Genomic DNA, 279,817 nt, shown 5'->3' on the forward strand with positions numbered 1-279,817 from the left:
AAATAAAATATTTAAAGATTAACAATATTGAAATAAATATCACTTCATAAACTATAAAAACTTTAACAAAACAAGAGGAAGAGAAATAAGATATAAGATAGAACAGTGTGTCTGAGTGTAGCCTCAAGCAAGAGAACTCTAACCCAAGACGGTGGAAGACCATGGTACAGAGGCTATGGCACTACCCAAGATTAGAGAACAATGGTTTGATTTTGGAGTGTCCTCCTAGAAGAGCTGCTTACCATAGCTAAAGAGTCTCTTCTACCCTTACAAAGAGGAGAGTAGCCACTGAAGAATTACAGTGCAGTGGTTAACCCCTTGCTAGAAGAATTGTTTGGTAATCTCAGTGTTGTCAGGTGTATGAGGACAGAGGAGAATATGTAAAGAATAGGCCAGACTATTCGTTGTGTGAGTGTATAGGCAAAAGGAAAATGAACCGTGACCAGAGAGAAGGATCCAATGTAGTACTATCTGGCCAGTCAAAAGACCCCATAACTCTAGTGGTAGTATCTCAACGGGTGGCTGGTGCCCTAGCTAACCTTGGCCAACCTACTACCTATAAAAATGAGGAGACAAAACTCTAGGAGAGAGAGAGAGAGAGAGAGAGAGAGAGAGAGAGAGAGAGAGACTGGATTAAGGATATAAAACTCTGGAACAGAGAGAAAAAGAGAGACTGGAATGAGGAGATAAAACTCTGGAAGAGAGAGAGAGAGAGAGAGAGAGAGAGAGAGAGAGTTTAAGTGATTTCATAAATCGAAATTAAATTGATATGCTTATTTTCAACATTTACACAAAAGCTATCAGCTAAGCTCGAATATGAATTAATAGCTATTATATTTATTTTGATTAATTTCTCTGTTTTAATGATAGAAATTTAACTTATATATACCTACAGTAGATGTGAAATTATTCATTTCACTATTTACACAAATATGACAAAAATGAAGAACCATTTTGAGTTTTGTTTCCCATGTAAAATTTCGAATGCAAGTCCAAAATCCGAAAAAAAACTTGAAATATTGTAGGTTTAGAAGATGCAAATATATATAGTTATGATTTTTTCATTTAAGCAAAGATGTTGCATGATTAATATTTCTTCAGTGGTATCCCTTATGCTTGTTGCATAAGATTTTTCATAACTCTGACCATCCTTTACATTCAGATCTCCCAGGACAATTCTATCCTGTTCGTAATACTAGGCAGGCTGTTAATTCTAATAGCCAGTCCTTCTCCATCATGAGGCTCAATACTACACAGTATTCTAGAAGTTTTATTCCAGCTGTGACCAAGTTATGGAATGATCTTCCTAATCGGGTAGTTGAATCTGCAGAACTTCAAAAGTGTAAAGTTGGAGCAAATGTTTTTAGGTTGACCAGGCTGACATGAGTCTTTTTATAGTTTACATATAACATTTCTGTTTTTTATGTTAATAGTTTATATATGACATATCTATTTTGACGTTGTTAATGTTTTAGAATGATTTATTGTTAATTTGTTCTCTTCATTTATTTATTTCCTTCTTTCCTTTCCTCACTGGGCTATTTTTCCCTATTGGAGCCCTTGGGCTAAGCATCTTACTTTTCCAACTAGAGTTGTAGCTTGGCTAGTAATAATAATAATAATAATAGTTTTCATTAAAATTATTTTTTTATAAACGAGAAATATCATTTGTATACAATAGATAATATTATGAGAAGTTGCCAGGAATTTTCATATATTTGAATTTTTCCTTACAGTTATTGGGAAAAAACCGCAAAAATTTGGACCATACTTTAAAGAAAATATATATAATTATATATATTTTATATTTCTATGTTTACATTGAACATGCATTGCGTAAAATAACCTTTGCGAAAATGGTAATTGTTACTTATTATGATTATTTTAACCATAATAGTAACACACACACAAACATACATTGCAACTCTTCTAAAAAGTATATTAACCTCTCTCTCTCTCTCTCTCTCTCTCTCTCTCTCTCTCTCTCTCTCTCTCTCTCTCTCTCTCTCTCTCTCTCTCTCTCCAATTTTGTGAATTTTATGTAAATAATTTATATTGTTATGTAACAGAATAACCATTTTATAATGGAATAAAGGTTTTTGACTTTGACTTTGACTCTCTCTCTCTCTCTCTCTCTCTCTCTCTCTCTCTCTCTCTCTCTCTCTCTCTCTCTCTCTCTCTATAGAAGCTATAAACTCGGTATTTACTGTGGTAAATATTAAAGATGAGAAGATTAAATTTAGATTCCCGCCATGGAGAAGTATTGGAACTTCTTCCTCGCTTGAGGAGAACAACAATGGCTGTTTGATTGACCGTCACCTCCCACCTCCTCCTTTCAAGCTCTTTTAAAACAGTTTCCTCATCTTTATTTCTATCAGTGTAATAGAGATAGAGTCGGCGAATTACAGGTAATTATATTTGCCACGTAATTTTGTGGTATTTCGAAAATTAACATGAGTTAACTCGAGAAGTACTTCAGGGAGTCAATATGGCTGACAGGTGTCAAAAAGCCGGCTGTTGTTAAATTGGTCGAACCGGTTATACCAATTATTTACACCGGTACTGTTGACTGTGCTATTTGACCGGTATTTTTTGCATTTGGATATTATACGTAAGGTATGAATAAGCCCGGTGCTTTACTGTGCAATTGTGTAATTTTTTTGTAATGCAGAAATGTTTGGTACGGTTCTATTGGCAGTATGGGGTCAGGTGGCCTGTAAGTGGCTTGTATAGCCTTATAATACTTGGGTATATAAGTAAATAACATAATTAAGCGTATAAAATATGAGGATTCTACATATCTTGTTTAAATCATTGAAAATTTTGTTGAAAATGAAAATTGGTATATAGGTTAGCAGACTTAGGCTAATCGGTAGAAAATGTGTTCATCCCGTTTTCTATGCTAAGGTAAAATTTGTATTCTTTAATTTTAATGAATTGTCATTTAATTTTATATGCAAAGAAATTCACTTGTCAAAAAGATGATAGTTTAAGGCATTAGACCTAACCTGACTTGATTACCTTGTCTTCAATAGCTGTTCCTGGGGGGTTTGTTTGACGCTCATGTTTCTCTTCTCAGTTTTTAAGATACAATATACAGGTATGTCCATTTTCTGTAAGTGGAATTAATTATCGGAGCTTCATGAAACGAAGAGATGGAATTATGGGTAAAGTTTTACAAGTCCACAGGGTATCATTTCAAACGGAAAATGTTTTCCTGTAGCAAAAAACGTTTTGATCGCAAACAAACTGAACAACCAGTTTGACGAACTCCAAGTAGCCGAACTGGGCATTGTTGTTACGGTTGAAATGAAGGTGAAAGTCGGTTAAATCACATTATTAGAGGAAAACATAATTTCTGTTAAAATGTTTAAATAAAATGGCTCTTGTTCCGCCGCCAGAAGACATAAACATCAAGCTCGTAGGTACTGTCAAGCGGTAATGTTGATCTGCGTACGCTAACATTAGCAATGTTACGCTAAATATAATGGGTCTTGTTCCGCCACCGGCTCGCTTCGCTCGCAAGAAAACAAAACATTCAGCTCGTATGTACTGGCAAGCGGTAATATTGAGCTGCGCACGCTGAAAAAAATAGTAAATGTAACACATTAAAATGAAATTAATGACTTTTATGACTGGGACGACAAAGCTTGTGGGTCATCAGGGCCGTTGTGACTGTGATGACTTAACTTCTATGAATGGGACTTGAAAAGTTGTGGGTCACCGGGGTCTTGTGACTGTGACGTCGGAGGTTGTAGGTCGTTTCGGGGGTGGTCCCCCTGGCTGTTGCTGTATCGGAGACTGGCAATAAGAAAGATATGCAATAAAGTATGCTCTGGGTAGTAGTGGGTGAAGAAGAACCTGGAAGAATATTGCCTGAAATAATCAGTCTTCATTCCAGGTCTATGGACCCACTCCTTCACTTCTCCGCAGAGCCGTTCTGTATTTTCGGTATGGATGGTTGGGTCTTTGGGGTCGACGAAATGTTCCGAGCGATTTACAGTTTGCGAGTAACCTATTTCAGAAAGAGTTGTAGGCAGACCACTTATCGCTAATAATTAACGCTACGTGGCTTTATACATTGTTGAATTAGAGGAATTAGGGTTGCAGCGTCATGTTTAGTAGAGGGGGAGGGGAACTATAAGGGATTATAAAAACCATGTTTTACAGTCGTAAGAACATCCCCTAACCGAATGTTTCCTACCTAACCTAACCTAACCAAGCGAACCTAAGGTTCTCCACCTAACCTAACCTAGGAGCCGTATCCTTAGACTGCCGTATTCTTATCTTACCTGTCCCAACGTACTGCATTCACCCTTAAGAAATTTCTTACACACGTTCAATACCCCCAAAGACTTATTTGGCACTTAACCCTTTTACCCCCAGACTATTTGGAACTTTCCAGCCCTTAACCCCCGGGGGTTATTGTTTTTCAAGCACATTTTGCAGTATATTTTTTAAAAATTGCTCTAACAGCCTTAATTTTCATCATAGAAAGGTCAGGTTGGTCTCATTCTCTTGGAACATGCCTGAAGTTTCTCAAAAAATTATCAAAATTATGAAAAAAAAATGTAAATAGCAGTTTTTTGTAAGGACGTACCAGTACGTCCAAGGGGGTAAAGGGATGAGCTTTGTGAAACGTACCAGTACGTCCTTTTGGGGGTAAAAGGGTTAACGATCTCCCATGGTTGTATTTTGCGTTTCCAGAATGGGATTCGTCTATTTCAACAACTATACCGTCACCACCAATCGCCTCTTGATTATCGAAAAAGTATTCCGTAACCTCCGAACAGAAACTTCGCTAATTGACACTGGTTTTAGAGGGTATATGAATACCCTCCATGAGTTTATCATGATCCCAATGTTTACGTAAGGAATGGTTAACAAATGAAATTATCTTCCATGGGGCAAGGTGACTTTTTTTCTAAAAGTGTACCCTTATAGGCAGTAACTGTATATACAAATCGCCATTTCCTCTTTGTCTTACCTATCTCAGTTTCAGTATTGCAGTAGTAGACGTGAATATCTTTCCCGTATGATAGCTAGAACGGCGCTTGGGACACTAAACGCTGGAGTATTACATTGAGATTTAAGGAGGTTATCAACATTGGATGACGTATCAAAGAATGATCCGTGAAATTTAGGAAATGCTTTTAAGTACGGAATACTGCAGCCGCAACAAGTTTCTATAATTTCCATCGTAGAATGCGCAAAAAGACCTGACTTGGTCAAAGGTTTCCACGGAAAAGGATTTGTTGAGAACGGTATGGAGAGATCACTTGAACAGATAAGGGAAGGGGGTTGGGAAATATTAACCCCCTGTGCAAACTGTGTATACGTATGGGTTCGTGATTGGTTAAAGAAAAAAAACGGAGTCTAGAGAGTAAACAGGAATGAACTAGAATGAGAAACTTGTCCAGAGTAAGTATTTATGTGAAGTTTGGGCATGACAAGGTAATAACAAAATGTATAAAGGAATAATAGCAAGATGATATGGAGTGTATGATAAATAGTATTTAATGGGAATATAAAATGAGGTGATTTTATAAGAGAAAGAATGGGATGACAAAGCTTGTAGGTCATGGGAGTGTTGTGACTGTGATGATTTAACTTCTATGACTAGGACGTGGAAAGTTGTGGGTCACCGGGGTCTTGTGACTGTAACGTCGGAGGAGGTGGGTCCTGGGGGGGGTCCCCCGGCTGTTGCTGTATCGGAGACTGGCAATAAGAAAGATATGCAATAAAGTATGCTCTGGGTAGTAGTGGGTGAAGAAGAACCTGGAAGAATATTGCCTGAAATAATCAGTCTTCATTCCAGGTCTATGGACCCACTCCTTCACTTCTCCGCAGAGCCGTTCTATATTTTGGGTATGGGTGGTTGGGTCTTTGGGGTCGACGAAATGTTGCGAGTGGTTTAGAGTTTGTGCTGGCAACCTATTTCAGAAAGTGTGTTGTAGGCAGACCACTTATCGCTACTAATTAACGCTACGTGGCTTTATATATTGTTGAATTAGAGAGGAATTAGGGCCGCAGCATCATGTTTAGTAAAGGGGGAGGGGATTATAAGGGATTATAAAAACCACATTTTAGTCACGAACACCACCTAACCGAATGTTTCCTACCTAACCTAACCAACCGAACCTAAGGTTCTCCACCTAACCTAACCTAGGAGCCGTATCCTTAGACTGCCGTATTCTTATCTTACCTGTCCCAACGTTCTGCATTGACCCTTAAGAAATTTCTTACGTTCAATACCCCCAAAGACTTATTTGGCGCTTAACGGTCTCCCATGGTTGTATTTTGCTTTTCCAGAGTGGGATTCGTCTATTTCAACAACTATACCGTCACCACCTATCGCCTCTTGATTATCGAAAAAGTATTCCGTAACCTCTGAACAGAAACTTCGCTAATCGACACTGGTTTTAGGGGATATATGAATACCCTCCATGAGTTTATCATGATCCCAATGTTTACGTAAGAAATGGTTTAACAAATAGAATTATCTTCCATGGGGCAAGGTGACTTTTTTCTAAAAATGTACCCTTATAGGCAGTATAGGCAGTAACTGTATATCCACATCGCCGTTTCTTCTTTCTTAGCTATCATAGTTTCAGTATTGCAACAGTTGACGTGAATATCTTTCCTATATGATAGCCACGAACGGCGCTTGGGACACTAAACGCTGGGGTATTACATTATGAGATTTAAGAAAGTTATCAACATTGGATGACGTATCAAAGAATTCGCCATGAAATTTAGGAAATGCTTTTAAGTACGGAATACTGCAGCCGCAACAAGTATCTATAAATTCCATCGTAGAATACGCAAAAAGACCTCACTTGAACTCACAAAGACCTGACTTGGTCAAAGGTTTCCACGGAAGAGGATTTGTTGGGAAGGGTATGGAGAGATAACTTGAAGAGGCAAGGGAAGGGGGTTGGGAAATATTAACTCCCCTGTGCAAACTTTCCATACGTATGGGTTCGTGATTGGTTAAGGGAAAAACAACGTAGTCTAGAGAGTAAACATAAAAACTAGAATGGAAAACTTGTCCATAGTAAGTATTTTGTGAAATTTGGGCATGACAAGATAATAACAAAATGTATAAAGGAATAATAGCAAGATAAAATGGAGTGTATAATGAATATTTAATAGGAATATAAAATGAGGTGATTTTATAAGAGAAAGAATAATAAAACGTGTAATTCTTAGGTCAAATGTAAAATGTATATGTGGGTATTACATAAAAGGAATGGTGTAGTTGTACTGGATCAAGTGAAATACTTGAATAAACGGGGTGAGGTAGAATACTTGAATGTGGCAGGTAAAATGACGTAGTGGGAAAATTGGTAGGGGTTATCATCATCATCATCATCATTTCAGCCTTCAAAAGTCCTTTGTTGGATGTAGGCCTTCCCCAGGTTCCTCCACAGACTTCTATCCCAAGCTATTCTGTGCCACTGTAGCTTATGTTGGTCTAAGTCATCTCGCCAGCGGGATTTTTGTCTTCCTCGGTTTCTTGTGTATCCTCGGGGTGTCCAGAAGGTTGTTCGTGATGTCCATCGGTTGTCTGTCATCCTGGCAATGTGGCCTGCCCAGTTCCATTTGAGCTTCCTAATGGTTTCAAGGATATCCATTACTTTAGTTTTTTGACGTATCCATTTAGCTGTTTTTCTATCCTTCCATGTTAGATTTAGCATAATTCTCTCATGTGCCCTCTGCATTGTTCGTAATTTAAGGGAAAGCTCATTTGTTAGATTCCAAGTTTCGGCCCCATAGGTGACAGTGGGGAGGATACACTGATCATAGACTTTCCTTTTTAAGATGATAGGAATCTTCTTATTTTTTAACACTGTACTGGCTCTTCCAAACGCTTGCCAACCGAGGGTTATTCTTCTTTTTATTTCGCTCTCTACAGGCGTCATGTAAAGAGATTCGTTGTCCATGGTAGATGTAGTTGTCCACTTCCTCAATTTGTTGGTTTTCAATTTCAAGTATGTCATCTGCATTTTCAGTATATTTATTGCTCATGACTTTGGTCTTTTGGAAGTTCATGTGGAGGCCAATTGATTTGCTTGCTTCATTTAGCTCGGTGAGCATATGTTGAAGCTCTTCTTTGGTGTGAGCAATGATAATGATCTCATCAGCAAATCTTAGGTGACTTAGATATTCTCCATCTATTTTTATTCCTTTTTCTTGCCAGTTAAGTTGTTGGAAAGCTCTCTCCAGGCAGGCAGTAAACAGTTTGGGTGAGCTAGTGTCACCTTGTCTGACACCTCTCTTGAGTTGGAATGGTTCAGAGTCCTTGTGGAGACGAATAAATGATGTTGCATGGTCATAGATGTGACAGAGTACATTAATGTAAACTGAGTCGACTCCCTGTTCTTCCAGCGCTGACATGACCACCTCAGTTTCATCCGAGTCAAATGCTTTGGTGTAATCTACAAGTGCTACTACTAGTGGTATCTTATATTCATTTGCTTTCTCAATGATTTGGTTTACTGTTTGTGGATGGTCAATTGTGGAGTAGCCTCTTCTAAAGCCCGCTTGTTCCCTTGGCTGATTTTCATCAAGCTTTCCTACAATTCGGTTGGTGATCACTTTGGTGAAAATTTTATAAATAACATTAAGGAGGCTGATTAGCCGTTGGTTGTTCATGTCCCTGGGGTCGCCTTTTTTGTAGAGTAGAATGAGGATAGCTTTATTCCACTCTTCTGGCGTTTTGCTCTTCTTCAGACAATCATTGAATAGTCGTGCCAGTCTGACCTGGATTGGCTCATCAGCATCTGCTATTAGGACTAACGTGATGTTATCTGGTCCCGGTGCTTTCCCTTTCTTCATTTGCTTGACAGCTAGTCTCACCTCGCCTGCTGTGATCTCTGGAAAGTGATGAGATGGGTGTTGATTTGCTCTTTCACGAAGATGGTAACGAGGTCTTTCTGAGGAGTAAAGCTTTTGGTAGTACTCTCTTGCTCGCTTAGCTATTCCATCACGGTTGGTTGTAAGGGATTCGTCTTCTTCTAGCACCCCAGTGAATTGCCGCTTCCCTTGGCCGAGTTTTCTTTTTGCTGTTTTAAACCCTCTGCCTTGTTTGATGACATCTTCAATTATTTTTGTCATCCTATTGCGAAGGTCTTCTCGTTGCTTTTTCTGTATAGTTTTGTTTAGTTCTGCTGCTTCAATTTTCTCCCTCACTGTTGATGGGGCCTTGAGATTTCTCCGTTTTTTCATGAGGTTCTTTGTGTCTTCCGAGAATTTGCTGTTGTCAGAGGGTTTTGTGTCCTGGAACTTCTTTGCTACTTCTTTCAGGGGGATAATAATGTTATTATTCAAGTTTTCAAGATCAGTTTCATTACTGTATTGGTCTTCTAAATTTCCAAGAATCTCGTAGCGCTTTTTTAACTCTATCTGAAATGTAGATTTGAGAGCTTCAGGTACTTTGATATGTTCTGGTCTTAAGAAGAATAGTTTTTGCCTTTCTTGTTTGGTGTTGATTTGGACTTTGCATCTTACCATCCTGTGATCACTGCCTACATTGACTTGGTTCAGGACATCAACATTTTTAACTATGTTTGTCTACCAGTATGTAGTCTATTTCATTACGTGTTTCATGGTTTGGGCTTCGCCATGTCCATCTCTTGTTTTCACTCTTTTGAAAGAATGTGTTCATGATCTTGAAGTTATGTGCTATAGCAAAATTTATCAAGTCGTCTCCCATTTCATTTCTCTCCCCATATCCAAATTTGCCAACGCAATCTTCATTCCTTTTTCCAATTTTAGCATTGAAATCCCCCATTATGATGTTGTAATGGGCTTTGTTGTTATTTAGAGTGGTATATAGGTCATCATAAAAGTTATCCAGTTCCTCTTGGGATGACAATGATGTGGGATCATATACCTGTATGATAGTTAGTCTGTACCGCTTTGAAATTCTAAGAGTGGCACTAGCAACTCTGTCTGATGTGGCTGTGAACTTCTCAATGTTGCTGTGTAAGGTTTGCTTATGAGAAATCCAACACCATTTTGCTTGCTTTCCTTGCCACAGTTGTAAAGCAAGTGTCCGCTTTTAAGCATTTGGATTTTCTCACCTGGTCTTCTCATCTCGGAGATTCCGATAATATCCCAATTGATGTTCATAATCTCTGTTTCCAGGCTACTCATGTGTATCTCTTCAGAGAGGGTTCTTACATTGTACGTAGCAATGTTAAGCACTGTTTTAGGGTTGGATAGTCACTTTTACAGCACACAGTCCCTATCCAAATCAGACTGTGTGGTTGGGCCTTGATTTAAATCCGCTGACCCAACAGGAACGGCCGAATTTTGTCTGTGGTTGTAACTCATTTGGGGAGATTGTGGGCCATACCCTGCCGCGCTGGCCCATGGAAAGTTGGCAGGGGAAGAAATAGCGAGAAGTAAAGTTTGATAAGGGATTGGACAGTAAATATAGAGGGATGAAAGAATTGAGGGGACAGCATGAGAGAAAAGAATTGACTCCGGGGTTATAAGAGAAGAAATAACCGTATTGGTGGAGGCGGAGTCTATGCGTAGAAGATCGAAAACTGCTATGTACAAATGAACGAACGCGACCGACTACACCCGACCCGTAGAATGTCGACAAATAAATGAAAAATATACAGTTAGTATAGGATATACTGTAGATAATTAGCGTATTTTTTCATCGGTTTATTATACATTCAAGAAGGTAATGCATAGAGAAGAAAAGGCTTGTTTTACGTTTATATACCGTTTCCCCAGTATGTTTTCTCCACCCAAAACCCCCGAGTTCCCGCTAGGGGTCCCCCGTTATCGGTGGATATAGATATATATATATATTTCTGAAACTATTCATTTCCAAGAGGAACGAGTGTCATTTTTTAAAGAGAACATACCTTTTTCTATAGAAAAAAGTTTTCCCCCTAGGTTACGGTAATCTGAAATAAACTATAATAAAACCAATTTATGAACTGAAATCGGTTAGTGTAGGTGGTTTAGTAACAGACGATTTGTCTGGTACAATACGTGGCCGCTTGGCTAATAGGTGGAGTGTGGCGCTTATCATTTGCCAGTACAGAGGAGCAAGGTTTAAAGGTCGCTCATGAATGGCCGAGGCCAGGGATGGTGGCATTGGCCCCGAGACAGACTGGACAGGTTTTGAAGGTGGGCTCATGAACGGCCGAGGCCAGGGATGGTGGCATTGGCCCCGAGACAGACTGGACAGGTTTTGAAGGTGGGCTCATGAACGGCCGAGGCCAGGGATGGTGGCATTGGCCCCGAGACAGACTGGACAGGTTTTGAAGGTGGGCTCATGAACGGCCGAGGCCAGGGATGGTGGCATTGGCCCCGAGACTGACTGGACAGGTTTTGAAGGTGGGCTCATGAACGGCCGAGGCCAGGGATGGTGGCATTGGCCCCGAGACAGACTGGACAGGTTTTGAAGGTGGGCTCATGAACGGCCGAGGCCAGGGATGGTGGCATTGGCCCCGAGACAGACTGGACAGGTTTTGAAGGTGGGCTCATGAACGGCCGAGGCCAGGGATGGTGGCATTGGCCCCGAGACAGACTGGACAGGTTTTGAAGGTGGGCTCATGAACGGCCGAGGCCAGGGATGGTGGCATTGGCCCCGAGACTGACTGGACAGGTTTTGAAGGTGGGCTCATGAACGGCCGAGGCCAGGGATGGTGGCATTGGCCCCGAGACAGACTGGACAGGTTTTGAAGGTGGGCTCATGAACGGCCGAGGCCAGGGATGGTGGCATTGGCCCCGAGACTGACTGGACAGGTTTTGAAGGTGGGCTCATGAACGGCCGAGGCCAGGGATGGTGGCATTGGCCCCGAGACAGACTGGACAGGTTTTGAAGGTGGGCTCATGAACGGCCGAGGCCAGGGATGGTGGCATTGGCCCCGAGACAGACTGGACAGGTTTTGAAGGTGGGCTCATGAACGGCCGAGGCCAGGGATGGTGGCATTGGCCCCGAGACAGACTGGACAGGTTTTGAAGGTGGGCTCATGAACGGCCGAGGCCAGGGATGGTGGCATTGGCCCCGAGACAGACTGGACAGGTTTTGAAGGTGGGCTCATGAACGGCCGAGGCCAGGGATGGTGGCATTGGCCCCGAGACTGACTGGACAGGTTTTGAAGGTGGGCTCATGAACGGCCGAGGCCAGGGATGGTGGCATTGGCCCCGAGACAGACTGGACAGGTTTTGAAGGTGGGCTCATGAACGGCCGAGGCCAGGGATGGTGGCATTGGCCCCGAGACAGACTGGACAGGTTTTGAAGGTGGGCTCATGAACGGCCGAGGCCAGGGATGGCCCCGAGACTGACTGGACAGGTTTTGAAGGTGGGCTCATGAACGGCCGAGGCCAGGGATGGCCCCGAGACTGACTGGACAGGTTTTGAAGGTGGGCTCATGAACGGCCGAGGCCAGGCATGGCCCCGAGACAGACTGGACAGGTTTTGAAGGTGGGCTCATGAACGGCCGAGGCCAGGCATGGCCCCGAGACAGACTGGACAGGTTTTGAAGGTGGGCTCATGAACGGCCGAGGCCAGGCATTGGCCCCGAGACTGACTGGACAGGTTTTGAAGGTGGGCTCATGAACGGCCGAGGCCAGGCATGGCCCCGAGACTGACTGGACAGGTTTTGAAGGTGGGCTCATGAACGGCCGAGGCCAGGCATGGCCCCGAGACAGACTGGACAGGTTTTGAAGGTGGGCTCATGAACGGCCGAGGCCAGGCATGGCCCCGAGACTGACTGGACAGGTTTTGAAGGTGGGCTCATGAACGGCCGAGGCCAGGCATGGCCCCGAGACAGACTGGACAGGTTTTGAAGGTGGGCTCATGAACGGCCGAGGCCAGGCATGGCCCCGAGACAGACTGGACAGGTTTTGAAGGTGGGCTCATGAACGGCCGAGGCCAGGCATGGCCCCGAGACTGACTGGACAGGTTTTGAAGGTGGGCTCATGAACGGCCGAGGCCAGGCATGGCCCCGAGACTGACTGGACAGGTTTTGAAGGTGGGCTCATGAACGGCCGAGGCCAGGCATGGCCCCGAGACTGACTGGACTGGTTTTGAAGGTGGGCTCATGAACGGCCGAGGCCAGGCATGGCCCCAAGACTGACTGGACAGGTTTTGAAGGTGGGCTCATGAACGGCCGAGGCCAGGCATGGCCCCGAGACTGACTGGACAGGTTTTGAAGGTGGGCTCATGAACGGCCGAGGCCAGGCATGGCCCCAAGACTGACTGGACAGGTTTTGAAGGTGGGCTCATGAACGGCCGAGGCCAGGGATGGCCCCGAGACTGACTGGACAGGTTTTGAAGGTGGGCTCATGAACGGCCGAGGCCAGGCATGGCCCCAAGACTGACTGGACAGGTTTTGAAGGTGGGCTCATGAACGGCCGAGGCCAGGCATGGCCCCGAGACAGACTGGACAGGTTTTGAAGGTGGGCTCATGAACGGCCGAGGCCAGGCATGGCCCCGAGACAGACTGGACAGGTTTTGAAGGTGGGCTCATGAACGGCCGAGGCCAGGCATGGCCCCGAGACAGACTGGACAGGTTTTGAAGGTGGGCTCATGAACGGCCGAGGCCAGGCATGGCCCCGAGACTGACTAGACAGGTTTTGAAGGTGGGCTCATGAACGGCCGAGGCCAGGGATGGTGGCATTGGCCCCGAGACAGACTGGACAGGTTTTGAAGGTGGGCTCATGAACGGCCGAGGCCAGGGATGGTGGCATTGGCCCCGAGACAGACTGGACAGGTTTTGAAGGTGGGCTCATGAACGGCCGAGGCCAGGCATGGCCCCAAGACTGACTGGACAGGTTTTGAAGGTGGGCTCATGAACGGCCGAGGCCAGGGATGGCCCCGAGACTGACTGGACAGGTTTTGAAGGTGGGCTCATGAACGGCCGAGGCCAGGGATGGCCCCGAGACTGACTGGACAGGTTTTGAAGGTGGGCTCATGAACGGCCGAGGCCAGGCATGGCCCCGAGACAGACTGGACAGGTTTTGAAGGTGGGCTCATGAACGGCCGAGGCCAGGCATGGCCCCGAGACAGACTGGACAGGTTTTGAAGGTGGGCTCATGAACGGCCGAGGCCAGGCATTGGCCCCGAGACTGACTGGACAGGTTTTGAAGGTGGGCTCATGAACGGCCGAGGCCAGGCATGGCCCCGAGACTGACTGGACAGGTTTTGAAGGTGGGCTCATGAACGGCCGAGGCCAGGCATGGCCCCGAGACAGACTGGACAGGTTTTGAAGGTGGGCTCATGAACGGCCGAGGCCAGGCATGGCCCCGAGACTGACTGGACAGGTTTTGAAGGTGGGCTCATGAACGGCCGAGGCCAGGCATGGCCCCGAGACTGACTGGACTGGTTTTGAAGGTGGGCTCATGAACGGCCGAGGCCAGGCATGGCCCCAAGACTGACTGGACAGGTTTTGAAGGTGGGCTCATGAACGGCCGAGGCCAGGCATGGCCCCGAGACAGACTGGACAGGTTTTGAAGGTGGGCTCATGAACGGCCGAGGCCAGGCATGGCCCCGAGACAGACTGGACAGGTTTTGAAGGTGGGCTCATGAACGGCCGAGGCCAGGCATGGCCCCGAGACAGACTGGACAGGTTTTGAAGGTGGGCTCATGAACGGCCGAGGCCAGGCATGGCCCCGAGACTGACTAGACAGGTTTTGAAGGTGGGCTCATGAACGGCCGAGGCCAGGGATGGTGGCATTGCCCCCGAGACAGACCAAATAGGTCACCCCCAATCCTAAAGAAAAAAAGCAAAGAACTGAATGAATTAGTGTCAAGTGGTTGGACCACTATAAACATGTTTTTAAGTGTGGGAGATGATGGTGGCCGAACAATTTGCACTTACAGATTTTGGTTTATTTATAATACTTTATTTACTTGCAAAATTGGGATTTACTATGTCCTGGGTAGTTTGGTATTTTTACCCCGCCAACGAAGTTGGACGGAGGTTACGTCTTACCGTCTTATCCCCTTTTTGTGTGTTTGTTTGTGAACAGCTTCCTGGCCACAATTTTAACCTTGTAGTAATGAAACCTGCAGGGATCAACTGTTATGTAGAAAGCCGGAAATGATTAAATTCTGGCAGGTCAAGCAAAATGTCCAATTTACGTAATTAGCTGTAAGTTTGGTTATCAGTGTCACAGAGGCTTCAAACTTGGTTCATAAAAAGTGTATGAAAATCCACACCAATTAATACATGTTAAGGTCAAAGGTCTAGGTCAAGATGGAGCAAGGGGTCGAGAAATGAGCTTCCGCAGCGGAAGTCTGCACTCTACTGAGTGCGTAATGTTTATTATTATTATTAGGTAAGCTACAACCTTAGTTTTGTTCAAAGGGGAGAGGGGCGTAATAACTTGTGTGCCATTCGATTAAGATATGAAGTATATTTCTTAATTAAAGTTCATTGTTTAATTTTTGGAGACTGGTTTTAGGAGTTACTGGGCATGCATTGTTCCCCATAAAGCTCATAATCGAGTGATTTGCCCCAGATTATGGTTGGAAATGGTAAAGAAAAAAAAAGGAAGCAAGTAGAAACAATATATGGTTTGGTATTTGGCTAGAAATTAAAGTATCATATATTTACCCAGATTTTTTTTCTCGTATAGGTTGTTTTTGGATGAAGTATTGTATATTTCCTCTGGGGCTGTATGTATCATAACGGCAACCTGTATGTATGATTACGGCTAACCTCGGATACGGCAGTGGAAGAAGGGGTTGCAGGGGCGTAACAAACCCCCCCCCTCATTAGGTGAGTAGGTGATGACATGGCTTGTAGGTTAGGTAAGGGGGTGGGAAATGTAATAGTTGATGTCAAATTTTTTATCCAAATCGGAGGAACTGGCCTCTGATATACAAAGGCTCCTTTTTTTTATTATATGAGACTTGTCTTTAAATTACTTTGAAGCAAATATAGCCATCGGTATTCTATGTGGGCTTAAGGATCAATTTTTAGAGCAGTTATAGATAGTCTGTTACGGGTCGACAAAGATACCCCGTTTTATATTGAAGATCAAAGTTATATGGCCTTGGATATTGAAGAAATTAAGCCGTTTTTTCACCTGAGGTGTCCCACCTTATTTGGCCTAAATTACAATAATGGTTTTAGGTGAAATTAGAGAGGTAAAAATGTGTTTTATAGCTCATAGCAAATATAAGGAAAAAGCCTTTTATGTGTATCTTGTACCAAAGGTATTGGGCAAGGAACTTCTCTTGTATCTGCCGTTGATCACCTGATGCCTTTTATTATTCATTGACCAAATACAGGAATTAAACATGAGGTCAAGGTACAAAGGTACAATCTTCTAACTGCCATGCCATGCCATGCCATATTCTTATGTTTCATGTAACACACAATGTACAAAAACATAAAAGAAAGGGAATGTAAAGAAAGGAAAAAGTTGTGTAGTGTAGACGAGACAACTAGAGCTAACGAAGACGTTGGCAGAGGTAGAAAGTAGAGGTAGTTCTTTTCTTTAGGTTATTTTTGTCACATTCTCAATTGAATGAAATTCTTTTGACATTTAATTGGGTTTTGAATATTTTGCTATAGTTAATTTAGAGGAATCTGCCTCGAAACTATGTTTCCTAAAGCAACCAACGTTGTCTCCGCTCACATTCAAATCTAGTTTAATAGTGACAACACAAATTGATAGACTTGGTTATTCTAATGTTTAACCAATATTAATAAAAAGTTGTATATTATTTTGTTAAGCATGTTGTATGCAATGGCTGGCGACAAGCTGATGTTATATTTGCCTTCTCGGTTTAACATAAAATGCATGACTTAGTGTTTAGAAACTACAACCTTTAATCAAAGGTTTGTTCCAACACAGAATACTTACCTCAAACTACTTTCTTAGGAGAGCCTGGGGATCTCTCAATCACCGACCAAGAATTTTGCATTGTTGCCCCCCTCTCTGCTGCCTCTGCTGCCTCTCAAGGGCGTTCCAGGGCGAAGGGATACACGCCCAGGAGCGACCCAGGTCACGTGGGTGACCACGCTTTCTAACCATTAAACTTCTGGTCGTGGCGTAGTTTGTGAGTGTGTGAGTTTTCATCGCTCCAATGATAATTTGGGCTCTGAAGTTTTTTTTCAGTACCAAACATTCTGGCAGTAGCCTTGTCATTCGCATTTAATTCTAATATAATATTGGTGAAACAGCAATTAATAGACTTTGTCATTCCAATGCTCTAGCCAATATAAGTTCTAAAAAGGATTTAAGAATCTTTTATTAACTGGTTCATATTTTTCAGGTTTGTTTACGGGAACGAGGCTGACACGGGAAGGGGGCTGATGCCGTAAGGAGGCTGGCACCATAAGGATCATATGCTTAGGACTAGGGGCCATGATGTCCAAGTATGTGCAGTCCCATAAGAATGGTAAGAATTTGGACTGTGGCACAAGTCATTCCTTCCCTCAGGAGTTACTCAATAGTTTCAACTTGCGACCAGAAAATTTGTCCCCCAACCAGGGCTCCATTCCGACGAGAGGCATAAATCCTCAGGCCGGTAACATAGAAGGCCGTGTCAGGCCTGGTAAGGACAGGGTAAAGGTCGCCATTCGTACTCTGGTCATTGCCCAGTGTAGACCTATAGTTTTCGGTTGCGACTTAAACTGACTTGTGTTTGCGACCTCCGATAGGCCTAAGCATGTATAATATTTGTCTATAGTTTGTTCCCTAACCGAAATACAAACCACGCTATTTACATTGGGTTTACCTATTAGCGCAGCTGAAATGACAAGCCAATAGTTTTAACAAGGGTTAATTACCCCCACGCTAGTTAGCGGGGGTTAGTGGAAGGGTAGCTTGCTACCACCCCTCCCCCCCACACACACACCGGTGACTTGCTTCACTTCACTTTTGGCTCGGCGATGAACAGACGTGTCTGTCCATCGTCCTCGTTGACAGCCTATAATCTTTTTTCTGCTTTTTCTTTACTACAGCTTATAATATTTGTCTATAGTATTTATATTTTTTTTTTTCAGGAAACCTTAGAATTGATAATTTTGTTACATTTTATTTCAGAACTTTATCTTAATCCGGAAAAACTTGTTCCTATTTGTGTTTTAGTTACCATATTTTTTTTTATTGAACTTTCTATAGATATAAAGAAATATTTGTTATATTTTTCTCTTTTCAGATTACCATCTACATGGTTATGCCAGCATCATTGCTGCTTGGAAAGAATATTGACTGATTGCAGCATCTTCATGTCCTCGGAGGAGACGGATCCTCAGTCTCAGCCCTTCGTGCCGAGGTCACTCGTGTTCGAAGGAATCTCGTTGTGTAATGTGTGTCGTGAGTGGTCGCCCTCCCAGCGGGTGAGGTTTGGTAAGCGGAAGAAGTTTAAAATGGATTCTCCTCCTTCGAGGTCAGCCTCGGAGGGGAAGAAGTTGAGTACAGGAGTGGCGTCCTGGTAACGCCGCGACAATCTCGTCCTGGGTCTCCTCCCATTGTCTCCCCTAGAGAGGCAGTGAGGGAGCCCTTGCCCTTGAGCGGAGGAGTCCTTCTCAGATGACGACGTTCGTCTACTGTGGACCTCCTTGGCGTTGACGGCTCCTATTCTTCGGCTCTCTCCTAATAGGTTCGCTAATGTACCTATTAGTCTGAACCTTCCTTCATGTCCGACGAAACGTGTTCCTCTACCCCAGAGGTTAACCGCTCAAGCGGTTAGGCAGTGTTGTCACCTGGCAATCAAAGTCTAAATGGCTACCTTCCAGGTAAGCTGAAAGATAATTCACATAAATAATTATCTCCGAATTTTTCATTTTCAGTGACCTGTTTGTTTTTAGCTGCATATTTTTTTTCTGGCAGGTTTTATTATGAACATTGGTTGTCCCGACACAAGATACAAACCTTACACTCCTTAACCTAGCATTGTTATTTCGGTGTAGCTGAAAACTAGTCGAAACTTGAGTTAACCAGAGTGTAACTACCCAGTGTTTACCCACTGCTTCAGCCAGCTCTAGTGACTAACAGTCACTTTTTATTTCGGCTCGGTCGAGTGTAGACGTGTCTCACTCTCCCGTTAACCTAAACTGTCTTGAACTAATTTCTTTTCGCTTTTTCTTTTTCAGGTGTGCCTACATGTGAGGTCCAACCATGCCACTCAGTCCAGGCCGTGAAGGACGCCGTTGCAACTCCTTCATGTCCTCGGAGGAGACGGTTTCTCACAGTCTCTGTCCTTCGTGTCGAGGTCACTCTTGTTCGAATTAATCTCCTTGTAGAGTGTGCCGGGAGTGGTCGCCCTCCCCGTGTGTGAGGTTTGGTAGGCAGAAGTAGTAGTTTAATAGAGATTTTCCATTTTAGGGGTCAATCTCGAAGGACAAGTACAAGTGGCGCCCTAATAATGCCGGGACAACCTCGTTTTGGGGTGTCCTCCCATTGTGTCTACCCTAGAGGGGTAGTGAGGGATCCCTCCGTGGGAGTCCCTCTCAGACGACGCTGTTTGTGGCCTTCATTATCAAGTTTGTCAGTCGTGGTGGTGGTTGTCATCGTCATTTGAAGTCAACAGAGACTTCGTCATATATATTTTTCCCTGTAGTATAATTTTTCAGGAAACCTTATAATTAATATTTTTTCCAGGAAACCTTAGAATTGATAATTTTATTACATTTTATTTCAGAACTTTTAATCCGGAAAAACGTGTTCTTATTTGTGTTTTAGTTACCATATTTTTTTTTATTGAACTTTCTATAGATATAAAGAAATATTTGTTATTTTTTTCTCTTTTCAGATTACCATCTACATGGTTATGCCAGCATCATTGCTGCTTGGAAAGAGTGTTCTCACCATCACTTGACTAGTTGCAGCAGCACCATGTCCTCGAAGGAGACAGATCCTCACAGTCTCTGCCCTTCGTGCTGAGGTCACTCGTGTTCGAAGAAAAATCCTTGTATTTGTGTCGGGGAGTGGTCGCCCTCCCAGTGGGTGAGGTTTGGTAAGCGGAAGAAGTTTAAAATGGATTCTCCTCCTTCGAGGTCAGTCTCGGAGGGGAAGAAGTTGAGTACACGGGTGGCGTCCTGGTAACGCCGCGACAATCTCGTCCTGGGTCTCCTCCCATTGTCTCCCCTAGAGAGGCAGTGAGGGAGCCCTTGCCCTTGAGCGGAGGAGTCCTTCTCAGACGACGACGTTCGTCTACTGTGGACCTCCTTGGCGTTGACGGCTCCTATTCTTCGGCTCTCTCCTAATAGGTTCGCTAATGTACCTATTAGTCTGAACCTTCCTTCACGTCCGACGAAACGTGTTCCTCTACCCCAGAGGTTAACCGCTCAAGCGGTTAGGCAGTGTTGTCACCTGGCAATCAAAGTCTAAATGGCTACCTTCCAGGTAAGCTGAAAGATAATTCACATAAATAATTATCTCCGAATTTTTCATTTCCAGTGACCTGTTTGTTTTTAGCTGTATATTTTTTTTCTGGCAGGTTTTATTATGAACATTGGTTGTCCCGACACAAGATACAAACCTTACACTCCTTAACCTAGCATTGTTATTTTGGTGTAGCTGAAAACTAGTCGAAACTTGAGTTAACCAGAGTGTAACTACCCAGTGGTTACCCACTGCTTCAGCCAGCTCTAGTGACTAACAGTCACTTTTTATTTCGGCTCGGTCGAGTGTGGACGTGTCTCACTCTCCCGTTAACCTAAACTGTCTTGAACTAATTTCTTTTCGCTTTTTCTTTTTCAGGTGTGCCTACATGTGAGGTCCAACCATGCCACTCAGTCCAGGCCATGAAGGACGCCGTTGCAACTCCTTCATGTCCTCGGAGGAGACGGTTTCTCACAGTCTCTGTCCTTCGTGTCGAGGTGTCACTTGTTCGAATTAATCTCCTTGTAGTGTGTGCCGGGAGTGGTCGCCCTCCCCGTGTGTGAGGTTTGGTAGGCAGAAGTAGTAGTTTAATAGAGATTTTCCATTTTAGGGGTCAATCTCGAAGGACAAGTACAAGTGGCGCCCTAATAATGCCGGGACAACCTCGTTTTGGGGTGTCCTCCCATTTTGTCTACCCTAGAGGGGTAGTGAGGGATCCCTCCGTGGGAGTCCCTCTCAGACGACGCTGTTTGTGGCCTTCATTATTAAGTTTGTCAGTCGTGGTGGTGGTTGTCATCGTCATTTGAAGTCAACAGAGACTTCGTCATATATAATTTTTCAGGAAACCTTATAATTAATATTTTTTCCAGGAAACCTTAGAATTGATAATTTTATTACATTTTATTTCAGAACTTTTAATCCGGAAAAACTTGTTCTTATTTGTGTTTTAGTTACCATATTTTTTTTTATTGAACTTTCTATAGATATAAAGAAATATTTGTTATTTTTTTCTCTTTTCAGATTACCATCTACATGGTTATGCCAGCATCATTGCTGCTTGGAAAGAATATGTTCTCACCATCACTTGACTGGTTGCAGCAGCACCATGTCCTCGAAGGAGACAGATCCTCACAGTCTCTGCCCTTCGTGCCGAGGTCACTCGTGTTCGAAGAAAAATCCTTGTATTTGTGTCGGGGAGTGGTCGCCCTCCCAGTGGGTGAGGTTTGGTAAGCGGAAGAAGTTTAAAATGGATTCTCCTCCTTCGAGGTCAGTCTCGGAGGGGAAGAAGTTGAGTACAGGAGTGGCGTCCTGGTAACGCCGCGACAATCTGGTCTTGGGTCTCCTCCCATTGTCTCCCCTAGAGAGGCAGTGAGGGAGCCCTTGCCCTTGAGCGGAGGAGTCCTTCTCAGACGACGACGTTCGTCTACTGTGGCCCTCCTTGGCGTTGACGGCTCCTATTCTTCGGCTCTCTCCTAATAGGTTCGCTAATGTACCTATTAGTCTGAACCTTCCTTCACGTCCGACGAAACGTGTTCCTCTACCCCAGAGGTTAACCGCTCAAGCGGTTAGGCAGTGTTGTCACCTGGCAATCAAAGTCTTAATGGCTACCTTCCAGGTTAGCTGAAAGATAATTCACATAAATAATTATCTACGAATTTTTCATTTTCAGTGACCTGTTTGTTTTTAGCTGTATATTTTTTTTCTGGCAGGTTTTATAATGAACATTGGTTGTCCCGACACAAGATACAAACCTTACACTCTTTAACCTAGCATTGTTATTTCGGTGTAGCTGAAAACTAGTCGAAACTAAAGTAAACCAGAGTTTAACTACCCTTGTTTACCCACTGCTTCAGCCAGCACTAGTGACTAACCGTCACTTTTTATTTCGGCTCGGTTGAGTGTAGACGTGTCTCACTCTCCCGTTAACCTAAACTGTCTTGAACTAATTTCTTTTCGCTTTATCTTTTTCAGGTGTGCCTACCCGTGAGGTCCAACCATGCCACTCTGTCCAGGCCGTGAAGGACGCCATTGCAACTCCTTCATGTCCTCGGAGGAGACGGTTTCTCACAGTCTCTGTCCTTTGTGTCGAGGTGTCACTTGTTCGAATTAATCTCCTTGTAGAGTGTGCCGGGAGTGGTCGCCCTCCCCGTGGGTGAGGTTTGGTAGGCAGAAGTAGTAGTTTAAAAGAGATTCTCCCTTTTAGGGGTCAGCCTCGAAGGACATAAAGTAGAGTACAAGTGGCGCCCTGATAATGCCGGGACAACCTCGTTTGGGGTGTCCTCCCATTGTGTCCACCCTAGAGGGGCAGTGAGGGAGCCCTCCGTGGGAGTCCCTCTCAGACGACGCTGTTTGTCGCCCTCGTCATTAACTTTGTCAGTCGTGGTGGTGGTTGTCATCGTCTTTGGAAGTCAACAGAGACTTCGTCATATATAATTTTCCCTGTAGTATAGTTTTTCAGGAAACCTTATGATTAATATTTTTTTCAGGAAACCTTAGAATTGATAATTTTGTTACATTTTATTTCAGAACTTTATTTTAATCCGGAAAAACTTGTTCCTATTTGTGTTTTAGTAACCATATTTTTTTTTATTGAACTTTCTATAGATATAAAGAAATATTTGTTATTTTTTTCTCTTTTCAGATTACCATCTACATGGTTATGCCAGCATCATTTCTGCTTGGAAAGAATATTGACTGGTTGCAGCACCTTCATGTCCTCGGAGGAGACGGATCCTGTCTCTGCCCTTCGTGCCGAGGTCATTCGTGTTTGAAGGAATATCCTTATATTTGTTTCGTGAGCGGTCGCCCTCCCAGTGGGTGAGGTTTGGTAGGCGGAAGAAGTTTAAAATGGATTCTCCCCCTTCGAGGTCAGCCTCGGAGGGGAAGAAGTCGAGTACACGAGTGGCGTCCCGGTAATGCCGGGACAACCTCGTTCGGGTTCTCCTCCCATTGTCTCCCCTAGTGAGGCAGTGAGGGACCCCTCGAGTGGAGGAGTCCCTCTCAGACGACGCTGTTCGTTTACTGTGGCCCTCCTTGGCGTTGACGGCTCCTATTCTTCGGCTCTCTCCTAATAGATTCGCTAATGTACCTATTAGTCTGAACCTTCCTTCGCGTCCGACGGAACGTGTTCCTCTACCCCAGAGATTATCGCCTCTGTCTACTGGAGATGCAGGAGGAAGTTTTTTGATGTTGACGTCATCTTGGAAGCATTCGACGAATTGTGAAGTCATCATTATTGAATTCGTCAAATTCATTATCGTCGCCCTCGTCATTAAGTTTGTCATTGCCATCAAAGTCGTGGTGGTGGATGTCGTCGTCATTGGAAGTCATCAGAGTCTTCGTCATATATAATTTTCCCAGTAGTCTATTTTTTCAGGAAACCTTGAAAGTAACCAAGCATCATTGAAGAAATTGATTTGTAATAAATGGCAACAGCACAGGGATAGTCTTGCCAATAAAATGAGGGAAGTAACAAATATCATATCACCTTGGAGGTATAACATGATACCCCGAAAATGGGAGGAGACTCTTTGTCGTCTCCGTATTGGTCAAACACGGTCGAAACACGAGTTTCTGCGGAAGGGCCAACACCAACCGTATTGCGAGGACTGTTTAGTACCTTTAACAGTGAGGCATTTGTTGACCGAATGCCCTAATTGTAATAACTTGAGAAATAGATATCTGTTTGAGGCTTGAAGTGAGGATGGCAGGGTCCTCCTTGCCAAGATTCTTGGACATGTGTCCTACTATGTGAGCGGCATTTTTAGATTTATTTCAGAAGCAGGTCTTCTGAAAACTATTTTAACTGTTATAATGACTTAACTTTTATGGTTTTAATTGAATTCTTTTATTTTTCATATATAATAAATGCTATCGGCGTCAATGACCTTTGATGTCAGGATGCCAGAAAACTTTCAATCAATCAATCATATTCTCGCCTATGGGTAGCAGTGGCAGGTGATGTAACTGCACCATATTGGTTCTCTCTCTGCTTCCCCTCTCACCGGTGTACCTGTTGACATGGAAACGGATACAGTACACTTGTGCTTGGGTCATCAAAAACCAAGCAAAGATGAAAGCGGCTTGAACTGCTTCCCAAAAACCCCATGTATCAGGGAGACGAAGACGTACGTCGGCAATATCCGCCCTACTTGATGCGCATTTACTTGACTGCCCAGCGTTTGTTTAAAATAATATATATTTGTCTGTGACGATGACAGACGGAAAGAAAAAAGATTGCCACAGAATAATCCATAGAAAACAAAGTGTATTACTTGAATGGACGGACCCCTCTGAATAGTTTGATGTATGAAAGGCAAACGTTTTGGATTGTAAGATCCGAGTATCCACTTGTTGAGGATTCAGTTTTGTATTGCTTGGTAATTTTTTTTTTTGAAAATTTATGAAATTCTGTAATGGATTTTGACATTTGACATTTATATATGGTGGAGACACTTGGTTGACATGCGACATCCTGTACTTTTATTAATGGTGTCTGTTTTTTATAATAATTTTTGTTCATTTCAGGTGTATTTAGACATTGCATGAATATACATAACTTCCCCCAATTTTGGGGGTTAGCCGACATCAACAAATGAAACAAAAACGAAAAAGGGGACCTCCACTCTCTTAAGTTCCTCCCAGCCTGACAAGGGACTCAACCGAGTTCAGCTGGTACTGCTAGGGTGCCACAGCCCACCCTTGTCTCAAACCAGCAAGCTGTGTTGTACAGTATGTTACTGGGATGTCCGTGTACAACCACTCCAAACTTTGGTGATATTGAATCGTAGAGAAACATTTGGTTCCATTTGTTATTTTTCTGAAAATTTTATAAGTGTTATGAGGTATTTTGGGATTTTCGTCCATTGCAAATATTTTTTAAGCTCGTCTTAATTTGTTAGGACCAAAGTGTAAAACCTGAAAGTCTTTCAGTTGGTAAAAAGGAAAAGGAATGAGAATGAAGATAGTCAGACCTTACCACCTGTTGGTTTGTGTATCACAAATTGATTAACTTAACTTGGAGGTGCTTTACATTATTTATGCAATAAATTTTGTTAGTTCTACACGAACACAAACCCTCGTCTTTTCTATAGGTGCATGTATCAGCGAAGCACAAAACTCAGATGTTTGAATTTATAGAAAGTTTGAGGTGGTTGCTGATAGGTAACCTGGTAACCCCCATGCCTTTACACTGCCATGTCACATAGTAACCACTTTGGCTTCAGCAAACCTGGCTATTTTGCACTTTATCTTTTTATTTGCAGATTGTGTGTGTTTGGCGAAGGGAGAAACCACGTGTAGGCATGCATCCCTGTGTAGGCGGTCTCGGCTGTAGGTGTGGAACCTCTGTTGATCCACATTCTTTTTGTCTCTTAGTGGAGTAGAGGCTGATATGGTAACGTCCCTGCCTGGCGACTGCCAGACTAGTGTTTGACTCCCCTTCAAGCTCTTTAGTTCCTTTGGTTGGTGCAACCTCACCATCTTTGTGAGCTAAGAATGTGGGTATAGGGGAGCTATCCACATGTAGAGGATTCAGGTTTGTTTGGTAAAAAATTTTATGAAAATTTATGCATTTATTTCTGTAAAGGATTTTCAAAAATTTAACTTTCAATATATGTCGGAGATGGTTGGTTAACATACAACATCCTGTACCTTTCTTAATGGTGTATAACTTGTGTTCACTACAGCTATATTTAGACATAGCATAAATATATACCATACATTGATAAAAAATTTGTTGTCTTATTTGTTATTTTTCAGATAATTTTAAATGTGTTTTGAGCCGTTTTGGCATTTTCATCCACTAAATATTCTGTGAGCTCGTGTTAATGAGAAATGAGGATAGCCAAACCTTACCACCTGTTGGTTTGTGTGTCACAGACCTGATTAACTTGGTGAAGGTGCTTAACATAATGCAATAAATTTGGTTATTTCTACACAAAGGCAAACCCTCTGCTTTTTAATAGGTGCATGATTTCAGCAAAGCACAAAATTCAGCTATTGGAATTTCTAAGAAGTTGGAGGTAGTTGCTGTTGAGTAACCGGGTAACCCCCATCCCTGTGCACTACCATCTCACATAGTAACCACTTTGTCTTCAGCTACTAAATAGTATGCCTATAGGCGTGCTCTAGGTACTAGCAAACTTGGCTTTTTTGCACTTAATCTTTTTCATTGCAGATTGGTGTGTGTTTGGCGAAGGGAGAAAGCACGTTTAGGCATGCCTTCCTGTCCAGGTGCCTGGCCATGTGTGTGAACGGGACCTCTGTTGATCCACATTCTTTGTCCCCCCTTGGGTGGTTGTGGCCGATATGGTAACGTACCTGCCTGGTGATTGCCAGACTGGGGTTTAACTCCCGCTCAAACTTGTTAGTTCCTTTGGTCGCTACAACCTCGCCATCCTTGTGAGCTAAGGATGGGGGTTTGGTGGAGCCTATTGTTCATAGCTGTTGTACAAATCTGAGTCTTTTATGTAAATAACCCCTATAATCACTTATTTTACAGATGTATCAAGTTGACGTAATGTTTTTATATATATAGACACTTTCATCATTACAGTGTAAGCGTTGCCCTTTTCATTTCTGCATATTGCGGCACTTTTGGAGGGCGGGGAAATCTTTTCGGTCTCCTCCCGTTTTGACGCCGGACAACCTATATGCTGGTGACCTACCCCTTTTCTCAGAGTGCAGTGACCCATCCTCTTCCGTAAGAGTGTCGTCTTCGTGTGGATACTCTTCTCCATTGAGACAGATGTTGCTCACTTCCCGCGAGTTCATCTTAAGAGCTTGGCTTCGGTCTTGCTGCTCTTCGCTGACGACGCTGCTCTCCTTCGTTTCCTCAGATCAACGGGGTCCAATGTCGAAGATGGTGGTAGTCTCTAACTTATATGAGACACACTTTCAGCCAGAAGTGTTTACATCTCAAGAGCCACCGTTTCACTCTGGTTTATAAAGCCCGCATCGGAATCCTTCAAATCCAATCTCTTTAGGAGCAGCCAGATCCCAGGGTTTCAGCATGAGGAATTGCCCTTTTTTTCTAGTCTACGGGACTTAGGCAGGGAACGGACCTGAGAAGAGGATTGACAAAAGAGAATCTCCGCCGAGGAGATTTGACGCTCTCTTCAGATGCTGCAAAAGAAAGGTTGACCCCACATGCTGTACGACTCGGCCTCCAGCCTCTGGTCAGAATCTGAGTGGTACTATCATTTAGATCTTCTAGAGATGAGTGCAGCCTTGCAGCAGATACATCAATCCCTGGTGGGTCACTCGGTGGTAATGGCGAACGACGACACCATGATAGTGGCTCATTTAGAACAAATAGGGCGGTGCTTGTTTTTCGCAGCACTTCTCTCTTCTAGCATGGTATGGTAAATGTTCTCAAGGCAACTCTTGTTTCTCTATCAGCTCAATTATTCCGGACAAGCAGGAATGTGCTCACGGTCTTCTGAGCAGAGCTACTCGGATAGTGGTCCCCGAGTGGTCTTTGTATCATCCAGTGGCCTACAAAGTCCTGACTTTGAGGGGTTCCCCGAGAGTGGATCTCTTCGCAACGTCCCTGAATAACTCTCCTCCACTCTACGGTTCACCAGTCTCGTATCCCCAGGCTCTAGGGGTGGATGCATTTGGCAACAGCAGGTCAGCATTGGCGTTTTAGCCATTTTCCCCCGCACTGCTTGATGACAAGGGTGCTTAAAAAGGCAAGATCATCTGCAACCTGGCAATGCCCTTCTCGGCTCCGCTTTGCATCTGTGGGATAGTCCCGTACCTTCTTAGGATTCTGACGGAAGTGCCGAGAAACTCCCTCCACGACACAATTTACTCGACAGCCACATGTGATCATCTTCCACAGAGCCATAGGCCCCCTACGTTCTTCACGCCTGGACACTATCCAACATTTCCTTACATGGAGAAGCTTTCACAGCAAGTTGTAAAAGGATATTCTGGATACCTCCAGAATTCTCCAGTTGCTGGCTAACAGGCTAGCGGACTTCCTTCAGTGGTTGATGTCATGGACAGGGTATCTCACCCCCTCGTTGCTACTTTCCAGCATAACCTTCAAGGGGAAACTCCCCTTGGTCTCGGCAATGAAAGGCTACTACTCGTCCTTGAGCTTCGCCTTCAGGCTGAAAAGAATTAACCTTTCCTCTCTTTGGTATTGTCTTTCAGTCAGAAGGTAGACCTAATCCACGTAGCATGGTTTGTGTCTTTCGGTCCCTAAAGAGTACCCCGACGACCCAGGACGCCAAACAGCAGATCTTCACCTGTCCTTGAAGACAGTTCTCTCGCTCCTTTTGTCTTTGGCCAAGAGAGTTAGCAAATCCTATGGTCCTTCGTCTCATTCACGGTGATGGGTAAGGTAATACTCGACTTTGTTCCTAGAAGCTCGGATCCCACATTCAAACCATTCAGATTGGGAGTCCTATGTAGCGTGACCAATGATCCAGATCAACAGCTACTGTAATAGGCTAGGAAGAACCTGAGGTGCTACCTCAGGAGAACTACAGGAGCTCACCCCCGAGTGTCATTACTCTTCGTCAGTTCAGGGAAGGTAAACCGAAGGATCACCAAGAGCCCGTTCTCAGCTTGGATTCGCAAGGTCATAGACTGAGCGTTGAACGCTGATCCTTCTCCTTAAAGGAGACGACCCACAGCTCATGACGTTAGGGGCATAGATACGTCCCTAGCGTTCAAGAAAAACTACTGATACAGGTTCTACAAGCGGGTCTGTGGAAGCATCGGACGACCTTCGCTACCCATTACCTTGAAGACAAGACCCCCCAGGAACATGGATACATTCTCCCTTGCCCATGTGGTGGCAGGATGTAAAAATGGTTTAAACACCTCAGGCTCCTTGATGGGCAAGTACCAGATGGTGTAGTGCCGAGGTTACTATGGATTAAGTCTGGGAGGAATGAGAAGAATGACTGGCTCTTTCTTTCATCTTCCCATCTCTGGGGGAACAGCACCTGCAGTACTTTGCAAGCTGGCCTCCTCTGTCTATAGGTAAAACCATTTCCCTTGTATAACCTGGTATAGAGATACTGTAGATCCTTGTCCCCATATCCCCTGGCTAAGTGGGATTGGCTAACCTTTATGGTTGGTTCAAAGATAACGATACTTTGCAAACTGGCGTCCTCTCTCTGCAGGTAAAACCAGAGGTGTATACTCATGTTCTCATGCACCCTGGGGAGGTGAGATTTGGTAACGTTTATGGTTGGTTCAAAGATCCCTTCATTTTTGAGAAATCTTACCCAGACTAGTCACACTGCTGGTATCGCACAATCACACAGCTTGATTAGGCTGCTAGAGCGTGCTATTGCACAGAGGTTTTTAGCGAAGCGTTGAGGTTTTCCCGCTTTTAAGTGCGTAACACGAAGGGGGAAAAACCCTGGGTCAAAAGCCAGCCAATTGGTTAGCACTGCCACCACCTTAGGGGCCGAGTCTTCCTTAATGAAGAGCAAAAGGGTCTGTATTTAGTGTCGGAGCAAGTAACAAATTTAAAGCAATTTGTATTTCTCGTAACGATACCAACCTTCAGCTCTTAATACAAATTTGGCCTGCCAACACCTATCCCTTGGTAAATTCTGCCTGTAAGCAAAACTGACCATAAAAGACAGGTTTGTGTGTGTGAACAGGCTAGCCGGTACTACCCTCTCCCCTCCACTAGATAGTGGGGGCCATTACACCTGGCTAAAAGTCTTATGGCTAGTCTTCTCTCTGAAAATATGTTCCCTAATAAAGAACCCACGGTTTGTATCGTTAGGAAAAATACAAATTACTTGAACTTAGTCGTTTCTAAGAAGCATAGGTTTAAAAGATGAAATTCAGATGTCTATCATAGGTTTTTATCATATTTTTATCCCTTACATGTTATGTATTTTTCCCTCCCGAATTTGTTTGGCTGAGCTCTGTAAGAATCAAGTTTGACTCGTAGGGATGGTTAATCTTTTTCATAATATCATTAATTATATGTAATTACCTTACATTTTAATTTGACCAGGCTGAACAGGCTATGGAGATACATCTTCGTTGATATCGCTTAGGAAAAGAATCCTTCCCATATGCATAATGAAGCAGTCTGAGTAGCATAGAAAATTCACTGTTTAGTACTGTAATCCTAAGATGGGGGTTCTCAACTTATGACCCCTCATGAAATTTTACCCATTTTGCTTTTACCCCCCTTTCAGTTATCTCCAAAATTCAACAGCTTCCACGTAAAAATAAAGTTTGTTCCAACACGGAGTACTTACCTAGAACTACTTTCTTAGGAGTATCTGGTATCTCCTGCCTAACTGACCAAGAATATTGCGTAGTTTCCCCTATCTCTGTTTTCCCTTGTCGGGTCCCTCCGTGGCAGATGGATACTCGCCCTGAGGCAACCCGGGGTAAGCATGCGAGAGCACGCAGCTAAGTCTGAGTTGCCAGTAAGCATCTGGTCGTGGCGTAGATAACATCTCGCCACTCTCTCTCACATCTCCGCCATTGTGTTCCAAGTTTTCCCTTTGTGCTTTCCCATCCTTAACTTGTGTTACTTGTGTTGCTTGTTATTCATGTATTACCTTATTGAATCTCAACGTTTTTTTCCCGGGTCCAAGGCCGTTAAGTCTTGCGGGGCTTGGCTGTCTAAGCCCGATGTCGACCCGCACATCTCGTCCCACCCACCTGTTGAGGTGTGATGGTGGTTCTCTCTTTAATGCATGCAAATCTGAAAAGCAGTCAGACTCCCAGACTTGGCCATTGTCTTTTTTGCAGAACGACTTACTTAATCAAGGTATCTTCGAGCTTCTACAGTCGGTTCTTTCTGATAGTGCCCAGTTTTCGTTCTCTCCTGGAACAAGTTAGTTCATCAGACTGTTCGGCGAGAAGGCAGGTTTTCAAGAGAGTTTTTACCTTGGTGTCAACCTGGCCCTACAGGATCTGCTTCGTTCCCTGAAGATTTCGGGACTGGCTAATCTTAACAGACTCGGTGGCTTTTCATCACCACAGAGACAACTCTAGTTTACTGCAATCAAGTGTTGAAGTAAATATCAAGAAATATCCCTGCTTTCTTATCAGAGACGGTTATTCTTAGGCATGTTTATCATCATCAGCCTGCAGAAGTTTCCTCAGATCAATGGGGTCCAATGTCGAAGATGGTGGTAGTCTCTAACTTATATGAGAGACTTTCAGCCAGAAGTGTTTACATCTCAAGAGCCACCGTTTCACTCTGGTTTATAAAGCCCGCATCGGACTCCTTCAAATCCAATCTCTTTAGGGGCAGCCAGATCCCAGGGATTCAGCATGAGGAATTGCCCTTTTTTTCTAGTCTACGGGACTCAGGCAGGGAACGGACCTGAGAAGAGGATTGACAAAAGAGAATCTCCGCCGAGGAGATTTGACGCTCTCTTCAGGTGCTGCAAAAGAAAGGTTGACCCCACATGCTGTACGACTCGGCCTCCAGCCTCTGGTCAGAATCTGAGTGGTACTATCATTTAGATCTCCTAGAGATGAGTGCAGCCTTACAGCAGATATATCAATCCCTGGCGGGTCACTCGGTGGTAATGGCGAACGACGACACCATGATAGTGGCTCATTTAGAACAAATAGGGCGGTGCTTGTCTTTCGCAGCACTTCTCTCTTCTAGCATGGTATGGTAAATGTTCTCAAGGCAACTCTTGTGTCTCTATCAGCTCAATTATTCCGGACAAGCAGGAATGTGCTCACGGTCTTCTGAGCAGAGCTACTCGGATAGTGGTCCCCGAGTGGTGTTTGTATCATCCAGTGGCCTACAAAGTCCTGACTTTGAGGGGTTCCCCGAGAGTGGATCTCTTCGCAACGTCCCTGAATAACTCTCCTCCACTCTACGGTTCACCAGTCCCGGATCCCCAGGCTCTAGGGGTGGATGCATTCGGCAACGGCAGGTCAGCATTGGCGTTTTAGCCATTTTCCCCCGCACTGCTTGATGATGAGGGTGCTTTAAAAGGCCAGATCATCTGCAACCTGGCATTCCCCCTCTCGGCTCCGCTTTGCATCTGTGGGATGGTCCCGTACCTTCTTAGGATGCTGACGGAAGTGCCAAGAAACTCCCTTTACGACACGATTTACTAGACAGCCACATGTGATCATCTTCCACAGAGCCATAGGCCCCCTACGCTCTTAACGCCTGGACACTTTCCAACATCTCCTTACATGGAGAAGCTTTCACAGCAAGTTGTAAAATGATATTCTGGATAACTCCAGAATTCTCCAGTCGCTTGCTAACAGGCTAGCGGACTTCCTTCAGTGGTTGATGTCATGGGCAGGGTATCTCACCCCCCCCCCCCCCCCCCGTAGCTACTTTCCAGCATAACCTTCAAGGGGAAAACTCCCCTTGGTCTCGGCAATGAAAGGCTACTACTCGTCCTTGAGCTTCGCCTTCAGGCTGAAAAGTATTAACCTTTCCTATGTGTTGGTATTCTCTCAGTCAGAAGTTGGACCTAATCCACGTAACATGATTCGTGTCCTTCGGTCCCTAAAGAGTTCCCCCAAAGACCCAGGACGCCAAACAGCAGATCTTCACCTATCCTTGAAGACAGTTTTCTCGCTCATTTTGGCTTTGGCTAGGAGAGTTGGCAAATCCTATGGTCCTCCTTCGTCTCATTCACGGCGATGGGTAAGGTAATACTCGACTTTGTTCCTAGAAGCTCGGATCCCACATTCAAACCATTCAGATTGGGAGTCCTATGTAGCGTGACCAATGATCCAGATCAACAGCTACTGTAATACGCTAGGGAGAACCTGAGGTGCTACCTCAGGAGAACTACAGGAGCTTACCCCCCGAGTGTCAGTACTCTTCGTCAGTTTAGGGAAGGTAAACCGAAGGATCACCAAGAGCCCTTTCTCAGCTTGGATTCGCAAGGTCATAGACTGAGCGTTGAACGCTGATCCTTCTCCTTAAAGGAGACGACCCACAGCTCATGACGTTAGGGGCATACATATGTCCCTAGCGTTCAAGAAAAACTACTCGTACAGATGCTACAAGCGGGTCTGTGGAAGCATCGGACGACCTTCGCCACCCATTACCTTGAAGAAAAGACCCCCAGGAACATGGGAACGTTCTCCCTTGCCCATATGGTGGCAGGATGACAAAATGGGTTAAACACCCCAGTCTCCTTGATGGGCAAGTAGCAGATGGTGTAGTGCCGAGGTTACTATGGATTAAGTCTGGGAGGAATGAGAAGAATGACTGGCTCTTTCTTTCATCTTCCCATCTCTGGGGGAACAGCACCTGCAGTACTTTGCAAGCTGGCCTCCTCTGTCTATAGGTAAAACCATTTCCCTTGTGTAACCTGGTATAGAGATACTGTAGATCCTTGTCCCCATATCCCCTAGCTAAGTGGGATTGGCTAACCTTTATGGTTGGTTCAAAGATTATGATACTTTGCAAACTGGCCTCCTCTCTCTGCAGGTAAAACCAGAGGTGTATACTCATGTTCTCATGCACCCTGGGGAGGTGGGATTTGGTAACGTTTATTGTTGGTTCAAAGATCCCTGGATCTTCATTTTTGAGAAATCTTACCTAGACTAGTCACACTGCTGGTATCGTACAATCACACAGATTGATTAGGCTGCTAGAGCGTGCTATTGCACAGAGGTTTTTAGAGAAGTGTCGAGTTTTTCCCCCTTTTAAGTGCGTAACACGAAGGGGGAAAAACCCTTGTTCAAAAGCCAGCCAATTGGTTAGCACTGCCACCACCTTAGGGGCTAGGTTTCCTTAATGAAGAGCAAAAGGTTTCGTATTTAGTGTCGGAGCAAATAACAAATTTAAAGCAATTTGTATTTCTCGCAATGATACCAACCTTTAGCTCTTGATACAAATTTGGCATGCCAACACCTATCCCCTGGTAAATTCTGCCTGTAAGCAAAACTGACCATAAAAGACAGGTTTGTGTGTGTGAACAGGCTAGCCGGTACTACCCTCTCCCCTCCACTAGATAGTGGGGGCCATTACACCTGGCTAAAAGTCTTATGGCTAGTCTTCTCTCTGAAAATATGTTCCCTAATAAAGAACCCACGGTTTGTATCGTTAGGAAAAATACAAATTACTTGAACTTAGTCGTTTCTAAGAAGCATAGGTTTAACAGATGAAATTCAGATGTCTATCATAGGTTTTTATCATATTTTTATCTCTTACATGTTATGTATTTTTCCCTCCCGAATTTGTTTGGCTGAGCTCTGTAAGAATCAAGTTTGACTCGTAGGGATGGTTAATCTTTTTCATAATATCATTAATTATATGTAATTACCTTACATTTTAATTTGACCAGGCTGAACAGGCTATGGAGATACATCTTCGTTGATATCACTTAGGAAAAGAATCCTTCCCATATGCATAATGAAGCAGTCTGAGTAGCATAGAAAATTCACTGTTTAGTACTGTAATCCTAAGATGGGGGCTCTCAACTTATGACCCCTCATGAAATTTTACCCATTTTGTTTTTACCCCCCTTTCAGTTATCTCCAAAATTCAACAGCTTCCACGTAAAAATAAAGTTTGTTCCAACACGGAGTACTTACCTAGAACTACTTTCTTAGGAGTATCTGGTATCTCCTGCCTAACTGACCAAGAATTTTGCGTAGTTTCCCCTATCTCTGTTTTCCCTTGTCGGGTCCCTCCGTGGCAGATGGATACTCGCCCTGAGGCAACCCGGGGTAAGCATGCGAGAGCACGCAGCTAAGTCTGAGTTGCCAGTAAGCATCTGGTCGTGGCGTAGATAACATCTCGCCACTCTCTCTCACATCTCCGCCATTGTGTTCCAAGTTTTCCCTTTGTGCTTTCCCATCCTTAACTTGTGTTACTTGTGTTGCTTGTTATTCATGTATTACCTTATTGAATCTCAACGTTTTTTTCCCGGGTCCAAGGCCGTTCTGTCTTGCGGGGCTTGGCTGTCTAAGCCCGATGTCGACCCGCACATCTCATCCCACCCACCTGTTGAGGTGTGATGGTGGTTCTCTCTTTAATGCATGCAAATCTGAAAATCAGTCAGACTCCCAGACTTGGCCATTGTCTTTTTTGCAGAACGACTTGTTTAATCAGGGTATCTTCGAGCTTCTACAGTGTTCTTTCTGATAGAAGTGCCCAGTTTTTGTTCTCTCCTGGAACAAGTTAGTTCATCAGACTGTTCGGCGAGAAGGCAGGTTTTCAAGAGAGTTTTTACCTTGGTGTCAACCTGGCCCTACAGGATCTGCTTCGCTCCATGAAGAATTCGGGACTGGCTAATCTTAACAGACTCGGTGGCTTTTCATCACCACCGAGACAACTCTAGTTTACTGCAATCAAGTGTTGAAGTAAATATCAAGAAATATCCCTGCTTTCTTATCAGAGACGGTTATTCTTAGGCATGTTTATCATCATCAGCCTGCAGAAGTTTCCTCATATCAATGGGGTCCAATGTCGAAGATGGTGGTAGTCTCTAACTTATATGAGAGACTTTCAGCCAGAAGTGTTTACATCTCAAGAGCCACCGTTTCACTCTGGTTTATAAAGCCCGCATCGGACTCCTTCAAATCCAATCTCTTTAGGGGCAGCCAGATCCCAGGGATTCAGCTTGAGGAATTGCCCTTTTTTTTTCTAGTCTACGGGACTCGGGCAGGGAACGGACCTGAGAAGAGGATTGACAAAAGAGAATCTCCGCCGAGGAGATTTGACGCTCTCTTCAGATGCTGCAAAAAAAAAAGGTTGACCCCAGATGCTGTACGACTCGGCCTCCAGCCTCTGGTCAGAATCTGAGTGGTACTATCATTTAGATCTCCTAGAGATGAGTGCAGCCTTGCAGCAGATATATCAATCCCTGGTGGGTCACTCGGTGGTAATGGCGAACGACGACACCATGATAGTGGCTCATTTAGAACAAATAGGGCGGTGCTTGTTTTTCGCAGCACTTCTTTCTTCTAGCATGGTATGGTAAATGTTCTTAAGGCAACTCTTGTTTCTCTATCAGCTCAATTATTCCGGACAAGCAGGAATGTGCTCACGGTCTTCTGAGCAGAGCTACTCGGATAGTGGTCCCCGAGTGGTCTTTGTATCATGCAGTGGCCTACAAAGTCCTGAGTTTGAGGGGTTCCAGAGAGTGGATCTCTTCGCAACGTCCCTGAATAACTTGTCTCCACTCTACGGTTCACCAGTCCCGGATCCCCAGGCTCTAGGGATGGATGCATTTGGCAACGGCAGGTAAGCATTGGCGTTTTCGCCATTTTTCCCTGCACTGCTTGATCATCTGCAACCTGGCATTGCCCCTCTCGGCTCCGCTTTGCATCTGTGGGATGGTCCCGTACCTTCTTGGGATGCTGAAGGAAGTGCCGAGAAACTCCCTCCACGACACAATTTACTAGACAGCCTCATGTGATCATCTTCCATAGAGCCATAGGCCCCCTACATTCTTCACGCCTGGACACTTTCCAACATCTCCTTACACGGAGAAGCTTTCACAGCAAGTTGTAAAAGGATTTTCAGGATACCTCCAGAATTCTCCAATTGCTGGCTAACAGGCTAGCGGACTTCCTTCAGTGGTTGATGTCATGGACAGGGTATCTCACCCCCTCGTTGCTACTTTCCAGCATAACCTTCAAGGGGGAAACTCCCCTCGGTCTCGGCAATGAAAGGCTGCTACTCGTCCTTGAGCTTCGCCTTCCGGCTGAAAAGAATTAACCTTTCCTCCGTGTTGGTATTCTCTCAGTCAGAAGTTGGACCTAATCCACGTAACATGGTTCGTGTCCTTCGGTCCCTAAAGAGTTCCCCCAAGGACTCAGGACGCCAAACAGCAGATCTTCACCTGTCCTTGAAGACAGTTCTCTCGCTCCTTTTGTCTTTGGCCAAGAGAGTTAGCAAATCCTATGGTCCTTCGTCTCAGTCACGGTGATGGGTAAGGTAATACTCAACTTTGTTCCTAGAAGCTCGGATCCAACATTCAAACCATTTAGATTGGGAGTCCTATGTAGCGTGACCAATGATCCAGATCAACAGCTACTGTAATACACTAGGGAGAACCTGAGGTGTCAGTACTCTTCGTCAGTTCAGGGAAGGTCAAACGAAGCATCACCAAGAGCCCTTTCTCAGCGTGGATTCGCAAGGTCATAGACTGAGCGTTGAACCCTGATCCTTCCCCTTAAATGAGATGACCCACAGCTCATGACGTTAGAGGCATACATATGTCCCTAGCGTTCAAGAAAAACTACTCGTACAGGTGCTACAAGCGGATCTGTGGAAGCATCGGACGACTTAAGCTACCCATTACCTTGAAGACAAGACCCCCACGAACATGGGTACATTCTCCCTTGCCCATGTGGTGGCAGGATGACAAAATGGGTTAAATACCCCAGGCTCCTTGATGGGCAAGTAGCAGATGGTGTAGTGCCGAGGTTACTATGGATTAAGTCTGGGATGAATGAGAAGAATGACTGGCTCTTTCTTTCATCTTCCCATCTCTGGGGGAACAGCACCTGCAGTACTTTGCAAGCTGGCCTCCTCTGTCTATAGGTAAAACCATTTCCCTTGTGTAACCTGGTATAGAGATACTGTAGATCCTTGTCCCCATATCCCCTGGCTAAGTGGGATTGGCTAACCTTTATGGTTGGTTCAAAGATTATGATACTTTGCAAACTGGCCTCCTCTCTCTGCAGGTAAAACCAGAGGTGTATACTCATGTTCTCATGCACCCTGGGGAGGTGGGATTTGGTAACGTTTATGGTTGGTTCAAATATCCCTTCATTTTTGAGAAATCTTACCTAGACTAGTCAAACTGCTGGTATCGTACAATCACACAGATTGATTAGGCTGCTAGAGCGTGCTATTGCACAGAGGTTTTTAGCGAAGTGTCGAGGTTTTCCCCTTTTTAAGTGCGTAACACGAAGGGGGAAAAACCCTGGGTCAAAAGCCAGCCAATTGGTTAGCACTGCCACCACCTTAGGGGCCGAGTCTTCCTTAATGAAGAGCAAAAGGGTCTGTATTTAGTGTCTGAACAAATAACAAATTTAAAGCAATTTGTATTTCTCGCAATGATACCAACCTTTAGCTCTTAATACAAATTTGGCCTGCCAACACCTATCCCCTGGTAAATTCTGCCTGTAAGCAAAACTGACCATAAAAGACAGGTGTGTGTGTGTGAACAGGCTAGCCGGTACTACCCTCTCCCCTCCACTAGATAGTGGGGGCCATTACACCTGGCTAAAAGTCTTATGGCTAGTCTTCTCTCTGAAAGTATGTTCCCTAATAAAGAACCCACGGTTTGTATCGTTAGGAAAAATACAAAGTACTTGAACTTAGTCGTTTCTAAGAAGCATAGGTTTAACAGATGAAATTCAGATGTCTATCATAGGTTTTTATCATTATATTTTTATCTCTTACATGTTATGTATTTTTCCCTCCCGAATTTGTTTGGCTGAGCTCTGTAAGAATTGAAGTTCGACTCATGGGGATGGTTAATCTCCTTTTTGTAATATCAATTATATGTAATTAGCTTTCATTTTAGGTTGACCAGGATGACCAGGCTATGGAGAAACTTCTTTTGCATCATCAAGCCATCTGAATAGCATAGAAAATCCACCGGTAAGTAATCCTAAGATGGGGGCTCTCGACTTTTGACCCCTCATGAAATTTTACCCATTTTTTAGTTACCCCCTTTCAGATTTCTCCAAAATTAAACAGCTTCCATGTAAAATTAAAGTTTTATTTAAATTCTTATTATTATTATTTTAAAATGTAGAGAAAAGACTCGACTTACAAACTTAATGGGGGTACAAGAAGCTGGTAGTAGGTCGGATTATTTGCAAGACAAATTTAACACCGAGGGAAGGCTTCACTTAACTTGCATGCCTATGATTCTCGGCTGCAAACGTAAACTAATAGTCTTTCATATTGCAAATGTTGCTTTATAAGCAACATTAAACTATATATCGTTTTATTAGTTTGTTCCGAAACTGAAATACAAAGCTACGCTATTTAGGGGTACTGTATTACTTTCAGCTTTGCAGAAAGTACATATATACATACATACACCAAGGCACTTCCCCCAATTTTGGGGGGTAGCCGACATCAACAAATGAAACAAAACAAAAAAATAAATAGCTAAGGTTTGTATCGTTAGGACAAATACAAATTATCTATGAATTTGTCATATTTAATTATTGATACAGTATATGAGATTTGTTTTCTGTTGGATATTTTTGCATCTCTTGAATGTTTGCAAGTTGAGGACCTGTATAAGTGATTTGTAACATTCTTTCATGGGTTAAGACTCAGTTTCTCCGTGAAGCCACGTTGGGAACCCTAGAGAGACTGTTTCAAGGTCTCTGATGAATTGAGGACCTAGGCTGTTTAGAATTTCCTTTCCGCATGCTTTAGTATTCTTTTGTGTTCAGTTGTTCTTGGTGATGCTGTGGTAGTCGTTTGTAATCCCCATATCAGGAAGTGATTCTATCTTGTAAATCATTGAATTCCGTTTGTTATTCACAGATTTGAGAAGACTATGAGTAAGCTGACTGGCTTTTTTTATGTCAATTGTTTGGGTAGCTTTGATGATTTGTTTATGTAGCCCAATATTTAGGTTTTGTTTTTATCTGAGAGTAATGTAAATACTATTGTCAGAAATATTCATTTCTGCTCGTTTCCTCCTCCGCTTGTTTCCTCCTCCATCTGTGAATAGTCTTAACCCAATCATCAATATCTTTGCGTTTACAGGTTGAGAACAAACAAAGTTCTTCTGATCCAAAGTGTTTCGGATTTCAGAATAGCCCTGTGCTGTCGAGTTCACAATTCCCATGTTTTATTCTGATGAAAATTGCATAATATATCTTGCTGAGTGGCAACTGTTCCTCTTGGAGATATTACTCACACTGGGCCAAAACTCAACTGCATCCATGCAGTGAAGAACATGTTACATACATACATATACCAAGGCACTTCCCCCAATTTTGGGGGGTAGCCGACATCAACAAATGAAACATAACAGAAAAGGGGACCTCTACTCTCTACGTTCCTCCCAGCCTAACAAGGGAGTCAACCGAGTTCAGCTGGTACTGCTTGGGTGCCACAGCCCACCCTCCCACATTATCCACCACAGATGAAGCTTCATAATGCTGAATCCCCCTACTGCTGCTACCTCCGCTGTCATCTAAGGCATCGGAGGAAGCAGCAGGGCCTACCGGAACTGCGTCACAATCGCTCGCCATTCATTCCTAGTTCTAGCACGCTCTCTTGCCTCTCTCACATCAATCCTCCTATCACCCAGAGCTTCCTTCACTCCATCCATCCACCCAAACCTTGGCCTTCCTCTTGTACTTCTCCCATCATCTCTTGCTTTCATAGTTAGTTACCCGGGATTTATTACCAGCTCTCCACATCAAATAGTTGTCCCTCATGCAATTCTTTCGTGAAAAACCTTGAGATTTTGAAATGGTAAATAAGTAAGGGATTGATCTTAATGTCCCCAGTTGCATTACTAAACCTCATTAGAGTTAGTGTATCTCATAAGTTCATACCCAAGCAGTGCCCTATTTTTATCCCTTTTACCCCCAGGGTATTTGGAAATTTCCAACCCTTAACCCTTACCCCCAGGGGTTATTTTTTTTGAAGCACATTTTGCAGTATATTTTTTTAAAATTGCTCTAACAGCCTTAATTTTTTTTATAGAGAGGTCAGGTTGGTCTCATTCTCTTGGAAAAGGCCTGAATTTTCTCAAAAAATTATCAAAAATATGCAAAAAAAAATTTTAAATAGCATTTTTTTGCAAGGACGTACCGGTACGTCCATGGGGGTAAAGGGATGAGTTTTGTGAAACGTACCAGTACGTCCTTTGGGGGTAAAAGGGTTATGTGTGGTATAAATCCTCCTCGGGCTTTTCCAAGAGAGGCCCACATCGTCACGGTGAAAAGATCATCCAGACTATGTAGCTTGAAAATTGCCCAAATAATTTTCAGCAGTTTTATCTAAAGTGGCGGCCTCCCTATACCCCAGAATGCTATCAATGCTCGTTCTTTTTCATATTCGTCAAAGCAGCCTTGGTTAACCTTAAAGAGTTTGGAAAAATAATTAATTTTGGTTTTAGGACGTTCCAAAATCAAACGATTGTTCTTGTATTAGAGTTCTCTTGCTTGAGGGTACACTCAGGCACACTATTTCGTCTTTTTTTTTAATTTTTTTAAATTTTTTTTTCTAAGTTTATAGTTTATTTATGAAAGATTTAATTTAATATTATTGTTCTTGAAATATTTTATTTTGTTTAGTACTTTGCTTATAGTTTATATATTTCCTTGTTTCCTTTCATCACTGCTATTTTTCCCTGTTGGAGTCTTTGGGCATACAGCATTCTGCTTTTCCAACTAGACTTATAGCTTAGCTTGTAATAGAAATACCATACTCTTTGGAAGTGTCAGTCATGCAGACATACTTTCCTGCCTTTCCAATTATCTTCTTTCTTAATTCTGTTGTGGTTTTCTAAACAGTGCCACTACAAAACTTTTTAGGAACCATTCTTTATGGATAAACAACGAATTTATCGATGAAAAAGTTAACGGAACTATATGTTTTGCACTTTTGAATTGGGTGAGACACCTGTTTTTGGACACGCCTCTCTCCATGGGTAAGTGTGTGAACCCATTAACCCTTTTACCCCCAAAGGACGTACTGGTACGTTTCACAAAAGCCATCCCTTTACCCCCATGGACGTACCAGTACGTCCTTGCAAAAAAATGCTATAAAAATTGGTTTTTCATATTATTGGATAATTTTTTTTTAGAAAATTCAGGCATTTTCCAAGAGAATGAGACCAACCTGACCTCTCTATGACAAAAATTAAGGCTGTTAGAGCAATTTAAAAATAATATACTGCAAAATGTGCTGGGAAAAAAATAACCCCTTGGGGGTTAAGGGTTGGAAATTTCCAAATACCCCGGGGGTAAAAGGGTTAATGTCCTTTCAGTTGGTTAAACCTCCAAATTTTAATTCAATCTCTGGTACAAACACGTCGCTTATCAGACTAACACACGTCACCTATAACCGAGTTCAGTGATCGCACCCAACAATTCATGAGTCATAGTACATGTACTCTTAACCCTTTTACCCCCAATGGACGTACTGGTACGTTTCACAAAACTCTCCCTTTACCCCCATGGATGTACTGGTACGTCCTTGCATAAAACTGCTCTTTAAATTTTTTTGCATATCTTCGATAACTTTTTGAGAAACTTCAGGCATTTTCCAAAAAAATGAGACCAACCTGACTTCTCTATGACAAAAATTAAGGTTGTTAGAGCAATTTAAAAAATATATATTGCAAAATGTGCTTGAAAAAGAAAACACCTGGAGGTTAAGGGTTGGAAAGTTCCGAATAGCTTGGGGGTAAAGGGATTAAAAAGGCCATTAATCTTACTGTATAAAACAAATACTTGTATGGTTGAAAATTGCTTGAATGCGGAATTGTTTGAGTTCTGGGTAGTTTGATCTCGTGTACTACTGTAGTGGCTGTGTAGATTGCTGATTTGGCCTCCTCAGTTTCAGCACTTTCCTATGTGTCTCAGATATTAAAATCCAGTCTAATCTTTCCACTAAGCATCATGTATGCTTTTAGCTCTCTTCTTAAGAACTCTGTAAATCAGTATCGAAACTTCACAGTCATGTTTAGCCTAACAGCTCTCCCCCAAAGGTTTGGTCCTGAATGAGAAGGGGGTAATCAGATGTGTGTGTTCGAGAGTGGAGTTAGATCTATTGGGTTTCGAGAGGAAGAGAGTAAAAGGTTTTGGAGCCTTTGTAGGGTGACGGCCAGATCCGTTTTCATTCATAGAAAATGGGAATATTATAAAGTGGGGTGGACTGTGGCCGTCATTCTAAAATCGAGTTCGTAGAAAACTGGAATATTCTGAATTGTGGCCGTCGTTCTAAAAACTATTTTGGCGAGAGAAGCCAACTTAAAAAACCCACCTAACCTATGCTAAAAGCCGTATCCTTACCCGGGGGGGCCTTGCCCCCCCCCCCCCTTACCTACTACGGGAGCGAGAAGATTCGTGGCCGGAGTAAGAACTCTAGCCACAAATTTTCAGGTAATTTAGTGTTTTCGGCAAAAAACATAAAAGTGTGCATTTAAGCACATATTTAAGATCCGTAGACCATTTCCCAACGTTTTTATTCTATACAAGATAACAGTCGGAGCGATAATAAGCAAATTTGGATGCTTGGCCGTAGCGCTACAAACTACCCAAGGTTTTCCATTAATACTCGTGTATGATAGTTGATGACAAATTTAACATATAAACAGGTTCACTTAAAACATCAGATTGATATTGGTTTGTATTAGAGAAAGAACTGAGGGATGTATGCAAAAAACCTTTAAAAGTTGCGATCTGCATTTTATTGTTGTTTTTAAATCATAGGTATTATCCATGCAGTTGACCCCTACTATTCCAGTGTTCTGATTTTCTCATTTATCTTTCAGGTTTAAGCTATAGCCAGTGAGATACAACTACAAGTGGACGTTCTGTTATGGCCATACTTCGTAGACATTTATACTGAGCTAATATCTAGGTACAGTAGATACTCATTTTATCTCCTCTATCCGTAACTGTACCCCTTTATTTTTATTCATATTGACCTCTTTTCTTGCTTTTCCTCCCCATCTTTCTATCTGACCTACCTTGAAATTTTACCTCGCAGTTTAATTCATGTGTTTTTGCCTTATTGCACCCCAGTTTAGAATGGTCCTCTCTCTGCAATGCTGGGCCATGTGGACAAAAATCATAAGTCCAACCCTAATATTAACAGATAGAATTCTCCCACAGGAATCATTCAAGATCTTAGGTTTTTATTACTTGTCTAAAAAAAGAAATATATTTGAAATTATGAAATTATGAAAAATACTGTTGCAGTTTGAGATAACCTATACACTTGCAATTGATTAATGTTTTGATTTGAATAGATACAGTATTCTCACGTTGATACAAAAAATATCAATGTTTATTTATAAGGGTACACTATTGCTAATTTTTCATAGAAATTCTCTTCTTCTTGCCATCTAAGACAACCTTATAGGTTTTTATGAGAAAAACCTCATTCTAATCAGACATTTTAATACCTCATTCTAATCAGACATTTTAATAGACAAGATTAATGTTCAAAATAGTACTACCTATTTTATGATCTCTGTGCTATCATTTTTTCTTATAATAATCTTGATAAACTACCCTTTGATATTTGGAGGTTATAGTAAACAATAAGCATGTCAAACAGTTTTGTTTGCATTGGTCTTGTTGTAATATTTGGTCATTCAGTTATTTGTACTCTTCAATCTATTTAAGTCATTGAATGATAAACAGTATGTTGTGTCAGGACTGAAATGTTATGTCCACGTGTTGAGCATGGATGGTGGGGAGGGAGTGAGAAGGGCTTGGCAGGAACCTGTTAATGGGAGAAGATCAAGAGGGAGGCAGAGAATCAGATGGCGAGATAAGGTGAAGGATGAGATGGAGAGAAGAGGTTTTGATGGAAGAGGAGAATGCCTCTGTTAACCCTTTTACCCCCAGGCTTTTTGGAAATTTCCAACCCTTAACCCCCAGGTGTTGTTTTTTTTTTTTTCAAGCACACTTTGCAGTATCCCATCCATCCATATACCAAGGCACTTCCCCCAATTTTGGGGGGTAGCCGACATCAACAAATGAAACAAGACAAAAAAGGGGACCTCTACTCTCTACGTTCCTCCCTTCCTAACAAGGGACTCAACCGAGTTCAGCTGGTACTGCTAGGGTGCCACAGCCCACCCTCCCACATTATCCACCACAGATGAAGCTTCATAATGCTGAATCCCCTACTGCTGGTACCTCCGTGGTCATCTAAGGCATCGGAGGAAGCAGCAGGGCCTACCGGAACTGCGTCACAATCACTCTCCATTCATTCCTATTTCTAGCACGCTCTCTTGCCCCTCTCACATCAATCCTCCTATCACCCAGAGCTTCCTTCACTCCATCCATCCACCCAAACCTTGGCCTTCCTCTTGTACTTCTCCCATCAACTCTTGCATTCATAGTTAGTTACCCGGGATTTATTACCAGCCCTCCACATCAAATAATTGTCCCTCATGCGGTTCTTCCTGAAAAACCTTGAGATTTTGAAATGGTAAATAAGTAAGGGATTGATCTTAGGTCCCCAGTTGCATTGCCAAACCTCATTAGAGTTAGTGTATCTTTCATAAGTTTATACCCAAGCAGTGCCCTATCTTTATTCCTTTAACCCCCAGGGTATTTGGAAATTTCCAACCCTTAACCCCCAGGGGTTATTTTTTTTCAAGCACATTTTGCAGTATATTTTTTTAAAATTGCTCTAACAGCCTTAATTTTTGTTATAGAGAGGTCAGGTTGGTCTCATTCTCTTGGAAAATGCCTGAATTTTCTCAACAAATTATCAAAAATATGCAAAAAAAATTTTAAATAGCATTTTTTTTGCAAGGAAGTACCGGTACGTCCATGGGGGTAAAGGGATGAGTTTTGTGAAACGTACCAGTACGTCCTTTGGGGGTAAAAGGGTCATGTGTGGTATAAATCCTCCTCGGGCTTTTCCAAGAGAGGCCCACATCGTCACGGTGAAAAGATCATCCAGACTATGTAGCTTGAAAATTGCCCAAATAATTTTCATTAGTTTTATCTAAGTGGCGGCCTCCCTATACCTCGGAATGCTATCAATGCTCGTTCTTTTTCAAATTCGTCAAAGCAGCCTTGGTTAACCTTAAAGAGTTTGGACTAATAGTCAATTTTGGTTTTAGAACATTCCAAAATCAAACGATTGTTCTTGGATTAGAGTTCTCTTGCTTGAGGGTACACTCGGGCACACTATTTTATCTTGTTTTTCCTTTTTTTCTAATTTTATAGTTTATATATGAAAGATCTAATTTAATATTATTGTTCTTGAAATATTTTATTTTTTACTTTGCTTATAGTTTATATATTTCCTTGTTTCTTTTCATCACTGGGCTATTTTTCCCTGTTGGAGTCTTTGGGCATACAACATCCTGCTTTTCCAACTAGACTTATAGCTTAGCTTGTAATAGAAATCCCATACTCTTTGGAAGTGTCAGTCATGCAGACATACTTTCCTGCCTTTCCAATTATCTTCTTTCTTAATTCTGTTGTGGTTTTCTAAACAGTGCCACTACTAAACTTTTTAGGAACCATTCTGTATGAATAAACGCCGAATTTATTGATGAAAAAGTTAACGGAACTAAGTTTTGCACTTTTGAATTGGGTGAGACACCTGTTTTTGGACAAGCCTCTCTCCATGGGTAAGTGTGTGAACTCATTAATGTCCTTTAAGTTGGTTAAACCGCCAAATTTTTGTTCAATCTCTGGTACAAACACGTCACGTATCAGACTAACACACGTCACCTATAACAGAGTTCAGTGATCGCACCCAACAGTTCATGAGTCATAGTACATGTACTCTTAACCCTTTTACCCCTAATGGACTTACTGGTACTTTTCACAAAACTCCTCCCTTTACCCCCATGGATGTACCGGTACGTCCTTGCAAAAAACTGCTCTTTAAATTTTTTTTGCATATCTTCGATAACTTTTTGAGAAACTTAAGGCATTTTCCAAAAGAATGAGACCAACCTGACCTCTCTATGACGAAAATTGAGGATGTTAGAGCAATTTAAAAAATATATATTGCAAAATGTGCTTGAAAAAGAAAACACCTGGAGGTTAAGGGTTGGAAAGTTCCAAATAGCTTGGGGGTAAAAGGGTTAAAAAGGTCATTATTCTTACTGTATAAAACAAATACTTGTATGGTTGAAAATTGCTTGAATACGGAATTGTTTGAGTTCTGGGTAGTTTGATCTCTGTACTACTGTAGTGGTTGTGTAGATTGCTGATTTGGCCTCCCTAGTTCCAGCACTCTCATATGCATCTCAGATGTTACAATCCAGTCTAATCTTTCCACTAAGCATCATGTATGCTTTTAGCTCTCTTCTTAAGAACTGTAAATCAGTATCGAAACTTCACAGTCATGTTTAGCCTAACAGCTCTCCCCTAAAGGTTTGTTCCTGAATGAGAAGAGGGTAATCAGTGAAACCAGCCTATTACAGATAAGTGTGTTCGAGAGTGGAGTTAGATCTATTGAGTTTCGAGAGGAAGAGAGTAAAAGGTTTTTCATTAATACTCGTGTATGATAAGTTGATCACAAATTTAACATACAAACAGATTCACTTATAACAGATTGACATTGGTTTGTATAGAGAAGGAACTGAGGGATGTATGCAAAAAACCTTTGAAAGTTGCGATCTGCATTTTATTCTATTAGTTTTTAAAATCATAGGTATCCTTGCAGTGTTCTTGATTTTCTCATTTATCTTTCAGGTGTAAGCTATAGCCAGTGAGATACGACTACAAGCGGACGTTCTGTTATGGCCATACTTCGTAGACATTTATACCGAGCTAATATCTAGGTACAGTAGATACTCATTTTATCTCTATCCGTAACTGTACCCCTTTATTTTTATTCCTATTGACCTCTTTTCTTGCTTTTCCTCCCCATCTTTCTATCTGACCTACCTTGAAATTTTACCTCGCAGTTTAATTCATGTGTTTTTGCCTTATTGCACCCCAGTTTAGAATGGTCCTCTCTCTGCAATGCTGGGCCATGTGGACAAAAATCATAAGTCCAACCCTAATATTAACAGATGGAATTCTCCCACAGGAATCAATCAAGATCTTAGGTTTTTATTACTTGTCTAAAAAAAGAAATATTTGAAATTATGAAATTATGAAAAATACTGTTGCAGTTTGAGATAACTTATACACTTGCAATTGATTAATGTATGTAAAAAATTTTGATTTGAATAGATACAGTATTCTCATGTTGATACAAAAAATATCAATGTTCATTTAAAAGGGCACTATTGCTAATTTTTCATAGACATTCTTTTTCTTGCCATCTAAGACAACCTTATAGGTTTTTATGAGAAAAACCTCATTCTAATCAGCCAATTTAATAGACAAGATTAATGTTCAAAATAGTACTACCTGTTTTATGATCTCTGTGCTATCATGTTTTCCTATAATCTTGATAAACTATCCTTTGATATTTGGAGGTTATAGTAAACAATGAGCATGTCAAACAGTTTTGTTTGCAATGGTCTTATAGTATTTGGTCATTCAGTTTTTTGTACTCTTCAATTTGTTTAAATCATTGAATGATAAACAGTATGTTGTGTCAGGACTGAAATGTTATGTCCACGTGTTGAGCATGGATGGTGGGGAGGGAGTGAGAAGGGCTTGGCAGGAACCTGTTGATGGGAGAAGATCAAGAGGGAGGCAGAGAATCAGATGGCGAGATAAGGCGAAGGATGAGATGGAGAGAAGAGGTTTTGATGGAAGAGGAGAATGCCTCTGTTAACCCTTTTACCCACAGGCTATTTGGAAATTTCCAACCCTTAACCCCCAGGTGTTATTTTTTTTTTTTCAAGCACACTTTGCAGTATATATTTTTAAATTGCTCTAACAGCCTTAATTTTTGTCAGAGGGGTGTCAGGTTGGTCTCATTCTCTTGGAAAATGCCTGAAGTTTCTCAAAAAATTATCAAAAATATGCAAAAAAAAAAAAAAAAAAAAAAAAAAAAATTAAATAGCAGTTTTTTGCAAGAACGTACCGGTACGTCCAGGGGGTAAAGGGATGAGTTTTGTGAAACGTACCAGTACGTCCTTTGGGGGTAAAAGGGTTAAAGTAAGAATAGCTTTTGGAAAGAAGAAATGTTAATGGTTTTGTAGTGATGAGAGGGGGGGGGGTGTGGTCGAGTTGGGGATAAACTTTGTGGTCTGTTTACTTGAATTGTTACTGTGACAGGATATTAATTTGGTTCACTCAGAGGCAGCCACTCAAGTTTTATCAGCCTGGTAATAAAGCATTTTTACTATTGTCATATGATAAATTTTTACTAAATTCTGATAGTTGCAGAAATGAAGGTACAGTAGTGACCTTTTTGATGAATTTTCTTTTTATTTCAGGCTGGGAGGAACATAGAGAGGAGACGTCCCGTTTTTGGTTTCATTTCTTAGATGTCGGCTACCCTTCAAAATTGCACTAATTTGCAATGGAAAATAGAATTGATTTAAGTTGCATTTTATCTTCGAGGAGAGTTATGGTTGGTTGACTTGAGGTGGCTATGAGAGGAGGGAGAGTGTTTGGGTTACTGAATGAGAGGAGAACCTCCCTCCACAATAATTCTGGTAAAATATCATTCTTCTCTTGAATAACATTCTCTATCGCTAACTGAATCCCTTAATTTACGTTTTATGAAAAATTGGTCATTGTTTTTTTGTATACGGATTTGATTTTGATAAACCTATCTAGAGACAAATTTAATACTGGTATCTTTATTACTTGTTCATATAAACTGCCCATTTGTCTCTAGATTTTAGTTTGTTGATGTCCGCTACCCCCCAAAATTGGGGAAGTGCCTTGTATTTTTGTATGTATTCTCATATCCTGATTTGCTAGTATTCAATGACCCGTAACCTGAGGTACTACTTCATTAAGAAGTTCTTCAGGTTTTAGAGAAAATAATGGTTGAATTTCTTTATGGTATCAAGTCTATTCTATAGATTAAATGTTAAGAAATGGCTCAATCAATGTTATATGTATTTGATGTTAAAGGATTGTATGTGAAAGCCAAAGAACTGATCTCTTAGTTTTATATTGTATACATGATTTCAAACTGTATTTAGAAAGACACAGAAATCTATTGTCAAATCTAAAGGTAATCAGCAAAAACTTTAATCAAAATAGTAATCGTGTAAATATGGTTTCATTAATAGTTTTTATATTGCTAGGAAAATTCCAAGTTTCTAAATTTCTGGTTTTCTGAAATTCTAAATTCTTGATCCAAAATGTCTTATTCAGAACTTTTAGTATAAATTTATCAAAATTAGTAAATGTTCAAAAATAATTTGTCAAATCTCAGTGTCGAATTCATTACAAATTATTAGATTAAATTACTAAATTCTTGTTCAAAAGTTATCAGATACCATTTTATTTTACCAATTAAGTATGGGCAAAATTTATGGAACACACATGATTGCTTTTTGTTTTTATTCCAAGTATTCAATGTTAACTTTGTGTATGGTATTTTTAGGTTAATTTGTTTTATCATTTAACAACTTGTATATCAAAACTGATTTATGAACTCCTGATGATCAAATTGCTTCTCTCTGGAAGCTTAATTTCATCAACCCCTAAAACTTAAAGAATTTCCTGATTTCCTCTCAATAGACTTTATTCTTTCAGTAAAGCGATTTTTTGGTTTTGATCATCATATATTATTAGCCTTACCAGCCGAACACGGTCGAGTCCCTTGTCAGGCTGGGAGGAACATAGAGGAGAGGTCCCCTTTTCTGTTTCATTTTTTTTGATGTTGGCTACCCCCCAGAATTTGGGGGAGTACCTTGGTATATGTATGTATGCACATTATCGTGCCAATGACAAAACCCCACAGGACGGCATTTCAATTGCTTCCCTTGAGCTCTTGATCCGAGCAATGAGGGCCCAGTGGGCGCCCTCATTGCATGTGTTCCATTGTTTATATTGTTGCCCCACATGGGCATTTAGGGTTGATGGCTTATTTCCATCTGTGGTGGATATCTCTAGGTTTGCACAGCTTCACCCTTGCTTTTTTCAAGTTACCCAGTCCTTCCTGGTGAGGGTTATTCTGCACTGGATGGCCGTCGATCACTTTCCCGATTTTTGTAGCCTGTGAGTAGCAGCCCGGTTTGGTTATGGCCCATCCACTGTTGCAAAGTTTTTGCGGGATTTCAGTCTTCGCCTTGCTTCCCGATGATAATGGAATGGGTACCAGGGGTCATTAATTAGTTTCATCTTTTAATTTTTTGCTAGCGTTTCTCATCAGATATATGGGGATGGGATGCTGACCACTATAAAGAATTTAGGGTGCCTGTAATAATCAGACATGGCTGATTTAGCTCTGTTTAGAGATGTCTTAATCTGGGTTTAATACTACAGCATAAATTATTCAGGGAAGAGTTTCTGGGTGATCATGATCCGCATACTCTCTTGCTTTCTGTCATGGACAGTACTGCGATTTGAATAATCATTGTGATGATTGTCAAGGCCTCTCGTGGAAAAGTATGTTTCTGTAGTTGCTGACCAAATTGAAATTTTAAGCCGGAAAAGGAAACTTGCTTTTGGTTCAGGGGGAAATCCAGCTCTTTATCTTGTAAGTGATGAACCTCACAGCTCTTAATTTTATTTGCTTCTTTCGTGAAAGCTCAGAAGTCCAGCAAGTCTAAAATTAAAGGCGACCATTCTGAAGTAACCTGTTGTGTTTCAGACCCTAACCTGACTTCTAAAGTCAGATGTGGATGTTCTAGTGTTCTATGTAGTAAGGGTTCTGATGGTGTATAGCACATTGCAGATTTGAGATCCTCTCGCAGTCTCTGATTCATTATTTAGTTTTGACCTTTCTAATGCAAAATTCTCGTCTTCTGCAACTGGATTGTGAGGCAGAAGACCGAGATCCTAATATCCCTCCACTTGCTTAAGTAAGTGCTTTTAAGCAACCTCATATTTCCTGTCTAGCTGTGTTGGCTTATCGTACGATTCCTTTAGCACCAGATGTATCTTGAAACTTTTGCCATAGCATCTGTTGCATCGTGTTTTTGTACTTTCAGTTGCTTGCAAGCTCAACCACTAGCTCACCATGTGTTAATCAAATTGGGTAATTGTATATCTAGTAGCTTAACAGATGAAATGAGTCTTTAAAATAAATTCATAGCAATGGAGTAAACAAACAAGAAGACCAGTTTAAAGGTACTGTCTCTGGTCATCCTTCTGAACAGGTAAATGAAAAAAGAAGAAAATAGGCCGGAACAGAATATGAGGTGGTATGTTTCTTACATAAACTCTTAGAAAAAAAGTAATCAAATAAGTAATATAAATTAAGGCTGCTTCTCCTTCCAAGTCTTCGGAGACTGCTATTTCTAAGATTTATACACTTGATTCTGCATTTTTGTTTCGGATAGAATCTATGAATTAACTATCTTCTATCTTACCGTTATCCCAACGTGAAGGCATTGGTGGTCTGATGCACTCAATAATTTGGCAGGGGTTTTTACGATAGCGTGCCGTTGCAGTCATCAACCACAGTTATTGGCAGTGTGTCTAACCTATAACTAAATAGTCCAACTGAATGGCAGCAGTTCCACATTTATTGGCAGTGGGCCAAACCTTTTGCTACAAAGCAAGACTGCAGGGTAGCAACTGTTCTTTCAGTCGCTTTCTACGAGACGGAGGATGTACGATGGTAGTATTCTTACACCCCTAGCCTAGAATGTTGAAATAACTTGCTATCTCAAGTGCAAAGTTATATTGGTACTTTTAATTCTCATTAGTGTTGAGGATTTCTATACCACAAAGAACTTCCGACTTATTAAAGACAATCATTAGTTCATTATGCATGTTACATAAGATTTTTCATAACTCTGACCATCCTTTACATTCAGATCTCCCTGGACAATTCTATCCTGTTCGTAATACTAGGCAGGCAGTTAATTCTAATAGCCAGGCCTTATCCATCACGAGGCTCAATATTACGCAGTACTCTAGAAGTTTTATTCCAGCTGTTACCAAGTTGTGGAATGATCTTCCTAATCGGGTGGTTGAATCAGTAGAACTTGAAAAGTTCAAAGTTTGAGCAAATGCTTTTTTGTTGACCAGGCGGACATGAGTCTTTTTGTAGTTTATTTATGACATATTTGTTTTTTATGTTGTTAAGTTTATATGTGACATGTCTGTTTTGACGTTGTTACTTATTTTAGAATGATTTATTGTTAATTTGTTCTCTTTGTTTATTTATTTCCTTATTTCCTTTCCTCACTGGGCTATTTTTCCCTGTTGGAGCCCCTGGGCTTATAGCATCTTGCTTTTCCAACTAGGGTTGTAGCTTGGATAGTAATAATAATAATAGTAATCATCATAAACCAAAGCTTGTTCTAGATTGATTTAATCCCCGTCCTTGAGCCAATTGTTTTTGCCAATAGACGTCTTTAAATTTTCAGTTTGGAAGTTGGCTCTCTAAACAAATGCTGTTTTTGGTTAATAAAGTAGGAAGTATTTTTGAAATGCTCGACTTTTCTGACTTTTAAGTAGGAGTTACTCTTAAGTTTTCTTAAAATACTCTACTTTGCAGATGCTTAAGTAGTAGTTACGTCTAAGCTTTCTTGAGAAGCTAAATTTTTAGGTTTGATAATTGATTGTAGGCTTACATGGGTTTCTCACTTAAAAGCATTAAAAGCAAAGTGTTGAAGCTCTGAATATCTTAAAAGTATTGTCCCATACATCCAGGGGGCAGACCGCAATACTATTTTAAAATTATACAAGGCCTTGATTTTTTCCAAAATTAGTTATGGTTGTGAAATATATTCTTCAGCCACCCCAAGCCGGTTAAAAATATTAGACTCGATACATCATGCAGGTATTAGATTGTCTACTGGAGCTTTTAAAACCTCGCCTATCCTAAGTCTCCTTGTTGATGCTGGAGAGTTACCTCTAGACCTTTACCGAATGTCTTCCATTATTCGGTATTGGTTTAGATTGCAAAGACTCCCTAACACACTAGCCTTTCAGACTGCAAGCCTTGTAAGACACGCATCATACTTTGAGTTGCACCCAAAATCTCCTCAACCTTATGGCTTTCGGGTGAAACGATTATTAAATAGTCTGGATATAATTAGAAATAAGGTACTTCCATTTAAGGTATCATCAATGCCTCCATGGAAGTTACCAGAGATATCTTTTTGTAAATATTTTATTGGAGATAAGAATTCCAGACCTAGAAGCCAGGTATCTTTTTAATGAACATACTGATGGCTCCAAATCTGATGCTGGCGTTGGATTTGGAGTACATAGTAATGGTTTTAATTGTAGAAGTGCACTTCCTCTGACCGCTTCCATATTTACTGCCGAACTGTATGGCATATTAACCGCTATTTAGAAAATAGCGTTGGAGAAGGAGGGTAATTTTACAATTTTTAATGATGCAAGAAGTGTCCTTCAAGCTATAGAAGTTTTTAATTCTAATAACCCTTTAGTTTTAAAGATTTTAGAATGGCTTTTTATTATTGGACGGAGAGGTATAACAGTTCAATTTTGTTGGGTTCCAGCACATGTAGGTGTGTCTGGGAATGAGAAGGCAGATTCACTGGCTAGAAGGCTGCATCCGAGTTGCTGCCAAGAAGGTATCCCATTCCCTGTAATGATTTCTTACCTGACATAAAGAAATTGGTTTGCAATAAATGGCAACAGCAATGGGATAGCCTAGATGGGAATAAAATGCGAGAGGTAACAAATGACATATCTCCTTGGAGGTATAATATGATGCCCCGAAAATGGGAGAAGTCTCTTTGTCGTCTCCGTATCGGTCACACTCAGTTGACACACGAGTTTCTGCTGAAGGGCCAACACCAACCATATTGTGACGACTGTTTAGTACCTCTAACAGTAAGGCATTTGTTGACCAAATGCCCCAATTATAACAACTTAAGGAATAGATATTTGTTTGAGGCTCGAGGTGAGGGTGGCAAGTTCATCCTTCCCAAGATTCTTGGAAATGATGTGTCCTACCATGCAAGCGGCATTTTTAGATTTATTTCAGAAGCAGGTCTTCTGAAAAATATTCAACTTTTGACTTTAACTGAATACTCTTTTATTTTTTATTTTATTTTATTTTTTATTTTTGTATACATAAATTAAATGTTACCAGCGTCAATGTCCTCAGATGTCAGGATGCCTGAAAACTTTAAATCAATCAATCAATCTAAGCTTTCTTGAAATGAAATACTCTACTTTTCTGATTATGAAGTAGGAGTTATTTTTAGTATTATAGGAAGAAAATTTTAATTTGGTTTTGGATTATCTGACCTGTTTATATAAAATTGTTTTAAGATAGGACTACTGAGGCTGTACCAACAGCCTTTGTATGTTTGGTTATCAAGAGATAAAAATAATTGTCTTTATGCTTGGGACAGTGAGGCGCAGAAATATTTAATATTTCTATTTTTCCCTTATTTTGAGTCTTGTTTTGTATATAAATAAGTAGTTGCTTGAGTCGGTACCAATACTTGGTGACACTAAGTCACTTTCTAATGATATCCAAGTCTCCGACTTTTAAAGTCTGCTTTGACGGTCTTGGAATTGTACCCAGAGGAAATCCTCTTGTATCCGAGGTATATCATCAGGATTCCACTCTTAGGCATTCCAGAAGAGTTTCTAACTAGACTCCAGATCTTATGAGAGAACAGTTTGGTTGTCCTTCCTTGCAAATCCCTACTGGAGGAATAGTTTCTCTCATCATGTTTGGGATGGCCTTTGTCCCAATCCTGGATTGCCAGCTGTAGTCAAAAGAGTACCTGATCCCTCCAGGCTCCAATTCTCCTTTGTCCAAGGAACCAGCCTTATTTCAGAATTATCTAGCAATACAGCATTGGCACAGATTTTGAAACAAAATTATGTAATTTCTCACAAAGTTTGCTATTGAAATTCCCTCTTCTGGGGGGTTGATAAAGAGAAAAGACTGGGTGTTTTCAACAAACTCCTAGATGCATATTTTCTCATACTTCCACATTTCTTGGAAATATCTTCGTTTCATCAGTGGGTCAAAGATTTACCGAGTTTAGTGCAATGTTTCATTCTCGGGCAGACCTTCAAGTGTTCACCATGATGATGGCCTCTCTTTCAGAATGGTTGAGGAATCATTGCCCGAGAGTTCTTTTATACCTAGATGATTGGCTAGTTTTTGACAGATATTGGATGATTGGCCATTATTTTTTTTGGAGTATTGGCCATTCTTTTGCATTTTTGGTATGATTGGCAATTTTTTTGAGAGATTTCTTGGATGATTGTCCATATTTTGACATTTTTTGGACAATTTATTTTTTTTTCTTACATTCTTGGATAGTTGGCTATTTTTGACAAAAACTAATTTGAATGATGGTTAAAATTTTACGTTCGCTTTTTTGTGAAAACATTGAAATTTCGGCTGTTAAGGGATACAGATCCATGCATGATTCCGTACTTGAGTATTTGATATTAGATCTCGTCTTTTCAGGTATTATGGTGTGTATATTTAGTGCTTTTTAGTATTGCAGGACCTCCAGTAGTCATGTCTATTCTATGGAATTTTCATGTGTCCGTAGTTTCACAGTATTTAAAGGTTCAACTTATAACCTTTGAAAAAACTTCTGATTAAAGTTCTCATTGGTAAAGCACATCCTGTTAGTGTTGGCTTGAGCTAATTGCTTAAATGAACTCCAAGCAATGCCTTCTACGTAGGGTTTGAGGAACTCATTTGCTCTATTTCAGAGCTAAATATTATTTTGGGACTAAGAGTTTGCCCGAATTCTTTCAAATTCTCTCAAGGAAAAGTATGAGATTATTAGAAAACAGATTTATAGTCCAGGATTATTTGGCAAAATCTTTGAACATTAGAAGTAGTGTTCCTAATCTATTTTTCTGGTATTAGAATTCCAAATTGTCTTCTCCAAAAATGCAATGTTATTTCTTGTTAAGAGTTTTGACATCAAAATTTCACAAAGAATTTGATCAAAGTCTAATGAAAGTCCTGAAGGTTAGTGTTCCTATTGTAAGGCATTGGCAACTCATAATTTTTGCAGAAATTTTACTTTGGAAAGGGTTTTGGCAACAGCTCCATTTCATACCAAGTTGGTTTTCCTTCGCTATGCCTTACCCGTGAAGATTCCTGGCTTTATCATCATGATTATGGGGCTTTAGGTCCTATATTGCAATGCTCACCATAGGGAATGGTTAAATTCTGTTTCTCCTGATTATGGCTTAAGGTTTGGACTGTACCTCTGAATCAGTCTGTGAGTAGATGTAATCACTGGTCTGATAACTTCTTGGACTTACTTTACACAAACTTTCCTGGTGTTGTGGCAAGTAAGGTTGGTGTGATCATGCCTAGATTTCGCCAATGATTAGGACTGAGCAGCCAGTCCCGGGTGTGTTATGTAAGATGTATATAAAATCTCAAGCAGGCTGAAATGGTATTTTGGGTGATTGCATTTGAATTGATCACATTTGTATAGAAGTGTTGAGCCTGTTATTCTTTTGAATGAGAATGTAATCAATGTAATTGATAGGCACATCCCTTCTTGTGTGCTGAAGTACCGAGTGAAAGATAAACTCCGGTTCAATGACGATTGTAGACGTTCTTATTTGAAAGGGTAACATCAGATTTGAATTTTGATAACTTTGGCTAAGAACTGTTATGCTTCAACTGAAAAGGAATAAAATTTAATCATAAAAGAAACTCTTCTGGTACATCCCAATAACATAAGTGGTTGGCTTCCCTTAAATATACACACTTTGGTGTAAATGTAATAGTTCCTCCTTTACTTAAACCAGAGGGCTCTGTCACGAACTGCCCAAACAAAAAGGCAACTCTTTTGGCTGATGTGTTTGACAGTAATCGGAATAATGAGAAACTGTCTCGTCTTCCTCATTACTGTTTTCCTGAGGCTAACCTAACAAATTTGTTTTCGGTCTCTTGAAATTAAAACCCTCGTGTACTTTGATCATGTAGATGTAGACCTAAGTGGTGTTTTTCCTTTGTTTTTCTAAAATTCTGCTGATTTTCGTAGCTCCAATATTGTTATTTTCCACTAGGTGTTTCATTTTGCACTTTGAGTGCCTTTTGGAAAAACTTCTAAATAGGTTTGCTGAAGGTAATTATTTGTTCCTTAGTTTACAGTTGGCTGTTGCAAAGGCCTTGGAGCTTGTGATGTTCATACAATTTCCAATGATATACAAAAATCCCTGTTTTCAGGAAATTTGTATGATTGGCCTTAATTTTAGTGCTGCTTTTGGCCATATTGATCATGAGGCCCTTGTTCTCAAACTAGAACAGCCAGGAGGAGGTGTGTCTTCTTACCATCTTTGTTGAATTTTTAGGTAACACCCTTTGCAATCAAAGGGTGATGAGATTTTTACTCGGTCATGCTAGACTCTGAGATTTTTGTCCCACTTGTTGGCGTTTCTCGGTACTCTGACCGTGCTACAAGCTTCTGAATTTTCTCAAGGCTAGGAAGGCGCAGTTTTTTGGAGTTCCCGTTTGCAAAGGGTGAGCTCACTTATCTTGTGTAGTCGGTTCGCTGACTCTTACTGCCTTTTCTTTTAGCCCCTGGGATTTTTCTTTTGACTTCTCGTATCCAGGCTTAGCCTATCCTTCGACGGCGTGTTCGTTGGTCCATTATGCTATATTCATTCATATGTTCTCATGTTAGCTTACGGTAGTTCTATAGTGTTCCCCTTTGCGAAGGGAGTTTTTTTTCCTGCTGGTGCACTGATAGTTGTGTGCTGCCGTATCCTAGCCTATGAGAATTTTAGATATAGTAAAGCTTCTTCATGGTGAGTCTTCCTGTAACTACCTTAAATCAATCAATCAATCCTGTTACTGATACTGAACTCAATTTTATTTATAATGCTGTTTTTTTGCTATTGTTGTGGTGAGGCCTAATCTCTTCAGGGTTCTGGTCTTTCTGACCCGTCAGCATACCCTTTTATGTAAAAGCGTGTTGTCAGACAGACGTCATTGCTAGTATTTACGGCTTCGACGTCTCCGACCTCATTCCTTATCTTGGGCACACGATAGTGATACGTCGCTATTTAAGGCAGTATGGCCTGTACCGCCACAACCTTTGCTTATGGCATGATGTTTCTGTGGGAAGTATAGTTGTCTGACTTTGCTGCCATTCTTACCAACACTGCCGTTACTGACGGCAGATGAAGCCTCGTATAGGGGATTGTTCTTATGCCTCTGCTTTAGGAAGAGCCTTGGGATATGGCAATGCTGTTACCTAAGTGTGCAGTTACTAATGGCAATTTTTGTACCATGATGGCAAATTTTTTCTTCGTTGGCGAATCGGTTAGGCGGCTTCTGACGTCATCAACCCTCATTTTCACTAACTATTGTGGCCTGGTATCACTGTTTGCCCGTCGGGCATGCCCGATCGGGTGGACAGGGCTTTACGGGTGTGCTGCCACTGGTGACGGCAACACTGACTATCTTTTGGGCAAGGAGTTTTCTGACCATCAGAAGACGACCCCGGTTTTCTTGCAACTTAGACCATGGTCCACTGCCATAAGTCTTTCACAATGCATTTTCCTCCTCTAGTAGTGACACTGTTTGGACGCCTCGTTGGGAGGTTGGTTGGGTCATAACCCACCCAAGAAAGTGCAAAGCTGTTGGTCTCAGAAATTTTACCAATACCACATTAATATTCTGGAGTCCCTGGCAGTCTTCTCTTCCCTCATGAACTTATACGTGAAGGAGAACATTCATATTCACTTGAACCTCATTAACAGAGTTATAGTATATTGATTCAACAGACTAGAATCGAGGTCTCCTCATTTGAAACACGTAATGATAACTATCTTTACGTCAGATCATACGAAAGGTTGGCACTGGTCAACGTCTCTCTCTCAGTGAGATCTAATCTCTGGCCTTCAAGTGGATCTGTTTGCAATGAGCTTCAGCATATTTCCCTGCTAAGTAGCACCGAAAGGGGTTCAAGCAGCAGTGGGCATGGACATTAAAGTTCGTCAATGTCCCTGGATGCGAGTCTTTTGACGACGATTTACCTGTTTCCACTGTTTAACCTCCTCGTGGAGGTTTTTGACAGGCGTAGATCTTTCAAGGGATGGCGGCTGGTGGCTCTTTGGTAGCCAATGAGCAACAGGTTTCGCATTGTCACAGATTTGAATTCCAACTCGTGCCGTGACTAACTCGATTCTGTCTAAGGATGGACAGCAGGGGATTGTCTATGCTTCATCATGGAGATCGTTCAATCCTCATCTCATATTTGATTTCACCTTATTCCTGGGAATGGAATTGAAAATTCAACGTGAGGAGTGGGTATTTGTGGAAACTATGAATCGTCTAGAACCATGACTGTATGAAACGTCATAGACCAGATGGATCAAATATGTCAGACATAAATCCAGGGTTGATTACTATGGATTTTGTGTAACTTTCAAGCTTGCTTTGCATGTTTAAAAGTCTAGCCTCCTTTACGATTTCGTCGTACACTTCGGCCCTCACTAGATCTATATTATATGCCTTTGATGTCGAATTTTACTTGGATCTCTTCAACAAAGTTCTGAAGGTTTGTGCAAGGCTACGGCTGTTGGCTCTACCGAAGCCTATCTCTTGGTCTTTGGACAAAGATTTGCAATTCACTTCGGACATGGCAATCAAAAGGCTACTTTTCTGAATCCCACTCAGAAAGTCATCTTCTTAATTATGATGGCTTCTGATGCTCGGGTTAGTGACTTTGTAGCGATTTCTAGAGACGAGAAATACATTGAATTTGTGGAAAATGGTGAGGTTAATTTATACCCTGGACCCGCTTTTCGAAAAAAAAAATTGAACTTCCCTTTTCACCTTGTGGTCTATGGAAAGTAGTTCCCCTTCATGGTGATCCTTTCCTTGGTCTAATACACCGTCCAAAAGTGTATTTGCTGAGAGCAGTGCAGTTTAAGGGTAGTCTTTTGTTTTAAAAGAATACAGTGGGATTTGATTTTCTTCAGAATTCTGGATTTGGTTATATGGTTTTGAGGTATATAGATATATTATTAGGTAATTGTTTCTATTATTTAGAGCGGTAAATTACCTCTGTTTTCTTTTGTGGAAGTCGGCAATACATGTGAGTTTTTTTGGGCAGATTTTCATATATAGGTTGACCATCGTATATTTCCACTACCCTCCCTACTGCCTTAGGTCAAGATTTCGCTCAGTTGTGACGTCTTGACTGAAAGACAGACACGGCAGCTTGCACAAGCCATAGGTTATTATTATTAACCGCTAGATGTCTTATTATTTTACTAATGGCATAAGTCTATTGAAAGGAAATAAATCAGGAATTTGTTTTAGTTTGAGAAATGTTGATGAAATTGAGCTTCCATGGAGAAGCAATTTGAACACCAGGTGAATATAGAAATAAATTTTATTCATTTTTTGTTTCAAGAGACCAATTTACCATCAATCTATACCATACAGGAACTTTAAATTGTTAAATGTATGAGATGGTGTGAATTTTACCTTACAATTAGGTACCATTTTGAATGATCTGTTTAAAATATTGTCATTGAAAGTCATGAATCATTAAGGATATAAAAAATGATAGACTGCAGTCTTTACTTTGAGCAGATAGAATATTTTCACAGATAAAAATTGATGAAATTATAATTTTTTCCTTTTCTTAAAAAAGTTACTTGATTAAAAATGTTTTAAAATTAATTAAATTACCATGTTTTTCTGTTCAAAGTTATTTGTAAAATTGTTTATACTATTTTGTTGATCAGTTTAAAATATTGTCATTGAAAGTCATGAATCATTAAGGATATAAAAATGGATAGACTGCAGTCTTTACTTTGCGCTCAAAGATAGAACATTTTTTTTAATAGATAAAAATTAATGAAATAATTTTTTCTTTTTCAAAATGATTTGATTAAAATTGTTTACAATTTAATTAGATTACCATGTTTTTCTGTTCAAAGTTATTTGTAAAATTGTTTATACTATTTTGTTGATCAGTTTAAAATAGTCATTGAAAGTCATGAATCATTAAGGATATAAAAATTGATAGACTGCAGTCTTTACTTTGAGCAAAGATAGAACATTTTTTTTTATAGATAAAAATTAATGAAATAATTTTTTCTTTTTCAAAATGATTTGATTAAAATTGTTTACAATTTAATTAGATTACCATGTTTTTCTGTTCAAAGTTATTTGTAAAATTGTTTATACTATTTTGTTGATCAGTTTAAAGTTTAAATTTGTCATTGAAAGTCATGAATCATTAAGGATATAAAAATTGATAGACTGCAGTCTTTACTTTGAGCAAAGATAGAATATTTTTTTTTATAGATAAAAATTAATGAAATAATTTTTTCTTTTTCAAAATTATTTGATTAAAAATGTTTAAAATGTAATTAGATTACCATGTTTTTCTGTTCAAAGTTATTTGTAAAATTGTTTATACTATTTTGTTGATCAGTTTAAAGTTTAAATTTGTCATTGAAAGTCATGAATCATTAAGGATATAAAAATTGATAGACTGCAGTCTTTACTTTGAGCAAAGATAGAACTTTTTTTTTTATAGATAAAAATTGATGAAATAATTTTTTCTTTTTCAAAATTATTTGATTAAAAATGTTTAAAATGTAATTAGATTACCATGTTTTTCTGTTCAAAGTTATTTGTAAAATTGTTTATACTATTTTGTTGATCAGTTTAAAGTATTGTCATTAAAAGTCATGAATCATTAAGGATATAAAAATTGATAGACTGCAGTCTTTACTTTGAGCATAGATAGAACGTTTTTTTTTATAGATAAAAATTGATGAAATAATTTTTTTTTTCAAAATTATTTGATTAAAAAATTTTAAATTTAATTAGATTACCATGTTTTTCTGTTCAAAGTTATTTGTAAAATTGTTTATACTATTTTGTTGATCAGTTTAAAATTTTGTCATTGAAAGTCATGAATCATTAAGGATATAAAAATTGATAGCCTGCAGTCTTTACTTTGAGCAAAGATAGAATATTTTTTTTATAGATAAAAATTAATGAAATAATTTTTTCTTTTCAAAATAATTTGATTAAAATTTTTAAAAATTTAATTAGATTACCATGTTTTTCTGTTCAAAGTTATTTTGTAAAATTGTTTATACTATTTTGTTGATCAGTTTAAAATATTGTCATTGAAAGTCATGAATCATTTAAGGATATAAAAATTGATAAGACTGCAGTCTTTACTTTGAGCAAAGATAGAACGTTTTTTTTTATAGATGAAAATTGAAGAAATAATTTTTTCTTTTTCAAAATTATTTGATTAGAAATGTTTGAAATTTAATTAAATTACCATGTTTTTCTGTTCAAAGTTTTGTATAAATGTTTAAACTTTTTTGTTACTTAGTATTTTGTAAAGTCTTGTACTTAAATGTTTTTTGAGAGCCGAGTGTTTGATGTATAGAAAATCTTAGTTTTGAAAACTAGTGCTTCCTTCTGGAGTACTGTAGTGATTAACTTTTGATGTTCTAGATTAAAGTTTGAAGAATACAGTACTGTATAATCAATCAAACTTGGTGAATAACTGGTATAAGATGCTGGAGTTAATTTCTCCGGTGTCTATACCAGTTATTCACCAAGTGTGATTGATTATACAGTACTCTATTCTAAATACTTGAATCTAGAACATCAAGAGTTAATCACTACAGTACTCCACAAGGAAGCACAAGTTTTCAAAACTTGAGATTTTCTGTTTCACACACTCGGCTCTCAAAGACACTTTTAAAAGTTTTAAGACTACAAAATACCAAAACTTTAACTTGTGGTGATATTTGTTTGAAAACATTCTTAGGACTTATTTTTGTCATTACAACATATTGTATATTTTTTCAAAAAAATACCAAACTTGATATTTCATATCTGATATTGTGCTTAATACGTATGAAATTATTTTACGGTATTTTATATACCATGCAAAAAAACTTGTATAAAATTATGTATAAAGGTATTTTAGAAGAAAATAAAAAACAGAACTTAACAACAAACTTTTTATTTTCCATAAAATTACTAAGGTAAAATATTACAAAGGTAAAAAATATTTTAAAGTAAAAATTAATAAAAAAAAAAAAAATTTTTCCGAGCTCATTAATGTACCCCCCCAAATAAGGGGCTGACCTCTGGAACAGCATTTTTCTAGCTCTATGAAGCTCTGCCTGCTACCCCGATCACCGTAAAGCCTATGTAGAAGTTGACAAGTCCCTGAATCTCTCCTGTGAAGAGTGAGATGACATCATATCTTGGAATGTTGATTTGAAATGCTAAGTGACTGCAGTTTGCTTACTGTAAGCAGCCTGTCACTGGGACACCCAGTTGGTGAACATAGCTGAAATATGTATTTTGAAAAAGCCTGATAATAAGTCAAGGAATATCATAACTTTAAACTCTGCTGCAGACATTTTGAAACTTACTGATAGAGTAAAATATTTGGCTATAATTCTAAAAGGTGTTGAGATATATCACAGAACCAGAGATGCCTTTGGACATTGGACTTGAGAAAATTCCTGAGTTGTAACAACCAATAATTTGCTTTTTAAAGTTCCATTTTACAAAGCAAATTTCCTTTGTAAACTCATGACTTAATTGAAGCAATAAATGGAGTTGAGACTTTTAAATTCTTTCAATGACCTAAGAACATATTTGACTAGTTTCATAAACCATTTGAAGAATGCTACCAATCAGACTAAATCCTGCTTAACATTATAACTGATATGAATAGTAATACCATGAAGGTACTTTGGTAATGTTACTGTGGAGTTGAAATATATATCCTTTTCATGAGACGTTTTTAAACAGCAATTCACTTTTCGTTGTGTACCCCAATCCAATGATACCGTGCATAGCCTTGATGCTAAGTCCAGTATAGGAAAAAATAGAATGTACAGAGAGCGGAAGAATTAGCCGTAACTCTTCAACACTTTCTTGAAAGCAATACCACTTCAATAAGCAAAATATATTCAACCACATAAATGCATAATTGTCAAAGTAGGAATGCATCTTAATAATACTTTTAATTTCAAGCAAATGTTTCCCTGGATTCAAGATTATTTTGATTATAAGGAAAATATTTCTCTATTTTCATGCAGATATCTCTTTAATATGACCTGAACAGGAACAGTTTTAGCTTAATTAAACTTGTGAGGTTAAGCAGTATTGATTAAAATGATTAATTCAGTAGATAACCTGAAGAATATATAATTGAATCGGTTAACATAACAAAGTCACTTTGTTTAAGCAAAAAACCCTGAATGTGAATGAATTATCATTAATATTCGGGCATTTATAGTTTACTTTAGTGTCCCAAGTCACCACTGAGAACCGGAGTCCTCATTTCAAGTACAGTCTATTATATTTGGATGGTAGAAACTCCCTAGAAAGCAGTAAGACCAAATACACAACTAAGGTAAATTCGTGCGATGGTTCTCAAATGCGCAAAAGACTTCGGAAAAGGGGATGACATCAAATGCAGGGTACTGCCCTGACACCCCAGCTTCACCCCAGCCGGTTATGTGCCAGATCGGACTGAGGTCGCATTCCCCTGCACCGACGAGTTAGCACAGGCAGCACACCCTTCAAGAGGGGAACTGAAAGACGTATTGGTATCAAGGTAATCTTAAATACCAAAACGCAGCTGTCAGTAACTCCCTTGGAGGGTAACTACCTGACCTTTACATTAAATTAAAATTTATGTACATGGTAAAGTAATTTCCTGCATATTCTGTATACCAAAAGATAAAAAGACGGTTGAAATGTGCCCTTTCATAATGTGGTCTTTTGAGCAAATGGCCGTTTTAATTGCCAGGTTGTCCTTAAGATATAGTACTGACTGCCATTTTCATTCTAAGGTACTGTACTGTATTTCACTAAACTCAATTCTGTCTCAACTGACTCCTGATGCAACAATAGATTCAAAAGCAGCATCTGGTGCAAAATTGAGCCAAAAATTCCTTAAGACCCATCATGCTGCAGTAAACTTAAGGACAAAATATTCCCAACAAAGGGAAAACACCAAGAAACTGGTTCAGCCAAATTAACCAAGATGGATTCCTTTTTAACCTGTACATTATAAGGAAGTGTTCACAGCAACTTCCTTTTTTCAGTAAACTTAAAGAGAAAATATAGTTACTCTCAATTGCCTCAAGAGGCTGCCATTATACTCATACAAAGCTGAGAGTATAATACAAAAACCTTTCTTAAAATGAGGTTAAATGTACCTGGATAATCCAATCTCATTCCATGTCAGCAAACCTTGGGCAACGATAATAAAAATCATATTCCTAAAGGAATATTGTACTAGTGTGATTCCTCACTCAACACACATGAATGTTCAACCACCTTGGAATTACTGTGTCACCATAAAGGAACACATCAAACAGATCAAAGCTATGAGGAGAACCTCATGCAAATCACTGATAAAACACACATTGAGTTTACCACTTGCTAATAAGCTAGAGACCCGTGGCAATCAACTTCAACATAAGTTTACCACTCGCTAATAAGCTTGAGACACGTGACAATCAACTCCAACACGAGTCTACCACTCGCTAATAAGTTTGAGACCCATGGCAATCAACTCCAACATGAGTTTACCACTCGCTAATAAGCTTGAGACACGTGACAATCAACTTGAAGACCGAAACATTTCCCAAACTTTTGAATAGTTTTCTAATCTGCAAAGATTGCACTGAAATGTGCGAAAGTTACCCAACTGGAAAGTCACGCACTATAAGAAAATCTGCGTCTACAAGAATAGCTCCACATGGCAATAAACTATACTTACTCCCAAGAAACAAGAAGAGTTTTTCCTTCAAAGAAGTGAAGACCATGCAAGACTTTTATCGATAGGAAATTAGTAACCAATACTTTCTGCAGATTTCTGCATTATCCTTTGCCTTTGGTTTACTTTTCTTTCTTCCTTACAGGCAACAGACCTACGTTTCTCAAGTGAAAAGAGATAAAAGCCATTACAAGGATGATGGTGAAACCATTTGTCTACCAACAGGATAAAAAAAAAAACAGTTCAAATTGAGCCAAATGAAGCAATTACAAGTCTCAGAAACTCAGCTGAAGACAGCAAACAATAACACATTTTCTAGATTTAGACAGTCGACACCAGAGCAGAAAAATTAAAGGGCTGTACGCTGGACTTCCGACACGAAAGGAATTCCAAGTGGCGACTGGCATTCATGTCAACCCACACAGGAGATTACACCATCCGAGCTCTAATCCAGTAATTAGAAGACAGCAAATTTTAAAGTTATAAACAGAAGGCAAAATCCTTCAACATCATCCAATTACTAAGGACATTCCCAGCAAGTTGTTAGCGATAGCAAACTTGCTTGCAACAAAGATTTTGGAACTTGGAAACAATGAATAGCTTATAGTATTTAACTCATTGCTTCTTCCAGAGGCCTATTGACACTGCTGTGATCCAAAACATACAACACTGCAACAGGGAAAGTGTCCTACACTAGCTTACACTCCTCAACACCTAAACAGGATTGGAGATAAATATTTGCTTCATGTCTTCGATGATTAGCAAGAAGACAAATTCATTTTCACTTGATCTTTGTAAAATACAAAACTTAAACTGGAACTTGCTGTTATAATCTCTGGTCATTAGATTGTATGACAGAGATGGTGATTTCAATAAATTTTGTCCAAAAAGGACAAAGTTAGAAAGTTCAAACTGCCCAGGGAGAATTTACCTCAGCAGATAAAATACTAGCTGCTAAAAGATATTAAAATCCATCATAAGTTCTAGCAGAATACGCTCACTTACAAAGTAAATGTAGACTTCAAAACCCAAAACAACAGAAAACGACATTACTACAGAGTGCAGTACAAATGCCGATGTAAATTCCTTGGTCAAATACTGTAGGGTCAAAACACAGGTAATCTTGATTTTGAAAATAACTAATGGCACCAACAAAAACAAGAAAAGTTGATGGCACTAGAGCGATTTCCTTACACAAGAAGGAGGGAAAATCTAATGATATCCTCAGTAAGTAACATGAAATACAGCAGACATGAGATAGTGAGGCAAAAAATCTAAGTCTGCCTGAGCACAGAATTAAGCAAAGACCGTAGCTACAGAACTCAAGAGAAATATGCATTGGGTTTTACAACAGAGTTCGGGACTTCAATAAATTTCTCTCCAAAATGACAAAAATTACCGAGTACAAACTGATCAAAGGGAAATTATCTTCCATGAAAAAATGCCAGCTATAGAAAGAAAATACTAGCAAAACTACATTTATTTTCAAAGCAAATTCATAATTGAAAATCCAAATCAGAGTCAAAAGATATTCGTGAAATAAGTACAGTAGAAACGTCGATGGAAATTCCTTGATCAAATACTGTACCGATCAAAGCACAAGTAATCTCAGTTCTGAAAATGGCTAATGTCACCAACAAACACAAGAAAATCTGATGGCATTACAGCAATTCCATTGGACAACAGGATGGTAAACCTAATGTATCCACATTAAGAAACATGAATAAGTACAGAAAACACGAGGCAGTGCGACAAAATATCAGCGGCTGCCTTGTGCATACAAATCACCTATGACCGAAGCTACAGATCCCAAAAGATATTTGGAAAAAGACTCATTGTATCAACAACTGTTCATATTAATACATGTATAATTTTGTAAAGGCACAATGGAATTAAGTTCACCTTGTATGAATAAGGGAACTATACAACGATCACATTAGGATAAAATTTACAAGACATAATGAAAATGACTTAGGCCTCTTATTCAATAGCCAAAGACAAAAGTCTACGACTCAGGGTCAAGCTGATAAGGATTTGATTTATGAAACCACAAATCAGATGAAAGGAAGATTATTGGAAATATATTCTTTAGTAAAAAATACTGAAAATACAGTAATCAAATGCATTTGAGGTATAGTTACATTTGAGTTGCACAGAAACCAATGTTCTTATGTCAGAAAATCAAACAAAACAGATATTGACTTTCCTTCCTTCAATGGCAGAAACTGCATTCTGAACACTGACAGATGAAAACACTTAGATAAGGGCAAGAGACTCTAAAAGCAAACTATAATGCCTATAACTTATGCGGCACAGTACTCAGGCATGCAACTAATGAAGGTAACAAGCAAAACAAACATTTAGAAAAATCAGCTGTTGAGAAGAGCACCTAAACAAATATTCCTCTAAAGATCAGCTGTTTACAGCATCAAAACAAAAATCTGCAGAGAGCATTTGACGTTAGGAAAACCAGGTGTTGAGAGGAGCACCTAAACAAATATTCCTATAAAGATCAGCTGTTTACAACAACATCAAAACAAAAATCTGCGGAGAGCATTTGACGCAGGCCTTTGGAAATTAAGGTTTAAAGAGCAGTTTTCAAACAGGACACACATTTGATGCATCTTCATGAGCTGTGCTTAGAAAAGGCAAACAGGATATATATATACCGGTAGCTCAGTCTTCTCCCAGCTAAGCTTTAGTCACTTACACTAAAGCAAAAGTTTATTACTCCTTTAGTTCCTCAGGAAAAACAGACTCAGGTTTAACAATAACAAGGAATATGCATATTCCTTACATGACATGGAATTAAATCTACCTAAGATTTACCAAAAGCCTCAAAAAATCCTTGGAACAGACAAAAGGAAATCAAATGCACAAAAAAATATCCTTGAAATGGAGAAAAGGAAATAAAATGCACAAAATAATTCCTTGGAACAGACAAAAGGAAATCAAATGCACAAATATTTCCTTGGAACAGACAAAAGGAAATAAAATACACAAAAAAAAATTCCTAGGTACAGACAAAAGGAAATCAAATGCACAAATAAATCCTTGGAACAGACAAAAGGAAGAATTAAGACTATTCGATGTCATGATCACAATATCCGCATATCACACAAGAGAAACATCATGACTTTTGTTGAATAAATCTCAGACAAATACAGTATAGGGATGAAGTTAACAGATTAAATCCTTCAAGAGGAGAAGAGTAATCCTGACTGGCTCAGAAAATATAAGCTTGAAACATCATCAAACTGGAAATAAATCCACAATGAATCTAACTGCTCAAGTGTAACACTGGGAAAGGATTAAAGATGACCAGTTACCTTCAAGTAACCAGAAAATATTTCTGAATAAAAGGACACTTCTGCAGTGAAAACCAAAATTGCTTAACAAGATTTTTATCACAGAAATCATATTCAATGTAAAAATCTACACCATATTTATCACTGTAACTGCCTATTGGAAGCAATCCGTTGGACGGAGGTTCAAGTACAGCATACAAGCCCAATAATTCCTTCCAGTGTTTATAACCTCACCATCCCTGTGAGATAGGGATGGTGGAGTTTTGGGAACCCTATAGGACTCCTTGGCTGGCTCTCCCTGGTCTAACTTTGATGAAGAGGGGGCTTTGGCACTAATCATATGCATATATGGTCAGTCTCTTGAGAACTGCCACTGTCCCTTGCCTTTGCCATTCAAGAGCAACCTTTAAACCATAGTTCTTTATGTACAATAACCCACCAAGTTATCAGAACCGGGCGTCCAAAATACTTAAGAGAATTGCTACATATTGCACAGCCAAATCGTGTCGACACGAGAATAGTTACAAATGGCTTCAAACTGTTGGAACCTAGATTTACGTCTACTTTAGGCTCCAGAGCCTTTAATTATGCGGCCCCGAGACTATATAATAAGCTCCCACGAAACATTCGGATGATTGAAGACATTAAGGCTTTCAAGAGGAAACTGAAAACTTTCTTATTTCAACAGTCATACAACAACATGGTTCAAAACCCATACTGCTTAACTTAGGCCAAACTTAAGCAGAACCTGACAAAATCAGACCACCTAAAACCAAGAAATATAGAAGAATAAAGTAAAAAAGAAACTATATCTTCTTCCTTGACCAAATTTGGTTGAAACCAAAGCATTCATGAAATTTTACCATGAATGACTTTAAGAATTACGCCTTAACTTTAGCGTTTGAAAAAAGTCCCTTCATGCAAATCAGACACATTTGAATCATGTCCTGTTTACAAAAAACCTCAATAAATATTAACGACCACATCGTAATAAATACGTGTGACACATTTGGCAATCTATTAGGACAATACAGGTTCAGTTTCATATTCAATAGTACCTTTTTTCACAAGAATTTAACCTGACATGGCCAAACATATTTGCTTCACCTTTTGGTATGCAGTTAATAAATTTACGTGTACAAAAAATTAATGAAATGAAAGATTACTGCATCAAATCGGGGCGAAATGACGCAGCCGTGTGCATGTTGCACTTTTCTTCAATCAAAAACACATTCCAGAAACACAACACGTTGCATTGCAACTGTGCTTCGTCATGTATAGGGTGATACTGGACTCCTTTCTAAATAGTTTCTACCATCCCAATATAAAAAGACATGTTCCGAAACTCTACCGTGTCCTTCGTGGGACAAGTTACTGTACATAAACTAAAAATCCCTACAATTAATGATTTCTGGGCATTCACTTTCAATGTCTTCAACTATAAAATACAGACAGGTTACTACTAATATCACAAAAATCAATATCACCAACTTCATAAGCCTAATCAAACTTACATTAAATTGTTCCTCTTCACATCAAATTAATAGAGATAACATTGTAAAAATATAGAGATGTTTTTCTTGGTAATCAATTCTAAATCATAAATACAGGGATAGACAGTTACCAGAAAAAAAAAGTGATTATCAAATTGCAATCATATTTTAACAAATTATGCATCTTTTATTTTGTTTATTAAAGCATTCAAGTTTCAAAGCGGATGTTAGAGCTACAGCCGATTATTTTGTTCTCTAGACATTCTATTCAAAATAACTGAACTTATAATCAAGTTTATGCAATCACTTTAAGAGTCAGATTACACAAATAAAAGTGAATATCCTATAAAACATAAGATGAAAAGGAAACTTTTTCACTTCCACGGTAAACTTATCCAACCACGGTACTACTTTACATCAGTTACAATGGAACCAGGAAGGAATCATTCTCATTGGAAACCTTTCTTCAAATGGCATATCAAACTGGTCAAAGACCTTAGGTCACTTCAAGAATTTAAAAACTATAAATCCATTTGCTACCTCGTCAGTCATAAGTTACAACGGCAACTCAAGATTTCTTTCAAGACATTCAATGACAAAAATTATCTTTATTTCTGTGATATTTTTAAACACCTTTGAGAATTCAAGACAGGCTAATATTGTAACTCGATAGAAAAAAATGACAACAACAGAGTTTTAAGTTACAAATATTTCTTGGCTAAGTACTGTATCAAGCTCTTTAAAATACATATTGAGTCAACACATTAACCAAATGGAAGATGGCCCAGTGAGAAACTACTTACAGTAAACAAAGAGTACAGCACGTAGATTTCAAAACAACTTCCTTGTGTCACCACAACACTCACACAAGGGACCCAGGGACCGTCCAGGGCTTCTACATGTGCGGCTTCTGGTGGCGAGGCTGCAGGGGAGACACATATTGCTAGGCCTGTTCCAGAGGTCAGCCCCTTTAGGTGATGGCACATGGCCTTTATTTGTTTTTTTTTCTGAATACATACAATCTAAATCTGGAAGAGAACTTCAACTTTAGATTCAAGAATACAATAAAGTCACAAGATTACAGAATACACTCGAGTTGCATCATTAAAAAAAATTAAATTCTTTTAGACATAAGTCTGGAACTATGAGGATTCTTTAATAATACAAGAAATATGCTCTTAACCCAGCACAAAAACAAGAAAAACAAGCTTAATTTATACCTACAGTTCACCTTCTAGATATTCTACAGATGTCAATGATTATTTCTTAACCTTTTTGACTAAATACTGTCACTTTATCTAAACTTCTACTCACTCAGTCTAAGCAAAAGTTAATTGTGTTTTCTTAACTTCATTGCCTGTACTGTACTGTAATTTACAAAATCAAATTAACTTTTAATTACCTATAAAAGTAACTCATTTCTAATCACCTAAATATCAGAAATTTATAAGTAATTTGTATTTTTTCTAACTATACATACATGTGGTTCTTTACAATAGGAGAAGAAATCAGCGCTAGCTGATGTATGGCCATAAAAACTTTTAACGAGGTGGAAACAACCGCCAGGTTGTTAACCAGTGGTAGCGGGAAGAAGCACCAGCCCCCGCTCACTCATACCTTTCATGCTTTGATGGCAGTAGAGACTTTCCTCTGGGGTTAGGTGATGGCGAGTAAGTATGTGTATATAAGTACAGGTTTTTACAGTTAGGAAAAATAAAAATTACTTCCAAATTTGTGATTTGTTCCTACACTGCATATAAACCCTTACATTCTTTACAAAATGAGACTCGCACTACAGTGTGTGCAAGTCTAAAAACATTCCCAGTATTGCAACATCCATGCATGATAATGCGAGGGATGTACAATACATCCACAGCTCGTTAAGCAGTGGCCTGAAACCAATGGGTTCACGTCTCAAGCGAAGTGAGTATGAGTATTAAAACACAATTGTAACTGTCATGGCTATGTATAATAATGGATTCGTGTTTGTATATACTGACAGCTGACTTTTCAATTTAAACTTCTCCAAGATATTGGGGACATGACTTGAATATATGAAATATATTCTAGCTACAAGTTAGAAAGGGGCTTACCTGCAGTCGTAGACATTCTAGCCGACACAGTATTGGGATGCTATTCCCCAAGAGAAGGGAAAATGAAGAAAAGAAAGGCCAGTCATTCCTTTTCCATTTATCCCAGACTATCACTGCAACTATGTACTCAAATGAATGCTGATGATCCTATAAAGGAGGTACGGCAGCTACCACAGAGCCTATCGAGAAAGTGTCTAGGGACCTGTGGGTCACATCTTGCAGATAATGCGCAGTGAAAGTAGTTTGTCTATTCCACACCCATGCTTGTAGACCCTGCATCAGAGAAGGGTTCTTTTCAAACACCAGTGACATGCTGATGCCCCTGACATCATGAGCTCTAGATAGAGGAATAATGGCTTGGTCAATGACTTGCCTAATCGAAGAGGAAACGGCGTTCATTGTCACCATTCTCTTGAACTTGGGCGAGCTATCAAACAGGTGTCTGACCTGCGGACAAGCTCCTCCAGTTCGTTTGAGGTAATGCTAAGCTTTGAGCCTTTACAGGACACAACAGCAATTGTGACGGGTCCATTAGTTACTTCTTGAAGACTTGAAATCTGGAAAGAATTTAACCTAGGTTTGACATCAACGGATTTTGAGTTCTCGACACGAACTCACGGATGAAACTGAACGTTTCCTGTCCCCATTCCCTTAAATGGGTAACGTTATACCTAGGCAGATTACTTGAGATTACTTGAGAATTTTAAGATATCTTTTAAGTGGGCAGCATCATTTGAAAATCATATGATGAAAACTCACACCATCAGTAAGGTAATATTATGGGTTATTGAAAAAATAGCTTTTACACTTGTAAAAGGCAGCTATTTTTGTTACTGAGGGCAGGGTAACACGATACCAGATGATATTTTATTTAAAAAGGGATTTTAGAAAAATACATCAGGATGGTGTTTCTTTTATAGTAAGTACTGGAGCACTAAAACTATTAAACAGGAAAACTGCTCTGAAAATAGCTGAAGATCAGTCCAAATATGGAAACTGCAGCCTTCCCCCCAAGTTACGATTTCTCCCAAAGGGTCTAGATGGGGTGAGACCTCTCATTAGGTCCCAGAGTTTAATATCAAAGATGCTGTTGCTAAAGGCACAATTGGTTCTGCTGGAATGTTCAAGTCGTTTCAGTGTTGGGGTTACTTTAAAATCTGCCAAGTGTTTTAACAGAGCCTGGGAAGACTATATTAACATAGTCAAAACTCTTGATAATAAAGTTTACATTGTTAAAGTTGATATTGCTGATGCATACGGTAGTATTATGCATAGTAAGTTGCTAGAGATCCTGGATAAGTGTATGCATACATTTCCCAGGAATATTTATTATGACCCCTATGAACCTTATCGTGGTCCTTCAACAAAGACCAGAAGAAAATTATATGTGAGGTTGGATGAAAATCGCCAACCTATGACCCAATTAGAAGACAATTCTCATAATAAATTAGTCAAGGTTGGAAGTACTATAGAAATAGATACGAGCGAGGTCTTTAGCAAATTTGAGCTAATGATTCGGGGACAGATTGTACGAGTTGGGAGGAAACGTTATGTTTTAAGGAAAGGAGTACCGCAGGCTGGGTATTTGTCTCCCTTTCTGTGCGATTTATATTATTCTGCTTTGTGCCAGGAATACCTGGGAAACTATATAGATGAAACCATTGTTTTGATACGAAAGCATAAAGTTTCCTGAGGCTCATGAATGATGGAATGAAGGATTATGTCTCCATACAAATAAAACAAAGCATAACCTAATGGGCCCAACTAGAATTCGTTTTAATGGTGTCATAATTTGCTCTGATACTTTGCAAGTGTTAGTAGATGTAGCATCAGTTATGGCATGTTATCCACGATATACAATGAGATTCAATAGATATATAAACCCAGGAAAACTGTTTGCTGAACGTGTCGATCAGGTTACTTTCCCAGATTGAAAATTCTGGTAATTAATCCTGTATATACAAATGTGTCCGGACTTATTTCCAATTTGTGGAGGACAGGTTTGATGAGTGGGATCAGAATTTTAGCCCTAATCGATTGGTTATTAGTACCAAAGAAGACAGTGAATATAAAGTTTATATGCAAAACTGTGGTAAGAGTGAGTAAGAAAGTTTGGAGTAGAATCCATGGAACCTGGAAAGGTAGTAATAAAGTGGGGGCAAATAACTAGTGAATTAGTGAGGATTGTTTTCATTGGGGGAATTTTAAGTATATGGAAGCTCCCTAAACTGCCAACACATCCAGGGATCTATTCACAACTCTATGGCCATGTGGTCAAATTATTGAAGGCATTGCCAAGGGAGTAATACTGCCTCCTACCATCATTCTTTAGGAATGCCCTTGCTCTGAAGTAGTGTTGGGAAAGCTTTATAGTAAAATGAAACCTCACAATATTGGACTAATTAACGGGAACGGTTGTCCAGTACCACCAAAAATCAAGCAAAATTGTACCAAATTCTATGGGCTATAGGCCTACCATCTATGCCAAACATATGGCTAACATGAAAACGAGTAGCTGAGATCATCTCATTTTTGTTTTTCACCTTAAGGATTACTTCAATCATGGGCCATATCAAAACAAACTGAATACACCACCAGAAATCACTTGTGAGTAACTTGGGAACTGACGAGTTCCTGTTTCTAAACAAGCGCTGTGTTGATGAGCTCTCTTGTCTGTGTTTTTCCAAGGATTTTAAGGAAATCCACACCTCAAAATGTAACTCGTTAATATTGCGTGAAACAAGTGACGCTACAATTCCCTTAAATGGGTAACGTTATACCTAGGCAGATTACTTGAGATTACTTGAGAATTTTAAGATATTATCTTTTAAGTGGGCAGCATCATTTGAAAATCATAGGATGAAAACTCACACCATCAGTAAGGTAATATTATGGGTTATTGAAAAAATAGCTTTTACACTTGTAAAAGGCAGCTATTTTTGTTACTGAGGGCAGGGTAACACGATACCAGATGATATTTTATTTAAAAAGGGATTTTAGAAAAATACATCAGGATGGTGTTTCTTTTATAGTAAGTACTGGAGCACTAAAACTATTAAACAGGAAAACTGCTCTGAAAATAGCTGAAGATCAGTCCAAATATGGAAACTGCAGCCTTCCCCCCAAGTTACGATTTCTCCCAAAGGGTCTAGATGGGGTGAGACCTCTCATTAGGTCCCAGAGTTTAATATCAAAGATGCTGTTGCTAAAGGCACGATTGGTTCTGCTGGAATGTTCAAGTCGTTTCAGTGTTGGGGTTACTTTAAAATCTGCCAAGTGTTTTAACAGAGCCTGGGAAGACTATATTAACATAGTCAAAACTCTTGATAATAAAGTTTACATTGTTAAAGTTGATATTGCTGATGCATACGGTAGTATTATGCATAGTAAGTTGCTAGAGATCCTGGATAAGTGTATGCATACATTTCCCAGGAATATTCATTATGACCCCTATGAACCTTATCGTGGTCCTTCAACAAAGACCAGAAGAAAATTATATGTGAGGTTGGATGAAAATCGCCAACCTATGACCCAATTAGAAGACAATTCTCATAATAAATTAGTCAAGGTTGGAAGTACTATAGAAATAGATACGAGCGAGGTCTTTAGCAAATTTGAGCTAATGATTCGGGGACAGATTGTACGAGTTGGGAGGAAACGTTATGTTTTAAGGAAAGGAGTACCGCAGGCTGGGTATTTGTCTCCCTTTCTGTGCGATTTATATTATTCTGCTTTGTGCCAGGAATACCTGGGAAACTATATAGATGAAACCAGTGTTTTGATACGTTCAGTTGATATTTTGTTGCAATATCATCACATGAGAAAGCTGAAAGTTTCCTGAGGCTCATGAATGATGGAATGAAGGATTATGTCTCCATACAAATAAAACAAAGCATAACCTAATGGGCCCAACTAGAATTCGTTTTAATGGTGTCATAATTTGCTCTGATACTTTGCAAGTGTTAGTAGATGTAGCATCAGTTATGGCATGTTATCCACGATATACAATGAGATTCAATAGATATATAAACCCAGGAAAACTGTTTGCTGAACGTGTCGATCAGGTTACTTTCCCAGATTGAAAATTCTGGTAATTAATCCTGTATATACAAATGTGTCCGGACTTATTTCCAATTTGTGGAGGACAGGTTTGATGAGTGGGATCAGAATTTTAGCCCTAATCGATTGGTTATTAGTACCAAAGAAGACAGTGAATATAAAGTTTATATGCAAAACTGTGGTAAGAGTGAGTAAGAAAGTTTGGAGTAGAATCCATGGAACCTGGAAAGGTAGTAATAAAGTGGGGGCAAATAACTAGTGAATTAGTGAGGATTGTTTTCATTGGGGGAATTTTAAGTATATGGAAGCTCCCTAAACTGCCAACACATCCAGGGATCTATTCACAACTCTATGGCCATGTGGTCAAATTATTGAAGGCATTGCCAAGGGAGTAATACTGCCTCCTACCATCATTCTTTAGGAATGCCCTTGCTCTGAAGTAGTGTTGGGAAAGCTTTATAGTAAAATGAAACCTCACAATATTGGACTAATTAACGGGAACGGTTGTCCAGTACCACCAAAAATCAAGCAAAATTGTACCAAATTCTATGGGCCCTACCATCTATGCCAAACATATGGCTAACATGAAAACGAGTAGCGGAGATCATATCATTTTTGTTTTTCACCTTAAGGATTACTTCAATCATGGGCCATATCAAAACAAACTGAATACACCACCAGAAATCACTTGTGAGTAACTTGGGAACTGACGAGTTCCTGTTTCTAAACAAGCGCTGTGTTGATGAGCTCTCTTGTCTGTGTTTTTCCAAGGATTTTAAGGAAATCCACACCTCAAAATGTAACTCGTTAATATTGCGTGAAACAAGTGACGCTACAATTCCCTTAAATGGGTAACGTTATACCTAGGCAGATTACTTGAGATTACTTGAGAATTTTAAGATATTATCTTTTAAGTGGGCAGCATCATTTGAAAATCATATGATGAAAACTCACACCATCAGTAAGGTAATATTATGGGTTATTGAAAAAATAGCTTTTACACTTGTAAAAGGCAGCTATTTTTGTTACTGAGGGCAGGGTAACACGATACCAGATGATATTTTATTTAAAAAGGGATTTTAGAAAAATACATCAGGATGGCGTTTCTTTTATAGTAAGGACTGGAGCACTAAAACTATTAAACAGGAAAACTGCTCTGAAAATAGCTGAAGATCAGTCCAAATATGGAAACTGCAGCCTTCCCCCCAAGTTACGATTTCTCCCAAAGGGTCTAGATGGGGTGAGACCTCTCATTAGGTCCCAGAGTTTAATATCAAAGATGCTGTTGCTAAAGGCACGATTGGTTCTGCTGGAATGTTCAAGTCGTTTCAGTGTTGGGGTTACTTTAAAATCTGCCAAGTGTTTTAACAGAGCCTGGGAAGACTATATTAACATAGTCAAAACTCTTGATAATAAAGTTTACATTGTTAAAGTTGATATTGCTGATGCATACGGTAGTATTATGCATAGTAAGTTGCTAGAGATCCTGGATAAGTGTATGCATACATTTCCCAGGAATATTTATTATGACCCCTATGAACCTTATCGTGGTCCTTCAACAAAGACCAGAAGAAAATTATATGTGAGGTTGGATGAAAATCGCCAACCTATGACCCAATTAGAAGACAATTCTCATAATAAATTAGTCAAGGTTGGAAGTACTATAGAAATAGATACGAGCGAGGTCTTTAGCAAATTTGAGCTAATGATTCGGGGACAGATTGTACGAGTTGGGAGGAAACGTTATGTTTTAAGGAAAGGAGTACCGCAGGCTGGGTATTTGTCTCCCTTTCTGTGCGATTTATATTATTCTGCTTTGTGCCAGGAATACCTGGGAAACTATATAGATGAAACCAGTGTTTTGATTCGAAAGCATAAAGTTTCCTGAGGCTCATGAATGATGGAATGAAGGATTATGTCTCCATACAAATAAAACAAAGCATAACCTAATGGGCCCAACTAGAATTCGTTTTAATGGTGTCATAATTTGCTCTGATACTTTGCAAGTGTTAGTAGATGTAGCATCAGTTATGGCATGTTATCCACGATATACAATGAGATTCAATAGATATATAAACCCAGGAAAACTGTTTGCTGAACGTGTCGATCAGGTTACTTTCCCAGATTGAAAATTCTGATAATTAATCCTGTATATACAAATGTGTCCGGACTTATTTCCAATTTGTGGAGGACAGGTTTGATGAGTGGGATCAGAATTTTAGCCCTAATCGATTGGTTATTAGTACCAAAGAAGACAGTGAATATAAAGTTTATATGCAAAACTGTGGTAAGAGTGAGTAAGAAAGTTTGGAGTAGAATCCATGGAACCTGGAAAGGTAGTAATAAAGTGGGGGCAAATAACTAGTGAATTAGTGAGGATTGTTTTCATTGGGGGAATTTTAAGTATATGGAAGCTCCCTAAACTGCCAACACATCCAGGGATCTATTCACAACTCTATGGCCATGTGGTCAAATTATTGAAGGCATTGCCAAGGGAGTAATACTGCCTCCTACCATCATTCTTTAGGAATGCCCTTGCTCTGAAGTAGTGTTGGGAAAGCTTTATAGTAAAATGAAACCTCACAATATTGGACTAATTAACGGGAACGGTTGTCCAGTACCACCAAAAATCAAGCAAAATTGTACCAAATTCTATGGGCCCTACCATCTATGCCAAACATATGGCTAACATGAAAACGAGTAGCGGAGATCATATCATTTTTGTTTTTCACCTTAAGGATTACTTCAATCATGGGCCATATCAAAACAAACTGAATACAGCACCAGAAATCACTTGTGAGTAACTTGGGAACTGACGAGTTCCTGTTTCTAAACAAGCGCTGTGTTGATGAGCTCTCTTGTCTGTGTTTTTCCAAGGATTTTAAGGAAATCCACACCTCAAAATGTAACTCGTTAATATTGCGTGAAACAAGTGACGCTACAATTCCCTTAAATGGGTAACGTTATACCTAGGCAGATTACTTGAGATTACTTGAGAATTTTAAGATATCTTTTAAGTGGGCAGCATCATTTGAAAATCATATGATGAAAACTCACACCATCAGTAAGGTAATATTATGGGTTATTGAAAAAATAGCTTTTACACTTGTAAAAGGCGGCTATTTTTATGTTACTGAGGGCAGGGTAACACAATACCAGATGATATTTTATTTAAAAAGGGATTTTAGAAAAATACATCAGGATGGCGTTTCTTTTATAGTAAGTACTGGAGCACTAAAACTATTAAACAGGAAAACTGCTCTGAAAATAGCTGAAGATCAGTCCAAATATGGAAACTGCAGCCTTCCCCCCAAGTTACGATTTCTCCCAAAGGGTCTAGATGGGGTGAGACCTCTCATTAGGTCCCAGAGTTTAATATCAAAGATGCTGTTGCTAAACGCACGATTGGTTCTGCTGGAATGTTCAAGTCGTTTCAGTGTTGGGGTTACTTTAAAATCTGCCAAGTGTTTTAACAGAGCCTGGGAAGACTATATTAACATAGTCAAAACTCTTGATAATAAAGTTTACATTGTTAAAGTTGATATTGCTGATGCATACGGTAGTATTATGCATAGTAAGTTGCTAGAGATCCTGGATAAGTGTATGCATACATTTCCCAGGAATATTTATTATGACCCCTATGAACCTTATCGTGGTCCTTCAACAAAGACCAGAAGAAAATTATATGTGAGGTTGGATGAAAATCGCCAACCTATGACCCAATTAGAAGACAATTCTCATAATAAATTAGTCAAGGTTGGAAGTACTATAGAAATAGATACGAGCGAGGTCTTTAGCAAATTTGAGCTAATGATTCGGGGACAGATTGTACGAGTTGGGAGGAAACGTTATGTTTTAAGGAAAGGAGTACCGCAGGCTGGGTATTTGTCTCCCTTTCTGTGCGATTTATATTATTCTGCTTTGTGCCAGGAATACCTGGGAAACTATATAGATGAAACCAGTGTTTTGATACGAAAGCATAAAGTTTCCTGAGGCTCATGAATGATGGAATGAAGGATTATGTCTCCATACAAATAAAACAAAGCATAACCTAATGGGCCCAACTAGAATTCGTTTTAATGGTGTCATAATTTGCTCTGATACTTTGCAAGTGTTAGTAGATGTAGCATCAGTTATGGCATGTTATCCACGATATACAATGAGATTCAATAAATATAAAAACCCAGGAAAACTGTTTGCTGAACGTGTCGATCAGGTTACTTTTGCCAGATTGAAAATTCTGGTAATTAATCCTGTATATACAAATGTGTCTGGACTTATTTCCAATTTGTGGAGGACAGGTTTGATGAGTGGGATCAGAATTTTAGCCCTAATCGATTGGTTATTAGTACCAAAGAAGACAGTGAATATAAAGTTTATATGCAAAACTGTGATAAGAGTGAGTAAGAAAGTTTGGAGTAGAATCCATGGAACCTGGAAAGGTAGTAATAAAGTGGGGCAAATAACTAGTGAATTAGTGAGGATTGTTTTCATTGGGGGCATTTTAAGTACAGTAGAACCTCGGTTTACGAACGACTCCGCTTACGAATTTTTCGGTTTACGAAGTGACTTTCTCTGAAAAATTCGTCTCGGTTAACGAATATTGTATCTTAACGAATTTAAATTTCCCTCCCACGCGCTGTTTTTTGTGGAAAAGTGTTAACGCTGCGCTTCCTGATCGCATTTTTCATGGAAATAACTTAATGACAGCATCTCACAATGGAGTCACGTGACTCCTCCCACGTATACCTACCACCCCCTAAACCCCTTTATTACCCCCTTCACTCGTTCATTACCTCAGTATCCGCCGTCTCGATAGCATACATACTTAGTGAATTCTCGGACGATTTCTTTGTGATTTTTACACGTGGTTTGTGATTTGTTTTATTTTCACTCATTTGTGATTACAGTACTGTACTGTGTATTATTGTGATAGACAATGGCTCCTAAGATGTCGAAGAAGGAAAGCAGTAAGAAGAAGCTGATGATAACAATCGAGATGAAGAAGGAGATCATCGAGAAGCATGACCAAGGCATGCGTGTGAAAGACATTGCTAGTTTATTCAATCGCTCGCAGTCGACGATATGCACAATATTAAAGAAAAAAGAAGAAATAAAGGCCGCTAAAGTAGCTAAAGGTGTATCGTCGTTGTCAAAACAACGGCCACCTATTCTTGATGACGTAGAAAATTTATTAATGGTGTGGTTAAATGTAAAGCAGCTCGCAGGAGATTCAGTAAATGAGAACATGATTTGCGAGAAGGCAAGAACCATTTACGAGGACTTGGTGAGAAGTGAGCCAGGCACATCAGCAGAAAAACAAAGTTTTAAGGCAAGCCGTGGTTGGTTTGAAAAATTCAAGAAGAGAACGGGTATCCATAGTGTTGTTCGGCATGGCGAGGGGGCCAGCGCCGATACGAAGGCAGCAGAGTCTTTTGTGAAAGAGTTCAAAAGGCTCGTGGACTCCGAGGACTACGTTTCCCAACAGGTGTTTAATTGCGATGAGACAGGCCTCTTTTGGAAGAAAATGCCCAGGAGGACCTATATCACGGCAGAAGAAAAGGCCCTTCCTGGCCATAAGCCCATGAAAGACCGTCTAACCCTGCTGTTCTGTTCCAACGCCAGTGGGGATTGCAAAATTAAACCTCTCCTGGTGTATCACTCGGAGAATCCACGAGCCTTCAAGAAGAACAATGTGCAGAAGAAAAAGTTGCACGTCATGTGGCGTTCTAATACGAAGGCTTGGGTGACAAGGATCTTCTTCGTTGAGTGGATGAACGAGGTTTTTGGTCCCGAAGTCAAGAGATACCTCCTGGAGAAGGACCTCCCACTCAAAGCCTTGCTGTTAATGGACAATGCTCCTGCCCATCCTCCAGCCATTGAAGAGGACATAGCGGAGGAATACAAGTTCATTAAGGGGAAGTTCCTAACCCCCAACACCACTCCAATACTCCAGCCCATGGATCAGCAAGTGATCTCAAATTTTAAAAAACTTTATACCAAAGCTATGTTCCAGCGCTGCTTTGAAGTAACAGAGGGCACCAACCTTACCCTCAGAGAGTTTTGGAAGGATCACTACTCCATCTACAACTGCCTGACTTTAATTGATAAAGCCTAGCAAGGAGTCACCAGGAGAACCCTCAATTCCGCCTGGAAGAAACTGTGGCCCGACGCCGTTGCAGAACGGGATTTCAAGGGGTTCGAACCCAACCAGGAGGAAGCAGTTGATGAGGATATTGTGTCCTTGGGCAAGGCAATGGGGCTGGAGGTGGACACGGATGACATCGACGACCTCCTGCAGGAGCATAAGGAGCAGCTGACCACCGAGGAGCTGAAGGACCTGCACGAGCAGCAGCAAAGAGAGGTAATAGAGGAAATCTCATCTGAGGAGGAGGGAGGCACTGCAAAATCACTGTCTTCGAGTGAGATAAAAGATTTTTTAAAGAAGTGGGAAGACGTGAAAAGTTTTCTTGAGGAAAATGTCCCGAATAAGGCTGAAACAGACCGTGCAATAAATTTATTAGTCGATAATGGGGTGGGTCACTTCTATAAAATTTTAAAGAACAGACAAAAGCAGGTGTCTATTGAAAAATATCTTGTGAAGGGGGAGAAAAGAACTGTGAAAGATGACGACCAAGAGTCTCACAAACACAAAACCAGTGATAGTGAACGCCATTCTCGCGAGAGAACTCCAGTCAACGTTCCTGAAGTTCTCATGGAGGGAGATTCTCCCTCCAAGCAGTAACCCCCTCCTCCTCCTTCCCCTCTTCTCGTCTCCATCAAGCCAGCAGCGACACTCCTCTAAGGTAAAGTTCAGGTTTACTGTGCATGCATATCCATATTTTCATCATTAAATGACTGCAATATTTTAATAATTTTGTGTAGAGTACAGTAGAGTACTGTATGTGTAAGGAAAAATTTGTGAAAATTGGTTTTTGTAGATGGGTTGAACTAATTATTTCGATTTTATAACATTCTTATGGGGAAATTCGTTTCGCGATACGAATTTTTGTTTACGAGTTCGCATTAGGAACGAATTAAATTCATAAACCGAGGTTCTACTGTATATGGAAGCTCCCTAAACTGCCAACACATCCAGGGATCTATTCACAACTCTATGGCCATGTGGTCAAATTATTGAAGGCATTGCCAAGGGAGTATTACTGCCTCCTACCATCATTCTTTAGGAATGCCCTTGCTCTGAAGTAGTGTTGGGAAAGCTTTATAGTAAAATGAAACCTCACAATATTGGACTAATTAATGGGAACGGTTGTCCAGTACCACCAAAAATCAAACAAATCGAGCAAAATTGTACCCAATTCTATGGGCTATAGGCCTACCATCTATGCCAAACATATGGCTAACATGAAAACGAGTAGCTGAGATCATCTCATTTTTGTTTTTCACCTTAAGGATTACTTCAATCATGGGCCATATCAAAACAAACTGAATACAGCACCAGAAATCACTTGTGAGTAACTTGGGAACTGACGAGTTCCTGTTTCTAAACAAGCGCTGTGTTGATGAGCTCTCTTGTCTGAGTTTTTCCAAGGATTTTAAGGAAATCACACCTCAAAATGTAACTCGTTAATATTGCGTGAAACAAGTGACGCTACAATTCGGTGTTTTGTTTGTTGTTTTGTACTGTTTGGTCCAGCACTTTGCTGCAGTAGAGGGGCTTGAGTGTCTCAATGATGGGCTGGGCAATGGCGGTGGGGTAGTTTATCCACCCTGGCAGGCTCAACCATACCGCTAAGGCCAGTTCTGAGAGACCAGACCAAGACTGGACCCCTATAGGCCTTCTCCTTTATTTAAGATAGGCAAAGGCTAGGAGAAGGAAAACTCCAAAATCAAACCAAACAAGACCCCAACGGCGGAGCTTCCCAGCGCCGGCGGAAGAGGGCAATGCCTGTCGGGCAGGCAATAAGGCGGGCCTTGGCATAACAAGAACCCGGCAGCCCGATGCAACCAACATCGGAGAAGCCGCCTGTCTCATATGTCTTGAGCCGCGGTGAAAACGGTGTGGACCAAGTGTGTGTGCGTGGCCGTAGCAAAGCCACGACCACCCAAAACAATATACCCAGTGTAGGAATGTTCAATTTGATGTACGATATGTTTTCCCTGTTATGTGTATCTCTTTGCACGGAGTTCAGGAAAAGACACTAGTCAGTTCCCGCTCATCCCTTGATCTGTAATCAACTCTTGTACATTAAAGGAATCAACTGTTCCCGAGTATGTCTTAACCTGCTTACATGGCGCAGTGAATCTCGTTCCAAAGCAGGACCTACAAGATGCTGAGACGAGGCCATCACAACACACCCAGGGGCACAGCAAGACGTTCCCCCAGGGGCACTGCAAGCAGGAATGCAACACCGGCACGCCGACGCCACGAGGGACAGGACTTGTTACAGGCTTTGGTTGGCCTCATGGCACAAGGAAGACCACATGGTTCAGCCTCGGCAGGTGTTAGGGCAATGTGTCCTGAGAAGTGTAGCTATGAGATGACACAAAGCAGTTTTTGAGAATGGTGTCGCTCTATGAGTGATTGGCTGGCCTTAGGAAACGTTTCAGGAGAGAACGCACTTATCAGTATCCGGTTAAACTGCGATGAGAAGTTAAGGATGGCTATAGATGCAACGCACTCAGAGGTTCAGTGGAACTCATTAACGGCCTCTGAGGCATTTGACAGACTGGAGGAGATCACGACGAAGTCTGTGAATGAGGCAGTGGCATGGGACAAGTTTTTCTCAGCTCAACAAGGCGATCAAGAAACCGCGAAATCTTTTGTGCATAGGTGCCAACAATTGGCCTTAGATTGTGGGTTTAAGTGTCCCCATTGTCGAGCTGATCTGAATGATTTTGTGTTAGTTCAGCGGATAACAAGTGGTTTAAGCAATGTGGGACTTAAACAAGAGATCCTCCAGGATCATGAGGTTTTCAATACTGTGCAGAAATTGTTACGTAAATGTGAAATTTATGAATCCGCAGAAAAGGATAGTATTAGCGCTCGTGGAAGGGCAAACGTAGCTAGTTTGGTAAAAGGGGATGAGATAGGCTTAGGCCTAGTTGAAAGTGGGTTAGAAGGTGAAAGTAAAATTATTGCTAGCTATAGGTCTAATAATAGTGACAAGGGACACGGCCGTGGCCGTAGTAGCTTGAAACCTACTGGTAGAAGTAAGTCAGATACTAGGTGTAAAAAGTGTGGTGGTCGTTCTCATTGGCAGGGAAAATGTCCTGCTGATAATGTTAACTGTTTTCAGTGTGGTATTGTGGGTCACTTTGCTAAATTCTGTCGTCAAGGGGGGCAACAGCCCGCCAAAACGGCGCCTATCGTGGACGCGTCTGTTACGTCATGCACTGTTGCCTATCCACCTGCGGACAATCGCCAGGTAGGCCTATGTGCGGCAGTGGGGAAACTGCCGACGGTGAAAATAAAGGTTAAGCATGAGTTCTCATGTGAGTGTGTCGTTGTTGAGGCTGTTCCAGACACAGGGGCAGAAGTGTGTATAGTAGGGGTAGATTTGTTACCAAAATTGGGTTTGAAGGTACCTAATCTCTCTCGGTGTAATGTCATTGTAAATCACGCAGGGGAGAAGTCATTGAGAATATATGGGTCTGTTGATATGCTAATAGAATTGGGTGATAAATCAGTGAGCACTAGTGTTATCGTTGTGCAGGGTGCTACCCGTTTTTATATGTCTTTAGGAGTGTGTAAATCACTAGGTCTAGTGCATACAAAGTTTCCCAATCATACTGTCGCTACCGTGAATGACGTCACTCGGAAACCCTCTGCGTCGACTAACCCCCGCCAAACGCCTGAAGAAAACGTTCGCACACGGGTAGGGGGTGGTGGTCGTCAGCGCGAGATGCCATACGCTGCCACGGAGGAGAATGTCCCTAGGCTGAGGGACTGGCTACTGCAACGTTTTGCGAAGACTACGTTCAACGTTTCAAGAAACCTTCTGCCGATGATGAAAGGAGCCCCTCACCACATTCACCTGAGGGAAGGTGCCATCCCCTATGCATGTCATACACCTATACCAGTTCCTAAGCATTGGGAGGCCGATGTTAAGGCTCAGCTCGACGAAGATGTCAAATTAGGAGTAATTAGGGAGGTCCCTGCTGGTACAGCTACGGACTGGTGTGCGAGGATGGTAGTAGTCGCAAAGAAAAATGGTAAACCACGGAGGACCGTGGACTATCAAGAGCTTAATAAGAATTGCAAACGAGAAACGCATCACACATGTGCTCCTTTTGACATGGTCTCGGGTGTGCCACTTCGTACATATAAGACTGTAGTTGATGCCTATGCCGGATTCCACCAGGTGCCATTAGATGAGGAGAGCCGACAGTTGACAACGTTTATTACACCATGGGGGAGATACCAGTATTGTCGAACACCTATGGGTCATTGCGCGGCCCCCGATGCATACACGAAAAGGTTCGATGACGTCATTATTGATGTACACAGAAAGTACAAGTGCATAGATGACGTGTTGTTATATGACGACAGTGTTGAGGGAGCCTTTTGGCATACTTGTGATTTTTTGCAATTATGTGGAGATAATGGTATTACGCTGAATCCGGATAAATTCCGATTTTGTCAAAGACAGGTAGAGTTTGTGGGGTACGAACTTGATTGGGATAATTATAGGCCTTCTAATGAGCGTATGAGTGCCATTAAGAACTTCCCCATGCCTGTAAGCCCAACTATCACGGATATAAGATCTTGGTTTGGACTTGTGAACCAAATTGCACCTTTCGTGGCTGTAGCACCAGTAATGGAACCATTCAGGGATCTTCTCAAGAAATCCCCCCATCGGAAAGTTTATTGGGACCAACGCCTTCAAAACAGTTTTGTTGCAGCCCGGGACAGCATTTGCAAGATGTTGGGCGATGGACTGACATATTATGATAAGACAAGGCGCACTGCTGTTGTTACCGATTGGTGCAGAGAAGGAATGGGATTTGTTATATTGCAACAATATTGCAACTGCGAGGATCTCAATGCCCCTTTTTGTTGTAAGGGGGGATGGAAACTGGCATTGTGTGGCAGCAGGCACCTGACGGAGGCGGAGGCCGGCTATGCCGTCATTGAGGGGGAAGCGGCTGCAGTAGTATGGTGCCTTAGGAAATCGAGATTGTTTTTACTGGGATGCCCGAATTTCATTTTAATCACGGACCATAGACCTTTGGTAAAACTATTTGGGGATAGGAGCCTAAAAGACACTGCAAACCCGAGACTACTAAGGTTGAAGGAGAAAACTATGCAATATAGTTTTACCATAAGATATTTGCCGGGGAAGAAGAATTCGGCAGCCGATACGTTATCAAGATACCCAGTGATTCGCAGTGAAACTACCGTCAAAGACGAAGAGGAGGAGGAACTTATGAACGAAGTTTGTATTGCCTCCATGACGTCATTACTATGGACTGGGCTACCATGAGGGGGGAAGCAGAGAAGGATCCTGATTATTTACTATTGCAGCGACGTGTCAGCGAAGGGGGTTGGCCGTCGTCAAGGTCTCAAGTGGAGCCCTGCCTAAAACCTTTTTTCAATGTACGTGATAGACTGAGTGTCATTGAAGGATTAGTCACATATGCATATGACGAGGGGCATGTTCGTCTGGTAGTTCCGGAGGTACTACGTTTACGCATTGCAACCAATTTACATTCAGGTCATCAATCAACTGACTCAATGATCAGAAGAGCACGACAGGCGGTTTATTGGCCTGGGATTGAGGGTGACTTGGCAAATTATAGGGCACAGTGTCATGATTGCAACGTTGCAGCACCTTCGCAACAAAGGGAAAGTATTATATACACTCCCCTCCCGAATATCCATTTCAGAAAACTTGCAGATTTATTTCAAGTAGCAGGGAGGCAGTATATGGTCTACGCCGATCGACTGACTGGATGGATGGAAATTTATTTCTTCGCTAACGGAACTACATCCGCGCGATTGATCCCAGTTTTTAGAAGATATTTTATGCAGTGGGGAGCACCTGAAGAAATATCAGTGGACGAGGGCACGAATCTAACAAGCATGGAAATGAGACATTTCTTCGGTAATTGGGGAGTATCTATGAGAGTGTCGTCTGCTCACTACCCCCAGTCCAACGGGCGGGCAGAAGCTGCTGTGCGCACCGCCAAACGAACATTAATGGGCAATACTCTACCTGATGGAGGGCTAGACAATGACAAGGTAGCTCAGGCGATATTGCAGTATAGAAATACACCATTACGTGGTATAGATAAGTCTCCTGCACTGCTTGCCATGGGTCGCCAACTTCGAGATTCGGTGCCAATGTTAAAAAGTTATCATTTCGTCACCGAGCATTGGTCGGAAACCTTGTCCGCAAGAGAGAGGGAGAGAAGCGTTGTTGAGCAACGAATATCATCCAAGTATAACGAGAAAGCCAAGGATCTTTCCCCCCTACAAATAGGTGAGAGGGTAGCTATCCAGGATGTGACTACACGAGCCTGGAATAGGAGCGGGGTGGTTATTGAAAAGAATAGCTACCGCCGATATCGCATAAGGTTGGACGGGAGCGGAAGAATTTCAACAAGAAATCGCAAGCATTTGAGATCCCTGCCACCCACACCACCTGAGGGAGAACCTACTCCCACCGCCTCGGGGGAGGCTGGCCCAGTACCCACCCAGGAGAGAAGTAGCACTAGGGTACGTCGTCCTCCGCAATGGCACGATGATTATATTACAGAGTAATTCATTTTAGTTGTGTTTAATAAATATCCCCTAAACATGTCAATTTTTGTGCATATACTTTAATCCTGATTATTTGGGTTTAATAAGTGTTCCTCTTGTCATGTTTACCATTCATGTATGTTCCAGCGCTGTGTCCGAAGGACTATCTTTATTATAGCTGAATTCCTTTTGCTTCACATGTTACCACCTTTACCAGTTTTATTATTTTTGCAACTAAAAGGAGAAATCTATACTTATGTTTTAAATATACTATGTTTGCTTTGAATGGGGAGCTTTGATCTTAAAGGGGAGGTGTAGGAATGTTCAATTTGATGTACGATATGTTTTCCCTGTTATGTGTATCTCTTTGCACGGGGTTCAGGAAAAGACACGTCAGTTCCCGCTCATCCCTTGATCTGTAATCAACTCTTGTACATTAAAGGAATCAACTGTTCCCGAGTATGTCTTAACCTGCTTACACCCAGCTACTGGCATTCTGTCGTTTCCTCCACCCTTCTTCATCTCTTTCTCAGGAGGCTGATGGCTAACGACAGAACCCAATGCTCGGACACGAGTGGGCGCCGACGACGACGACATGAGAAACCATGCAACTCGTTTATCCTCTTGGCTTAGGCTAAGGCGAGAAGGAAGACCTTTCAGGGGATGAAGGAATTTCACCCCGTTCCAAGGAGGTCTCACTTCCAACTGAGGACAAACTTGTTCGAAACTCCATCTAAAACGAAATCAAGCCCATTCAGTCTTAAGACCTGGCTCAAGGTTGAGTGGTAACTTTTCACTGCTGACACAGAGCAGTTTTTTCTCTTGAAGGTACAGTAAATACTCAACTATTAGGGGTAGAGTGGCACTGAGTGGAGAGATACCCATCTACAACACCAACCATAGAAGATCGCCCACTTAGCATGGTAGACCGAGATCGAGAACTTACCGAGATATCCATAAATCCGTTTCGCCACCGGTGTCGAAAAGCCTCTCTCCGGGAGAGGATATGCTGGATAACCTTGAGGCATGAAGACATAGGGATCTCGCAATCTGATTTTAAATCTGGGCATGAGGCTGGTGTAGGAGGTCGGGTAGAAGATTGAGCTCCCTTGGTACTTCTGTCAGAAGCAGAAGGTGGTCCCAAAACCATTCTGCATGACGCCACATCGGCGCTATTAATGTCATAGAAAGGTTACTCGAAAATCTCATCCTGTTGAGGATTCTCCAAAATATGAAGCATGGGGGAACGCAAAATCATCTAGGTGATCCCACAGATGTTGAAAGGCATCTTGAAAGACCGCCTGCGGATCCGGTACTGGAGAGCAGTGAACCGGGAGCTTCCGGTTCAGGGACGCTGCTAACAGGTTGTTGCTCGTTAAGCAGTTTAGCATCCTTTACTACCTAACTATTTTTACATGTAAATAGCTGTTATGATAATTATCTTACATAAAGTTAAACCTTACTGTTAAACCTATGGGCAGTATTCCTTTGGAGTTTGTAGCATTAGCTTACGTTCATGGCTCAACTGTATATTTGACTTTACTAATAAAGTCTTGGATTATTATGAAGAAGGTTTACTCACCAACCTATCACATGGGAGCAGCAGTATCTTAATGGACCCATACGTGCAGAAATACCAGGATGTCTTCGTTTTACAGTCTTCCTCCACCCGCCAGTTTCAATGTGGATGATAGGAATGCAGCAGAAAGGTGGAGAGAATAGCGAGAAAGGTGGAAGTGCTATGCTGTCGCAACAAAGTAAAAAGACTCCCGAAGTGCAAGTCTCGGTGTTACTTACAGTTATTGGGCCTGAGGCTCAAAGTTTTCACCACATTTCAACTTTCTGATTAAGATCGGAAAGATCAGAATGCATTGCTGGCAGCATTTGAAAGATATTTTCACCCAAGCAAAAACACTGCATTTGAACATTACCGTTTCAATATTCGGGCACAGATGGATGGGTGAATCTTTTGATCAGTATGTAACGGCTCTGCGTCATATAGCGTGGGATTGTGATTTTGCGAATATAACACAAGAAGAAATTTTGAGAGACAGGATTATGTTTGGCATTTCGGATGATAAGGTCAGAGATCGTCTTCTTTGGGAAAGGAATCTAACTTTGGAGAGAACCTTAGAGATTTGTTGAGTTAGCGAGGTATCTATAGCACAGCAAGAGGAGATCAACAGAGTATTAGAAAGCAAGGTTATTACTGTGTCTGCAAAGCTGAAGGATCCAGTTGGAAGAATGATGCCAGTGACGGATGTTCATCGAAAATTGGAAAAAACGGACTGGATTACTGATTGTAGGTTCTGTGGTAGAAGTCACAGGAAATTAAAGGAAGTTTGTCCAGCTTGGGGTAAGCGGTGCATAAATTGCAAAAAACTTAACCACTTTAAGTTTAAATGTCCAGCATGAGTGGTGCAAAAAACGAATTTGAACTCGCTTAATAGCATGAGGGAGGCCGATTTGGAAGAAAACGACTCGTCATGTATATTCACAGTGAAAACGGTAGCTAGTATCAAGATGACTAAGGAACAAACTGTTACACTTAAAGTTACTCCACTATGCTACATAAGATTCCAGATAGAATGCGGAGCAGATTGTAATGTGCTGCCACTCCATGTGTACCAAGCTGCAACTGGCGACTCAGAGTTGAAGGGGGAAGGGCCATCATCAACCACATTGTATGTTTATGGGCAAAAAGGCATTTGTTCCTTTGGCAGTGTGTGTATTCGTGTTTGGCGGGGAGTTCGTACCATTAATTTGAGGTGTGAGTTATTACAGGGTCAGCGATTTCATTCAATTTTGGGTTATCAAGCATGTGAGGCACTTCATATTCTGGAAATAAAGGATAATGACCAGATTAATCCCATCTGTGACAACGCCCTGCACGTCAGTTTAGCCTGCTCTTCTGCTATCACAAAGGAACCTCTGATTGAACGGCATCCACAAGTTTGCAGAGGTGTTGCCGGTGAGCTTGATTACAGTTATAAAATCAGAGTTAATCAGTCTGTTAACCCAGTGCAGCATGCTCCTAGAAGGGTACCTGCGGCAGTACGTTCCGTCCTGCAAAAGGAACTAGATAAGCTTGAAAGTGAAAACATAATTGCTAAGGTACAGCAACTAACGGAGTGAGTCTCCTCTTTATTAATACCTAAAAAAATAAAGAAATACGAATTTGCATTGATCCAAGGGATCTAAATAAGGCAGTGCATCGTGAGCACTATCAATTACCAACACTGGAAGACATTGCCTCTCGTCTTGCAGGAGCTCGTGTGTTCACAGTCTTGGATATGAAACACGGGTTTTGGCATGTGCCTTTGGAGGAGGAGAGCTCGTACTTAACAGCTTTTAATACTCCATTTGGACGTTACCGCTGGCTGAGAATGCTATTTGGAATATGCTCGGCACCGGAAGTTTTTCAGCGTTGTATGCATCAGCTGATTGAGGGTCTTGAGGGAATTAAGGTCATTGCAGAAGACTTTTCGGTGTATGGAAAAGGAGCTACTGACATAGAGGCTACAAATGATCATGATAGAAATCTTCAGTCCTTTATCAGGCGCTGTGAAGAGCGAAACGTGGTACTGGGAACTGATAAACTCCAATTGAGACAAACGGGAGTTTCATTTATGGGTCATGTAGCAACAGACAAAGGATTAAAACCAGGACCTGAGAAAAGAAAATGAAAGCTTTAGTGGAGATGCCAGCACCTAAAGATGTTGCAGGGGTACGAAGATTTCTTGGAATGGTGCAGTACCTAGCTAAATTTCTGCCAAAATTAGCTGAACTGACTGCTCCTCTGAGGATCTTCTGCACAACTACTCTGAATTTGTGTGGTAGGATGTTCAAGAAAAAGCTTTCAAATATGTTAAAGAGGCAGCCAGTAAAACACCTGTTCAACGTTATTATAGTCTAATTTCAGAGGTTACTATTCAGTGTGATGCATCCCAGTATGGAGTTGGAGCAGCCCTTTTGCAGAAAGGCCAGCCCGTGGCTTTTGCATCCAGAAGTTTGTCAGAGGCACAGCAGCGTTATGCACAAATTGAAAAGGAATGTTTAGCTATTGTTTTTGCATGTGAGAGGTTTCCCCATTATGTATATGGACGGGACAAGGTCACGGTGCATTCTGACCACCAACCACTGGAGTTAATTTTCAAGAAACTGTTAGCAGCAGCCCCAGCTAGGCTTCAGAGGATGCTGCTACATCTGCAGTATTATGCTTTGGAGGTTAAGTATGTCAAAGGAAAACACACGTACATTACTGACACATTAAGCCGTGCGTTCTTGCCTAATTGCTCTGAAAATTCTATATTTGTAAATTACCTTCAAACTGTGAAAAATGAGGCTACAACACTCATTGGAGATACCTTGATGATCACAGATGACAGATTGCAAGAGATAAAAGCTCACAGTGGAAGTGACAGTAATATTCAAGCAGTTGCAAAAATGATCAGAGAAGGATGGCCAAATGATAGAAATAAAGCTCCTGAGTGTGCCAGAGCTTTTTATAATCATAGAGATGAACTGCTTACTGAAGATGGTTTAGTGTTCAAAGGAAATCGTTTAATTGTTCCTAAGAGTCTCAGGAAACAGATGTTGGACGTTGGACATTGCACATTAAGGACACATTGGAGTGGAGGGTTGTCTAAGAAGGATGAGAGAAGCGCTGTTCTGGCCAGGAATATCCTCGGATCTGAAAGCATTGGTTCAACAGTGTGATGCTCATTTGTCAATTAGAGACCTTTCTCCTAAAGAATCGATGAAAAGTCATGAGTTTACCCTTCATCCATGGTCAAAAGTAGGAGCTGATCTATGTCATATTGATAATCGGATACTCCTTATAGTAGCTGATTATTTTAGCTGTTTTCTTGAAGTATCAAGAGTAAATAATACGACATCGACTACCATCGTTAGAGAACTACTGTACAAATTATATTTTCTCATCATGGAATACCGGAACAGTTAGTAACAGATAATGGGCCACAGTTTATCACACCAGAATTCCGTTCTTTTGCATAGACATGGTCTTTTGAACACATTACTTCTAGTCCAAGGTATGCACAATCAAATGGAAAGGCTGAGAATGCCGTGAAAATAGTAGAGAAAATGTTCACAAAGTGTAAACTGACTGGAGAATCAGAGATTTTGGCTTTACTCAATTGAAATAACACAGCAACAGATGGCATGTTAACTAGCCCAGCCCAAAGACTTATGGGTAGACGTAAAACTATCATGCCCTGCATGTTAGCATTACTAAAGCCTAGATATCCTACACAGCAAGACTCTTTAGTTATCTTGGAAAAAAAGGACAAGCAGGCCCATTACTGTAACAGAGGGACATGTGCATTGAAGCCAATACCCGCAGGAGAGGTGTTACGCCTCAGACTGCCAGGTATGGACTCCTGCGCTTTGCATGGGAGAAGTCGCTCCTAGATCTTACAAAGTCAAGGTGGGAAATAGAGAGTACAGAAGAAATCGACGGCAGTTATTGGCTACAGGAGAGAGATGTTCGGATGACTTGGAGAACACTGAGGTTGATACTGACGAGCAATTGGACGATAATGATCTGGAACAGATCTTACAAGAGCAGAATTTGATACGGAGCTGCAGTCCACAACGGAAAGAAAAGAGTAAACCTGAGCTGAGAAGCGAGGATGCCTGTGAGCCACTTGTCGTTAAAGAAGCCTATTTGGAGGACGATGTTCTTGAGACATCCGAGCCTGAAATCCAAAATAGACGTTCAACACGTTTCAAGAGTAAACCTAAACATTATGGCATAGATGATTGTTGATAGTACATGAATATTAACCCTTTTACCCCCGGGCTCTTTGGAAATTTCCAACCCTTAACCCCGAGGGGGTTATTTTTTCCCCACCACATTTTGCAGTATATTTTTTTTAAATTGCTCTAACAGCCTTAATTTTTGTCATAGAGAGGTCAGGTTGGTGTCATTCTCTCGGAAAATGCCTGAATTTTTTCAAAAAATTATCAAGATGAAAAAAAAATTTCTTATAGCATTTTTTTTGCAAGGACGTACCGGTACGTCCATGGGGGTAAAGGGGTGGGTTTTGTGAAACGTACCAGTACGTCCTTTGGGGGTAAAAGGGTTAAAGTTTTTTGTATATTAAAAAACTTTTTATATATATAGTTATTTTATTGATTATTAAGCTAATTTACTGTACATGCAAACTTCTTTTGGAAGAAGGGGAGATGTAACAAGTTGTTGATCGTTAAGCAGTTTAGCATCCTTTACTACCTGACTATTTATTTATGTAAATAGATGTTATGATAATTATCTTACATAAAGTTAAACCTAAGGGCAGTATTCCTTTGGAGTTTGTAGCATTAGCTTACATTCATGGCTCTACTGTATATTTGACTTATACTAATAAAGTCTTGGATTATTATGAAGAAGGTTTACTCCCCGACCTATCACAGTCGGGTATAAGAGAGAGCTCCCCCGTCACTTCTGTCAGAAGCAGGAGGTGGTCCCGAAACCATTCTGCATGGAGCCACATCGGCGCTATTAATGTCACAGATAGGTTACTTGAAAATCTCACCCTGTTGAGGATTCTCCTAAATATGAAGCATGGGGGAACGCATAATCATCTAGGTGATCCCACAGATGTTGAAAGGCATCTTGAAAGACCCCCTGCGGATCCAGTACTGGAGAGCAGTAAACCGGGTGATTCCGGTTCAAGGACGCTGCTAACAGGTCTATTGTTAGCAAACCCCACAAAGTCAAGACTTTTTTCACTATCCGATGGAAGATATAATCTGAGCCTATCTACTCAGCTTGCCTGCCACGACGTTAAACTTGGCTGACAGGGATATCGAGCTGTCTTCTGTTCATCGCAATAATTCTAAAGTCAGCTGTCAAAGTTGCCATGAAATACAGTAGTACCTCCTTGTTTGTTTAGATATGCCACTATGGCAGTGTTGTCACTCATCAACACTCCCGAGTGGCTTTAAAAGAGCTGTTAGAAATTTTGAAGGACAAGGAAGGTTGTCCTCAACTCCATGAGGTTTATGTCGCATTTATGTGGGCTAACTCGGACTATAGTTCAGAGACCACATGGTGCAATAAGAGTGTATCACACCCCTCTCTTGATTCTCCCATGAGGAGCTTCAATTCGAGTGGAACAGGAAGAAGATCTACATCACTGAAAAGCTTCGTGTCTGAGACCCATCAACTCGGTTCTTCCTTTTGCTCTGGGATCCCTGTTTTGAAACCATAAGGTCTTCAGTTGCCACTGAAGTGACCACTTATAAAGACAACTGTTGCGGACCAGGCGTTCTAACGAAGCCAGGTGTCCCAGCCGCTGTTGCCACAGGTGAGTTAATGGTGAAGGACGAGCCAAAAACTTGCGTGCCCCTTCCTTGAGTCTTTCCCTACATTTTGAGCAATGGGAAGCCTGCGTGTAGGAGTGTGTCCTCCTGGGACATCAATGTGCCTGGCCAAATGTGAAAGCTGCACCATCAATAAAAGCTACACCTGAAAAGACAAACTGGAAAGATTTTAACGTTTAGCTAAAGTCAGTTTACGTGGAAGAAGGAATCTATCTTCGACCACGGCTGAGATCAGAGTAAGAAATGTATGAATGAGCAAGGAGATGGTGCTTCTCCCCGCTACTATTTGTTAACAAACGGGCAATTGCTTACCCCTTGTTAAGAGATTTTATAGCTGTATGGAAGCTAATTTTGTAGGAACAAATCACCTGCAAATATTCGCTCAGGAATTTCAAACATCTACACAAACAAAATATTTGTAAAAACATCAAATAATTGGTCCTAACGATGCATAACAAAATCTGTAAATTCAAGATAAAAAACTTATCCTATAAGCAATGACAACCTTAAGGGGTCTCCCTTTGAAACAATAAAATACCAGACTTATGTCAAAAGAATTTTTACAAAGTTATTTAAATATTAAGAAGTTCTCTTTAACAACAATCATATCACAGTCAGTATGAAATTATACAACCTTTTCAACCTACACAAAATATATACTAAATTAACTAAATTGTACTATACTGCAGGAGTGGCCGAGGTCATAAATTTATCAAAATGTCTGCTATTCATCTCTACATTGTTACCAATATCTACAATTTTGAATTAAAGTGCATGTGAACATTAATAATAAACCTTCATATCAATTCGATAAAATGCTTGAACCTGTTCTTATAGGCACATACAAAGGAACATTATATAATCAAGCATAAAAACAAGATCAAAGTAACTATCTTAAATGGAAAATTCTGTTATGTTTCATGAACACAAACCTAATCTAACATGTGATGGAAATTGTGCCATCTCAAATAATAAAGGCCTATGCTTCAACATTTTGCATTTTGAATAAAGGCCATTTCAAACAATAGAAAAACAGAGAACTCTGAGCAAGAGTAACATGCAACATTCAATCAAGATTACTGTACATCTTTTTTAAAACAAACCTGTTTCTCTTTATATTTCTAATAGGCTTAATGACCCCTATACTTCTTTGCACTACTCTGAGTATCATTCTTTCTAAGGGTTCTCTTGCTTGAGAATACATTCGGGCACACTATTCTATCTTATTTCTCTTCCTCTTGTTTTGTTGAAGTTTTTATAGTTATATAGGAAATATTTATAATAATGTTGTTACAGTTCTTAAAATATTTCATTTTTCGTTGTTTCCTTTCCTCACTGGGCTATTTTCCCCGTTGGAGCCCCTGGGCTTATAGCATACTGCTTTTCCAACTAGGATTATAGTTTAGCAAGTAATAATAATAATAATAATCAGAGGGAAATGAAAGAGGAACTTCCATATCGTACGGCAGGATTTAAACCGACATATGGAACTGGCTCGTAGAAAACAATTTTCCCAGGCTCATCCAAAAGAGGAGACACTACAATGCTGTTATGTGGTACTTCTAAGATGGTTCAGACCTTTGGTCGTCTTGGATCATCGATTAGGTTAGTCCACAAATAAATGACTTATGGATGGGCTTAAGCCATAAAGTCAAGCTATAGAACAGACCTTAGTACGACAGAAAGAAGCGCTAAATATCATGTTGTTTACATTTGTTGACCAGTTAACCTTCCCACTATTGTAGGACCAATCAAAAGTTATCATAATACATTGCATAAGTATCATACAGCCAAGACAGTATGTGAAGAGTGGCCACCGACATCTCCCTATATCTCTTTGACATTTAACAATAAACATGCTTGAAGCCAAAACACAAATAAAATCTTCTAAAAAGGTGAAAAGAGCGCCCGCAAAAATCAACCGCACTGTAGCCACCAGCTGCGTAAAAAGGAATAGCGAGGCGGGATCGTATAGGGGCACCTGAAGGTGATAGGATGTGTAACGGCTCCTTACTTATCCTACCCCTTAGACTGTATTTTGGCAAGAAAGGTACTGTACTGGACAAGTTTACAGTACTCTGAATTCAAGGAATTGTGTGGCATTGGCAATTTGTGAGGTCAGATTAAAAACCAGAGAAAAAAACATTGCAACATCAATTAAAAAAACTCTGGAAAACTGTACTCACAAATTGCCAATGCCACACAATTCCTTAAATGAATCCCAAGTCTTATGGGCTGCCAGCAAAAGAGCCCCCACACACAGTGGGACAAACCTAACTGAAAACATCCCAAGTTATTACCAAGTGCTTGATTGGTGAGATTTGTTGAAAAGGCTCTTGATTTTAATAATAAACCTGGGTTTGTATGTTACACTGATTCAATTACACTGGCATCACTGTAGTTGATCAAAGAGTCCGGCTGACCTAAAAGCTAGAGGGTTACTAGCGGAAAAATAAAACTTGTTGGAAATAACTTTTGGTTTGGTGGTACTAGTAATCTGTCGGATCCCACAACTGTTCAATGAATCCCCTTTGAAGATCATTTATCCTCTGGGTATAAAATACCTTAATAAAAGGATAAACATTTCAAGCATGTGATCCCTCTATGATGCAGTTTTTAAAAGTTTAGTAAGTCCCCTTCAAAACCTCTAAAGATGAGGCTACGTTCTCATGGAAAGTATCTCATTCAACAAGGAAGCAAATTCTATAACTCTATTAATATGTATATCAATATTTCATCAGGCTGACTGAAATAAACATTTACTTCACAAACATGTTTGTTGTTCATCAGAGTACTTCAGATATGGGAAATATTATATATTGAGCTTAAAAATCTAATAATGAGGGTCTTCTTAGATTCTATGCCTCCCTACAATCATACAGATGTAGAAACTACAGTAGTACCTCGGTTTACGAGTCATTTAGCATACAGTAAAAGCAAATTGGTATACAAGCACAAAGATTTAAATTAGTTTATGAGCATTGTATTGGTCTACAAGGCAAAGATTTCACTTAATGTTCACCTTTATAATGTTAGGGGTTATAATTTGTTCATTCAATTTCATGGCAAACCTATAAAAATGAGTTAATGTGTAGTTATGAAATACACTGAGAGAATTTCCTTTATTTCTTATGGAAAATGTTTTAAAAAATGATTATTTTATATTATGAGCTTGCTCTTGGAAGAAAAATGAAACTCGTACACCGAGGTACTACTATAATCTGTAATAAAGAATCCTCTCCTTTCTGCTTAGGGAAATAAGTACGAATGTGTTCTCATTCCAGGAATACATACAAACTTAGGGGATCCCTGATATAGTCATACTTAGATTCTCCATTCACAAGAAACTGTCAGAAAATCATCTGACAGCGTTCAAACCTCTCTCCCTATGAACTAATCATGAAAGACCTTCAAAGAAATCTTGAATACAAGCCACTTCTAACTTCTTGGCGAGCCGTAAGAGTTTCTCCTATTCAAGTTCCTCAACTTGGGTTGCTGTGGCCTGATTGCTAACGTCTCTGCCTGGTGTTTGCCAGTCAGGGGTTCGAGTCCCACTCAGACTCGTTAGGGCCATTAGTGTCTGCAACCTTACCACCATTGTGAGCTAAGGTTGGGGGTATTTGGGGGAGCCTATAGGTCTATCTGCTGAGTCATCAGCAGCCACTGCCAGGCCCTCCCTGGTCCTAGCTTGGGTGGAGAGGAGGCTTGGGCGCTAATCATATAATATATGGTCAGTCTCTAGGGCAGTGTCCTGATTGCTAGGGCAATGTCACTGTCCCTTGCCTCTGCCGTTCATGAGCGACCTTTAAACCTTTAAACCAAGGGAACTCTTTGGAGGAATGTGACAAGGTTTCTATTTGTAGTAACCTGATATCTATTTCCTATGAACACGACTATTTGATGACTTATGTACCTGGAAATCATAGGCATGGGTTTCAGGTTAAGCCAACCCTAGGACCAAATTCAACATAATTCGACCTAAAAACAGTCTTTTATAACCAATTAAGTTTGCAAGTGACCTTCTGTAATGGCAATCTGTGAGGCCAGATATGAACACATAATTCGCTCGCTTGCGACAACAACGTCATAACTCAAAAAATGTGTTTGAGTTATCCGTATAGACATATTTATCTTCAAATGCTGATTTTTTTTGGCAAAAAGTTTCATAATTGTAGCTAAAAAATTGATCGCTGGAGGTGCTAAATTTCCTAACGACATACAATAATATGATAAGTGTTTTAATTGATTAAAATGGCTCTCCTGAAAAATAGCTATTTTTGAGTTATGACGACGTTGTCGCAAACGAGCGATTATACACCTTACAGGTGACATTATCCTCTTACAAAAGCCTTCACTAAAATAGGTGAACATAGACAAATATGGAAAACATAGAGAAAATAAATTAATATTGCCAATAACTGTGATCCAGTGGACATGACTATAAAATAAGTTTAGGGACCTTTTCAATTGAGCGAGGTGTTACCACTTCTGCAGTATATGTACAATATCAAACCCTATTAGAATCATTAACAGGCAAAATACATTTAAAAGTATTTTAGTAAAAGGGAAAAAACATTATTTATTTATACAGGTGAAAATATTTTTACAAAAGTCATTTATCAGAGCTAAACAGACTAAAAACCATTATCTATTTTCTAAAAATAAAAAAAAGGAATATTTTTAAATGGAAATTTTCATAAATCCTTAAATGTATTCTGCCTATTAACAATGTTATGAAAATACCTACTAAGCCCTAAAAATCGCATCAAATTCGAATACGCCTGAGGAACAGAGTGCCAGGATGTCTACTTAATATGGAGAGCATGAAATCACTATAGGCACTTTGAGTTGAATATAACTAACGAGACTAAATTTTCATTGGTAACTAAGCTTAAATTTGTAAATCACGTGATCTTTGCAAAAGAATTGATATGGAACGAAACATTAGTACATTAGTAGAGTTCGAAGTGACTGCAGGAGCGTAGGTGTTTGAAGTACTGTGAAATGCGAATGGAAGGGGATCGACCTTCACACCAATATTCCCGTCCTTTGGTGGTGGTGTTATAGAGTAAAATCTGTAAAAGAAAATTACGATTTTAGAATTTTTTTCATTAAGTGTTTTAAAGTAATCAAAATAATTTAATAATTCCATTGAATTCTTATATACTGTACAGGTCTTCGACTTACAAACATTCGGAACTACCACCCAAAATCCAAGTGAAAATAACAAAGATAAGGTAAAGAAATACCATAATAAAAAAATATTGTAACATTCAATACAGAAAGCAAAATGACATTTGTAATAACCTCATATCAATTTCATATGGCAGCTGGAATTTATAGGCATGGGTTACAGGTTAGGCCTACCTTAGGCCAAAATCTAACATTGAGTTTTGTAAGTTGAGGACCTTCAGTAATACTTTAATTCCAACGAATTCCTATACTAAACTGGAATAGGTTTAGGTCATGAGGACTAATGATGTGAAAAATATCACACTATAATAGCTCATAATTTCAAAACTCAGTAACAAAAACTGTGCGTTAATAAATTTCTCAATAATGTGAGAAACAGAATTAAGCCTTTAACCCCCAGGCTATTTGGAAATTTCCAACCCCTAACCCAGAGGGGGTTATTTTTTTCCCAGCACATTTTGCAGTATATATTTTTTAAATTGCTCTAACAGCCTTAATTTTTGTCTTAGAGAGGTCAGGTTGGTCTCATTCTCTTGGAAAATGCCTGAATTTTTTCAAAAAATTATCAAAAATATGAAAAAAAAAATTTTTATAGCATTTTTTTGCAAGGACGTACCGGTACATCCATGGGGGTAAAGGGATGGCTTTTGTGAAACGTACCAGTACGTCCTTTGGAGGTAAAAGGGTTAAGCAAAGAGTGGCATGTAATCTGCTTAATTGGTACTGTTCACTTGCTTAACAACAACAACAACAACAACAAATGCAGCCATTTCTAGTCCACTGCAGGACAAAAGCTTCAGTCATGTCAATTCGTGTCTGGGATTTGCCCCGTTTTTTTTTTTATCATCATGTTGACCCCACTGTGGATTGGTGATGGTGGGATATTTTCATTTGATCGCTCACAGCAAACCAATCTATCATGGGTGGCCTTGACTAGCTTTGAGGATCACGACGATACGCAAACCCTTTCACAACATCAAGGTATCCCCACTCAGACAGAGCTTTTTATACAGTCATGGGCTAAAAAAATAACAAATTTGGAAATAATTTGTATTTTTCCTAACATCCAAACCTGAAGCTATTTATTAGGGTATTACTTTCGGCAACGCTGAAAACCAGCCAAGACAATTTTAGTGAAGGATAATTACCCCATCCGCTAGTTAGCGGGAGGGGGTTGGGGTGGACTAGCTACCCCGCTCACTCACACCTGTTCGTTGAGTAACCACTTTTGCTTTCTGGCAGGACTTCTAGGGGGACTGGGTGGCGGGCCAATTTGTATAAATAGCTTCAGGTTTGTAGGTTAGGAAAAATACAAATTATTTCCAAATTTGTTATTTGTTCCGACACAGATACAAACCTTCGCTATTTATTAGGGTGACTTACTCTTAGGAGGGAGGAAGTCCATACCAACAAGCCTTGGTCATGACCCGGGGTCCTCTCTATTTCGATCTGTGATCGATAGTAGAGGGAACCCTACCCTCGCTAAAATCGAAGTAGTTACTGTACAAGGTAACTCACTGATAGCGGCCTGCAGAAGCTTGCGTGAGAGAGACTCGTGGCTTGTCTTCACGTAGGAACTCGAGGATTCTAAGACATATCCAATACCCTCCCTCAAAAGGTATTGGTGACGTAACAAAGTATTCATCCATACCCAGGATGCACAAGGGAAATGATTCTTACCTGCAGAGGGGTGAGGTCAGCTATGCTTCGGTCTTGTGGAGCTATTTCTCCAGGGGGGAAGAAGGAGAAAGAAAGAAGTGAGCCAGACATTCTTTTCATTCACCCTAGACTAACCCGGGTAACCTCAGCCCTTAACCCTCTGCTACTTGTCCATCAAGGAGCCTGAGGCATTAGATCACTTTTTGTGCGGCCACCACAGGACCAATGGAGAAGGTTTCCATGCTCCTGTGGGTTACATCTTTCAGGTAGTGGGCTGTGAAGGTCGTGTGACGCTTCCACACGCCCGCTTGCAATACCTGTGCCACAGAAAATTTTTTCTTGAACGCCAGAGACGTTGCAATGCCTCTGACGTCATGAGCTCTGGGTCGGTTGGACAGAGGAGGATCTGGATATAGAGCGTATTCGATTACTTTCCTTATCCAGGAGGAAATAGTATTTCTCGTGACCCTCCTCTTGACCTTCCCTGTGCTGACAAAGAGAGATCGTACCCGGGGACGAGCATTTGCTGTTCTTTTTAAGTATCACCTCAGACTCCTCACTGGACATAGTAACAGTTGGTCTGGATCTTCGGTCACAGAACGAAGACTCTCTATCCGAAATGGGCCGAACCTGGAGTCCGGAACACCCGGATTTTGGGTCTTAGCTACAAACTCAGGGACGAAGTTGAGGATTACTTCCCCCCATCTCCTAGAGTGGGAGACATTAGCAGATAGACCATGAAGTTCTCTGATTTTCTTGGCCGAAGCCAAAGCGAGCAGGAACAACGTCTTCCACGTGAGGTGGCGATCTGAGGCCTGCGTAGTGGTTCATAGGGGAAGCCCTTCAGAGACCTGAGGACCAGAACCACGTTCCAAGAGGGAGGTCTTAGCTCTGCCTGGGGGCAAGTAAGCTCATAACTGCGTATGAGCAAAGAAAGTTCCAACGAGGAGGAAATATCGACTCCTTTCAGTCTAAAGGCGAGACTCAAGGCTGAGCGGTAGCCTTAGACTTTTCTTCCCGAAGGTATACAAGAAACTCCACTATGGTTGGAACAGAGGCATCGAGGGGAGAGATACCCCTTCTACGACACCAACCACAGAAAACTGACCACTTCGCCTGGTAGACTGCCTATGTGGATCTCCTAAGGTGTCCAGCCATTCTTTTCGCAACCAGTTGCGAAAAGCCTCTCTGTGTGAGGAGGTGCTGGATAGTCTCCAGGCGTGAAGTCGAAGCGAGGCTACGGCTCTGTGAAAGATATTGGCATGTGGTTGTTTGAGGAGGTCGTGTTGTGGAGGAGGCTCCCTCGGGATCTCCGTGAGGAGATGCAGAAGGTCCGGGAACCATTCTGCGTGATGCCATAGCGGAGCTATGAGGGTCATTTGCAAATTGTTGCTTGCTCGTACCTGGTTGAGGACTTTTCTCATCAGACAGAACGGGGGAAACGCGTAAGCGTCCAGGTTTATCCACCGTTGTTGAAAAGCATCTTGCCAAAGAGCTTGGGGATCCGGGACTGGGGAGCAGTACAACGGGAGCCTGAAATTCAGGGCCGTTGCGAACAGATCCACCGTCAGGGAACCCCACAAAGTCAAGAATTTGTTGGCTATCAGAGAATTCAAAGACTATCTGAGTTGCTCTGCTCAGCTTGTCTGCTAGCACATTCTGCTTGCCCGGAATGAAGCAAGCTGAGAGTCACCGAGTTGTCTTCTGCCCATCTGAGTATCTCTACTGCAAGATGGTACAGCTGCTGCGAAAAGGTACCGCCCTGTTTGCTTAGATAAGCTACTACCGTGGTGTTGTCGCTCATCAGCACCACGGAGTGCCCCGCCAGGACCTGGTGGAACTCTTTGAAGGCCAGAAAGGCTGCCCTCATCTCTAAGAGATTTATGTGCTGGTACCTTTCTGATTCGAACTATTGGCCGGAGATGTAATGGTGCAGCACGTGAGCCCCCGCCGAGACGGAGAAGGGCCGCCTCCGAGTCTGCCAGAATCAGCCAGTCGTCCAAGTATCTCTGGAGACGGATGCCAACTCTGTGAGCCCAAGATGATACTAGGGCGAATACTCTCGTGAATACCTGGGGTGCTGTGGAAAGACCGCAACACAGCACCCTGAACTGGTAATGCTTCCGATTGAACATGAATCTCAGATACTTCCTGGAAGACGGATGAATTGGGATCTGGAAGTATGCGTCCTTCAGATCTAGAGAGCACATGAAGTCCAGAGGTCTTATCGCTTGTCTGACTGTATCGGCCGTTTCCATCCTGAAAGGTGTCTGTTCGACAAACTTGTTCATGGCCGAGAGGTCGATGACTGGTCTCCAGCCTCCAGACGCCTTTTTCACAAGAAAGAGTCGGCTGTAGAAGCCTGGGGACCCGTCGAGGACCTCCTGGAGAGCGTCCTTCTCCAACATGGACTGGACTTCTGACCTGAGGGCAAACTCCTGTACGGATCCCTTTATACAGGAGTTCAATGGAATCGGCACTCGAGTCAGTGGAGGGAGAGAGAGCCTGAACGGGATACGATAACCTGAACGAATCATCTCGACAGTCCAGGGTTTGGCCCCGTGGTAAAGCCACCTCTGCCAGTGGCTTTGCAGGCATCTCCCCCCAGGTGGACAAATGGGAGGATTGCCCGTCTTATTGGGACCGGCCTCGGCCAGATCCCTTCTTACCCTTTCCCCCACAGAAGGACTTTATGCTGTGAAAGGCCTGCTTTGCACCCTTTTTACCCTGCTGTTTTGGGTCTCTAGCCCTTTTCGGCTGCGGGTTCTGCTGTGCTTTCCGCTGTGGCTGAGAGGGGAAAGGTCTAGCTGTTAAGGCCTTTTGGATGAGGGAGTCCTGACTGGACTTCCTCCCCCTCTCTGCCACCCACTCGACATCCTCGGGATGGAACAAAGAATTGCCCTCGAAAGGAGCATTACTCAGACTCGCTACTTCGGCCTGAGGGAGATGTCTATAGAGCTTTCCTATGACGGCATCCCTCCTCTTCAGGATAGTGTTGGCCCAAAGGTTCACTACTTGATGAGAGAGGAACTCGATGGCCCAAGTCCCGGACAAAAGGAAAGTCTCCAAAGACCTCCTGGAGGACTCCCAAGACAGGTCTTTAGACCGCATCAGTTGTCCTAAGGGTCTTAACCAGAAATCTAGCCACGAAGTAGCTTGCATGGCGTACTTCGCCACCTTTTCCTGGTTTAGGATTTCAGAGGCCGAAAAGGAGACAGGAGGTCCCAAGAGTTTCTCAAAGGGGGTGGCCTTTGAGAGTGCCTCTATAGAGTGGTCGTGAGGCAGAGATTCTCCGAGGATCTCGTAGTACCTCCTCTGAAACACATAAGGAAGAGGTAAGAGTTTGGAGGACGAGTTGGAGTGAAAGAAGAGGTGGAACCAGTTGCCTGAGACACAGCCTTCTGTTTGGCACTCTTCAACCCCTTTGACCAGGGCAAAGCTGCACTGGTCTTATGAGGTTTCTGAGTGCCATAGAACTGGTCAAGGACCGTTTCTTTTCCATCTAGAGGGGCTGCCGATGGATCTGGAAGTCCATTGATGGAACGAATGCAGGCTAGAACCTGCCAGAAGGCGTGTTCCGACTCCTTCCTCTCATCCTCTGTAAGCTTAGGGCTAACGGCTGCTGGCAGAGCGTCGTCCTTGAGATCACTCTGCCCTTCCACGTTCAAGCTCTCATCCATAGGAGCCCGGCGTGGGTCGAAGTCGTCAACTGTATCGACTGGGGATAGGGAGACTACCGGGGAGGTGCTTGCTTCCGACTGCCTGGGAGGCAGTGAGGAAGAAAGCCTGGCCGAGGATTTGGGGATGGTGAACAAATCCTTCGGTTCCCTCCTACGAGGCAGGAGATCCTCTGTCCCCAAGGGCCTAGAGGACTCCGTCGGCTTACGGGTGGAAGGTAAGTCCATTGCTGTACGGGATGAATCCCGTCCGGTCGCATGTTGTGCCTCATTAGACACTATCTCGACCGGTAAAGAAGGGAGGGAGTCTCCATAGTAAGTAACCCTATCCTCCTTGGGGGCTGAGGGACGAATCCTTTTCCTTTCCCCCTTTGACCTGGCCTGTGGCGTCTTGAACTGCAGGGGGCTACCCTGAGGTTCATGCCTAATCTCCTCCAGAGGTCTTTTGGGAGGGGATGATCGTCTCCCCTTGCCTGAGGGAGCCCCCTGTGCGAGAACTTCCGACCTCCTCCTAGGATCGGAGGGAGGAGAGGACCCTGGGAAGAGAGGAGGCAACAAGGGAATCCTAGGTATATCACCTAATGACTGGGAGCGGGGAACGACTCCCTTCATGGCTTGGCGCATTACATTAAATAAGTTGCTAAGCCAAAGGGGGTCACGGGCTCCTGTGGAACTAGGGGGAAGGTTCTTAGGAAAGGACTGCTCCCTAGGTTTAGGAACCGGGGCAGGCTCTCTAACCCTCTTGTCCAATGGAGGCTTCCTTACAGGCAAGATAGGCACAGGCCTACCCTTAGGGATAGGATCTGGGATCGGTTTTACAGGCGACCGTTGTCTCTGTTGAGGGCCAAGGGGCTCGAGAGACTGATTGTGAGCGCCAAGATGATAGTGCGCTCTTGTGCCGAACTGTTGGTAGGAGGAAGGGGGCTGGCGCGCGCGCCTCTCCCGATTGCGCGCACCTTTTTCGCGCTCCTGGAGCGCATGAGGTTATTCGCGCACCTGGCGCGCAAAAGGTTGCTCGCACGCATGGCACGCAGTGTGTTGTTCGCGCGCATGGCGCAACAGGATGTTCGCGCGCATGGTGCGCAATAGGCTGTTCGTGCATGTGGAGCGCCATAGGATGAACCTGCGCGTCATGATCGCCCTTTTGTTTGCACGCGCCAAGGCGGTCGTACGCGCCAAGTCGGTCATACGCGCCAAGTCGGTCGTGCGCGCTAATTTGGCCGTGCGCTCCAACTTGATCATGCGCGCGAGAGCTCTCAGGTTGTTGAGAGAACTCACTGCTACGTTCACCCGAAGGTTCACGATAGCTTATGTTGTGTGAGCGCGAACGTTCAACACAACGAGTGTTTAAAAACTCTCTGTCATAATAAGAATGACTCTGGTCATGAGAACCCGAAAGTTCAGCGTGAACTGTGTTGCGCGAACTCGAAGGAGCAACGCAACGAGAAACCGGAGTTTCTCTGTCACGAAACACCGAAGTGTTAGCGCGACTAGAGTTACAAGAGCCCAAGGGTTCAGCGTAACTCAGGTTACGAGACCACTAAGGGTCAGCGTAACGAGGAATCGAGATTCCTCTGTCATGAGATTCCAAAGGATTAGCGTGACTGACGGTAAAAGAACCCAGAGGTTCAATGTCACCGTCGTTACGAGAGCCCGAGGGTTCAGCGTAACAGAAACCGGGCATAAATGATGTGGGTCTGTCTCCAAGGACGACATGAAGGTGTGGCAGCGGCGGCCCTCAATCCCAGGACATGTCCGCATAGCGGGACAAAAACCATACACACACACACAGACACACAAAAGAAAAAGGAAAAGCAATAAAGTCAAGGCAGGTTGTTAACGGGAGAGAGAGACGGCACGTCACACTCTACCGAGCCAAAAGTAAAAGTGGTTCACAAACCAATCGCTTTACATTGGACTAAATTGGGGTAGCAGAAATACCCACACAACAGAACTGCACCAAAGTTCAGTTTTCTTATATCTAAGTATATGCAGTATTTGGTTCCTTCAGCACCGCTGGTGTGAAACTGGACCTTCTCCATCATTAGAAATGAAACAGCAAATGACATTAACCAACTCTATTACAGCAGATATGGAAATTTAATAATATTTTATTATAATTATTATTATTATTATTATTAAGCTGCAACCCTAGATGGAAAAGCAGGATGTTGTAACCCCAGGGCCTCCAAGAGGTAAAAATAGCCCAGTGAGGAAAGGAAATAAGAACATAAACTATATGAAAACCAGCGAATAAAGAATGTAAAATATTTTAAGATCAGTAGCATTAAAATAAGTGTCATATGAAGAGAGACTCAAGTCAGCCTTTTCAAGACAAAAACATTTGCTACAAGTTTGAACTTCTGAAGTTTCACCGATTTGACTGCCTGATTACGAAGGTCATTCCACAATCTGGTCACAGCTGGAATAAAACTTCCATAAAACTGTGTAGTATTAAACATTCAATTGGAGTGGCAAAAGTGAGGGGCAGCCAAGTGCACCGCCAGCCATTCGCCGTCGAAGTTAGAGTAGCCGAATTCAGCCTTGGACAGTTTTCTATAAAAGAAGGCCAATGAGCATGGCGAGCCGCTGACCACCTGCTCAAGGACTGGCCTACTAGCGACATCGCTGGCATCGGTGGAGAGAAGGAGAGGTGCATGTGGCATGGGAAAAGTGAGAGCAGCAGCGGTTAATAGGATATTCTTTGCATTGCACAAGGCCGCTTCTTGAAGGAGACCTTGCTAAAGGTCTTTTGGCTAGCCCTAGAGGAGGCATCGAGGGGGGAAAGAGTGGCGGCGATGGCTGGCAGGAAACTTGTGAAAATAGTTGATCATGCCCAAGAATTCTTGTAGTGCTTTGACGGTTGAGGACGTAGGGAAGTTCTGAATGGCTGTTACCTTCTCAGGGAGGGGTGGACTCCTTCAGTAGAGATGCAGTGCCCTAAGAACGATTGATTGATTAATTGATTTAAAGTTTTCAGGCATCCTGACATCTAAGGTCATTGACGGCGGTAACATTTAATTTATGTATACAAAATAAAATAAAATAAAAAATAAAAGAGTATTCAATTAAAATCATAAAAGTTGAATGTCATAAAAGTTAAATATTTTTCAGAAGACCTGCTTCTGAAATAAATCTAAAAATGCCACTTGCATGGTAGGACACATCATTTCCAAGAATCTTGGCAAGGATGAACCTGCCACCCTCACCTCGAGCCTCAAACAAATATCTATTCCTTAAGTTGTTATAATTGGGGCATTCGGTCAACAAATGCCTTACTGTTAGAGGTACTAAAGTCGTCACAATACGGTTGGTGTTGGCCCTTCAGCAGAAACTCGTGTGTCAATCGAGTGTGACCAATACGGAGACGACAAAGAGACGTCTCCCATTTTCGGGGCATCATATTATACCTCCAAGGAGATATGTCATTTGTTACCTCTCGCATTTTATTGCCATCTAGGCTATCCCATTGCTGTTGCCATTTATTGCAAACCAATTTCTTGATGTCAGGTAAGAAATCATTACAGGGAATGGGATACCTTCTTGGCAGCAACTCGGATGCTGCCTTCTTACCCAGTGAATCTGCCTTCTCATTCCCAGACACACCTACATGTGCTGGAACCCAACAAAATTGAACTGTTATACCTCTCCGTCCAATAATAAAAAGCCATTCTAAAATCTTTAAAACTAGAGGGTTATTAGAATTAAAAACTTCTATAGCTTGAAGGACACTCCTTGCATCACTAAAAATTGTAAAATTACCCTCCTTCTCCAACGCTATTTTCTCAATAGCGGTTAATATGCCATACAGTTTATGGAAGCGGTCAGAGGAAGTGCACCTCTACAATTAAAACCATTACTATGTACTCCAAATCCAACGCCAGCATCAGATTTGGAGCCATCAGTATAGATAAAAGTTGATCCTCTATGTTCTTTAACATGTTCATTAAAAAGAGACCTGGCTTCTAGGTCTGACATATTCTTCTTACCTCCAATAAAATATTTACAAAAAGATATCTCTGGTAACTTCCATGGAGGCGTTGATGATACCTTGAATGGAAGCACCTTATTTCTAATTATATCCAGACTATTTAATAATCGTTTCACCCGAAAGCCATAAGGTTGAGGAGATTTTGGGTGCAACTCAAAGTATGATGCGTGTCTTACAAGGCTTGCAGTCTGAAAGGCTAGAGAGTTAGGGCGTCTTTGCAATCTAAACCAATACCGAATAATGGAAGACATTCGGTAAAGGTCTAGAGGTAACTCTCCAGCATCAACAAGTTGACTTGGGATAGGCGAGGTTTTAAAAGCTCCAGAAGACAATCTAATACCTGCATGATGTATAGTCTAATATTTTTAACCGGCTTGGGGTGGCTGAAGAATATATTTCACAACCATAACTAATTTTGGAAAAAATCAAGGCCTTGTATAATTTTAAAATAGTATTGAGGTCTGCCCCCATGATGTATGGGACAATACTTTTAAGATATTCAGAGCTTCAACACATTTAGCTTTTAATGCTTTTAAGTGAGAAACCCATGTAAGCCTACAATCAAATATCAAACCTAAAAATTTAGCTTCTCTTGCACATGGTATACGTTGACCTTTAATGTATATATCCTGGTCTGGATGTACTCCCCGGATACGACAAAAATGGACAATGGTAGTTTTACTTGTCGAGAACTTAAATCCATTCATGTCAGCCCACTGGATAATTTTATCAATAGAGAGTTGGATTTTTCTCTCAACCATTGCCATTCTAGTGCCAGCAAATGATATTGAGAGATCATCCACAAATAATGTTGAGAGAACATCCTGGGGAATGGCTGAGGATATCCCATTAATTGCTAGTGCAAAAAGGGTTACACTCAGCACACTACCCTGAGAAACTCCTTCTTCCTGGCACTTACTCTCTGATAGAGTTTCCCCCACTCTCACTTGAAAAACTCTACGTGAAAGAAATGCCTGAATAAAAAGTGGCAGCTCTCCTCTCAATCCCAATTCATGAATGGTTTTAAGTATACCATATCTCCATGTGGTATCATATGCCTTTTCAAGGTCAAAAAATACTGTCACATGGTGCTGTTTAGAAGCAAAGGCTTCACAAATAGAAGACTCAAGTCGTATTAACACATCAGTTGTTGAGTGCATTTTTCTGAATCCACATTGAATCGTTGATAAAATACCCTTCTTTTCAAGGTACTACATCAGCCTTGCATTGACCATCTTCTCCATGATTTTACATAAACACAAAGTCAATGCAATTGGTCGATAGCTTGCTGCTAAAAACTTGTCCTTACCAGGTTTTAAAAAGGCTAAAATAATGGCTAGTTCCCAAACACTTGGGTAACTATGATCATGCCATATTCTATTAATAATACTTAAAATTAATAACTTTGTATTAAAATGTACATGTTTAACCATTGCATATGGAATTCCATCGGGTCCAGGAGCTGTATCGTTGCAAGTAGCGAGTGCGGAATCAAGTTCTCTTTCAGTAAAAGGAGAATTATACGATTCTTCCCTTCCTGTTGCAAAATTTAAAATTATCTTTTCTTCAATGCTCCTGTACTGGTGACCAGGAGCTGTTACACTCTTGCACGATAAATTTGAAAAATGGTCAGCCAGGGCATTACTAACTTCATTTCCTTCAGTCACAAACTGACGATTCACTTTCAACACTAGTGGTGGGTTTGGGGTAAATTTGCCTGCAATTTTTTTTATTTTCCTCCATACAGAAGATGGTGGTGTTTTACTATTAATGGAGGAAACAAAAGCCACCCAAGATTGGCGTCTAGCTTCTTTCATGGCACGACGAAACTGTGCTCTACACTTTTTGTATGATGTCAAATTTTCATCAGTACGGCGTCTACGCAATCTAGTCAGAGATTTTCTGGTGGCTCTGTGAAAGGCTGTTAATTCTGAGGACCACCACGGGACTGGTCGTCTTTTGAATAGTCCTGTGGTTTTGGGAATCAAATTGATTCCTGCTGTATGAAGAGTTCCATTCAGTAGGTCTATGGCATCATCAATACTTTCAAACTGTTCTGCTCTCCCTTCAATTTCACTCAGCTCACAAAATTTAACCCAGTCTGCCTTGTCTAGATTCCAACGTGGCGATCTTTGCAAAGGCGGACCCTTGTTGGTGTTTATAATGATTGGTGCATGATCACTAGTATGCCAATCATCTAATGTCCTCCAATCAAAATCAAGAAGGCAGTTAGAGCTTGCAATTGAAAGGTCAATGCATGACAAAGTACCTATCTGAACATGGAAGTGTGTTGGCTCTCCTGTATTAAGGAGTCCCACATCCTCATTCTCCACAATTGATGAGATAATATTGCCCCTTGTGTTGGCCAAAACATCACCCCATAAAGGATGTCTACCATTCATATCTCCCAGTAAGAGAAAAGGTTGAGGGAGTTGTTGAATGACCTCTGCTAAATCATCATATAAAATATTATCATTTGGAGGTAAGTACAGAGAGCATATTGTATATTTTCTCCCTATATCAATTTATACAACAACTGCCTGCAGGGTTGTACGTATAGACATGGGTATTTGGGGAACATCTCAACGAATGTACATGAGACTTCCGCCATGGCTCCCTGCTTGTTGATTATATGGTGTTCTATAGCTAACATACTCTCGAGGACTAGGAGTGTTAGAATCAAGCATACTTTCCTGTAGACATACAATTATGGGGGAATGCTCATGAATTAGGATCTTAAGTTCTTCATATTTCGCCCTCAAACCCTGACAGTTCCATTGCAAAATGGAGGAGAAAACTATGGATTATTTCTGGAAGACATCTTGGATGAGGTCTTCCCATTAGCAGTTTTTAATTTAACATTATTACCAGTAGGTTTCTTCAGAGGTGGTCTTGTTATGTTGGGTTTAACGTCGGTATTTTTCTTTGTATTCTTTTTATCTATTTGTTGAGGTGGATGGTGGACCTCAACTTGAATTTCTGATTTATTCAGTCCATCTTCTGGTTCATTAGAAACATCAACAGACAAAACATCAAATTTATTTGATGTCATAACCTTAACGTTTCTAATGGAGGGTGGAGAGAGAGATGGAGGTCTCTCTCTTTTGCGATTAATAGATGGTGGGATTCGAGGTTTTTGCACCTTTCCCACAACAGGTGCATCAGGTAAGTTAGTCTTACGTGGAACCTCCATCAGATCAGGCAAGGACATGGCCTGAGAGAGGTTTGTATTACTTTTTGTAATGGCAGCTGAAGGCTGTACAGCAATGGGCAATGACCTAGTGTTAATACACCGTGGTAAAGCCTCAGGAGGTGATATGGTTACCTCGTTATTTGACATTTTGTCAGAAAGTATACCTTTTTTTTAGCTATTGGCAGTGCTAGGTTGGTTTGATTTTAATGCCTTAGCATATGTATTTGATTTATTTAATAGTCTTTTGGCATGGGTCACACTTGTGTGTTCTAAGTTTGATTTGTTGAGGGCATCTTCCTCCAACTTATATAGATCGCAGATCTTGTCTGTGGATTTGTGATTCGAGCTGCAATTTAAACACCTGGCTCCAAGCGCACACTCTCCATGGTAATATTTGGAGCAAATACCACACATCTTCTCATTTTTGCAAACTTTGAACGGGTGCCCAAATTTAAAACAATTAAAGCATTGCAATGGCTTCTGCTTGAAGGGTCTTACTTTAACCCTTTCGTTCTCGATAATAATATGAAAAGGTACATCAGCATCCTGGAAAGTAAGGATTATCATTGATGTATCTGGGACTTTATGAACTTTCCAAACATTTAATGGACACATGGCCAGTATCTCCTCCTCTGTAAAATCATATAGATCTCTGTTAAAAACTACGCCCCTTCCGTAGCTAAAATTTAGGTGGGGTTTGACATCTAACTTAATGTCATCATTTTTTCATATTGGACAATATTACCGACTGTGTACTGGATTTGGCATGGATAAGGAAACTATTTTTTCCGAAACGAGATATATCGCCTGGTGCAATAGTTCCTACTTTTTTCTGAATCAATTTGCATATTTTAAAATAATTCACTGTAACCCCCTTTGATTCAGCTATAAGCCACATCAGTGGTTTTGGATTTCTCTGGGAGGGCATAACTAAATCTGCGTCTTTTTCCAACCAATCGGCAGGCCTGTACACATCTAAATCTTTTGGTACCTTATCGCAGAGAGCAGCCGCGACATTCAAGTTATTAATTTTAATATTATTCAAATTACTTATTGCACTAAATGCTTCGTCATAACTACTATAAGATATCCATGAATCCCAAGTTTCAGCTTCAAGTTTCATCCTTATTTCTTTTATGCATCCATAGCATTCAAATGCTTTACATAGATCATCATAATTTGTTTCTATTGAAATTTGTGTAACATGGAGGATTCGAAGTTTCCTCGTGTTACCCAAATTACTCGATTTAGAAATATCATTAGAATGGTCCTTTCCCGTTCCGAGGTCATCAACAGAGCTATCCCTTATCACATTAGCAGAGGTCGTCAACAGTGCCAGGGGAGAGTCAGCGTATCCAGGGGATGGGGGTTCGTTCCTTAAAGAATCCATTATACTAAAAAGAGAGAAAAGTTAGTTTGATGTACCTGCTCGAGAATGTTAGGCCATCACACGTCGGAAAGGAAATTTGCACTCTCCGCTATCGGCACAATGAGAGTATACTTCCCAGATGGTCCACTCCATACCCTACCCGAAGGATAGCATCAAAACAGATATAGAGGCACAGGTGTAAGCTAAACCCGCCTGTTAGGACTGAGACCAAGAAATTATGGAATCATCCTCCCCATATCTATAATGACGGGCTTCCGGCCAAAAGCCGAGAGTCCTACCCCAAGCATTGGATCCCCCTGGATTCCGAAGACCCAACACTTGAGAATAGTTCCGCCAAAAAGGTCCAAACCATCTTCGGGATGGCTGAAATCATCCAATACTCTCACATATAGCTTTGAATGCAAACACCTCCCAACCGTGATACCTCCTCCCACTCATCAAAGCAGGCAGCAATAATGGATGTAAAAACATCCAAGCCATAGGAGAAAAGAAAAAAAAAAAATAATAAATATATATGTACATAATATATACACACATATAATGAGGGAAATTTTTCTCATAAAGTTTGGAAAGCAAGACTAAAGAAAGTTTGTGAAATTAGGATAAGGTCGAAGTAATATTGAGAAAAAGAAAAAGGTAAAAGAGAAATTTAGATTCGAACTGGGGGAGCAATTTCCCCAAGTTCGAGAGCCCTCTTGCCCGTCACCAAGTTTCAGCACGGGAATGAAATGCCGTGCAGAAGCTCAATGACTTCATCAAGGCATTCTCTCATTAAGAGGGAAGTGCGTAAGATTCCAGAGGAAGAGCTAGGATTGTATGCGACTTGTCTGACTTCTGCTTCTCTCGTGGAAGAAAAACTCTCTCGATTGCTTTCAGTTTAAGCATCGCGACACGCCTGCTGCGAGGGTAAGTTCTGTTCGCGTGCGTACATGACGAGTAACTTCCTAGTCTAGTAGAAAGAGAAAACATAGAACGTCATCCTCGTCAGGGAACTGCGTCCTATTGCGCAGAAAAAAGTTACAACAAGATCCGTGATACCATAGCGATGACGAACTGATCGCTTCAAGACATTCAAACTTCGCTCTTCTCAAGAGACTATGTCACATGGTTGTGACGTCATAGTTCGACAATCGTAGGCGAAGAAAAGAGCGGAGAGGGAACGTCTTGGACTGTATCAACAGGATCGGTCGGCGGAACATACGTTTAACGCACAAGGTCCGCGATGTACCTCAGCCTACCTATCTTCCTTCTCCCAGGGGTTGGAAAGTAAGGAAGAGGTGTAGGGCTAGGAGTAAGACGAACACAAACAAACACCTCCTCCAGTGCACTGTGCTATGTTTACGAGTCACTAAACAAGAGCGTTTTAAAACATAATACATTAAATCATAAAAGATCTGCCCGTGGTGGAAGATATACTCTTACGCTCTATTCTCATAAAGGCCTTAATGCACCTCCTGCTGTTGCAGCTGCAGGCGCTGCATCAAACTCTACAGTAAGGTTCGTTACTTTTCTGAGAATGATTTAATGTTAATATGACAAATTCGTAGATAATTTGTATTTTTCCTTACAAACCTTAGCTATTTACATGGGGTAATTACTTCGGCGTAGCTGAATGACGAGCCATAAAAGTTTTAACGAGGGTTTCCTACCTCGCCGCTAGTTAGCGGGGGGGATAGGGAGGGGTAGCTAGCTACCCCACCCCCCCTCACACACACACCGGTGAAAGGCACACTTTACTTAGAGGTTGGACTTATCTTGGGGGACAGGGCTGGCGGGCACATATGTGTAAATAGCTAAGGTTTGTATAGTTAGGAAAAATACAAATTATCTACGAATTTGTCATTTGTTCCGTAACTGAAATACAAACCACGCTATTTACATGGGGCGACTTAACCCTTAAGAAGGGTGGTAAGTTCCCTGCCATACTGGCTTTGGCTTGCCCGGGGACCCCGAACCTGAGTTTGAATGAACAAATGGGTTGAGGGGGCCCCTGCTCCTCGCAGGCAGTTGTGAGACTGCTGCGGCCTACGTAAGCTGTGTGTGAAGGTGAGCAGTGACTCATCCTAGAAAGTTGACCTGGAGTTCTACAGATGGAAATCTAGGCTAGGACTCTCCCAATACCACCTCGTCAGGGTATGGGAACATGACAGTATTACAACTTAATACTAGGAACACAAGGGAACATGGTTTACCTGCAGAGGTTCAAGGTCAGCTGTGCAAAGGACCCTCGATGCTGTTTTTCTCCAAGGGAGGAGAGGATGAAGAAAAGAAAAGGGCCAGACAGATCTTTTCATTCACACAGACTAAAACTGGGTAACAATGCCCTCAACCTTCTGCTACTTGTCCAATAAGGAGCCTGAGGTTAGACCAGCTGTTGTGCAGCCACCACAGGGCCGATAGAGAACGTATCGAGCCTCCTGTGTGTCACGTCTTGCAGGTAGTGGGCCGTGAAGGTGGTCTGACGCTTCCACACCCCAGCTTGCAGGACCTGCGTCACCGAAAAGTTCTTCTTGAAGGCCAAGGACGTAGCCACGCCCCTGACGTCATGTGCCCTAGGGCGACGTGACGGAGGAGGGTCAGGATTCAAGGCCAGATGAATTACCTTGCGAATCCAGGCCGAGATGGTATTCCTGGTGACCCTCCTCTTCGTCTCCCCGGTGCTCACGAACAAAGCTCGCACCTGGGGGCCAACTGCAGCTGTTCTTTTAAGATACAACCTCAGACTCCTGACTGGGCACAGTAGGAGATGGTCTGGGTCATCTGTTACAGAACGGAGACTCGAAACCTGGAAGGAGTCGAACCTTGGGTCCAGCACTCCTGGGTTCTGAGTCTTGGCAACAAACTCAGGGACGAAACTGAACGTTACCTCCCCCCCATCCCCTTGAATGGGCGACGTCATAGGAGAGACCATAAAGTTCACTGACTCGCTTGGCCAAGGCCAAAGCTAGCAGAAACACCGTCTTCCACGTAAGGTGGCGATCAGAAGCCTGGCGTGATGGTTCGTAGGAAGGTCTCTTAAGAGACCTGAGAACTCGAATCATGTTCCAAGGAGGAGGTCTCACTTCCGACTGAGGGCAGGTAAGTTCGTAACTCCGTATGAGGAGAGACAGTTCCAGCGAGGAGGAAATGTCCATTCCTTTGAGCCTTTCACTGCCGAGACTGAAAGGCGCATTTCTTCGCGCAGATAAACGAGGAACTCTGCTATTGCTGGTAAAGTGGCATCGAAGGGAGAGATACCCCTTCCACGACACCAACCACAGAAAACTCGCCACTTCGCCTGGTAGACTCCTGCGGATGACTTGCGCAGGTGGCCAGACATCCTGTTCGCAACTTGTTGCGAAAATCCTCTCTCTGTGAGGAGATGCTGGATAGTCTCCAGGCGTGAAGCCGAAGCGAAGCTACGGCTTTGTGGTAGATGTTGGAGTGTGGTTGTTTGAGTAGCTCGCGACGTGGAGGGAGCTCCCTCGGGATCTCCGTGAGGAGCTGCAGAAGGTCTGGGAACCACTCTGCATGATGCCATAGCGGAGCTATCAAGGTCATTGAGAGATTGACTGATGTTCTGGTCTTGTTGAGTACCCTCCTCATCAGACAGAACGGGGGAAAGGCGTACAAAGAAATATCTGGATGTCAGCTTCTTCGGGAAACGTAGCATTGAAAATCTGTTATACAGTAATTGGGTCGTTGTTGAGCATATAACTCATAACTATGGTTCTCTTGACTATCTTTTTTGCAACTTGGAGACAACTCAATTATGGAATCAAATAATTATTTACAATAGCTGCATATGCAATATACAAAAACTTTTGAAAAAATAAATTTGAGAATGAGTACTTTTCACTCCTAATTTTTAAATTACTGAAGGGAAAAATGAGAAATACCGCACGTAAATAATTACAACCGAGTTATAAATGCATGCACATATATACAAGGCGGAAAAAGGCTCATTACTTCAATCGGGTAGAAAAAAAAGAAAGATATACCAAAGAAAGGAGACACCCAAAAATCTACATGAAGGCAATGCCATACTATCCTTTCCCTAATGCATAAACATGAGAGTATTTCTAGCACTGCTGCTGCTTTTTCATACACGAGATTTCTTATGTAGTTTTCAAGATGGCACTGACCTGCACTCAAAGACCAATCACACTAGAGATATATAGTCCAACATCCAAAGACTGCACTTTGAAAAATGAGTACAGTACTGTAATTGCAAGTTTTGCAAAATATTCTATAAGTTAAATTTACCTTGAAGGTGACCTCTATTCATTAACAAGGTTCAAATTACATATTAAAAAAATATAAACTTAACATTATCATTACAGTATATTTTTTTGTAGAATGGCATTAGTTTGCTTCCTTAGTCAGGAGATGGCCTTCCAGGCATTGTGAAGGTCAATCTTCACCAGCTGATTAACTTATATTGTAAACAGGTCAGAAATCAGAGTCTTACAAAGACCAATAAAGACAGTAAGTGAAAGGAGACAGCAGCTCCTCCACAAGTATCTAGTTTAATCCTAAATTTGCACCTCATAAAGGTTGAGAGAGCAACCTATGATGACACCGATGCAACTTCATAAATTTCGATCTGTAATCCGCCCTACAGCTTACGGTATTTATCAAGGCTGAATATTCCCACAGGCTTCAGCAGGTTTACAAGTTCCATTAAACACTACAATAAAGGACAAGTCACATGTTTGAAAAACTGCTGCATATTGTACTGTACTAACTGGAGATACACAAAAACTCCTTACTGTATCCATCCGGAATTCCATTCGTACCAAATTCCAATAAAAAAAAAAGTTAAAGTTGCGGGTTTTAGGTCTCCACAGAGACGATTTACATCGTCCTCCTCGGGCGACCATTAGCCAGCAGGGACTATCACTAGTCCCCTCTAACCTCCACCCCAGGCACCACGTGGGAGTACCCCCGGTAGAAGGTCTCACGGTATTCGCGTCCCTGGCGGGGACCGAACTCGGGACCTCTATAATAGAGATCCGCGACGCTACCAACCTTGCTATTGGATACATACTGACACTGTGAATGGTACTGCTCTAAGCTAGTACAAGGACTTCTGTTGAACTTCTATTTACAATGAACTGGCAAAGTGGCATGTACTTTTAAATTATTTTTCCTCAAGTGCACCACACTAACATTCAGGATAATCTCTTGTATATCTACTGAGAGCAAATCTAAGTTGGTAATGTATTAACAGCCTCACTTCACAAAATACCCTTGACACGCAACATAATAGAGGAAAACAAAACAAGGATAGGAACAAAAAGGAAAGGACATAAGAAAAAGCTACTCATAAAAGAATAGGCAACAAATATTGCTATCATAATAGCCATTTTTCAAATTTCAGTAAAAAATAAAAAAGCTTTGTAAACTTTAAACTAATTAATGAATGGGTAATCCGCCAAATGAAATGCATATACAAGTACCAAACCATTACCCCTATAAATACAACCATTAAATTTTCCTACATATACATGCACACACATACATACAATGCACACGTTTAATATGACAAATTTGAAAGTAATTTGAATTTTCCTAAGATACAAACCAGTACCTATCTATGAGGCTATACTTTCGGCGAGGAGAAAAGATGAGCAAAGATAATTTTAGTGAGGGGTAACCCCCAAACCATTAGTTAGAGTGGGGAGGAGGTTGTTAGCCAGCTACCCCGCTCACTTATACACCTCGGCTGTGTACCCACTTTTCTTTCAGGTAGGACTTCTGGAGGGACAGGGCTGGCATACCAATTTTTATAAATAGCTCCAGGTTTGTATGTTAAGAAAAATACAAATTACTTTCAAATTTGTCATTTGTTAAGACAAAAATACACTACATACCTTTCCCTATTTATAGGGATGACTTACCTCTTAGGAAGGAGGAAGCCCTCACCAACTGGCTTTTGGCATTTAACCCTGGGTTCTCTCTCCTTTGATCTTAGATCGTGGGTAGTAGGAATCCTGCACTTGCTAAAATAGTTGTGCTATGCACAATTAGCAGCCTGTGATAGCTGTGTGCTTGTGATACTAGCAATGTGGCTGGTCTTAGTAATATGACTCGAGTTATAGGAATCCGAGCGTACTGAGACTTTACGCAATAGTCCCCATCGCAAGGGGTATTGAGGACGCAGCAAGTATTATTTCTATACTTAAGACACACAAGTGAAATGAGTCTTACCTGCAGAGAGGTGAGGTTAGCTGTGTTGGGTACAGTGGTGCCAATTCTCCGGGGGGAAAGAGGGTGAAAAGAAGGAAGCCAATCATCCTTTACTCATTCACCTGGGTAACATCAGCCCTCAACCCTCTGCTACTTGTCCATCAAGGAGTTTGAGGTGTTTTAGACCGATTTTGTGCAGCCACCACAGGACCAATGGAAAACGTATCCATGTTCCTGTGGGTTACGTCTTGCAGGTAGTGTGATGCAATAGCGGAGCTATTAGAGTCATTGATAAGTTCTTGCTTATCCTGCCTTGGTTCAGGACTTTCTCATCAGACAGAATGTACATACATACATACATATACCAAAGGCACTTCCCCCAATTTTGGGGGGTAGCCGACAACAACAAGAAACAAAACAAAAAGGGGACCTCTACTCTCTACGTTCCTCCAGCCTAACCAGGGACTCAGCCGAGTTCAGCTGGTACTGCTAGGGTGCCACAGCCCAACCTCCCACATTTCCACCACAGATGAAGCTTCATACTGCTGAGTCCCCTACTGCTGCTACCTCCGCGGTCATCTAAGGCACCGGAGGAAGCAGCAGGGCCTACCGGAACTGCGTCACAATCGCTCGCCATTCATTCCTATTTCTAGCACGCTCTCTTGCCTCTCTCACATCTATCCTCCTATCACCCAGAGCTTTCTTCACACCATCCATCCACCCAAACCTTGGCCTTCCTCTTGTACTTCTCCCATCAACTCTTGCATTCATCACCTTCTTTAGCAGACAGCTATTTTCCATTCTCTCAACATGGCCAAACCACCTCAACACATTCATATCCACTCTAGCCGCTAACTCATTTCTTACACCCGTTCTCACCCTCACCACTTCGTTCCTAACCCTATCTACTCGAGATACACCAGCCATACTCCTCAGACACTTCATCTCAAACACATTCAATTTCTGTCTCTCCATCACTTTCATTCCCCACAACTCCGATCCATACATCACAGTTGGTACAATCACTTTCTCATATAGAACTCTCTTTACATTCATGCCCAATCCTCTATTTTTTACTACTCCCTTAACTGCCCCCAACACTTTGCAACCTTCATTCACTCTCTGACGTACATCTGCTTCCACTCCACCATTTGCTGCAACAACAGACCCCAAGTACTTAAACTGATCCACCTCCTCAAGTAACTCTCCATTCAACATGACATTCAACCTTGCACCACCTTCCCTTCTCGTACATCTCATAACCTTACTCTTACCCACATTAACTCTCAACTTCCTTCTCTCACACACCCTTCCAAATTCTGTCACTAGTCGGTCAAGCTTCTCTTCTGTGTCTGCTACCAGTACAGTATCATCCGCAAACAACAACTGATTTACCTCCCATTCATGATCATTCTCGCCTACCAGTTTTAATCCTCGTCCAAGCACTCTAGCATTCACCTCTCTCACCACTCCATCAACATACAAGTTAAACAACCACGGCGACATCACACATCCCTGTCTCAGCCCCACTCTCACCGGAAACCAATCGCTCACCTCATTTCCTATTCTAACACATGCTTTACTACCTGTGTAGAAACTTTTCACTGCTTGCAACAACCTTCCACCAACTCCATATAACCTCATCACATTCCACATTGCTTCCCTATCAACTCTATCATATGCTTTCTCCAGATCCATAAACGCAACATACACCTCCTTACCTTTTGCTAAATATTTCTCGCATATCTGCCTAACTGTAAAAATCTGATTCATACAACCCCTACCTCTTCTAAAACCACCCTGTACTTCCAAGATTGCATTCTCTGTTTTATCCTTAATCCTATTAATCAGTATTCTACCATACACTTTTCCAACTACACTCAACAAACTAATACCTCTTGAATTACAACACTCATGCACATCTCCCTTACCCTTATATAGTGGTACAATACATGCACAGACCCAATCTACTGGTACCATTGACAACACAAAACACACATTAAACAATCTCACCAACCATTCAAGTACAGTCACACCCCCTTCCTTCAACATCTCAGCTTTCACACCATCCATACCCGATGCTTTTCCTACTCTCGTTTCATCTAGTGCTCTCCTCACTTCCTCTATTGTAATCTCTCTCTCATTCTCATCTCCCATCACTGGCACCTCAACACCTGGAACCGCAATTATATCTGCCTCCCTATCATCCTCAACATTCAGCAAACTTTCAAAATATTCCGCCCACCTTTTCCTTACCTCCTCTCCTTTTAACAACCTTCCATTTCCATCTTTCACTGTCTCTTCAATTCTTGCGCTGGCCTTCCTTACTCTCTTCACTTCTTTCCAAAACTTCTTCTTATTCTCTTCATATGACTGACCCAGTCCCTGACCCCACCTCAGGTCAGCTGCCCTCTTTGCCTCACGTACCTTGCGCTTTACTTCCACCTTTTTCTCTCTATATTTTTCATACTTCTCTATACTATTACTCTGCAGCCATTCTTCAAAAGCCCTCTTTTTCTCTTCCACTTTTACCTTCACTCCTTCATTCCACCATTCACTGCCCTTCCTCATGCTGCCTCCAACAACCTTCTTGCCACATACATCACTTGCAATCCCAACAAAATTTTCTTTTGCTAACTTCCACTCCTCCTCTAAATTACCAGTTTCTCTTACTCTCACCTCGTCATATGCCATTTTCAACCTTTCCTGATATTTACTTTTTAACCCCGGTTTTATTAGCTCTTCAACCCTCACTAGCTCCCTTTTACATCCACCTACTCTATTCCCCCACTCTTTTGCTACAACCAATTTTCCTTCCACCAAAAAATGATCAGACATACCGTTAGCCATACCCCTAAACACGTGCACGTCTTTCAATCTTCCAAACATTCTTTTTGTTATCAACACATAATCCATTAATGCCCTTTCTACTACTCTTCCATTTGCCACTCTTACCCATGTATGTGGGAAATGCAAATACATCTATGTTGTCCTATCGTTGTTGGAATGTATCTTGCCAAAGAGCATGGGGAATCCCACTCGGAGAGTTGTAAGGGAGAAGGAGTGTCAACACAATGACGAAACCCCTGCAGCGGAGACCAAGTCCGCACTACACTGTCACACAAACAGCAACTGTAATAAAAGGTTAAATATATATAAAAACATAACGAGCCTGTTTTCATATGAAGTATATGATACGAAAACATAAGTTTAAGAATAAGAAAAACAGAATTAACTGTTAAAAAATCAAATGGCAAGTCTTAACGGTGGGAGACAACGGCAGTGACCATCTTCTACTGAGCCAGAAAGAAAAGTGGGTGCTCAGCCCAGGTGTGTGAGTGAGTGGGGTAGCCGGCTACCCACCACCTCCCCACCCCTGCTAACTTGCAGGTCAGGTAGCCTAGTTACCCTTTGCTAAAATCATCTTGGCTCAGCTTTCAGCTTCCACAAAAGTACATCCCTATAAATAGCAAAGAGTTTGTATTTGTGTCGGAACAACTAGAATTTACATACATATACTAGCACATTAAATAAAATCCTTTCTTTATATTCTTAACATAGTACCAGTTCATTAAGATCAAAACTATGGCCATCATTTCAGCAACACATACCCAACTACTCATGTTTGGCCATATGTCGCTGCAAGTTACTCCTCCTGCTGAATTTCATTGAGACAATGAGGGCAAGTAAATGGCTTCTCTCCTGTATGAATACGCATGTGAAGTTTAAGATTGTACTCAAATGAAGCAGAAAACGAACATTCAGGACAAGAGTAAGGGCGTTCCCCCGTATGAGTGCGCATGTGGATGACAAGGTTGCTCCTGGATGTCGTACTATAGCTACAATGTGTACATGCATAGGGCCTCTTGTGTCTTTTCCATACTTCTAATCTTGGGACTCAGACAGTCGTTTTGGTCTGCACTTGAGAAGAGAAAGTACGGGTTCTGAAATGCCTCTTCCGTGAAATTATGCATGTTTTCAACAGTAGCAGAACCTTCCATGCTACGATTTGCTGCTTCGTTCACCTGAAAATATCATGAAGAAAAGATTTACTACAAAGGTTAGAAATTCAATACACAATTATGAATAAGATGATTTCTAAAATAATTTATTTACTAAAAGTCCTATGATCTGATGTAATACCTACCCCGTGAAATAAAGAAGGCCCTGGTTGCCCTTCTGTGATGGTATTTTCTTGTGTTAGGGTATGGTAGAATGCTGCCCGGTTCTGATACATCTTGTCGTATTTAAAACGTGAAACACTTAGAACTTTTCCATCGGTATTCCCTCCACAGTCAGAGTCCTGAAAAATCAAAGTAAATATACTGTCAAATATAAGTTTCTGCCTCAAATTCTTCTTTACCTACATCTCATCTATTATCTGACAGCCCCATTTCACTATTACAACTGACTACAAGGAAACTTGCTCAACCTCTACCTATTGTAATAAAAAATCACTCTTATATAAAGCAATCCAATTACTGTACACTTAATTATTATTATTATTATTATTACTATCCAAGCTACAACCCTAGTTGGAAAAGCAAGATGCTATAAGCCCAGGGGCTCCAACAGGGAAAAATAGCCCAGTGAGGAAAGGAAATAAGGAGAACAAATTAACAATAAATCATTCTAAAATAAGAAACAACGTCAAAACAGACATGTCATATAATAAACTATCAACAACATCAAAAACAAATATGTCATAAATAAACTATAAAAAGACTCATGTCCGCCTGGTCAACAAAAAAGCATTTGCTCTAACTTTGAACTTTTGAAGTTCTACTGATTCAACCACCCGATTAGGAAGATCATTCCACAACTTGGTCACAGCTGGAATAAAACTTCTAGAGTACTGCGTAGTATTGAGTCTCGTGATGGAGAAGGCCTGGCTATTAGAATTAACTGCCTGCCTAGTATTACGAACAGGATAGAATTGTCCAGGGAGATCTGAATGTAAAGGATGGTCAGAGTTGTGAAAAATCTTATGCAACATTCATAATGAACTAATTGAACGACGGTGCCAGAGATTAATATCTAGATCAGGAATAAGAAATTTAATAGACCGTAAGTTTCTGTCCAACAAATTAAGATGAGAATCAGCAGCTGAAGACCAGACAGGAGAACAATACTCAAAACAAGGTAGAATGAAAGAATTAAAACACTTCTTCAGAATAGGTTGATCACCGAAAATCTTGAAAGACTTTCTCAATAAGCCTATTTTTTGTGAAATTGAAGAAGACACAGACCTTATATGTTTCTCAAAAGTAAATTTACTGTCGAGAATCACACCTAAAATTTTGAAAGTCATACATATTTAAAGAAACATTATCAATACTGAGATCAGGATGTTGAGGAACCACCGTCCTTGACCTACTTACAATCATACTTTGAGTTTTGTTAGGATTCAACTTCATACCCCATAATTTGCACCATGCACTAATTCTAGCTAAATCTCTATTAAGGGATTCACCAACCCTAGATCTACATTCAGGGGATGGAATTGATGCAAAGAGAGTAGCATCATCTGCATATGCAACAAGCTTGTTTTCTAGGGGTATCTGGAAATTTCCAACCCTTAACCCCCAGGGGGTTATTTTTTTCCCAGCACATTTTGCAGTATATTTTTTTTAAATTGCTCTAACAACCTTAATTTTTGTCATAGAGAGGTCAGGTTGGTCTCATTCTCTCGGAAAATGCCTGAATTTTCTCAAAAAATTATCAAAAAATATGAAAATTTTTATAGCATTTTTTTGCAAGGACGTACCGGTACGTCCATGGGGGTAAAGGGATGGCTTTTGTGAAACGTACCAGTACGTCCTTTGGGGGTAAAAGGGTTAATATCAACAGATGAAAACTTGGAATGGAATTTTGAGACAAGCAACTAACAAACACTCCAAAAGATTACAAACCAGAATAAAGAATTCAGAAGCACCCCAGACTCTCTAAGTCTATACTGCCTTACAGCATGATTAATGAATAGTCACTTTCTCCCACAAAATTCTAAGGACTCAAGAATACAATTTTCATGTTGACTTGAGAAAAGCAGCGGTTAGCATACTTCTAGCATGGCCATTTAACATAAGACTACATGAATTTGGTCCAATTTTCCAACATATTCGAGTAATGTTTCCGTTAAGAAACTGTCACCAGCTCTTCTTACTTTGTTCTTCGAACAATGCCCAAAGTGGTAAATATAGCTCAAAAGGAATTATCATAATTTGCTGTGAAAAGGATACAAAAAATATCTACCACAATAAAACATCAAAATCTTTAATTTGATCAGTTTCTCATTTTAAACGACAGGATTAAAATTTATCAATTCTAAAGATATTTCCAATCTCTGATCACAGAGACATAACTGATTGCTATAAATTATTTTGGTCTTGGGTTTCCTTATAGTGTATATGCCCGTTACATAGAATTCAATATATCACATAACTCAACATTTAATATATTAAAAATCTTTATCCATGAATATTTACTTTGATAACTAGCTTTTCATTTTGCCTTTATGTTTCATGATTCTTATGACAGTTTGAAGCACTTTTATCTCTTCTTGGTCTTATGAATACTGAACTTGCTCATGAAACAAGGCTCTGAAACTCACCTATATAAAATTGTGTATATTTATTAACAATAACTTGGTTTTCCCCTATAAACATTTTAATACTCACCTAAAGTAGGACACTAGAACCACCAAGAAGCAAAGGAACATTCACATAAAAATATCCTGAATGATTTTGACTGGATAAAATGAATGTTGCAGTTGATATAGGGATAACTGAATAAGTATTTGTTTAAAAAATGTGTGAAGTACTTTAATAGCATGAATTATCTAGTGTATATAAGCTTTATACAGCAAATGCATCAACTAGCATTGTATGATTTCTTTACAAGTTTTGTGAAATTAACTGATGTATTTAAAGCTCATCCGTTTTCGTTACTCTTATTTCTGTTGCTATTGTCAGTGGGCATAGGCGATGTTGATTACCTATGGAAAATATATAACTATGGTCAAAAGGGGACTCAAAGTTGACCTTGAGAACTCAACTAAAATATTTTAAGATTTTGAACAAATGTATGTAAATGGCTAATAATAAACAACCATTACTCTTTGATTATGTATGTACAAGGCCGTACATCACATAATTAACCCTTTTACCCCCGGGGTTTTTGGAAATTTCCAACCCTTAACCCCCAGGGGTTTTTTTCCCAGCATATTTTGCAGTATATATTTTTTTAAATTGCTCTAACAGCCTTAATTTTTGTCATAGAGAGGTCAGGTTGGTCTCATTCTCTTGGAAAATGCCTGAATTTTCTCAAAAAATTATCAAAAAATATGAAAAACAAATTCTTATAGCATTTTTTTTGCAAGGACGTACCGGTACGTCCATGGGGGTAAAGGGATGGCTTTTGTGAAACGTACTAGTACGTCCTTTGGGGGTAAAAGGGTTAATCCTCTTTACCCAACTCGTAAACGACAAATAAGAGAAACAGTACTGAACCTTACATCCTGATCAGGTATCTTGTTTGGTTGAATTGAATCAACTGTCAACAAAAATTTTATACGCAAAAACTTGACCTTGCCCCAAAATAAATGAAAAGCTGAGAAATAAGTACAATACATTGCATGTGATCCCATACCTTAACCCTTTTACCCCCAAAGGACGTACTGGTACGTTTCACAAAAGCCATCCCTTTACCCCCATGGACGTACCGGTACGTCCTTGCAAAGAAATGCTATAAAAATTTTTTTTTCATATTTTTGATAATTTTTTGAAAAAAATCAGGCATTTTCCAAGAGAATGAGACCAATCTGACCTCTCTATGACAAAAATTAAGGCTGTTAGAGCAATTTAAAAAAAGTATACTGCAAAATGTGCTGGGAAAAAAATAACCCCTTGGGGGTTAAGGGTTGGAAATTTCCAAATAGCCTGGGGGTAAAAGGGCTAAAGAAAAATAAAAGAAATTGCATAAAAATTATAGAAAAATATAGTCTTCTTACCTCTAATAAAAGCACCATGACATTCTACATATTGTAAAACTGCACTTATTTTTTCAACAAATCTATTTATGCCAAAACAAAGAAACAGGCCATTTTAATGTTATGTTTTTAGGTTATCAAAAGTGGTAGAATTAAATACAATCCAGTTCATATATAACTCTAAAATTTAATTCTATTAAGAGTAATATTCATCTTTATTCTCTTCCCCTATCCATCCAACGTCTTTCAAGTGAAGATTGCTGCTTTGCTTTCCAAAACCCAAACATCATGGTTTCTGATACCTTCCCAATAAAACCTTCTGCCAGACTAACTCTGCTCCTCTTCCATCCTGTTGGATCACCTAGTAAATAGGCCCCACTATTCTGTTCAATTCTTTTTGGCCACCTCTTCTCTCAGTCATTGATTTGTCCTTATTTGTCTGCAGTAAACTTATCTAATCAAATTATCTCCCCTATGTTCTCTGCCCACATGGTCTGTAAGGTTCTTGCAGCTGTAAACATTGATATATCTCCAGGATTTCTCAAAAAATCTAAAGAAACAAGGGCTACAACGATTCTCAGAGATTATGCCCTTTTCATAAAATCCTACCTTAGGATTCTTCAGCTACCAACAACTTTTCAATACAAAATATCATGTGTACTTTTAAATTTCTTAAGGCAATGGTAACGCAAGTTTTTTTGGCAGATTTTTTCAAATAAATGTCCTGATTTACATATATTTCTTGCAATTAATATATAAAAAAGGGTGGCTATCAATCTTGCAAGCATATTCGGTAAATCTTAGTTCATGAATACACTACAGTCATGCCTAAAGACTAGAATTCACCTATGCAATCATAAAGATATAAAAGCAATGAAGCCTAAGGAAATTTCTAAACCCCTGAATTTTCTTTAAAAAAAAGACAAAGATACATTTAAAATACAGTATAATACCGTGTAAAGGGCAAAATTTTAAGACCAGGTTTGGAGGAAAAAGTCACGGTTCACCCATTACACGAGAGAGAATTTTGGAATTATGAAAATATTAATTTTTTTGACCTCTGTTGTGTTGTTGTTGGGGTATTTTAATTGACTATGGTTCATTAATAGGTTAGTAGTTTGGAAGGGTTGACTTAAAAATCATATATTATACTCCTTTTAACCCTTTTACCCCCAAAGGACGTACTGGTACGTTTCACAAAACCCATCCCTTTACCCCCATGGATGTACCGGTACGTCCTTGCAAAAAAATGCTATACAAATATTTTTTTTTTCATATTTTTGATAATCTTTTGAGAAAATTCAGGCATTTTCCGAGAGAATGAGACCAACCTGACCTCTCTAAGACAAAAATTAAGGCTGTTAGAGCAATTTAAAAAAGATACACTGCAAAATGTGCTGGGAAAAAAATACCCCCCTGGGGGGTAAGGGTTGGAAATTTCCAAAGAGCCTGGGGATAAAAGGGTTAATTACAGTATAGTTTTGTTTAAGTAAAATAGGAATATCTACCAGTAATTTCATCTTTATTTCTTCATCTAACTCAAGCTATGTTGTGTCAACCTGTTGGTAGGCTAGCCTAGTTGTCTGAAACCTAATTTTCCACATTTGTACCGGTAATTAATTTTTCTACTTACATAGTAGTTTGGAAGGATTGACTTAACAGCATATAATATACTCATTATAAACATATACTTTACTTGTGTGTATATGAAAAATAAAAATAATTTTTTTTTCTTATTACAATACTTGCGTCACCAAAAAATGATTGGGAGAACTAGGTATGTTTACATTATTTGCCAAATGGCAGTAGTGATGGTTGTGGGAAACCTCAAAATTTGCATGTTATTGGTACCTACACTATGGTATACAGGAAAACAAAGAGGCAAACAAGTTTAAAGAAAAAAATTATTTAATAAACTTGAAATTAATAGCCATCAAAATCTACACTGCCATTCGAACTATTAAGTGTTTAAAATTCATCAGAGCAGCATCGTCATGAGGATCATCTTCGTTGCTTTCGTTTGCACAACTAGCACTGTCATCGTCCTCTGTTCTGTCTAAACCGGTTGAAATGCTTTTGCTGTATACTTAGAAATCCAAAATAAAGACGATTTCATATCCTGCTTTTGCAAAACACGCCACCTAAAACTGAAACTATGGCTTTGTTTACGTTCCATCACTGATCATAACGAATAAACGAACACATTTATACAACTGTGTATAAGTTAGCTTTTGCAGCAACAGCTATCTTTCCAAGTATTGGTTATGTAATAGTAATGTTATTATTAATGTTGGTTTACTTACTTTATTCTTAGAAATTTAAAATCAATGAATTAGGAGGTTTTATGCCATGTTTTTTCCTAAAGACACCACCTGAAACAAAAAGTTTTGTTTACGTTTCATCGCCAATCATGACGAACAAACGAACGCATTTACACATGCAAGTGATAATTAATGATACTTAGAGCTTTTAGTAAAGACATTATTATAAATAGAAATGTGTGGTAAAATATCTATAATAAAAGTACAGTAATATTAGGCTGGCCTTGAAATAGCCGTTCGCCCATTACATGGAGTATATGATAAAAACGCTTTTTCTTAAGGAAATATTGGGGTTCCCCCTTTAAATGGGGTCGTCCTTTACATGGTAATATACGTTAATATCTTAAGTCTACAAAGTATAATTTCCATTGCATCAATAACAAAGTATTAATTACCTACCCCACACAATACCTTCAAGCTGAATTCTGTGCTCTAGTCACTAATTCTTACCTCAAGCGTAGACCTCAAACTTCCCCGACTGTATAGTTCTTGCAGCTGTGGATGGGTTGCAGAATCTGTGGCCTGGCTCCTTCCATCTCTATTATAACTGTAAATGGAATTCCTGGTGCCATCCTCATTGCCATCTCTCCCAGATACCTCTATGTTTTGATCTACAAGATCCCCTACATTAAATTCGGTGCTTCCTTATCTGTGAAAACATGTTCCAATTCTGATCAATCCAGAGTGGTTTTCTTCCTCATTGTTCTCACCACTCTGGCCTTGTTCGCCCACTACCTGACCTGAGCCACTTCCTGCAACACCTGTGTCCCCTTTGACCACTGCGCCATGCCCGAGAATTCCGTGTTCCATATGCTTGGCATCGTTTGATCCGTCGGCTGAAGATGACGATTTGCTCTCTGATACACAAATATCTTGAGGATCTTTGTCATCGCCCTTTTTTCTAAACACACCACGTCCTTTCCGATTCCCTTTCATATTACCGTCTGGAACAGCAAGGTCTTTAACCTGCAAGATCTCGGCAACCCTTATCAGTTGCGCCAAGTCCTGTTGGGCTACACTCACTTGACCAAGATACATATAATTCAAAAATGCCTCCATATCTTTCTTGTTAATGTCCTTGAGAACAATGACAGGATGCTTACAAGGTGTGCGCTCAAAGACTGGTGAAATAATCACTACTCACTCACTCACTCCACTGGCTGCGGGCCTCCATGGCTCTTTGCCGCCGCTACAAGAAGCTTCCAACGACCACGGTCCTGCGCAAAATCCCGCCAATCCCCTGGATCATCCACTCCAAGCTTTGTCATGTCCCTTTTTATATTATCAGACCATCTCATACGGGGTCTTCCTGGAGGTCGTCTGCCCTCTGGTTGTCCTCTAGTAATCTGGCTTATCGGTCTATCCTCATCGGTCCTGGCCACATGTCCTGCCCACCTCAGTCTCTGTGCCATAATTGTGCTTGTTATCAGGGGTACTTCTGTCATTTCTCTCAGTTCATTGTTATGCCTTCTTCTCCATTGCCCCATCTCCACGTCAAAGACCGGTCCACATATCCTTCTCAAGATTCCGTTTTCAAACACTTCCAACCTTCGTTCCAGATCCCTTGTCAGCCTCCAGGTTTCACAGCCATACGTTAACACGGGTCTAATAATAGTTGTATAGGTGTTCACCTTTGTTCTCCTTGTGCACGCAATAGAACTCTCCATCGCAGGATATGGTTACGTCTGTGTAGTGTTCCTGTAGAATTAAAATAAATTACTTCCAGTACAGTACATTAATGGTAATAACCACAGATTTTACTGAGTGAAAAATATTCACATATTAATCAACACTAAGAACCACAAGTAAATGCAAAATAAAAATATCACAACTCAAAACTATGTATGATGATATTTTTACCATTAAAATCTATTGTCATAAAGGATAGAATACAGTACAATTTATTGTGCATTTATATACAATACTATATAACTAAAAATGTTTGTAGAATAACTCCGTATATATTTTGAGTTAATGTGCTATATAGTATCATCCAAGGACTTTCCTGTGAAAGGCTAGAACAATCAATTACAACATAAATACCAGAGAAATATTGTCTCCCCTACTCTTGGGACAGCGAATCAACATGCAAAGCACGGACTTAGTGTGTATAAGAGACCTTCGAGTTGAGGAGAGGGATAGCTCAATATGACCCCCTTTCCTTGACAATCTTGGCAGGTTGACTATCTACACCACAGTGAAGGGAATGGGGTAATTCCTCTAGTTTGATAAGTAATTCAGTTGAGTACTTTGTATACCCCTCTGATGGTCCAGCACTTTGCTGCAGTAGAGGGGCTTGAGTGTCTCAATGATGGGCTGGGCAATGGCGGTGGGGTAGTTTATCCACCCTGGCAGACTCAACCATACCGCTAAGGCCAGTTCTGAGAGACCAGACCAAGACTGGACCCCCCTATAGGCCTTCTCCTTTATTTAAGATGGGCAAAGGCTAGGAGAAGGAACACTCCAAAATCAAACCAAACAAGACCCCAATGGCGGAGCTTCCCAGCACCGGCGGAAGAGGGCAATGCCTGTCGGGCAGGCAACAAGGCGGGCCTTGACATAAGAACCCGGCAGCCCGAAGCAACCAACATCGGAGAAGCCGCCTGTCTCATATGTCTTGAGCCGCAGTGAAAACGGTGTGGGCCAAGTGTGTGTGCGTGGCCGTTGCAAAGCCATGACCACCCAAAACAATATACCCAGCTACTGGCATTCTGTCGTTTGTATAAGCACCCACCCCATAGATAGGAGGCTGATGACTAACGACAGAACCCAATACTCGGACACGAGTGGGCGCCGACGACGACGACTTTGTATAGGATATATTATATTCCTATTCGAAGACTTGGTAGGCTCACATTAATGTGTTATCTTTTTCACACTTCTTGGCTTGGTAAACCATAGACCAACTGAAATGTTGTTGGGGAATATGAGTCATTCCTTGCCCATCTCACTGATGACGACTATCTACGATAGTGAGAAAAGGGTCTAGTCACCTGATGAACCTATCTTTCTGAAGTATGCAGCCATGGTATTTTGTGAAGGGAGGGAGATATACTTCCCCTCACCTGAGTAATATAGATAAAAATTAATGTTTTCATCATTTACTTTTACAGATGAATGAAATCAAAATGTGTACAAGTCAGATGTAATAACCCAGCCAACCCTGTCATTGTGCTAATTGTTCAGTGCCTGTATTTTCAAGGATTTCTCAGCCCACAATTCTACTTTTTTGATGAGCTGCAAGAGCTCATAATCTAAAAGATAATTCCAATCTACATGGAAAACTTGGATGGCTTTTCTAAGGTATAAGTCACCTTGTCAGATAATCCTGGACTTCTTGGATTATATTTGGTGCACCTCTCGGATGGGAAGCTCCAACCATAAATGATTTTGTCATCTAAATAAACATTAAGAGAACCTCTCAAGCGTACTTTGGACGTGGATCTAGACTTGGGCATTTAATAAGATCACCTAGTCTTTTGCTTTAAATAGACCATCTCTACCAACTTTCGTTGTATTTAGGTACCAGAAGAGGGTGCTCAAATTTTTGGCCAAGTTAAATATTCCTCCATCTCCATTAAAAAACTTTGACAAAAGCCATATTTTTAATAGCTATAGCCTTAGGAGGAAGTCAGTGAAATGCCTGCTTTTCGGAGGGCCCAGGCATTCATTACCCTATCCCAGGCCGTCTTCTAATATCGACTCCGGGCCTCCTGTTTCTAAACAAAAACAATGTCTCTTCAGAGACGAGATCCACTTTACAATTCGGCTCTAGTCAGGTTTTAATAACCTATGTCCGGTGTTTACCTTACAAATATGATTATAAAGATCCAAGTCCTCAGAAGTAGCTTGCTTCAAAATATCCAGACCAACAAGTCCCTTTCAACAGGGGCTAACCATATTCTAATGACCTCTCTTTACTAAAAAAATTTTATCCTGTATCCATCTCTAAAAACCCCATTGTGAGAAAAATTGCAATTTTTTTGCTAATACTGTATGCAATTTCAAGATGACCAGAGCTTTACAGGTTGGTCTGGGCATAGGGTATTCATTAAATACTACCTGAAATCAATCCAAGTAGTACAACATTAATGTGAGATAATTAGCTTGTTCGGGACCCCTACAGGAGGAAAGAACCTTTTCAGGCAAGTCCTTCAGGGGAAGCATGATGATAGGCATCCAGTGATCCCTGAAGTCATCCCTTATGAGGTGAGTCCGATTTGTTAAGTTTTCCTTCTTATCTACACAAACAACTGTAGCTGTTGTACTTTATTACTTGGTGCTATGCAGAGTCCCTCAATGGTACACAAATCTAGTTAATTAATGCTCTGGTACTAGTCCTTGGAGCCCACACACCACATGAAAATCAAAAAGGAGGAAAACCTATTTGAGGAAAGGTGCTGTGTGATCTCCAGGACTCTTCCTCCTCCATAGCCTCGTGCACGAGAGGGGGACGATAGATTCTCACTAAGATTAGATGGGGGATGGGTGCAAGTTGAGGCGCAAGTAAACTGGTTCCCAGCAGTTCATTCGTTCAGCTATGTGATGGTGACGACGTAATGACGTCAGCCATAGCAGCCAGTTTTCAGCATTGGAGGTGCTGTGTTCGAGAACTCAAAGGTCTCTCTTATGCACACAGTACATACGTTGCATGTTGATTCACTGACCCTAGAGCAGGGAAGAAAATATTTCTTTGGCATTTATGTCATATTGGACTCCCAGTTTTAGCCATTCACAGGAAAATCCTTGTAGTCCACAAAGCACTTCCCCAAAAATCACAATTTTCAAAAGTAATTTGTATTTTTCTCAACTACTGTATACAAACTTGAATCCTTTAACAGGAGATTGATTCAAATGCAGCTGGAATTTGGCAGTTAAAACTTCTAACAAGGAGTTAGAAGTAGCTAGTAATTATTGAACAGTCATTTTCATAGCATATGAGATTTTCGAGTTGCAGAAACCCCCCAAATTCAGGAGCCTTGTTGCAGTTCGGAAATGTAAATACCATTCTGACCCTACAGTATTTCATTCCTCTTGCCAGGAATGGTGTTTCATTGTTTTTACCGGAACTGCGCGGGATGAAGGAAAGAAGAGCTACTTTCCTGAATCAGGTTATTCTGTCCTGGGATGGAAAAACTTTCCATTACCATACCTATGTTTATGCCCAGGTATTATCATTCTTTACTTGGGAGAGAGTTTGGACTACCCTAGACTAATCCCAAGATCGTGACGAAACGGGAAAAGTCTGTCCCAATGATGAGAAAGTTGGGACTGAGTCTGCAAGTATCAGCCAGTCATCTAGATACTGGGTCAGGAAAATTCTGATGGAATAAGCCCATGCTGAAACCAACATAAACACTCAAGTGAATACCAGGGGTGTAATGGACAGCCAGACGCAAAGAATTTTGAATTGAAAGACTTTGCTTCCTTGGACAAAGCATTGATACTTTCTTGAGGAGAGAATTATGGGGTTTTGGAAATATTGCATCCCTGAGATAAAGTGAGATCATAAAGTCAATTTTCTCTACTTAGTTTAGTGGATGAACTCATTCAGGGCTGAGTCTTCTTGATCAAATGATTATTAAAGAGAGGGAAAATTAGACTCCTAAAGAGTTGGTCCAAATAAATTAAGACATAAATACAGACATACAACATACATGCATATGATTAAATTAGATAAAAAATAACTTAAAATTTAAACATGCAATAAATAGATATTCAAATTTTTATTAAACAATTAATTGAAGATCTAGGGGCTTTGCAAAGAACATTAACCCTCCTGATCACGGCCACGACCTGAACAAAGGATGACTCGGACTCTGCCTCCTCGGATTCAGTCCTAATCGTACCAGACACATGCAGCAACCATCTAACTGAATTGGGAGAGTTCACTTCTCCTTGAAGAGGAATCGTACTGTCTGTCTTCCTCTTGTCTGGACACCATATCTGGCCCGTGTCAAAGAGGGTCGGAAATCAAAAATTTATCTCGGTTCCCCCTAACTTGAGAATTATATCTCTTGAGCAAAACTTTACCCTTTCCTAGTTGGAGAACGAGGAGACGGAGGATCATCACAATCTCTCTTGCGCAAGAACTTATGGAACAAGAGGATCTCTTTCCTTCTGTTTTCAAGGTTTTGCTCTCCCTCCACTTTGAACCCATCAGAAAGGGTGAAGCGTCTTCTGTCATTTTCGTAAGAGCAGGACCTTCAGAAAACTCTGGATCCAAAGGTAATCGTCTAGAGGAGACAAACTTGATTTTTAACAGTCAACATAGGAAATGCACCTCAAGATCTAGACCTACTCTGAATCTGAGTATAAGGATCTAGTGAAAAGAGTTTCACTCCTAACCTCCTCCAAGGGTCATGTTGTTGTACACCGTATGGCCGCAGCAATACAAGGAAGACCTGGAGCTTCAAAGAGTGAGGGTCCTGAATGTGACGAGAATCAGGTAATGCTAGTTTTCCTCTGATCTCTTCACCGGAGACCGGGTTCGTTTAGAAGCCTGAATAGGTATTCGTAATGGTGTAGTTTCCTTCCTTTCAGCATGTCATTAAAATGGGCGAGGGTATGAGGCCATATATACACGTCTTTATTAGCTACCCCCTGTCCGTCTCTATGGGTCTCTATGGGAATTGGAAAGTGTGCATCGCGAGTGCTTTAAATGACAGTACCTTTCGTCATCGCTGGGTTTGCAGTCATCAAACGTGCACTCGTAATGACAATCACACATTTGGGAGATGTAGGGAAATATCTCCCCTTGGGGAAAGTGCACTAAATGAGCCATGTCTGGATCCATGGGATCATGTGAATCTCTGTCAGGGTGTACACTATTGTGGGAAAGCACTGTATTTGTACTCACCACAGGTTGCTGATGTTATGTGCCAGCGTGAGAGTGCACTTTTGTGCATGCTTGTATCACTAATGTGATGAGCATAGTCAGGCAAAACAATTTTCCAAGAAGATTGCAAACGCCCTGCACATTTAAAGAAATATTGCTCATGAATGCGTGCATTAGCAAGGAAGGACACAAGCCACTCTGAAGATTGGCGAGTGCTAACGAGCTCATTATACAGAGAAGAACTACAGTATCTCTTCCTGAAAGAACTTGTTCCTGCCAATACCATCTTAGCAGAACTTGTTAAGGTGGATGAATAATCAGTTAAGTCTAACTCAAGGGCAGAATATTAACCAGCAGCTCGAGTTCAGGCTTAGTCACTGTCCTAAGATGTGGAAGTTTCACTCTCCTTCAAGGGATTAAGCACAAAGGCTAGCCTTTCTCTGAGAGTACCCTGTAACCCCAGGAAATTCCAAAGGCATAGCACAGCATCGTCAACTGGAACCATATCAAACTTCAAGAGACTCCTCCCAAGGGAGAAGTTTACCTGTTTCCATTGGAGAAAAGGCGAGTCTCCTGGCCTCGAGACTTGTCCAAGAGCTAATTTGCCACCAATCTTCCCTGTCTTGTCTCCAGGAAGGGTCAGAGGACAGAGTACTGGGTGTTGGAGGACGAGGTATACTGATTTCTTTTACCTCGAGGATGAGCCAGAGGGAGAAAAATATAGCTTAGCTTTCTTTCACCTTATGTCATACACCTGCCACAGGGATGATGACCACTCACAACATTCCTCATAGGGGGAATCCTAGAGAAAACACGTCTCCTGCATGAAAGCCACAAGTAGGAGGATCTACCTTCCTGCTCCTCATAAAAGCGCCTCTTTTCCCGACCATCACGGGCAAGTCAGCATGTCCGTCTTCGGCATTGGTAAGGATGCACACTTACTAGAAAAAGAAAGAAAACTTTAAGCGTACCGGCAAAGGTGTGGGGCTTCCCCACCACCGGGCGATTACCAGCTAGTGTACTTCGTTATATAAGTTTTCACTGGCAAGTTCTAGCTGCGCTTGAATTAATCTATTAAAGAATGAAGGTTTGTATTTGTGTAGGAATAAATAAATCTATCATTGGTATTTGTTTACAAGACCACAATCCATATACTGCCAAATCATGTAAAGCTATTGTTTCCCTCTATTACTTTTTAATACTTTTTTAAAGTTATAAAACACTATAATTATAAAAGAACTATCCTGGTTTCCTTGCTAAATGACCTGGAACTGACATCGTCAACATAGTACAGTCAACCAGACAGAAGTTCATGATGCCAGCGTACATTTGATATGACAAATTTGGAGATAATTTGTATTTTTCCTAACCATACAAACCTTAGCTATTTACATTGGGTTTATCTTTCAGCGTAGCTGAAATTGACGAGCCAATAGATTTTAACGAGGGTTAACTACCCCCTCGCTAGTTAGCGGGGGTAGGGGAAGGGGTAGCTTGCTACCCCTCCCCCCCACACACCGGTGATTTGCTTCACTTCACTTAGAGGTAGGACTTGACTTGAGGGACAGGGCTGGCGGGCAAATATGTGTAAATAGCTATGGTTTGTATGGTTAGGAAAAATACAAATTATTTCCGAATTTGTCATTTGTTCCGTAACCGAAATACAAACCACGCTATTTACATTGGGTGACTTACCCCTGAGGAAGGGTGGAAAGTCCCCAGCCTTACTGACTTTGGCTTTACCAGGGGACTCCGACTCCAAGTGAGTAGCACTCAAGAAAAGGAGTCCCTGCACCTCGCAAGTTCCTCGCTTTGCAAGGAACGTGTGGCCTACATAAGTTGTGTGTGGAGGAAAGAGCGGGACTCGTCCTATGAAGTTGACCTTGAGACCTTTAGATAGGAATCCAGGATAGGACGTTCCCAATACCACCTCGTCAGGGTATGGGGGATGCGACAGTATTAAGCTTAATACTAGGAGCACAAGGAAGCATGGTTTACCAGCAGAGGTTGAGGTCAGCTATGCAGAGACCAGGATGCTGCTTCCCCAAGAGAGGGGAGGATGAAGAAAGTATTAAGGGTCAGACATACTCTTTCATTCACGCAGACTAAAACTGGGTAATAACGCCCTCAACCTACTGCTACTTGTCCATAAAGGAGCCTGAGGTTAGACCAGCTGTTGTGCAGCCACCACAAGGCCGATAGAAAAGGTATCGAGGCTCCTGTGGGTCACGTCCTGCAGGTAGTGGGCTGTGAAGGTCGTCTGACGCTTCTAGACCCCAGCTTGAAGCACCTGCGTCACAGAGAAGTTTCTCTTGAAGGCCAGGGACGTAGCAATGCCCCTGACGTCGTGTGCCCTAGGGCGACGTGACGGAGGAGGGTCTGGATTCAAGGCGTGATGGATAACCCTTCGAATCCAAGCCGAGATGGTGTTCCTGGTGCCCCTCCTCTTCGTCCTGCCTGTGCTAACAAACAATGCTTGCACTTGAGGACGAACTGCAGCTGTTCTCTTCAAGTAACACCTCAGACTCCTCACTGGACATAGTAGCAGCAGGTCTGGGTCGCTTGTTACAGAACGGAGACTCGCGATCCTGAAAGAGTCGAACCGTGGGTCCAGCACTCCAGGGTTCTAAGTCTTGGCAACAAACTCAGGGACGAACCTGAACGTTACCTCCCCCCATCCCCTTGAATGGGTGATGTCATACGAGAGACCATGAAATTCACTAACTCGCATGGCAGAGGCCAAAGCGAGCAGGAAAGCCGTCTTCCAAGACAGGTGGCGATCAGAGGCCTGGCGTAATGGTTCGAAGGGAAGTCTCTTAAGAGCCCTGAGAACCCGAACCACGTTCCAAGGAGGAGGTCTCACTTCCGACTGAGGGCAGGTAAGCTCATAGCTACGTATGAGTAAAGAGAGTTCCAGCGAGGAAGCAATGTCCACTCCTTTCAGCCTAAAAGCCAAGCTTAAGGCTGAGCGATAGCCTTTCACCGTTGAGACCAAAAGGCACATTTCCTCCCGCAAATAAACGAGGAACTCCACTATTGCTGGAATAGTGGCATCGAGTGGAGAGATACCCCTCCCACGACACCAACCACAGAAGACTCTCCACTTCGCCTGGTAGACTCCCTCAGAGGACTTTCGCAGGTGCCAGTACATCCTCTCCGCAACCTGTTGCGAAAAGCCTTTCTCCGTGAGGAGACGCTGGACAGTCTCCAGGCGTGAAGCCGAAGCGAGGCTACGGCCTTGTGGAAGATGTTGCAGTGTGGTTTTCTGAGTAGCTCGTGTCATGGGGGGAGTTCTCTCGGGAGCTCCGTCAGGAGCTGCAGAAGGTCCAGGAACCATTCCGCGTGATGCCATAGCAGAGCTATCAGAGTCATCGAACAGTTGACCGATAGTCTGGTCCTGTTGAGCACCCTTCTCATCAGACAGAACGGTGGGAAGGCGTACACATCGATGTTGTCCCACCGTTGTTGGAAAGTATCTTGCCAGAGTGCCTTGGGGTCCCGGACTGGGGAGCAGTACAGGGGCAGTTTGAAATTCAAAGCTGTCGCGAACAGATGCACGGTCGGGGAACCCCACAAAGTCAGGACTTTGTTGGCTATCTGATGATCCAAAGACCACTCGGTACTCACTATCTGCGAAGCCCTGCTCAGACTGTCGGCGAGCACATTCCTCTTGCCAGGAATGAAGCGAGCTGATAGTGTTATCGAGTGGACTTCGGTCCACCTCAGAATCTCTACTGCAAGATGGGATTGCTGCTGCAAAAAAGGACCTCCCTGCTTGTTGATATAAGCCACTACCGTGGTGTTGTCGCTCATCACCACCACGGAGTGACCCGCCAGGGTCCGTTGGAACTGTTGAAGAGCCAGAAAAATGGCCGTCATCTCTAGCAGGTTGATGTGCAGGTACTTTTCTGATTCTGACCAAAGGCCTGAGGTCCTCTGGTCCAGAATGTGCACCCCCCACCCTTCTTTTGACGCGTCCGAAAACAGTGTCAACTCCGGGGGGAGGACGAGAAGATCTACTCCCTTTTGTAGGTTCTCGTCGACCAGCCACCACCGCAGGTCCGCCTGTTCTGAAGGTCCTATCGGGACCTGGAAGTCCAGGGAATCGGATACTTGATTCCACCGGGACTTGAGCCGCCACTGCAGGGATCTCATCCTGAGATGGCCATTTGGAACCAGACGAGCCAGGGAGGACAGGTGACCTAAGAGACGTAACCACGATTGGGCGGGAAGCTCTTCTCGCCTGAGGAAGGGTTCCGCCACCCTCCTCAGCCTTGCTATCCTGTCGTCTGATGGAAAGGCTTTGTGGAGATTGGTGTCCAACAACATGCCTAGATAAACCACTCGTTGGGACAGCAGCAGAGAGGACTTCTCGAGATTTACCAAGATCCCCAGATCCTGGCAAAGTCCCAGAAGCCTGTCTCGGTGTCGAAGAAGGGTCGACTCCGAATCTGCTAGGATCAGCCAGTCGTCCAGATAACGAAGGAGACGGATGCCGTTCCTGTGCGCCCAAGATGAAATCAGGGTAAACACTCTGGTGAACACCTGAGGTGCTGTGGAGAGACCGAAGCACAGCACCTTGAACTGGTAGGTCTTGCCGTCTAGGCCGAATCTTAAGTACTTCCTGGAAGACGGATGGATGGGGATCTGGAAGTACGCGTCCTTCAAATCCAGAGTGCACATAAAGTCTTGTGGTCTCACTGCAAGTCTGACCACGTCCGCTGTCTCCATACTGAAACAATTTTGTACGACAAACTTGTTCAGTGCTGAGAGGTCAATGACCGGTCTCCAGCCTCCAGACGCCTTCTTTACAAGAAAGAGTCGACTGAAGAAGCCTGGGGAGCCGTCGTCGACCTCCTGGAGAGCATCCTTCTTGAGCATGGTCTCGACTTCTGCCCGGAGGGCCAACCCCTTTGCCGATCCCAAGGCATAGGAGTTCAACGACACTGGATTCGCTGTCAGGGGAGGTAGAGATGTTGTGAACAGGAAGCGATACCCTTGACTGATCACAGAAACCGTCCAAGGGTCGGCCCCGAGTTGCCGCCACCTGTGCACGCAACTTTTTAGGCATCCCCCCACAGGTGGACACACGGGGGGACTGCCACTCCTAGTGTTTGCGACCTTTGCCGCTTCCTCTAGGAGTTCTACCTCCCTTAGAGGACTTGCCGCGTTTCTTGTCTTTCGGCTGAAAGGACTGCGGCTTAGACACGCTTGCCTTAGCTGCTGGAGCCTGCTTAGGTGTCCTGAGAGGCTGCTGTTGACGTTGTTGTTGAGGGGCTGGAGGTTTATAGGGCCGAGATGTCAGGGCCCTTTGGAGGAGAGAGTCCTGGTTCGACCTCCTCCACCTCTCAGCTGACTGCTCCATGTCACGAGGCTCCAGTAACTCCTCTCCAAAAATAGAGGCGTGTCTGAGCCTGCTGACGTCTGCAGTGGGGATCTTCGGATGGAACCTCTCGGACACTGAATCGCGTCTTTTGAGGATCAAGTTAGCCCACAGGTTAGTGACCTGGTGGGCTAGAAACTCAATAGAGCGAGTGCCCGAGAGGAGGAAGGTCTCCAAAGCTTTCCTATTACTCTCCTTGGACAGATCCTCAGATAGCAATAGGATGCCCAGAGACCCAAGCCAGAGATCAAGCCATGAAGTTGCCTGCATGGCACTCTTCGCGACTTTTTCCAGGTTTTGGGTCTCCGACACCGCAAACGTCACCTGCTGGGTAGAGAGCTTCTCGAAAGGAGTTCCCTTAGCTAGTTCTTCCACAGAATGATGGAGTGGAAGAGACATGCAAGACTCCCCGTCGATCTCGAAATACCTCCTCTGTTGGACTAGAGGAGGAGGGAGGAGTCTGAACCCGGCAGAAGAACGTCCTGAGGAGGCCAGACCGGAGAGCTGAGCTTTGACCTTGTCCCTGGCACCTTTCACCCCTTTAGACCAGGGCAAAGCCGCACTAGTCTTGGGGGGCTTCTGGACACCAAAGACCTCGTCAAGCACGGTGTCTTTCCCCTCGCGAGGGGCTGTCTCCGGGTCCTTGATTTTGTTGAGCTCCCTCATCAATCCAAGGACCTGCCAGAACGCATGTTCTGACTCGCTGTGCGATCCTCTTGGTGGACTGGCAGCTAAGTCTCCCATCCCCAAGAGGTCTTCTTGGGGAGAAACGTGGACGTCCTCCCTAGGGATTGCTGGCTCTTGACGAATCCTCGATGAAGATTTTGGAACAGTCTTGGTGTCCTTCGATTCCCTCCTGGAAGGAAAGTAGGACTCCAACACAGACGCCCGAGGAGGAACCTCTTCCCGTGCAACCTCTCCCCTATCCGGAGAAAATTCTCCCCTTGGTGCCAAGGGAGAATTCTCCGAGTCAGAGGAGTCCCCCAAGGACGAGATAAACTCATCTACAGGAGGGGGTGGAGCTGCAGAGGTTGGAGATGGAGAAGGGGTCCGCCTGATGGGGTTCCTGGAGACCAGCTTTTCCCGGGGAGGAGTCACCACGAAGCCCACTCCTTTCCTTTTCTTCAACGGTGGAGAACCCATCACAGGGTCCCGCCCCTGATCAGTGCTGGAAGGCTTAATAGCCTGGACCACAGCATTGATCATGTGGCGGAACCATGGTAGACGGGTAACTGACGCTGTGTCAGCAATCCCCGCTGGAGAAAAGGGGATCTCGCGACCCTTAGGAGTGGTCACCACGGGGCCTTCCTGAAAAGAAAAAGAAGATTGCCTAGACCTCTCTGCCGATCTTTCTTGTTCTGCCGTTGTCCTCCTCTTGCGCGGAGGTGAATCCTGGGAATGCCTCCCAGGAGAAGCATCCTGCTGAGAATCCTTGCGATCTGTATGACCCACACGGGCGGGAGCAATGCCGCGCCCGGGAGAGCTCGTGAAAACGGTTTCGCGCGCGGGCGAGGTAGCGCGATAGCGCGTAGGCGAGCGACCTGTGGGTGAGCGTTCGCGCGTAGGAGAAAGGCGGCCATAGGACCGCGAGTGATGGCGCGCAGGTGATTGGTGCGCAGGTGCACGCGCGTGGGAGCGCGCAGGAGGGTATGCACGAGGTCGAGTAGGAGAGCGTGCATATGAACGCGTAGGAGAACGCTCCAGAAAAAGAGCTGGCGAGTGACCGCGCGACCTCTTAGGAGAGCGCTGGTGATGGTGGGAGGGAGAAAGATGTCTCCTAGAAGACTTGATCTCCCTCAACTGGTGGCGCGCAGATCTGTCAGTGATTGGGGCGCATGATGGAAAGGCCCCTTCTTTAGAGCCCACAGGACCCACAGCGTGTTGGCGTGAAGGACGAGCTGTAGGAGATCGTGGGCGTGTGTACGCCAAACTTAAGAGGCGCTCAGAAATCAAAGGGCGCGCAGGGGCAACTGGAAGCGCAGGAATCGACGCGTGAGGCAAAGGTGAACCCTTGCGAGCGTCTGAGTCAGAAGATCTTGAGGGCGCTGGCGAGCGTGGGCGCGCAGGGCGTGCAACAGGCACAGGCACTAGTGCGTGCTTGCGCGTGCGCGCGCAGGAGAGTGATGGTGCGCAGTGCGCCCATCAGGAAGTTGTTGCTTCTCAGGCTGGGGGCGCCCTAAGGAGAGCTGACGAGCAGGGGAGCTCTGGCGAGTAGGAGATCGCTGGTGCGTTGGAAGGTGTTGCACCTTCTCTGGATGTCCAGGAGAGCGCTGGCGTGCAGGAGAGCGCTGGTGCGCAGGAGATCGCTGGCGCGTTGGGGAGCGCTGATTCTTCACAGGCTGAAGAGCGCGCCCAGAAAGGCGCTGGCGAGCAGGAGATCGCTGGCGCGTTGGGGAGCATTGATCATCCTCAAGATGAAGAGCGCGCCCAGGGGCGCGCTGGCGAGCAGGAGAGCGCCGGTGCACAGGAGATCGCTGGCGCGTTGGAGAGCGCTGGCGAACAGGAGATCGTTGATGAGTAGGAGACGAAGACCTACGCTCAACTGCACGCAAGCGCGCGCACAAGGGCCAGGGACTTAACCCCAGAGACCTTTTCCCCCGAAGGAGACGGTGCCTGTAGGATTACAGGTGACGGCAGCACTGAAGATCTGGCAGGAGAAGGGGATCGTGAACGATCCGTAGAGAGGTCAAGGGATGTTGTAGGTATGACCTTCTCCTCACGAGGTAGTTCCTTCGCAGGGGGAGGAGGAGACCCAAAGAGGGGCCTCTTCACCCCTTTATAGGGAGAAGGGAGCCCCCTCTCTCGCAGAGGCCTACGGGCCTTACGACGAATGCGACCCCTGGGTAAGGAGTCAGGGTAATCGGTCCTTCGAAGAGGTGTCTCTGAAAGCGCGCTACCCCGGGGGGGGGAGACGAGCTCGCAGGAGAGACCGGAGGACCCACCCTTCACTCCGAAGGCTGTGCGGAAGGGAGAGGTGAGACTTCAGCAACATCCGAGGCAGCAGGATCAAGGATTTGATTTGCCACGTCAGAAGGGGCAGACAAAACAGCGTCGACAATGTCCGAAGGAAAAACCTCCGGAATTACCGGCGACTGTTTGACTGCAGCCCCCAGCTGCAACAAGTCAAACAGGCCTTCCTTGGAGGGAGCGCCCTTAAGCCCCAAGGAAGCCCAAAGCTGAAACAAACCATGATTAGATACAGTACAGTCGAATTCATCAAAATATAAAATATCCTCCCCCGGGGGAGGAGAGGGAACAACCTCGCTAAGGGAGGCCACGCCCTCACCACCACCCCGAGGTAGGCAAAAACCACTAGGGCCTGCAATCTCACTCGGCGGTTTCACAGGTGAAGCCGGACGAGGGAGACCTTCGGAGGAGGTTCGGGCGGCGCAAGGAGAATCCCTAGAGACCTCCTTCTTCAAAGTCACCTTCGAAGGAGATCGGTCTCTCTTGGGCTTCTTCTTGCGCCTACGGCCGTCCCACTGCACTCACTGCACACATTTTCCTTGTCACACCGTTGACCTCGGCAAAGGGGGCAAAGGGCGTGAGGGTCCGTATCCAAAGAGGACATAAAAGTCCCGCACGGACGATTAGGAAGTCCAGGGCAAGTACGCATTGTTAGAGTCGAGGCCAACTTCACACACACACTGGTTAAAGAGAAAGCAGATAATTAAAGGCTGTCAAGCGAGGGTGAGAGCAGAAACGTCTGATCATCACCCGAGCCAAAAGTGAATTGAGCTATTCACAGTGTGTGAGGGGGGAAGGGGTAGCTAGCTACCCCTTCCCTACCCCCCGGCTAATTAGCAAGGGGGTAGTTAACCCTCATTAAAATTTAATGGCTCGTCATTTCAGCTCCGCTAAAATAATACCCCATGTAAATAGCGTGGTTTGTATTAGGTTACGGAACAAAAGTGTATTAAGATCTCACGTCCTGGACTGGACTCTGAGCGCAGGAAGATCTAGTTCGGGAAACGTTCTCAGCGCATCCAAAGATCTCGAGAGGTGGAAGATCTCTGGACTGAGAGCTCTGGGAAGGAACAGATAAGTGGAGACCAGTTTGTTCTCTGGCGACTCATAGTAACTTTCACCTGAAGAATGAGCACAAATTCCATTCATGTGGTTTTAAATAGAACTAGAAGCCAACTCCAAGCAGCTGAAATGAAAGCCTTAAGAATCATAAAAGGTGTGACAAGACTGGATAGACTACGAAATGAAGATATTAGAAGAGTACTGGGAGTGGAGGGGATTCTGGATTTTGTGGAGACAGGACAGCTTAGATGGTTTGGACATGTCAAAAGAATGGAGGAAGAGCAATACCCTGTAAGGTTTTTGGAATGGACACCAGAAGGAAGGAGACCGGTAGGAAGACCAAAACTGAGATGGCTACAAAACATAGAGAGAGGAGTAGAAGGGAGAGGCTTCAGTTTGCGGGAAGTTGATGAGATGAGGCTCTATGAGGATCGCATAGAATGGAGACAGTTCTTGAAGCAGGACGACTGACAGGCCTGGAGGCCTACCTGGCATCTGGTGAGAAAGGTGAGAAAGGTGGTTTTAAATACTGTGGTTTCCAAGGAAGTGGTCTCAAATTGCAAGGCTTCCAATCATGTTTTCAAATCACGTGATTTAAAATCGCATGGTTTTCAATTTCTCTTCCTCTTGTTTTGTTATTTTTTTTTATAGTTTATATGGGAAATATTTATTCTAATATTACTGTTCTTAAAATATTTCACTTTTCCTTATTTCCTTTCCTCACTGGGCTATTTTCCCTGTTGGAGCCCCTCGGCTTATAGCATCCTGCTTTTCCAACTAGGGTTGTAGCTTAGAAATTAATAATAATAAAAATAACAATAATAATAATAATAATATTAATAATAATCGTGTTATTGCTGATCATACGTTCCCGATAACTGTATGAGGTCGATGCCGTGGCAAATGACGATCACAGAGAAAAAGCGCAAGGAATCCTGTCTTGAGGGGAGAGAACGCAGACAGAACGTTCTTATGAAGACAGAATACAAAGGAAAAACTATAAGGAAACCTAGGCCCTTGTGAAGGGAAAATCTTGTATTCCTACAAGCAATGAAAACGATCATATGTTTTTCTTTAAACGATATCATAGACTGGAAAAGCTAGAAAGAAGCAGTAATCAGAATGTACAAAAATTTTCTGGGTAATCCCGGTGATTCTCTCAACGTTCTTCTAAACGTTGGCGTCACCGAAGTGTCCTGGAAATCTCCTGGGGTAGGTAAGGGACGAGGAGGTCCTACATATAAAAACTTAGAATGTTCCAAGCTGTTTGTATATCAAATTGTTAAATTTTGGCCTAGGTTAGGCCTAACCTTACTCCAATCCCTAAGATTTCCAACTACAAAAGTCAACAATTAATATGTTTCGTATGAAATAAACACCAGGCTATTCCAAATGTCATTTTGCTTATTGTGTTAAATGATATATTTTATTAAAGTATTCTTTTATCTTATCATCTTATCCTGCCCATTGGATCACTCAACTGAGATAACGCAGTCTGTTAACCCTTTTACCCCCAAAGGACGTACTGGTACGTTTCACAAAAGCCATACCTTTACCTCCATGGACGTACCGGTACGTCCTTGCAAAAAAATGCTATAAAAATTAGTTTTTCATATTTTTTGATAATTTTGAGAAAATTCGGACATTTTTCAAGAGAATGACACCAATCTGACCTCTCTATGACAAAAATTAAGGCTGTTTAATATATACTGCAAAATGTGCTGGGAAAAAAATAACCCCCTGGGGGTTAAGGGTTGGAAATTTCCAAATACTCCGGGGGTAAAAGGGTTAACATCAATGTGCTTGTAACGCTCACTGATTGAACACTTCTCCTGAAGGAAGGGCGCGAGGGCAGCTCTCATCATCCTACAGAACGGTGCCCGTGGTCAGTTTCATACGAGTCCAAGCAGTGATAGCAAGTGCGAGAACACCTGTACCATATATCAAAACGTATTCTCTTGGAAGAAAATTTTCCCAATAAGAAACCTCTTCATACGTATAAGGTGGGAATGTACTGTTCTGAGATCGTCTTCCCAAGGGGTAATGTTCTTGGTACTCCTTGCGATTCTTTCAATGTGTTTCAAAACGGAGTCCCCGAAGTGTCCTGAGAATACAGTGCACTAGAAGAAGAATGAGGGTCGTTTCTTTCTTAACATCTATGTGCTTGTAACGCTCACTGATTGAACATTTCTCCTGAAGGAAAGGCGCGAGGGCAGCTCTCAGCATCCTACAGAACGGTGCCCGTGATCAGTTTTATACGAGTACAAGCAGTGATAGCAAGTGTGAGAACACCAGTACCATATATCAAAACGTATTCTCTTGGAAGAAAACTTTCCCAATAAGAAACCTCTTCGTGCGTACAAGGTGGGAATGTACTATACTGAGATCATCTTCCCAAGTGGTAATGTTCTTGGTACTCCTTGCGATTTTTTCAACGTGTTTCAAAACTGAGTCCCCGAAATGTCCTGAGAATATAGTGGGCTAGAAGAAGAATGAGGGTTGCTTCTTTCTTAATATCCCTCTTACAGCAGCTAAAATCAAAATAGAAGCCCAGTGGCTTGTAGGGTGAGCAGTAACTACCGCCATCTCATTGAAATTTTAATACAGTAGCTGTATCCAGCTCCGCTAATAACGGAGATTTGTAACAAAATAAATCTGCATTTTGGTGTTCTTTAAGATCCTACGTCATATAAAATCATATACAGTATTCAAGGGTTGTGGACATCGCTGCCTCCGACATCCAGCATTCTCATCGAATTCTCCATTTCATTTAAATTCTCCTTTCGCCCCACTGTGGCTAACTGTATATATTTGTTCCGCTCCCTCAGAGCTACAATTTCATGTATTTATCATTTCACAACATATTTCTATTAACTTGTATTTCAAGTATTTGTACGTGTGAAAAAACACACATTTTGTGGCGGTTGGTTCAAGCCAGATTGGCGCCAGCGCGCACCTTGTATTATATTCTTGCACCTGTTTGAATAAACCGTCAGTTGTTGTTGGTGATAGCTCGTCTCACTGTCCTTACAACTGGTGACAACGGAGTTGAAGTAGCATCAGCGGTTTTGGCTTTGCCATTAACGGACTTATTACGGCTGTGCTACCTTCTTTCACTCCGTTACCTTAGGCATGAGCTTCGGCCTTTGGTGTTCCCACACCTCGGTGCGTTTGTAAAGCAGTAGGATGAGCTTAACCGACATCTCAACTTCCCATCACACCCAGCAGCCTCGCCTCCATGCCCAAAGTCAAACTGCCGCCGTTTTCTCAACACAACAACGCTTCCTGGTTCCTGAGAGCAGAACTACTCTTCCGAGTCGCTAGGCTCAGCGACTCCTGCGCCAAGGCCGACATCGTTCTCACCTCCATCCCAGAGGAGGTATTCGACAACATTTTCCCATGGCTCGACGCCCAGGCTGGCCAAGTTTCCTACGACGACCTGAGAACGAAACTAATCGGTATCTACTCACTCTCCGTTTCAGCAAGGGCACAGAAAGTCCTGGATCTTACCGGCAAACCCATGGGTGACACCTCTCCTGTCGAGGCGTGGGACGAGTTGACCGGCCTGCTAATGCTTCCCGAGACCGACAGCAACGGCTGATGGCGCGAGATTAGCCTATTTCGCGAGATTTTCCTTCGACGCCTGCCACAGGACGTACGGGCCCAATTGACGGACGCCGACACACTTCCGATGAACGAACTCCTGTCGAAGGCTCAGAAGTTCCACGAGGCCTCCAAAGCATCCCACCTCGGGGCATCATCAGTATCATCTTCGTTCTCCTCCTTCAGACTCTTCAGCAAAGCCTCCTGACGACGAGGACGAGATCAACGCTCTGGCAAGGAGGAAACCACCACAACCGACACGTCCGAGCCCTAGGTCTAATCCAGCGTGGCGTTTCTACCATCAGCAGTTCGGCATCGACGGCAAGAAATGTGGGGCACCATGCAATTTCCCTAGAAGATGACGCCAGAAGAAACCACCTACCACCATCGCAGCTACAGGAAACCAAAGCAAGAATGGTTTCTATATCCTCGACACCGTCTCCAACCATAGACTCATGGTCGACACCGGCGCTATGCAGTCAACGTTCTTGCCGTCACAAGCCGACCTAGACCGTGGTCCCAGCAAAGACGCCCCCTCGCTCGTCGCCGCCAACAGGTCTCCCATACGGTGTTATGGGACTAGGGTCCTCAGGATATCTATCATGGGCCGTTCGTATTCCTGGCCCTTCGCCATCGCTGACGTCAGTCGTCCCCTTCTCAGTGCAGGTTTGCTCACCACGGACTACTCGTCGACGTTGCTGGGAAACGCCTCATCGACACAGGAACCTACCGGTCCCGCGCCCTAAGAGCCACCCCTGCCACAATGTCCGTATCTGCTGTTAAGACGCAGCCCTATGCCGACCTTCTGCAAGAATTTCCTGACGTTTTCAAGCCCGAGCTCTGCCAATCGCCGGGATCCCCCTCCAAGCACGGGATCTACCACCACATCACGACGACGGGACCTCCTACACACACCAAATTCCACCGCCTCCCGCCCCAGAAGCTGAGGGACGCCAAACGCGCCTTTGAGGACATGGAACGCATGGGTATCTGTAAGAAAGCATCGAGCCCCTGGGCATCTCCCCTACATGTGGTAAAGAAGCCTGACGGGACCTGGAGACCTTGCGGCGACTACAGGCGCCTCAACCTCATCACAACACCCGACCACTACCCTCTGCCCAACATGCAAGACCTGACGAATGCGTTGCATGGCGCGAAATACTTCACCAAGATGGACCTTCTCAAGTCTTACTTCCAGGTCCCCGTATTTCCAGAGGACATTCCGAAAACTGCCATTGTGACACCGTTCGGATCCTACACCTTCGCATACTCAACCTTCGGTCTACGCAATGCGGGGGCGACCTTCCAACGCCTAATGGATAGCATCCTGGGTGACCTACCATTCTGCGTCTGCTATGTCGACGACATCCTGATATTCTCAAGGACCAAGGAGGAACACCAGAGGCAAGTCCGCGCCGTCCTCAAACGCCTGCGGGAGAATGGCCTGGTTGTACGTTTCGACAAATGCACGTTCGGCGAAGAAGGAGTGGACTTTCTCGGTCATCGCGTGTCCTCGAGTGGGGTAAAACCCATGACAACCAAGGTGGACGTCATCAGAAAGTTCCCGACACCTACGACCACTCGCCAACTTCAGGAGTTCCTGGGGATGGTCAATTACTACAGGCGCTTCATCCCCAACATCGCACAGACCCTGATACCCCTCGACAAAGTCCTGAATGGAAAGGCGAAGAAACTTGAGTGGGGTTCCCCACAACAACACGCATTAACCCGGACAAAGGACGCCCTCGCAAACACCACCACCCTGGCTTGCTTCGACGACAACACCCCTCTGCGACTGACGACCGACGGCAGCAACGTCGCCTGTGGGGCTGTGCTGGAACAACTCGTCGATGGTTCTCCTCGACCATTGGCATTCTTCAGCAGAAAACTGAAACCCGTTGAAACAAGATACAGCACCTTCGACAGGGAGCTCCTCGCCGTCTACCTCGCCGTCCGCCACTTCAGGCACATCCTGGAGGTCACACCCTTCACCATCGCGACAGACCATCAACCCCTCGTACACACCTTCACAAAATCGACAGACGCATGGTCCTCCCGACAACAACGTCATCTCGCAGCAATCGCCGAATTCGGGTGCACCATAAGCTATGTTCCCAGAAAGAAAAACCCAGACGCAGACGCCCTTTCAAGGATTGAAATCGACACAATCCACCTGAGAATTGACTACGCCAACCTCGCATCCGAGCAGCGCACCAACCTAGAGGCACAGAATCACCTGACGGGGCCATCTGTGCTCAAGATAACTGCAATTCCCCTCGGGCCGGCAGGAGTAACTATCCTCTGCGACACCAGCACCGGCCGCCCACGTCCCTGGATTCTGGCTTCCTGCAGAAGAAAAATATTCGACTTCATCCATGGACTTTCACACCCCTCGGGATGCACCACTGCTCGCCTCCTATCTGAAAAGTTCATCTGGCCAGGGATCAAAAAGGACGCCCGGGAATGGGCGAAGACATGCATCAATTGCCAGACGACCAAGATCAGCCATCACACCGAATCGGGGATAGGTGATTTTCCCCAACCGAAAAGACGTTTCGGTCACATCCACATCGACGTCGTGGGACCTTTGCCGCCTTCGGGATCTGCTCGCTACCTGCTGACAATCATCGATCGCTCCACGAGGTGGTTGGAAGCATTACCGATGACCGAAGCTACAACCCAAGCATGCGACGAAGCCCTTTTGTCGAGCTGGGTGAGCAGATTTGGCATTCCTGACGACATCACGACGGACAGAGGCCCCGCTTTCCTGTCAGGGATATGGCTCGCTCTGGCAAACCTGATGGGAACGACACTCCACAGCACCACAGCATACAACCCCGCAGCAAACGGCATGGTCGAACAAACTCATCACGCCCTCAAGGCGTCCCTGATGGCGAGCTGCACCGACGGAAAATGGAAATCGTGACTTCCTTGGGTACTTCTCGGCCTTCGCACCGCCCCTCGCGCAGATGGCGAGCCATCGCCCGCTGAAAAGGTTTACGGAGAGCCACTCGCAGTTCCCGGCGAATTCTTTCCCACATCAACCGACGACACGCCGCTGGATCATCTTAGGGACATCGCCAGGAAGTTCAGGCCATGTCTTAAAACTTACCAGGACAGAACTAAGCATTTCAAGCCGAGGAACCTGGACGACTGTGGCTATGTTTTCTTCCGTGTCGACACCCATCGACAGCCGCTAACGAGACCCTATCGAGGCCCCTACCGAGTAATCAAGAAAATGACAAAAGTCTTCCTTCTCGACATGCATGGCCAAGAGGACTGGGTCTCAATAGACCGAGTGAAACCGGCGTTTCTCGAAGGAAGCGACACTGCCTCCGCGGGACCTGGCAGATCCAGAGTGCCACCTCAAAACAAGGCACCCAATGAGAAGAAAAGCAACAAACGACGACGAGAGGTAGCGATCCATACGCCGACCACCGACGCGCCCTTCGTTCAAGAACAAGAGGAACCCTCCGGCGCCCGAAACGATACGAAGACTAACCTCATCAGCCTCCTACGCCGCCTGATGTCTTGGGGGGGAGTACTTGTAAGGACATCGCTCCCTCCGCCGTCCAGCATTCCCATCGAATTCTCCATTTCATTTAAATTCTCCTTTCGCCCCACTGTGGCTAACTGTATATATTTGTTCCGCTCCCTCAGAGATACAATTTTATGCATTTATCATTTCACTACATACAGTATTTCTATTAACTTGTATTTCAAGTATTTGTACGTACAAAAAAACACATTTTGTGGCGGTTGGTTCAAGCCAGATTGGCGCCAGCACGCATGCTACATTGCCGTCCGCACCTTGTATTATATTCTCGCACCTGTTTGAATAAACCGTCAGTTGTTGTTGGTGATAGCTCGTCTCACTGTCCTTACAGGGTCTATTTTGCACCAAGAAATACTCTATTGTTTATTATTGATGCCACTTTGCCTATATATCTCCTTCATGCACTTTACACCCAAAAGAAACAGACTTAAGATGTTCTTTCATTTTGTAAATAATTTACTTACCATGATGTGTAAAAGTAATTTTCATTACCACGGCTACTGTGTAACAATATATGAGTCAAAACAAACTTACAGTAGTTTATTGACAGTCCACCCGTCAGGTAACCCATCGTAAATGTTCAAAATGTTTGTTTTTCTCATTGATACCTCAGATCAAATAAACTATTATGACCAAGCTGACACAAGTAGTGCTCAAAAACAGTATACTGTCCGTACAAACGTAGTAAGTTTATAAGAAGCAATACTGTACAGTATTTACTAAAACCTATTCTTAACTTTGAAAGTAATGAAAGGATACGATTTATGCCTGCTGTTGTTGCTTTATAAAAAGCATTACTGTATAAGAAAACAGTAGCAATAGAACACATTTTGCTATAAAGAAAAAGGCTGGGATTGTTATGAATTTCTTTCAATTCATTAATTTGAAATATGTACTGCGTGCTAGAAATAGGAATGAATGGCGAGCGATTGTGACGCAGTTCCGGTAGGCCCTGCTGCTTCCTCCGGTGCCTTAGATGACCGCGGAGGTAGCAGCAGTAGGGGACTCAGCAGTATGAAGCTTCATCTGTGGTGGAAAATGTGGGAGGTTGGCCTGTGGCATCCTAGCAGTACCAGCTGAACTCGGCTGAGTCCCTGGTTAGGCTGGAGGAACGTAGAGAGTAGAGGTCCCCTTTTTTGTTTTGTTTCTTGTTGATGTCGGCTACCCCCCAAAATGGGGGGAAGTGCCTTGGTATATGGATGGATGTACTGCAGCCACCATACAAAACTTTACACTGGGTATCATAAAACCATGCAATATTATTGACGAGGTTTCAATTTCATACCGTAGGCCTGTAGTTTAATAATACTGCTCCAGCACATTAAACGTGTATAAATCTTCAGGCGTGAATGACAGTAGCCAGACACTTACCTTACCTGCCTGATGGAATTGACTGTCTTAACCCTTTTACCCCGAGGCTATTTGGAAATTTCCAACCCTTAACCCCCAGGGGGTTATTTTTTTCCCAGCATATTTTGCAGTATATCTTTTTTAAATTGCTCTAACAGCCTTAATTTTTATCATAGAGAGGTCAGGTTGGTCTCATTCTCTTAGAAAATGCCTGAATTTTCTAGAAAAAATTATCAAAAATATGAAAAAAAAAAAATTTATAGCATTTTTTTGCAAGGACGTACTGGTACGTCCATGGGGGTAAAGGGATGGCTATTGTGAAACGTACCAGTACGTCCTTTGGGGGTAAAAGGGTTAAAATCAGTATCATATTTACAATACACAATACAGTACAGTACTGAAAAAGGTCTGGACTATACCCCACATCTACCTTTAGATATATCCTTCATCCTCGATCTAATACATCTTCAATTCTGTACTTTTATAAGTTACTAAAACAATCTTTACCTGTGGGCAACTGAAATCTCATGGTAAACTTCTAACCCAACCTAGGATGATATATCCAAGCACATCAGGGGAGCAACATCCCTTATCTAACCTGACCAGGTTAAACTCTGAACAGTGAAGTTGGACCAATGTTCTTAGTTCTGTGATAATCTTTGATATTGTCTGCTTTCATATAAAGATTGGCCGGTGACAATTACAGCATAGTTTATTGATACGTAAACAAATAACAGGTGGTAACAACTCCCTAAGTGACTCTTTCTTGCCTAAGCTATACATAATAAGCATAAACGGTCAGTTATATTAAGACCAAATTTAAAATAGGTAACAAAATATTCAAACATAGCCCACAACGTACATTAGTAACCGTGACTAATATGGAGTTTTTATGATAAAACAAAGTTTTATGAATACTTACCTGGCAGTTATATATATATAGCTGAGTCTCCGACTGCGGCAGAATTTAATCGAAAATCGCGGCAACCTCCTTGTGGTGGTTGTGCGGTTAGGTGGTTAACAACCCTTACAGGGTGGTACTTGGAATCATTCCCGTTTTCTGTTCCTCAGATTATCTTTGCCCGACCTGTCTCCTGAGGGGAGGTGGGTGGGCTTTAAAATATATATATAACTGCCAGGTAAGTATTCATAAAACTTTGTTTTATCATAAAAACTCCATTTTTATGAATAGTACTTACCTGGCAGTTATATATATATAGCTGATTCACACATTTGGAGGGAAAGACAGAAAAACATAGTTGGGGAAACAACAAAAGAGTTGTAGGAGAACAAACACCTTGATTCCTTACCTGCTAAGGTAGCTGACTTCAAAGGTAACTGCCTCTAGAGTCGCTTTCCCTTAGGAGTGTTCAGCCAGGAGTAGACCTGCTACGCTGCAAACAACTCAATCGAGTCTGTCAAAGGGGTAGGACCAACAACTTGACTAGACTTCAGAAACTACCTTCCCATATAATAAAAACCTGCAACCTTACTAAAGCTAACCACCTAACCTTGCAGAAATAGATATAAACTATCTATCTGGACTGAGGGAACCGTACCACATGACGAGGACCTCAGACAACCAAAAAAAACACAAACCCATATACAAGTACATAAACTAAGGTTGAGTGGGGGTAGTAACTCCTTTGCCTAATACAGAAGCCGCAGCTACGTATGGGCCCAAGGTATAACACTTGTCATAGTCCACTCTTACCTCTCTGAGGTAATGAGAAGCGAAGACAGAGTTGCTCCTCCAGAACGTTGCGTCCATGATCTGCCTAACTGACATATTTTTCCGGTATGCCAGCGAAGCAGCAATGGCCCTTACTTCGTGAGCCCGTACTTTTAACAGGGCGAAGTTTTCTTCCTCACAAAAGAGGTGGGCTTCCCTAATAGTTTCCCTCAGGAAAAAGGACAAAGCGTTCTTTGACAGGGGTTTTTGAGGATCCTTCACCGAACACCATAAGGAGTTGGAAGCACCCCTCACGCTCTTAGTGTGGGCCAAATAAGCCTTGAGAGCCCTAATCAGGCAGAGGAGGCTTTCCTGTTCCTGACCCTCTAGATTCGTGAGGTTAGGGACTTCAAAAGTCCTGGGCCAGGGTTTCGAAGGGTTATCATTCTTGGCGAGAAAGTCGAACCTCAAGGCACAAACCGCTCCATTTAGGGTGAAGCCTACACGCTTCTCGATTGCCTGGACCTCGCTGATCCTCCTGGCAGTCGCTAGAGTCAAAAGGAAGAGGGTTTTCTTACGTCACATCTCGCAGAGAAGCTTGCGAGATAGGCTCAAACTTCCTGGAGCACAAAAACTTAAGCACCACATCCAGGTTCCAAGAAGGGGGTCTTAAGTGCACCTGCTTCGTTGTCTCAAAAGACCTAATGAGGTCCTGCAAGTCCTTATTCTGAGATAACTCTAAGCCTCTATGCCTAAAGACGGTTGAGAGCATGCTCCTGTATCCTTTAATGGTAGATACAGCCAGCTTAGCATCCTGCCTGAGGTACAAAAGAAAGTCTGCAATCTGGCTTAGAGAGGTAGAGGACGAGGAAACCTTGCGCCTCCTGCACCAAGCTCTAAAGGTCTCCCACTTTGACTGGTAGACTCTTTGTGAAGAGATCCTCCTTGCCCTGGCAACAGCTTTCGCCGCTTGTGCCGAAAAGCCTCGAGATCTAACGAGCTTCTCGACAGTCTGAAGGCAGTCAGATTGAGAGCAAGGGGGTTTTGGTGAAATCTCTCGAAGTGGGGTTGTCTGAGAAGATCTGGACTTGCCGGGAGTCTTCTTGGAAAGTCCATCAGCAACCCTACCACTTCGGTGAACCATTCCCTCGCAGGCCAGAATGGAGCCACTAGGATCATTCGTCCCGAATTGAGGAGAGCGAATTTCCTGACCACCAGATTGATGATCTTGAACGGGGGAAAGGCATACATGTCCAGCCCCGTCCAATCCATCAAGAAGGCGTCCACTGCAACAGCTTCCTCGTCCGGGACTAGGGAGCAGTAGTTGGGGATCCTCTTGTTTAGACCGGAGGCGAAAAGGTCTATTACAGGTCTGCCCCACAACTTCCAGAGGCTCCGACAGACATGCGGGTTGAGAGTCCACTCTGGGAAGGACTTGTCCCCTCCTGCTGAGCATGTCTGCCCTGATGTTTCTCTGCCCTTGAACAAACCTTGTCAACAGCAGGGTCTCGTTCTCGTTCGCCCAAAGGAGAAGCTCTCTCGCAGTTGAGAACAGAGAGAGGGAGTGAGTTCCCCCTTGCTTCCTTATGTACGCAAGAGCTGTGGTGTTGTCAGAATTGATCTCCACAGTCTTTCCTGACACCAAGGTTTTGAAGGCCTTGAGCCCTAACAAAATGGCCATCAATTCCTTCTTGTTGATATGCCAACTGATCTGACTCCCTTCCCAAATACCTGAGACCTCTTTGTTCCCTAATGTTGCTCCCCAGCCTGACTCGGACAAGTCTGAGAATAACACTAGGTCGGGGTTCTTCTTGAACAAGGAGATCCCTTTTCCCAACAGAGCTGGGTCCAGCCACCACATCAAAAGATCCTTGATGTTTGTCGGAATGGGAAAAGAAAAAGTGTCCTCCTGGATCTTTCTGTTCCAAACCTTTGCGAGGAAGTGTTGCAGAGGCCTTAGGTGCAGTCTCCCCAACGGGACAAACTGCTCCAGGGAGGATAGAGTTCCCAGCAGACTCATCCACTCCTTCGCTGAGCATTCCTGCTTCCTCAAAAAGTCTTTGACTTTGTCCAGGCACCTGGTCTGCCTCTCCTGGGAGGGAGAAGCCTGAAAAAGAACTGAATTCAGAACTATCCCCAAATAGAGAATAGTTTAATTCGGCTCGGTCTGAGACTTTCCCCAGTTGACGATGAGTCCCAGGTCCTGAGTCATCGTATAAGTCTTCATTAGGTCCTCCAGACATTTCTCTTTCGACTGTGACCGGATCAGCCAGTCGTCTAGATAGAAGGAGACCCTTATCCCCTCCTGGTGTAACCAGCCTGCCACATTCGCCATTAGTCTGGTGAAAACTTGGGGAGCTGTGCCGAGACCGAAGCAAAGTGCCCTGAATTGGAAGCACTTGCCCTGGAACACAAACCTCAGATATCTCCTCGAAGACGGATGAATGGGGACGTGAAAATAAGCGTCCTGCAGGTCGAGAGAAACCATCCAGTCTCCTGGACGAACTGCAGCCAGCACTGACTGAGTCGTCTCCATGGAGAACTTTGTTTTCTCCACGAAGGCGTTCAGAAAGCTGACATCTAGGACTGGTCTCCATCCACCCGAGTTCTTGGGAACCAGGAACAGGCGATTGTAAAAGCCTGGGGAAGCGAGGTCTTGAACCGGCTCTATTGCTCCCTTGACCAACATCTGGTCGACTAGCTCCAGAAGAGCCTCTCGTTTCCCCGCGTCGGTGTACTGAGCCACTAAGGCTAGGGGAGTGTCTGAGAGAGGTGGTTTCTTTAAAAAGGGGATCTTGTAACCTTCCTTGACGACTGAGAGGGACCAGGTGTCCGCCCCTCTCCTTTTCCAAGACTGCTAAAAACGAGACAGTCTTGCCCCTACTGGTGTCTGGAGGACTTCCATCTCATTTTTTGGACCGGGGGCCTAAACGCACCCCTGCTGGTCCTTGGCCCTGACTCTTGTCTTCTCCCCCTAAAATCCGTTCTCGAGGAGATCCTGCCCCGAAAGGGCTGTTGAAACTTCTTCTCTTCTTTCTTCAGAGGAGCAGGAGCAACAGGTAAGGTCTTTCTAGCCGACCGAGACAAAAGGTCCTGAGTAGCCTTCTGAGCCAGAGAAAGGGAGATATCTCTGACCAGAGCTTCAGGAAAAAGATGACGTGAAAAAGGGGCGTAAAGCAGCTCCGACTTCTGGGCAACAGTCACAGATCTAGAGGTGAAGGAGCACAAAAGGGCCCTCTTCTTTAAGACCCCTGCTGAGAAAAGGGAAGCCAATTCATTAGCTCCATCCCTTAGAGCTTTGTCCATGCAGGACATGATACTCGTCAGGTCCTTCGTGTCCTCCAGGAGTTCAGACTTCCTGAGTCCCGAGAGACCAGTCCAGGAAGCTGAAAACCTCGAAAACCCTGAAAATTCCCTTGACGAGGTGATCAAGCTCCGACATGGACCACATCACCTTGGCAGAGTTTAAAGCATGCCTTCTTGCCGAGTCCACAAGAGCCGAGAAGTCACCTTGGGAGGAGGCAGGCACTCCTAACCCCAAAGGTTCCCCTGTCTCATACCACATACCGGCCTTGGAAGCGAGCCGAGACGGTGGAAAAGAAAAGGTGGTCTTGACAGCTTGTCTCCGTTCCTTCATCCAATCATCCACCTTAGCGAGAGCTTTCCTGGCCGAAATTGAAAGTTTCATTTTGATGAAGGCCGAAGACTTAGTAGCTTTGTTCCTGGTAAATTGAGACTGAGGAGAACGAGGGGCCGAAGGTTGAAATTCCTCCCCATAAAGTTCCAAAAGAGAGCGAGAAAGACCCTTATAATCACTAGAAGAGTCGGTAGGTTTTTCTTCCTCTTCCGAAATATCTTCGAGGTCCTGCTCAAGGATAACATCCTGAAGAGTGGGCTGCCAGCAGTCTGGCACCGAGAGCTGTTTGAATCCTGGCGCCGAGCGCCGCTAACATCCAGTCGGCGAGAAGCGGTATCGTCACGATGACAAGAAGCGGTATCGTCACGATGACGAGAAGCAGTATCGTCACGATGACGAGAAACGGAATCGTCCTGAAGATGCAGGCTGCCTTCACCTTGAAAATGCAGACTGCATTCATCCTGTTTCCTAAGAAACGAGGCAGTAACGTCCTGGCGTTTCGAAAGAGAAACGGAATCGTCACGGCGCCGAGAACGAGAGGCAGTATCGTCCTGGCGCCGGGAGAGGGGGGAAGGAAATTCCTGGCAGCGTGCCGATGAAGAGGGTGTGCGTTGTCGTACGGCCGACGAAGTGCGCAGAGGTTTCTTGGGAGAGATACTAAGATCTCTCTTAGAAAAAGATCTCTTAACAGGCAAAGAGACGTCCTTACGTCTGACGGACTGAGAAGGGTGGCTGAAAGTTTGAACTAACGATGAAAGTTGTTCCTGCATAACAACCACGAAAGCTTTAGCAACCTCCGCTGGCTCTCGCGGTGCCGAAGACGGCAGTTGTCGTACGGCTTGACTGGGAGCGCTGGCAGAAGAAGTAGGGAGTCTAGCAGGATTAACTGGGCTAAAGACTCTCTGTTTCGCCCTTTTAACAGGAACAACATCAAAATCGTCTTCCGAAGGATCAGGATCTCGGCTACTCGAACCGGGAGAGGGAGAGCGAGACTGCACATCCCGGTTCCACCCTCTCTTCACTGGTCTTGATTCGTAACACCAATTACGTCTGGGAGAACGATCAGGCGAAGACACAAATGTATCCGACACACCTTTCCTACGGCGGTCAAGAGCAGCCTGGGAGATCGCAACAGGACTGTCTGAGGCGACGACTGACCGAGGATAAGCACCTCTCACCCCCTTCCGGCTTTCGACGTACCTTCTCCCTTGGTCCTGGGAGCTTGGTAGAGGTCTAGACCTAGGGGTATGACAGATTCGATCAGTCGCCACCTCCACTGCACTTTCACAAGCACTAATTTCACTTACACCCTTACCTTTAAAGGCCTCCAATTGTGCTTTAATGGCCTCTTAATTCAGCAGCTAATTTAGCATACACAGGGTCATCTGTAGGCACAGATCCTGTAGAAGGGGCAGGAGTTACTACATTCGGGGAAGGAATAACTTCCAAAGAGGTTACAAGCAAAGGGTCAATATATAAATCTAAGCTAGGCTCACTAGCAGACTTTGACTTTGATTTAGCTCTTCTAACTTTATCAATCTCAAGTTTGCACACATAGCGCTTCATAGCTAACCAATTATCATCACTTAAAACCTCGCATTCCTTGCACCTATTATCTAAAGCACATTCAAACCCCCTGCAACCCATACAGATAGTGTGAGGGTCAACCGACACTTTCGGCAACCTCACCTTGCAAATATCATTCGCACAAATACGATAATGAATTTTTTCACTCATGATAAGAAAGGAAAAAAGACAAAAAACAAAAAAACAAACACAATTGCCAAATCCCAACACAGTGTACTTCACCAAAAACAAAGTCCAAAAAGGCGATGAAGGGAAAGCGATCCGAAAAAACTCTAAATGGCGGACCAACGATGTTGTCGATCCGGCCGGCAGAGATAATCTGAGGAACAGAAAACGGGAATGATTCCAAGTACCACCCTGTAAGGGTTGTTAACCACCTAACCGCACAACCACCACAAGGCGGTTGCCGCGATTTTCGATTAAATTCTGCCGCAGTCGGAGACTCCGCTATATATATATAACTGCCAGGTAAGTACTATTCATAAAAACGCTTATTATGATATCGAATTATGGAAATAGAACCTGGCATTGGGGCCAAGGGAAGTTATTTGGTGGTAATATCTCACATAAGTTTACCCAAGCACCTTTTTTAGATAGTTTGTGGTGTATGTATGATGGCCACAAGCCACATAAATCCCTTATTTTCAACCCTATCACAAACTCGTATCGAATAGAAACTGCTCAGAATGTTTTAAATACCGCAAGTAAGTACTTACCCGATAGATAGAATGAGCTCTGTACCCACACGCACTTTTTCACTCCAGTAGTTCCTAGAACATTTTGATCAATTCAGCAGGGTGGGGTAACTTAAAACGACCCAATCAGACCCCACTTGACGGGAAATTGCCAGAGGGTTTTTTCTTACAGGTAGTAGGTTGGCCAGGGCACCAGCCATCCGTTAAGATACTACCGCTAGAGAGTTATGGGGGTCCTTTGATTGGCCAGACAGTATTACATTGGATCCTTCTCTCTGGTTACGGTTCATTTTCCCCTTTGTCTATTCTTTAGACATTCTCCTCTGTCCTCATACACCTGACAACACTGAGATACCAAACAATTTTTCTTCTCTCAAGGGGTTAACTACTGCACTGTAATTGGTCAGTGGCTACTTTCCTCTTGGTAAGGGTAGAAGGGACTCTTTAGCTATGGTAAGCAGCTCTTCTAGGAGGACACTCCGAAATCAAACCATTGTTCTCTAGTCTTGGGTAGTGTCATAACCTCTGTACCATGGTCTTCCACGGCCTTGGCTTAGAGTTCTCTTGCTTGAGGGTACACTCGGGCACACTGTTCTCTCTTGTTTCTCCTCCTCCTTGTTTTGTTAAAGTTTTTATAGTTTATATAGGAAATATTTATTTTAAGATTGTTGTTCTTAAAACAATTAATATTTTCCTTGTTCCCTTTCCTCACTGGGCTGTTCTCCCTGTTGGAGCCCCTCGGCGTATAGCATCCTGCTTTTCCAACTAAGGTTGCAGCTTAGCAAATAATAATAATAATTAGAATTCAGTATTTCAAAACTTTGAACAAGGTACTGTGAGCATCAAGCATGAGTCAGAGATGTCCATTCTTAGCCCTTAAGACGCAAGGATGGCAATGCATTACTCCAAGAGCGACAAAGTTCAACCTGATACTTGTGAATCATTTTCTAAATCAATCAATCTAAAACTATCGAGTGTTACGAACTTTACCCAGCAAAAGGAATTTACATCTTATTGATATAAGATAAGACTCCCGGGTGATTATTCCGGCATTTGTTCCAAGTGTAGTGTTGGTGAAATACATCGTTTATGATGGAAAATCAGCGCACAATAGCAAGCCCACGTTTCTTGGCGATGTCCAAATAGTTGGTGCCAAATATTCCAACTTCAGGGAATTCGAGTAATGTAGGTACAGCTACTGTATTTTTGTTTCAGTTAATATAATTATAGGGTGAATGTAATTTGTTAGGACAAGTGTAAACTTTCTTATTAATTGTAAAATTTATTTCCTATATGAAATATGATTTTGTGTTATCTTGCCAGGAGTGAAGAGGGTTGGGAAGCAAACACAGGGTAAACTAAGAATACGCCAGTCTAAGGAAGGTAGGTAAGTAAGTTTAGACACCATTCTTGAGTTAGGTGAGGTGGGGAATCTTAGGTAAGGCAGTGTTCTTGTGTAGATGTTTTGCAGTGTGACAGACACAGGTTTTGCTGTACAGTACAATGTCCACGGCTAAGGACGACTAGAAAGTGGGAAGGCAATTTCAATTTTCTATGCACACAAGGGCCCCTGGCTGTCTATATACAAAGTCTCTGATACTTCTTTACCAATGTATAATTTTATATACTTCTTCATCCATATACCTGTTCTAAATCATTCTTGGGGTGTATGTAAGACCGCGGGCACCTGTATGTACACATGACAGCCAGCCTCCATAATTCCCTTACCTTACTAGAAGTAAAACGTGTTACGATTCAGATAAAGGGTAAGCTAAGAATACAGCAGGGTAATATTAAGGTAGAGTCCCACTTAGCGCCACTACCACTTGCCAGTACATAAGAGCTTGAAGTTTTTCTTTTAACGTGAGCGAAGCCAGCGCATGGCGGAGCAAAATCCATTAGATTTAGGTAATATTTTGATAGTCTAATGGTTCCTGCTCTGCCGTACACACGCTTCGCTTGCCTAAAAAGATAAACATCAAGCTCCTATGTGTTGGCAAGCATTAATGGCGCTGGGTGGGACTCTACCGTAATATTACCATACGTCAGCATAAAGGGGTCACAGGGGGACATTAGGCAGCCCATTTAGGTGGGAAAGTTTAAGTTAGGTGGTATTCTAGTATAGATGTTTTGCAAAACGGACATAGTTTTAGTAGTACAGCTGTCATGCCTTACAAACAACTAGAAATTAGGAAGAAAATTCGGGGTGTACGTATGATAGCGGCCACCCGTATGTATTAAGTCAAACTTAGAATATGGCATTATAAGGGGGTGGCAGGGAGGCGTTAGCAGGCCCCCGTTAGGTAAGTAGGTCAGGACACGGCTTGTAGGTTAGGTTAGGGGAGAAAGTTTAGGTTAGTTGATGTCCATTTTTAATAAACGCGTGAGGAACTGGCCGCTGAAATACAAAGGCTCCAAAAATTCCCATTTTCTATGCACGAGGAAGGATATGGCCGCTGATATACATAGGCTCCTAAATTTTTACCCATACACCTACTACCCTCTGATGATGCACATTCAAAATAACTTATTGCATAAGGTCTATGGGCTATTTCAGTTAAGGAATGACGTACAATGTCTATAATAAATGTCTATAATCTCTAAAAATCTTACGTAATGAGGTAAAGGTTATTCATCTCCCACATGCTTCTCTAAAATACGACAATTCCACACAGCCAGTCTAACCTTAGAAATGAAGCGATTATTAGGTCTAATGGCTTCATTGGTTATAATATCCCTTACAATTCCTATCTACAATATATCCTACGTTATTAAGCATGTAATTTTACTAATAAAAACGATAGGTTACCCATAAAATAACGCTAAATAACGCTTACCGAGTTACCGTAACTTTTTCACTTTTCAAAACGTGAGTCACGTGACTGACTTTGTTTACGCTATTAAAGAAGCTTTGCACTTGTGCGGTTCTTCTTCTTCTTGAGTGGCCGCAAACTTATTTTGCGGAGTGAGCAGTTATTCTCTTCATATGGCTGTTGCAATTCTTTTATCTTTCTTTAGAAATGACCAAGTTAAGGTTTATGAATGGTAATGTTCGAAGAGATACGTGAGCTTAACACTAAGGAAGAAGTCATAGTAATAAAAACAAAGTTACTTATGATAAACCTAAAAGAAAATTATAGAAATGGGAAAGAAAATTATACACTTTGTGGGTTGTGCAGTGAAGCATATGACACGACAGAGCATTTGTTTACCTGTAAAGAACTAAGAAAATTTAGAAGCAATAGCACAGAATTAAGAAAATTTAGAAGCAATAGCACAGAATTAAGAAAATTTAGAAGCAATAGCACAATATTAAGAAAATTTAGCAGCAGTAGCACAGAATTAAGAAAATTTAGAAGCAGTAGCACAGAATTAAGAAAATTTAGAAGCAATAGCACAGAATTAAGAAAATTTAGCAGCAGTAGCACAGAATTAAGAAAATTTAGAAGCAGTAGCACAGAATTAAGAAAACTTAGAAGCAGTAGCACAGAATTAAGAAAATTTAGAAGCAGTAGCACAGAATTAAGAAAACTTAGAAACAATAGCACAGAATTAAGAAAATTTAGAAGCAATAGCAGAGAATTAAGAAAACTTAGAAGCAGTAGCACAGAATCAAGAAAATTTAGAAGCAGTAGCACAGAATTAAGAAAACTTAGAAGCAGTAGCACAGAATCAAGAAAATTTAGAAGCAATGGCACAGAATTAAGAAAACTTAGAAGCAGTAGCACAGAATCAAGAAAATTTAGAAGCAGTAGCACAGAATTAAGAAAACTTAGAAGCAGTAGCACAGAATCAAGAAAATTTAGAAGCAGTAGCACAGCATTAAGAAAATTTAGAAGCAGTAGCACAGAATTAAGAAAACTTAGAAGCAGTAGCACAGAATTAAGAAAATTTAGAAGCAGTAGCACAGAATTAAGAAAATTTAGAAGCAATTGCACAGAATTAAGAAAACTTAGAAGCAATAGCACAGAATTAAGAAAATTTAGAAGCAGTAGCACAGAATTAAGAAAATTTAGAAGCAGTAGCACAGAATTAAGAAAAAATTGAAGCAGTAGCATAGAATTAGAATAAAAAAAAAACAGATATAGTACCAAATATCTTATCATCATTACCATTATTACTTGCTAGACTACAACCCTAGTTGGAAAAGCAGAATACTATAAGCCCAAGGGCTCCAGCAGGGAAAATACCCCAGTGGAGAGGAAATAAGGAAAGTACAAGAAAAGTTATTGAAAATCAAAATATAATAGTTTAAGAACAGTATCAGCACGAGAATAAATATTAATATATAAACCAGAAAAACTTTAAAAAACCAGAGGAAGAGAAATAAGATAAAATGGTGTGACAGAGTGTACCCTCAAACAAGAGAACTCTACCCCCAAGACAGTGAAAGACCATGGTACAGAGGCTAAGGTACTGTCCAAGACCAGAAAAAAATGGTTTGATTTTCTGGAATGTCCTTCTCCTAGAAAAGCTGCTATGGAAGTACACAAGTTGTACACTCTGTGTAAGAGTTAACTAATGACAGTGAACTTTCTGCGGAGTACAGATCTTTGCACTTACACATCTAGTACTCTGGCCACCCTTATGGTTTGACGGGAGCAAAGCTTCTAAACTTATATCCAGTAATCCAATTGAGCCATTTTCTTGTCAAATAAGCAAGTCTTAATAAAAGAGCTTTAGTTTTAAGCTTATCCTAATGTACCTTGAAATCAGCTGGGATATAATATTTTGTCAGTTTTGTCCATAATTATTGTATTTCTAAACTCTTATTTCATATTTATGGCTTGACTTATGCATTCTACCTAATATCTGTTAGGACTTTGCAAGATATCTACGCTTATATTGTATAATATTCCTTTAACTTTACACATTTTGGGATGTAAATAAATGTTCTGCATTATTTAAATTTTCCTTGCATAGGTCACAAACATCTATGTATTTTTCCCTTGATATCTTATTTTATTTTGAGCCTTTTAAATTTGTTTTCCCAATTCATTATTATCAGGATTGCCTTATCCATATCAATTTCTCTAATATATGGATGTAGGCCATTCCCTTGTATGAATCTCATTATTTCCTTCGTTCTTTTCTTCAATTGCTCTTTTTCGTAATTCAAACCAAAATGGGAACTGACTTTGTGGGTGGAGCTTCAGTGTCTACAAACCCTATGCATTTGTGACTGACTCCACCTTTTCGAACTATTTGGCCATCAACATATTTCTTTAAAAACGAAAAATAAATCGCTATTAATTTACTTCACAATTACAGATTCATTGGTATTATAGAAAAATGCAATATAGAATTAAAATAAAATGATAAAAATCTGAATTATAAGGATAGACCTTGTGCGTGTGTAGTGAGTATATGGTTTGCTGTAATTAATTTAGAAGCAATTTCATAGAATTAGGGAATATAGAAACACTAACTAGATATGTTTCCCGGTATATTAGACAGGCCCTTGAAATTAGAAGTAAAAGTATGTAAGCTGTGCAGCCTGTGTAGGAGTTATCTAATGATAATGATTTTTACTTACTACACTTCTAGTAGTTTGACCACAATCAGTGTGTTGTGGAGAGAGCAACGAGGAACCTGGAACCTAAGCTTTACGTCTCACGTCGAAGTTTATCTCAATTTTATAACTTTTTTGTGTAAAATATCAAAACAGAAATTGTGTTACTTAATAAAGTATCACCTATGAATTCAAATGTGTTATACTTTAAAGGATACGACACATTAACTGATATGAAATCGAAATCCAAAGTAATTTACAATAGTTTATGATTACATGATAAAGAAAACGATTAATATGGAGGGAGAGAAAACTTTTGATTGGGGGACTAAATTATATTTGCTTCATATTAGAGTTTCTCCATTACATTATATGGGTCTCCTAACTACTTTTACACGTCAATGATTGCGAAAATATTATGATTTTTAGATTTTTTTATCGTTAAAAAATAATTTGAACAACACTGCAAATACTCAAACCAAAGCAGTCACAGTAGACTTTACCTTACCTAACGTAGATGACAGGTCGGTATTATTGTAGTGTATTACACGGCAATGTAACCTTGGAAAAGCACGATGCTATAAGCCAAAGGGCTCCAACAGGGAAAAATAGCCCAGTGAGGAAAGGAAACAAGGAAATTAATACATTACAAGAGAAGAATACAATAAAAATAAACTATCTTGAGAACAGTAACAGCATTAAATTAGATCTTTCATATATAAAAACTTAAAAACAAAAACAAAAGGAAGGTGAATATGATAGAAAGGCGTACCCCAGTGTACCCTAGAGTAAGAGAACTTTAATCCAAGACGGTGGACGGCCATGGTAATATCCAAAGACAAGAGAACACTGATTTGATTTTGGAAATTTGTTGTGTCCTTCTCTTAGAAGAACTGCTTACCATAGCTAAAGAATATCTTCTGGCCTCCATCTATGTATAAATTTCCAACTATTACATTCCCATTTACAACCTCCATTAAGCTGTGCAGGAACTTTTTTTCTTTGCAGGATTCTTGCTCTTTTCCTATCTGTCCATTAAGGCACAAAAGTTTCATCTTTTCATGTCCCAGAAATTCCATTTGCCTCCGTATAACTTTTATAATTGACCTTTTCTTGATTTACTCTTCTTATTACCTACTCATCAGGTCTTGTGACCTTCGATATTCTTCTGTAAATCACAACTTCATAATTTACTTTATTTTTTTTTCAAGTTCTTGTTTAATGTCCACATCTCCCACCTATAAGTGCGGACCATACATAGATCATCAGTGCTCTAACTCTTGTCTGAATGTGTCTACTGTTGTTTGTCAATAAGGTCTTCATACTGCTAAGAGCAACTTTTGCTATTTATTCTTTTTTTTTTTATTATTATTACAACTTGCATTGTGTTACTATTTACTGTGCCTAAATATACAAATATATATTTGGTTTATTGTTCCTGGGTCCATGATGATGATACAATTTGGAGGTTCCAGGTTTTTTAATTCTACTACCACCAGTTTTTAATGTTTTTTTTATTCCCAAGTTCTCACTGTCACATTTTACAGTAGACCAAATTATTAAAAAATATTAGAAAGTTTGGCACTAAAGAGGAAAGAGGAGGAACTATTGGAAATAAAGAGCTGGGAATGGTGAGAAGGATTGTTGAAATTTTACAACTGGAAATGAGGGATATTCGAGATCTAAGCAGAATGTAAAGTAGAACTTCAGAAGTTCAAACTTGCAGCAAATGTTTTTATGGTGAACAGGTTGACATAAGTCTTTTTATAGTTTTTACATGAAATATCTTTTAACGTTGTTACTGTTCTTAAAACATATTTCAATTGTTCATTACTTCTCATATAGTTTTTTATTTCCTTTCCTCACTGGGCTATTTTTCACCGTTGGAACCCTTGGGCAAGCACACTGCTTTACCAACTAGGGTTGTAGCTTAGCTAGTACTAATAATCATCATTTCCTCCTACGGTTATTGATGCAAAGAGCCTCAATAAGAATAAAATAATGATAATAATGTAATGTAGAATGGAATGGAGGCCTGCCTGAGATATTACGGCCATGTAATGAGAAGAGAGATGGAAATGATCAAAAAAGCTAAGAACATGCCAGTGTTGGGGAGGAGAAGTGTGGAGCATCAGCAGATCAGATGGATGAATGTGGTGAGGTGGGACTGGGGAGAAGATGAAAGGAACAAAAGTAGTTAGATGGAAAAAGTCGACACAAGCGCCCTCACAAGGGTAGCCGTGACAGTAACTTAATGTATATACATAACTCTTTAGACCAATTAGCCTTTAGATATATTAGAAATATAAAATCATTATGTAACAAATTTTAAAAAAGATTTTAAGCATTATCTAGGAGGTACCATAGATTTATCTATGAAATTTGGGCTACATTCATAGCCTGGGGTCTGGGAGGGCCTTCAGTGCCCAAGTTAAACTGAAATAAAACTCAGCAGGTGAACTATGAAGGAAAAGTTAAGAAGTTGAATAGCAGAGCAGATATAAGGAAGAGGAACCCAGAGGTCAAAACATGGATCCATTTAGAAGATAAAGGGATGCTGCATTCACTCGTTTGAGATTGCCTGGGTCTCTATGGCTGCAGCTGTTAGACTATAAGTTATAGCCCACAAGAGTAGTTTGGTTCTTGTCTGCAAGAGGTACTCTTGTCTGATGTCTGATGTGGTCATTGCTTTGCAGGAGGTACTCAGCCAAAGACTACATTATCATTTGGCAGTCTATTTAGGAAGTCCTTGGCAAGCTAAGGCCAGTTAAGAAAGAAAAAAAATTACTTGACCTCAAGTACTATTTTTCTTTTCTTAAATTGCCTGTTTATATATTACATGCCATAAGCAGCAACCCCTATGCAATGTAGGAGGTATACTAACCGCAATAGTCCTGTAGTTAAAACTCACCTTACAAGTTCCCTCTGTGGTAGCAATGGACGACCTTCGAGTTGCAACTCACCAACCAATGAGGCCAATAGCAGGAAAGGACCCACACCACCTATTCGCAACCTCAGAGCCCCGGGGCAATTATCCTACCTGGACAACAGCTACCTGACAACTCCTCAAGGTGTGAATGATCTGTCTCCATCGTCACTACGGCATTGTTATTCCGACAACTCCTACAGGTGTTAACAATCTAACCAACTCATAACTGGCAGTGTTTTCCAAGGTATATTACAAACAAAAATCGTTAATTACATTACTGTATTCACACAGCACGCCCACCTGATCTTAAGATCAACACGCATCATACATACATACATACACACAAACAGCACAAGACTTAATCAGAAACATGATCAGCCATCCATACAGGTGGTTTTCTATTCCTCTGTGGCCGCTGATTTTCTCCCGTTTCTCTTTGAACACTTACTTGTGGTTCCACTGGTTCTTCAGAGACTGAATCATCACTTGACATTTCGCCTGAGCCATCAGATAGGGAAGCTGGAACTATAACTGGTCGCACATCCAACACATGTCTTGGCATTCCATCAACGGAAATGTTGTTTGAAGAGTTCACATGAGTGACAATCCCTTTACGCCATTGAGTAGTACAATGGGCGTTTGGGGGCTTCACCCACACTTCCTCTCCCATCTTGATTAAAAGGGGCTTGTGTTGGCTGGTATCTGTTCCATTGGGGACTACTGAAGGATACCTCCACTCATATCTGTACAGTATACCGAAAGTTGTGGAACAGACGATTCAACTTGTCCAGATCTTGGTGTGCTGTTGTACCAAAATACTGCTTCTATAGGACTAATTCCTCCTCTCTCTGCAATAGCCTTGATGGTCCTATGATGTCTTTCAACTATTCCATTTCCTCCTGGTCGATAAGCAGCCCGAAACACCCTAACAGTGTTCCAATGAGACAACATATCTCCTAAACACTGCGACCTAAATGCTGTACTATTATCCAGTAATAGTTCGTCAACTGGCCCTCTTTCCAAAAAGATGCTATTCAACTCACCAGATATTTCTTGAGCATCTTCTCTCTTTACCTGCCTCCATATTGCAAAACGACCTGGACCACAATCCACCACTGATAAATAGGGTACCTGTCTGTAATGAGTAACATCAATAGCTAGGCGCTGCCAGTTTCTTTCAACACTTAATTCGCCTCCTTTGTGCATCACAGGCGCAGGATCAATGGACTAACAACGATCACAACACTGAACTACCTTCTTCACACATTCTCTGGAAACTTGAGGATCCATCTTTTTAGCTAAATATAGTGTTCTGTCAATTCCCATATGGTGTTTATTATGCAACTCTGTTATATCAACTACAGCACCTGCACAGAGTTGTGCATCTTCAACTTCACTGCTCACCAACCAATTCTTCTTGACTCTTGTCAAAATATCAGCTTCATTCTTCTCTGAAGGCACCATCTGAACAACGATACTCAAACCAAACTCAGTAATCAATTCCTTCAATGTACCCAAGCGTCTTTTGATTATCATCTCAGCAGCTCCTTTTGTGTGGACACGCTTCTCAGCACAGACTATAAATTTCAACCATGCCCCCACGGTTGCAGAGTCAGTCCTCACCTCTATCGACTCTAAACCCCATCTAATGGCTAAATTTACTCCTTTCAAAACAGCTTCTAGTTCGGCAACATTGATGTGGTTGAAATCGTCCTTTTTTCTAAGCCAAGCAGCATCCTCAGCAATCTTGCCATTTATCTCCAAAACTACACCCATAGCAATTTTGCTGGCATCACACCACACAACACCATGCTTTACACTCTGGACACACCAGTTTCCTCTCACAGGATCATCCAACTTTACTCTCAATTACTTCTTTAACCATCATCATGGACTGTTCACCAACAGGATCCTCCCAACGTGCTCCTGAGGCTCTTCTCTTAATGTAGCTACATGCAATTCTTAACCATCCAGCAATGGGATAATGACCCACTAATGTACCACAAACTGAAAACAATTCCCTCCTTGTAAGCATATCTGCAACTTTAGGCACCTTATTACCTCTCTGGAACATCAACTCTCCTCCAACTCTTTGCAGTTGCAATCCTAAAGCAGCACCTCCATTGAGTGACTCAGGGAGCTTTGTTATCAACCCAAAGGTATTCAAATGTCTAATCACCTCATCAGCAGAAGCTATCGATTCATTCACAAGAATGTCATCTATATATGAACTGGTTGCTCTCTATTTTTTTCATCCTTACTTAATATAGTCTTTAGTCCCATCCATCCATATACCAAGGCACTTCCCCCAATTTTGGGGGGTAGCCGACATCAACAAGAAACAAAACAAAAAAGGGGACCTCTACTCTCTACGTTCCTCCAGCCTAACCAGGGACTCAGCCGAGTTCAGCTGGTACTGCTAGGGTGACACAGCCCAACCTACCACATTTTCCACCACAGATGAAGCTTCATACTGCTGAGTCCCCTACTGCTGCTACCTCCGCGGTCATCTAAGGCACCGGAGGAAGCAGCAGGGCCTACCGAAACTGCGTCACAATCGCTCGCCATTCATTCCTATTTCTAGCACGCTCTCTTGCCTCTCTCACATCTATCCTCCTATCACCCAGAGCTTTCTTCACACCATCCATCCACCCAAACCTTGGCCTTTAGTATCCTAGACATAATCTGTGGTGCAGAGTTCAACCCGAATCCCAATCTTGTAAGGCAAAAAGTCTGTCTCTTATAGTTCACCAGTTGATATGGCCACAATTTTTCGTCAACGCTCAACTGTAAGTAGGCCGACTTCAAATCCACAACAGACACATTCTCACCTGTCTGTCGTCATTTCCGCAGTGTCTCACTGCATACATCAGTCACATCATCACCAGTGTGACACTTGACATTCACATTAAGTTCCCGAAAATCAAGCACTGGTCTCACCTTGTTCTTTGTTGGCTGTTCCACTGCCATTAGAGGAATGATACCAACGTCAACCTTTTCTTTCCATGGAACTAAAATACCTTTGGCAATCCACCTGTCCACTTCCTTCTCAAACTCTTCCTTCTTCCAACCATCAAGCTTTTTATCATAATAGCTTACTTTATTCTTCAGTGTCACAGTTTCATTATTTTCCCAAAACCACCTGACTGTCCATTTCTGTCCATCAAACCTAGCATGAAAGTCTGGATCTTCAATTACAACTGTTGAACTATTTTTATCCCTCTCACCACAAAGTCTACGCTTAATTTCTTGACCAACTGAAGCAACACCAAAAGCACCAAAACATACCTTTCCTTGGGTCACTGTGACACCTCCCAATTGGTCAATAACATCAACTCCTAACACCACATCAACGCCATTAACCAGTTGATTCGACACTACAGCCCTCACTGTCACACATTTACCGTTCACACCCAGCTCCACACAATCTGCAACTTTACACTTAATATGACTCCCATCAAAAGCACTGATGTACACTTCTCCTTTACAGCGAGGCACAAATTTAGAGTGTACCACAGATGTAGAGCAGCCAGTATCTACAAGACCCTTTGCAGTCAAATTACCAATCCAAACATCAATTAGAGGCAATGTATCAAGGTGCACCTTTTTATCATCAAAAGGGCGGCTACAGGCGCAGTAGTCACCCCTTGCTCGTTTTCCGCAACCTGTTCCTGACAACGACTGGCCATATGACCAATTTTATTACACCTAAAACACCTCACCTGTGTCTCTTTACAGTCTTTTATCATATGAGGGCCACCACATCGGAAACACTGACCCCTAAACTGGAAAGGCCTACCCGTATTCTCATGTTTTGCACTAACTCCTTCTCCACAAATTTTTATGGCATTTTTTTGCAAGGACGTACCGGTACGTCCATGGGGGTAAAGGGATGGCTTTTGTGAAACGTACCAGTACGTCCTTTGGGGGTAAAAGGGTTAACAAACGTTAGTTTTACAACATTTTCTAAACCAACCTTATCAAACTTAGCTAAACCCGCCAGCCTCCTAATCTCATTAGCATACACATCAACTGGTTCTCCCGTCCACTTCAATTGAACAAGTTTTCCAAAAGCAGAGAACGGATCATCAGAAAAGGCTACTTTCAATTTTTCTTGGATTTTTGCCGCACATTCTTGGTCTTCATCACCCATCTCCATAGAAAGTGCTAGGGCATCACCTTCCAGATACAAAGGAATAAAACTGGCTAAGTCAACTATTTTCTGTAGCTTAGCCACTAAGGTCACCTTCTTCAACCATGACACAATGTCTCCTTCGCCGGTGAATGGCTTAACCCTTTTACCCCCAAAGGACGTACTGGTACGTTTCACAAAAGCCATCCCTTTACCCCCATGGACGTACCGGTACGTCCTTGCAAAAAAATGCTATAAAAATTTGTTTTTCATATTTTTTGATAATGTTTTGAGAAAATTCAGGCATTTTCCAAGAGAATGAGACCAACCTGACCTCTCTATGACAAAAATTAAGGTTGTTAGAGCAATTTAAAAAAAATATACTGCAAAATGAGCTGGGAAAAAAATAACCCCCGGGGGTTAAGGGTTGGAAATTTCCAGATACCCCGGGGGTAAAAGGGTTAATCATGTCCATTGTAATCTTAGATGCCATACTTTCTTGGAATAGGCCAAAGATATAGCTTGTAGTTAAAACTCACCTTACAAGTTCCCTCTGTGGTAGCATGGACGACCTTCGAGTTGCAACTCACCAACCAATGAGGCCAACAGCAGGAAAGGACCCACACCACCTATTCGCAACCTCAGAGCCCCGGGGCAATTACCCTACCTGGACAACAGCTACCTGACAACTCCTCAAGGTGTGAACGATCTGTCTCCCTCATCACTACACTGTTTTTCCGACAATTCCTACGGGTGTAAACAATCTAACCAACTCATAACTGTGGCATCGTTTTCCAAGGTATATTACAAACAAAAATCGTTAATTACATTAATCACACAACAAGTCCCTTACAGCACCTTCAACAATGATGTGTTTTCCCTTGATGGCAGTAGACTCTGATGAAGATATTGCATCACTAAATTCTTATAATAAGTTAGTTAAATAAAAGGACCGTAAATATTAATCTGTAGTGTGGCTTGGCCCCGCAACTGGGCCCCCTTCATCATCGGATTCCATCTTTTCGGGGATATCCGAAAAGAAATCGCAGCGGTTCCGTCGTTTTGAGGATTCAAGGTTGAATCCCTTGTCGTGTTTCTTGTGGCCCTGAAAAAACAACGGCATGAAATGCTTACAAATTCAACTCAACACGTAACTGTTAATGATTCCCTAACGTCAAGTTTCAAATGTAGTGCTGTGAAATATAAAATTAACAAAACAACAATATTTATAGCATGGAAGGAATTATCAAAATTTTGAAACAAGTCTTAATAAAATATTAACTCATGGCTGCCAAACTAAAAAGCACTGTATTAGAAACCCACCATAATTCTATAAACCAAGTTCTTTATATTCCCAAATGTTAAACTATTAAAACTTCAAAAGTTCAAAGTGGGAGCAAATGTTTTTATGTTGACCAGGCTGACATGAGTCTTTTTATAGTTTATATATAACATATGTTTTTGACGTTGTTAATGGTTTCTACATGACATATCTGTTTTGACATTGTTACTGTTTTTAGAATGATTTACTGTTAATTTGTTCTCATCATCGATTTATTTCCTTATTTCCTTTCCTCACTGGGCTATTTTTCCCTATTGGAGCCCTTGGGCTTTTAGCCTCTTGCTATTCCAACTAGAGTTGTAGCTTGGCAAGTAATAATAATAATAATAATAATAATAATAATGTAAAAAAGCATCCAGCATTGCAAGCATATTCCAATCCTAAAGCCACAATCCTCCAATAATTTTTATATGACATACTGCTGCTGCCTCCGATGCCTTAGATGACCGCGGAGGTAGCAGCAGTAGGGGATTCAGCATTATGAAGCTTCATCTGTGGTGGATAATGTGGGAGGGTGGGCTGTGGCACCCTAGCAGTACCAGCTGAACTCGGTTGAGTCCCTTGTTAGGCTGGGAGGAACGTAGAGAGTAGAGGTCCCCTTTTTGTTTTTGTTTCTTTGTTGATGTCGGCTACCCCCCAAAATTAGGGGAAGTGCCTTAGTATATGTATGTATGTATGTATATTGTACAGTACTAGAGAAACATATATATATATATATATATATATATATATATATATATATATATATATATATATATATATTTGACCAAGGAAAAATGCTGGCTGATAGCTATAGTTTGCACAAAGACATGACAACAAAGGTACACCATCACTTAGGACGGGGAAGCATCTACAATCAAAGTAAAGGTTACTGGTTACTTTGAACCACAAGATGCCAGTTATTATTATTATTACTAGCTAGGCTATAACCCTAGTTGGAAAAGCAAGATGCTATAAGCCAAAAGGACTCCAACAGGGAAAAATAGCCCGGCGAATAAAGGAAATAAATAAACAAACAACCTGAGAAATAATGAACAATTGAAATAAAATATTTTTAAAACAGTAATAACATTTAAAAAGATATTTCATATACAAACTATAAAAAAAAACTTAAGTCAGCCTGTTCAAAATAAAAAGATTTGCTGCAAGTTTGAACGTTTGAAGTTCTCCCGAAAATGTATGCAAGAGCCCTAGTAACCTTCCTATGAAAATGAAAAATATGAAAAGGCAAGAGAAGACTGTTCTATGACAGAATTTCAGCTTGATTTTACTAGTTCCATTGCTATGTTTATAGTACAAGTGTGGCGAGAAGACACTACAGTAATAATGTAAGTGAACATTCAGATTACTAAAACGTAAGACTGGCATTCAGACTTTATAATACACAGTTGGTAAAAGAATCAATGAAGAACACTTCCTAATAATAAATGGAGAGCTAGAGAACCTACTTATAGGGTTGGCAATGAGGTTTGAGAAAGGATGAATTGATTTTTTTTATTAAATCACGTCACCCAGAGGGATACCACTTACAAGTGGCGCACACTGCACGATAATAGAGATTCTCTGAAACATCTCTTCTCAGGATTAGATTGGATTTATGAATTTAGTTTATATAGTCGAGTGTTGGGGCTTGTGAGACCCTTTGTTACCCAAATGCAACTGGGGAAAAACCCTTCAGTTATTATTATCATTTCTAGCAAAGCTACAACCACATTTGGAAAAGCAGAATGCTTGCAAGCCCAAGGCCTTCAACAGGGAAAATAACAAGAAAGAAAGGAAATAAGGAAATAAACTATATAAGAGAAGTAATGAATAAGAAATATTTTCTTAAAATCAGTAGCAACGTTAAAATATATCTGTCATTTATAAACTCTGAAGAAAAACTTGTAAATCTCTTCATCATAAAAATCTTCGCTGTAAGTTTGAACTTCTGAAGTTCACAGAATCACCAGCCAGATTAGAAAGTTCATTCCACAATCTGGTAATACCTGGAATGAAATTTCTAGAATACTGTGTAGTGTTAAGCCTTTTGATGAACAAATAGAATTACTATGAGATAAAAGTTTGAAGAGTTGGAAGACCCAGGCCTACTTGGCTGAGGGTTATGAAACGTGAAGTAGGAGATGATGAAAGGAGAAGTATTGATTAAAAGCTCAAGATAGAGATGACTGACAAAATCCAACCGAGGCCCTTTGCGTTAATAGGGAGGAAGATATACATCCATATTTTCAGATAGATAGCCAGATTTCAGTAGGAAAAATATCTATATTCCAGGATGAAACAACATTAGATTTCAGGATGATAAATAGCCAAACCTCAAGATGTTATGTAGCCAAATTTTAAAACAATATCACAAATTTTTAAGTAATATGTTATTTTTATAATAAAATAAATTTTTTAATATACTTACCCGGTGATTATATAAGCTGCAACTCTGTTGCTCGACAGAAAACTCTACGTTAAAAATCCGCCAGCGATCGCAATGCAGGTAGGGGGTGTACTTCAACAGCGCCATCTGTCGTGCAGGTACTCAGTACTCAATGTAAACACAGAACTCAATTTTCTCCTCGGTCCACTGGGTCTCTATTGGGGAGGAAGGGAGGGTCCTTTAATATATAATCACCGGGTAAGTATATTCAAAAATTTATTTTATTATAAAAATAACATTTTTCAATATTAAACTTAGCCGGTGATTATATAAGCTGATTCACACCCAGGGGGGTGGGTAGAGACCAGCAAATAATTGTTTACATTATTATGAGCTAAGGATTTTTTATTTCATTTTAGCAGTTATTCAAAATAACAAACAAAATAAATAAGTACCTGGTAAGGAAGTCGACTTGAACAATTACTCTGCCTTTTTAAGTACGTCTTCCTTACGGAGCCTCGCGATCCTCTTAGGATGCTGAGCGACCCCTAGGAGCTGAAGTATCAAGGGTTGCAACCCATACAACAGGACCTCATCAAAACCTCTAATCTAGGCGCTTCTCAAGAAATGACTTTGACCACCCGCCAAATCAAGTAGGATGCGAAAGGCTTCTTAGCCTTGCGGACAACCCAAAAACAATAATAAAACATTTCAAGAGAAAGATTAAAAAGGTTATGGAATTAGGGAATTGTAGTGGTTGAGCCCTCACCCACTACTACACTCGTTGCTACGAATGGTCCCAGAGAGTAGCAGTTCTCGTAAAGAGACTGGACATTCTTAAGATAAAAAAGACGCGAACACTGACTTGCTTTTTCAATAGGTTGCGTCGATTATACTTTGCAGAGATCTATTTTGTTTAAAGGTCACGGAAGTTGCGACAGCTCTAACTTCGTGTGTCTTTACCTTCAACAAAGCTTGGTCTTCCTCATTCAGATGGGAATGAGCTTCTCGTATTAACAGTCTGATAAAATAGGATAAAGCATTCTTTGACTAGGCAAAGATGGTTTCTTAACTGAACACCATAAAGCTTCAGACGGGCCTCGTAAAGGTTTAGTTCGTTTTAAATAGAACTTAAGAGCTCTTACAGGGCATAAGACTCTTTCTAGTTCATTTCCAACCATACGATAAGTTTGGAATATCGAACGATATTGGCCAAGGCCGAGAAGGCAGCTCGTTTTTGGCTAGAAAACCAAGTTGTAGAACATGTAGCCGTTTCGGATGAGAATCCGATGTTCTTGCTGAAGGCATGAATCTCACTGACTCTTTTAGCTGTGGCTAAGCATACCAGGAAAAGTGTCTTTAAGGTGAGATCTTTCAGGGAGGCTGATTGTAGCGGTTCGAACCTGTCTGACATAAGGAATCTTAGTACCACGTCTAAATTCCAACCAGGTGTAACCAAACGACGCTCCTTCGTGGTCTCAAAAGACTTAAGGAGGTCCTGTAGATCTTTATTGTTGGAAAGATCTAAGCCTCTGTGACGGAAGACTGATGCCAACATGCTTCTGTAACCCTTGATAGAGGGAGCTGAAAGAGATCGTTCTTTCCTCAGATATAAGAGGAAGTCAGCTATTTGAGTTACAGAGGTACTGGTCAAGGATACGGATACTGACTTGCACCAGTTTCGGAAGATTTCCCACTTCGATTGGTAGAATCTAAGGGTGGATGTTCTCCTTGCTCTAGCAATCACTCTGGCTGCCTCCTCCGAAAAGCCTCTAGCTCTCGAGAGTCTTTCGATAGTCTGAAGGCAGTCAGACGAAGAGCGTGGAGGCCTTGGTGTACCTTCTTTACGCGTGGCTGACTTAGAAGGTCCACCCTTAGGGGAAGTGTTCTGGGAACGTCTACTAGCCATCGAAGTACCTCGGTGAACCATTCTCTCGCGGGCCAGAGGGAAGCAACTAGCGTCAACCTTGTCCCTTCGTGAGAGGCGAACTTCTGCAGTACCTTGTTGACAATCTTGAACGGAGGGAATGCATATAGATCTAGATGTGACCAATCTAGGAGAAAGGCCTCTATATGAACTGCTGCTGGGTCCGGGATTGGTGAGCAAAATATTGGGAGCCTCTTGGTCATCGATGTTGCGAAGAGATCTATGGTTGGCTGGCCCCAGGTGGCCCAAAGTCTCTTGCATACATCCTTGTGGAGGGTCCATTCTGTTGGAATTATTTGTCCCTTCCGACTGAGACAATCTGCCATGACATTCAAGTTGCCTTGGATGAACCTCGTTACTAGTGATATGTCTAGACCTTTTGACCAGGTGAGGAGGTCCCTTGCGATCTCGTACAACGTCAGAAAGTAGGTCCCTCCTTGCTTGGAGATGTACGCCAAAGCCGTGGTGTTGTCCAAGTTCACCTCCATCCCTTTGCCTTGAAGGAGAGACCTGAAGCTTTTCCAGGCCAGACGTACTGCCAGTAGCTCCTTGCAGTTGAAATGCATTGTCCTTTGAATCGAGTTCCATAATCCCGAGCATTCCCGACCGTCTAATGTCGCACCCCAGCCTACGTCCGATGCGTCCGAGAAGAGAACGTGGTTGGGAGTCTGAACAGTCAGGGGAAGACCCTCTCTTAGGTTGATATAGTCCTTTCACCAAGTCAGACAAGACTTTATCTTTCCGGAAACCGGGATCGAGACCGCTTCTAGCGTCTTGTCCTTTTTCCAGTGAAAAGCTAGATGGAATAGAAGAGGACGGAGGTGTAGTCTTCCTAGTGACACAAATTGATCCACGGATGACAGTGTCCCTACCAGACTCATCCACAGCCTGACTGAGCAGCGTTCCTTCTTCAGCATCTTCTGGATGGATAGCAGGGCTGGGGGCTGATCGTCTTGTTCAGCAACGTCCTCATCAGAGGGTTCCTCATCCGAAACTGATGAGGAAACGGCAACGGAGTGGGCAACGTCTGACTCGCTGAATCCGGTCGCACTGGTGGATGCGTGACGGAGCCGGACGCAATATCATGGAACTGCTGCACAGTCTGTGAACTGTCAACAACCATGGGTGAGCGAGGAAGTACAGTGTCAACCCGAAACTGTCTAGACCGTCTGGGTTGTGCAGTCAACACCCTACCGGGTTGCTGAGGTTGACGCACTGCGTCACAACAAGTCACCTCTGCTGGTTGTTGAACGTCCTGAACGTCAACAACCACCTCCGAGCGTCGCTTAACGTCAACGTGCGGCTGGCAACCCACACTGGGTCGCATCGGTGGAGGAACCACCTCAACTGGCAGACGCGAGTAGGTTACCTCAGCGTCAACAGGGCGCACAACCGACCGGTTGGAAGGTTGTTGGCCAGAAGGAGGAACCACCTCAACTGGCAGACGTGAGTAGGTTACCTCAGCGTCAACAGGGCGCACAACCGACCGGTTGGAAGGTTGTTGGCCAGAAGGTTCTTCTCCGCATTTAAGTCCTCTATCAAGGACGCAAGCTTGGACTGCATGTCTTGCAGCAAAGCCCATTTAGGGTCTACGGGAGCAGGTGTGGCAACAGACGGGGTTAGCGACTGAGGCGGAACCGTTTACCATCCCTGAAAGCCTTGTTATGTGTGACATAATAGTACAGCAAAACTTCAAAGGCTCGACAAAAGCTAGTTGACCTGTAAACAACTTGGAGCGTCTCCTGGCTAGGCGCCAGGGCGAGTCTACCAGAATTGAGAAGTCTATCTGGGCAGAGGCATGAACTCCCAAGCCGAGAACTTCTCTCGTGTCATATCAGACTCTCGCTCTATAAGCCAGTTTAAAAGAAGGGAAATCAAAGGCTGTATCCCTAAAACTCCTCCTGGTGCAAAAACCAGTCGCCTAGCCAACGTAACGCTCTCTAGGAGAGCGAGAGAGCACTAGCTTAAAAACAACGGCTTCGAAGTAGCTAGGCCTAGTGTAAGTTCTGACGTTAAGGCGAACGAGGAGCAGCAGTTACAAGATCCGGACGAAGATCCTTAAAAAAAAATCATCATGATTTAATTAAAGTCCATAGGAGGCTAAGCAGCTTAAGGCTCCTCTCCATCTGACAGAGTCCTCAAGGGAATATCAGTAGGAGGGAGAACAGCAACTTCCTCATGTACAGAAACCTTGTCCGATAAAAGCTAGGTTACCTCAGAGAGTCTCTCACTGGTGCATAAGTAGCAGACCAGAAGGCAACGTCATGTAACTGCTTGACAGTCTGTGAACTGTCAACAACTGAACTGTCAACCACAACAGGTGTGTGAGGACTTACAGTGTCCACTCGAGACTGCTTTGACTGTCTAGACTGACCAGTCAAAACAACTCTAGAATGCGGAGGTTGACGCACCGCGTCAAAACAAAACAACTTAGACTGTTGTTGTACCTCGCGAACGTCAACGGAAGGTTCCGTGCGTCGCTGAACGTCAACATGCGGCTGGCAGGGTACACTGGATTGCATGGGTGGCGGGACTCTCTTGGAGTGCGGCAGAAGGTCGCCTCAGCGTCCACAGGACGCACAACCGTGGTTGGTTGTAGGCTAGAGGTTGGTGCAGTGTCAACCTTCTCCGCACGAAAGTCCTGCATCAACGACGTTAACTGAGACTGCATGGTCTGCAGCAAAGACCACTTAGGGTCTACAGGAGCAGGTGCGGCAACAGACGGTGTGACTGCCTGATGAGGTACCGCTTTGCCTCTCTTAGGAGGTGAGCAGTCGTCGGAAGACTGCAGCGAGTCCGAACTGACCCAGTGGCTACAACTGGGCCGTTGGACTTGCGCGGAAAGGACCGACTTGCGCTTAATAAGCCGCGAGACCTTGGTCCATGGTTTCTTACGAGAAACCTCTTCCGCAGACGAGGAATAAATGGGCTCTCTCGTCTTAGAGTGGGTGGGGCGATCTTGGGTAGATACGCCCGAAACCACAGAGGGAAAAAGTCTGTTCGTTGATCAAGGCCTCTCGAACCCATAAGTCGTTCGACATTACTTCTCCCCAGGGCTTGGGAGCTTGCAAGAGGTCCCGGACTAGGTGAACGACAGGCACGAACAGACGAACCCTCGGACGCAACACTGTAACACTTTGCGCATATCACTTTATCGATTTTCTGTTTTGCACTTATTTCACTGAAATCGAAACTTTTACTGATTTCTACCTGAAACACGCAATTCTACCCTTCATTAAAGGTAGTAATTGCGAAATCAGTCGTAAAATGCAGCTCATTAATACTAGCAAAAAAACAGAAAACATATATTAAGATAAAAAATTCAGTGGCTGGGAAAGAGACTAAACGCTAGTTCATATAAACTACGTTTTCAATCTCTCACCGCACATAGCCTGGGGACAAGAATAAAAACCTAGAAACGTTTTACCTTTCTCCCCGTACAGAGACTAGGGACGAGAGTAACACGAGAACAACGTTACCCGCTTGAACGGAACGTTTTCTCTCCTCTCTCTCCCTCCGTCTCTATCTCTTTCTCTCTTGATTTCGCACCTAAGAGAAGAGAAGAGCCCAATTATATATCGTCAAAAAAAACATGTTATTTGACTAAAGGAAAAAACTGAAAGGTTTTCCAAATAAAAAGTTCCTTTAATTTTGAATTTAAAACATTTAAGCTAAGAAAGAATGAACAAAACGTCAGAATCGATTTACTCTTACTGCAAAGTGAAACCGTGATACACTCTCTATCGTAACGATAGAGCGCATGTTGAACGTCCTGAACGTCAACAACTGCGTAGTCTAAACGTTAGTTCATCTTTGAAAACAGTACGAAGACTATCAAAGAAATTCTTTCATAAAACATTACATTTAAAAAGTTTTAAATTCTTTAAAGGCTAAATACGATATAACGGGCTCAACGTTGATTAACTTCAGTTCCAAGTTAGGACCGCCTACTATCAGGAAAGGTCGCATATAAACAAAACATAAAAATTTATTTTTATATGTTTATAATAAATGGAAAGTTAATCGAAGAGGCCTAATAAAGGCGGAGAGATATAAAATATATAGATCTATAACGTGTTAAGCAAAATTACTAAAAACCTAAACACACTTCCGTCTAATGGAAGGGTCGGCCATTTAAAAGTGAAAGAGAGTCCATACTCTCTTTGTCACCATAATTAAATCTATCCAAAACGAGTTCAAGTTTTGAGATGAAGATAAAACACCTGCATAGCGAAAGCTCAAAACTAGAATAGTGTACTTCACCAAATAGTTGTGAAAACAAATCCAGTTAGTAACAGCGAATTAGTAGGTCTTGCCGGTAGCCCGACAGAGAGAAAATTGAGTTCTGTGTTTACATTGAGTACTGAGTACCTGCACGACAGATGGCGCTGTTGAAGTACACCCCCTACCTGCATTGCGATCGCTGGCGGATTTTTAATGTAGAGTTTTCTGTCGAGCAACAGAGTTGCAGCTTATATAATCACCGGCTAAGTTTAATATTGAAAATTGTATTTTTCCTAACATACTTACCGAGAACTACTTTCTTAGGAGGTACCTGGAATCTCCTCTCAACCGACCAGAGTTTTGTGTAGTTTACTCTACTTCCGTTTTCTGTGAGGACTACCCCAGGCGGAAGGATACGTGCCCTGAGGCTAGTCCCGAGCCAGGTCGCGTGTTAGGTTGGGTCTCAGTCCTCAATAAGTTCCTGGATGATGAAAATATCTAAGGGTCAGTAAGGCACTCGGGGAAGGAAGGGAGGGCCATTACCCGAAAGTAGTTCTCAGTAAGTATGTTAGGGAAAATACAAATTACTTAAAAATTTGTGATATGTTCCAACACGGAGACTTACCTCAAACTACTTTCTTAGGAGACTTACACTTTAGGAGGTGGGAGTGTCTTCCTGAACTCTAGACCCAACTAATCCGGGCGACAAGGAACCTAGGTAGGAAACTAGGTTCTAAGATATCCGGAAAACGAAACGTAGGGAAAAACTACACGAAGAGCTCATGTTAGTGTCTAAGTACTTGCCCTTAAAAATTCCACGATGCTGAGTCCTGTGACGAAGTTGTAAAGTCGTGTCCTGTGCAGGTTGTATCTGGGTCTATCTCCGAGGGTTGTGAAAGGAAAAGGGACAAGGGTGAAAGGAAACGAACCTGCGTCTCTTGGTTTTGCTACCCACGATTGTATCTGGGGCTTCACTGTTAAATCGCTTGGAGCGCAGAGATGACTGTCCCAATAGAGAACCCGTCTAGAGATTTCCTCGAGCAATCCTTGAGGTAATGAGTTGTGAAGGTCGACTGGTTCGACCAGGTGCCTGCTCTAAGGATCTGGGCCACCACCATGTTCTTTTCAAAAGCCAGAGAGGTACTTAGACCCCTAATGTCATGGGGCCTGGGATTACTTGTCAGGGGAAGGCCCGCTTTGCTATAGGCCCTGAAAATCACCTGTCTTAGCCAATAGGAGATGGTATTCTTAGATACCTGCTTTTTCGCTGTACCCGTGGAGACAAAAAGGTTTTTGATATCAGGGCGGAGATTAGCCGTCCTCTCAAGGTATTTCCTCACGGCTCTGACGGGGCACAACTTCAAATCTTCTGGATTCCCTGTCCGAGGAATCGCTGGCATTGAGAAACCTTCGAACTTAGGATCCCAGACTGCTGGATTCTGTGTTTTTGCTACAAAAGAAGGGACGAACTTGAAGGAGACCTCACGCCACTCCTTCGTATGAGAGACTTCGTAGGACAACACATGGATTTCCCCTACTCTCTTAGCTGAGGCCAAGGCCAACAAGAAGACCGTCTTGAGAGTGAGATCCCTGTCCACCATGTCCTTCAAGGGTTTGAACGGTGGCTCACTTAGCATTTTCAGTACTCTTGCCACGTCCCACTGCGGTACCCTGGAGGCTTGCGGAGGGCATGCTTGTTCGAAGCTCCTGATGAGCATAGATATGCCTAGAGGAGCCCAGATCAATGCCCTTCAGAAGGAAAACTTGGCCCAAGGCTGCACGGACTCCCTTGATGGCTGGTATTGACATGCCCACCCCGTATCTGAGGTGTGCGAGGAAATCCGCAATATCCGGAACCGAGGCTTTTAGAGGCTTGATGCTCTTTGAGGAACACCATTTCGTGAAAGTGGCCCATTTTGCCTGGTAGACCGCTGCCAAAGACCGCCTCAGATAGCGTGACATCTTCACAGCCGTTCTTGCCGAATATCCTTCGTTCCTCAGGAGAAGCTCGATAGTCTCCAAGCGTGAAGGCAAAGAGACCAAGGATTGTCATGGAACCTTTGGAAGTGTGGCTGCCGTAGAAGGTCTGGTCTGTCGGGCAGAGGCCACGGGGGAAGACACGCTAGATCTCTTAGATCCGCGAACCACTCTCTCTCCGGCCACCAGGGCGCTACCAAAGTCATCCTTAAGTTGTGAGCTGTCCTTACTCTGTTGAGCACTTGCCTGATCAATGCGAAGGGAGGAAAAGCGTACACGTCGAGATTGTCCCATTTGTGTTGAAAGGCGTCCACCAATGCCGCCTTTGGGTCTGGGACAGGAGAACAAAATACGGGGAGTTGTGCTTTCAGTCTGGTTGCAAAGAGATCCATCAACGGCGAACCCCATTTCCTAATGATGAGCCTGGCTACTTCTGGGTGAAGAGACCACTCTATACCCACTACCTGGCCCATCCTGCTGAGCCCGTCGGCTAGGACATTCTTTTTGCCTGGAATGAACCTTGCTGAAATCACTATTTGTTCTGACTCGGCCCAATCCAGGATCTCCAACGCGAGATCGCACAACTCCTTCGAATTGAGACCTCCGAGTTTCTTTATGTACGCTACTACAGTGGCGTTGTCGCACATCAACGCCACTGTGTTTCCCCTTAGAAGATCTACGAACTGTAGGCACGCTTCTCGGACTGCCTTCATCTCTAGGACGTTGATGTGCTGTGCTTTCTCTTCTTCCGTCCAAGAGCCTCTTGCTCACTTGCCGAGGAGGTGTGCCCCCCACCCCTCCTTGGAGGCGTCCGTGAAGAGAAGCATCTCAGGGGGCTCGGTTGCGAAGGGCATCCCCTCGAGGGTATTCGCTCGATCCTGCCACCACTCCAGGGATTGTTTTGCCTCCGGAAGAATGGGAATTAACTTGTGGGGGGAGTCTAACTGGCTCCAGAGCCCCTTCAGGTTCCACTGGATGCTCCTGAGTCTGAGCCTCTCTTGGGGGACCAGTTTCTCTAATGATACTAGGTGACCTATCAACCTCTGCCAGTCCTTGGCTCTCCTGGGCTGTCCCGAAAGGAAGGGCCGAAGGATCTGGTCCAGGTTATTCAACCTCTCCCCCGACGGAAAGGCTTTCACTAGGCGGGAGTCCAGCACTATCCCCGAGTAAGTCATCCTGGTGGAGGGAGACAGATGCGATTTCTCCAGGTTGATAGTGATACCCAGAACTTTGCAGAATTGTATTAGTTTCACGCCTTGATCCTTCAAAACGACCTCTGAGGAGGAAAGAAGCAACCAGTCGTCCAGGTAGCGAATGAGGCGAATACCCCGCTCGTGAGCCCACACGGAGACTGTCGTGAAGATCCTCGTGAATACCTGGGGCGCTGTTGACAATCCGAAGCAGAGGGTCTTGAACTGCAGGATCTGGGTACCCCACTTCACCCAGAGAAACTTCCTGCTTGAGGGGTGGATAGGGATTTGAAAACACGCGTCCTTGAGGTCTATGGACATCATGAAGTCCCCTTCCCTCAGGGACTGCAGGACCGACTTTGGGGTGTCCATCTTGAAGTCGGTCTTGCACACAAACTTGTTGAGGGCTGACAGATCTATCACCGGTCTCCAACCCCCGTCGCTTTCTCCACCAGAAAGAGTCGACTGTAGAAGCCTGGGCCCGGATGTAGGAGTGTTTCCATCGCACCTTTTTCCAACATCGCGGATACTTCCTCCTGTAAGGTTGCCCTCTTCAAAGGGTCCTTGGGTGCTAGCCACTCCGCCCGGCTGGCTGGAATCAGAGGAGGCAGTTCTGCTAGGAATGGTAGTCTGTAACCCTCCTTCAACACCGTTACTGTCCAGGGTTCCGCACCGTGGTCTTTCCATGCTTGCCAAAAATGTCTGAGGCATCCCCCAACCTGAGGCTTGGGCAGGAGTAGGGGGCCTCTCACCCTATCTCCTTCTGGAGGAACGACCTGAACGCCCTCTCCTGGAAGCCGAGTAGGACGTTCTAAACGAGGCAGGTGCTGTCGGAGCTCCTCTACGGGGGGGCTGCGGTGGTTGAGCCCAAGAGGTAGATGGGGCGTCTCTCCTCGTCTGGCTAGGAGAGGCTCGAGAAGTAGAGGGTCCATCCGACGTTGGCCTTCTGTAAGCGGGTCTCCTCATGGTGTGAGGTCTGGGCCCACTCACTTCCTTCCTCTTCATGACTTTCTCCATGATTTCCTCAATTTGTTTCAAGGGAAAAAGCGAGTCACCCCACACGGGCAGGCTCCTCAAAGCCCTCGCTTCTCTGTCAGGGATTTTCCGGAATAGCTTGGTCAGGACCGTATCCCTTCTCCTAAGGATCCAGTTGGCCGATAGGGCAAGAGACTGGAATGTCAAGAACTTTAGTGTCCTTCCCCCGGAGATGATGAGTTCTTACAGGAGGGCTTGATTCGCTGGGTCTGTCAAGTTGTAGGTGGCCTGAATACCCACCAGAGTTGATGCCCACCAGTCCAACCAGGAGGCAACGTTGACCAGGTCTTTGGACATCTCCTCCATCATCGTCGCTTCTGAAAACGAATCGGTGCTGACGAGGCTCTGTCCTCCGGGCCACCCTGACCTAACACTTCAAGGGAGGCCTCCATCTTGCAGGCTCCCGGTCGCTGCCCCTCCGGCACATAAAATTTGCTCTGGGACCTTAGACCCTGGAGTAATTTTGAGGCACTCTGGGATTTGGGGGCTTCGGCATTGCCGGCCATAACCTTGTCCACATGCGTACGTCCCAGAACCACGTCCCTGGCCACAGGTAGCGCTAAGAAGGGTTTCTGCTGTAAGGGGGCCTCCATTAGACGATTGAGGCTGGAACGCCAGGCATCTTCGTCGGCGGGAACAGGCTCCTCGATCCTGTGATGCCTCCGTATGAGGCCTATAACCCTCCGATAGGCTGAATTCTCGGTTGGAGAACCCTCCACGTCGCCGACCGCACCCTCCGTCTGAAGCTGAGGCATTGTCCCGACGGGCACCTCCGTCTGTCGCTGAGGTTCTGACTCGACGGGCACCTCCGTGTGGCGGTAAGGGGCTGTGCCGACGGGCACCTCCGCACTAGGTCTCGGTCCTGGGACGGGCACCACCGTGTCGGCGAGGGCTTCCGTCCTTAACATGTCCTTCGACAAAGAGGGTGAGGCTTCCGTGGGCTTGCCCGACGGAGGAAGCCGTCCCTGCGTATTCACGGGTCGAGTCAATTTTGCTGACTCGACGAGGCTGCCCTTCCGAAAAAGCGACTCCCTCCGCTGTGCGGGTTGAGTCAATTGTTTCGCGGCCTTACGCCTGTCTGAAGAGGTCCTTTTGTTCTGGTCCTTCCGAGGGTCAAACCTGTGGCTGGCAGAGGGCCTCCTTGGAGAACCGTCTCTGGACCGCCAACTCGCAGAGCTCGGGATAGCAGCGAAGTCCGCGAGCTTCCTGCGGGGGACGAGGACCCTTTCTTCTTTGGGAGACCTACTCCTCCTGTATTTCTTCCTCGGGGACCTGGAACGCCTTCTACCATATCTCGACCTCGAACGGGAACGTCTGCTCCTGGATCTATCCCTCCTCCGCGCTTCTCCCTCCGAAGAGAACATTGAACCTGCCGCTGAAGCCCCCACCGACTCTGCATAACACGACCGAGGGGCAGGCGCATGGGGAATGGAGGTCTTCGTGATTTGCTGGGTTCCGGAGGTCGAAGGTTGTAGAAACATGTCAGGAACCGCCAAAAGAGGAGCTGGGGGAGAGTTCGGTCGCACCACGTTGGGGAACCAGGAACCAAGGCCTTCTTCCATCCTCAACGGGGACCTACCTGGAGTCTTCGGGGGTCCCCATCCGAAGGAATCCGCTACCGGCAAGTCCATCTTATCTTGGGTGCCATCAGCTGCAGAGGTACCTGAAACGTAGGCCCATGAAGCGGGCGAAGAGACAGGGACATTTTTACCCCACATGGGGTCATCAGATGAGACGTGCCCCCCAAGCACAAGGGTAGAGTCTCCAAGACCCCCACTAAAAGCACATTCAGGGCCCCCACTTGCCTGCGAAGAGTCCCAATATCTCGAAGACTAGACTCCTGGGGAAGAGCAATCGGCTTCTTCCCCGCAACGGACTTACCTCGTCCCCTACTCTGGGTAGGGGAAGATGGAACAGAAACATTGTCAGACTTCCCTCCTGGTGACGTCAAGGGCGAAGAGGTGCTCGCCTTACTGGGGGATCGCTTAGCGGACTTCTTCTTTTTCGTACTAAAACATACCCACTGGATCTCACTCCACGACACACTCCGGGCACGTGTCCGACGGCGAACATACTCTATCCCTACACGAAGAGCAAAGGGAATGCGGGTCAACCTCCGGCTTGGACAAAAACACTCCACACGACTTCCAGGCTCTAGGCCCAGGACAACGGCGGGACTGCTCCATAATGCAAAACACAACACCGTAAGACACAGGAACGCAGGGAAAGGATAAGGAATACACTTGGGAAAGCACAAGGGAATCAAGCGAACACGCGAGAACACAAGGGAAAGTACAGGGATACCACGTGGGACGCACGAGTCGGGGACACAAAGGGTCGCACTGAGAATGGAGAGCGTCGGGATGGTATCACGACGCGGCCAGAGAGAACTTACTGAGGACCGAGACCCAACCTAACACGCGACCTGGCTCGGGACTAGCCTCAGGGCACGTATCCTTCCGCCTGGGGTAGTCCTCACAGAAAACGGAAGTAGGGTAAACTACACAAAACTCTGGTCGGTTGAGAGGAGATTCCAGGTACCTCCTAAGAAAGTAGTTCGAGGTAAGTCTCCGTGTTGGAACAAAACTAATTTCAGAGGATAAACTGAAGATTTTTGGATGATAAATAGCAATATTTTAGGATGATAGTTTGCCATACTTAAAACAGACAGATATCTGAAACTATGATGATTACTTAAAAAATTATAGTTACCGTCAATGTACCATCCACTTCGGCATCATAGAAGTAACTTATGTTCCAATGTCATCCATGGCACAGGAAGCCAAAAAGATGACGTCATGGGAGACCGATATCTTCTCTCTTGTGCTGCCCAACAATGCCAACAAATCTATGAGCGTAGAGGTGCACAGCTCTGAGGGCAGAAAAAGAAAATAAGTGTACAATTAAAAGTCATCTTATGTCCTAAGAATTTACTCCAATGAAAATTAAACTTATAAACATAATCTTAACAAAACAACCTGTATTTCCATACATTCATAGACATAAAATAAAGAGGTTTCATAATACCAACTTTTTTTCTTATAAGATAAGCTACCACATCTTAAAGTTGCAAGATGAGTTAGAGTGCTCTTAACCATCTGCTTAAAGTCTAAATACAATGGATTGAAAAATTTTATCGGTGCCAATTTGTATGAAATATTTTGGACCCCACTACGAAAGTCACAGAAATATAAGTGTCTGACATCCCAAATTTTGGTAGGCCTAATGTCGAGGGGTGCCCATAAAACGACTACTGCTAATATCCCCTTACTAACATATAGTATATGGTAGTGTTTCAACAATGACTTCGAGTACTGACTGTGATGTTTCCATCACACCAGACAGACATATGCACCTGTTATCCGACATTAACTTTTAGTTTCAGTATACAGTAACTACATTCGGTCCTTCCGAAGCACCCACAGCCAGGCATACTAACCCTTCCCTCCCACGACACCTGCACTTAAATGAATTCTTTCAGTACAAATCAAATCCCTTAGCACCAATACTTTTACGATCCAGTGTACCTATATAAGCTAATTGGTTCCTACAGGGAAAAATACCCCAGTGGTGAAAGAAAATTAAGAAATAAATGAAACTACTGCTTTTCCAACTAGGGATATAGTTTAGCTTGTAATAATAATAATAATAACAATAATAAAATATATATTCACAATAATATTTGAGGTAGAAAATATGCTCAAGCAGTACCTAGTGGGTCATCTACGCCATTCAGTGACAGTTAGCATTCTGTAGGAACTAGCATTGACTAAAAGCGGAGTGAATCACAGATGTAGATTATGGTAAGCTTTGGAGAACATAATATGATCTAGTCTCTTTCAACTTTCTTGGAGTCCAAAATGTTTTTAAGACTTCGGTCCAACATGTTTTTAAGACTAAGAGTCTAATTCAATTTTTGATTAACCCTTCACTAAAATTAGGTGAAGACAGTTCAGTGAGAATAGATTGTTGTCCAGCAAGAGACGTACAGCCTCGTTAGTGCCATTAGTGTCTGCAACCTTACCATCCTTGTGACCTAAGGTTGGGGGGTTTGGGGGAGCCTATAGGTTTATCTGCTGAGTCATCAGCAGCCACTGCCTGGCCCTCCCTGGTCCTAGCTTGGGTGGAGAGGAGGCTTGGGCGCTGATCGTATAATATATGGTCAGTCTCTAGGGTATTGTCCTGATTGCTAGGGCAATGTCACTGTCCCTTGCCTCTGCCATTCATGGGCGACCTTTAAACCTTTAAACTGATGTAGTGTCCCTACTGTGTTCTGGGAGCTGAGGGTCTATAATCCCTTGCTATCCAAAAAGGCTTAGACATTCCTTGTTAAACTTTAATCACAGAAGTGCACAAGGAATTAGATCCAAAAATCAATGCTTGAGAGTGAATGTAAATATTAGGAGTGTAGCAGGTACTGATTTTCTTTTAAAGACATTTTTCTTTGGAAAGATTCTAGCAGCATAAAGACGTATTAAATAAGTATATACAAGACATTAACTTAAAACCAATCTACACAACAGTAATTTATGTTTAATTACTTTAGTAAACAACCTGGAACTCTGTATTTCTAACCATAGTTTGAATGGTTTATCAAAATATTCTAGACAAGTAACCTAAGCCTTACTTGTGCTCAAAATTATCCTTCCCTTTCCTTCAATTGAGTCCCACCACCTACAGTGTGTGGTAGTCAACAATATGAACATCAGTGGAGATTCATGGAAATAATCGGAATTTTAACCCATTTACCCCCAGGCTCTTTGGAAATTTCCAACCCTTAACCCCCAAGGGGTTATTTTTTCCCCAGCACATTTTGCAGTATATTTTTTTTAAATTGCTCTAACAGCCTTAATTTTTGTCATAAAGAGGTCAGGTTGGTCTCATTCTCTTGGAAAATGCCTGAATTTTCTCAAAAAATTATCAAAAATATGAAAAAAAATATTTTTATAGCATTTTTTTGCAAGGACGTATCGGTACGTCATGGAGGTAAAGGGATGGCTTTTGTGAAACGTACCAGTACATCCTTTGGGGGTAAAAGGGTTAATAGTGACATTTTTTATTTCCACAGTCAACTGAAGTTCAAATACATGTCCCTCCTCTCCACCACTGACTCATAGTATCAAGAAAAGGGTTAAAGAGAACTTCAAAACTGAAGAAAAGATTAACAGCCTGGGGTTTTCAAGAAACTGGAAAATTTTTAAATTCTATTATTAATATCTAATAACCCAATGTTTTTTTACACTGACGGCCTCATTTTGCTGGCTTATGGATTCAGCAACAATACACTTTAATACCAACTTACTTGTAGTATAAGTTACACTGCAGAGGTACAGAGAAACACATTGAAATAAATACCGTACGCATTCGACACGTCAATTACTGACGATCGTACGTACACCGGAAAAGAACTCAAACTGCAGATCATTACCTGATGTTTCCATCTTTGCATCGCGTTACCAACATCCGGTCGCCGATTGGAACGAGGCAGTTAATCTGTCCGGGATGGCCGGCATACCGATCGATGTGAAAACGGAAGTCTCCCCACTTGAAGATGAACATGACCCCTTGGCCGGATCCCACCACAAGGCGGGAATCGTCGCGAACGAGGGTCATGGCAGTTAGCTCGCTTTCGTACATTTCTGACTGAAAAGAAAAATTTTTATGAATACATACAAACATACATACATATACCAAGACACTTCCCCCAATTTTGGAGGGTAGCCCACATCAAACAAATGGAAAAAGGGGACCTTTCCTCTCTTACGTTCCTCCCAGCCTGACAAGCTCCATAAGTGGTGGATAAAAATGAATTTATGAATAAAAGTAATTTATATTGACAACACACATGACAAATAATTATTTCAAGTGATGATCGATACAGAAGGTACTCAACTTACAAAACATTCGTCATACAAACACAAGATAAGATAAAGAAATGCTGAAAAAAAACAGTATATCATTTAACCCTTTTACCCCCAGGCTATTTGGAAATTTCCAACCCTTAACCCCCAGGGATAATCTTTTTTCAAGCACATTTTGCGGTATATTTCTTTTAAATTGCTCTAACAGCCTTAATTTTCTTCATAGAGAGGTCAGGTTGGTCTCATTCTCTTGGAAAATGCCTGAAGTTTCTCAAAAAATTATCAATAATTTGCACAAAAAAAATTAAATGCCAGTTTTTTGCAAGGACGTACCGGTACGTCCATGGGGGTAAAGGGATGAGTTTTGTGAAACGTACCAGTACGTCCTTTGGGGGTAAAAGGGTTAATACAGTAAGAAAACAATCATTTGTAATAACCTGATATCTATTTCATTTGAAACCCGACTATTTGTTGACTTTTGTAGCTGAAAATCATAGGCATGAGATTCAGGTTAAGCTTAACCAAAGACGAAATTTTTCAAAATTCTGACTTACACACAGCTTCATGACACCACACTCTATAAGCAACAGATCACAGATAATTATATTTATTCCAAGTCAAATCTGATCTGTTGCCTTTCCAAAGATGATAGGCTTCCCGTTTCTCCAAATACTGTATTTGCATTAGTCCACCTTCACCATGATAATCAGTTGGTTAGTTTGTAAGGCATAGTTGTATAATGTAGTTTCCTCACTATCACTCATGATTACCATCCATCCATCCATATACCAAGGCACTTCCCCCAATTTTGGGGGGTAGCCGACATCAACAAGAAACAAAACAAAAAAGGGGACCTCTACTCTCTACGTTCCTCCAGCCTAACCAGGGACTCAGCCGAGTTCAGCTGGTACTGCTAGGGTGCCACAGCCCAACCTCCCACATTTTCCACCACAGATGAAGCTTCATACTGCTGAGTCCCCTACTGCTGCTACCTCTGCGGTCATCTAAGGCACCATACTTTCAAATAATGATATGATACAAAAGTTTGTTGATATCAACTAGCATATTCTGTAGTGCATCACACTTAGTATACCCCCAAAAAGGATGGCAGATTGCCTACATGTATCCTAACCACCAACTTAGTGCGCAATTTATCAAGATCTGTTTGTCCATAACCCTAATTTGTTGTCTTTTTTATTTCCATCCCAAATACAAAAGTATTCATACTTCCAAATAACTTTGGCATTTAGAATTATGCTTTATCATCATATGCTAATTTTCCATGTTTTGCCTTTTATAGTCAGTGTATCCATCATTCTTGATTTTGTGACTGGTAACAATCTATTAATCATGAAATCTGCCTATTCTCCTTCAAAATAAAAATATTCTCAGCCTCATTACCAGAATACAGTCAGTGACAACAACTAAAACAAGACTATCAAACACTCACTGATATAAGGAAACTGTTGTCAAGAAAGTTCATTATCAAATATGCAACAGAATTTATGTTATATAATAGAGAAAGATGGGAGAAGTACAAGAAAAAGGCCAAGGTTTGGGTGGATGGATGGGGTGAAGAAAGCTCGGGTGATAGGAGGATAGATGTGAGAGATTCAAGAGAGCGTGCTAGAAATAGGAATGAATGGCGAGCGACTGTGACACAGTTCCGGTAGGCCCTGCCGCTTCCTCCGGTCGCCCTGGATGACCGTGGAGGTGGCAGCAATAGGGAATTCAGCGTTATAAAGCTTCATCTGTGGTGGATAATGTGGGAGGGTGGGCTGTGGCACCCTAGCAGTACCAGTCGAACTCGGTTGAGTCCCTTGTCAGGCTGGGAGGAATGTAGAGAGGAAAGGTCCCCTTTTTTTCATTTGTTTGATGTTGTCTACTCCCAAAATTGATGAAGTGCCTTGGTATAGGTATGTATGTATAATAGACTATAGTATTACTAAACATGATCATTCATTTACCACTCATTAGGGCCATTTCCCAAACTATTAAAAAGACAATACAAAAGAATAAATGTAACTCTTCTCAAAAAATGAAAGGAGACCGTATCACAGTACTGGACAAGCAGATATGCACCTTGTTGGACTGCTCTGACGGCTCAAAAAAGCCACCCGACCAACCTCCTTCACATTTACCAAATCAAATTTATTTACGGGAAAAAGAAATGGAACCTACACTGTAACCGGTAATTTTCAACATGGAAATATGGATCAAAATAGAAATAAATTAGCAGGCAAGTACTGAGCATTACTTTATACAAATACAACTTACTATACTTGTGAATTTTACATTTCACTGTATATATAATATGACAAAGCAAGGACAACAAACAAGTTTTTTGTTTGTATATGTGACATCACTCTTGACCAAAATAAATTAATTATCCTATTTCATTTAACCCTACCCTTTACCCCCATGGACGTGCCGGTATGTCCTTGCAAAAAAATGCTATAAAATTTTTTTTTTCATATTTTTGATAATTTTTTGAGAAAAATCTGGCTTTTTCCAAGAGAATGAGACCAACCTGACCTCTTTATGACAAAAATTAAGGCTGTTAGAGCAATTTAAAAAAAATATACTGCAAAATGTGCTGGGGAAAAAATAACCCCCTGGGGGTTAAGGGTTGGAAATTTCCAAATAGCCTGGGGGTAAAAGGGTTAATATTTAAGCCATAACGCAGGGTTTTTTCCTTCTTATTCTTAAATTAAACATAAGGTACAAGTTACTTTTACAGTATATTCATAAACAGATATAGAGTATATATTATCTAGTAACATACTCGAATATTTCATCCAACCGCAGAGGATTTCTTTCTATGACAACCCTTGGACTTTAACCATGAAATTGGGGACTACTGCCCATTCATTGTATGGTACAAAAGTATAACAAAGCCGAGGAAAGATGAGGAAGAGGAAGGAGTAGGTGAGAGAAAGGGATCTGCCAACTCAACACCACTAACCTGCTCGTCCATTGGTTCGACGTTGATATCCAGGGCGGAGACGTCTCCTGAGAGCTGGTTATCTTCCTCCAGAGGGATAGCCGCCCTGATAGCTTCAATCATGGGAGCGGCTAGGGCTGAAGGTACCGCCGCTGAGGAGGAGCCTGGAAAAAGACTGGAGGCCATGTCACCGTCAAGGAGATAAGGGCAGCCGGTGGGGGCATTTCTTCCAAACCCTGACACCCAGGGCCGGAGGCTGGATTTGGCGGCCCAGAGAGCATCCTCATCAGCCTGGAAGTGGTAAAATACATTAGAACTAAGGAAAAAATTAACGTATTTCCAAATATAAAACAGTAAGATACATCTCAAAAATTTGATAATAGAACACTGAATTGAAATTCAATATTATAATCATAGAAGAAACAGTAGAAATAGAGAAATCTTACATCATCATTAAGCAAGACCGTTGAGAGGTCGTAGCACAAGGTGCAAGCCTCCGGGAACCAGACCATGTAGGGGCCTGGCCCGGTTCACGGATGAAGGAGATCGCACAGTGGGCGTGGGATCGGCAGACATTGTGGCCTATCGGATCCGTAAAGGAGACGGAGCAACCCTTGACGGCACAACGGACTTTCTGTAATAAAAAGGTTAAATAAATTAAGACGCTCCCGGAGACTCTAAAATAACATGAAAATTATAGAGAGTTTGGGAGGAATATGGTGTGCATGTAAGGTTCGTACTAAAAAAGGGGCCGGAGCCCCATTGTAATTACTAAACTGGTGAGATTTAAACTACTCCGTCGTGCGCCGGAGCAAAAAGTATATACGGGCCGGAGCCTCTGGGTAATTACAGCTAACATGTAGGCTAGTGCGTGCCGGAGATCTTGAGTAAGGTCCCTTTTCACCGGGCGTCACAGGTATCTCCCCAGAAATATATTTTTCCTTTGTCAAAATCCCTTTTCCATTGAACATCACTGCATTATCAAGTTCATTATTTGCATAAAAAGACTATCAGAAAACAATGGAATACTGTATGGGACTTTGAAATTTATAACTCAATTTTGTTTCAAAACATTTCTGGTGCATCCCGCTAAACGTTTTCCATGTTCCATCATCGTCTCTAATAATTCCCCTTACGTTATGTGAGACCCAAAAACTTACTGTGAATGCTCTATGTGACATCTCTGTCGAATTGACCTAACAACAATTCATTTTTACCATTCTAGGTGTCAAAAATACCATTTATACTGGACATCCTTTCTAAAAACTATATCTAGACGAGTTATTCTAAATTGGAAATTAAGGTTTTCATATGGATTTCAACATAGAAAAGGCAACCCCTTAAAATGCCCTACCTTTGTATATCAGTAACAGGAGACCTCAGGAGGAAACTAGTCTCAGGGTAAAGATGAATTTGTCCTTTATGGATACTGATAAAAAGTTAACCATTTTACCCCCAGGCTATTTGGAAATTTCCAACCCTTAACCCCCAAGGGGTTATTTTTTTCCCAGCACATTTTGCAGTATATTTCTTTCAAATTGCTCTAACAGCCTTAAATTTTGTCATAGAGAGGTCAGGTTGGTCTCATTCTCTTGGAAAATGCCTGAATTTTCTCAAAAAAAAATATCAAAAATATGAAAAAAAAAATTTATAGTATTTTTTTGTAAGGACATACCGGTACGTCCATGGGGGTAAAGGGATGGCTTTTGTGAAACGTATCAGTACGTCCTTTGGGGGTAAAAGGGTTAAGATTTATGGCACTGTATAGGTCAGGTTCAGCGTGCCTGGTCAAAAACTCTGCAGGATCCGAGCTGGGAGATACTAATATCCAAATAGTTTGAGATTAAGGAATGTTACATTATCTAATTTACAGTGCTCCGAGTTAAGTTAGGTTAGGTAGGGAGGGCCTCCAACACCAGATCAGATGAGGTAGGATGTACCACATTCCGTCAGGTCAAATTAGAGGTCTTTTGTAGAAGAACGGTCCTATTTTGGCAAGGGGGCTGTTAACCTTTAAAGGGGTGCAAAACTGGTACACTACTGTTTAAAAAGATATTTTAATTATAAAATAAATTTTTGAATATACTTACCCGGTGAATATATAATAGCTGCTACTCAGCGGCTCAACAGAAAACACACTCAAAAAACTCGCGAGCGATCGCTATGAAGGTTGCGGGTGTGCCCACCAGCGCCAACTATCGGTCAGATACCACTCTTGCATGTAAACAAACCCTTCAATTCTTCTCGTCCCGCTGCGTCTCTATTGGGGAGGAAGGGAGGGCCTTTAATTTATATATTCACCGGGTAAGTATGTTCAAAAATTTATTTTATAATCAAAATACTGTATCATTTTTAAATATTTAACTTAGCCGGTGAATATATAATAGCTGATTCACACCCAAGGCGGTGGGTAGAGACCAGAGTTAATTAAGTTTACAGCGTATAAGCTAAGAGTTTTTGACAGTTATCAATATAACAAAACCAAAATATATAGGTACCTGGTAAGGAAGTTGACTTAGACGATTACTCTGCCTTGTAAGTCTGTCTTCCTCACGAAGCCCAGCGATCCTCTTAGGATGCTGAAAGACTTCCAGGAGCTGAAGTATCAAGGGCTGCAACCCATACAACAGGAACTCATCAAACCCCTAATCTGGGCGCTCTCAAGAAATGACTTTGACCACCCGCAAAATCAACCAGGATGCGAAAGGCTTCTTAGCCTTCCGTACAACCCATAAAACAATATTAAAAACATTTCAAGAGACAGATTAAAAGGATATTGGAATTAGGGAAGTGTAGTGGTAGAACCCTCGCCCACTACTGCACTCGCTGCTACGAATGGACCCAGTGTGTAGCAGTCCTCGCAAAGAGTCTGGACATCTTTCAAGTAAAATGACGCGAACACTGACTTGCTTCTCCAAAAGGTCGCGTCCATGATACTTTGCAGAGATCTATTTTGCTTAAAGGCCACGGAGGTTGCTATAGCTCTAATCTCGTGCGTCTTAACCTTAAGCAAAGATCGGTCTTCCTCATTCAAGTGGGAATGGGCTTCTCGTATTAAAAATCTGATAAAATATGACAAAGCATTCTTTGACATAGGTAAGGATGGTTTCTTAACCGAACACCATAACGCTTCAGATTTACCTCGTAATGGCTTAGTACGAGCTAAATAGAACTTAAGAGCTCTAACGGGACATAACACTCTCTCCAGTTCGTTGCATACGATCTCTGATAAGCAAGGAATATCAAAAGATTTAGGCCAAGGACGAGAAGGCAGTTCATTCTTGTCCAGGAAACCAAGTTGAAGAGAACAAGTGGCTTTTTCTGTAGAAAAACCGATGTTCTTGCTGAAGGCATGAAGTTCACTGACTCTTTTAGCCGAGGCCAAGCACACCAGGAAAAGAGTCTTAAGAGTGAGATCCTTCAGGGAGGCTGAATGTAATGGCTCAAACCTGTCTGACATGAGGAACCTTAGGACCACGTCTAAGTTCCATCCAGGAGTAGCCAAACGACGTTCCTTAGAGGTTTCAAAAGACTTAAGGAGATCTTGTAAATCTTTATCGTTGGAAAGATCTAAGCCTTTATGCCGGAAGACCGAAGCCAACATGCTCCTGTACCCCTTGATCGTGGAAGCTGGAAGGGAGCGAACCTTTCTCAGGTGTAAGAGAAAATCAGCGATTTGGGCTACAGAGGTACTGGACGAGGATACAGATACTGACTTGCACCAGTTTCGGAAGATTTCCCACTTCGATTGGTATACTCTAATGGTAGAAGCTCTCCTCGCTCTTGCAATCGCACTGGCTGCCTCCTTCGAAAAGCCTCTAGCTCTAGAGAGTCTTTCGATAGTCTGAAGGCAGTCAGACGAAGAGCGGGGAGGCCTTGGTGTACCTTCTTTACGTGGGGCTGACGTAACAGGTCTACTCTTAGAGGAAGACTTCTTGGAAAGTCTACCAGCCATCGAAGTGCCTTGGTGAACCATTCTCTCGCGGGCCAGAGGGGAGCAACTAACGTCAACCTTGTCCCTTCGTGAGAGGCGAACTTCTGCAGTACCTTGTTGACAATCTTGAATGGTGGGAATGCATATAGGTCTAGATGAGACCAATCTAGAAGAAAAGCGTCTATATGTATTGCTGCTGGGTCTGGGACTAGAGAGCAATAGATTGGAAGTCTCTTGGTCATCGAGGTTGCAAAGAGGTCTATGGTGGGTTGACCCCAAGTCGCCCAAAGCCTCTTGCACACGTCCTTGTGGAGGGTCCATTCCGTAGGAATTACCTGACCCTTCCGACTGAGGCAATCTGCTAAGACGTTCAAGTCGCCCTGTATAAACCTCGTTAACAGGGAGATGCCTCGATCTCTTGACCAAATGAGCAGGTCCCTTGCGATCTCGTACAGTGTCAGGGAGTGGGTGCCTCCTTCCTTGGAAATGTATGCCAAGGCTGTGGTATTGTCCGAGTTGATCTCCACCACTTTGTTTCGAAGGAGACTCTCGAAGTTCATCAAGGCCAGGTGGACTGCCAAAAGCTCCTTGCCGTTGATGTGCATGCTCCTCTGACTTGAGGTCCACAGACCTGAGCATTCCCGACCGTCCAGGGTCGCACCCCAACCCAAATCCGATGCGTCTGAGAATAGAACGTGGTTGGGTATCTGAACAGCTAGGGGAAGTCCCTCTCTTAGGTTGATATTGTCGTTCCACCAATTCAGGCATGCCTTTACTGTTTCGGAGATCGGGATTGAGACCGCCTCTAGCGTCTTGTCCTTTTTCCAGTGAAAAGCTAGATGGAACTGGAGAGATCGAAGGTGTAGCCTTCCTAGCGAGACAAACTGCTCCAGGGATGATAGAGTCCCTACCAGACTCATCCAATTCCTGACTGAGCAACGTTCTCTCTTCAACATCCGTTGGATTATGAGCAGGGCTTGCTCTATTCGGGGGGCAGACGGAAAAGCCCGAAAAACTGGACTGCGAATCTCCATCCCTAAATACAGTATAGTTTGGGATGGAATCAGCTGGGACTTTTCCATGTTGACCAAAAGTCCCAATTCCTTGGTCAGATCCAATGTCCAATAAAGATCCTGCAGACAGCGATGACTGGACGAGGCTCTGAGAAGCCAGTCGTCCAAGTAAAGGGAGGCTCGGATTCCCGATAAATGGAGGAATTTTGCCACATTCCTCATAAGCCTCGTAAACACGAGAGGAGCAGGACTTAGGCCAAAGCACAGGGCCCGAAACTGGTACACCACATTGTCGAAAACAAACCTCAGAAAAGGTTGGGAATCTGAGTGAATGGGGATGTGGAAGTATGCGTCTCTTAGGTCGAGAGAGACCATCCAGTCTCCCTTTCTGACCGCTGCTAAGACTGATTTCGTGGTCTCCATGGTAAACTTTGTCTTCGTGACAAAGACGTTCAGGGCACTGACGTCTAGCACCGGTCTCCAACCTCCTGTCTTCTTCGGTACTAGGAAGAGGCGGTTGTAAAACCCCGGTGATTGAAGGTCCGAGACATTCACCACCAGTTTCAGTTTCAGGGCTTGTCTCTTTGATTCCTCTCGGTACATGGGAGAGAGGTCGATGGGGGAAGTCGCTAGAGGAGGTTTGTGTACAAATGGAATTTTGTACCCTTCTCTGAGCAACTTCACAGACTGTTTGTCTGCGCCCCTCTTCTCCCAGGCTTGCCAGAAGTTCTTGAGTCTGGCACCTACTGCTGTCTGAGGCTGCGGGCAGTCAGACTCTGCCACGTGAGGACTTACCTCCTCTCTTCTTTCCTTTCTTTCCCTCGGCACGAGTACTTCCCCTGCTGGGAGCTCTGCCACGAAAGGGCAGTATAAACCTGGACGCCGGAGTGTCTATCCTTGGTCTTGCAGAAAAGGATGTCGAAGGAGTCCCTTTGCGAGCAGAGGACGCTACCAAGTCATGGGTGTCCTTCTGCACGAGTGACAAAGCTATGTCCTTAACCAAATGTTCAGGGAACAAAACTTCGATAAGGGAGCAAAGAGTAGCTCAGATCTTTGACAGGGAGTAACTCCTGCCGACAGATAAGAGCAAAGAGACTCTCGCTTCTTAAGGATTCCTGAAGTAAAAGAGGAGGATAGCTCATTGGATCCATCGCGGATGGCTTTATCCATGCAGGACATAATGAGTAGGGAGACATCTCTATCAGCCGATGAGATTTTCCTACTTAAGGCTCCCAAACACCAGTCAAGGAAGTTGAAAACTTCAAAGGCTCTGAAAATGCCTTTCAGCAGATGGTCAAGGTCCGAAGATGACCAACTAATCTTCGAGCGTCTCATGGCTAGACGGCGGGGAGAGTCTACCAGGCTTGAGAAGTCGCCCTGGGCAGAGGCAGGTACTCCCAAGCCGAGAACTTCTCCCGTGGCATACCAGACGCTCGATCTAGACGAGAGTTTAGATGGAGGGAAGGCAAAGGCCATCTTCCCCAAACTCCTCTTGGTTTCCAACCAATCGCCTAAAAGCCGTAAAGCTCTCTTGGATGAGCGAGATAGCACAAGTTTTGTAAAGGCTGGCATGTCAGCAGGTACGCCTAAAAAAAACTCAGACGGCGGTGAACGAGGAGCAACAGAGACGAAGTTATCGGGAAACAACTCCTTAAAAATTAACATGACTTTCTTAAAGTCCATTGATGGCGGAACTGTTCTGGGTTCATCAATATCTGAAGGATGATCCTCAGGCTGAGGGTCAGCAACGTCCTCATCTGAAGGTTCCTCATCTGACAACTGCTGCGAAACAAGCAAAGGGGTTGGTAGTGCTTGACACGCCGCGTCCACACGCACTGGTGCATTAGTAGCGGACCAGGACGCAACGTCATGTAACTGCTTGACAGTCTGTGAACTGTCAACAACAACAGGTGCGTGAGGACGCACAGCGTCCACCCGAGACTGCTTTGACCGCCTAGTCTGAGCAGTCAAAACAACTCTAGACTGCGGATGTTGACGCTCAGCGTCAAAACAAGTCAACTCCAATGGTTGGCGAACGTCCTGAACGTCAACAGGAGCATCAGAAAGTTGCCTAACATCCAAATGCGGCTGAAAATCCACACGAGACCGCATCGAGTGTGGTTCTAAACTAACTGATTGACGTGACTTGGCTACACCAACGTCAACAGGACGCACAAAGGAACGTTTGGGGGGCTGAAGGCCAGTATCTTGATGAGATAAACGGCTAGGCTCAACGGAAGCCTTATCGGCAGAATAGTCTTCCATAAGGGAGGCAAGCTTAGACTGCATGTCCTGCAGTATAACCCATTTAGGGTCCACGGGAATGGGTGCGGTAACCGACGGGGTTAACGTCTGAGACGGCACAACCTTGCCTTGCTTAGGCGGCGAGCAGTCATCCGATGACTGCAACGGGTCCGAACTGTCCCAATGACTACATCCAGGACGTTGGACCTGTCCTGAAGGGACCGACTTCCGTTTAAGAGGCCTAGAAACCTTGCTCCACGGTTTCTTGCGTGAAAAGCCTTCGGAAGACGAGGAGAAAATGGGCTCTCTCGTCTTATGGTAGTGGCGATCTTGGTGAGATACGCCTGATACCATAGAGGGAACGTCTGTTCGCTGATCAAGGCCTCTCGAACCCATAAGTCATACGACATTACTTCTCCCCTGGGCTTGGGAGCTTGCAAGAGGTCCCGGACTAGGTGAACGACAGGCACGAACAGACGAACCCTCGGTCGCAACACTGTTCACAACACTTTGCGCACTAATCACTTTCCCACTTTCCGCCGTGGCACTCTGACACTTAAGTTCCTTCACGTCAGCCATGAGTTGATTACGATCAGTTGCTAACGCTTCAACTTTCTCCCCCAAGGCATGAATAGCACGTAACATGTCTTGCATAGATGGTTCCTGAGTGCTAGAAGGGGGGTTAGGAACAACCACTACAGGGGAAGGATTAGGTTCAGGGGCATGTGGAGAGGAAAAATCTACAGACCTAGATGAACTCCTCCTTACCCTATCTCTCTCTAGCCTACGTGCATATTTATCGTATTCGAGCCAATCGAATTCCGAAAGGCCCACGCATTCCTCACACCGATCTCCCAATTGACAGGTTTTACCCCGACAATTGGAACACACAGTATGTGGGTCGAGAGATGCCTTTGGAAGACGCCTATTACAGTCCCTAGCATTACACTTCCGAAATCTAGGTACTTGTGAAGGGTCAGCCATTTGGAATTAGTCAAAGAAAATTCCAAAAACAATCCAAGTCATCAACAAATAATCTGATTCAATAAAGAGTTCAAGAGTTTATGTTGAGGAAAAACACCTGCACTGCGAAAGCTCAAACCAAAATGAAGTACTTCACCAAATATGTTGAGAAAACTCCAGGTTCTACAGCGAGAATTGATACGTCTTGTCGTCAAGGTCGACAGAGAAGAATTGAAGGGTTTGTTTACATGCAAGAGTGGTATCTGACCGATAGTTGGCGCTGGTGGGCACACCCGCAACCTTCATAGCGATCGCTCGCGAGTTTTTTGAGTGTGTTTTCTGTCGAGCCGCTGAGTAGCAGCTATTATATATTCACCGGCTAAGTTAAATATTTAAAAAGGTTATATAGTTCTTGAATTGGAACATTCATTAACAATGTTGCTGTTGGTGATGGTTATTTGACCTTCATTGAAGTTATCGTCAATCACTGATATGACCCACTTTTATTGTCTCTATTGTCTTTATTGTGACGCAGTTCCGGTAGGCCCTGCTGCTTCCTCCGGTGCCTTAGATGACCGCGGAGGTAGCAGCAGTAGGGGATTCAGCATTATGAAGCTTCATCTGTGGTGGATAATGTGGGAGGGTGGGCTGTGGCACCCTAGCAGTACCAGCTGAACTCGGTTGAGTCCCTTGTCAGGCTGGGAGGAACGTAGAGAGTAGAGGTCCCCTTCTTGTTTTGTTTTATTTGTTGATTCGGCTACCCCCCAACATTGGGGGAAGTGCCTTGGTATATGTATGTATGTACTTTGGAAAGCCAATCTTTAACACACTGCCCACTATACTGTATGTATAAATAGCTTTTGTTGCTCATCTTAAAAGTCAAAAACACTACTAGGACCACTTTCCAGCATAAGCTCCAAAATTAAGATACATCTCTATTTCACAATTAGATTCATGGGGGCCTTGATTGACCACCGCATGATACCTTATGTTAAAGTTTAGGTTACGATACATACTGTATTCCCATATATTTTATTAATTACTGTAGTGTATACAAAATACCATACTGTACTTAGATACATGCCATGTATTAGGTAACGAGATGGTATGGTTGTGAGTCAACTTGCCGCAGACACTAACCACTTATGAGATGTGCTATCTCACCTTTGCTAATCAAGCTGTACTGTAGTGATATTACTGTACATACATTACAGTAATACTGTACTGTATTTATTGCACTATCGGTGGGTAGTGTTACATAAAAACAAGGGTTTTCTTGTTACTTATATGTAAGGTGACGTGGCGAAGACTTGGGCGTTGAATCGTCTTGCCTTGTAGTAAAACCACTTAGGCATTGAGTCGTCAGTAGTAAAACCACTTAGGCATTGAGTCGTCTGTAGTAAAACCACTTAGGCATTGAGTCGTCTGTAGTAAAACCACTTAGGCATTGAGTCGTCTTGCCTTGTAGTAAAGCCGCTTAAGCATTGAGTCGTCTTGCCATGTAGGAAAGCTCCTTAAGCGTCGAGTCATCTTGCCTTGAAGAAAACCCACACAGGCATTGAGTCGTTGTGCCTTGTAGCAAAGACTCTTAGGTGTTGCATCATCTTGCCTTGTAGAATAACCACCTAGGCGTTGAGTTGTCTTGCCCTACAGAAAAGCCGCTTAGCGTTGAGTTGTCTTGCCTTATAGAAGCCGCTTAGGCGTCGAGTTTTCTTGCCTTGTAATAAAGCTGCTTAGGCGTTGAGTTGCCTTGTCTTCTGGGAAAGCCTCTTAGGCGTTGAGTTGTCTTGCCTTGTAGGAAAGCCGCATAGGCGTTGAATTGTTGTGCCTTGTAGGAAAGACGCTTAGGCATTGAGTCATCTTGCCTTGTAGGAATGCTGCTTAGGCGTTGATTTGTCTTGCCTTGTAGGAAAGCCACGTAGGTGTTGAGTCGTTGTGCTTTGTAGGAAAGCCGCTTAAACGTTGAGTTGTCTTGTCATGTAGGAAAGCAGTATAAGCATCGAGTCGTTGAGACTTGTAGGAAAGCCGCTTAGGAGTTAAGTCATCTTGCTTTATAGGAATGCCGCTTAGGCATCGAGTTGTCTTGCCTTGTACGAATTGAGTCATCTTGCCTTAACAGTAAAGTAGTTTCCATGCATTGTAATAAACAATTACCTTTGTAAATTGATATGAACTAAACTACCATGATAGAAACCATGTGAAAACAATGTATTACAGTTACTTCAGGGTGTTAGTCGACCGAGCATAGACAGTGGTCAGCTATTTTAGCGGTTTACGTGTAGACTCACCCTAGAGCTAAATATTACGTGATTTTTTGCTCTTCGCAAAGGTCTATGTTACCAAAGCCCCAACAATGACAGAGGACTGACTTTACGTGAATAATTGGTGTTAGTTCCGCATACCATACACTGGAGCCTTTGTATAACAATGGACAGGAAATCCCTGCTTGCAGAGAACACCACCTAGCCATGTCAGAGCCTTTGTAATTTATGGGGACAGCCCTTGGACCGGCCGAAAATTTTATTTATTTTTTGGTGTGTTTCTGTCAAACAAAATATATGGTGTTCATCTCGTTTTCTACTTCTATTCATTTCTGCTTAGTTAGTGCTTGGATATTTAACAGGCATATTTTTATACATTGGCTAACTTTTTTGTTTAAATTTATACCTTTTCTAATTCGCTCTGCTTGCGTTTGCTTCTTGACAAAAATTGTCGTTTCTTACTAGTTCTCCTCTCTTTGTGTACCATCCCTGCTCTCCATTTTCTTTTTTTTTCTCTCAGTTCCTCTAGCAACTTCCTTTCTTTTTCCCTTTCCCTAAAAGTGAGGTCAGGTGCTATGAAAACTTGTCTCAACTCCTCTTTTGTTGATTTCCTAAGGTGTTTCCCCCTTGCAATTACTCCCCATTTTTCCTTGGTGCTTTTAACCTTAACTAGCAGGAGCCTTGGTTTTTGTCTTTGTCCCTGTTCCTCTCTCTCTTACCTTGGTTTGCCTAACCTACCCACCTCTTCAATTTCCACATCGTTCATTCCTAACTCGACATTAATCAAACTCTCACATATATCAAAATCATCTTTCAGCTTTTCATTACTATCAACTTTTGTACTTTCTTTTATATTGAAAATTACTATATTGTTTTTCTTTTTCTCCTTTTCCCTTATTTCTATCATCTCTGCCCTAACTTCCTCTCTTGTCAGCTGACCCATTCCTATCCTATTATTATCCACTAAAGCACTGATCTCCTTTTTTAACTCATCTACCGTATCCTGCAGCCCTATGAAATTATCCCTGAGTTCATCATACCGTTTCCTAAGTTTCTTGTTTTCTGCCTTCAAGTTTTTGAAATCCCCCCGGCATCTACTACAAAACCATCGGGCATGTTTAGATTCGCTAATTCTCTTAAATTCACTTCTGTCTAGTTGTCCACAGCTTATGTGGAACCATACATCACACAAATCACATTCTATTGAATTATTCTATACTTTTACCAGAAGACCATAAGTGATTACATTGGTGTTCATTCGGGAGAGCAATCTAACCGTATATACGGGTAATTTTGTATATTATTCCATGGTAATGTAACTTAGGAAAAAAACTACTGTTTCTTACAGAAAAAATTACGATCTCTTCAAAAATGACACTCTTTTCCATCGCAAATGAATAGTTTCAGAAATATATATACATCTATATCCTACGATAATGGGGGACCCCCAGTGGGAACTCGGGGTTTTGGGTGGGGAAAACATACTGGGGAAACGATATATAATTGTTTTCCAATAGTAAATAACGTGAATTAAGCGAATTTGATGTTCATTTCAATCGGAAACAAACAGATCAACCAATTCGGATAACTTTAAGATGAACGGTGTCACTTCTCTTACGAACAAACGATAACATTAGCAACGTTACCAATAATATACAGTGTTACCAACGTTGACGCATGGTACACAGAGTTACCAACGGCACGTTGACATTACTAAAGATAGTAATGATAGATATTTCCATATATTAAATAATTTCTCCATATAAGTTTTACTCAATATATAAAATGTACAAAAAGGGCACAGAACCTAACAAACCCACCTAACCTAGCCTAAGAGTATGACAGGTCACAAAATAACATTTGATCTACATTGGACGTTGGCAGCACTGGTTACTGTATTTTTTCATGACACAATCTTTGCAACGGCGCCTCCAAAGTTTATTCAGATATACTGTTTTGTATTTTCCTCCAGTTAATATAATTTCAAGAAGGTAATGTATAGAGAAGAAAAGGCTTGTTTTACATTTATATATCGATTCCCCAGTATGTTTTCCCCACCCAAAACCCCGAGTTCCCACTGGGGGTCCCCCATTATTGGAGGATATAGATGTATATTTATTTCTGAAACTATTAATTTGCGACGGGAACGAGTGTCATTTTCGAAGAGAGCGTAATTTTTTCTATAAGAAACAGTAGTTTTTCCCTAGGTTACATTAGTATGGAATAATATACAATGAAACCGTTAGGTTAGTTAGGCAACCCTCCTTGTGCAAAATGATCCTTCGTAATAAAATAAATGGTTAAGCCTACTGCCAGCTATTGATGATGCATTCAATACCACTTATTGCATAGGATCTATGGGCTATCTCAGTTAAGGAATGACGTAAAATGTCTATAATAAATGTCTAAATCGCTAAAAAATCTTACGTAATGAGGTAAATGTTACTTATCTCCCAAAATGCTTCCACACGCCCAGTCTAGCCTTAGAAATGAAGTGATTATTGGGTCTAATGGCTTCATTGGTTATAACATCCCTTACAATTCCTATTTACAATATATCCTACGTTATTAGGCATGTAATTTTATCAATAAAAACGATAGGTTACCCATAAAATAAGTTAAATAAAGCTTACCGAGTTACCGAAACTTTCTCACTTCATATTTAAAACGTGACTTTGTTTACGCTATTAAAGAAGCTTTGCGCTTGTGCGGTTCTTCTTCTTCTTGAGAGGCCGCAAACTTATTTTGCGGAGTGAGCAGTTATTCTTTACTTTTAATATATTTCTTCCTTAGATAAGATATTTCACATTATTTTCTTATTTTCCTCTTCATATGGCTGTTAAAATTCTTTTATCTTTCTTTAGAAATGACCAAGTTAAGGTTTATGAATGGTAATGTTCGAAGAGATACGTGAGCTTAACACTAAGGAAGAAGTCATAGTAATAAAAACAAAGTTACTTATGATAAACCTAAAAGAAAATTATAAAAATGGGAGAGAAAATTATACACTTTGTGGGTTATGCAGTGAAGCATAGGACACGACAGAGCATTTGTTTACCTGTAAAGAACTAAGAAAATTTAGAAGCAATAGCACAGAATTAAGAAAATTTAGAAGCAATAGCACAGAATTAAGAAAATTTAGAAGCAATAGCACAATATTAAGAAAATTTAGCAGCAGTAGCACAGAATTAAGAAAACTTAGAAACAATAGCACAGAATTAAGAAAATTTAGAAGCAATAGCACAGAATTAAGAAAATTTAGAAGCAATAGCACAGAATTAAGAAAATTTAGAAGCAATAGCACAGAATTAAGAAAATTTAGAAGCAGTAGCACAGAATTAAGAAAATTTAGAAGCAGTAGCACAGAATTAAGAAAACTTAGAAGCAGTAGCACAGAATTAAGAAAATTTAGAAGCAATAGCACAGAATTAAGAAAATTTAGAAGCAATAGCACAGAATTAAGAAAATTTAGAAGCAATAGCACAATATTAAGAAAATTTAGCAGCAGTAGCACAGAATTAAGAAAATTTAGAAGCAATAGCACAGAATTAAGAAAATTTAGAAGCAATAGCACAGAATTAAGAAAATTTAGAAGCAATAGCACAGAATTAAGAAAATTTAGAAGCAATAGCACAGAATTAAGAAAATTTAGAAGCAATAGCACAGAATTAAGAAAATTTAGAAGCAATAGCACAATATTAAGAAAATTTAGCAGCAGTAGCACAGAATTAAGAAAACTTAGAAACAATAGCACAGAATTAAGAAAATTTAGAAGCAATAGCACAGAATTAAGAAAATTTAGAAGCAATAGCACAGAATTAAGAAAATTTAGAAGCAATAGCACAGAATTAAGAAAATTTAGAAGCAATAGCACAATATTAAGAAAATTTAGAAGCAATAGCACAGAATTAAGAAAATTTAGAAGCAGTAGCACAGAATTAAGAAAACTTAGAAGCAATAGCACAGAATTAAGAAAATTTAGAAGCAGTAGCACAGAATTAAGAAAACTTAGAAGCAGTAGCACAGAATTAAGAAAATTTAGAAGCAATAGCACAGAATTAAGAAAATTTAGAAGCAATAGCACAGAATTAAGAAAATTTAGAAGCAGTAGCACAGAATTAAGAAAACTTAGAAGCAGTAGCACAGAATTAAGAAAATTTAGAAGCAGTAGCACAGAATTAAGAAAATTTAGAAGCAATTGCACAGAATTAAGAAAACTTAGAAGCAGTAGCACAGAATTAAGAAAACTTAGAAGCAATAGCACAGAATTAAGAAAATTTAGAAGTAATAGCACAGAATTAAGAAAATTTAGAAGCAGTAGCACAGAATTAAGAAAACTTAGAAACAATAGCACAGAATTAAGAAAATTTAGAAGCAATAGCACAGAATTAAGAAAATTTAGAAGCAATAGCACAGAATTAAGAAAATTTAGAAGCAATAGCACAGAATTAAGAAAATTTAGAAGCAGTAGCACAGAATTAAGAAAACTTAGAAGCAGTAGCACAGAATTAAGAAAATTTAGAAGTAATAGCACAGAATTAAGAAAATTTAGAAGCAGTAGCACAGAATTAAGAAAACTTAGAAACAATAGCACAGAATTAAGAAAATTTAGAAGCAATAGCAGAGAATTAAGAAAACTTAGAAGCAGTAGCACAGAATCAAGAAAATTTAGAAGCAGTAGCACAGACTTAAGAAAACTTAGAAGCAGTAGCACAGAATCAAGAAAATTTAGAAGCAATGGCACAGAATTAAGAAAACTTAGAAGCAGTAGCACAGAATCAAGAAAATTTAGAAGCAATAGCACAGAATTAAGAAAATTTAGAAGCAATAGCACAGAATTAAGAAAACTTAGAAGCAGTAGCACAGAATCAAGAAAATTTAGAAGCAGTAGCACAGAATTAAGAAAATTTAGAAGCAGTAGCACAGAATTAAGAAAACTTAGAAGCAGTAGCACAGAATTAAGAAAATTTAGAAGCAGTAGCACAGAATTAAGAAAATTTAGAAGCAATTGCACAGAATTAAGAAAACTTAGAAGCAATAGCACAGAATTAAGAAAATTTAGAAGCAGTAGCACAGAATTAAGAAAATTTAGAAGCAATAGCACAGAATTAAGAAAATTTAGAAGCAGTAGCACAGAATTAAGAAAAAATTGAAGCATAGCATAGAATTAGAATAAAAAAAAAACAGATATAGTACCAAATATCTTATCATCATTACCATTATTACTTGCTAGACTACAACCCTAGTTGGAAAAGCAGAATACTATAAGCCCAAGGGCTCCAGCAGGGAAAATACCCCAGTGGAGAGGAAATAAGGAAAGTACAAGAAAAGTTATTGAAAATCAAAATATAATAGTTTAAGAACAGTATCAGCACGAGAATAAATATTAATATATAAACCAGAAAAACTTTAAAAAACCAGAGGAAGAGAAATAAGATAAAATGGTGTGACAGAGTGTACCCTCAAGCAAGAGAACTCTACCCCCAAGACAGTGAAAGACCATGGTACAGAGGCTAAGGTACTGTCCAAGACCAGAAAAAAAATTGTTTGATTTTCTGGAATGTCCTTCTCCTAGAAAAGCTGCTATGGAAGTACACAAGTTGTACACTCTGTGTATGAGGTAACTAATGGCAGTGAACTTTCTGCAGAGTACAGATCTTTGCACTTACACATCTAGTACTCTGGCCACCCTTATGGTTCCTGATTCCTAACTACTCACTGCAAAATAAGTTTGACGGGAGCAAAGCTTCTAAACTTATATTCAGTAATCCAATTGAGCCATTTTCTTGTCAAATAAGCAAGTCTTAATAAAAGAGCTTTAGTTTTAAGCTTATCCTAATGTACCTTGAAATCAGCTGGGATATAATATTTTGTCAGTTTTGTCCATAATTATTGTATTTCTAAACTCTTATTTCATATTTATGGCTTGACTTATGCATTCTACCTAATATCTGTTAGGACTTTGCAAGATATCTACGCTTATATTGTATAATATTCCTTTAACTTTACACATTTTGGGATGTAAATAAATGTTCTGCATTATTTAATTTTTCTTTGCATAGGTCACAAACATCTATGTATTTTTCCCTTGATATCTTATTTCATTTTGAGCATTTTAACTTTGTTTTCCCAATTCGTTATTATCAGGATTGCCTTATCCATATCAATTTCTCTAATATATGGATGTAGGCCATTCCCTTGTATGAATCTCATTATTTCCTTCGTTCTTTTCTTCAATTGCTCTTTTTCGTAATTCAAACCAAAATAGGAACTGACTTTGTGGGTGGAGCTTCAGTGTCTACAAACCTTATGCATTTGTGACTGACTCCACCTTTTCGAACTATTTGGCCATCAACATATTTCTTTAAAAACGAAAAATAAATCGCTATTAATTTACTTCACAATTACAGATTCATTGGTATTATAGAAAAATGCAATATAGAATTAAAATAAAATGATAAAAATATGAATTATAAGGATAGACCTTGTGCGTGTGTAGTGAGTATATGGTTTGCTGTAATTAATTTAGAAGCAATTTCATAGAATTAGGGAATATAGAAACACTAACTAGATATGTTTCCCGGTATATTAGACAGGCCCTTGAAATTAGAAGTAAAAGTATGTAAGCTGAGCAGCCTGTGTAGGAGTTATCTAATGATAATGAATTTTATTTACTACACTTCTAGTAGTTTGACCACAAATTACAATCAGTGTGTTGTGGAGAGAGCAACGAGGAACCTGGAACCTAAGCTTTACGTCTCACGTCGAAGTTTATCTCAATTTTATAACTTGATTGAGTAAAATATCAAAACCAAACCAAGCATTGTGTACCTTAATAAAGTATTACCTATGAATTCAAATGTGTTATACTTTAAAGGATACGACACATTAACTGATATGAAATCGAAATCCAAAGTAATTTACAATAGTTTATGATTAAATGATAAAGAAAACGATTAATATGGAGGGAGAGAAAACTTTTGATTGGGGGACTAAATTATATTTGCTTCATATTAGAGTTTCTCCATTACATTATATGGGTCTCCTAACTACTTTTACACGTCAATGATTGCGAAAATATTATGATTTTTAGATTTTTTTTATCGTTAAAAAATAATTTGAACAACACTGCAAATACTCAAACCAAAGCAGTCACAGTAGACTTTACCTTACCTAACGTAGATGACAGGTCGGTAATATTGTAGTGTATTACAAGGCAATGTAACCTTGGAAAAGCACGATGCTATAAGCCAAAGGGCTCCAACAGGGAAAAATAGCCCAGTGAGGAAAGGAAACAAGGAAATTGATACATTACAAGAGAAGAATACAATAAAAATAAACTATCTTGAGAACAGTAACAGCATTAAATTAAATCTTTCATATATAAAAACTTAAAAACAAAAACAAAAGGAAGGTGAATATGATAGAAAGGCGTACCCCAGTGTACCCTAGAGTAAGAGAACTTTAATCCAAGACGGTGGACGGCCATGGTAATATCCAAAGACAAGAGAACACTGATTTGATTTTGGAAATTTGTTGTGTCCTTCTCTTAGAAGAACTGCTTACCATAGCTAAAGAATATCTTCTGGCCTCCATCTATGTATAAATTTCCAACTATTACATTCCCATTTACAACCTCCATTAAGCTGTGCAGGAACTTTTTTTCTTTGCAGGATTCTTGCTCTTTTCCTATCTGTCCATTAAGGCACAAAAGTTTCATCTTTTCATGTCCCAGAAATTCCATTTGCCTCCGTATAACTTTTATAATTGACCTTTTCTTGATTTACTCTTCTTATTACCTACTCATCAGGTCTTGTGACCTTCGATATTCTTCTGTAAATCACAAATCGGCATAATTTACTTTATTTTTTTTCAAGTTCTTGTTTAATGTCCACATCTCCCACCTATAAGTGCGGACCATACATAGATCATCAGTGCTCTAACTCTTGTCTGAATGTGTCTACTGTTGTTTGTCAATAAGGTCTTCATACTGCTAAGAGCAACTTTTGCTATTTATTCTTTTTTTTTTTATTATTATTACAACTTGCATTGTGTTACTATTTACTGTGCCTAAATATACAAATATATATTTGGTTTATTGTTCCTGGGTCCATGATGATGATACAATTTGGAGGTTCCAGGTTTTTTAATTCTACTACCACCAGTTTTTAATGTTTTTTTTATTCCCAAGTTCTCACTGTCACATTTTACAGTAGACCAAATTATTAAAAAATATTAGAAAGTTTGGCACTAAAGAGGAAAGAGGAGGAACTATTGGAAATAAAGAGCTGGGAATGGTGAGAAGGATTGTTGAAATTTTACAACTGGAAATGAGGGATATTCGAGATCTAAGCAGAATGTAAAGTAGAACTTCAGAAGTTCAAACTTGCAGCAAATGTTTTTATGGTGAACAGGTTGACATAAGTCTTTTTATAGTTTTTACATGAAATATCTTTTAACGTTGTTACTGTTCTTAAAACATATTTCAATTGTTCATTACTTCTCATATAGTTTTTTATTTCCTTTCCTCACTGGGCTATTTTTCACCGTTGGAACCCTTGGGCAAGCACACTGCTTTACCAACTAGGGTTGTAGCTTAGCTAGTACTAATAATCATCATTTCCTCCTACGGTTATTGATGCAAAGAGCCTCAATAAGAATAAAATAATGATAATAATGTAATGTAGAATGGAATGGAGGCCTGCCTGAGATATTACGGCCATGTAATGAGAAGAGAGATGGAAATGATCAAGAAAGCTAAGAACATGCCAATGTTGGGGAGGAGGAGTGTGGAGCATCAGCAGATCAGATGGATGAATGTGGTGAGGTGGGACTGGGGAGAAGATGAAAGGAACAAAAGTAGTTAGATGGAAAAAGTCGACACAAGCGCCCTCACAAGGGTAGCCGTGACAGTAACTTAATGTATATACATAACTCTTTAGACCAATTAGCCTTTAGATATATTAGAAATATAAAATCATTATGTAACAAATTTTAAAAAAGATTTTAAGCATTATCTAGGAGGTACCATAGATTTATCTATGAAATTTGGGCTACATTCATAGCCTGGGGTCTGGGAGGGCCTTCAGTGCCCAAGTTAAACTGAAATAAAACTCAGCAGGTGAACTATGAAGGAAAAGTTAAGAAGTTGAATAGCAGAGCAGATATAAGGAAGAGGAACCCAGAGGTCAAAACATGGATCCATTTAGAAGATAAAGGGATGCTGCATTTACTCGTTTGAGATTGCCTGGGTCTCTATGGCTGCAGCTGTTAGACTATAAGTTATAGCCCACAAGAGTAGTTTGGTTCTTGTCTGCAAGAGGTACTCTTGTCTGATGTCTGATGTGGTCATTGCTTTGCAGGAGGTACTCAGCCAAAGACTACATTATTATTTGGCAGTCTATTTAGGAAGTCCTTGGCAAGCTAAGGCCAGTTAAGAAAGAAAAAAAATTACTTGACCTCAAGTACTATTTTTCTTTTCTTAAATTGCCTGTTTATATATTACATGCCATAAGCAGCAACCCCTATGCAATGTAGGAGGTATACTAACCGCAATAGTCCTGTAGTTAAAACTCACCTTACAAGTTCCCTCTGTGGTAGCAATGGACGACCTTCGAGTTGCAACTCACCAACCAATGAGGCCAATAGCAGGAAAGGACCCACACCACCTATTCGCAACCTCAGAGCCCCGGGGCAATTATCCTACCTGGACAACAGCTACCTGACAACTCCTCAAGGTGTGAATGATCTGTCTCCATCGTCACTACGGCATTGTTATTCCGACAACTCCTACAGGTGTTAACAATCTAACCAACTCATAACTGGCAGTGTTTTCCAAGGTATATTACAAACAAAAATCGTTAATTACATTACTGTATTCACACAGCACGCCCACCTGATCTTAAGATCAACACGCATCATACATACATACATACACACAAACAGCACAAGACTTAATCAGAAACATAATCAGCAATCCATACAGGTGGTTTTCTATTCCTCTGTGGCCGCTGATTTTCTCCCGTTTCTCTTTGAACACTTACTTGTGGTTCCACTGGTTCTTCAGAGACTGAATCATCACTTGACATTTCGCCTGAGCCATCAGATAGGGAAGCTGGAACTATAACTGGTCGCACATCCAACACATGTCTTGGCATTCCATCAACGGAAATGTTGTTTGAAGAGTTCACATGAGTGACAATCCCTTTACGCCATTGAGTAGTACAATGGGCGTTTGGGGGCTTCACCCACACTTCCTCTCCCATCTTGATTAAAAGGGGCTTGTGTTGGCTGGTATCTGTTCCATTGGGGACTACTGAAGGATACCTCCACTCATATCTGTACAGTATACCGAAAGTTGTGGAACAGACGATTCAACTTGTCCAGATCTTGGTGTGCTGTTGTACCAAAATACTGCTTCTATAGGACTAATTCCTCCTCTCTCTGCAATAGCCTTGATGGTCCTATGATGTCTTTCAACTATTCCATTTCCTCCTGGTCGATAAGCAGCCCGAAACACCCTAACAGTGTTCCAATGAGACAACATATCTCCTAAACACTGCGACCTAAATGCTGTACTATTATCCAGTAATAGTTCGTCAACTGGCCCTCTTTCCAAAAAGATGCTATTCAACTCACCAGATATTTCTTGAGCATCTTCTCTCTTTACCTGCCTCCATATTGCAAAACGACCTGGACCACAATCCACCACTGATAAATAGGGTACCTGTCTGTAATGAGTAACATCAATAGCTAGGCGCTGCCAGTTTCTTTCAACACTTAATTCGCCTCCTTTGTGCATCACAGGCGCAGGATCAATGGACTAACAACGATCACAACACTGAACTACCTTCTTCACACATTCTCTGGAAACTTGAGGATCCATCTTTTTAGCTAAATATAGTGTTCTGTCAATTCCCATATGGTGTTTATTATGCAACTGTTATATCAACTACAGCACCTGCACAGAGTTGTGCATCTTCAACTTCACTGCTCACCAACCAATTCTTCTTGACTCTTGTCAAAATATCAGCTTCATTCTTCTCTGAAGGCACCATCTGAACAACGATACTCAAACCAAACTCAGTAATCAATTCCTTCAATGTACCCAAGCGTCTTTTGATTATCATCTCAGCAGCTCCTTTTGTGTGGACACGCTTCTCAGCACAGACTATAAATTTCAACCATGCCCCCACGGTTGCAGAGTCAGTCCTCACCTCTATCGACTCTAAACCCCATCTAATGGCTAAATTTACTCCTTTCAAAACAGCTTCTAGTTCGGCAACATTGATGTGGTTGAAATCGTCCTTTTTTCTAAGCCAAGCAGCATCCTCAGCAATCTTGCCATTTATCTCCAAAACTACACCCATAGCAATTTTGCTGGCATCACACCACACAACACCATGCTTTACACTCTGGACACACCAGTTTCCTCTCACAGGATCATCCAACTTTACTCTCAATTACTTCTTTAACCATCATCATGGACTGTTCACCAACAGGATCCTCCCAACGTGCTCCTGAGGCTCTTCTCTTAATGTAGCTACATGCAATTCTTAACCATCCAGCAATGGGATAATGACCCACTAATGTACCACAAACTGAAAACAATTCCCTCCTTGTAAGCATATCTGCAACTTTAGGCACCTTATTACCTCTCTGGAACATCAACTCTCCTCCAACTCTTTGCAGTTGCAATCCTAAAGCAGCACCTCCATTGAGTGACTCAGGGAGCTTTGTTATCAACCCAAAGGTATTCAAATGTCTAATCACCTCATCAGCAGAAGCTATCGATTCATTCACAAGAATGTCATCTATATATGAACTGGTTGCTCTCTCTATTTTTTTCATCCTTACTTAATATAGTCTTTAGTCCCATCCATCCATATACCAAGGCACTTCCCCCAATTTTGGGGGGTAGCCGACATCAATAAGAAACAAAACAAAAAAGGGGACCTCTACTCTCTACGTTCCTCCAGCCTAACCAGGGACTCAGCCGAGTTCAGCTGGTACTGCTAGGGTGACACAGCCCAACCTACCACATTTTCCACCACAGATGAAGCTTCATACTGCTGAGTCCCCTACTGCTGCTACCTCCGCGGTCATCTAAGGCACCGGAGGAAGCAGCAGGGCCTACCGAAACTGCGTCACAATCGCTCGCCATTCATTCCTATTTCTAGCACGCTCTCTTGCCTCTCTCACATCTATCCTCCTATCACCCAGAGCTTTCTTCACACCATCCATCCACCCAAACCTTGGCCTTTAGTATCCTAGACATAATCTGTGGTGCAGAGTTCAACCCGAATCCCAATCTTGTAAGGCAAAAAGTCTGTCTCTTATAGTTCACCAGTTGATATGGCCACAATTTTTCGTCAACGCTCAACTGTAAGTAGGCCGACTTCAAATCCACAACAGACACATTCTCACCTGTCTGTCGTCATTTCCGCAGTGTCTCACTGCATACATCAGTCACATCATCACCAGTGTGACACTTGACATTCACATTAAGTTCCCGAAAATCAAGCACTGGTCTCACCTTGTTCTTTGTTGGCTGTTCCACTGCCATTAGAGGAATGATACCAACGTCAACCTTTTCTTTCCATGGAACTAAAATACCTTTGGCAATCCACCTGTCCACTTCCTTCTCAAACTCTTCCTTCTTCCAACCATCAAGCTTTTTATCATAATAGCTTACTTTATTCTTCAGTGTCACAGTTTCATTATTTTCCCAAAACCACCTGACTGTCCATTTCTGTCCATCAAACCTAGCATGAAAGTCTGGATCTTCAATTACAACTGTTGAACTATTTTTATCCCTCTCACCACAAAGTCTACGCTTAATTTCTTGACCAACTGAAGCAACACCAAAAGCACCAAAACATACCTTTCCTTGGGTCACTGTGACACCTCCCAATTGGTCAATAACATCAACTCCTAACACCACATCAACGCCATTAACCAGTTGATTCGACACTACAGCCCTCACTGTCACACATTTACCGTTCACACCCAGCTCCACACAATCTGCAACTTTACACTTAATATGACTCCCATCAAAAGCACTGATGTACACTTCTCCTTTACAGCGAGGCACAAATTTAGAGTGTACCACAGATGTAGAGCAGCCAGTATCTACAAGACCCTTTGCAGTCAAATTACCAATCCAAACATCAATTATAGGCAATGTATCAAGGTGCACCTTTTTATCATCAAAAGGGCGGCTACAGGCGCAGTAGTCACCCCTTGCTCGTTTTCCGCAACCTGTTCCTGACAACGACTGGCCATATGACCAATTTTATTACACCTAAAACACCTCACCTGTGTCTCTTTACAGTCTTTTATCATATGAGGGCCACCACATCGGAAACACTGACCCCTAAACTGGAAAGGCCTACCCGTATTCTCATGTTTTGCACCAACTCCTTCTCCACCCTTTCTGACAGTTACAGCTACCACACCATCTTGCTGTTTAGATGACAAAATCCTAGCATGGCTAATCAATTCACTCATTGCCATTGTCATCACATTTGGCAATTGCTGTAAAGCAACACTAATATTATCTGGAAAACCATTAACCCCTTTACCCCCGGGGTATTTGGAAATTTCCAACCCTTAACCCCCAGGGGGTTATTTTTTTCCCAGCACATTTTGCAGTATATTCTTTTTTGAATTGCTCTAACAGCCTTAATTTTTGTCATAGAGAGGTCAGGTTGGTCTCAAATTTTTATGGCATTTTTTTGCAAGGACGTACCGGTACGTCCATGGGGGTAAAGGGATGGCTTTTGTGAAACGTACCAGTACGTCCTTTGGGGGTAAAAGGGTTAACAAACGTTAGTTTTACAACATTTTCTAAACCAACCTTATCAAACTTAGCTAAACCCGCCAGCCTCCTAATCTCATTAGCATACACATCAACTGGTTCTCCCGTCCACTTCAATTGAACAAGTTTTCCAAAAGCAGAGAACGGATCATCAGAAAAGGCTACTTTCAATTTTTCTTGGATTTTTGCCGCACATTCTTGGTCTTCATCACCCATCTCCATAGAAAGTGCTAGAGCATCACCCTCCAGATACAAAGGAATAAAACTGGCTAAGTCAACTATTTTCTGTAGCTTAGCCACTAAGGTCACCTTCTTCAACCATGACACAATGTCTCCTTCGCCGGTGAATGGCTTAACCCTTTTACCCCCAAAGGACGTACTGGTACGTTTCACAAAAGCCATCCCTTTACCCCCATGGACGTACCGGTACGTCCTTGCAAAAAAATGCTATAAAAATTTGTTTTTCATATTTTTTGATAATTTTTTGAGAAAATTCAGGCATTTTCCAAGAGAATGAGACCAACCTGACCTCTCTATGACAAAAATTAAGGTTGTTAGAGCAATTTAAAAAAAAATATACTGCAAAATGAGCTGGGAAAAAAATAACCCCCGGGGGTTAAGGGTTGGAAATTTCCAGATACCCCGGGGGTAAAAGGGTTAATCATGTCCATTGTAATCTTAGATGCCATACTTTCTTGGAATAGGCCAAAGATATAGCTTGTAGTTAAAACTCACCTTACAAGTTCCCTCTGTGGTAGCATGGACGACCTTCGAGTTGCAACTCACCAACCAATGAGGCCAACAGCAGGAAAGGACCCACACCACCTATTCGCAACCTCAGAGCCCCGGGGCAATTACCCTACCTGGACAACAGCTACCTGACAACTCCTCAAGGTGTGAACGATCTGTCTCCCTCATCACTACACTGTTTTTCCGACAATTCCTACGGGTGTAAACAATCTAACCAACTCATAACTGTGGCATCGTTTTCCAAGGTATATTACAAACAAAAATCGTTAATTACATTAATCACACAACAAGTCCCTTACAGCACCTTCAACAATGATGTGTTTTCCCTTGATGGCAGTAGACTCTGATGAAGATATTGCATCACTAAATTCTTATAATAAGTTAGTTAAATAAAAGGACCGTAAATATTAATCTGTAGTGTGGCTTGGCCCCGCAACTGGGCCCCCTTCATCATCGGATTCCATCTTTTCGGGGATATCCGAAAAGAAATCGCAGCGGTTCCATCGTTTTGAGGATTCAAGGTTGAATCCCTTGTCGTGTTTCTTGTGGTCCTGAAAAAACAACGGCATGAAATGCTTACAAATTCAACTCAACACGTAACTGTTAATGATTCCCTAACGTCAAGTTTCAAATGTAGTGCTGTGAAATATAAAATTAACAAAACAACAATATTTATAGCATGGAAGGAATTATCAAAATTTTGAAACAAGTCTTAATAAAATATTAACTCATGGCTGCCAAACTAAAAAGCACTGTATTACAAACCCACCATAATTCTATAAACCAAGTTCTTTATATTCCCAAATGTTAAACTATTAAAACTTCAAAAGTTCAAAGTGGGAGCAAATGTTTTTATGTTGACCAGGCTGACATGAGTCTTTTTATAGTTTATATATAACATATCTGTTTTTGACGTTGTTAATGGTTTCTACATGACATATCTGTTTTGACATTGTTACTGTTTTTAGAATGATTTACTGTTAATTTGTTCTCATCATCGATTTATTTCCTTATTTCCTTTCCTCACTGGGCTATTTTTCCCTATTGGAGCCCTTGGGCTTATAGCCTCTTGCTATTCCAACTAGAGTTGTAGCTTGGCTAGTAATAATAATAATAATAATAATAATAATAATAATAATAATAATAATGTAAAAAAGCATCCAGCATTGCAAGCATATTCCAATCCTAAAGCCACAATCCTCCAATAATTTTTATATGACATACTGCTGCTGCCTCCGATGCCTTAGATGACCGCGGAGGTAGCAGCAGTAGGGGATTCAGCATTATGAAGCTTCATCTGTGGTGGATAATGTGGGAGGGTGGGCTGTGGCACCCTAGCAGTACCAGCTGAACTCGGTTGAGTCCCTTGTTAGGCTGGGAGGAACGTAGAGAGTAGAGGTCCCCTTTTTGTTTTTGTTTCTTTGTTGATGTCGGCTACCCCCCAAAATTAGGGGAAGTGCCTTAGTATATGTATGTATGTATGTATATTGTATATTGTACAGTACTAGAGAAACATATATATATATATATATATATATATATATATATATATATATATATATATATATATATATATATTTGACCAAGGAAAAATGCTGGCTGATAGCTATAGTTTGCACAAAGACATGACAACAAAGGTACACCATCACTTAGGACGGGGAAGCATCTACAATCAAAGTAAAGGTTACTGGTTACTTTGAACCACAAGATGCCAGTTATTATTATTATTACTAGCTAGGCTATAACCCTAGTTGGAAAAGCAAGATGCTATAAGCCAAAAGGACTCCAACAGGGAAAAATAGCCCGGCGAGGAAAGGAAATAAATAAACAAACAACCTGAGAAATAATGAACAATTGAAATAAAATATTTTTAAAACAGTAATAACATTTAAAAAGATATTTCATATACAAACTATAAAAAAAAACTTAAGTCAGCCTGTTCAAAATAAAAAGATTTGCAGCAAGTTTGAACGTTTGAAGTTCTCCCGAAAATGTATGCAAGAGCCCTAGTAACCTTCCTATGAAAATGAAAAATATGAAAAGGCAAGAGAAGACTGTTCTATGACAGAATTTCAGCTTGATTTTACTAGTTCCATTGCTATGTTTATAGTACAAGTGTGGCGAGAAGACACTACAGTAATAATGTAAGTGAACATTCAGATTACTAAAACGTAAGACTGGCATTCAGACTTTATAATACACAGTTGGTAAAAGAATCAATGAAGAACACTTCCTAATAATAAATGGAGAGCTAGAGAACCTACTTATAGGGTTGGCAATGAGGTTTGAGAAAGGATGAATTGATTTTTTTTATTAAATCACGTCACCCAGAGGGATACCACTTACAAGTGGCGCACACTGCACGATAATAGAGATTCTCTGAAACATCTCTTCTCAGGATTAGATTGGATTTATGAATTTAGTTTATATAGTCGAGTGTTGGGGCTTGTGAGACCCTTTGTTACCCAAATGCAACTGGGGAAAAACCCTTCAGTTATTATTATCATTTCTAGCAAAGCTACAACCACAGTTGGAAAAGCAGAATGCTTGCAAGCCCAAGGCCTTCAACAGGGAAAATAACAAGAAAGAAAGGAAATAAGGAAATAAACTATATAAGAGAAGTAATGAATAAGAAATATTTTCTTAAAATCAGTAGCAACGTTAAAATATATCTGTCATTTATAAACTCTGAAGAAAAACTTGTTAATCTCTTCATCATAAAAATCTTCGCTGTAAGTTTGAACTTCTGAAGTTCACAGAATCACCTGCCAGATTAGAAAGTTCATTCCACAATCTGGTAATACCTGGAATGAAATTTCTAGAATACTGTGTAGTGTTAACCCTTTTGATGAACAATTAGAATTACTATGAGATACAAGTTTGAAGAGTTGGAAGACCCAGGCCTACTTGGCTGAGGGTTATGAAACGTGAAGTAGGAGATGATGAAAGGAGAAGTATTGATTAAAAGCTCAAGATAGAGACGACTGGCAAAATCCAACCGAGGCCCTTTGCGTTAATAGGGAGGAAGATATACATCCATATTTTCAGATAGATAGCCAGATTTCAGTAAGAAAAATAGCTATATATTCGGGATGAAACACCATTAGGTTTCAGGATGAAAAACCGCCTATCTTGGGATAATAAATAGCCAAATGAAGCTTCATCTGTGGTGGATAATGTGGGAGGGTGGGCTGTGACACCCTAGCAGTACCAGCTGAACTCGGTTGAGTCCCTTGTTAGGCTGGGAGGAACGTAGAGAGTAGAGGTCCCCTTTTTGTTTTTGTTTCTTTGTTGATGTCGGCTACTCCCCAAAATTGGGGGAAGTGCCTTTGGTATATGTATGTATATGTATGTACTTTTTGGGGGTAGCCGACATCAACAAGAAACAAAACAAAAAAGGGGACCTCTACTCTCTACGTTCCTCCAGCCCAACCAGGGACTCAGCCGAGTTCAGCTGGTACTGCTAGGGTGCCACAGCCCAACCTCCCACATTTCCACCACAGATGAAGCTTCATACTGCTGAGTCCCCTACTGCTGCTAGGGGAAGTGCCATGGTATATGTACGTATGTATTCAGGATGAAACACCATTGGGTTTCAGGATGAAAAACCTCCTATTTTGGGATAATAAATAGCCAAATCTCAAGATGTTATGTAGCCAAAATGTTATTTTCATTAGTAAAATAAATTTTTGAATATACTTACCCGATAATCATGTAGCTGTCAACTCTGTTGCCGACAGAAATCTACGGTCGGGATACGCCAGCGATCGCTATACAGGTGGGGGTGAACACAACAGCGCCATCTGTGGTCAGGTACTCCAGTACTTCTTGTCAACACCACCTCAATTTTTTCCTCGGTCCACTGGTTCTCTATGGGGAGGAAGGGTGGGTCAATTAAATCATGATTATCGGGTAAGTATATTCAAAAATTTATTTTACTAATGAAAATAACATTTTTCAATATTAATCTTACCCGATAATCATGTAGCTGATTCACACCCAGGGTGGTGGGTGGAGACCAGCATACATGTTAACAAAGAAGCTAAGTATCCCGTATTTTATTTTATTAGTTATTCAAAAATAACATAAAATAAATAAGTACCTGGTAAGGAAGACGACTTGAACCATTACTCTGCCTTTATTAAGTACGTCTTCCTTACTGAGCGTAGCGGTCCTCTTAGGATGCTGAACGACTCTTAGGTGCTGAAGTATAAAGGGCTGCAACCCATACTAAAGGACCTCATCACAACCTTTAACCTCGGCGCTTCTCAAGAAAGAATTGACCACCCGCCAAATCAACAAGGATGTGGAAGGCTTCTTAGCCGACCGTACAACCCATAAAAAGTATTCAAGAGAAAGGTTAAAAAGGTTATGGGATTATGGGAATGTAGTGGCTGAGCCCCCGCCTACTACTGCATTCATTGCTACGAATGGTCCCAGGGTGTAGCAGTTCTCGTAAAGAGACTGGACATCTTTGAGATAGAATGATGCGAACACTGACTTGCTTCTCCAATAGGTTGCATCCATAACACTCTGCAGAGAACGGTTCTGTTTGAAGGCCACTGAAGTAGCCACAGCTCTCACTTCATGTGTCCTTACCTTCAGCAAAGCAAGGTCTTCTTCCTTCAGATGAGAATGTGCTTCCCTAATCAGGAGCCTGAATAGGTAAGAAACTGAGTTCTTAGACCTTGGAAGAGAAGGCTTCTTGATAGCACACCATAAGGCTTCTGATTGTCCTCGTAAAGGTTATGACCTTTTTAGATAGTACCTAAGAGCTCTAACTGGGCAAAGTACTCTCTCCAGTTCGTCCCCCACCAAGTTGGACAGGCTTGGGATCTCGAACGACTTAGGCCAAGGACGTGAAGGAAGCTCGTTTTAGCAAAAAACCGAGCTGCAAGGAACATGTAGCCGTTTCAGATGTGAAAACTATGTTCCTGCTGAAGGCGTGGATCTCACTTACTCTTTTAGCTGTTGTCAAGCACACGAGGAAAAGAGTTTTTAATGTGAGGTCCTTAAAAGAGGCTGATTGGAGAGGTTCAAATCTTGATGACATAGGGAACCTTAGGACCACGTCTAGATTCCAGCCTGGAGTGGACAACCGACGTTCCTTTGAGGTCTCAAAAGACCTAAGGAGGTCCTGTAGATCTTTGTTGGTGGAAAGATCCAAGCCTCTGTGGCGGAAAACCGCTGCCAACATACTTCTGTAACCCTTAATCGTAGGAGCTGAAAGGGATCTTACGTTCCTTAGATGTAACAGGAAGTCAGCAATCTGGGTTACAGTGGTACTGGTTGAGGAAACTGCATTGGCCTTGTACCAGCTTCGGAAGACTTCCCCTTTAGACTGATAGACTCTGAGAGTGGATGTCCTCCTTGCTCTGGCAATCGCTCTGGCTGCCTCCTTCGAAAAGCCCCTAGCTCTTGAGAGTCTTTCGAAAGTCTGAAGGCAGTCAGACGAAGAGCGTGGAGGTTTGGGTGTACCTTCTTTACGTGAGGTAGACGTAGAAGGTCCACTCCTAGAGGAAGAGTCCTGGGAATGTCGACCAGCCATTGCAGTACCTCTATGAACCATTCTCTCGCGGGCCAGAGCGGAGCCAACCAACGTCAGCCGTGTCCCTTTGCGAGAGGCGAACTTCTGAAGTACCCTGTTGACAATCTTGAACGGCGGGAATGCATACAGGTCGAGATGGGACCAATCCAGCAGAAAAGCATCCACGTGAACTGCTGCTGGGTCTGGAATCGGAGAACAATACAACGGGAGCCTCTAGGTTATCGAGGTAGCGAACAGATCTATGGTTGGCTGACCCCACAGGGCCCAAAGTCTGCTGCAAACATTCTTGTGAAGGGTCCACTCTGTGGGGATGACCTGACCCTTCCGGCTAAGGCGATCTGCCATGACATTCATATCGCCCTGAATGAACCTCGTTACCAGCGTGAGCTTTCGATCTTTTGACCAGATGAGGAGGTCCCTTGCCATCTAGAACAACTTCCACGAATGAGTCCCTCCCTGCTTGGAGATGTAAGCCAAGGCTGTGGTGTTGTCAGAGTCCACCTCCACCACCTTGTTAAGCTGGAGGGACTTGAAGTTTATCAAGGCCAGATGAACCGCCAACAGCTCCTTGCAATAGATGTGAAGTGTCCTTAGCTCCTGATTCCATGTTCCCGAGCATTCCTGTCCGTCCAAAGTCGCACCCCAGCCCGTGTCTGATGCGTCAGAGAAGAGACGGCGGTCGGGTTTCTGAACAGCCAAAGGTAGACTTCCTTGAGAAGAAAGCTGTTCTTTCACCACGTGAGAGTAGACCTCCTCTCTTCGGAAACAGGAACCGAGACCGTCTCTAGCGTCATGTCCTTTATCCAGTGAGCCGCTAGATGATACTGAAGGGGGCGGAGGTGGCGTCTCCCTAACTCGATGAACAGGGCCAGCGATGAAAGTGTCCCTGTTAGACTCATCCACTACCTGACTGAGCATCGGTTCCTTCTCAGCATGCTCTGGATGCATTCTAGGGCTTAGTAGATCCTTGGGGCCGACGGAAAAGCCCGAAAAGCTCGACTCTGAAGATCCATACCCAGGTAGACAATGGTCTGGGATGGGACGAGCTGGGACTCCTCAAAATTGACCAGGAGGCCCAGTTCCTTGGTCAGATCCATAGTCCATCTGAGAATCTCCAGACAGCGACGACTTGTGGGAGCTCTTAAAAGCCAGTCGTCTGACGGAGCCGGACACAAGATCATGGTACTGCTGCACAGTCTGTGAACTGTCAACCATGGGGAAGCGAGGAAGTACAGCGACAACCCGAAGCTGTCTAGACTGTCTGGGTCGTACAGACAACTCCTTATCGGGTTGCTGAGGTTGCCGCACTGCGTCACAACAAGTCACTTCTGCTGGTTGTTGAACGTCTTCCCAGTGACACACTGACTCCGTAAACAAAAAATCCTCTAACAAGGACTAAGCTTGGACTGCATGTCTTGCAACAAAGCTCAAGGTCTATGGGAGCAGGTGTGGACGGGGTTAGCGACTGAAGTGGAACCATTACCCTCCCTGGAAGCATGTTATGCTTAAATAAAAGTCCATAGGAGGCTAAGCAGCTAAAGGCTCCTCTCCAAATGACAGAGTCCTCAAGGGAATATCAGAAGGAGGGAGAATAGCACTTTCTCATCTACAGGAACCATATCCGAGAAAAGCTAAGTTCTCTCAGTGAGGGTTTCACTGGTGCAAAAGCAGCAGACTAGAAGGCAACGTTATGAAACTGCTTGACAGTCTAGTGAGTTGGCAACAACCAAAGATGTGTGACTGAGGAGCATGCGGTAAGGTATGCAGAGCATGCTGTATGCAGAGCATGCTGTATGTAGAGCATGCTGTAAGGTAAGCAGAGCATGTTGCATGGCGTGCGGCTTATGCTGCATGGGATGAGGCACATGCTGCATGGGATGAGGCTCATGCTGCATGGTATGAGGCTCATGCTGCGTTGAGGAGGATGCCGCATAGTATGAGGCTCCTGCCTCATGGGTTGAGGCGGTTGCCGCATTGCATGAGGCTCCTGCCTCATGGTTTGAGGAGGATGCCGCATAGCATGAGGCTCCTCATAGCATGAGGCTCCTCATAGCATGAGGCTCCTGCCTCATGGGTTGAGGAGGATGCCGCATAGCATGAGGCTCCTGCCTCATGGGTTGAGGAGGATGCCGCATAGCATGAGGCTCCTGCCTCATGGGTAGAGGAGGTTGCCGCATAGCATGAGGCTCCTGCCTCATGGGTTGAGGAGGATGCCGCATAGCATGAGGCTCCTCATAGCATGAGGCTCCTGCCTCATGGGTTGAGGAGGATGCCGCATAGCATGAGGCTCCTGCCTCATGGGTTGAGGAGGATGCCGCATAGCATGAGGCTCCTGCCTCATGGGTTGAGGAGGATGCCGCATAGCATGAGGCTCCTGCCTCATGGGTAGAGGAGGTTGCCGCATAGCATGAGGCTCCTGCCTCATGGGTTGAGGAGGATGCCGCATAGCATGAGGCTCCTCATAGCATGAGGCTCCTGCCTCATGGGTTGAGGAGGATGCCGCATAGCATGAGGCTCCTGCCTCATGGGTTGAGGAGGATGCCGCATAGCATGAGGCTCCTGCCTCATGGTTTGAGGAGGATGCCGCATAGCATGAGGCTCCTCATAGCATGAGGCTCCTGCCTCATGGTTAGAGGAGGTTGCCGCATAGCATGAGGTTCCTGCCTCAAGAGTTGCGTCTGCCTCAAGGGTTGAGGAGGTAGCTGCGCAGAGAGAGGCTCTTGCCTCGAGTTGAGGCGGTTGCCGCATAGCATGAGGCTGCTGCCTCAAGGATGGTGGAGGTTGCCGCAACGCATGAGGCTGCTGCCTCAAGGATGGAGGAGGTTGCCTCAACGCATGAGGCTCCTGCCTCATGGTTAGAGGAAGTTGCTGCAAAGCATGAGGCTCCTGCCTCAAGGGTTGAGGAGGTTGCCGCATAGCAAGAGGCTCCTGCCTCAAGGAAAGTGGAGGTTGCTGCATAGCGCTGGTACCTGGCAACTCCCAATGCGGCAGCTCACGCATGGAGGCAGGAGGAGCCTCAACATCATACGTCTGGCAGGGTGGACTGCGCAGAGGTGGAGGAGCGCTCGCAGGAGGAGGTGTGCTAACCTTCTCTGCCTGAAACTCCTGCATCAACACCACAAGCTGAGACTGCATTGTCTGCAGCATAGACCACTAGAGTCTATGAAAGACAACAACAAATGGAGCTACTGTCCGTTGAGACTGAGGGTCTAAAACAGCTGGTGCGGCAACAGACGGAGTTATTGCCTGTTGCGGTACCACCTTGCCTCTCTGGGAGGTGTGCAGTTGTCGTACTGCAGCAAGTCCGAACTGACCCAGTGCTAATGGCTACGCCTAGGAGTTGGACTTGCGCGGAAGGGACCGACTTGCACTTAAAAGCTGCAAGATTTGGTCCATGGTTTCTGCGAGAAACCTCTTCCGCAGACGAGGAATAAATGGGCTCTCTCGTCTTTGTGTGGGTGGGGTGATCACGTCGGCTACGTGAGTTGGTTACACCCGAAACCACGGAGGGAAACGTCTGTTCGTCGATCAAGGCCTGATGAACCCATAAGTCCTTCGACGTTACTTCTCCCCTGGGCTTGGGAGCTTGTAAGAGGTCCCAGACTAGGCGAACAACTGGCACGAACAGACGAACCCTCGAACGCAACACTGTAACACTTTGCGCTTATCACTTTATCACTTTTGATTTTCTGTTTGCACTTATTTCACTGAACTCGAAACTTTAAGTGGTTTGTACCTGAAACACGCAATTCTATCCTTCATTAAAAGTTAGTAATTGCGAAAACAGTATTACAATGTAACAGAAAAACATAATGAAAGATAAATAATTCAGTGGCTGGAAAAGAGACTAAACACTAGATCAAATAAACTACGTTTAAAATCTCTCACCGCAAAAAGCCTGGGAACAAGAATAAAACTCTAGAAACGTTTACCTTCTTCCCCTAAAGAGACTAGGGAGAAGAGCAAAAACGATAACAACGTTACCCGCTTGAACGAAACGTTTACCCTCCTCTCTCTCCCTCCGTCTCTATCTCTCTCTCCCTCTCTTTTGACTTAGAACCTGAGAGATGAGCCCAATTATATATATCGTTAAAACATATTATTGTTAAAGGAAAAAAACTGAAAGATTTCCCAAATAAAAAGTTCCTTTATTAGAATTAAAACCATTTAAGCTAAGAAAGAATGAACAAAACGCTAGAATCGGTTTACTCTTACTGCAACGTGAAACCGTTAATACTCTCTCTCTATCGTAACGATAGAGCGCAAGTTGAACGTTCTGAACGTCAACAACTGCAGAGACAAAACAAAACGTTAGTTCAACTTTGAAAACAGTACGAGACTATCAAAGAAATTCTTTCAAAAACATTAAAATAGCATAAAATGTTAACAGGTAAAAACGAAATGACGGGCTCAATGTTTATAATAAAAGGAAGTTAATCGAAGAGGCCTATAAAAGGCGGAGAGATATAAAATAAATCTATAACTTTGTTAAGCAAAATTAAGAAAGAGAGTCTATACTCTCTTCGACACCAACCCTTCCGACTAAGGGAAGGGTCGGCCATTTAAAAGTGAAAGAGAGTTCATACTCTCTTCGTCACCAAAATTAAATCAAATTAATTCCAAAAAACTTGCTAAGCTAATGATAAAGCTTCCTGAATAGCGAAGGCTAAACTCTAGAGCAAATACATCACCAAATCGTGAACAATAACTCCAGAATCAACAGCGTATCCATGTAGGTCTAGCCGGAGGCACGACAGAGGAAAAATTGAGGTGGTGTTGACAAGAAGTACTGGAGTACCTGACCACAGATGGCGCTGTTGTGTTCACCCCCACCTGTATAGCGATCGCTGGCGTATCCCGACCGTAGATTTCTGTCGGCAACAGAGTTGACAGCTACATGATTATCGGGTAAGATTAATATTGAAAATTTTAGAGTAATATAACAAATTTGTCGGAGGGTTTGTATCTATGCCGGAACAAAATTAATTTCAGAAGACAAACAGCCAGGTTTCAGAATAAATAGCCATATTTCAGGATAGTTTGCCAAACTTAAAACAGACAGATATCTGAAACTATGATGATTACTTAAAAAATTATCGTTACCTTCAATGTACCATCCACTTCGACATCTTACAGGTAACTAATGTTCCAAATCGTATCACGTCATCCACGGCACAGGAAGCCAAAAAGATGACGTCATGAGACCGATATATTCTCAACACCGAATCTCTTGTGCTGCCCAACAATACCGACAAATCTATGAGCGTAGAGGTGCACAGCTCTGAGGGGAGAAAAAGCAAATAAGTTTACATTAAAAGTAATCTTATGTCCCAAGAATTTACTCCAATGAAATTAAACTTATAAACATAATCTTAACCCTTTTACCCCCAAAGGACGTACTGGTACGTTTCACAAAACTCATCCCTTTACCCCCATGGACGTACCGGTACGTCCTTGCAAAAAAATGCTATAAAAATTTTTTTTTTTCATATTTTTGATAATTTTTTGAGAAAATTCAGGCATTTTCCAAGAGAATGAGACCAACCTGACCTCTCTGTGACAAAAATTAAGGCTGTTAGAGCAATTCAAAAAATATATACTGCAAAATGTGCTGGGAAAAAAATAACCCCTAGGGGTTAAGGGTTGGAAATTTCCAAATAGCCTGGGGGTAAAAGGGTTAACAAAATAATCTGTATTTCCATATTCATAGACATAAAGAGGTTTCATAATTCAAATTTTTTTCTTATAAGATAAGCTATTACATCTTCAAGTTGCAAGATGAGTTATGAGTGCTCTTAACCATCTGCTTAATGTCTAAATACACTGGATTGAAAAATTATCGGTGCCAATTTGCATGAAATATTTTGGACCACAGTACGAAAGTCACTGAAATATAAGTGTCTGACATCCCAAACTTTGCTAGGTCTAATGTCGAGGGGTGCCCATAAAACGACTACTGCTAATATCCCCTTACTAACATACAGTATATGGTAGTGTTTCAACAATGACTTCGAGTACTGACTGTGATGTTTCCATCACACCAGACAGACATATATGCACCTGTTATCCGACATTAACTTTTAGTTTCAGTATACAGTAACTACATTCGGTCCTTCCGAAGCACCCACAGCCAGGCATACTAACCCTTCCCTCCCACGACACCTGCACTTAAATGAATTCTTTCAGTACACATCAAATCCCTTAGCACCAATACTTTTACGATCCAGTGTACCTATATAGGCCAAAAGGGTCCAACATGGAGAAATAGCCCAGTGGTGAAAGAAAATTAAGAAATAAATAAAACTACTGCTTTTCCAACTAGGGATATAGTTTAGCTTGTAATAATAATAATAATAACAATAATAAAATATATACTGTATTCACAATAATATTTCAGGTCTAAAATATGCTCAAGTAGTACGTAGAGGGTCATCTACGCCATTCAGTGACAGTTAGCATTCTGTTGGAATTGGCATTGGCTAAAAGCAGAGTGAATTACAGGAATTAAGGTAAGCTTTGGAGAACATAATATGATCTCGTCTCTTTCAACTTTCTTCAGGTCCAAAATGTTTTAAAGACTTCGGTCCAACATGTTTTTAAGACCAAGAGTCTAATTCAATTTTTGATTAACCCTTCACTAGAATTAGATGAAGACAGTTCAGTAGAGAATAGATTGTTGTCCAGTAAGAGACGTACAGCCTCGTTAGTGCCATTAGTGTCTGCAACCTTACCATCCTTGTGAGCTAAGGTTGGGGGGTTTGGGGGAGCCTATAGGTTTATCTGCTGAGTCATCAGCAGCCACTGCCTGGCCCTCCCTGGTCCTAGCTTGGGTGGAGAGGAGGCTTGGGCGCAGATCATATAATATATGGTCAGTCTCTAGGGCATTGTCCTGATTGCTAGGGCAATGTCACTGTCCCTTGCCTCTGCCATTCATGAGCGACCTTTAAACCTTTAAACTGATGTAATGTCCCTACTTTGTTCTGGGAGCTGAGGGTCCATAATCACTTGCTATCCAAAAATGTTCGGACATTCCTTGTTAAAATTTGATCACAGAAGCGCACAAGGAATTAGATCCAAAAATCAATGCTTGAGAGTGAATGTAAATATTAGGAGAGTAGCACATACTTGTTTTTTTTTTTTTTGTGGAAATTGTTCTTTGAAAAGTTTCTAGCAGCATAAAGGCGTATCAAGCAGGTATATACAAGATATTAACTCGAAGCCAATCTACACAACAGTACTTTATGTTTAATTACTTTAGTAAACAACCTGGAACTCTGTATTCCAAACCATAGTTTGAATGGTTTATCAAAATATTCCAGACAAGTAACCTAATCCTTACTTGAGCATAAAATTATCCTTCCCTTTCCTTCAATTGAGTCCCACCACCTATAGTGTGTGGTAGTCAACGATATGAACATCCATTACGGCGGTTAGAGTTGGAAAGGGTCGACTCCAGGTCAATCTCGGGTCATGTGGGGGGGGGGATTAAAAATTTGAAATCACGCGGCCAACGAAAGGTTTAGTTCGGTTGCTATGTTTGACACTGGCTTTATCTACCGAAATATCTTAACTAGATGTTGGCTAGCCTAACCTTTGGTTGTATATAAAACAAAATAGTATTCTGCATAATTTTAGGACGTGTCCCAACGAATTAACAATCTTAACAAGAGGTTAAAAATGAAGATTGTTGGAATTAGCGAAAACATAAGTCTGAACATCGATAACTGTTCAAGCTTGCGCCACCAGCTGAAAGGCGAACCCAGCGCCGCCAAACGGGTGTTATTATAGTCAGGCAGGAAACAATGCTTGCGGGAAATTTTACGATCGAGTGTTAGCCGTGGCTTCAGCGGACGACGCATTGTAACGACCTTTTCCTAACCTAACAATTCATGATAATTATCATAGCAGTATCACTATAAATGACGTGTCCCTAAAAACTACAAACTTAACGAGGCAGTAAATATGTAGATTGACGGGACAGTATTAAATTGTAAAACCGAACGTTTCTTAGACTGGGATGACACGGGCTCTATCTATCGGGAAAGTTGGAAACTAAGCAGGAGCTACCCGTGACTTGCGTTCGGACCATGCTGAACTTAGAAAATATTGCCGTGGTAAAGGTAAATTGTGCTATTATTCAAAACGATAAAATAACATCATATTATGGTATGTTAGATCATTGTAAAGAACATCTTCCCCATAATGAAATACGATATGGCTAGTAATAAGAAAGATATCGCCCTGTCCCCAAAAGCTACAGACAGCCCCAAAATATTTTATAATGTAATGGGGAAAAATTTTATTTTCCTTAGTAAAATAAATTTTTGAATATACTTACCCGATGATCATATAGCTGTCAGCTCTGCTGCCCGACAGAAAAAACCTACGGGCGGAATACGCCAGCGATCGCTATACAGGTGGGGGTGTACATCAACAGCGCCATCTGTCAAGTAGGTACTCAAGTACTCGATGTCAACATAGAACCAATTTTCTCCTCTGTCCACTGGGTCTCTATTGGGGAGGAAGGGTGGGTCCTTTAATTTATGATCATCGGGTAAGTATATTCAAAAATTTATTTTACTAAGGAAAATAACATTTTTCAATATTAAACTTACCCGATGATCATATAGCTGATTCACACCCAGGGGGGTGGGTAGAGACCAGCATTACATGTTGACATTATTATGAGCTAAGTATTCCGTATTTCATTTTAGCAGTTATTCAAAATAACAAGCATAAAATAAATAAGTACCTGGTAAGGAAGACGACTTGAACAATTACTCTGCCTTTTTAAGTACGTCTTCCTTACTGAGCCTCGCGATCCTCATAGGATGCTGAGCGACTCCTAGGAGCTGAAGTATGAAGGGTTGCAACCCATACTAAAGGTCCTCATCAAAACCTCTAATCTAGGCGCTTCTCAAGAAATGATTTTGACCACCCGCCAAATCAAGTAGGATGCGAAAAGCTTCTTAGCCTTCCGGACAACCCAAAAATATTTCAAGAGAAAGATTAAAAAGGTTCTGGAATTAGGGAATTGTAGTGGTGGAGCCCCCACCACTACTGCACTCGTTGCTACGAATGGTCCCAGAGTGTAGCAGTTCTCGTAAAGAGACTGGACATTCTTAAGATAAAAGACGCGAACACTGATTTGCTTTTCCAATAGGTTGCGTCGAATATACTTTGTAGAGATCTATTTTGTTTAAAGGCCACGGAAGTTGTGACAGCTCTAACTTCGTGTGTCCTTACCTTCAGCCAAGCTTGGTCTTCCTCATTCAGAAGGGAATGAGCTTCTCGTATTAACAGTCTGATAAAATAGGATAAAGAATTCTTTGACATAGGCAAAGATGGATTCTTAACTGAACACCATAAAGCTTCAGACGGGCCTCGTAAAGGTTTTTAAAATAGAACTTAAGAGCTCTTACAGGACATAATACTCTTTCTAGTTCATTTCCAACCATACGATAAGTTTGGAATATCGAACGATATTGGTCAAGGCCGAGAAGGCAGCTCGTGTTTGGCTAGAAAACCAAGTTGTAGAACATGTAGCCGTTTCGGATGAGAATCCGATGTTCTTGCTGAAGGCATGAATCTCACTGACTCTTTTAGCTGTGGTTAAGCATATCAGGAAAAGTCTTAAAGGTGAGATCTTTCAGGGAGGCTGATTGAAGTGGTTCGAACCTGTCTGACATAAGGAATCTTAGAACCACGTCTAAATTCCAACCAGGTGTAACCAAACGACGCTCCTTCGTGGTCTCAAAAGACTTAAGGAGGTCCTGTAGATCTTTATTGTTGGAAAGATCTAAGCCTCTGTGACGGAAGACTGATGCCAACATGCTTCTGTAACCCTTGATAGTGGGAGCTGAAAGAGATCGTTCTTTCCTCAGATATAAGAGGAAGTCAGCTATTTGAGTTACAGAGGTACTGGTCGAGGATACGGATACTGACTTGCACCAGTTTCGGAAGATTTCCCACTTCGATTGGTAGACTCTAAGGGTGGATGTTCTCCTTGCTCTAGCAATCGCTCTGGTTGCCTCCTTCGAGGTTGCGAAGAGATCTATGGTTGGCTGGCCCCAGGTGGCCCAAAGTCTCTTGCATACATCCTTGTGGAGGGTCCAATATGTTGGAATTATTTGTCCCTTCCTACTGAGACAATCTGCTATGACATTCAAGTTGCCTTGGATGAACCTCGTTACTAGTGAAAAGTCTAGACCTGTTGAACAGGAGAGGAGGTCTCTTGCGAACTCGTACCATGTCAGAGAGTAGGTCCCTCCTTGCTTGGAGATGTACGTCAAAGCAGGGTGTTGACCGTGTTCACCTCCACCACTTTGCCTTGAAGGAGAGACCTGAAGCTTTTCCAGGTCAGACGTACTGCCAGAAGCTTCTTGCAGTTGAAATGCATTGTCCTTTGACTCGAGTTCCATAATCCCGAGCATTCCCTACCGCCTAATGTCGCACCCCAGCCTACGTCCGATGCGTCCGAGAAGAGAACGTGGTTGGGAGTCTGAACAGTCAGGGGAAGACCCTTTCAAAGGTTGATAAAGTCCTTTCACCAAGTCAGACCAGACTTTATCTTTCCGGAAACCGGGATCGAGACCGCTTCTAGCGTCTTGTCCTTTTCCAGTGAAAAGCTAGATGATACAGAAGAGGACGGAGGTGTAGTCTTCCAAGTGACACAAATTGAACCACGGATGACAGTGTCCTAACCAGACTCATCCACAGCCTGACAGGGCAGTGTTCCTTCTTCAGCATCTTCTGGATGGATAGCAGGGCTGGGGGTTGATCGTCTTGTTCAGCAATGTCCTCATCAGAGAGTTCCTCATCCGAAACTGATGAGGAAACGGCAACGAAGTGGGCAACGTCTGACTCGCTGAATCCGGTCGCACTGGTGGATGCGTGACGGAGCCGGACACAAGATCATGGTACTGCTGCACAGTCTGTGAACTGTCAACCATGGGGACGCGAGGAAGTACAGCGTCAACCCGAAACTGTCTAGACTGTCTGGGTTGTGCAGTCAACCCCCTACAGGGTTGCTGAGGTTGCCGCACTGCGTCACAACAAGTCACCTCTGCTGGTTGTTGAACGTCTTCCTAGTGACACACTGAACGTCCACAACCACCTCCGAGAGTCGCTTAACGTCAACGTGCGACTGGCAACCCACACTGGGTCGCACCGGTGGAGGAACCATCTCAACTGGCGGACGTGAGTAGGATACCTCAGCGTCAACAGGGCGTACAACCAACCGGTAGGAAGGTTGTTGGCTAGAAGGTTCTTCTCCGTAAAAAATCCTCTATCAAGGACACAAGCTTGGACTGCATGTCTTGCAACAAAGCCCATTAGGGTCTAAGGGAGCAGGTGTGGCAACAGACGGGGTTAGCGACTGAAGCGGAACCATTTACCATCCCTGGAAGCCTTGTTATGCTTTAATTAAAGTCCATAGGAGGCTAAGCAGCTTAAGGCTCCTCTCCAAATGACAGAGTCCTCAAAGGAATATCAGAAGGAGGGAGAACAGCACTTTCTCATCTACAGGAACCATGTCCGAGAAAAGCTAGGTTATCTCAGTGAGGGTCTCACTGGTGCAAAAGCAGCAGACCAGAAGGCAACGTTATGTAACTGCTTGACAGTCTGTGAACTGTCAAAAACTGAACTGTCAACCACAACAGGTGCGTGAGGACATACAGCACTGGTGCATTAGTAGCAGACCAGAAGGCAACGTCATGTAACTGCTTGACAGTCTGTGAGCTGGCAACAACCAAAGCTGTGTGGGGAAGCCTCAACTCCTGACTGACTAGTCTGCTGCGGGCGAGTGGCGGTAACCACAGTGGGTTGCGGAGGCTGACACACCGTGTCAAAACACGGCAGCTTGTGGTAGCTCACGCACGGCAACGGAGTGCTCCGTGTGTCTGTGGGAGTCAGCATGCGTCTGGCAGGGTCGACTGCGCATGGGTGGAGGAGCTCTCACAACAAGAGTGTGGGAGCAGGCAGCCATGCTGGGCGCACAACCGTGGCAGGTTGTAGGCAAACGGGTGCATCGTCAACCTTCACCGCAGTCGGAGTGTGGGAGCAGGCAACAACCAAAGCGGAGTGGTGGTGCGTGGTGGGGACTGCCGTGGGTTGCGGAAACTAACGCATCGCGTCAAAACACGGCAGCTTGACTCCACCTTCTCACTGCTGATGCGGTAGCTCACGCATGTTAACGGAGGGAGCCGCACGTCGGCTAACGTTAACATGCGTCTGGCAGGGTCGATTGCGCATCGGAGGTGGAGCTCTCCGCAGCCGGAGTGTGGGAGCAGGCAGCCTCAGCGTGAGCTGGGCGCACAACCGTAGCAGGTTGTAGGCTAACGAGAGCAGTGTCAACCTTCTCCGCACGAAACTCCTGCATAACCGCAGCTAACTGAGTCTGCATAGACTGCAGTAAAGACCACTTAGGGTCTACAAAAAATGGCAACAGACGGAGCTACTGTCCGTTGTGACTGAGGGTCTAAAACAGCTGGTGCGGCAACAGACGGAGTTACTGCCTGTTGCGGTACCACCTTGCCTCTCTTGGGAGGTGTGCAGTCGTCGGATGACTGCAGCGAGTCCGAACTGACCCAGTGGCTACACCTAGGCCGTTGGACTTGCGCGGAAGGGACCGACTTGCACTTAAAAGCTGCAAGATTTGGTCCATGGTTTCTTACGAGAAACCTCTTCCGCAGACGAGGCATAAATGGGCTCTCTCGTCTTAGTGTGGGTGGGGCGATCTCACGTCGGCTAACGTGTGTAGATACGCCCGAAACCACGGAGGGAAAAACGTCTGTTCGTCGATCAAGGCCTGTGGAACCCATAAGTCGTTCGACATTACTTCTCCCCTGGGCTTGGGAGCTTGTAAGAGGTCCCGGACTAGGTGAACAACTGGCACGAACAGACGAACCCTCGGACGCAACACTGTAACACTTTGCGCATATCACTTTATCACTTTTGATTTTCTGTTTGCACTTATTTCACTGAAATCGAAACTTTAACTGATTTCTACCGGAAACACGCAATCCTATCCTTCATTAAAAGGTAGTAATTGCGAAAACAGTTTTACAATGCAACAGAAAAACATAAATAAAGATAAAGAATTCAGTGGCTGGAAAAGAGACTAAACACTAGATCAAATAAACTACGTTTACAATCTCTCACCGCATAAAGCCTGGGAACAAGAATAAAACCCTAGAAACGTTTTACCTTCTTCCCCTACAGCGACTAGGGAGAAGAGTAAAAAACGAGAACAACGTTACCCGCTTGAACGAAACGTTTATTCTCCTCTCTCTCCCTCCGTCTCTATCTCTCCTCTCTTCTCTCTTGATTTAGCACCTGAGAGAAGAGCCCAATTATATATCGTTAAAACATGTTATTTGCTAAAGGAAAAAACTGAAAGGTTTCCCAAATAAAAAGTTCCTTTATTTAGAATTTAAACCATTTAAGCTAAGAAAGAATGAACGAAACGCTAGAATCGGTTTACTCTTACTGCAAAGTGAAACCGTGATACACACTCTCTCTATCGTAACGATAGAACGCAAGTTGAACGTTCTGAACGTCAACAACTGCGGAGACTAAAAACTAAACGTTAGTTCATCTTTGAAAACAGTACGAGACTATCAAAGAAATTCTTTCATAAAACATTAAAATTAAAAAAGTATTAAATTCTTTAAAGGTTAAATACGATATAACGGGCTCAATGTTAATTAACTTCGGTTCCAAGTTAGGACCGCCTACTATTAGGAAAGGTCGCATATAAACAAACATAAAAATTTATTTTTTATAAGTTTATAATAATTGGAAAGTTAATCGAAGAGGCCTATAAAGGCGGAGAGATATAAAATAAATGGATCTATAACGTGTTAAGCAAAATTACCAAAAACCTAAACACACTTCCGTCTAAAGGAAGGGTCGGCCATTTAAAAGTGAAAGAGAGTCCATACTCTCTTCGTCACCATAATTAAATCTATCCAAAACGAGTTCAAGTTTTGAAATGAAGAAAAAACCCCTGCATAGCGAAAGCTCAAAACTGGAAAAGTGTACTTCACCAAATCGTTGTGAAAACAAATCCAGTTAGGGACGGCGTATTTAGTAGGTCTTGCCAGTGGCACGACAGAGGGAAAATTGGTTCTATGTTGACATCGAGTACTTGAGTACCTACTTGACAGATGGCGCTGTTGATGTACACCCCCACCTGTATAGCGATCGCTGGCGTATTCCGCCCGTAGGTTTTTTCTGTCGGGCAGCAGAGCTGACAGCTATATGATCATCGGGTAAGTTTAATATTGAAAATGTATAATTGTTACAGAATATAACCCACTGTTTTGTGTAAACTAAATAAAAATATTGTACTACAATGTATATAAAGTTTTGCCAATAAAGAATAAATAAATAAATAAATAGGTAATATTTCGATAGTCTAATGGTTCTTGCTCTGCCGTGCGCTCGCTTCCCTTGCGAAAAAAGATAAACATCAAGCTCCTATGTACAGGCAAGCATTGGAGCCTTTGTAGGGTGACGGCCAGATCCCGTATAAAACGGGAATATTCTGAACTCTGGACGTAATTCTAAAAACGATTTTGGCGGGAGAAGCTAACTTAAAAAACCCACCTAACCTATGCTAAAAGCCGTATCCTTACCCAGGGGGGCTGCGCCCCTCCGGACCCCCCCTTACACAACAGTTTCCTTACCTACGAGTACGACGGGAGAAGCTAACTTAAAAAACCCACCTAACCTATGCTAAAAGCTGTATCCTTACCTAGGGGGGCTGCGCCCCCCCCGGACACCCCCCCCCCTTACAAAACATATTCAAGATCCGTAGACCATTTCCAAACGTTTTTATTCTATACAAGATAACAGTCGGAGCGATAATAAACAAATTAGGACGCTTGGCCGTAGCGCTACAAACTACCCCCAGCATTAATAGCGCTGGGTGGGACTCTACCGTAATATTACCATACGTCAGCATAAGGGAGTCACAGTGGGACATTAGCCGGCCCATTTAGGTAAGCAGGTAAGGATAAAGCTTGTAGGTTAGATTAGGTGGGAAAGTTTATGTTAGGTGGTATTCTTGTGTAGATGTTTTACAGAACAAACATAGTTTTAGTAGTAAAGCTGTCATGCTTTACAAACGACTAGAGAATGGGAAGGAAATTCCCCCATTGTCTATGCACGAGGGAGGAAATGGCCGCTGACATACAGAGGCTCCTAAATCTTTACCCCCTACGCTGTTTAAGGTATTTCAAGGTATCAGAAGTTGGAATACATTAAATTGAAGGAGTTTAAGTTAATAGAGGTGTTAGGTTAGGTAGGAAATACTCCTCGTGAATAATAATCTTTCTTAAGTTCCTTTACAATGACGCACTTCTCTAAAATGACCGATTCCACACATCCAGTCTAGCCTCAGAAATGAAGCGATTTTTGGGTCTAATGGCTTCAGTGGTTATAATACCCCTTACAATTCCTATTTACAATATATCATACGTTATTGAGCGTGTAATTTTACTAATAAAAACGATAGGTTAACCATAAAATAACACAAATAACACTTACAGAGTTACCGTAACTTTTTCACTTTTCATATTTAAAACGTGACTGACTTTGTTTACGCTATTAAAGAAGCTTTGCGCTTGTGCGGTTCTTCTTCTTCTTGAGTGGCCGCAAACTTATTTTGCGGAGTGAGCAGTTATTCTTTTATTTTAATATATTTCTTCCTTAGATTCGATATTTCACATTATTTTCTTATTTTCCTTTTCAAATGGCTGTTAAAATTCTTTTATCTTTCTTTAGAAATGACCAAGTTAAGGTTTATGAATGGTAATGTTCGAAGAGATACGTGAGCTTAACACTAAGGAAGAAGTCATAGTAATAAAAACAAAGTTACTTATGATAAACCTAAAAGAAAATTATAAAAATGGGAAAGAAAATTATACACTTTGTGGGTTGTGCAGTGAAGCATATGACACGACAGAGCATTTTTTTATTTGTAAAGAACTAGGAAATTTTAGATGCAATAGCACAGAATTCAGAAAATTTTGAAGCAGTAGCATAGAATTGAAGAATATAGCATTAAAAAAAAGAAAACAGATATATTGCCCAATATCTTATCATTAACATTATTACTTGCTAAGCTACAACCCTAGTTGGAAAAGCAGAATGCTATAAGCCTGAAGGCTCCAAGCAGGGAAAATATCCCAGTGAGGAGAGGAGATAAGGAAACTACTAAATTAAAATTAAATAGTTTAAGAACAGTAACAGCATGAGAATAAATATTTCATATATAAACCATAAAAGCTTTAAAAAAACTAGAGGAAGAGAAATAAGATAGAATAGTGTGACTGAGTGTACCCTCAAGCAAGAGAACTCTACCCCCAAGACAGTGAAAGACCATGGTACAGAGGCTAAGGTACTGTTCTAGACCAGAGAAAAATTGTTTGATTTTCTGGAATGTCCTTCTCCTAGAAGAGCTTCTATGGAAGTACACAAGTTGTACTCTCTGTGTAAGAGTTAACTAATGACAGTGAACTTTCTGCAGAGTACAGATCTTTGCACTTACACATCTAGTACTCTGGCCACCCTTATGGTTTGACGGGAGCAAAGCTTCTAAACTTATATTCAGTAATCCAATTGAGCCATTTTCCAGTCAAATAAGCAAGTCTTAGTAAAGATCTTTAGTTTTAAGCTTATCCTAATGTACCTTGAAATCAGATAGGATATAATACTTTGTCAGTTTTGGCCATAACTACGGTGCTTCTAAAATCTTCTTGCAGATTCATGGCCCATCTTATGCATTCTACCTATCATCTGTTAGGACTTTGCAAGATATCTACGCTTATATTGTATCTTGTTCCTTTAACTTTACTAATTTTGGGATGCAAATAAATGTTCTGCATTATTTCATTTTCCTTTGCATAGGTCACAAACATCATTATGTATTTTTTCCATGATTTTTTTTTTTCATTTTGAGCATTTTTACCTTGTTTTCACAATTAGCTACCAATAGAATTGCCTTATCAGTATCAATTTCTCTTATATATGGATGTGGGCCATTCCCTTGTATGAATCTGTTTTTCCTTCGTTCTTTTCTTCAATTATTCTGTTCCGTAATAAGCAATATAAAATTAAAAGAAAACTATGAAAATATGAATTATAAGGATAACCCTTGTGCGTTTTGTAGTGAGTATATGGTTTGCTGTTATTAAGAAAATCTAGAAGCAATTTCATAGAATTAGGGAATTTGGAAAAACAACTATAGATGTTGCCCTATATATCAGACAGGCCCTTGCAGCTCGTGTAGGAGTTAACTAATGATAATGGATTTTCTGTTGATTATAAACTTTCCACTTACTATGCTTCTAGTAGTGTGCCCACAATTACATTGTTATGGAGAGAGCAACGAGGAACTTAGAACTTAAGCTATACGTCTCACGTATTAGTTTATCTCAATTTTATAACTTTGTTACATAAAATTTCAAAACAAGGCATTGTGTACCTAAAAGTATCATTTATGGATACAAGTTTGTTTTATTTTAAAAGATACGACACATTAATTTGTATGAAATCTAAATCCAAAGTAATTTACAATAGTTTATGATTGACTGAAGAAAGAAAACGAATAAGGACTCGGAATGAAAGAAAACTATTTTCATTGGAAGACTAAATTATATTGGCTACGAATTTGAGTTTCTCGATTCCGTTATAGGTGTCTACTGACTACATTTGGCCGCATGAGAGATAGTCACTGTTAAGTACAGTGTTGAGAAGTATAGTCGCGCTGCCTTTTCTCTCGCTAAACAGGGGACTGCAAAGTGCAAAGGAACCGAGATTTATCTTTAGCTCACGGACTGAATAATGTCTACAGTTGCAGCTGAATCGCTATTTGAATGATTTTTACATTCATTATACATTGATTGCAAATTTGTATGGACATATTTAAATTGAGCTGTACACTCTATTGATTGCAAATTTGTATATACATATTTATATTGAGCTGTACACTCTATTGATTGCAAATTTGTATAGACATATTTATATTGAGCTGTACACTCTATTGATTGCAAATTTGTATAGGCATATTTATATTGAGCTGTACACTCTAAGACCAAATAAAGTAGAAATCCCGTTGACTCGTATATTTTAGAGAAACCAAATTGACTATTTTAAGACGTTAATGACAGCGAAAATATTATGATTTTTTTATCGTTTCAAAATAATTTGAACATTGAAAATATTCAAACCATAACAGTTACAGTAGACTTTACCTTACTTGACGTAGGCGACAGGTCTTCGACATGGGCAGTCACTTATTATTATTAGAATCTAAACTGCAACCGTAGTTGGAAAAGCACGATGCTATAAGCCAAAGGGCTCCATCAGGAAAAAAAAATAGCCCAGTGAGAATAGGAAACAAGGAAATTAATACATTACAAGAGAAGAATAAAATAAAGAATATCTTAAGAGGAGTAACAGCATTAGATTAGATCTTTCAAATATAAACTAGAAAAAATTAAAAAAACAAAAAGAAAATAAATAAGATATAAAGGCATATTCAAGTGTACCCTATAGTAAAAGAACTTTAATCCAAGTCGGTGGAAGGGCATGGTACAGAGGCTATGGCACTATCCAAAGACAAGAGAACACTGGTTTGACTTTGGAAATTTGGTTGTGTCCTCTTAGAAGAACTACTTACCATAGCTAAAGAATATCTTCTGGCCTCCACCTGATCCTGTCTCTAGTTCTATGTTAAATTTCCTGCTATTACATTACTCTCTACAACCTCCCTTTAGAAGTCCAGGATGTTTTTTCTTTGTCAGATTCTTGCTCTTTTCCTTTATCTTTCCATTAAGGCACATAAGTTTGACCTTTACTCTTTTTATAGGTCTCAGAAATTCCATTTGCCTCCATATGACTTTTATAATTGACCTTTCCTTGAGTCACTCCTCAATACCTACTCATCTGAACTTTGTCAGTTCATGTGACCTTCGATATTTCTTCTAGAAATCACATTTCAGCTGAATTTACTTTATTCTTTAAGTTCTTGTTTAATGTCCACATCCCCCAACTATAAGTGTGGACCATACATACCTTAGCAGATCTCTAACTCTTCTCTGAATGCCTCACCTGTTTGTCAATAAGGTCTTCATACTGTTAAGGCTGAGGAATAGATATTCTTCTGCCGCTTAGGATGGCGCCGATACTGAAACAGTTTCTCCCTTGTGTGGTAGTGGCAGCAACCTTGCTGCCTTCTCCCACACTTAATACAGGACCCTTTCCCTACCCCTCTCTGTCCTTTAGCGATGGCCTAGCCGTCGCAACCCTGTGGCCGTCGTCCTACAATCTCACCCCTTGTCGGGTAGGTTGTGGTACCGGCCGGGCTCCTACATAAGCAGCTGTATAGTCACTCAGTCTTTCCCTTATGAACGCAAGGCTCCGGGAAAGGTAGTGTCGGCTGCCGGTGGGAGACCCCTTTACTGTCGAGTGTTCTTCAGTCCTCTCTTGGATTGCCATCCAGATCCCCAAAGCCGGCAGTGACCGGCAACGGTTTTTGAGGTTGGATGGAAGCATGAATGATACATTCTCCCCTTCCATTTGAACCCTCATTCCGGAGGAAGGCAGTAAGATTAAGTACTTACTCCATTATTTATGGTTAATAAACATTTAATAAGGTAGCTCTTCACTCCATGCTTTTTCTCTCTCTGTCAGCTAGTGCCGCCAGGTACTAACCCAGCCGGCGACATGCCAGCTGGGCCAGTGCTGCCAGGTACTAACCCAGCCGGTGACGTATCGGCTGGGCCGGTGCCACCAGGTACTTACCAGCTGGTGATATGCCGGCTGGATCGTGCCGCCAGGTTCTAGCCTACCCAGCAACATGCCGGCTGAACTACAGTATATGATTATACAGTAGCCAGTATATTTGCAGTACAGTATAAATTACACTGCAGACAGAAAACTATAGTATATATTATACAGTAGTTATTTTCCAACATACCTTGTGTATCCTTGAACAGTCCATTGTTGAGACCAATCCTATATTGAAAGAAAAGATTTCTCTCAATACACTGATAGTTAATCAGTAAACAACTTACTCCACAATATTAAAGAACTAAAGAAAGGTCAGTATTAAGATACACTTATCTACCCCTAGGGGTTAGAACCCTTCTCTTGGGTTTCCTGAGTAGGAAAACTCTATGGCTTTAATTTTGGGGGAGGTCACAGCAATTGGCTGGACAGGAAACACAAGTATGTGTCTTTCCTAGTTCCTTTCTAGCTTGACTATCCTAAGCTATAATGGTTAAAATATTAATAATAATATTTTACATGAATTGTTTATCATGTGAGATAAACAACCGCATACTCATTTAATTTTCCTCTCTTTACTGGAGGACCTAGTGAAGTGCGAGGTCATCTTCTGCAACTACAAGAGTAAGGACTTCTGTGGCCACAAAGCGTGCAGGTCTCATGCCCTCTGCACCAAACAGACCGAAACCCTGCGGTACTGGGACTCCCGAGACTGCAACATATGCTGGACCTTGGTGACCGATGGTTACGATGATCCCAAGTCAGCGGAGTAGAGGGATGCAGCAGAAGCAAAGCTGTGAAGATTGGTACGAGGGTTCAAAAAGAACTCTACGGGACCGTACCTTCCTAATGAAAGGATGCGCATCTTAATGTTTCCTAAAGCGGGTATTGAAGCTGTCATACCTCAGGCACGACCTGGACTACCCTGCGTCAGTGACGCACTACAAGGCATGGACATCCACCAGGAGGAAAGATGTCTAGTGTCCACGGACACTGAAAAGGATCTTCTTAAGAATGATCAAGAGGAGGAGTCTACACTACCTCCCGAGGACGATGACGAAGTCGAGTCAGAGTCCTTTCCGTCGGTGCCGGCACTGGAGCCGTTACCCTCAACATCATCTGCCCCTCCATCAGACGACATGAGACAGGCACTGGCCAATCTTACGGCTCTAATGGAGAGCATTCGCAAGCAAGGCGAAGCTAGAGAAGCGAAACTTGAGAGAGAGCTCCATGAAGCTCAACTCTCCTCCTCCCGTGGGTCACACAGAAGACTCAGAGTCCAAGACCTCCCACCCTGCTCCGAAACTAATCTCTGGAGATATGTGGAGTTTATGCCAATCACCAACGGCAAATTCTACATATCGGAGAATATGGGAGCTGTCCCTCTTGATGACATTCAGTTCTGGCCAAGCTTCAATGCTTACCCAGACTGCTTCAATCGACTGAAGCAGGAGCCAGCGTCGAAGGAAGAGACGGAACCCAAGGAGGTCATGGTATTCGACTATGACAAGGCACAGGCTCTCTTGTCGAGCAGCCTAAAGGTGGGCCACACGAACTCGAAGGTGTCTGCCCTGAGCAAGAAACATCCTACCTTTCTTGCTCCAGCTTCAATAGCCTTCCCCTTTACACCAAAGGCTTGTAAAGCTGTTTTCAAGGCAGTAGAGGCAGGCAAACCTTATCCTACACTGGAAGAGTGTAGACCTCTGTCGTTAGCCCTGCCCATGGAGGATAAGGATTGGAAAGAAGTCGACCTAACCTTCTCAGTTGGGAAGTTGGAGGCAGATATCGCTGGACGACAGTTCAACGATAATCTCCCAGAGCTGTCAGACTTTCTCTTGGGTAGGGAGCAAGATACAAAAGAAAGACTAGCGGCATCCCTATCCCTACAGAACTGTATGGAGATGTGCGCAGGCTTAAAGAGCACCCCAGACATAAACATGGTCATCGTGAACAGCAAGTTCAGGATGTTAACCCTTCAGCACCTAAGGACCCTGTTACCAAAAGGGGCGTACACAGTCTCAATAGAACTGGCAGATGCTTACTGGCATATTCCAGTCAACGCCCCCTCTCCTCCTACCTAGGATTCAGGCTACAGAAGAAAAGGTACGTCTTCAGACCCATGTCCTTCGAACTAAATACAGGCCCAAGGATCTTCACGAAACTTCCAGACGCAGTCGTTCAACAACTACGCCTAGAAGGCGTTCAGGTAGCAGCATACCAGGACAACTGGCTGGTGTAGGCAGCATCCAAGACGGCTTGTCAGCAAGCATCCAAGAGTGTGATCCAGTTCCTGGAACATCTGGGATTCAAGATCAACATCAAGTCATCTCGACTTTCTCCAGCTCAGGAGTTTCAATGGCTGGGAATCCATAGAAACTTCTCTCCATTCCCCCAGGGAAGAGGAGAGATTGTAGGATCTGTCAAGAGACTACTGAAATCTTACAGGATTTCAAGATGCCAACAGGAAAGAGTACTAGGCTCTCTCTAGTTTGCAACAGTGACAGAACCAGTGCTAAAAGCACAACTAAAAGATGTGTCAGGAGTCTGGAGAAGATACGCATCAAACGCTCTTAGAGATCAAAGAAGGCCGATACCGACCTCACTACAATCACTTCAAGCCATGGTCGAAGGCCAAGAACCTAAAGAGGACTGTGCCCTTACAACCACCTCCGCCATCGATAACCATCCACATGGATGCCTCGACGGAAGGATGGGGAGGTCACTCCCATCAAAGGAACGTCCAAGGGACTTGGTTTCCTCTGTTCAAGACCTTTCACATCAACATTTTGGAGGCCATGGCAGTCCTTTTGACAATGAAAAAAACTGAATCGACAAGGCTCGAGATCGCCCCATATCAACCATGTGATATTGGCCATCTTCCATCTGGCGGAAAAGAAGAGATGGCACCTATCAGCAGTTCACCTTCAAGGGCTCCGCAATGTGACGGCAGACGCTCTATCCAAGCTCAAGCCGATAGTCAGAATGCTCCCTAGACACAGACTCATTCTCCTTCCTCTTACAACAAGTCCCGGAACTGCAGATCGACCTCTTCGCGACGAGCGACAACAAGAAACTACCTCGATATGTAACACCATACGAGGACCCTCAAGCGGAGGCGACGGACGCCATATCCCTCGATTGGAACAGATAGAACCGGATTTACCTGTTCCCTCCGACCAATCTCCTACTGAAAGTCCTCAACAGGCTGAGATCATTCCGAGGAACGGCAGCTCTAGTGGCTCCCAAGTGGCCCAAGAGCAACTGGTTCCTTCTGGTAATAGAACTGAAGCTGAGGCTGGTACCTCTACCGAACCCAGCACTATCTGAACGGGTGCAGAAGTCGACCGTCTTCGCTTCATCACAGAGAAGCCAAAACCTTCATCATGATTTTCTCGCCCTAGCAGTTAAGAAAAGATTTGGGATCTCAAAAGGCAGTATAGACTTCTTAGAAGAATACAAGTCCAAGTCAACCAGAGGACAATATGAATCGTCTTGGAAAAAGTTTGTTGTTTTTGTCAAAGCAAAAGGACCGAAAGAAATCTCAATAGACTTTTGTCTGTCCTTTATCCACCTTCATGAACAAGGCCTGGTAGCCAACACAATAACTACGTGTAAGTCGGCGCTGACTAGATCTCTTCTATACGCCTTCCAAATACACCTGTTATACGAAATCTTTAACAAGATCCCAAAGGCATGTACTAGACTCAAGCCTGCAGCTCCTCCGAGGCCCATTTCATGGTCCTTGGACAAGGTCCTACATTACGCTTCAACAGTGAACAATGAAGATTGCTCTCTCAAGGATCTAACTCCAAAAGTTATTTTCCTGTTCGCTATAGCCTCAGCGGCTAGAGTTAGTGATATAGTAGCCCTATCTAGAAACGAGGGCCAAATTCAGTTCACAGAAGCGGGAGAACTGAATCTCTTTTCTGGTCCAACCTTTCTCGCCAAAAACGAGCCACCCACTAAGAGATGGGGTCCCTGGAGAATCTGCCCTCTGAAGGAAGATGTCTCTCTGTGTCCAGTAGAATGTCTAAAGGTGTATCTTCAAAAACCTTCAGACTTTAGGGGAGGACAGTTCTTTAAAGGAGAAACTTCAGGATCAAACTTATCCCTAAAACAACCGAGGGCAAAGCTCACCTACAGTACTTTATTCGCAGAGCGGATCCTGACAGTACACCCGCAGGTCATGATCCAAGGAAAATTGCTTCATCACTGAACTTTATTCAGTATATGGACTTAGAGCATCTTCGCTCATACACTGGATGGAAGTCATCCAGTGTTCTACAAACATTATGCAAAGCAAGTGCATGAGTTGAACCATTACGTAGTGGCGGCAGGTAGTGTATTACTGTACAACCTGTCGTCTAGTGCTGCGATGAACAGTGAATTAAGTGGGACTCTCAATTATAGTGTAAAGGTGTTGACACCTTCTAGTGCAATTCCTTTGAAGTGAGTGTCACCATGGTGACACTAAAGACTTCAAAAAAAACCTCAGGTGTAGAATTATACAAATAACACTTGTGCCGTGTGTATTTTACAGTGTTGATAATATCCTACAATTACAGAAAACCATATTAGAAAATTTTATTAAATTTTCAAATTTCATAGTGGAACTAATCATTTCTTCCCTTTCAGGTAGAAAATTTTTTCTGTATCAAGTTGTATATATATGTATGATTCTCCAAATACATATTAATATATGTTACACATGCTATTTTATCTTTAGTCATTTTTAGTGAATAAATGTCTATTAATGTGTAATTGCGTCTTATTTCGCCCTACAATTATCACAAATAAAGTATAGCCAGTGTCCTCTTACTTACTTACCTAAAATATAGATGATACTTTTGTTCCAACAAGTATATACAAACTGTAAGACTCTTGTATATCTAGTTGATACTATGTCTGTTCATACAGTCTATGCAAACCTTGAGACCCCTTTCCTACTGTCTAGTATGACTCTTCCCTGCAGGGGGCAGGAAGCCCTAACGTTGCCTATGACTAGTGGTAATGACGTAACGTCGTATGTCTCAATGGTCCGGATGACCATAGGAAAATCTGTCCCAAGGTTAAGGCACCTATGAAAATCCACAGATACAGTACTTTCTAGTAATTCTCTGGTAAACTTCCATCAGGACGACAGGGCCCGAGCCAAAAATACGAATTTTGAGCTTAGTGAAAAATCTATTTTTGGGTGAGATAGCCATGTCGTCCTGATGGACCCGCCCTCCTTTTCCATAGAAAAGGCCTAGGCAAAATCCCTCCCGAAACTACTATATCTGTAGCACCATGCTCAATGCTACAAGGAATAAGCGCCATCTTGGATACTCGTAATAGTACGGGAGGAAGGGTAACCTTGATAACGGCTCCCCTTCTGTTTTTCCACTCATCCCCCTCGAAACGAAAACGCTATTCAGGGTGAAGATTGCTGTGTCGTATCAAGATATCCGTCCCGATATTATGCGATATCCTTATGAGAAATTTTAAGGATATTCCCGCCAGGTCCAGGAGTTAGAATTCTGGAGACCTAAAGGTCAATTCTCTGGGAATATCACTGTAGCCAAATATCCCTTAGAAAGCTACCAATAGGAACCTTCCAACAGGATGACATGGCTATCTCACCCAAAAAAGGGATTTTGGCGAAGGAAAAATATTTCTGGGCTCCGACCTGTGCCGCCCAGTGAAATGCTCCTTTAGCATCATTTCTAAGGTATACAACAGCTAAATAATACCAGAGAAAAAATTGCATAGGAATGCTAGGTGTGAACCCAGCTCGCTCACCTGAAAGGTGTCAGTATAAGTAATACGGGCGTGAAAATCACACGCAGAGGTCTCGTACCAATTAGATATCTCCTCGTCAAAATCCCCCAAAACAAGAGGAGCCGTCCCAAGTCCACCACAGACCGTCGCTACCCACAATCCCACCCACGCCAATGACGTCACTCCTCATAGCACCCAAGTTTGGGTCCAACAGGGAGGGCGAGCAGAGGGTGGATTCACTGGGCGGCACAGGTCTCTCTCCCAGAAATAGATTTTTCCTTCGTCAAAATCCCTTTTCTGGGCTCCGACCTGTGCCGCCCAGTGAAATAGTACCAGGGAAATGGTCCCAAACTTGGAACCAAAATATTGAATCAAAAAGAAAAAAATTAAAGGCAAACATATCAAAAACATGATTTAATAACCGTAAAAGTAAGTACATGGTATTCGAGAAAAAAGAATTCCTTACGTAACAATAAAAGCAATAAGTAAAACATGGGATGCAAACTAAATGTATAATCCTAGGATATAGGAGAAAAACATGAGCATCAAAATAAGGTCTCAACAAGAGAATACCAGGATAAGGATACTGTAAGGATACAAATAACAATCTTGAATGACTATAAGTGAACATGGGCAAAAATATATACATAAATGATAAGGACTGTACATAAGGATGCAACTGAAGGGTGCGATCCAAAAGATAAATCAAACCACTGTAGGGACCATAAGTGAGGCAGGTAAGGGGAAGAGAAAAAGAGGGAAACAAGACATGTGATTAGGATTCATGATGATCGGGAGGAACCACACTTCCTGCTGCCACTGTAGCAAATTTTAGGGCTTCCAAAGGTTTTAAATAGTGGCGTTTGAAAACTGATGGGGACTTCCAGCCTGTATATTTCGTTAGGTCATCAAATTTCATGTGATGGAAATAATTAATAGAAGTAGGTACAGCTCGAATATCACGGACATGAGGGAATGATTCTGGGTTAGCCTGTTTGATGAAATACAGAATCTGTTGTCTAATCCCTTTAAGGGTGATGGTTCCTCCGTTCTCTCTAATAAATAAGGGCCCCGAGGACTTGGTGGAAGTTCTATTTAGGTAGGCTTTCAAAGTCGTAACTGGACATAAGGATGCATCCCGTGGAAGGGGAACAATCTTCCAGGGGGACCATCTGTTTTGGGGGTCCTCATTCTTTGCTAGGAATGTTTTGTCAGGGGAGAGTAGAACTTCACCTGACAGGAGAAAATCAATGTGGCCTGGATTTCTAGACAAGGCTGAAAGCTCTGAAATTCTAGCACCAGAGGCTAAGCTCATTAGGAATAGAGTTTTCCATAATAATGGGATATAGGCACATGATTCATTAGGAGTGTCAGAAGCTAATTTAAGAACATCATTCAGAAACCAGGAAACTGCGGTAGGACGAGTTGATGGTTTCAGTCTGGCACAAGCTTTAGGAATGGAAGAAAGTCATGAATCCCTAAGGTCGATATTGAATGCAATCTGAAAAATCTTTTTCAAGGCCGATTTAATGGTAGTAATAGTACTAGCTGCTAGGCCCGATTCAAATAGAGTCCTAAAGAAGGTTACAGTTAGGTTCATAGTCATTCTCTCAACCTTTGAGTCCTTTAAGAACTTGGCGAGTTTCTTGACAGCCGAGTCATATTGTCGAAGGGTGGACTCCCTCTTATCTAATTCTAAAAATAAAGTATTTTGAGGGTCAATATCTGCGCCTCTTTGGGCCGCGAATTTCATAAAGTCCATAAAGTTAGGGAACTCCGAGCGTTTGAGGAAGCGAACACAGTGCAAGTTTGTACTGTCTTTGTTAGTATTGGATTGGGGATCCGCCGGGGGCGGGGACCCAGTTCCACCAGAAGAGGGAACCAATTGCTCTTGGGCCAGTTGGGGGCTACTAGAGCCACTTGCCCCTTGAAAGATCTGGGATAGAATTCACGTGAATGACTCGAGGTCCAGGGACCATTCCGACACTAGCGGAGTCGTTCTGGACAGAGCGTCCGCCACTGCATTGCTTACTCCCGCCAGATGGACTGCTGAAAGATGCTACTTGTTGGACGTTGCCAAGGAGAAAATGGCTAACATCACATGATTTATGTGTCCCGATTTCGAGCAGCCTCTGTTTAAGCAGCGAACTACGACTTCGCGGTCTAGAACTAATCTGATGTGTTGGTTTCTGGCTGGGGACAACCGTTTCAGAGTAAGGAACACTGCCATGGCTTCTAAGACGTTTATGTGAAGCTGGCAAAACATTGGCGACCAAAGACCTTGGGTCTTCTTGAACTGGGAGTATCCCCCCCCCAGCCTGTTAGGAAGGCATTCGTGTGAATGACCAATTTTGGAGGTGGATATTGCAAGGGGACGGATTTTGGCAGATTCTTCGTCAATGTCCATGGTTGGAGTCTCTTCTTCAGGATCGGAGGGAGACGAGCTCTTCTGTCTCGATATTTCTTGTTCGCCCTGGAACTCCAAATCCGATTTATGTCTTTTAGTCTGGCCTTCAGTAATATGTCTGTCACTGAGGCAAACTGGAGGGCACCCAGAATCTTCTCTTGATTCCTTCTGGACGTCAATTTGTCCTTGAGGAAACGTTTTGTGTTTCTTGCTATCTCTTTTCTTTTGGCCGATGGAAGGCGTAGGGTGTGGGAATTTAGGTCCCATTGTAACCCTAGCCATTGGAAAGTCGACTTCGGAACTAGGCGAGATTTCGCGAAGTTGATCCGGAACCCCAAGTGTTGAAGGAATGATAAGACCTTGTTTGTTGCCGTCAGGCAGTTCTCAACGTTGTTCGACCAAACGAGCCAGTCGTCCAGGTACGCTACTACCTGAATTCCTTGGGTTCTTAGTTCTTGTATTACCGTCTCTCCCAGTTTGGTGAATATTCTGGGTGCTATATTTGGTCCGAATGGCATTACTTTGAAGGTGTATGCTTGCTTGCCTAGCTTGAAGCCTAGGTACGGACGAAAATGCCTTACTATCGGAACATGATAGTAGGCATCGGTAAGATCGATGGAGGTGGTGACGGCCCCACGGGGAAGTAAGGTCCGCACCTGAGAGACGGTTAGCATGTGAAACTTGTCGCATTGAATGTAAGAGTTTAGATGGGATAGGTCCAGGATTACTCTTCTTTTGTCAGTCTCACTCTTTGGCACGCTGAATAAGCGACCTTGAAATTTCAAATGACGTGCCTTTGAGATTGCGTTCTTTCGAAGCAGATAGTCTGCGAACGAGGCTAAATAACTCTTTTGTTGGGTGTTGATAAAAACTGGTTGGTGGAGGGGGCCCTTCTATCCAACTCCACCCCAGACCGTTGGAAATTATACCGAGTGCCCAACTGCTGAAAGTCCAGTTCTTCCGGAAAATGTAAAGTCTTCCCCCTACCTGTGGTGTCTCAATACTTCGTGGAGGATTTACCTCCTCGTCCTCCACGGAGGCCTCGGCCTCGAGGGGCGATCCTTCCACCTCTGGCCCGAAAGGTGCCCCTTGCGCCAGAGCCTCTGGAACGTTGGTATCCATGAGAGGCCCCCTGAGTCTCAAAGGTGGGGTTGTAGACTGGGGAAGCATAGGTCGCGGGGGCTCGTTGACTTTGAGGGACCAACACGTATTGTTGTTGGTGATGGGCTTTTGAGGTGGAAGGGAGATTTCCCTGAGCTAAAGGGACCGGTTGAACCATCTGCTGGGGCTGCCAGGTTTGGTAAGAGGGGAAGGGCCTCAGTCTCTTCCTGCCGCGAGATTGGGAAGCGACAGGTTCGAACTTGCGTTTAGGGACTAGACCCCAACGCACCTTGAGGCTCTGATTCACTCTAGCAGCCTCGCTGAGGACGCTATTCACCAGATCTTCAGGGAATAGGTCCGTACCCCAGATTGGGGCCTTAATGAGTCTGTTAGGCTTGTGCCTGATAGTGGCCTCTGCTAACACGTTTGCGGCAGCGGCGCCTAGCTGCTAGGAAGTCGTAGGCATCCGACAACAAGGTGTGGAGCAACGACTTGGTAAGTACTTTGAAGAGGTGTTCCTCTTCATATATGAAAGAAGTCAATTCCGCCATGGTTGCCGAGTTAATCGAGCGACTCGGGCGCATGCGAGCCTCATACTCGAGGCGAATCAGGGACTCAGGGAGCTTAGGGAGTCTCTCACTAAATTGAGTAGAGGCGCAATCAGGGCTCAGCTTACCCACAGTGAATGTCGCCGGGGCACCAGCCCAGCACTCATGGTCCCTCGGGAAAACAAGGGAAATCAAGTCTGTTTCCCGCAGTTGCGGTAATGGCTTGTCTTCATTGACAGCCTGCATGGCAAGGTCCATGATCTTGGTGACACGGCGTAGGGGTGCGCTCGTCTGCCACAAACATGGTGTAGGAACTCTTAAAAGGAGTAAGCATCGTGTTGACACACTCCAGCTCATTAATGGTCCGAACCCAAGTGGATTGGGCCTGTTCTTTGGGGTAAATGACGGTCTCCCTAGGGACCTTGTCTAGGCGGACCAGAGCCTCCTCCGTGCGGCGGGCGAAGCCAGGGAAAGGAAACTGCAAACCCGGCAGGTAGAACTCAAAATCTTCCACCGGCCGGGTGCCAAAACCCTCGATGGTCAACATCCCATCCTTAAAGGGTGCGTGAATTGCTAACTTCCACGAGTTGTTCTTGACAAATAAAATATATACATCGTAACCATGGGGTAGGGTGGAAAGCAAATGAATGACAAAGGAACGGTAGGGAGAGTAGGCAAGGCAGGTGACGTCCCGCTCTTTATAAGGAGACAAGGCACTAAAAGAAAGAGAAATAAGAAGATAGGACCTAGTTATAAAGGTTCCGCTATATCTGGAGGAACTACGTTCCCTGCTGCCACTTGCAAATTTAAGGGCCTCCAAAGATTTCAAATAGTGGTGCTTAAAGACTGCTGGTGATTTCCCGCCTGTGTATCTTTTTAATTCTTCAAAATTCATGTGATGAAAATAATTAATTGATGTTGCCACTGCTCGAATATCATGGGCATGCGGGACTGAAGCAGGATTTGCTTTAGTAAAATAAAGAATCTGCTGCCTAATTCCTTTCAAGGAAATGGTTCTGCCATGTTCTCGAATAAACAAGGGGCCTGAAGACGTATTAGTAGTTCTATTCAAATAAGCTTTCAGTGTTTTAACAGGGCACAAGGAGAGATCCTGAGAAAGTGGGACAATCTTCCACGGGGTCCATCTACTCTGTGGGTCCTCAGTCTTTGCAAGAATCGTCAACCTGGAGAAAGTAAGACTTCACCAGAAGAAAGAAAGTCAGTGTGACCAGGCTCTCTAGATAACGCCGAGAGTTCAGATATCCTGGCTCCTGAAGCTAAACTAACCAAGAATAACGTTTTTCTAAGAATCGTTACATAAGAACATGAGTCATTATTAGTATCGGAAGACAATTTAAGGACATCATTTAGGCACCAAGAAACCACATGTGGATGAGTTGCTGGTTTTAGCCTGGCACAAGCTTTGAGGATAGAAGAAAAATACAAATCCATAAGGTCAATATTGAACCCGAACTGAAATATTTTCTCCAATGCAGACTTAATAGTACTGGCCGCTAGTCCCCATTCAAACAAAGTTCTGAAAAAGGTAACTGACAGATTAGCAGTCATCACCTGAACATCCAAGCCTTTCAAAAACTTCGCTAACTTCTTAACAGCAGAATCATATTGCCGAAGGGTGGATATAATTCCGTGGTGAATAGATCCACTTGAAGATCTGGAATTTTCTGGCAAATCCAACAGAATGACTTGGTCCAGGGACCATTCCGACTCCAGCGGGGTCGTCCGTGAAAGTGCATCGGCGAAGACGTTCCTGACGCCCGACAGGTGAACTGCTGAAAAATGCCAATGAAAATATTGCAATTATCACCTGATTTATGTGACCTGACTTGGAACCTCCCCTGTTGATGCAGTGAACTATCACCGCGCTGTCTAGAATTAATCTGATATGTTGATTCTTTGACGAAGAGAGCCGTTTTAAAGTCGAGAAAACTGCCATGTCCTCTAGAATATTGATGTGAAAATGACGGAAAGTCTCTGACCACAAACCCTGGACCTTTTCGAATTGGGAGTAACCCCCCAACTGCTCAGGGAGGCGTCTGCAAGGACTACTAATGCCGGCGGAGGGAAATGAAGAGGTACAGACTTTACCAAGTTCCTGACCTTCATCCAAGGGAGAAGTCTTTTCTTTAGGATAGATGGAATCCGAGAAACCTCGTCTCGACTCTGGTTGTTTGCCCTGAACCTCCAAGCTCGATTGATGTCCTTTAGTTTGGCTTTCAGCAGAACGTCTGTGACAGAAGCAAATTGGAGTGAACCTAAGACCCATTCCTGATTTCTCCGAGATGGTACTTAGTCCTTGAGAAATCTTTTTTTGTTCCTTGCTATCTCTTTCCTCTTCTTTGGAGGAATCGGCAGTCTGTGGGTGATCAGGTTCCAATGTAGACCCAACCGCTGGAAGCATTGACGTCGGAACCAGGCGGGACTTTTTGAAATTTACACAGAACCCTAAGTGTTCCAGAAACTTTCTTACTTTGTCCATTGCCTCGCGACACTCCTTGTCATCGTTGGCCCAAATAAGCCAATCGTCTAGAAAGGCCACCAACCTTATTCCCTGAGTTATCAACTCCTAGACCACTGTCTCCGCCAACTTCGTGAATATTCTGGGAGTGGTATTGAGACCAAACGGCATCACTCTGAAGGCGTATGCCCGTTTGCCTAGCTTGAATCCCAGAAAAAGACGAAAATGTTGCGCTATCGGAACATGATAATAAGCGTCTGTAAGATCTATAGAGGTGGTGACGGCCCCACGGGGAAGTAAGGTCCGTACCTGCGGGACGGTCAGCATATGGAACTTGTCGCATTGAATGAATGTATTCAAGCGAGACATATCTAAGATGACTCTTCACTTGTCGGAGTCTTTCTTTGGCCCACTGAATAAGAAACCTTGAAACTTTAAATGCTTTACATCCTTTATTGCATTTTTGAGGAGGAGATCTTGTGCGAAAAGCGCAAGATCTGCCGTTGGACTCTGATAAAAACTGACCGGCGGAAGGTGGCCCTTGAATCCAACTCCACCCTAGACCCTTTGACACTGCTGCGAGCCCATTTGTTGAACGTCCAACAGCTCCAGAAAAGGTATAGCCTCTCCCCTACCTGAGGAGTCTCATTGGTTCGCAGGAGGTCTGCTACCACGGCTCCCTCGGAATCCTCTGCCCCTCCCGGAAACCCGACCACCTCCCTCTCGCCTGCCTATTATACCCGTGAGCCAGGCCTTGGGATTCAAAGGCAGGGTTATAAGCAGGCGAAGTAGAGAACGAAGTCGATGGTTGGGGTGGCTGGCTTACCAACACACATTGTTGGGGCTGAGGTTTAGAGGCGGAAGGATGACGCACCTGGGGTACAGGCAGCACCTGCACCACAGGTTGGACTTGTGAACCCTGGAAGGCGAGAAACCTCGGTTTTTTCTTTCCTCGTAACTGCGTCCCTATGGGTTCAAATTTCCTCTTAGGGATGAGATCCAACCTAACCCTAAGGGTCTTATTGACCCTAGCTGCTTCACTGAGGACGCTGTTTACCCATCATATGGGAAAAGATCTGCTCCCCAGACGAAGGCTTTAATCAGCCTGTTAGGCTCATGCCCAATGGAAGCCTCCGCTAACACGTGCTTCCGGCACGTACGACGAGCTACTGCAAAGTCGTATGCATCACACTGAAGCGTGTGAAGCAACAACTTCATCAAGATCTTGAACAAAGGCTCATCGGCGTATACCAACGAAGACATCTCCGCCATTGTAGCCGAGTTGATAGACCTACCGAGTCTTGACTCGTGCCTCATACTCCGTCCTAATAAGCGAATCCTGTAACCGGGGAAGATGTTCACTGAACTGTGTGGACGCACAGTCCGGATTCAACTTACCCGTCGTGAAGGTAGCCGGGGTCTCAATTCAGCAAAGAAGTCAGGTCAGTCTCTCAAGTTTTGGCATAGGTTTGTCTTCCATCTCCGCTTGCAAAGTAAGGCCCACCACCTTGGTGGTGCATTGAGTAGGAGTCTGCTCTTCGACAACGAACATGGTATACGCCCCTTTATGAGGGGTTAACTTTGTATTAACAAACTCCCACTCCGTCAGGGTTCGGACCCAGGCGGACTGAGCCTGCTCCTTTGGGAATATGACAGTTTCCTTTGGAACTTTATCCACCGTGACTAGCGCGTCCACTGTCAAGCCCGCATAGCCAGGGAAGGGAAATTGCAAACCCGGCGGGTACCACAACCCTCGATAGTCAACATGCCCTCGGAAAATGGAGCATGAAGGGCCAACCGCCACGGATTGCTCTTAATAAACGCCGGAAGCTTCAACGCATCTGGTACCACAAATTGTTGTTGCTGTAGGAGTCCTGACCTCAATAGACTTTCAATCATGGACTCTTGGTTCTGCAGTCTTTGGGCGAAAGAGTCCATCGACTGTAAACAATCAGCAATAGATCCAATCTGGGATTGAACCATACTCCCCATCTGCTCCAAGAGCTGGCTCGAGAAGGCCACCGGGTCAAAAGGCAGCTCCGGCGACTTCGCCTTTGAGCTCCTCGCTCTCAAGTCCTGGGTTGGCAGAGGGACCTTTGCCAAGAATGTCCGACGCTTGGAGACCGAGGATGGCCTGGCGGGGAGTGACACGAGCATTTTAGAAGGCTTGTGAGCCTCGCGTAACACCACCTTGACCTGTTTTATTTTAGGGACCACTGAACATGCCTTGTCCCGAGCCATGACATTTCCAGTAAATCCCGGGAAAGAAAAGCCAGAAGAAGAAATAGAATGCGCTGGACCAAGGAAAGGAACCTTAGGCCGGACGCTACCTGCCTCACCTACCACCCTACCTTGACCTGCCGAGTCGACGACCATCGGTTCCACGTCTAAGCTAATGGCAGCGACATCACCTAAAACATCTTCCCCTAGGACCACTAAATCTTCAGGGAGTGCTTAGGTATCACGAATCCTCGTGATGATTGGGGCTGCCACATCTGACACCACCGCCGCCGACATCTTGGCGTTGGGATAGAGGAGGGAACATCTCCTCTGCTAAAATATATGGCTGCTTGGCTTTCATGTTCCGGCCAAAGCCACCAACCCAGGTCTTGAGGGTTGCAAGAGAAGTGCTCTTGATGGCGGGGGAAGTCTGAAAGAGAAACTGCCATTTAGAACTCAAACCATAAAAGGAATTATGGTAAAGAAAAAATTAATACTCGAAAATGGTACGAACAATAATTCTGCAACTAAAGCAAAAATTTGATACCGAATTTGTAGCATATACCAAAATATTCCCCAAAGAGACAAAAAGTAACAATGAGGTAAAGAATATAGATCGACCACCTGGACCGCACACCCGGCATGGGAACGGCAAACCTCATGCCCGCAAGGTTGCCGCAACACAGCAGTGCATGGTGTCTCCTGAAAGCGTACCACCTGCAAGATAATTTGGTAAACAAGTATTAAATTAACGGATGCTGGGAAACCTGGCGGAATACTTGAATTGATTAAAATCCGCCGCGTAGTTCGGCGGAAAAGCATGCGTGCTTAAGGACTTAAATAGAATTAAAAATATGTAATAGTACCCTATATATATGTAATAGTACCCTATATATATGTCATCCTTCCGTCATGAAATGTTAGTCAATAAAACGTAATCATAAATATTCGGAGCGCACGGGAACAATGACTGATCAACCATGAACCCGTCCACCAGCCCAAGAGAAAGAAACGTAACATGAACTTTCTGCCTTCGGAACACCCACCAGAGGGGGTTGTAACAAGGTAAGGGACGAGCGGACCGGGTACAAACATCGAGACTCCGTGGGCCCCAGTAAGCCTGATTCATTACATTAAAATTATACCAAAATGACAAACTTAAAAGACAAGACAGGAAGGGAGTATAGAGATACTGTACTAACATAGTGTCGGAATACCTGCGTAACTCCGCCGCGCTATAGTACATATTTTACCAGTAAACAAACACTCCGTCTAAGCCCCTCTCCCAGACCAACCATCCATAAAATTACGTAAATAAATATTGGATAAATAATGGATCAGAACAGAGTAGAATATCTGAATCAAATCTAAGAATCATAGCTACCATTTATAGATACAATACTCAAACTATCCTGGCCCTCCCGGAACGGACGGACAACAAGGATGGAGTACCAGGGAACAGGGGAGGGGGCGAGGTACAAGGCGAGGAGCACACTCAGTCCTGCACGCCTGGCGGCCAACCAGCTTACCTATCCTAAGCTTACACTTGGAAAGGAATCTTATATTATAATCAAGATTACATTAAGGTTAATCTAAAATTACTCGTCTAACATATTTGACTCCCACATACTCAATTACATTAAGGTTAATCTAAAATTACTCTGTCTAATATATTCGACTCCCGCATACTCGTGTACCTTTCCTTTCAGGAGGAGTACATCCAGTGTGAGAACGCCTTCTACAGCGTTCAGCGCCGTGATTTCTACGGGCACCTGGCGTGCCGAACTCACACCAGCTGTTCCGTCACCCAAGGATCTCCGAGGTACTGGGACCCGCAGGTATGCACAATGTGCAAGGACCTGCTCAATGAGGCATTTGAGACTCACAAGTCTGTGGAGTCAAGGGACATCGCCCGAGAGAAACTGCGGAAGTGGGTGCGTGGTTTCCAAAAGAACACCATGGGGCCTTACCTTCCCAATGAGAAGATGAGGGCTATGCTCTTCCCTAAGGCATCTGCAGATGCTGTCATCCCAAAACGAGAAATCCCATGCGTCCAGCCGACGGTCGACCCCGACATATCTGACGCACTTCAGGACATCCATCTCGACGATGACAGGATGTCTAGGGTGTCGGACACCACCAAGAGGACCCTTATTGCCAAAGGTCACGGAGAGGAGCCTTTGACGGCTCCCGACTCCGAACAGGAGGACGTCGCTGCACCCTCCGTAGCTTCCGTAGTCATCTCGGAACAAGTCCCCTCTACATCGTCCACTCCCATGCCCATAAGACAGGGTGATTCCATGGACAACTTTCAGGCTATGATGGCAATCCTCGAGGAGAGGTTCCACAAGAGGGATGAGGATTTCAAGAAGGAAATCGAGGCAACGCGAGCCTCGGAGAAGGCTTAAAGTCAAGGACCTTCCTACTTGCTCTGTGACCAACCCGTGGAGGCATGCCAAGTACATGTCCATCACCAGCGGTAGGATCGTGATCAACGACAAGCTAGGCGCCGTCCCCCTTGAAGAGGTGGAATTCTGGCCTAGCTTTGAGGTGTATCCAGACTGCTTTATACGCCTCAAGTCAGAACCCGTCTCTAAGGAAGAAACCGAGCCGAAGGAGGTTATCGTGTTTGACCATCCAAAAGCTCAATCTCTGCTAGCCGGTTGCTTGAAGGACAAGGGCTACACCAACTCTAAGGTGCTGGCCCTTAGCAAGAAACACCCGTCCTTTCTTGCCCCAAGTACCATGGTCTTCCCCTTCGCGGAGAAGTCTCTCCAGGCAGTGCTTAAGGCGGTAGAGGAAGGGAAACCCTGCCCTACACTGGAGGTATGTAGGCCCCTCTCCCTCGCCTTACCCCCCGACGACAAGAGCTGGAAGGACATCCAGTTAACTTTCTCTGTGGGAAAGTTGGAGGCCGACATCGCTGGACGTCAGTTCAGTGAGAACCTCCAAGTTCTTGGATTATCTCCTTCGTCAGGAGCAGGATACGAAAGAGAGGCTGGCTGCCTCTCTCTCCCTCCAAGTGATCATGGAGACAATGGCTGGGGAACACAGGACACCAGGCATTTTCATGGTCCTAGCCAAGACCCACCTGGCGACCTGACGAAGGACTTCTATAGCTTCGTCAGAGCACGGAGGGCCTGCAGAGAGTTCGTGTTTGCATCGGCCGCTGTCAAACACGAACCGAGGAAGCTGATTTCCTCCAACATTTGGGGAAAAGATCTCTTCCCCAATGACTTGGTCAAGATCATCGACAAGGCCGCCACGGAGAACAGGAACCTTCTCCCAAAGTGGGGCCTATCGTCAAAAAGGAAATCTTTGGATGAAGGCCCCCAACCGAAGAAGTCCAAGAGACCAAGGCCACAGCCTCGACAAGCTAAACATCAGCTTCCTGTGGCCGCTGCTCCCTTGTTGGTGGCACAGCCCCAACAAACCTTCCAACTGGTACCCCAGCCAGTGGTGACTCAAGTCACCAGCCTTCAGGCCTACCTACGAGAGACAGACGACTCCCTTTCTTCCCAAAGGTAGAGACCCTTCTAGACGTCCCTCCAGAGGGAGAGGCGGCAGGGGAGCAAGCGGTCGAGGAAGGAAGCCCTCCGGAAACCAGAAGCAATGAGATGCTTCCGGTGGGAGGAAGACTCCGCCTCTTCCAGGATCGTTGGACCTTCAATCCCTGGGCTCACAGCATCATCAAGAACGGACTACGCTGGAGCTGGGGGACACCACCACCACCTTTCCCCCGATTCTTCCAACACTCCAACCCCGTTCTGGAAGAATACGTCCAAGAACTCTTGAATAAAAAGGTGATCAAGAGGGCTAAGTCCATCAGGTTCCAAGGAAGATTGTTCTGTGTTCCCAAGAAGGACTCCAACAAACTCAGAGTCATTCTAGATTTGTCCCCTCTCAAGTTCATCGCGAACAACAAGTTCAAGATGCTGACCCTTCAGCATACACAGTCTCGATAGACATGGCGGATGCCTACTGGCATATTCCAATGAATCGCCAGACCTCCTCCTACCTAGGATTCAGGCTTCAAAGAAGACAGTACGTCTTCAGAGCCATGCCCTTCGGGCTAAACATAGCCCCAAGGATCTTCACGAAGCTTGCAGAGAATTGTTCAACAACTACGTCTACAAGGCGTCCAGGTGATGGCTTACCAGGACGATTGGCTGGTGTGGGCAGCATCAAAAGAGGAATGCCTGCAAGCTTCCGAGAAGGTGATCCAATTTCTGGAACACTTATGTTTCAAGATAAAACACCAAAAAGTCTCAACTTTCTCCAGCTCAGAAGTTCCAATGGCTAGGCATACATTGGGACCTCCAGTCACATCGTCTTTCCATTCCGCTAAGGAAGAGGAAGGAAATAGCAAGGTCTGTCAAGAGACTTCTCAAATCCAAACGGATATTAAGACGACAACAGGAACGAGTGCTCGGCTCCCTCCAGTTCGCTTCAGTGACAGACCTAGTGCTAAGAGCACAGCTATGAGATGCATCGCAAGTCTGGAGAAGACACTCATCAAACGCTCGAAGAGATCAAGAGACGTCTACCGACTCTGCTAAGATCACTCCTCAAGCCATGGTCGGAGGCCAAGAAGCTCAGGAGATTGGTACCTCTGCAACTAACTCCACCCTCGGTCGTCATCCATACGGATGCATCGCTAGAAGGATGGGGGGGGGGGGTCACTCCCATTAACGTCAAGTTCAAGGAACGTGGTCTCCTCTATTCAAAACGTTTCACATCAACATCTTGGAGGCCATGGCAGTCTTTCTCACCTCTAAGAGACTGTCCCCACGCCCCTCAGTCCACATCCAACTGACTTTGGACAGCGACGTAGCGGTCAGATGTTTGAATCGTCAGGGCTCAAGATCGCCCAAACTCAACCAGGTGTTATTGCCCATCTTCCGTCTGGCGGGGAAGAAAAGATGGCACCTCTCAGCAGTTCACCTTCAAGGATTCCACAACGTGCCGGCGGATGCTCTTTCAAGAACAGCTCCGATAAGAGTCAGAATGGTCCCTAGATGAAGACTCATTCTCCTTCATCTCTCACCAAGTCCCAGAACTACAAATCAACCTCTTCGCAACGAGTGACGACAAAAAACTTCCTCGATACGTGGCCTCATACGAGGAGCCTCGAGCGGAAGCGGTGGACACAATGTTCCTGGATTGGAACAGATGGACCAAGATTTACCTGTTCCCTCCACCCAACCTTCTGCTTAAGGTCCTCACCAAGCCGAGATCCTTTCAAGGAAAAGCGGCCCTAGTGGCTCCCAAGTGGCCTTGGAGCAACTGGTTCCCACTGATCCTGGAGTTACAACCCAAGCTAATTTCTCTGCCGGACCCAGTTCAGTCCCAACAAGTTCAGAAGTCGACTGTCTTCGCTTCATCACGGAAAACTCAAGACCTTCATCTCATGATTTTCTCTCCCTAGCCGTCAAGAAGAGGTTTGGGATCTCAAAAGCAAGCTTAGACTTCTTAGAGGAATATAAAACAAAATCTACCAGAAGGCAATATGAGCATCTTGGAAGAAATGGGTGGCCTTTGTCAGGGGTAAAAATCCTACGGAAATATCGATGGTTTTCTGCTTGTACTTCTTCATTTACCTTCATGGACAAGGCTTAGCGGCCAACACGATTTCCATATGCAAATCGGCCCTGAAAAGATCCTTACTATACGCCTTCCAAATAGACCTGTCCAGCGAAATTTTCAACAAGTTGCCGAAGGCATGCGCTAGACTCAGACCTGCTGCCCCTCCGAGACCTATTTCCTGGTCCCTCGACAAGGTGCTACATTTTGCCTCAGGTTTGCACAATGAGACTTGCCCTCTGAAAGATTTGACTCAGAAAGTGATTTTCTTGTTTGTTCTAGCCTCGGGGGCTAGAGTCAGTGAAATTGTGGCATTATCAAGGGAAGCAGGCCAGATTCAGTTCGCAGAAACAGGCGAACTCGCCCTCTTTCCTGACTCTACGTTTCTCGCCAAGAACGAGTTACCCACTAAGAGATGGGGTCCCTGGAGAATCTGCCCTCTGAAGGAAGATATCTCCCTGTGTCCAGTGGAGTGTCTAAAGGTCTATCTTCGAAGATCTTCCGACTTCGGTGGAGGACAGCTCTTTAAATAAGAAACATCGGGTTCCTGACAGTACACCTGCAGGTCATCATCCCAGGAAAGTTGCCTCTTCCTTGAATTTCTTCCAATCAATGGATTTCGAAAGTCTTCGCTCGTATGCAGGATGGAAGTCATCGAGAGAGTTCTTTAAACACTATGCGAAGCAGGTGCAAGAAGTGAAACACTTTGTGGTAGCTGCAGGTGTGTGCTAAAACCTGCCGCTTAGTACTGCGAAGAACAGCGAGTTATATGGGACTATCTCTAAGGGTGTCTGTGTTGACACTAGTGTGCAACACAGTGAAATTTGTGTCACCATTGTGACACTACGGACTGTTCTAATATACTGAGGTGATGTCACAGACTTAACACTTGTGCCACGTGTTTTCAAACAAGAAGTATACAAGACATTTTCAGAAAGACATTACAATTCCTACAGAATCGACATGTGTGAGGGCAAGTTTCCTTTTCAGATACCACAATAATTTCTGCTAATGTTCCAAGTCTACGTAACTTATTTACATTTCTAACTACAGATTTACATTAATTTTTATGTATGCTAATTCTCATTTATTGTTAATAAATGAATCTATTGTTTCTGTGCGTCTTATTTCGCCCTAACAGTGTAGAAAAAACTGAGTGAGTATTATTATCCCTCTATTCTGTATAAGATAATTGAACAAAAGAATTCTATCGTTCCTACGCTTAAACAAACTCATCTAGCCTGAGGTAATTTGTTCCAACACGTAATACATACCTTATCTATTACCTCGCTCTGGGACCGGCAGGTACTTCTTGATGCTGGGTGGGTTCCATTCATCATGCAACTTCGAGATTTTCCAAAGTCCAATAGGACTCATCCCTGCTGGGGGGCAGGAAGCAGTAACATAGTACATGCTCAGCTGAAGTGACATATACTGGTAATGTCACAGGTCTCTTAGTTGAAGGCACTACTGAAGGGAAAAATCCATGATACATTAATGCTATAGTACACTTCCATCAGGAAAACATGGCCGGAGCCCCAAAAACTGCAAAAAATCTATTTTTAGGTGACATAGCCATGACGTCCTGATGGACTCGCCCTTTGTTCTCTATAAGGCCTTGGCAGGCCCCTTCCCAATCTTACTGTATCATGGGGGCTGGTCTTAACACTATAAGGAATGGAGTTGGCAGGCGGTGATGACGTCAGCAAGATGGCCGACGCATATGACGTCATCCGAGTACCCATAACAGTAACGGAGGAGAACTTTATAACGCCTCCTCCCATATCTTGCCACCAATTTCCCCCTCGAAGCGTAAACGCTATGTGGGGTGCAGATAGCTATGTGGCGTGTCAAGAATACGTCCCCTGTTATTATGCGATATCCTAAAGGACAACCTTAAGGGTACTCGCGCCAGAGTTAGAATTCTGGAAACCTTGAGTTCAATTCTCTGGGAATATCCACTGTAGTCATATATACCCTTAGGAAGCTACTAAAGGAACCTTCCATCAGGACGACATGGCTATCTCACCCAAAAATAGATTTTTCGCTTCGCTCAAAATCCGTTTTTTAGGACTTTCAAAATAACATTCTTTACAAAATTAGCACTGTTATAACAAAAAGGAATACTGTAATAAGTTTTTAATAATCCAGCTTCAAAGGGACTGATTTTTTTGCTACTGTGATTTCTAAAGACTTTTTATATCCAAAGTAATTAATGTATTGAACAATAAATGCCCTATTAAAAAAGCTCATCTTCTTGCGGTTTTAATGATACCAAATACTTTTGTATTAGAGTGAAAAATAATATATCTAGTTTTTTTTCTTTTTTCTATAAATATCAATATACCGTCGTCGTCCTTTGGCGGCGCCGCCTGTTGTCCTTCGTGGGTTAACATGTCTATTCCTCCCGTCCATGGGCTCAGCAAAAATTTACTCCAGAACATGTCAGCACCACACTCTGTAACTTGGGAAGTGCAAGGACACTCAAAGATATATAATTCAATAAATGTGACCTCATAACTCTGAAATGGATCAGCACAGGATAGTTATAAAAAAAATCTTTATAAAATGTAATGTAAAGTTACACATATACTTTACATCAACTGGATGAAACTTGTGTAAAAAAGATTTATTTTACAGTACAGGCAGTATACCTGTAGTGAATTTTAATTTAATGTTAATACCGTTTCGTTTCGTTGGCATACCAAGGGATGACTACATATCTGTCATACCTGCATCCTTCTTCACCTGGGCAAAGTCAATTAACTATAGTCAGGGAATGTAGCAGTATATGTCTGTACTCTTCTGTGGTTGTATTCAAAGTGAAAATTGCTCTGCTTATTGAGGGGGTGGGGTTTACCTGCCACCCAGACATTAACAATGTTCACCTTGTTAAAAGTCCACCAGCTGTTTCAGCTTTGCCAATGTTATTCTTCAATTAAAGGTCCAGGATTTCTATTACATGTAGGAACAAATGATATAACTATCCATGCTAGTGGGAAAGGAAGAGAGGTTTTTCATATTCAATGGGTTTAGTCATTAATGACCAGAGCAAGCATAGGGTCTAAATGTAATAAACAATGCATGAGAGTAAACCTTTTGGATGAAATTTGAAGAAAGTTAAGGTCTCCTGTATAAATCACTTAAAAACATTCAAAAGAAGTCATACTCAGGGGTGGAAAAATTTTCTAAATTTGAAAAATATACAAGGCACCAGTACTTTAACAACTTTGGGACAAAATACCAGTAACTTACGGAATTTACTTTGACCTTAGTAAAAGCACCCAAACCTACAGCTTTCCACGTGTCTGGATTAGGGGCAGACGTTGCAAACAGCCACAAACACACTGCAAAGAAAAAGGGCAAGAAACTAGTAAAGCAACAGCCAAGTCAGGGAACACAAGCGTCACTTTGTGCTTGGATGCAGCCAAAATCAAAAGTGAGAGTTGCTCTGACTACTGGGTGTGCAGGACTTACCTGGCAAGCAACAAGGTTTTCCTTTTCAAGATTATATTACCTTTCCATGTTTATATCATGTGTAGGAACAATTAAATATAAACTATGCATGCTGTTAGTTAGGAAAATATGTTTCACATATTCAACGGGTGACTTATTCATTAATAACCAAGAAAAAACTATATTTTAACAGAAGTTATGACAATCTTACAAAAGTAACAACAAACATGCAATAAATATTTATGGACGAGATTAAACCTTTAACAGAAGAAATTTTAAAGAGAAAGTTAAAGTCTACAGGATAAATTACTTAAAGCAAATTTTCTGAAATAAGAAGTCAATACCTAGGGGTGCAAAATTTTCTAAAGTTGAAAAATATATAAGGAACAAGAGGCAGGCACTGGAGCGGTAAGAGCCCTGTTTGACCCGCTAGGGGGAAAAGCCACTTTAGCCCATTTCCTCTTGGAGGAATTCCTCTTCTTGCTACGTAAGAGCTCGACTCCTTTTAGACCTCTTCCACTTCCTTCTCGTCTCTCGGGCGTCTGAGTCTTCCGACGAAGCTGTTTCAGCTTTGCCAATGTTAATTCCTACTGAAAGTTAATTGAATGTATTAAATGTAGGAACTAATATAATCTATCTCTGTTGGAGGGAAAGAAAATAAATGGGCAACTTGGTCATTAACCCCTTTGCTATGACGACGTCGCTTTATGTCAAAACATGGCCGGTGATACACACCGACATCCACGATACGTTGCTTACAAATAAGCCACATTGAAGATAAAATCACTTATATCCTACAATACAAGAGTACAGCACATGGTCGTTTATTACACAATTCACTCACGAAATTTCACTAAAATCTCCTCCCCTCCCTGATATTAAAACCCCTTTTATCTTCAGCCAACTAACAGTGTTTTTAGGATTCTGGCCTTTATTTCTGTCTGTGCAAGAGATATTTTCATCTTTTCCTGTTATCCAAACAACATTCCCTACCCGAGGCATACTCAAAACCCCCTTACAACCCACTGTTTAGAGACTTAGGGATCCTCATATCTCGTGCCACCACTAACTAATAACACTTGCAATTCTAGTCCTTATGATTATGAACGGTCTATTTTAGTGTATTTCTATGTTGGCATACGTTCAAATCACACAAAGCCTTCTGTAAAGGGCGATGAACTATCATCTGTTCTCCCCTGACCACCACCCACAACGCTCCCAAAACATCAATAATGTGTTATTGAAAACGCTGTTTAGTCTACTTCCGTCACTCATATCATACAAGTATTGTTCTTTGTTTTCACGAGTAAAAGTTAGTCTACTGTCACTTCCATTGAATGATATCCTACGCAGTGTGTCACATTCTTACATGCACATTCCCTATAACGAAGCCCGAGAATTACCAATAAACGGGAATTATCTAGTTCATATCGTTAGTCACATGGAAGGTGGAATAACAAACAGTCTGATGAACTAAATTTGCATTACCATCTCAGGCAGATAGGTTTCTTTAAAACGGGAATTACATCTTTTGGTATACACTAACTGTAAGAAAATTATCATGTCCTGCCAGATATTGGTGCTGAATATTATTACGTACGGTAGCAGGACCGAGATCATCTGATCAATACCAACGGACCAAATATAAACAGAATAAAACATAACTTGCTTGTTAAAATGATTCTGGTATTGGAAAATAGTCATACAAAAACTATTTAATAAAGCATATGCTATCCTATGAACCAAGGAAATGAAATGATATACAGTAAGAAAATATTGATAAAATACGACATTACAGTTATGATGACAGGTACAGAAAATTCACTTTTTAAGTTCGACACACATACATTTTGAGTTACAACAATGTCAGAGTTCATGAGTATGCAACTCTCAATCGACCATACTATACTATTAACAGATCGAAATCTAAACACGTCTTTCTTTGACCCCGCCGGAGGTGGAGACCCAATTCTTTATCAACATTTATTTTGATTTTTTGGGCACCCGGAAGTTTACATCTTAATTCTACCTGCTTTCGGGATAATCTCCCACATTGTAAGACAAGAAGCAGGCAAAAAAGAATCTTTCGGGACACTAGGAATAATCTACGCCATAATAGCAATTGGAGTCCTAGGTTTTGTAGTTTGAGCTCACCACATGTTCACTGTGGGGATAGACGTTGACACACGAGCCTATTTTACTTCTGCCACCATAATCATTGCCGTCCCCACGGGGATTAAAATCTTCAGATGAATAGCAACACTGCATGGAACCCAGTTTACGTACAGGCCCTCCCTTATTTGAGCCCTAGGGTTCATCTTCCTGTTTACTATAGGAGGCTTAACAGGAGTAGTTTTAGCCAACTCATCTATTGATATCATTCTCCATGACACCTATTATGTAGTTGCCCACTTCCACTATGTTCTCTCGATAGGAGCTGTTTTTGGTATTTTTGCAGGAATTGCCCACTGGTTTCCCCTCATCACAGGCCTCTCTCTTCACCCTACGCTATTAAAAACCCACTTTACAACAATATTTATCGGAGTTAATTTAACTTTCTTCCCCCAACATTCCCTAGGCTTAAACGGAATACCCCGACGATACTCAGATTACCCAGATGCTTTTACTACTTGAAATGTAGTTTCTTCAATAGGGTCTACTATTTCCCTAATCGCAGTCATTGGGTTTGTAATTGTAATCTGAGAGGCTTTTTCAGTGAAACGCCCAGTTTTATTTTCCCTATTTATGCCCACTTCTATTGAGTGACAACATAACTACCCCCCCGGCCGACCACAGATTCTCTGAGATTCCTCTAATTACTAACTATCTAAAATGGCAGATCATTGCATAGGATTTAAGCTCCTAGTAGGAAATTTATATTTCTTTTAGAACTTATGGCAACCTGAACTGCTCTAACTTCCAAGACGCCGCCTCGCCCCTAATAGAACAACTAATTTTCTTCCACGACCACGCTATATTAGTTTTAATCTTAATCACCACTTTAGTAAGATTCATACTCTCATCTTTGTTTTTTAATTCGCTCACAAATCAATTCCTATTCGAACACCAAACCATTGAAACCATCTGAACGATCCTCCCAGCAGTTATTTAATTTTTATTGCCCTTCCCTCTCTTCGCCTTCTTTATTTACTCGACGAAGTAAATAACCCCAACGTCACACTAAAAGTCATTGGCCACCAATGATATTGAAGATACAAATACTCAGACTTTCCTCAGGTAGAATTTGACTCCTATATAATCCCAGAACCAGAGGCTGATAACTCTAATTTTCGACTACTAGATGTAGATAATCGAACAATCTTACCCATAAACACTCAAATCCGGGTTCTAATTACCGCAGCAGATGTTATCCACTCTTGAACAGTCCCTTCTTTAGGGGTCAAAGTAGATGCCATCCCAGGACGACTAAACCAACTAAGATTCCAAATCAACCGGCCAGGACTATTTTATGGCCAATGTTCTGAGATCTGTGGGGCCAACCATAGGTTTATACCAATTGTAGTAGAAGGAGTTTCAGTTAAGTCTTTCTTAAACTGAATCTATGAACACAAAGAACTCCTCCTCATTAGGTGACTGAAGATATAAGTGTAGGTCTTTTAACCCTAAAATGGCGTAACCACCCACTCCTAATGAGATTTAAAATTAGTTAAATTATAACATAAGCTTGTCAAGCTTTAATTATTAGATCCTAATATTTTAAAATCCCACAAATAGCCCCCTTGCTATGACTCAACCTGTACGCACTTTTCACAGCCATCTTTGCCCTAATCATTATTTTAAATTTTTATACTAAGCTTCCAATTAAGATCAAAACTTCTACTGTAAAAGCAGTTCAAACCCCACAACCTTGAAAATGATAACAAACCTTTTTTCTAGTTTCGACCCCCTTTCTAGGCTAGCTAACTTACCCCTAAATTGAGCCTCCATGACATTAGCACTCTTGTTTATACCCTATCTATACTGAGCCATGCCTTCACGGGCCTCGCTTGCATGGTCCTCTCTTACACTAACACTACATAAGGAACTAAAAATCCTCTTAGGGCCTGCCAACCCTGGAGGCACCCTTGTCTTCGTCTCACTATTTAGACTTATTATACTTGATAATTTCTTAGGCTTAATTCCCTATATTTTCACAAGAACTAGACACTTAGTAATAACCCTCTCTCTTGCCCTTCCCCTTTGACTAACTTCAATAATTTTCGGCTGGTTAAACCACACGAAACACATGTTTGCACACCTAGTTCCCTCAGGAACACCGATACCCCTAACCCCCCTGATAGTTTTAATCGAAACTGTAAGAAATATTATTCGCCCAGGGACTTTAGCGGTCCGGCTTGCTGCCAACATAATTGCCGGGCACCTTTTACTAACCCTGCTCGGGAATACAGGACCAGCGTGACCCAAAACCCTACTACCTATTCTCTTATTCTCCCAACTCCTCTTACTAATTTTAGAATCAGCTGTTGCTATTATTCAATCTTATGTATTCGCAGCTCTAACAACCCTGTACACCAGGGAAGTTAACTAATGCAAAAACACGGGTTCCATGCATATCATTTAGTAGACATCAGGCCCTGGCCGCTCACAGGATCAATCAGAGCCATAATATTAACTATGGGATTAGTAAAATGATTCCAATTCAATCCAGATCTTTTGATCCTAGGCTTACTCACCACTCTATTGACCATAGTTCAATGATGACGAGACATCACACGAGAAGCGACTTACCAAGGTCAACACACTGCTAAAGTAGTGAACGGACTTCGTTGAGGAATAATGCTATTCATCACA

At 42.3% G+C, this 279,817-nt stretch overlaps 6 protein-coding genes, 1 long non-coding RNA gene and 5 pseudogenes across 7 annotated transcripts; 7 read left to right on the forward strand and 5 right to left on the reverse strand.

Moving 5' to 3' along the window:
• The first annotated feature begins 2,285 nt into the window (after nucleotides 1-2,285).
• On the forward strand, nucleotides 2,286-55,626 carry LOC137636009 (uncharacterized). The gene is made up of 5 exons (XR_011042882.1): nucleotides 2,286-2,408; nucleotides 38,805-38,881; nucleotides 43,761-43,849; nucleotides 47,668-47,756; nucleotides 49,314-55,626. It is a non-coding gene; the product is annotated as an uncharacterized lncRNA (long non-coding RNA).
• An 18,139-nt stretch (nucleotides 55,627-73,765) lies between these two features.
• LOC137635998 (telomerase reverse transcriptase-like) lies at nucleotides 73,766-76,433 on the forward strand (annotated as a pseudogene).
• LOC137635999 (telomerase reverse transcriptase-like) lies at nucleotides 75,389-78,570 on the forward strand. The gene is given in 4 exon segments (XM_068368450.1): nucleotides 75,389-75,550; nucleotides 76,419-76,571; nucleotides 76,573-77,437; nucleotides 77,440-78,570. Coding segments are annotated over 4 exon segments (1,278 nt in total). The 3' UTR covers nucleotides 77,538-78,570.
• On the forward strand, nucleotides 77,537-80,756 carry LOC137636000 (telomerase reverse transcriptase-like; annotated as a pseudogene).
• LOC137636001 (telomerase reverse transcriptase-like) lies at nucleotides 79,643-81,687 on the forward strand. The gene is made up of 2 exons (XM_068368451.1): nucleotides 79,643-79,804; nucleotides 80,667-81,687. Exons 1-2 carry the CDS (start codon nucleotides 79,643-79,645, stop codon nucleotides 81,684-81,686), a joined length of 1,182 nt encoding a protein of 393 aa, XP_068224552.1. The 3' UTR covers nucleotide 81,687.
• A 20,325-nt stretch (nucleotides 81,688-102,012) lies between these two features.
• LOC137636002 (uncharacterized) lies at nucleotides 102,013-174,792 on the reverse strand (annotated as a pseudogene).
• Nucleotides 174,793-174,839: 47 nt separating this feature from the next.
• LOC137636003 (uncharacterized) lies at nucleotides 174,840-175,328 on the reverse strand. Its single transcript, XM_068368452.1, has one exon. It carries the CDS (start codon nucleotides 175,326-175,328, stop codon nucleotides 174,840-174,842), a length of 489 nt encoding a protein of 162 aa, XP_068224553.1.
• A 643-nt stretch (nucleotides 175,329-175,971) lies between these two features.
• Nucleotides 175,972-178,461, reverse strand: LOC137636004 (uncharacterized). The gene is made up of 3 exons (XM_068368453.1): nucleotides 178,035-178,461; nucleotides 176,984-177,787; nucleotides 175,972-176,315 (listed from the first exon to the last, which is right to left on the reverse strand). Exons 1-3 carry the CDS (start codon nucleotides 178,459-178,461, stop codon nucleotides 175,972-175,974), a joined length of 1,575 nt encoding a protein of 524 aa, XP_068224554.1.
• A 606-nt stretch (nucleotides 178,462-179,067) lies between these two features.
• Nucleotides 179,068-237,820, reverse strand: LOC137636007 (uncharacterized). The gene is made up of 6 exons (XM_068368455.1): nucleotides 237,715-237,820; nucleotides 236,758-236,935; nucleotides 201,569-201,756; nucleotides 201,144-201,413; nucleotides 197,746-197,960; nucleotides 179,068-179,359 (listed from the first exon to the last, which is right to left on the reverse strand). Exons 3-6 carry the CDS (start codon nucleotides 201,632-201,634, stop codon nucleotides 179,194-179,196), a joined length of 717 nt encoding a protein of 238 aa, XP_068224556.1. The 5' UTR covers nucleotides 201,635-201,756; nucleotides 236,758-236,935; nucleotides 237,715-237,820; the 3' UTR covers nucleotides 179,068-179,193.
• LOC137636005 (uncharacterized) lies at nucleotides 221,850-222,338 on the reverse strand. Its single transcript, XM_068368454.1, has one exon. The coding sequence runs from the start codon at nucleotides 222,336-222,338 to the stop codon at nucleotides 221,850-221,852; it is 489 nt and encodes a 162-aa protein (XP_068224555.1).
• A 39,930-nt stretch (nucleotides 237,821-277,750) lies between the features above and the next one.
• Nucleotides 277,751-278,575, forward strand: LOC137636006 (cytochrome c oxidase subunit 2-like; annotated as a pseudogene).
• A 153-nt stretch (nucleotides 278,576-278,728) lies between these two features.
• On the forward strand, nucleotides 278,729-279,554 carry LOC137636008 (ATP synthase subunit a-like; annotated as a pseudogene).
• The last annotated feature ends 263 nt before the right edge of the window (nucleotides 279,555-279,817 follow it).

This window comes from Palaemon carinicauda, unplaced genomic scaffold (assembly GCF_036898095.1).
Source record: "Palaemon carinicauda isolate YSFRI2023 unplaced genomic scaffold, ASM3689809v2 scaffold21, whole genome shotgun sequence".
In the NCBI taxonomy this organism is placed as follows: domain Eukaryota; kingdom Metazoa; phylum Arthropoda; class Malacostraca; order Decapoda; family Palaemonidae; genus Palaemon; species Palaemon carinicauda.

Excerpts from the sequence above, each read along its gene's own strand:
- LOC137636007 (XM_068368455.1), bottom strand. The coding sequence starts at position 201,634 with ATGGTCTGGTTCCCGGAGGCTTGCACCTTGTGCTACGACCTCTCAACG. Across the intron at positions 197,961-201,143 it reads TCGAACCAATGGACGAGCAG|TCAGAAATGTACGAAAGCGA; the intron begins GTTAGTGGTGTT and ends TTTTCTTTTCAG. Across the intron at positions 179,360-197,745 it reads TGCAAAGATGGAAACATCAG|GGCCACAAGAAACACGACAA; the intron begins GTAATGATCTGC and ends TTGTTTTTTCAG.
- LOC137636003 (XM_068368452.1), bottom strand. The coding sequence starts at position 175,328 with ATGCACAAAGGAGGCGAATTAAGTGTTGAAAGAAACTGGCAGCGCCTA.
- LOC137636005 (XM_068368454.1), bottom strand. The coding sequence starts at position 222,338 with ATGCACAAAGGAGGCGAATTAAGTGTTGAAAGAAACTGGCAGCGCCTA.
- LOC137636004 (XM_068368453.1), bottom strand. The coding sequence starts at position 178,461 with ATGGCTTTTGTGAAACGTACCAGTACGTCCTTTGGGGGTAAAAGGGTT. Across the intron at positions 177,788-178,034 it reads TACCCCCAAAGGACGTACTG|GTTGCGGAAAACGAGCAAGG; the intron begins GTACGTTTCACA and ends TGTCAGGAACAG. Across the intron at positions 176,316-176,983 it reads TGATGTGACTGATGTATGCA|CTTCTGCTGATGAGGTGATT; the intron begins GTGAGACACTGC and ends ATGAATCGATAG.
- LOC137636001 (XM_068368451.1), top strand. The coding sequence starts at position 79,643 with ATGGGCCCAACTAGAATTCGTTTTAATGGTGTCATAATTTGCTCTGAT. Across the intron at positions 79,805-80,666 it reads TTGCTGAACGTGTCGATCAG|GCAGATTACTTGAGATTACT; the intron begins GTTACTTTCCCA and ends CGTTATACCTAG.